The 288,358-nt window shown below is 43.2% G+C and overlaps 2 protein-coding genes across 2 annotated transcripts; both read right to left on the bottom strand.

Moving 5' to 3' along the window:
• Positions 1–114,277: 114,277 nt before the first annotated feature.
• CLEC19A (C-type lectin domain containing 19A) lies at positions 114,278–133,022 on the bottom strand. Its single transcript, XM_030212365.1, has 5 exons — positions 132,852–133,022; positions 123,743–123,908; positions 122,790–122,883; positions 120,393–120,525; positions 114,278–114,696 (listed from the first exon to the last, which is right to left on the bottom strand). The coding sequence occupies exons 1-5, from the start codon at positions 132,937–132,939 to the stop codon at positions 114,617–114,619; spliced, it is 561 nt and encodes a 186-aa protein (XP_030068225.1). The 5' UTR covers positions 132,940–133,022; the 3' UTR covers positions 114,278–114,616.
• Positions 133,023–134,935: 1,913 nt separating this feature from the next.
• SYT17 (synaptotagmin 17) lies at positions 134,936–259,066 on the bottom strand. The gene is made up of 8 exons (XM_030212181.1): positions 258,869–259,066; positions 254,466–254,483; positions 250,943–251,091; positions 236,321–236,469; positions 234,070–234,689; positions 194,105–194,225; positions 191,191–191,346; positions 134,936–136,024 (listed from the first exon to the last, which is right to left on the bottom strand). Exons 1-8 carry the CDS (start codon positions 258,881–258,883, stop codon positions 135,828–135,830), a joined length of 1,425 nt encoding a protein of 474 aa, XP_030068041.1. The 5' UTR covers positions 258,884–259,066; the 3' UTR covers positions 134,936–135,827.
• Positions 259,067–288,358: the final 29,292 nt, after the last annotated feature.

Raw genomic sequence — 288,358 nt, 5'->3', positions numbered from 1 at the left:
TCCGCTTCTGCCCGACTGACCCCTCTCTCCTTGAAATTAAAGAATTTCCCCACTCCCACAATGAGATGGGCACCAAATAGCCTCCCCCCCCCCATCCCTGGACAGGACTAATGGGCTCCCACTCTCCTTCCTTCCTTAACACTGTTTCCATGGTGTCTAATGGAACCCCTCCCCCTGTTTAATCAGAATTTAAAAAAAAAGCAAAACTAATTCCCTGGGGCCCAGTCTGCCATATAAGAGAATTTATCCATTATGTGGCAAACTGCTCTACTCTTTTTCCTGTTATTGTATGTTTAACCTGTTAATAAAGACTTCATGCAAATAAAAAATTAAACGTAGTTTTCCACCCTGGGGAAACTACTGGGCTCTGGCTACTTGCTTCCCCTGTCACCTCTTTCAGGTACTGTAGCCTCAGATGCTACTCCCTTGAAGACTTCTTGATTCAGGACTTCTACCTCAGGGCATTTAACCACTTCCCTGCCTGAACTCCGCCCTTCTGACTCAGGTGGTGTAACTCTACCTACCTTAAGGTGGCTCACTCTCAGTCTCAGTGAGGGAGTGATCCTATGGGAACCCGACCATATACAACCCACTCCCTCACATTCCCACTGTTCCTATTCCTTCCCTCTCCAGCAATATCCCTCTATATCCCTTTTGCTATGATCCCTGCCCAGTATCTCTTCTCTATGTCCATGTCTCTTTCTGTATTCAGCTATCCCCATCTTGTTTCCTTCTTCCCCTTCCCCATCACCCCAGGGCCAATATCTCTCCCTCTCTCTCCCCTGCCTCCCCCCATGCCTGGCATTTCTCCTCCTACTTCTCCAATCCGGTCTCTCCCTTCTTTCCTCCACCCCACGATCTTGCATACCTTTCTTCCATTGCCAGCAGCAATTAAAACAGAGTGCTTATGGCTGGTGTCAGAGCTTTCTTTATGCAGGGTTCCGCCTACTCTGATGCAACTTCCTGTTTCTGCGTATGCGGGACCCTGCAGAGAGTAGTCTGGACTACTGCAATGCCATCTATGCAGGACTTACTAAGATCAGTATAAAACGGCTACAGATGATACAGAATACTGCAGCTCGTATTATTTGCAGGGCCTCAAAATATGATAGGATTACACCTCTCCTATATCATCTTCATTGGCTTCCAGTTGAAGCCAGAATCAAATTTAAAATTCTTACTCTGACACATAAAGCCACTCATTCATTGACTCCATCATATTTAGCTAATCTTACCATACCATATTCTCCTACACGAACACTTCGATCACTAACAGGTAATAGATTAGTAATTCCACCACTACAAAAGGCTAGATGGGAATCTACTAGAAACTCAGCTTTCTTTTTTCTAGCTCCCTCTCTTTGGAACTGTCTTCCTAAAATTATTAGATTGGAAGAGTCCTATGTTCAGTTTCACAAACTTTTGAAAACATATCTGTTTCAGGATACGTTCGATAATAATCTGGGATGAAAGGGGAAAAACAGACAGAATGAATATGTAGTAACAAATAATATGCCTGTTTATACAGTTTGTTATGAATGATTGTCCATTGTTATATTTCTTAGAATGGATGTTTTAGTTTGCTGTGCTTTTCTATCAAATTAATGGATTTCTTATATGTTTTGTTTTTTTAAAATATAATATGTTATTTTTAAGATGTAAACCATTCTGTTTTGTCAATGCAATTAGAAACGGTATAGTAAATAAATAAACGATAAACGATGATCTGGCTGGAAGCACGCTGTCCTAATCACTGGCAATGGAAGAGAGATACGGAAGACTCTGGAGAGGGAGAAGGAAAGGTGAGGGAGAGATGCAGGCCACATGGGGGTTGGGAGATAGAGAGATCAGATTTGGGGATAAATTTACCATTGGGTAGATGGACCCCCCTGTATGCAGGGGCCCAGAGAAGCTGCCCCTTTTGCCCAGTGGTAAAAGTGGGCCCTGGGTGGTGCTTGGCATTTTGCTGACTGCTGCCAGTGTTATGCCAAGCTTTGTCCAGGCTTCGACATTGAATTTCCGGGTTTGAGGAGTCAGCTAAAGCATAGCTGGTTAAGGCCGATATTTAGCACTTAACCAGCTATGGCGAACCACACCATGGCTTAAGGGAATATTCAAATGCCAAATGCTAATTGAGCGTTACTTTTGGGAATCCGAATTAATCACAACTATTTGATATTCCAAAAAACTTAAAAAGCTCGGTTATTTGAAAAATATTTTTATTCCAAATTAATTGTTTTCTATTGTTTTGATATATGCAATTCCTGGATTTTGTTTGTCTACTTTCTTATCTTTTTATTGTAATCCACGGTATATGGTTCAGGTACATGCGGGCTAGAATCAATATATAGCATAGCTTAGCGTAGTTAATTTGTTTCCCTTTTAGCATTTCCAGTTTCAATTGTTGTGCTATAAATATGTGTTTTAGAAATAAAAAGAACTTTCATATTCCACATATGAAGAAGGGACCTCTGTAGATGGAGACAGAGCTAGAGAGCTTTTTACAGACTTTCTGATCTGCCAAACAAGAGATGGCAGCACAGGACCTTTTAAGAGTTGCACATGCTGTACCTTCGAGAAAACCCGTGTTTCAGCTCACATACTGTATTGCAGTGGGAAGAGAGGAACACTAGCAGCTCTAATAGGTTGATTCAACTAAAGGAGGAATTTGATATACCTCTTAGGTGTTAGGGACTTGTTTAAAGTGTTTTCACTCAGACTGCTGTTCTGAGACTTCATTAAGAATTAGGTTAGTTAAGGAGCTGTAAGTGAGCAGCTGTCTCCACAGGGGATGAGTTGGTGTGGTCTATGAGACATCTGTAAAATACTGTAACTGCAGAATGCCAGGTTTACATATAGTAAGGGAAGGGGGTGGGACTTGATATATCTCTTTCTGTGGTTGCAATCAAAGCAGTTTACTTATTTTGTACTTGGGGCAACAGAGGGTTAAGTGACTAGCCCAGAGTGACAAGGAGTTGCAGTGGGAATTGAACTCAGTTCCCCAGAATCAGAGTCCGCTGCACTAACCACTAGGCTACTCCTCCACTAGCAACGTTCCATGCAGAAGCCTGCCCTTGCAGATCAGCAACGCGGCCGCGCAGGCTTCTGTTTCTGTGAGTCTGACGTCCTGCACGTATGTGCAGGACTTCAGACTCACAGAAACAGAAGCCTGCGCGGCTGCGTTGCTGATCTGCAAGGGCAGGCTTCTACATGGAATGTTGCTAGTAGAATAGCAACATTCCATGTAGAATCTCAAACAGTAGCAACAGAATCTCCAATAGTAGCAACATTCCATGTAGAATCTCCAATAGGGAAAGGGAAATGGGGCTTGATATACCGTCTGTCTGAGGTTTTTTGCAACTACATTCAAAGCGGTTTACATATATTCAGGTACTTATTTTGTACCGGGGCAATGGAGAGTTAACCGACTTGCCGCAAGTCACAAAGAGCTGCATTGGGAATTGAACCTGGTTCCCCAGGTTCTCAGGTTACTTCTCCACTTTATGTTTAAATACATTCTACTGAAACATCTCCCCAGGCAAACATACAAATGTGGCCCCTAACATGGATTCCCGTTCACTCCTTTTCTTTCTGCAGTCATATTTACTCTTACATCCCACCTGGGGACCTCCCTCATTTGCAAGACTGTCATTCCTCCAAGTTCGCTTCAAATAGCTTGGGGGAACTGCAGGGGCTCACTGGCCCTATCTCCCACACAGAACCAAGGAGTGACTATTATGCAGCATGTGATTACTTAGGGGGGGCATAATTGAAAGGGGCGCCCAAGCTTTCCTGAGGACGTTCTTGCAGGACGTCCCGGTGAAGGGGCAGGAAAACCAATATTATCGAAACAAGATGGGCGTCCATCTTTCGTTTCGATAATATGGTCGGGGACGCCCAAATCGTGAAATTTAGGTTGACCTTAGAGATGGTCGTCCTTAGAGATGAACTTCAGAAATTGCTCCGAGGTGCATAGCTCCCTTACCTTGGGTGCTGAGCCCCCCAACCCCACTCCCCACAACTGTACACCACTACCATAGCCCATACGGATGAAGGGGGGCACCTAGATGTGGGTACAGTGGGCTTGTGGTGGGTTTTGGAGGGCTCACATTTACCATCACAAGTATATCAGGTGGGGGGGGGGGGATGGGTCTGGGTCTGCCTGCCTGAAGTGCAATGCAGTACCCACTAAAACTGCTCCAGGGACCTGCATACTGCTGTCATAGAGCTGGGCATGACATTTGAGGCTGGCAAAAAATATTTTAAAAGTTTTATTTGAGGGTGGGAGGGGGTTAGTGACCACTGGGGGTGTAAGGGGAGATCATCCCCGATTCCATCCGGTGGTCATCTGGTCAGTTCGGACACCTTTTTGAGGCTTGGTCATAAGAAAAAATGGACCACGTAAAGTCACCCAAGTGCTCGTCAGGGACGCCCTTCTTTTTTCCATTATCGGTCGAAGATGCCCATGTGTTAGGCACGCTCCAGTCCCGCCTTCGCTATGCTTCCGACACACCCCTGTGAACTTTGGTCATCCCCGTGACAGAAAGCAGTTGAGGATGCCCAAAACCGGCTTTTGATTATGCCGATTTGGGCAACCCTGGGAGAGGGACACCCATCTCCTGATTTGTGTCGAAAGATGGGCGCCCTTCTCTTTCGAAAATAAGCCTGTTATTGATTTAGTCCTTTTTTTCATTCACAAACTACTACCATAAGGGCATGTTTACTAAAGAGCAATGGGATTTGGACTTAACATGGATTTTAGAGTGTTTTAGCAGCAAATCTAATGTTTTTATTTTTTTAGGGTATTTTCCATGCAGATCATGTGCAAATGTAGTCATTTGCTCATGGTAACTGCTAGGATTTAATTTCTGATCTCACGTGCAATTTTCTTTAAATTAGTCCTGTTATTTTCTATCTCCTCTTACTCTCTTACCTCTTCATGTTCCATCTTTGCTTATACCCTACACAGTCTATTAAAATGTTTTATTACGTATTGTGTTGACATTGTAAGTAGTGCCCCTGAAACAGATACGAAATGAGGGTCCCTCTGTTGAGGATAATGCAAGGTGCTACAGTTGAAATACTTGAAGTGAGCCCCAGTTGGACATCTGATGATTGGGAAGATCGTTGTTACCACCCGGGTGGCTAAGTTAAGTGAATAGAGTTTTCTCTGTGCAAATACTGCATTTTTTTTGGAAGGTTTGGATCTTTCTCTACACGATATTGACTCTGACCCAATATATCATAGTGTTTGGAAGATACAATTTTTCCACTGTTTTTTGGCTGCACAGATTTTTTTCTCCATTAGGGAGCTGTTTTCCTTGCAGTTAGGTTCGGAATAATTTAGGAAAAATAAAAGCTGTTTGAGGTTGACCATCGATGTAGGTACCCCAGGCTGTTGAGGTTTCATTTTGTTAAAAATTATTTAGATCTTCTATATATCGAGTTAGAGTCACTTTTAGAGCAAATCTATGTTTTTGATTAGTTTCTGTGAACATTTTGCTCTTCAGCTTTTTTTTTGGATTTTTTTTAGTTTTCAAGTAGTATACTATGCCGTACTTTGTATTGTTATTTGAATATTTTTACTGCTGTAATTGTCTACAGCTTATGTTTTATTTATTTATTTATAACATTTGTACCCCACATTTTCCCACCCATTGGCAGGCTCAATGTGGCTAACATCAGTCCGTAAAGGCAATCGCCAATCCGGTAAACAAACAAACGAAGTATAGTAAGGTGAATAGGAAGGATAGTAATTACAAGGGACGAGGAAACAGAGGGGGAGGGTAATAGAGTCCATCGGGTCCATAAATTAGTTGTGTTCCAAGAATTATGGATTTGAGATGGGTCCATTAGGGTAAGCCTTTCCAAATAAGCTGGTTTTAAGAGATTTTCTGAAGTTCAGATGATCATGAATGATTTTCACAGATTTAGGTAATGCATTCCATAGTTGAGTGCTAATAAAGGAAAAGGTGGAAGCGTATGTGGATTTATATTTGAGACCATTACAGGTAGGATAATGTAGGTTTAAATATGAACGGGGTGATCTGCAAGAATTCCTAGATGGCAGATTGATAAGGGTATCCATGTAACCTGGGGCTTCACCATAAAGAATTTTATGGATCAGGGTGCAAATTTTAAAAGTAATTCGTTCCTTTACTGGAAGCCAGTGTAGTTTCTCACGAAGGGGTCTAGAACTGTCAAATTTTGATTTTCCATAGATTAATTTGGCTGCTGTATTCTGGGCGGTTTGGAGTTTCTTTAGAAGTTGTTCTTTGCATCCTTCGTATATTCCATTACAGTAGTTTAGGTGGCTTAATACCAGTGATTGAACTAGGTTACGAAATATTTCTCTGGGGAAATAAGGTTTTATCTGTTTTAGTTTCCATAGAGAGAAGAATATTTTCTTGGTGGTGGAATTTGTTTGATTCACGAGTGATAAGTTACGATCAACAATTACACCAAGTATTTTTGGACTCTCAGAGACCGGAAGGGTAAGATCAGGAGTGATTACTGTACATCCCCTTGAGTGAATTCCTTCAAAAAGGCGGTAAATAAATCCTAATAAATAAATGCAGAAGAACTTGGGGGGAATTCGAAAAATGGCACTCAGAAATGGGCACAGTATAAAATAGGTGTTAAACACTATTCTGTAAAGGGTGCATGTCTTTTCTAGATTAGCGCATAGGGCTAGATTCTATATATGGGGCTAAATAAATTGGCAACAAAAAAGCACTATTCTATAAACCACATGTAAAGGTAGATGCAGTTTATAGAATAGCTCAGTGGTTCCCAAACCCGGTCCTGGAGGCACCCCAGCCAGTCAGGTTTTCAGGATTTCCACAATGAATATTCATGAGAGAGATTTGCATGCAGTGGAGGCAGTACATGGAAATCTCTCTCATGAATATTCATTGTGGATATCCTGAAAACCTGGCTGGCTGGGGTGCCAGCAGGACCAGGTTTGGGAACCACTGGAATAGTGCTTTAGGCGCCATTTGCACCAGCTGAAATGTGGTGCAGATGTACGCGCCTACATTAGGCGCATATCCCTGTTATGCTATAACAATGTACCTTAATTTTAGGAATGCCCCCGTCCACCCATGACCCTCTCATTTCCATGCCTCCTTTTTCAGATCACGTGAAAAGTGTAGGCATGAATCCCATGCCTAAATTTACACATGTAAAATTCAAGTACATTTAATTATTGCCAATAATTGCTTGTTAAAAAGCCAACTATTGGCACTAATTAGCTCCTTATTTAATTAAATTGGGCACATGCCCAAATTTACGTGTACAGTTTTTGGCGACTTTTACAGAATTAGGGGGATAGTGCTGATTCCAGCGCCTAACTTTAGGCATTAGACTTACGTCTGCTGAAACCTGGTTTAAATGCTGGTGCTTGAATTAGATGTACTGAGGCAGTATTCTATAACTAAACATGCATCTTGTTGTAGTGCCCCTGATACGCCCATAGCCATGCCTCCTTATGTGTTGTGCGCTAGTAGAGTTAGACGTCATGCTTTATAGTATAGTACATAGCCAGATGCACACGCAAATGTTAATGAGTCCCAATTAACTTCAATAATCGGTTGTAAGCACCCAATTACTGAGTGTTAAATGCTCATTACTCAATTAGTTTGTGCTCACATCTTGGGCATGCAAAAAAATGTGGGTGCACAAATCTTGGTGCTACATATAGAATCTGGGGGTTAGTGACTCCTATGTAGGAAGAGCTATTTGATCCAGTATTTACTTATTTGTTATCCAGTTAGGGTCAGATTCAGTAAATGGCACTCAAATTTAGGTACCGGGAAAAAATCCATGCTTAGCCCTGTTCCATAAAGACTGCTCTGGGCTTATGTGAGGATTTATGCCAGCTGAAACCTAGTGGAAATCCTGGTATGCAAGTTGGGCGTGTAACCCTGGTATTCTATAACACTGTGACTAAATATTTGGAACTCTCCTGACCCGCCCATGCCCCTCCCATGACCGCACCCCATTTTGGATTCTGCATGAGTCAGTTTGGGTGCACAGTGTTATAGAATAGCATCTAGGCAGATGAGCGGGTAAATCCAAATGAATGCCAATTAATTCTAATTAACTCCAATAATTGGTTGTTAGTGCCCAATTGACTAATTAGTTCATGTGTGCATCTGGGCTCTGCACCTACATTTGGGTGCACAAATTTGAGCGATCTATATAAAATCCGGGGGTTAGCATGCATTACTTAGAATGTGCTAGCAGGATAATGTTTCCACTCTCATTTCACACCTCCCAGAAAAATTCCCTACTGCACTTTCTAACAGATCTGTTACTGCAGAATGCCTTAATGCCGTCATGTGGTACTTTTGTTAGCACACAATAAGAGCTTAACGCCCTGTAATACACATGCCTCATAGTCAGCAGCAGTTCCAGTAGCTTTGGAAAGATGAGCTGGAGAGTGGAGGTCTTGTCCAGGAGGTCTGGACTGAAGGGGCCTGGAGAAGCATTGTAGCCATGTGGAAAGGGCGAGAGGCATGGGGCTTGTCTACTGCTGGAAATGCAGATTACTGGCAATTATATTGCCAGTTTGAAAAGGTCTGCCAGCTACTGGCATCCCTTAATTAAACAGCTGGTTGGCAACTATCCCTTGGGCCTAAGGCTTTCAAAACTGTCAAAGGTTTATCATTCTCAGGCAGAAGACATGGCAGGTCTGTGGGCTCACTTTACCTATACATTAACCACGTCTGCTCTGCATCTCCAAGAATCCAGCAATATTCAGGAGACATCAAGAGGTGCAGTGAAACCAAGAAAAAAGAAAAATAAAGGTCACTTAGAAAATGGCACTCCACTATGATTGATGTGACTGCTGCAGTTCAATATGAAAATGTATGTGGAAAGCAAATGGTCTTTGGTCATTATCACAATTGTTTTTAAATGGCAAATTATTATCTGCTTATTCTGTGTCATCTCAGTTTAATGTACCACTAATTCACTCTCATATTTGGGAATATTGCAGTGTTACATGCTCACACTATTGGCTCCCTCTCCACTTTCTGGTTATAATGGTCCAGAGTGCCATTGAGGAACCATATGAGAGTTAACTGAAGGCCTTAGAATAAAGTAAAGCTTTTAACTTCCTCTTAAAAAAAAAAGGGTAAAAAGTCCTGGGTAACTGAGGAACTGAGTTCGATTCCCACTTCAGGCACAGGCAGCTCCTTGTGACTCTGGGCAAGTCACTTAACCCTCCATTGCCCCATGTAAGCCGCATTGAGCCTGCCATGAGTGGGAAAGCGCGGGGTACAAATGTAACAAAAATAAAATAGATACTATTGGAGATTCTACATGGAATGTTGCTACTATTGGAGATTCTAGGTGGAATGTTGCTACTATTGGAGATTCTACATGGAATGTTGCTATTCCACTAGCAACATTCCATGTAGAAGGCTGCGCAGGCTTCTTTTTCTGTGAGTCTGACGTCCTGCACGTATGTGCAGGACGTCAGACTCACAGAAGCAGAAGCCTGCGCGGCCACATTGGTGATCTGCAAGGGCCAACTTCTACATGGAATGTTGCTAGTGGAATAGCAACATTCCATGTAGAATCTCAAATAGTAGCAACAGTGGAGGAGTGGCCTAGTGGTTAGGGGGGTGGACTTTGGTCCTGGGGAACTGAAGAACTGAGTTTGATTCCCACTTCAGGCACAGGCAGCTCCTTGTGACTCTGGGCAAGTCACTTAATCCTCCATTGTCCCATGTAAGCCGCATTGAGCCTGCCATGAGTGGGAAAGCGCAGGGTACAAATGTAACAAAAAAAAAAAACGTGAGCGAGGGCAGGCCATGGATCCAGGTAAGACAAGCCACACACACACTCAACAAATTACGGGGGAAGCAAATAATATTTATTGAAGGTGTCTGTAAGGGCTCCAAGCTAGTTCTGTAAAAATAACAGTGTCCTCAGGTGTCCTGCTCCTGCAGGCCCAGAGTATACATGAATGTCTCTCAGTTCAGCAGCAACTCTTACTGGTCTCTGGCCTGGTCCCTGGATCCAGAGTTACCAGCACAGTCTATAGCAGGTACATACGGCTGGCCTGGTCAAAACACAAACTCTTCAAGGTTACAAGTTGAGCTTGGCCTCTGTGAACACAGTAGTTGCAGTTTCTCAGCTTTGGGGTAGAGGCATCAGTAGTCCACTTCATTGACCATTAGGCTACTCCTGAGACCTGCTTGATTCTCTAATAGGAATGGCCATCATATCTGAAGCTGTCATAGAGCCTGGTATGTACTGTCACTGTCACATCTTAGGGGGCTGGAAGGGGGGTCAGTGACCACTGGGGGAGTAAGGGGGGTTGTGCCTTAAACCCACCAGTGGTCATTTGGTCATTTAGGGCACCTTTTCTCACCTAGTCTTGATTGAAACAGGTCTAGCCAAAAACATCATAATTTTGGCCCTAAACGTTTTCATTTTGTTCCATTGTTGCAGAAATATGTCTATCTTTTGGTGCCACCCATGTGTTGCCCAGGCTCCACCCCCCCCCCCCCCCCCACATACCCACACCCTTTGAAATTTGAACACACTGTGGAGCATTACATCTAAGATTGGGGTGTTGAAAATTGAAACTTGACATTTTTGACAGAAAAATGTCCTGCCACCTTATGATGTTTTTTTGGGCGTTCTTTTGTTTTGAAAATGAGCCCCATAGCCTTTCAAATACTGGCTCATGATTTATTTTTGCAAAAGAGAGGGCTTCCAGAACATAAAAGATAATTACTAATTAGCTGTAAACAACTCCTTACCATCACAGCAGCTGTCAAAATACTATACATTTAAGCTACGCTGCTGTTTGTTCCTGTCAGGAATGCACATTAGTTCTAAGAGTTCGGAGCCAATAATTCTACACATCATTCCTGGATTAATATCAGCTCTTTTATTCGCTCTGAAGAGGCTTGTTTTGCTTCCAGATCTGCAGCAATTCTATTAATCACAGGTTTTCAGAGAGCAAATTCCTGCTTTGTAATCATACCCGCTGTTCATGTCACTCTGTTTCAGTGTGCGCCACGCATACAAAGAGAGTTACCAGTTGGGCATATTCAAGAGAAAGTGTGCCATAAAGTTTCTGAACTGCCTTTGGGTTTGCAAACATACTTAATCCTTAATTAAAAGACATTTGCATGTTGATTTATTGAGTAGATTGATTTATCGACTAGATTATCGTAATGTGCTTCTGGCTGGTTGTTTGCAGTTCATTCTGAAGGAACGGCAAACGTTACAAAATGTGTCAGTTCTTCTGGTCTATGCAGCAAAGAAATTTGACAGAGTTACTCCACTGTTAATTAAAGCACATTGGCTCCCGATTCTTGCCAGTGTATATCACAGAGGCCATGGAAAGGTGCAAAACCTCCATATTTCTAGTTTTTTTATTTTAGTATAGCTATATTGCATTTTCTGAGCTGGGAGCAGCCATGAAATTGCAAGATAGCTAGAAGTTTGTGGTTTGACATTTGGCCTATGCTAACTTGTGATAAGTTGCTGGTCAACAACTAAGGACACCTGCAGTATCCAGATAAACAATCAAAAGGAGAAGTAAGTGGGTATGGGTAAAATTGTAGGCTCAGCAAGAGGGTGGGGGCAGTAACATGGTAGCTTTAACCATTATCTAATGAAAACTTATGCTTTATATGACTGTCAAAGAATTTGAGGGAATAAATGATAGAAGTTGATGGAACGTGATAGAAAATGGATTCATCATAACAGGAAACAGAGTATTCTGGAAAGATGCATATTCATTAGGTAGGAAGGATAATTATAATTAAGATAATGAAGAAAAGAAGAAAAAGTATTTAAGAGGAAACAGAAGTGAGGATGGTGAGCCTCAATGTGCCTAAACTAGCAGGAGGACATATTGACAGCTCCCTGGGAAAACTCTGTTTTTATTCGCTACATATTATACTCTATTGGGATTATATTTGTTGATATTTCAATAATTACTGATTGGCTTCTTTGACAATTTGAATAAACATTTATTATGCCTAACACTTATTTAGTAGCACCCTCCAGGAGACCTCCAGAAGGTTACTCCTGTCTCAGAGGCAAAGGCAGAAGTAGACACCAGGATTTATTTTAAAGCTTTCACCATGATATTAAGATACTTCATAGTCTTGCATGAGGGTATATGTTATCATTGATACCCTTTCCATCTTCTGCATCTATTATAAAATTGAGAAATTGATTCGTTTTGCATCTGCCCTCTTTTAAAGCAGTTAGATATAAAAGAATGTTTCAATCCTTATTCCCTTTTATAGGTGCCTAATTTTGGAATGATTTTCCTATATTTGTCAGATTTTCTAACAATCTTATGTGTTTTAGAAAGGTCCTTGAGGATCACGTGATGCTAGGCTAGGAGGAGGAAGCCACAGAGCGGAGTTCCGAGGCTCTCGGGTAACATCTAATCCCAAACAGTGTCAAAAGTTTGCAAAACCCATGAAAAAGGGGAGGGTGGGAGGAGGGCCTGTATACAACTGCAAGATGATTGATACAAAACAACATGAGTATTGTTCTTATATGCGGACTCTTTTTATCTGGCTTGTCCGGGCTAAAAGATAGTTTAAAGGTCCAATTGAGGGGAGGGGAGAAAATTGTAAAACCTTTGATGATACGATGCACTGCCCTGCTTATGTTGGACGGGTTTTTGCTGTTCATTCTGTTAAATATTGGAATTTTTAACGGTGTTTTGATCATCAATAAAAATTTGTTAAAATAGAAAGGTCCTTGAAACATGGTTGTTTGAGTGACTGACATTTTAATTATTTAGTTGTGTTGTCATTGATTGTAATTTTCCACTTGTGCTGGTTTCTTATTAATTATAAACTGCCTAGAACCTGCAAGGTCATTACTTTTAGTTTAGTTTAGTTAGTTTAGAATAAAGGATCTACTCTAATAAAGGTACCATTTGAAGCAATACAAAACAGTCTCTGGAATATGAGCTTAATTTCAGGAAGTGGAGTAAATGCATGCATTTTACTGTTCTCTAGAGATGTGCATTTTATTTATTTTTGTTACATTTGTACCCTGTGCTTTCCCACTCATGGCAGGCTCAATGTGGCTTACATATTGTATACAGGTACTTATTTGTACCTGAGGCAATGGAGGGTTAAGTGACTTGCCCAGTCACAAGGAGCTGCCTGTGCCTGAAGTGGGAATTGAACTCAGTTCCTCAGGACCAAAGTCCACCACCCTAACCACTAGGCCACTCCTCCCCTATTTGAAGGGACATTTCCCATGTCATTTCATACTGTTTTCTGAACAAGTTCCCGCTGATCTTCAACTGGCAGCGGTCAGTGTTTTTATAAACACCATCGCTGGCTAAATCAGCCCCAGATATTCAGTGCCAGGCCATATGCAGGCACTGGTACTGAAGGCCTAATTTTTGTTTTTCTAGCTGCTGGAGCTTATGCAGGTCCCAGCCGATATTCAGCCAGGCCCTGCAAAAGACAAGTATCTGGGCCCCGGCTGAATATCGGCCAGACCAGCATAACCTCTTCCCATTACTCCACAGAATGACCGGATCCCCTCCCATCTACCCACCCAAAATAGACCGCCTCCTGCCGATCTCCCCTCCCCCGGCATAGCTCGGACCCCCCTCTCAGTCCTGATAGGCATCCCTGGTGGTCCAATGAGGGCAGGAGTGAAGCCCACTTGCTTCTGCTCCTAGCGGCTACTACAGCAATATGACTGCTCAGGGGGACCTATCAGGACCAGGAGGTGGGTTCAAGCTGTGCCGGGGGGAGGGGATGTCAGGGGAGGGGGGATTGGAAGGACGGGGTCTTTTTGGGTGGGTGGGTGGGTGAGAGGAGGATCAGAGGGAGGGGAATTAGAATGACAGGGTCTATATCAGGTGGGTGGAAGGAAGATGGGGGGGGGGGGGTCATTCTGTGGGGTAATGGGAAGGCTTGCAGAACAAAAAATGTTCAGCCGGGGTCTGCTTAGCAAACTGGTGAAATTGGGACAGCTTCGATTCTCACAGTTAGCTAGGTGGGTGTGTCGTCACTCACATAACTGCAGGCTCCTCCTCGACTCCAACCCCTGTACTGCCCATGACCTACTCACATTAAAAGTACCCAGTCAGAGCTGATATTCAGCGGCACTGCCCAGTTAAGTGCTGCTGGATATCGGTGGTTGGGTGGCCTCAAACAATTTAAGCAGGCAGGAGCCTCTCCCGTCCACTTTAAATTGCTTAGAACATCGGGCCCTTTGTTTTTTCATTAATAATACACACTATCACTCAAGAGCAAGCAATAGTGTATCTATTGATAAATAGTGTGTGCTACTGAGCGATAGTGTACATTATCAACAAAATAGCCCCATGAATGAAAATTTAAAAATCAAACAAAATCAAAGTGTAAAAACAAAAAAATCAGAAACAACATGGAAACTGAACAAAATGAGCATTTTTTAATGCCTCTACACATCTCAGCAAGGTTTTATAAGTATATATCAGTGGAAGAGTGCTATTTGAGAAGTGAGATGCTTTGGAGGCACAGGTACTGAAACAAGACTAACAGCATGCTTTTTGCCCTTTTGTTTGACTATCCACCTTTTACACATCATAAACAAATAAACCCCATCCCCCCCAAGTGTAGCCATACATGTTACCGTAGCCAGAATAATTTCTGCAAACAGGTAAGATTAACCACAGTTAATCTTGATGGTGCCCCAGTTTTGAAGAATGAATTGGGGGGGGGGAGGGGTCATTTACTAACGGTTAATATGCACTTAGGAGGGAAGCTATCAATGGGGGCTATTGTTAAGATGTGTTATTTTACTGTTAACCGGGCTGTACTTAGTTACTAGGTCTCATCATGAGTTAGTGGTAAAATAACACGTCTTAACGTGAAGGGTTTCAGTCTCTGGTAACCAGATCTGCTATTGTGATGTCATAATGCTTCATTCCACCAATGCCTAAGAGCCAACCTCATTAGTGATGTCACAATGGCTTGATTGCCTATACCTAGCTCACTTTTATTACATATAGCAGTGATTTTGATTTCTAGGGACATTTCTTTTTTCTTTAATTAAGGGAGAAATTTATCAGCATGGGCTACCATTAACCCAGGTTATTGGTAACTAGGTCTCATTGCATAAAATGGGACCTGTGCTGAAATAGCATGAAACCAGAGCTGATATTGTGATGTCATAATGCCTCATTCCACCAATGCCTAAGAACCAACATCATTAGTGATGTCACAATGGCTTGACTGCCCTATACCTAGCTCACTTTTATTACATATAACGGTGATTTTGATTTCTAGAGACATTTCTTTTTTCTTTAATTTTTATTTATTTATTGCATTTGTATCCCACGTTTTCCCACCTCTTTGCAGGCTCAATGTGGCTTACAACACATCATGGATACTGGAAATGAGAAGAGGATATACATTTGGTTTTACAGAAGGATTTTGGGTTACATGGTCATGAAGTACAAGATAGTGGTATTACAGAAGACATTATTAGACCTTAGAAATACAAGATAGTGGTATTAAAGAAAACATTGTCAGACATTAGAAATGCAAGATAGTGGCGTAGCAGAGACATTGTAAGACATTAGACGCGTTACGACGTTTCTGGGTGTATTTGGAGATTTTACATGTTTTGATCTTTGTGGTATATCTTTTCAAAGAGATGAGTCTTTAGTAGTTTACGGAAGTTGGCCAGTTCATAATTAAGTTCATAATTAAGATGTGAAGTTATGAATGTGGGCTACTGTTAAGAAAGGTTATTTTATTGTTAACTTAGGTTATTAGTAACTAGGTCTCATTGCATAAAACAGGACCTGTGCTAAAATAGCACAACTTGTGGTTAAATAACCTGTCTTAACAGTAAGCCCGCATTGATAATTTCCCTGCTAAAGTTGCTCGTCTGCATTATTTGCTATAGGGCCCTGCAGCAAATAACAGGTTTTAATAGACTTAGTACACATTAACAGTTAGTAAATGACCCCCTTAGAAAACCTAAAAATACAGAACCTAGGAGATGGTAAATAGATTGGTAACTTAAATGCTCTTGGAAGGCGGATTTTCCTCATTTAAGCAGCACTTTAATGTAACAATCTTAGAAGTTATCCAGTTTGAAATACGGTACTCCTCTGTGGACGTAATGAGCATAAAGTGCTATTTTAACTGTCCTAGTGGAATTTCCTTTGTAGTCATGGAGCTGTTTTGGGCTGTTGCACTCTATCTTCTGATTTAAACGGAAAGGATACAGCGGTGTAGATGCTTCTCATAGGCTGAGACCAGAGGGTACAGGGCTGCCAGTGAGGGATTTGTCAAGCGTTGGCTTCTGCTATCCTATTGTAACCCTTATTTCTATTCTATTTTTGACTTTTATACCACCTTTCTCCCAAAAAGGTGAAGCCAGAGTGGTTCACATGTCTTTATGTGTAAAAAGACTTTAGCAATGATTCTGGAAATTTGGAAGGAAGGTCTATATAGAGACACAGCTGCTACCCCTCAATCGGGACCTTTTTGCAAGGATTTCGACTAAGGTTTCACAGTATGATTCCATGCTGGCAAAACTGTTCGGACAGAACTGAGCTGCTACAGTCAATAAATGCCGTTTATGGACATATATGATGGATACATTCTTTAACACTAATCTCAATCACAAATTCTCACACGAATTCTCACAAATTCACAATCAGTTGGAGTTATTTGTAGCACATCCTTTCTATTGTTTGTTTTTTTTTTGCAGTTTTGACTCTGTTGACTTGTTTATGGATCTTATTTCCATATACATATGAGCTATTCCAGTTGAGCATTTTATTGCTACTCTATAGCTGAGTGAGTGCCATTGATGCTGAGTACCAAAACCACACTAACCAAGTACAATCATGGAGAACCTGAAGAAACTTATTGCTGAAAGTCTGCATTCACTGACCTTTTTCCTATATCTGGGAAAGAATAGCACTATAAACATGCAGTTAATCTAATCTACGAAATCTTTTAAAACAATAGTGGATTGCGGAACATGTCAAAGGTTAGAGAGGGGTCAAAAACAAAGGCACATTCTGGATTATTCTGATCTTTGATTTTAATTGTTTGATGTTGACTATTACCTGCCGTGAATCACAGAGACAGATGAAATTTTGTTCCTGTCCATTATCCAGGTAACTGTTCGTCCTAGTGGGGATTTGCTAATTAGGGTCATGAACATTTTCTCCATTTCTAGTGAAGGCCACGATTGCCAGGGTTTAATGGCTTCTGCAAGAAAGGTTGCATAACTGGGAATTGAATACTTTAGAAGAAAAGACATGCAGTGCCTCTTTTTGCTAAAATCTATTTTTCCTAGACATATATAATATTTCCTGACTCTTTCACTTTTCTTTCTTTCATTCTTTTTTTTGCCTTTCTTCAATACGTAAACCCTGGGAGCCTAGAACTAATTGAAATGTGAAAAAAGAAGCCTAAGGTGCTAAAAAGTAATGACAATACCCAACAGTTTGAAAATGCAACTTTTTCAGCTTTTTTTCACAATAAAATCTTAAAATGTAAAAATTGTAAATGTAGCTAAACTAAATATTTAAAAAAAATATATGAAATGTCCCTAGGAGACACCTTGACTTCAAAGATTCTTTTCATGATTAGGGTTCTGAACTCTTTTATGTTATTAAAATCACTCAGTCTGGTTACCTATATTTTACTCTATTTATATACACAATGCATAGTTTAAAAGCAGTAGGATATAAAGAACAGCTCTAGAAAAAAATATTAGACTGACTTACAGAAAGGGTTTCATTATTTTCAGGTGTAGCTGCTTCCTGGTCAGATCAATGGTTCAAATCCAAGAAGACAGGAGGAGCCTCCAAAGTCAAAGCAAAACAGCAAAAGTAGAGGCTGACAAATGCGCAAACCAATAGGGAGATAATATCAAAAACCAGTTTATTCAGAATATTCATATCAAGGACCCGACACGGTCCGTGTTTCGGCACCAAAGCGCCTACCTCAGGGGTCACAATCAACTTTCTCTGAGAAGAAGCTGATAGGCTTGAATAATTCCTTTAGGTATGCAAGTTAATCCACAGAGAGAACAAAAGAACAGCCAACCGATCAGCAAACACCATGTGGCACCGAAACACGGACCGTGTCGGGTCCTTGATATGACTATTCTGAATAAACTGGTTTTTGATATCATCTCCCTATTGGTTTGCGCATTTGTCAGCCTCTACTTTTGCTGTTTTGCAGATCAATGGTTCAGGCAGTGTCTTGTTCCCAGTACAGATGCTGCAAACTTAGAATAGAGAATGAAGCCTGTCAGGGCCACTTGAACCCACCGGGGTGAAACCAGTAGTTCTTTTTTTCTGAATTCTGAGGTTGTGCATTTGTTTGAAAAACATGGGAGATTTTAATCATTTTTATTTATTTATTTGTTGCATTTGTACCCCACATTTTCCCACCTATTTGCAGGCTCAATGTGGCTTACATAGCACCATGAGGCGTAAGCCGCCTCCGGTGATGAAACAAATACAGAGTGATGTGGTAGAGAATGAGATGTACGTGTTACAGACACATAATAGAATCGAGAGAAGAAGAGTTATATAATGTTTGTTGCAGGTTATGGTTTCGTTGTGTTGCTGAATCCAGGCACTTAAGTTGGATCAGCAAGGTATGCCTTCTCGAACAGGTCGGTCTTTAGTGATTTCCCGAAGTTGAGGTGGTCGTGTGCTGTCTTTATGGCTTTTGGTAGTGCGCTCCATAGTTGCGTGCTTATATAGGAGAAGCTGGATCCATGGATTGATTTATACTTGAGTCCCTTGCAGCTGGGGTCGTGAAGATTTTTAACCTCTAATGACAAGAAACCCTCTCCCCCCCCCATTTTGCTGTTTTCCTGTGTTATCAATAGTGTGCACTATTTATCAGTAGCAGTATTAAAGAATAATGTGACCTAGAGCAATAGGGCAGTGGCGTACCAAGGGGGGGGCGGTGGGGGCGATCCGCCCCGGGTGCATGGCACTGGGGGATGCTGCGGTGCATGCCTGCTCCGAGTTCGCTAACTTTGCTCGTTCGCTGCAGCTCCCTCTGCCCCTGTTCCGGGGCAGAGGGAGCTGCAGCGAACGAGTGAAGTTAACGAACTCGGAGCAGGCACGCGCCGCAGCACCCCCCCCCAGCGGCGTGGACCCCGGGGGGGAGGTGTCATTTAGCGGGGGGGGGGGGCACACTGCACCCGGGGTGGGGCGCATCGGCGATCCGCCCCGGGTGCCATCCAGGCCAGGAACGCCACTGCAATAGGGCATGCTGCTGAGTAATATTATGCATTATTTGTACAATAGGGGAACTCTTGATGACTTTGCCCCTAAAATAAGAAAACAAACAAACAAAATCCTATAAACCACCTGAAAAACTAAACAAAACAAAAACGTATCTGTACATCTCTGCTGATTACCATCATTCAGTGCAGCCATTTTGTCACCCTCTCTTTTCAATGCTTGCTCCTATAGTCTACACATCTAATTGACTGCCTTAAACCATCAGGATATATTACGTCTGAGAATCAGTGGCCTTTTATTGATTTCTTTTGTGTATACAAGATACTGTAATTTGCTGGTGCCTGCCTGCAGCGATGCCTGGTGTTTTCTGTGTTGTAGCTAATACCTGATTGTTGGGTAGACTCATTCGTTACTGTGGAAACGTCATCTAATAAAGCGCGTTCACTGGATGCTGAGCAAACTGGTCTTAATGATTCTCTTAGAGCTCATAAATAAGGCTAAGGATAACATTCATTTGGAGACTTGTGATGCAAGACTTGTGTGATACTGATAACTGTACCCAGTTTTTTTAAAATAATAATAATTGCATGTCTGTCATTTAGAATATGGTATATAGTTCTTTCTATAACAAGAAACCTTCTATAACAAAGCACCTACTATAGCCATTGGTCAGGGTGCCTATTTTAAGCCTATTCTATAAAGAAAAGTAGGCATCACTCTCCTGAAAAGACCCCTGGAAGAACCCCCCTCCTGAAGACTCCCCACAAAGAGCATCCACACTCCTCCTGATGTTCCTTCAGAGCACCTATCCCCTCCTGAAGATGCCCTAAGAATATTCATCCTGTTCCTGATGCCCTTCCAAAGCATCCACCTTCTCCTGAAGACCCTCCCCAACAACAGCATTCCCCTCTCAAAGAGCCCTCCTCAGAAGAAGCCCCATAGAAGAACCTCGCTCCTAAAGTCTCCCCCCCAAGAGCATCCTCCATCCAAAAGAGCCCCCATCCAGAAAAAAAGCCCTCACCAAGATCCCCCAAGCACATCTACCCCCTCACGAGCATTCCTATCCACCGTTTTCTTTCTTTGATTATTGTTTTATGATTATTGTATACCGCTTTCAACTGCTCGTTAACAAAGGCGGTATAGCATATCCCCTTCTGGGTCTGCTCTAGAAATGCCATAGTGGTATAGAGTAGGGCAAGCAGGAGGCTACAACCTTTATAAGGTTTTTGATTTGATACTTAGGTTGTGCTTCAGAGTTTTTTTCCAGAGATTTGCCCTGGTATCATAGTCTTTTTTGATTGTTTTTTCTTGTTTTCCCTCTTTCTTATTTTTTTCCCAGTTTCATTTTGTTCCCCATAGGATATTCATTTAATAGTCCAAACATTTGGTCTGTGAGATCTGTATCTATGTTATTTAAATTTTTTTGAATATAATAAATTGTATTGTATTACATCATTTACATTCCACTTTAACCAAAGTTGCAAAGCTGATTACAAACGATTAACTTCACAGCAGAAGGAAACTACATCATTAGCAATAAAGCACATGCAAAATATAGTAGCAACAAGTTAGAAATATTTCAGAAAATCAATGAATCAGGAACAAGTAGGTTTTTAAAGCTTTACTAAATAATGAATACAAAGTAATCCAATGAGTAGCCTAGTGGTTAGTGCAGCGAATGCTGATTCTGGGGAACTGGGTTTGATTCCCACTGCAGCTCCGTTTGACTCTGGGCAAGTCACTTAACCCTCCATTGCCCCTGGTAGACAATAAGTACCTGAATATATATGTAAACTGCTTTGAATGCAGTTGCAAAAACCTCAGAAAGGTGGTATATCAAGTCCCATTTCCCTTTCCCTATTTGAGATTCTACATGGAACGTTGCTACTCTTTAAGATTCTGTTGTTACTATTTGAGGTTCTACATGGAATGTTAATGTTGGTATTCCACTAGCAACGTTCCTTGTAGAAGCCTGCCCTTGCAGATCAGCAACGCGGCCGCGCAGGCTTCTGTTTCTGTGAGTGACGTCAGACTCACAGAAACAGAAGCCTGCGTGGCCGCATTGCTGATCTGCAAGGGCAGGCTTCTACATGGAATGTTGCTAGTGGAGGAGTAGCCTAGTGGTTAATGCAGTGGACATTGATCCTGGGGAACTGAGTTCAATTCCCACTTCAGCTCCTTGTGACTCTGGGCAAGTCACTTAACCCTCCATTGTCCCTGGTACAAAATAAGTACCTGAATATATGTAAACTGTTTTGAATATAGTTGCAAAAACCTCAGAAAGGCTGTATATCAAGTCCCATTTCCCTTTCCATACTTTGACACACTTTTATATAGAAAAGAGCACTCCCAAATTGATTTTAACTTCATTGTGGGGTAATCTAAACTTGGCATATTTATCCTGCTGGTTTCTATGTTGCTTTTTCATTGCTGCTAAAAGGTACAACTGAACACACTCACAGCAGGAGTGCCACTTTTGAGACGAGGGTAGTCTATACCAAGAGCAAGGTGGGAAATCAGGGTTAGACAATAGGAGCATCACAATATGGAATCAAGGCCTGAAGAGCAACTGGAACTCAGCAGAGTCAGGTAACACAAAGGAACATGCTAAAGCTGTAAAGGACCAAACTCTAGCTAAGAAGGCAGGAAAGGTCTGTGGATATATATCAGAATAGGAAATGAACTCAAATAAAATGGATCCCATGAGGAACTGGGAAATGTAGAGGAGGTAGAAGTGATGAAACTGGCCAGGAGAAAACAGGGCTTAATTTCTGGGGAAACAGCCTAGAATGTAGTTTACCATGTCTTCCCAGACACCAGAGCTTCAGAAGTATTCCACTCCAGCTCTTCCCTTCCAGACATAGGAGCCAACTTTTCAAAATTATTGGGGGTGCTAAACCCAGTGGAAATAACCCTTCCCTGGACACATAGAAGGAATTTTCTCAATATTGGGGGTGCTCAAGCACCCATAGCACCCACAGAGTTGGCTCCTATGCTTCCAGATAACCTGCAGAGAGTGGTGGTGGTGGTGGTGGTGGGTGAGCCTGAAGTAAAGAGCTGCAAGGGAATGGGGATTGCAGGAATGGTATGGAAGAAGTTGCCGTGGGATTCCCACGAGTGTAGTCAAAATCTCTGGTGACTCCAGAATGAGGCTTGGAATGTACTGAGCGAGGCAAATGGAACACCAGAATGAGGCTTGGAACATATAGAGAGAGGCAGTTGGAGCACCAGAATGAGGCTTGGAATGCCCAGAGAGGCAGCTGGAACACCAGACTGAGGTTTGGAACACTCATTGGCTGAATAGTGAGTACAATCTCAATTCTGCCTTGTCATAGATTCTGTGACTGGTTGCAGGAGGCCTGGCTACTGTGGGGTGGGTCCCTCAATGATCACCCCACCCCTGAAGGGTGGCCTCGCATTTGAGTACCGGCACCTTTTTCACTAGAAAAAACGCACCGAATGTGCCATAGAACAGCATTTTAGAAAGGATCTCCAACTCAGAATATAGATGTCCAGGTTGATATGGCACTGGCGGTGCTTGTACATTAGAACAGGATCTGCCAAAATAGAGCCTGTTCTAAAATACTTAGAGAAATGGACATCCGTGCGCTGGTTACATCCAACATGAATATCCATTTTAAAAACTGAAAACATCTAAATATGAATGGGACAAAACATGGACATGGACACCAATGTGACAGCACATGAATGTCCATGGTATGAAATGGGACAACAGGCTTTGTCTGTTGGTCAGCCTCTACTTCTGTTGGTTTATCATGGTATGAAATGACCATATAGATGTCCATGTGCTGGGACATGAACATTTATGTCAACCATTTGAGCACCATGAATGTCCATAGCTATGAAAGGTGTCACAGAGCCCGATATACCATGCTAGGTTCACTTTTGGGGGTGGGGGGTGGGCAGCAACCACTAGGATATTAAGGGAGTGACATCCCTTAATCCCTACAGTGGAGCGCCGCTCAATCATTTTCTGACAACTAAACATCTGGGGAAGCAGGTCTACATGCCAACATCCATCTTTTTAGACATAGCAGTCTGTTCCTCTTCCAAAATGGGGATTGGATGTCCATATTTTAGCCCCTTCCTAGTCCACCCAAAACATGTCCAGACCACATTCTCTTGCCATATGGACCTACTGTGGCTTTAGACATCTGTATTCTGGCTTTCTAGAATTAAGATTTAAACATCCAAGCCATATGGACATTTAAATGCTGGTTTAGGGATGCCTAAAACATGATTAGAACTTCTAAAAGAAGGTCCATAGTGTCTGTAGCTGAAACTGCTCCATAATAAATTGCTTTTCAGTGTGCTCACCTTCAGTATTGTTTTATATTTTATATTCAATAACATCAAACCTAGGGTCTCATTTGCTAATGTGTGATTTGACACACTTTACATAACACAAGCCCCAATATGGCCTATTTATTAGCTCTGACCCTTATTTTAGAAGCTCTAGTTGTGTTCTGGATATCTGAAAACCAGCATTTAGACATTCATATTACAAAGATGTCCAAACCCTGATTTTATAAAGCCATGATATGGATGTCGAAAACTGTAGTATGTCCTTATGGCAAGGGGGCGTGTTTGGGCATGTTTTGGGTGTGACTAGGGAAAAGTTGGTCATCCAACTCAGAAGAGAAGTCTATGTCCAAAAAGATGGACGTTGGTATTTAGATCTGATACCCAGCACATCCAGGTTACAGAAATTTGCTCTGATTGAGGAGCAGAGAGATTAGGGGAAGTCACCCCCTTAATCCCCCCAGTAGTTGCTGTCCCTTCCTCTCTTCTGAATGGCAAGGGATACTGGGCTCTTTGACAGCTTTGGAAACTATGGACATTCATAGTACTAAATGTTTTTTGAAAACTAACTTCTTAATAGACCTCCACATAAAGTGGAGGAGTAGCCTAACGGTTAGAGCAGCAGGCTGAGAACAAGGAGACCCTTTTTAAAAATTGTGAGCCCTGCAGGGACAGAAAAATACCTACTGCACCTAAATGTACAACACTTAAATAGCCTTCAGGCTTGCAGATTTCTTATATACCATCTGGAAATCTGAAGGCTATTGAAGCAGTGTACTTCAGGTACAGTAGGTATTTTTCTGTCCCTGGAGGCAGGGGCGTAGCCAGACAGCAGATTTTGGGTGGGCCTAGTCAAGAAGTGGGTGGGCACCAAGTGTTCTCCTCCCCCCCCCCCACCCCCCACCAATGTGATGAGGCCAATATCAGCAGCTTAGGAAACCTAGACTGCTGAAGTGGAAAGCAGTGTTTTCAGCACCATCAGGGGGAGGTCTTCAGCTGGCAAACTTGGGATCCCCACTAGCTAGCACTAAATATGTGTTGATGTTGGGTGGGCCTGAGCCCTAAGTGGATGGGCCCCGGCCCACCCAGGCCCACCTGTGGCTACGCCACTGCCTGGAGGGCTCACAAAAAAAATTCAAGGAGAGCTGCAGTGGTATTTGAACCAGTGTCCCCTGCGTCTTAGCTCAATGCTCTAATCCACAATGATGTCCATGTCCCTTGTTTGCTCCATTTATATTAGGTTATTTCAGTTTTTGTAGAATGGACATTCATGTTGGATGTCACCAGCATAGGGAGGTCCATTTCTGATGTATTTTACAATAGATTTTACGTCAGCAGATCCTGTTCTAAAGCAGAAGCACCACCAGAGAGGTGCTGACCTGGACGTCCTTATTCTGAATTGGATGTTCTTTCTACAATACCTTTCCACACTTTTAACTCAATGCATGTTAACTGGTTAATTCACCGTAGAAAGGAGGCTCTGATTTTCCTGTTTTTTAAAAACTTGAACATTAAAGTTCTTGACTTCCAAACTCCTTAATTAAGAGTTGTTAGTTTCATCTCTTCTCAAGAAAGAGCAATCAATCTTCAAATCCTTTCGGCCTCTTCACCAGTCAAGTCTTAGAAGCAGAAATCAATTAGAGGCAGCTGAGGCCATTCTCAGGTACCTAAAAAGAAAAAAAAAATCCATGAGAAACAAACATGCAGAGAGAAAAATTGGTCCTTTTGTTCTTATTATTTTCCTCTTTCTTCTTAAGCATAGAACTTACAGCAAAACTGGATTTGTGTTTGCTTTTCATATGCAGAAAAAAAGAGGAGCAAGGGACGACCAAATAACCTCCAGCAGATAGATGAGTAAGATATAGTTCATATTGAGTAAGCACCATATAAAGGACCCGACACGTGACCGTGTCACAGCAGAAGAAACCGCCTGCCTCAGGGGTCACATACAGTATGTAGAAAAGAAACAAAAACAAATAAGTATAGACATATATAAAATATATATATATACATCAATAATCTAATGATGTAAAAACAGGCATAAAAAACCTATACAGATCAAGGACGACTTCATGGAACAGCTGGTTCAGGAGCCGACAAGAGAAGGAAAAATACTAGACTTAATCATTAGTGGAGCTCATGATCTGGTGCAGGGGGTAACGGTGCGAGGGCCGCTTGATAACAGTGATCATAATATGATCGATTTTGATATTGGCTGCAAAGTAAGTGAACTCAGGAAATCAAATACAGTAGCATTTAACTTTAGAAAAGGAGATTACGATAAAATGAGAAGAACGGTGAAAAAAAGACTGAAGGGAGCAGCTGAAAGGATAAAAAACTTGAATCAGGTGTGGATGCTGTTCAAAAACACCATCCTAGAAGTACAGGACAAATATATTCCACGTATTAGAAAAAGAGGAAAAAAGACCAAACGTCAGCCGGAGTGGCTAAATGGTAAGGTAAAGGAAGCTATTAGAGCCAAAAAACAATCCTTCAGAAAATAGAGAAGGGAACAGACTGAAGACAATAAGATAAAACATAAGGAATGTCAAACCGAATGCAAAAAGGAGATAAGGAGGGCTAAGAAGGACTTTGAAAAAAAGTTAGCATTAGAAGCAAAAACACATAGCAAAAATTTTTTTAGGTATATTAAAAGCAGGAAGCCGGCTAAAGAATCGGTAGGGCCGCTGGACGACTATGGTGTTAAAGGGGCGATCAGGGAAGACAAAGCTGTAGCGGAGAAATTGAATGAATTCTTTGCTTCGGTCTTCACCAAGGAGGATTTGGGAGGGATACCGGTGCCGGAAAAGGTGTTTGAAGTGGACGAGTCAGAAAGACTAAATGATTTCACTGTAAACTTGGAGGATGTAATGGGGCAGTTCTGCAAACTGAAAAGTAGTAAATCACCAGGACCGGATGGTATTCATCCCAGAGTATTAATAGAGCTGAAAAATGAACTTGTGGAGCTACTGTTAGTAATACGCAATTTATCCCTAAAAACAGGTTTGGTACCGGAAGATTGGAGGGTGGCCAATGTAACGCCGATTTTTAAAAAGGGTTCCAGAGGCAATCTGGGAAATTATAGACCGTCGGTGCCGGGAAAAATGGTGGAGGCTATTATTAAGAATAAAATTACAGAGCACATACAAAAGCATGGGCTACTGAGACAAAGTCAGCACGGTTTTAGTGAAGGGAAGTCTTGCCTCACAAATCGACTGCATTTTTTCGAGGGGGTGAACAAACATGTGGACAAAGGGGAGCCGGTGGATATTGTATATCTAGATTTTCAGAAGGCGTTTGACAAAGTGCCGCATGAAAGACTCCAAAGGAAACTGGAGAGTCATGGGATTGGAGGCAGTGCATTATTATGGATTAAGAGCTGGTTAAAGGATAGGAAGCAGAGAGTAGGGTTAAATGGCCATTATTCTCGATGGAGAAGGGTGGTTAGTGGGGTCCCTCAGAGGTCTGTGTTGGGACCGCTGCTTTTTAACATATTTATAAATGACCTCGAGATTAAATTCGCAGATGACACAAAATTATCCAGGGTCATCTCGTCACGGGAGGAGTGTGAAAAATTACAAGAAGACCTCATGAGACTGGGGGATTTGGCGTCCAAATGGCAGATGAAGTTCAACGTTGACAAGTGCAAAGTGATGCATGTGGGAAGGAGGAACCCGAATTACAGCTATGTTATGCAAGGTTCCGTGTTAGCAGTTACAGACCAAGAAAGGGATCTGGGAGTCATCGTGGATAGGACGTTGAAATTTTCAGCTCAATGTGCTGCGGCGGCTAAGAAGGCGAACAGAATGTTGAGTATTATTAGAAAAGGGATGGAAACCAAGCATGAGGATGTTATAATGCCGTTATATCGCTCCGTGGTGCGACCGCACCTGGAGTATTGTGTTCAGTTCTGGTCGCCTCATCTCAAAAAAGATATAAAGGAATTGGAGAAGGTGCAGAGAAGGGCGACAAAAATGATAAAAGGGATGGGACGACTACCCTATGAGGAGAGGTTAAGATGGCTAGGACTCTTTAGCCTGGAGAGAAGGCGGCTGAGAGGTGATATGATAGAGGTTTACAAAATAATGAGCAGGATAGAGCGGACAGATGTGAAGCGTTTGTTTACGCTTTCTAACAACAATAATAGAACCAGGGGACACAAGATGAAATTAGAATGTGGTAGGTTTAAAACAAATCGGAGAAAGTTTTTCTTTACTCAGCGCGTAGTTAGACTCTGGAACTCATTGCCAGAGAAGGTAGTGACGGCAGCTGGCCTTGCTGAGTTTAAAGGGGGTCTGGACAGATTTCTGAAGGAAATGTCCATTGATCATTATTAAATTTTGGGTTTTTTGCCAGGTTCTTGGGGCCTGGATTGGTCGCTGTCAAAGACAGAGAGCTGGGCTTGATGGACCTTTGGTCTTTTCCCAGCGTGGCAGTGCTTATGCTTATGCTTATAAACATCAAATGAAAAATGCATCATTAAACTGAGAATAAGACAAATAGAGGGGCATAATCGAACAGAAACGCCTATCTCCATGGGCGTTTATCTCCGAGAACGGGTCCGTGAAGGGGCGGAGTGAACCGTATTTTCAAAAAAAAATAGACGCCCATGTTTTATTCGCCAAGGTGTGAGCTGGGCGTTTTTGCTTTTCAGCGATAATGGAAAATGAAATCGCCCAGCTCAAAAACGAATAAATCCAAGGCATTTGTTCGTGGGAGGGGCCAGGATTCATAGTGCACTGGTCCCCCTCACATGCCAGGACACCAACCGGGCACCCTAGGGGGCACTTTTACAAAAACAAAAAAAAAGGTAAAAGAGCTCCCAGGTGCATAGCACCCTTCCCTTGGGTGTTGAGCCCCCCAAATCCCCCTCAAAACCCACTGCCCACAAGTCTACACCATTACTATAGCCCTAAGAGGTGAAGGGGGGCACCTACATGTGGGTACAGTGGGTTTGGGGGCTTGGACGACTAATAAGATTAAGCAGCACAATTGTAACAGGTAGGGGGGGGATGGGCCTGGGTCCACCTGCCTGACGTCCACTGCACCCCCTAACAACTGCTCCAGGGACCTGCATACTGCTGCTTGGGAGGAGGGTATGACATTTGAGGGTGAAAATAAAAAGTTGTGAAACATCATTTTGTTGTGGTGGGAGGGGGTTAGTGACCACTGGGGGAGTCAGGGGAGGTCATCCCCGACTCCCTCTGGGGGTCATCTGGTCATTTAGGGCACTTTTTGGGGCCTTATTCGTAAAAAAACAGGGTCCAGGAAAAGTGCCCTAAATTCTAGCTACAAACGCATCCATTATTGGCGAAAGGCGCCCATCTCTGTTCGGGTGATAACCACGCCCCAGTTCCGCCTTCACCACGCCTCCGACACGCCCCCGTCAACTTTGTCCGCATCCGCGACGGAGTGCAGTTGAAAGCGTCCAAAGTTCGGCTTTCGATTATACCGCTTTATTTGTTTTTGTGAGAAAAACGCCCATCTCCCGATTTAGGTCGGAACTTGGTCGTTTTTCTCGTTCGATTATAAGCAGGATAGTAATACAAATATAAACATATAAAAACACATATGTGGCATCTGTGGCTAAGTGTAACTGAAAATAAACCCTGATGGCATTTACTATTCATTATAGTTAAAAAAAAAAAGCAGCGACTAATGTATATAAGCCAAATGAAGCATATCAGGGTAATATCTAAAAAGTGATCTCCTTTATTTGGTGTTGGGTCCTTTATATGTGCTTGCTCAATAAAGAACTACATCTTACTCATCTGTCTGCTGGAGGTTATTTGGTCATCCCTTACTCCTCTTCTTTCTGCGTTTTGGATTAACCGTACAGATCTGTTTCCCCAATTCCCTTGCTGTGATTTCATATGCATCATGTCTTACACCCTTCCGAACCATTGACAAGGGTTGCTTGGTTTGAGTCATGATGATTAGCTGTATTATAATGCAGCAATCTTTTTTCTGATCATGACATCAGCATAATAATGCATCTTGCCACTAAAATTACTGGAGAGCATCAGCCTTCAGATCTGGAAAAAAGTGATCTTTATGCGCAAAGTTAAGTCTCTAGCTACATGCATTTAAATGCTTTGTATGTCGGCGTATGGCGGATGCATATGATTGAACTACTGAGGTTGGAGCGCTGTAGGGTCGTAGACTTCTCCTCCAAAGAGGGCAAATGCCTGGAAAAAACTTGGGCGAATTTCTGGGACACATTGCACATTGCAGCCAGCAGCACGGAGCAGAATTGTTGTTAGATTTCTCGGCGTTGTCCTTCGTTAAACCAATCGGAAAAGGTTAGTGCATGTCATTTGAAAAGGGTTTCTACACTGATTGCTCATCTGCATTCCATTTTCGTTAGCTGCTACGGTCCTCGAAAAATGGGCTTTAGTACATGAAACGGTTGGCGATTTCTTCGCAAAATGGTCGGTAAAGGGTTGTTAAAGTTTTGTGCATCTGGGCCTAAGTGCACACTTGAATAATGCTTGATGGACATGTTTACTTTGACACTCTAAAGGGGGGGTGGGCGGGTGAGGGTAGGTAAAGAAAAGGGAGGGGGAGATTGAGGGTAGTAGAGTAGGATGTTATACTGACGTACACATATACATGTGTTTGTACTGCTTAATTTTGGTTGAAATGTGAATAAAGAGGAGTTAAACATAAATGCTGTGTATTCCAATGTTTGGGTTCATTAGTTAATGCAGAACAACTGTGAAGATTGCTGATGTTAATGATTAAATCTGACAAATTGATACAAGCTTTGAAGAAAGCGTCTGATTTGACACAGTTTCTAAGTGTGAAATTTAAATGGCGCTACTGTGCTAAGAGCATCTTTATCAAATAAGGGCCAGCAACTATGTGTGAATTATGCTTTATCTGAAGGAAAAGGGTGAGCAGCTTCCTGTCAGATGGTGAAAGCATGGGGTTGGGTCGGTGTAGCCTAGTGGTGATACATTCAGGAGTCAACAGGGAAAACTTGGCTTGATGGTGCTTACATAGAATTAACTGGTTAAATCTGATCAGAAAAATGCCTATTATAAAATTAACTAGATAAAGTTTTTTTTTTTTAATTTGTCGCATTTGTACCCTGCGCTTTCCCACTCATGGCAGGCTCAATACGGTTTACATATACAGGTACTTATTTGTACCTGGGGCAATGGAGGGTTAAGTGACTTGCCCAGAGTCACAAGGAGCTGCCTGTGCCTGAAGTGGGAATTGAACTCAGTTCCTCAGGACCAAAGTCCACCACCCCTAGGCCACTCCTCCATTGCTACTATTGGTGATTCTACATGGAATGTTGCTATTCCACTAGAAGTCGTCCCTTGCAGATCACCAATGTGGCCGCGCAGGCTTCTGCTTCTGTGAGTCTGACGTCCTGCACATACATGCAGGACATCAGACTCACAGAAACAGAAGCCCGCGCAGCCTTCTACATGGAATGTTGCTAGTGGAATAGCAACATTCCATGTAGAATCTCCAATAGTAGCAACATTCCATGTAGAATCTCCAATAGTATCTATTTTATTTTTGTTACATTTGTACCCTGTGCTTTCCCACTCATGGCAGGCTCAATGCGGCTTACATGGGGCAATGGAGGGTTAAGTGACTTGCCCAGAGTCACAAGGAGCTGCCCGTGCCTGAAGTAGGAATTGAACTCAGTTCCCCAGGACCAGAGTCCACTACCCTAACCACTAGGCCACTAAATTTAATTGGCTATATCTAAAGCCTCTTACTTCCTTCTACTAAGGTGCGCTACGCTTTAACATGGACTTAGGGGGAGGATTCTATATATGGCGCCTAAAGAATTTGTGCGGAAAACATTGCTGACTATGCATATACTATAAGCGGTACCTAGATTTAGGCACAGTATATAGAATATGCTTAGTTGATATCCCAGGGATAAAAACTACATGCCTCCATTTACACCGATGAAAATGTGGCGTAAATCCCAGCGCGAAGATTTACGCGCACTGGGCCATATTCTATAACTACACACGTAAGTCTCAGAATGCCCACGAAACACCTAGTTCCCCGCCCATAACCATGCCCCTTTGTGCTTGAGCGAGTAGTAAGTTAGCAAGTTGTGCACGTAAATTCTAATTATTGCCAATTAGCGCTCATTATTGCTTGTTAATTGCTGTTATTAGGGCTAATTAGCTTGTTAAGTCTATTAAGTTATGCACATAGTTATAGAATATGCCTAGATTTCGGTGCGGATCTCTATTTATTTATTTATTTATTTTTGTACATTTATACCCCACGGTTTTCCCACAGTTTTGCAGGCACAAAAGTGGCTTACAATACACTGATAGGCTATTGCCAGATCAGAGGAGATACAGTTACAATTAAATTAGATAGAATCAAAGAAACAGAGAAAATAGATAATAAGGAAAGGTGAAAAGAGTCTAAAAATGGTCCGTAAATATGTTGGTAGGAAGGACTTCAGGTGATATGTTGAAGCCTAGGAGTAGGATGAACCTCTTTTGGCTGCGTGTGCTAAACTCCGACAGTTGAGAAGGTTTTGACTCATTGTGATTGAATAGTGGCAACCGTCCACTCCAACCCCAAGACAAGAAGTGCTACAATCAGTGCTGAGTGGCTAGAACAGCTTCCAGCAAGGCAATCCAAAAGAGGGGCAGATGCGATACCCAATCCAGACCAGGAAAAAGAAGCATGCCACGAGCAGAACCGTGTGAGGCAGGATGAGATGAGAGCGGCCGGACAGGCCAAGTCGAAATAGCAGGCTGCAGAAGGAGTTGAAAGCTGCTCTTCAACCGTCCACACCAGCTCCCTCTAGGCACGCTATATAGAATCCAGGGGTTAGTACATGGAAAAACAGGTCACTGCAGGATGCACCAAGGCATCCTGCCCAAGCTAAAAATGATTTCTTATGTTTTTGAGGGGGTGTCAGGGGTGCAGAGTGGTAGAGTGAGTGTTCCTTTGCTAACCAGTTAGTGCAGCTACATTACCATGTGCTAATTGATTAGCACATAGATAACACAAGAGCCCAAACCACCTACAAAATAGGTGACAATAAGTGGTCTTATGGTAATTATTTTAAACTAGTAAAAAAGGCCCATTTCTGACACAAATGAAACGGGTGCTAGCAAGGTTTTCCTCGGCTCCCCTGCACCCACCCATGTCCAGCGACCCTCCTCTCCCCCTGCGCCCACTGCAGCCACCCATGTCCAGCGAACCTCCTCTCTCCCCTGCCCCCCTCCTGCCACCCATATCCAGTGACCCTCCTCTCTCCCCTGCCCCCCTTGCAGCCACCCATGTCCAGCGACCCCCTGCCCCCCTGCAGCCACCCATGTCCAGCGACCCTCCTCTCTCCCCTGCCCCCCTCTAGCCACCCATGTCCAGCGACCCTCATCTCTCCCCTGCCCCCCTGCAGCCACCCATGTCCAGCGACCCTCATCTCTCCCCTACCCCCCCTGCAGCCCCCCATGTCCAGCGACCCTCCTCTCTCCCCTGCCCCCCTGCAGCCACCCATGTCCAGCGACCCTCCTCTCTCCCCTGCCCCCCTCTAGCCACCCATGTCCAGCGACCCTCATCTCTCCCCTGCCCCCCTGCAGCCACCCATGTCCAGTGACCCTCCTCTCTCCCCTGCCCCCCCTTCAGCCACCCATGTCCAGCAACCCTCCTCTGGATATGGATCAGCTGTGAGGCATGTTTTTTTTCCCCCTGGGTTCTGAAGTTGACATCATAATGGCTACGGTGATGTTAGCCTGATCTACGGAGCCTAGCAGACCAACTCAGAATGAGCCACGTTCCCAGGTAGCAAGTCAGAACGTTGGAGGTGAGAATTATTATATAGGATGACCACGTGCTAATGGTAACATTAGTGCATGACCATTAATGGAAAATAGACAATCGGGGGGGGGGGGGGGGGGGGGTTACACCCATGGTAGCGCATGGGAAAGACTCGCATACGGGTGTACCAAGACCTATTTTTATCATATCTTAGTCAAAGGATTCTTAAGTTTTTTAAAAATAGCCTAGTTAAAATTAACCAGATAAGTTATTGGGATAACTTACATCAGATTGGTCCCACTGAATATCAGCCCTCTATATTTTCTACAGGCCTAAGCAGCTGAGAATATACACTTATTTCTAATTTAGTTTATGCCTCGTGTTAATTAACACATAAGTTAGGAAATTAATTGCAGAGTACAAGAGAAGATATTCTGACAGGTGTCATGAGAGCCTTTCCTCCAGAAGTAATTGTTTCATAGCCGACAGAGAAAATCTAACTAGGAGAGCATGTCATAAGTCATTATAAAATGAGATTCAGTACTACATTCATGTATATGCTGGATTAATTAGAAAAACAATGCCATCTCTACTCATCATAAGGATGCAGAGCTGTAGTCGTAAAGGTCAAAAGAAAATCACAGAGTATCCATAAAAATAATTCATAAATTCAGGTTTGCATCCATAAACAGACCACAAGAACACGTATGAAAACTGGTTACTGCCAAATATACGTGCACGAAACACGGACTAAGATTATTTTAAATTTTTTTAGAGGGTGTGTCGGGGAGTGGAGAGTGAGCGTTCCTGTTCTAAGCAGCTGGGGCCCTTTTACGAAGGTGTGCTGAAAAATGGTCAGCGCTGGTGTAGACATGTGTTTTGGATGTGCGCAAGTCCATTTTTCAGTGTGCCTAGAAAAATGGCCGTCTTTGTGGCTGAAAATGGACGTGTGGCAAAATTAAAACCAGCGTTCATCCATTTTTGGCCTGAGACCTTACTGCCACTTATTGTCATAGCGGTACGGTCTCATGTGCTAACTGGATAGTAAGCATCAGCATGCATAAACAGGCATTTGCCACCGGGTAAGTGCCACGTAGTAGAAAATAGAAAATATTTTCTACTGTGTGTTTTGCACGTGTGTCAAAAATGAAATTACTGCCTGGGTAGTAGTTCCAATTTGGAAAATGTACGAAGCAGAGCATTAAAAGACAAAATGTAGTTTATTAATAAAAAACAAATTAAAATATATATATACACACAAATAGCATGGGCTATTTGTGTGTATATATATTTTTTAATTTGTTTTTTATTGATAAACTACATTTTGTCTTTTAACGCTCTGCTTCGTACATTTTCCATCTTGGAGTTTGCAGACCATCTGCCTTTGTGCTTTCTTGGTAGTTCCAATTTGACATGTGTTGGATGTGTGTAGGCACCTACATGCCTTGCCTTAGTAAAATGGCCTCTTAGTGCATCTACATTGGGGCATGATAACTGATTAGTGTACGGATAGCGTGTGAGTCCTTACCACCTACAAAATGGGTGGTGATAAGTGCTTACGTGGTAATTTTTTAAATGGCTGCAGGCTAATGGCAACATTGGTGCCTGACCATTACACACAAAAAAATAAAAAATTGGCCATTTTCTCCCAAATTCTATAAACAGCATGTAAATTCTTTTGCTCCCCCTAATCCAATTGAATGTTCCACACACTCACATAGTTGGGGAGAGAAGAATTGGAGGCTATGCGCAATGATGAGAAAATTGTGCTTTATGTACTTACCAAGCTAGAAAGATAGACAGTCTATAATGCTTTTCTCATGGGAGATACAAAGGCTGCACACAGATGCAATCTCTAAGCACTTCTCCAAATAAGTGAAACTGACTCTCAGGTTTTATACTTTTTTCTATCATCATATAGCTCAAACAGTTTGCTAGCATTAGTATTTATTTCTTTGCTGCATTTGTATCCCACATTTTCCCACCTATTTGCAGGCTCAATTGTGGCTTAAATGTTGCTCATACGTTGCTAAACAGTTTCGACCACTGATCAAGATTATTAGAAAGGTCTAAAGCAACATCATACCAATTAGCATTTTCCACTTGCTACATCAGAGTCCATTTCGCCAGCAACCATTTTTCTATGTTACCAGACATGTAAACTGCAAAAAGCCCCTAACCACATTCTTCACTGCTTCTTGTTCCTCTTTCTGCAAGCCTGTCAGCAAGAGCTCATGAGCCTCTGGGTCACACAGAGGATATGATTTTTAGCTTTGGCTGTCAGCTACAGGCCTCTTGACCTGTTTTTGGAAGGGCCTAGATAGGTCCATTATGTACAAGCACTTTAAACTGCACAACCAAATTTGGGTGCACGCCCAATTTGCATGCACAATTTAATTGACTAATGAGACAATTAGTGCTGATAATTGGGCCCTAACAATCATTAAATTCTACATGTGTAAATTTACCCACCCAGAGCCACACGTAACTTTTATGTGTGGATCAAAAGAGGGAGCATGACCAAGGGAGGGTGGAAAAGGGCTTTCCTGCAGTTGAGGCGCATTGTTATAGAATAAGGGGAATCCACACCTAATTTAGACGCGGGGATTTACACTAAGGTTTTGTTGGTGTAAATGATCTCACCTAAATGTAGTAATGGCTCCCGGCACCTAGTGCTATTCTATAAACGGTGCCTAACTTTGATCGCCATTTATAGAATAATGCTTAGCACTTTTTTAGGCACCAATTAGAGAATGATAATGGGGGTCGGGGACCAGTAGTAACCGCGGGGATGGGGACAACAATATTGTAAGTTTTATGTTAAACTGTACCCACTCTACATCACCTTGGGTGAATCTCTTCATAAAGGAGGTTAATAAATCCAATAAATAAATAAAATAGGGCAGCCAGGGCCCCACCACTCCGAAAACTATGCCCCTGCAAGTGTCCCACCAGCCTACCAGAGGCTCCTTCTCTTGTTCTTGGGCCTCTGCCGCTTCCACCCTCAGTTCTGATTCATCCAGTTGCCCTCTCTCTGCTGTGTGGTGCTCCTAAATTTGAGTCCGTGCGGTTCACATACTCCTGTACTATTCTTTCAATCCACAACTGCCTCACCACCATACAAACTGCTCCACCCACAAAATCTAACCTGCTCAAAAAGGCATACCACAAGGATCCATCCTAAATACTAGAAAACGAAACTAGTAAAAAAGGCCCATTTCTGACACAAATGAAACGGGTGCTAGCAAGGTTTTCCTCGGCTCCCCTGCAGCCACCCATGTCCAGCGACCTTCCTCTCCCCCTGCGCCCACTGCAGCCACCCATATCCAGCGAACCTCCTCTCTCCCCTGCCCCCCTCCTGCCACCCATGTCCAGTGACCCTCCTCTCTCCCTTGCCCCCCTTGCAGCCACCCATGTCCAGCGACCCCCTGTCCCCCAGCAGCCACCCATGTCCAGCGACCCTCCTCTCTCCCCTGCCCCCCTCTAGCCACCCATGTCCAGCGACCCTTATCAAAACTTGACAAAACCGAACTCTCTACACATGATTGTTTCAGCCACTCTGACACTAATGAACGTTAACGCACTACCACGCTATCTCTCATGCTGAAATTTTCTTTCTATATTTGATTGTTTAACTTACCCTATAAGTTACTGTCTAACTTACTCTATAATTTACTCTATCATGTATGAACTTTGTTTTTCTCACTCCGGAAATGGCGAGCGCCACTGCGGCATAATGTAAGCCACATTGAGCCTGCAAATAGGTGGGAAAATGTGGGATACAAATGCAACAAATAAATAAATAAAATAAAGTGTGACAAACCCATTCCACTCCATTTGATACTTTGCCTATCTCCAGTCCATGAGTGTTGGTATTCGGGCTAAACCCTAGTCTTTAGCTGAAATAAATGCACTTATCGTAAATAACTGAAATGGAAAGATTTTCTAAATCAGTATTATTCACATTCATCAGTATTAGCCATTCTTAATAGAAGCTTAATACAGAAGCAGAGGCACTGCAGGCCAGTTGAGCACATCTGGTTCCTGCTGTTAGGTAGACAGAGTCATAAGTACATAAGTACATAAGTAGTGCCATACTGGGAAAGACCAAAGGTCCATCTAGCCCAGCATCCTGTCACCGACAGTGGCCAATCCAGGTCAAGGGCACCTGGCACGCTCCCCAAACGTAAAAACATTCCAGACAAGTTGTACCTAAAAATGAGGAATTTTTCCAGTCCATTTAATAGCGGTCTATGGACTTGTCCTTTAGGAATCTATCTAACCCCTTTTTAAACTCCGTCAAGCTAACCGCCCGTACCACGTTCTCCGGCAATGAATTCCAGAGTCTAATTACACGTTGGGTGAGCTGAATTTGTTATACAAGATTTCAGTTGGTGGCGTGCTGGGTGCTGACTGTGATTAATCCATGAGCTATGTAATTCCCATTCTAGTGAGCAGGAAGGCAAATCAGCAAAGTAGAAAGCCTCTCAGCATGGCTTGGCGCCCCACGATTTGATGGCACACTTCATTTATAACAGAAGGATATTTCCATAGCAAAAATATACGCCAATGACTTTCAACTCTGACCAGAGGGACACTCGATTAAGTCTGCTTTGAAGGAGAGAATATTCATGACATATGTTCACAGAGCTGATTTACAGGGTGTGGTAACAGCAGTTAGCATAGCAGGGTTTAAAAAAGGTTTGGATAAGTTCCTGGAGGAAAAGCCCATAGTCTGTTAATGAGATGGACATGGGGGAAGCCACTGCTTGCCCCGGGATTGGTAGCATGGAATGTTGTTACTAATTGGGTTTCTGCCAGGTACTTGTGACCTGGATTGGCCACTGTTAGAAGCAGAATACTGGTTTAGATGGACCATTGGTCTGACCATTATGACTATTCTTATGTTCTTATGTATAAGCAGTGCTCACCTACCAATATTCTGCATAAGCCAGGCGCACAGCTCCTCTCTGCCCACACACTTGTCCACACACTTGTGAAACCCTGCAAACATGTTCAGAATTCGTGGGCAGGCACTTCAGGGCTGTTGATCTTGTACATCATAAAATCAACAGCCAGGAAGGGACAACCCGCAAGTTTTGAAAAGAGGAGGATTCCTGGTGTCCTTTAAGGAATCCATGCTGCCAGCCACCAGATGCCAACTGCTGAAGACAAGAGGAAGCCCAAGTAGCTGACAAAGTCCATTCCATCTTCTGAAAAAGAGAGAAGGGGAGGAGACCTGTTCACCAATATAACTGAGGGAGGGTTTGTCAGGAAGGTAGGTAGGTAAGATAGAGGGGTAGAGGGTGGAGATAGAGAGAGGGAAGTATTGGGCAGGGGCAAAGAGAGAAAGAGGCATATTGTTAATTAGGAGGAGAGAAAGTAAAGGATGCTGCCTAAAGAATGGAGGAGGGAGAGGGGGGAGGGAGGACAGAAAGCCAGATGGGGACAGAGACTTTGGATATACCCTGATGTTTCCCGTACAACACAGGAGCAATGCAAGCTTTATCTTTCCATGAGACAAGAAGCTTTGGGGCCCTTTTACTAAGGCAAGTAGGTGCCTCCGCGTGTCCAATGTGCATCAAATTGGAACTACTGCCTGGATACCGCACACCCTGGGTGGTAATTCCTTTTTTTGACGCATGTCCAAAACACACGGTAGAAATTTTTTTCTCGTTTCTACTACGTGGCGTTTACCCAGCGGTAATTGGCAGTTTACGCGTGCTGACGCGTACCGCCCAGTTAGCGAGTGAGACCTTACCGCCAAGTCAATGGGTGGTGGTAAGGTCTCAGGAAGAAAATGGACATGCACTGGTTTTAATTTTGCCACACGTCCATTTTCAGCCACAAAAAAAATAGGCCTTTTTCCCAGGTGCACTGAAAAATGGGTCTGTGCACGTCCAAAACACATGCCTACACCAGCACAGGCCATTTTGTGGCATGGTTTAGTAAAAGGGCCCGTTTGTCTCTTGGGGTTACATTTTTCCTTAGATATCCCTGTAAATGTTTGATATATTTTGCTTGGGTTAAATATCTTTTCTATGCTCCAGCGCAGTCAAGATCTTTTCTTGATTCAAAAAAAGCTTCCATTCCACTGGCAGATCCAATACCTTTGTTAGAGGCTGGAAATGAATAGGAAAGGTTGTAACATTAAGCTTTGCCTTGTCTATTTCGTCTTTATGATTACTCCACAGTTTTTGTTCTCTGCCCTCTTTTAGATTTGAGGTCTAATGTGATTGGGGGGGGGGGGGGGAATATTGAGTATTTTTGTTATCCTTGAATGATATTCATTTTCCTTTTTATGGTTCTCTCTCCTTCCCTATCAAAATTTGTATATGCAAATTGATGCTTGCATATATATTTGAAACATTTCAATAAATATAAGTTAACAAAAAATCATAACAGTGCTTCACAGAGCATACTTCTCCACTGTTAGGGCATACAGAGCGGGTTATATTTTGTCCCCCTGGACATTTTAACAGGATAGATTAGGGTTCCTTGGAACAGTATAAATTGTTGAGGTTGAAAATGTAGAGGGTGGTTGGGGGGAGGGTATTTCAGTTGCTCATTGTTATTATTGTTTTCTATTTATGATTTATAAACATCAATTATACAGAATATTGTTCCTTTTTATATTTGCATAAAAAGATTTAAATATAAAATCATAAGTGTTCGAAGCTTCTGCAGATGAGGACAGAGCCTGCCGGGACAGGGAGAGGTCGGGGACAGAGCCCACAGGGATGGGGCGGGGATGGGGACAGAGCCTGTGGGGACAGGGTGGGGATGGGGACAAACTTTGTCCTCATGCCATTCTCTATTCTCAGTTCTACAGGACCCCACTCCCCAACACTCCCTATACTGTATCTTCAGATCATCTTCACAAGGCACCAATGGAGTAAAGACCAGCCCTGGCCCTAACACTACAGGATAGATATTTGGATACCAGGGTCCTTGGAATGAATGTACAAGAACTGGCCTATTTACCTTTTGTTTCAGATCTCATCATTCATTTTCCAAGCACAAAAACTTAGATTGTGAGCTGGTGGTAAATCAAAAGCATGATTGTTAATTTTGGCATTTATAATCTGCTTAACCATCAAGTTCAAGGTGGAGAACAATCACATATTATAAGCAGATACTTTTTCTGTCCTCTAGAGGGCTCACAATCTTGGTTTTTGTCTGTGAGGCTATGGAAGGTTAAGCTGTTTGCCTAAGGTCACAAGGAGCTACAGTGGGAATTGAACCCAGGATACTGGGTTGCTCCTCCATTCCTTTAACTACTCATCCTTGCAGACTCTTCAGGCTGAATATTGTGCAGGGATATGAGACACTTGTGAAAAAAAAAAACCAGTGTGTTTTAAGCCTGTAAAATGTATTGGATATTTTCCTGCCTAAATTAATTCTGAAGGGTATTTCTCTAGTTTGGCCAGCAGTTGGTGCATGTTTATGCTTAAAGCTGTTATAGAGGACTGACTTCTCTTTCTTTTAGTTGGCACACAGATAATAGGAAGTGCCTGTACTAGCTGTTGTTTCAGTTCTAGCCTGGGAGAAGAGAGAGAGAGAGAAATATCTTTGCTGAAGCTCTGTGAACAGATATATATCCTGATCTCCCCAGGTACTTTCTAAGAAGTATGCAAGTGTTTAGTTAGTTATAATTGATCCATATTTCAGTTTCCTGTTTTTGTTTGCCAATTGCACTATTTTGTTCCACTGTTCAATATTTTTAAAAAGAATAAACATAATTGTTTGTTTGCCCTGTTTGTCTGGACTGATAAAGAATCCTGGTGGTTACTGTCTTGGGCCTGTGAGTGCTTTCTGGGAACTGTGGGACCACTGGGTGTGTGGCTCCAGTAACCTAGAAATCACTGGGGATAATTGGAGAGCGGGAGACTCGCCCAGAGGCCGTTGTGACCCAGTCAGTGGAAGGAGGGTGCTAGTGTAGAGCACAAGTGGCAGGTGCAGGCAGACCTGAGCTGTGCTGGGGATAGACCCTCTAAGTGACCACGGGGTATCCCCAGGTGGGTAGCTAGGCGTTTCATGACAACAATCATATTGGATGAGTGGCACAGCTCCAGCACGATGCCGACATCTGCCTGCTCTACAAATTGCTTCTCCTTCACCTCCTCTACATCTTCTCATTTCTTAGCAGATAGTTTAATAGTTTAAAACAATTTGATATACCACCTTTTTTTGCAAAAAGGTCAGAGTGGTCTACAACAATAAAAAATCAAAGATTGAAAAGAACGTCATTTCAAAAGTAAAGCAAGTCACCCCAAAAGCAACCATTCTTCAATCAAGCACTCCAAAGAGCTTTTCCTAAGATTTTTCTCTCCTAGAATTCTGTTGTCTCCCTTCCTGGGTCTAGATGCTTCCCTACCCCTGTCCTCAGCACTGACAACCAGCCCTATTTCCCAGGCTGAATTTTATATAGGTTTTCAACAAGAGGGCTCAGCTAGAAGGAAAAAAAAAAATTGTGTATACTCAATTTAGGGGCCCTTTTACTAAGGCGTGGTAGGCCTAACCATACACACTACAAGGGCACAACCGTGGAACCTGCTGAGACATCCTTAGGTAGTGCCCTTTTTATTTTCCAGTGCGGGAGGTGTGCCCATGGGAAAAGAGTAGGTGTGCCTGCGCTAGTTGAGTACTTTGAGCACATTACTGTGAGCTACCTGATTAGTGAGGGAGTAGCGTAGGAGCCCTTACCACCTTCTAAATAGGTAGTGGTAAAGGCTCCCACGGTAATGTCCACGCGGTAATGGGGAAATTAGTTCACGGCCATTACAAAAAAATATAGCATGGCAGCCATTTTACCACTGCGCTAAAAGTGGCCACAGTGTGCGGAAAACCCACATGCCGACACCAGCGCCGGCCACTTTTTCACACAGCATGGTAAAAGCTTAATGAGGAAGCACTAATTTGTGTAGAGTCTACAAACTAATCATCATGCAGATATGGCATGGATATTCGATAGGCTACCTATACATTAATTGTACATGTGCTATCAAGACTAAATTTTATAGTATGTCAGTAAAATATGATTCTGAAAGCTAATTTCACTAAATTATCTTTCTTCCTCTGAATTCTTTGATATTTTCTTTGGACAGAGCAGATAATAATTAAGACAAGCTAATTTGCACATGACCTTGAAAGATCAAATAATAATCATGCTTAAGATGGCTAATATTTAATGAAGTTCCACATTTTTCTAGTTTATTAGTTCAGAGAGCAATATGGCTACCAGATGGCTTCTAGTCATCAAAGACAAATCAATCAAGCTGTGACAGTATATTTTCCTTTGCATTCTGGAATTTGTAGTCATGATTAGTTGAAAGAAGCAGAATCACAGGACCCTGCTTAAACATGGAGAAATTAAAAGGACAGAATTAACAACTGGAATCATTTAATTTAAATTAACAAACGATTTCTATACTGTGTTTGCCAGTTACCTGATAAAATGTGGTTTACAAGTCTAAACAAAGCATTAAAATTAGGGCTGCATTTTGATTAAAAATTTAATAATGATTAATTGCACGATTAAAGGTATGTCATTTTTTTCCCCATTGCAGCTCCTTGTGATTCTGGGCAAGTCACTTAGGGGTCCTTTTATCAAACTGCGATAAAAGGGGGCCCAAGTTGGTGTTGCCATACCAAGGCCCCCTTTTACCCCAGTGGGTAAAAGGTTTTTTTTTCCCCCAAAATGGGAGTAAACGGCCGTGTGCTAAGTCAGTACATTGGCGTGTGGCCATTTACTCCCAGAGCCCTTACCACCTCTTATTTAGGTTTAATCCTCAAGCCTAAGTTCTTTAGGAAGACAGTTCCAAAGAGATGGTGCTTGAAAGAAGAATGCCAATGTCCGTGTTGATTCCCATCTAGCTTTAGATGGAGAAGGAATTACAAGTCTATTATCTGTCAATGACCGAAGTGTCCGAGTTGGATAATAAGGTTAGACAGATATGATGGACTGAGTGAAAAAAAAGCTTTGTGTGCTAGTGTCAAAACTTTAAATTTTAACCTTGCTTCCATTGGTAACCAGTGCAATTGATATAGTAATGGAGTAATCCGATCATATTTTGATGCTCTACAGATGATACGAGCTGCTGTATTTTGTATCATCTATAGGCGTTTTAAATTAAGTGTTGAAAGACCTGTATACACTATATTACAATAATCTAAACGTGATAGAATATAGGCATAGGTTAAAGTACGCAGGGTTGATTTAGCTAAGGAATTTCTGATCGAGTGTAATTTACGTAATTGATAAAAAGATTTCTTTGTCACATCTGAAATTTGCTCATTAAAAGATAAAGACGAATCAATAATAATACCTAGGTATCTAAATGACACCTGGATAACCTCCAAGTCCGCCCAGACTTGACCCCTGGATCGCCCTGGCACTAAGTGCAGAGTGCCACAGCGGCCCTATTTAGTTAAGTGCTTCTGAATATCAGTGACTTAGAGAGGTAGAGCAATTAAATTAAATATAATAGCACATTTATAACCCGCTTAACCATTGACATAGCTCAAGATGGGAAACAAATAAAGATGAAATACATAGAAAAAATAATGACTGATGAATAACTTTGCCTTGCAAATTAGAAATTACAATCCAAAATATCCGTAACCCAGAGTGAGATAAAATTATATGCATTTAATATTATAGATTATAAAATTTCTTAACTAACCAAGTCTTCAAGTCAGGACGACACCTCTTATATTGTTACTGCGAGCGCCATAGGTGCCTCGTATAAGAGGCTTGTCGACTTCCGCTTGTTGTGGAGCCCACCCTCCCGCCCCGCGCATTTTCATCTTTTATTTCCGTGGCAGCGACGTCAATGAAGAAAAAGACTACAGGCTCGCCGCCAGCTTCTCCCTTCTCTCTGCTCTCGCGGAAACAGGAAATGCATCACGGGACACTGTGTGCAGAGAGAAGGGAGAAGCTGGCGGCGAGCCTGTAGTCTTTTTCTTCATTGACGTCGCTGCCACGGAGCGTATGGAGGTAAGCTCCGCCCCCTTTAGCCTCCCCAAACAGTTGGGCTACCGACCGTCTATGGCGAGCGCAAATATAAGGATGTCATTCCACAGCATAGGGCCACTACTCACTATACATTTTTTTCCTCCAAGAAACTAAATGAAATTCCTTGGCCGACGGAAGGATAACTTTCCATTGGTTCTTGGAATGTAAACTATCAGCTAATGAGCCAATTAAAATGGGGCTAATCCATGGAGATATTTAAAAACAAACAAAAGCACTTTAAACATTATCCTCACTCAAATAGGCAGCCAATGTAGTGTAATCAAAAATGGTGTTGAGCTATCCCATGTGGAATCCCCTAAGAGCATCTTATCTGCTGCATTTTGTAAAAATCTGAAGTCTGGCCAACTGAATCTCTGGCAGTCCCAGCAATGTGCAATTACAGTAATCCAATGTAGATATAATAACAGCTTGAACTATCATATGTAGTTGTTGTAGTTCCCAGTAAGACCTGATAAATCTAATGTTAGATGTATGACTAGTGTAATTGTCATTACGGAATTCACACTGTAGATGCCTAATTTTGGGCAACCTTTTGAGAATTACACACTTTACTGGCTTTTCAAAAGGATTCTGTGTCAGAGCATTGCACTGGCTTCCGATCAGAGAACGCATCACCTTCAAAACCTGCACCCTGGTCCACAAGATCATCTATGGTGAAGTCCCAGGTTACATGACTGACCTGATTGATTTCCCAACTAGAAATAGAACCAGTTCATCACGGACTTAACCTGAATCTCCACTACCCAAATTGCAAAGGAATTAAATACAAGACAACCTATGTGCCCAACTTTTCCTACATAAGTACACGACTGTGGAATGCACTGCCACAAGCTGTGAAAACAGTCTACAATGTACTTATGTAACCATCTACAATTCAGAAAATCACTAAAGACCTACCTGTTCGGAAAGGTGTACCCTAAAGACCCAACATAAATGCCTCAACCCTGCAACATATCAACACCAAAGATCGTATTGGACATTATCTTACCCCTCCTATCCTCTACCCCCCCCTAAGTTGCCTGAATCTTATCTACTCTATTCCATCCTAACATCTAATTGTATTTGTTCCCTACCGGACTTGGCGATTGCCTTTACGGTACTATGTAAGCCACATTGAGCCTGCAAATAGGTGGGGAAATGTGGGATACAAATGTAACGAATAAATAAATAAATAAATAAATAAATAAATAATGTATCGCTGTTTTCTAAAGGTCTTCTTCACTAAGGGGCCCTTTTTCCAACTTGCATTAAAAAGTGACCTTAGCACACCCTTACGGGGGTCTTCCCATGCGCTACGGCCTATTTTCTATTTTCCTCATTAATAACCATCCATTAATTTTCCCATTAGTATGTGAGCTCCTACTGGGCTCGCGCGCTAAGCACGTGCTATTCAGTTAGGGGCCCTTTTACTAAGCTGTGATAAAAAGGGGCCCTGCACTAGCGGTGGCAGTAGTTTTGGCCTCGCGCTGAGGCCCTTTTTACCACAGTGGCTATAAAGGCCGAAAAATAAATGGCCATGCGGTAAGATCCATGTGGCTATGTGGGGGGAGCACTTACCGCCACCCATTGAAGTGGCGGTAAGGGTTCCTACGCTAACCCATTGCTGCCCGATTAACTGTTGCATGCTGGGGGTAGAACTACCTCCAGCACCTGCGTTGGGCCAGTGGTAGTTCCGAAGTCAGTGGCATACCGAAGGTGGGGCGGTGGGGGCAGTCTGCCCCGGGTGCACGCTGCAGGGGACATGCAGAGCGCAGCCGCGTGGCTGTGAGTTCCGCTGGTTCCCTGCTCCCTCTGACGTTACTTCTTGTTCCAGGGCAGAGGGAGCAGGGAACCGGCACAGCCGACAGCTGTGTGGCTGCTCCCCAAAACCCACTGTACCCACATCTAGGTGCCCCCCTTCACCCGTAAGGGCTATGGTAGTAGTGTACAGCTGTGGGTCGTGGGTTTTAGGGGGGGTTTGGGGGGCTCAGCAGACAAGGTAAGGGAGCTATGTTCCTGGGAGCATTTATGAAGTCCACTGCAGTGCACCCTAGGGTACTCGGTTAGTGTCCTGGCATGTCAAGGGGACCAGTGCACTACAAATGCTGGCTCCTCCCACGACCAAAGGGCTTGCATTTGGTCATTTCTGAGAAGGGCATCCTCGGTTTCCATTATCGCCGAAAATCAGAAATGACCAAGTCTAGGAATGACCATCTCTAAGGACGACCAAAATTTCAAGATTTGGGTGTCCCCAACCGTATTATCGAAACGAAAGATGGATGTCCATCTTGTTTCGATAATACGGATTTCCCCGCCCCTCTATCGGGATGTTTTGCGAGGATGTCCTCAACAAAACTTGGGCATCCCTTTCGATTATGCCCCTCTATATCTTTTTTAAGATACGGTGACCAGAAATGCACACAATATTCAAGGTGCGGTTGCACCATGGAGTGATACAAAAGCAATATAATGTCCTCATTTTTGTTTTCCATTCTTTTCCTAATAATACCTAATATTCTATTTGCTTTCTTAGCCATCGCCGCACACTGAGCAGAGGGTTTCAACATATCGTCAATGATGACACCTAGAACCCTTTCCTGGTCAGTGACTCCTAATGTGGAACCTTGCATCACGTAGCTGTAGTTTGGGTTCCTCTTTCCCACATGCATCACTTTGCACTTGCTCACATTAAACTTCATCTGCCATTTGGATGCACCAAACTTTGAGCGCCATTTACTGAGTCCAGCCTTAAATGGATTGGATTTTTTCTTAATTCTTTTGGATATAATTTTCCATTAAGTTTAGCGTAATACCTTTTATTTCATGTATTTTTTTATTGATTGTATGAACTAATATGAATGTGGGTGGAAAAGCAGACAGACAGATAGGCCTTCCACGGCAGACACTATTGCTGGAGCAAAATCTGTCTAAAAATATGTTTAATAATTACTAAGCATTTCCCTGTCTAGCCATGAATGGGTGATATTGTCTTTTGTACACAGTACAAATACTGATAATTCAGATAATGTACTGAAACAAGCCTGGCGGAACTGTGCTGATTCAGAAGCAACTGCTATGTCAAAACAAACCTGCAAGTTAGAAAAAGAAATGACAGTAATTACTAGACGAAGCTGGGTATAATGATAAAAACAAGTTAGAGTTTTTACCCAAGTCATTAATAATTTGATTCTTGACTTCATCCCCATTGCTTTCATTGATGCTACACCAGCTTCAGAAAAGGCTGTTCTAATAAAGGAATTACAGAAGATGTACACGAATGCCAGTTGTTTGTTTTTCCTATTTTCTAATTGTTTTTTCCATGGGTCTCAATAATAAGGTGATCTCAGCCCCACTGGAGTACCTGTGACCTTTCTCTACAGAGATTTGCCATTGCTTTCTGCAGCCTACAACACCTGGTCTCCATGGGTGCCCTAATCTAGGTTGTATCCAAGCTTGAGTCTGTTTATTTTATTTATTTATTTTGTTGCATTTGTATCCCACATTTCCCCACCTATTTGCAGGCTCAATGTGGCTTACATAGTGCCGGAGGTGCGTTTGCAGATTCCGGTGTTTACAAATACAGAGTGATGTTGAGTATCTGAGATCTAACAAGTTCAAACTCTTCCAGACCAGTATTGCTAGAGACCACGGGGGTCAGAGATTGAAGGTCCTGGATTTCAAAGGAACTAATTTTGCCGAGATGGGGGAATTTCTCAAGGAAGTTAGCGGGATGGGAACAGCTGAAGGATGTAGAACAGCAATGGACAAGACTGAAAGGAGCTGTATTAAAGGCAACTAACCTTTATGTTAGAAAATTACATAAAAGTAAGAGGAAAAGAAGGCCTCTCTGGTACTCGAATGTAGTAGCTGAAAAGATAAGGGTAAGGAGGCTAGCCTTTGCACGTTATAAGACGACTCAGAAAGATGAAGACAGGAGAGAATACCTAAATAAGCGAAGAGAAGCTGGAAAAGCTATTAGGAAAGCGAAGCGGCAAATGGAGGAAAAGATAGCTAATACGGTAAAATTGGGTGATAAGACCTTTTTCAGATATGTAAGTGACAAGAGGAAGTGCCATAATAGCATTGTGAGGCTCAAAGCTGAGGGAGAGAAATATGTGGAAGATGATAAGGATAAAGCTGAACTGCTGAACAATTATTTTAGCTCTATGTTCACGAATGAAAGACCGGGGGTAGGGCTGCAGAAAACAAAGGCTAAAGGGGATGGATGTACGGTAGACCAAGACCCGTTTACGGAGGACTGTGTTCATGAGGAGCTTGCCAAACTAAAAGTAGACAGAGCTATGGGGGCCTGATGGGATACACCCGAGGGTGCTTAAGGAACTCAGAGAAGTTCTGTCGGCTCCGCTGATGGACCTCTTCAATGCTTCCTTAGAAACTGGAGTGGTCCTGGTGGACTGGAGAAGTGTTGGAGAAGGGTGGATGTGGTTCCTTTGCACAAGAGTGGAAATAATTATAGACCTGTCAGTCTGACCTCGGTGGTGAGTAAGCTAATGGAAATGCTTCTAAAGAGGAGGATTGTGAGATTTCTTGAACTAAATGGAATGTGGGACCCGAGGCAGCATGGCTTCACTAGTGGCAGGTCGTGTCAGACAAATCTGACTGTCGTCTTCGACTGGGTGACCAAACAGTTGGATGTGGGAGGGGCGCTTGATGTGGTATACTTGGATTTCAGCAAAGCCTTTGACATGGTTCCACACAGGGGACTGATAAATAAATTAAGTGCCCTCGGTATGGGACCTAGAGTAACGGATTGGGTTAAAAATTGGTTGAATGGTAGAGACAGAGGGTAGTGGTAAATGGAGCCTGCTCTGAAGAAAAGGATGTCGTCAGTGGAGTACTGCAGGGATCGGTCCTAGGGCCGGCTCTTTTTAAAATCTTTGTGAGCGATATTGCGGAAGGGCTGTCTGGTAAGGTTTGTCTCTTTGCGGATGATACTAAACTCTGCAACAGGGTGGACACCCTGGAGGGTGTGAATGACATGAGGAAGGACCTAGCAAAACTGGAGGAATGGACCGATATTTGGCAACTAAGGTTTAATCCCAAAAAATGCAGGGTCATGCACTTGGGTCGCAAGAATCCGAGGGAACGGTACAGTATAGGGGGTGAAGTGCTTCAGTGTGCGAAGGAAGAGCGGGACTTGGGGGTGATTGTGTCTGAGGACCTGAAAGCTTCCAAGCAGGTAGAAAAAGCGACGGTCAAAGCCAGAAGGATGCTTGGGTGCATAAAGAGAGGCATGACCAGCAGGAAAAAGGAGGTGATAGTGCCGTTGTATAAGTCTCTGGTGAGGCCTCATTTGGAGTACTGCTTGCAGTTCTGGCACCTACGGAAAGATATAAACAGGATGGAGTTGGTCCAGAGGGCGGCTACGAAATTAGTAAGTGGTCTTGAATACAAAAATTATAGGAACAAGCTTATGGAATAGAGGAGGGAGAGAGGAGACATGATAGAGACGTTTAAATATCTCAAGGGCATTTATTACTGGAAGAGAGCCTTTTTCAAATGAAGGAATGCTCTGGAATGAGGGGGCATATGACAAAGTTAAGAGGGAATAGGCTTAGGAGTAATCTAAGGAAGTACTATTTCACAGAAAGGGTGGTGGAGGTGTGGAATGGCCTCCCGGTGGAGGTTGTGGAGTTGAGGACTGTTCCAGAATTTTAAAAGGCATGGGATAAGCATGTGGGATCGCTTAGGAGCAGGAAGAATTAGGGGTTACAGAGGATGGGCAGACTGAATGGGTCATATGGCCGTTATCTGCCGTCATGTTTCTATGTTTCTATGTTTTACAAAGTGTTGATAAGTCCAACGTGGGCTTACCAAACGCTAAATCAGGACTACCGCCGGCCCAACGCGGCTACTGGCGGTAGTTTGGCCCATTTCCGGGGGAAATAGAAAACCCCTGGAAATGGCTTACGCGGCTGAAACCTGGCAGTAATTGGGTATCACTGGTTATCGTCAGGCTACCCTTATCGCCACCTCAGTGGGTGATGGTAAGGGCTCCCCGCCACAGAGCCATGTGGTAAGAGTTCTTTTACCACATGGCCATGTTTGTCTGGGAGCTTTTTACCCGCTGCGGTAAAAAAGGCCCTGGCGTGCAGGAAAAACGGCCCCCGCTGCTAGCCCAGGGCTCTTTTTCCCATAGCTTGGTAAAAGCACTCTCATGTTAATAATCTGCTGTAAGACATAGGATGAGTCAGAAAACGTTGATAAGCATGACAGTTCTTTACCAGTTGTCTTTCGCAGGACTACAAAATGCCTGAGATATATTATCACAATTAGAAATAAAGCTATTGGAAAGCTTTTAGATGATGTGGAAGAGGGTGCTTATGGTTGGAATTAGTCCTACATAGACCACTGACTCATTTTTTTAAGCAAGAAAGACAGAGACACTTGAAGTGTGGTGACTGGTAAGACAATCAAAATGGAATCTAATTACATATATATACAGAAGGTCTGGTTTTCAGTTATTTTGCCATTCGTTTCTGATCTCTGCAGAAGACTACAGTTGATAGCTGTAATGAGCTCTGATTCACAGCACCTCAGGCCTTCATTGTCTACGGCTCATCCTCAGAACAGTGTATTTGCCTAGATCTGAGATCTATTGATCTTTTCACAAGAACCTTTCCTTTATTGCTTTATTTTATTTCTCACATTCTTATGTGGTGGTTGGTTTCATTCAGTTGAACTAGTGTTACATTTAGTACACTTTCACATGCCCAAGTCAACTGCTTATGCCAGGGCTTCCCAAATTGTGGGTTGCGACCCCAAATGCAGTCATGAAACTCATGTTTGAGGTCACAACCTGGATGGGCCATCCATTGATAGGTCATCAGTCTGCATCTCCAGTGGGTCACGTGCTTTCTGTGACCTCGCAATTGCGGTCATGGCCACAGAAAGTTAGATAAACGCTGAGTTATGCTAATTTCTTTGAAAAAGGGTTGACGACTACAAAGTGCTGACTGCTGTGAAAGAGCAAAAGAAAATATGTGTACCGAAACAGTTGAGAACTGACTGCAGCTCTTGTGCATGCATGCAGACGTTGCAAGGCCACTTTCTTGTTATTCACCTTCTCTACCAAGACATATCATCATACAAGGCGGTGGCAGGGAGGCGGACCAAAATGTGCTCCTTCAACTTGGGCTCAGGCCCCCTCCCACCTCAAGGTCTGGCTATGCCCATAGTATATTCTATAACGTGGTGCCCTTAAATTCTAATGTGCATAGCCGAAAAGGGGGTGTGGCCATGGGTGTGGAATGCATGGGTTGTGGGTGTTCAAAAAAATATGTGCACTGTATTGAAATACACCTGATCTGTGTCTAAGTTAGGTGCAGTTATTTAGGCCTGGCTTTCAGTGGCCTAAATGGATGTGCCTACATTTTAGGTGCAAGAACAGCACATATGCATATTCTCTAAAATGCACATAACTTTGTTTATTTGTTACATTTGTACCCCACATTTTCCCACCTATTTGCAGGCTCAATGTGGCTTACATAGTACCGTAAAGGCGTTCGCCAGTTGGTTGATAACAAATAACAAGGTTATATTGTGGTTGAATGAGGTAATTGTGTATCAGACATCATGTGGGTCGAAGGGTATTGTCCAGTACGATCATTGGATATGTTGTGTTGCTGGGTGTAGGGATTTACGTTGGATCGGTGGGGTAAGCATAGTTTATAGAATAATGCTAAGCGCGTGGTTTTTCGGTGCTGATATTTCAGGCACCATATATAGGAATTTGGTACATTATTTTTACAGGAGGTTTTTGTCATGTGGTTTTCTTCTATCTATCTATCTATCTATCTATCTATCTATCTATCTATCTATCTATCTATCTATCTATCTATCTATCTATCTATCTATCTATCTATCTATCTATCTATCTATCCACCCAGTGGACCTGAATGTAACTCACCTTCAGATACTACTGAAAAGGTATGAGACAAATCCAAATATATATATATACTAGCCGTTAAGCCCGTAACAACGGGCAAGTTTTTTTATTTTCCCATGGCCTTGGCCTCCCCCCACCAACCCCCACCAACCCTGCTCTCTCCCCTGCCCTCCCCCCCATCTCCATTGCTGCGTCTGTTTCCCTCAGTTCCGCCCCCCTCCTTCCCTTCCTGCTCCCTCCTCCTCCGATTTCCACATCCATTCCTCCTCCCTATTGGGCTGTACTGCTGGTGGAGGCGGGGCTTGGACTTCTACAACTCGCAGCGTTCGGTCTCTACTGCGCATTTGCTGGTGCCGGTCACTTGCAATTTATATGTTTGATATATATATATATATATATATATATATATATATATATAACATGGTATCTTTTAAGTTATTTTTGATGTATGGATCTTATTATGTTTTATATTCTTTCTCATGTTTATAGAGAATACAACCCCTGAAGCAGGTGGGTTACTGCCGAAGCACGCTTCCGTGTCGGGTCTTCTTATATCAGGTGCTTCCATAATAAACTCTTTTTGCAAGCAACATTCCATCTGCTGGAGGTCTGTGGTCCACCTCTACTTTCCTTGGACATAGCTTTTTACGTAGGGGTTCTTTTTCTTTTTCGCTTTGTGGCTGAACGTATTTACACATGGACCCAACGCAGACCAATACTACCTCAAGAACTAGACAAAATCAGAACACAGAAAGGAAGCACAATGCTTTCCTTTTTGCCAGCTGAATGACGTAAAAATGCGTTAGTAGTGTAGCTGTTAGCAAAAATGTTGTTAATCGTGGATAATGACTTCTGTAAATAACATGAACATACACATAAATACATGAATAAATAAAACAGCTGTAAATCAATGCTATGGCTGCCTTTAGATAGGATACCTCACTTTAATAATAACAGCTATTTTGTGCAGTCTAAGGTCTGGCCTCAGATGAATTGTGGGAAATCAAAGGGTTAGTAACGGATGATGACAATAATCCAGCTCTTTAGTTTTGCTGCAAGGCAAGCAAGTTCTGGCATGGACTACTGTCTGCTCTTAGATGATTGACATTCAGATGATTACATTTGAAACTCACTTCCTTTCTTTTGCATTCGTCTGAGCTAATGTTAGGATCTATAGCCTGTGTGCATAGGTTGTCTTTTTTTGAGGTATATTTGAAACCAGTTGTAGGTTATCTGGTTTCAAATAGCTCACATTTTATTTCCTTTTGCATGAGATTAGTAAGCAAAACAGAAAGTGTGTATAAAATTTTCTAATTTACAGTAAACAGATGTAGAAAGATTTGCTATTTGATAGTCTTACCCTCTGGAGAGTGGATTAACACCATTGGGTCTTAGGCAAACACATATTTATGGAGCCAATGGATCCCCTTGTACTTTTATAATTCCCCTCCCCCCTAAGTCACATTCACTTTTTCTCTGCCCTACCTCTCCCTCTCCCTCTGGGATTTTCATTCATGGCCTTCTCCCAAACTTCATCTCTCCAGAAGTAGCATAAGGAAGTCTGTAGGTCCTAGGTCCCAGAATTAAGCAAACTCCTTCACTGTGTCCAAGAAGGCAGGGTGAACCTACCATTGAGCAAGCCCTGCAAAAAGTCACAGGTTGCTTGCTGAAGACCAGCCCTATTTGCAAATAAACATGATGCAGAAGTGGTTGTGTTGGAAGGAGGTGTGCACGATGCACACTAGTCTTACCTCTAGCTGTGTTGCTGCATGGAACGCAGAGCCCGTACGCTGTACGTGTTAATGAGCGCCGTGTCAAACTCAGAATGGCCGCGAGGCAGGAACTTGTGCCACTCCTGCGCCGCTCAAACTCCATCGTAACCAGCAGGGTGGCGGGAAGTGGGTGAGTGTGGAACTTGCACCACAACTCACCTCCTAACGGTTCCCTTAGAAACATAATCACCTTTACATGATAACCTTGCTAGTGCCCGTTTCATTTGTGTGAGAAACGGGCCTTTTTTACTAGTATATTATAATATTAACAGCGCTAAGAAAGCTTTGAACCTTGTTTCTAATTCCTCATCTGTGCAACATTGTTCTTGTTCAAATGATGGTTGGGAACAGTTCAGCTGCCAGAGCAATGTGGGGGCAATTGTTGCTCTTTTTTCCTATATCCTAATTTCTTTTTTGCTGGAGTTAGACGGACCATGACATTCCAACCATTGGACAATGTACTCAGTTTCCCAGAAGATCGACTGCATCAGCTTCTACATGACACACATAATTTGTCAACAGAGGATGATCTAGTAGAAAAATAGTATGAACTCATTGCCTTGAAAAAGAGTATTGTCCGCAATGACCTACATTTTGCAACAATGTTACTATATTGTCGGTCAAAGAGGTTCCAAGAGGTTTGAGGATTTTAAGAGCACCAACCATATATTTAGATGATCAAGACTTTTTCGATCAATGGTGCACTATTTTGAACAAGTGTTCTTTAGACCTCATAATCTTAGTTGCAGAGGCTGTCAAAAAGAAGAGTGGGCGGATTGCACAATTCTATAAACAATGGGACAAATATGCAACATGGAGACTAGCTGATGGTGTGGACTTGGATGCGCCCAGATTATTGACAGCTCCTTGATCTGGCTATAGAGTAAAGATGTATTATGTAAAGATTCCGGTTAATAGCAATAGTTGTGGGTGGGGGGGGGGGCAGGGGGGATAGGTCATTTGGAGAATGGTTAAACTGTTGCTATCAGCATGTGTTTGAAGTTTGTAAAAACCTTAATAAAAATATAAAAAAAAAAAGAAGAGTGAAACTATGAAGAAAACATTGATTTGTTATAGAACATTGATAAAGATTTTAATTCTGTCTTACGTTATGTGAATAATCATATTGAAAGTTTTCATAATGAGATTACGGTTGGTAAAAGAGATAAACTGCACAGGGATGAATCTGGATCTACAGACTTAGTGGCCCTTTTACGAAAGCACGCCAAGCCAACTGTGGGCAACTTGACTCTACTGCCAGGCTCTTGGCGCATGCCATCTTGGTGCTGGAAAATATTTTTGCATTTTCAAGCACTTGGGGCATGCCCAGTGGTAATAATCGGACAGCACCACATGCTGCCTTGTTACCGTCAGGCTACTGCAGGAGCCCTGAGGCAGTACAGGCTCTTCTAGGAATCGACCGCACAGCAAGTGTTTAACTTAACACACGGCCATTTCCTTTTTTTTTTTAAAGCCTTTTTCCGGCAGCGGTAAGAGGGAGCCTCGGCATGCGGTAAACCTGCTTGCTGACACTACCGCAGGGTCTCTTTTACCATAGCTTGGCAGAAGGGTTCCTTAGATTTATGTTACACATACTTATTTTTATGGTATACTGCACAAATCTGGACCTATTAACTTGCTATTTTATTGTTGCCAATGATTTTATATTGCATTACATTTTTAAGATACAATCAAATTGGTCTTCCCCTACTTTCTTCTGTGGGGCAATTTTTATTCCATGAATTGAAGGAAATTATTTATGCATTCTGTTATTGTGTGAAATAGCAAAATAATACCACATTGTTCTAGGTTTGAGATGGAGTGAGAGAATTTTCTCCTCTCCTATTTTGCTGCTGTACTTCTTTATAAGTAATTTGTTTACATTTTTTATCACTTTTTCCTCTTTTCTTTTATGTGATATTATTGGAGTGTTTATTTCTTCCGGGTGTTGTGGTGAATCATTTCAGGCATCGTGAGGCTTACTGTTATTTGAGCACTCGGTTTTTTTTCCCTTCCATTTTTTTTCCTTTTGGTTTAATTGATACTCTAATAAACAGTTGCAATTATATTAAATTTTTCCTTTTTTTTTTTTTAGTTAAGCATGTAAATAGAAATTTACCCAGGTCAATAGTGACTTACCCAGGTAAATTGACTCTCTGAAAAATTGTCCTTCCAATCAGGTTAAAATTACATGTTGGTTTCCATAGGAAAACTCAGTGAAATATTCTACATTGTTGCATGTTGTTCCCAAATGAAAATTAGCAGAAAAATATGACATTTTGTGTTTTGTTGTTTGATGATAAGTAGTGCGCACTCTTTGAAAATAGTGTGCACTGTTTGGAAAGAGTACAACTATCACTATCCCAGTGCTACAACTTCTAACACATTTTTTTTTTCAAAATCATACAGACAGCTCCTAAGTTTTCTTCAGAAACCTCAGTGGTGACTCTTTTCACACGTGGGATCACTACCCAGTGATTCACTGCATTCTTCATCGGTTTCACAAAGATATTGCTTTTTTAATTCTACTCATTATTTTTGAAAATATTTTTCGAAAAATGTTTTTTGTTACTTATCTTTAAAAAACCTAAGTAACAAAAAAATGTGGTGAATCACTGGGTATTGATCCCACGTGTGAAACTAGTCACCACTGAAGTTTGTGAAGAAAACTTAGGAGTTGTCTGTACGATTTTGAAAAAAATGTGTTAGATGTTGTAGTGCTGGAATAGTGATTGTTGTATTCTATTAACCCCCGCTGATTTTATGATTTATAAAGACTGGAAAGAGGACACACTAGGAAAAAGGGTGCAGTCTTTCCCAATAGTGCATGCACGAACTATTGCACATGTGTGAATTATTGTGCAAGTGCAAACTTGTGCTCGCATGTGTGCCCTATTGGGAAAACAGTGTGCCCTCTTTCTGAAATAGTGTACCTTCTTTCCATATAGGAATATAAGAATAGTCATACTGGGTCAGACCAATGGTCCATTTAGCCCAGTATCCTGTTTCCAACAGTGAGTATCCAGGTCACAAGAACCTGGCAAAATTCCAAATAGTAACAATATGCCTTGCTACCAATCCCAGGGCAAGCAGTGGCTTCCCCATGGCTATCTCATGTCTTCTCCAAAGAGTGAACAATAGTAGGAAGATCGCCATACAGGACTCCAGGATACAAGGTCACCAAACATATAAAGAGGAATCCAATAAAATTTATATGGAAATATGATGTTTGATTTTAACAAAATATTTCTAAAAAACAAGGAAAAGACCTCAAAATGCCCGACCGCTTACTTTCAGTTTTCGGCGGCTTTAACTGGGGGCGTGGTGTTCATCACTGGTCATAAAAATCTTGCTTGGAAAGAATTATTTTAACTTTTAATTTATTTTCAAATTTATTTCCAAAAAGATTTTAGCAATGTTGCTCTTTTTTGCAAAAAAGGTTTTTTTAAATATATTGACAATATCAATGCTAACTTCAAAATTTATTTAGTTCATAAAAACCTTCACTGATTCTCATGAGGTGCTATAAAGCAGCTTTACAAAAATAAAGTAAAGTCGAGCACTTATGGCTTCCCCATGGCTATCTCATGTCTCCAAAGAGTGCATACATTGTTATCGACAACTGACAAACCTTCAGATTCTGTAGATGGTACTCAGATTTGGGTGCAGTGTTGAGATGTGTGTGCAAATTAATTGGTTAACAAGCTCTTAAGTTTTTTTGAAATGCGTTGAACCCGAAAGGGGATATGGCGGTATACAAACCTTCCATTGAAATTGACATTAGCCATCAATAATTGGGTGCCAGGAGCCAATTATTGATGTCAATTGGCACTCATTAAAATATGCATTCACATCTGGCTGCGTGCTATTCTATAAGGCAGCTCAACTCCCATAGCATATATCTAAGAAAGGGGCATAGCCATGGGAGGGACATGGGCCAGTGGTGTAGCCATAACCAATATTTTGGATGGGCCTAGAGTTAACTTAGATGGGCCCTTCCATGCCATGCCCTGCTCTCACCCCCGGGAGATATAAAAAAAATTATTGTTTTTTTTTTCACCTAGCCCACATCAACATCTCTCCTCCGCAGCATCCCGGCATCTGCCTGCTCATTGCTGAACCCCGTCCCTCCTTGGTGTACCTTACAGGCATCCCCTGTGCCTGCAGTGATTCATTATTGCTGCCTGAGCTGGCCCCTCAGGCTTCCATTGGTTGAGTCTCACCAGACAGGAAACAGGAAATGACATCAGAAAGGGCGGTATGTTGTATGGTTTTAGTATAACTTTAAGACCATTCTGTATTTATGATTTTATTAGGTTCTGTATTTATGATTTTATTAATTTGTGCTTTTAAGATGCAGCATTATTTATATATTTATTGAATGTTTCATGTGCATGACCATCTTTAACAGCAATTTTTAATTGGATAATTTATTTATTAAGTGTTTTTCTATGGGAATAGGTTTTTATATGCATTTTTGAACTGTTCCAATACATTTGTATGGCTCCTTAGCCCTCCCCCATTCCAATGACATGATCAGCGTCATTGGAACACATACAAAATGGCTGCCTGAAAGGCATAATTTTTTTAGTTTCTTTTATCATTTTTGAGCATTATTTGTTTATTTTACAGTAACTCTTTCCACCTGATAAGGTAGCCCACCTGCAGCCCGGCATTTTAACGTTCTGCAGGGCGGACCCGTTGGCAATCAGTGACAATATTCACCACTCTAATTAGAAACGGAATGCTATGGTGCTTAAGAACCTGAAAGAAAAGAAAGCTCTTTTATAACTGGCATCCAAATTACAGAGGCAGAGCTAAAATTGGATAATGACATCTTGCAACAATGTAAAATATAGTCCTGTATGATTACTGTATTTCCTACAGTGCTAAGTGCTTCATTGTCTTCAGACTCAGCAGGATCCTCTTCGCATTTAACAAAGTACAAACATAGGCCCAAAATGCCAGGTACCCATGTAGATATACACTGCTCTGTGGAGCCTGAATCCCCAGGATGGCTCAAGATCATAGCATTCTAATATTTGCACTGAAGTTCCCCCTTCTTAGCATCTGTTTTTTCTCATAGCAGGAGAAACAGCCTTTTTCCAACCACAAGAAGGGTGGCGATGCTAGTCTGGGATATCAGGAGATCGAATAAGCTGATGTTCTTCTATAATGAGGAGTGCCCATGTGGCTGCTCTGCTTTTCGCACCTGCTCTTCTGACAGTTTCATGGCTGGGAGGAGGCTGAGAGCAGAAACAGATGGAAAAGCATCTGATATAATCTTGTTACTGCAGTGCAGAGAAGCTAGTATACCCTATCTGCATCGTCTGCTCTTTTCACTCTTATCTGTCTATATTATTTGCAGGTCATTTGGCACATCTTTAATTGCCCTGGGCTAGCAACATTGATTTACTGCCATGGGAGCAGGTTTTCCTGGTGAGCTATAGTGAAGCGAAAGCGAAAGACATTGAAAATGCTGCTTTGTCACTAGCTGCTATTTTGAAATATGGATCCCGCAAGGCAGTAACAAGGCATATGGAGGAAGGGAGTGGTGTAAGGCCCAGCAGGCTACTAAGTTTTTCATTTTGGTATTAGGGAAAGGAAGGATTCGGGGGGGGGGGGGGGGGGGGGGGGGGAGGCGTAGGCCAGGGTTAGTGCCTGCTTAAAATAAAAACAAAATGAAATGAGAGACAAAATATGGTTTTTTTTTTTCAAATTTCCCAGTAAAATGAAGCAATGCAGAAAATTTTGTTGAAATGTCCTGTTTCATTTCCAATAAAAGTAACAGTGGTGTAGCTATAGGTGGGCCTGGGTGAGCCAGGGTCCACCCACTTAGGGCAACTTCAGGCCCACCCAACAATAGCACACATCTAGCGGTAGCTGGTAGGGATCCCAAGCTCTGCCAGCTGAAGACTTCCCCCTGATGGTAACGAAAACACTACTCTCCACAATACCGGCACCTGCACATGCTCAGTTTTCAGTGCATGTCTGCTGAAGACTGCCAAGGTGCAAAGAAGCGTTTTCCCGCCAGCTTGAGAATTTTGTTTTGGTGGGGGGGGGGGGGGGGGGAGAAAACTTGGTGCTGTAGGGGTATTTCCCTGTGAATAATTATTGCCCTAATTACTTATTTTCATCCTACAGTGCCCACCCACTTCTTGCTTAGGCCCACCCAAAATCTGTTGTCTGGCTACGCCCCTGAAAGGTACACCCTAGTTTCATTCGGGGGCAATGAAGAACAATCTGCCCACACTAGAGAAAACTAGACAGGTAGTTTGGTGTTGGCCCTGTGCATGTCTCTAACCAGGAGGAGGGAGGGTAGGTGGTTTGAATGGCATTTCCCAAACTCCGTGGGAGGAGTGGCCTAATGGTTAGGATGGTGGACTTTGGTCCTGGGAAACTGAGGAACTGAGTTCAATTCCCGGCACAGGCAGCTCCTTGTGACTCTGGGCAAGTCACTTAACTCTCCATTGCCCCATGTAAGCCGCATTGAGCCTGCCATGAGTGGGAAAGTGCAGGGTACAAATGTAACAAAAATAAAATAGATACTATTGGAGATTTTACATGGAATGTTGCTATTCCACTAGCAACATTCCATGTAGAAGGCTGCGCAGGCTTCTGTTTCTGTGAGTCTGACGTCCTGCACGTACGTGCAGGAAATCAGACTCGCAGAAGCCTGCGCGGCCACATTGGTGATCTGCAAGGGCCGACTTCTACATGGAATGTTGCTAGTGGAATAGCAACATTCCATGTAGAATCTCAAATAGTAGCAACAGTGGAGGAGTGGCCTAGTGGTTAGTGTTGGAATGTATTGTATTTTACATGCATTGCCTGTCACCTATTATTTCTCTGTGATTACTCTGTGACCTCTGATGTGAATTACTTAGAGAGGTCACACAGCTATGCAACTTCCTGTGGGGGTTAGATGCAGCACATGCAGCACATGGAGCACATGGAGCTCATGATCTCTCCTAACCTGAGAGGATCTATGGTGGTGTGAGCATCCATTACCATCTAAGCACATGGAAGGAGCTGATAATACAAATGTATAGTAATATGTATATATAAGCCTGTCTGATTATAATCTAACTACAAACTGTGAGTAAACAGATGTTTTGTTACTTCAACTTTAAAGTGACTCAGCAGTGAATTATTCAGGGGTGAATGAGAGAGAGATGAAGAAAGAAATTAACATTTCTAAAGCTGAAGCTGTGTGTACTAAAATCTGCTGATTATTTACTACAAATAATCCAACAAAAGGGTTATGGGCCCAGGGCTCAGGAATTGAAAAAGAAGAGAAATATTACCAGGCAGAAAAAAAGGCCACATTTTTCTCTTAAGTTTTAAAGGAAAGATTCAGTCTGTCTCTCTCTCCCCCCCACACAGCAGACAGAAGGCTAAGAAAATGGCTGAGGGAAGAAATTCACCATTTTTCTATTCTCTCAAGGTGCCTAAATTAACTGAGTTTAATTATCGGCAGTGGGAATTAAGATTCATATGTCTCCTTCGAGCAAAAAGATTAAATATATGCTTAGATCAAGACAGAACAGCTGAAAATATGGCTGAATGGGACAATGCAAACTATTATGTGAAGTGCATGCTTTTGGAAGCTCTCTCAGAGAAACAAGCCATATTAGTGGAGGGAAAAGATACACCAAAGGACATTTTATATAAACTAAGAACTATGTATGCAACTACATATGCAAAGCAGCAACCAATTTGGTTAGCAGAGTTGAATGAAACCAAATTAAGGGATAAAAGTAAATGTAATGATCACATTATGCATCTTATGTCTTCATTTCAAAAGCTAGAACTTTCTGGAATTCCCATGTGTGATGCATTGAAAAGAGCATTTCTTTTTACCTCACTATCAAAGAAGTTTGATGTTTTTAGGTCTGTAAATGAGGCCATTGAAGGGCAATCTTTTGAACAGACAACATCAAAACTAAGGCAGGAATGCATAATAAATGATTCTGAGGAGATGTGTTCTCAAAGTCAGTCAGAGAGAAATGAAACAAATTTCTTGGCAAAGAACAGAGGAAGGCGGAGCTATGGGAAAACTCCACCCAAGGGCAAGCTGATTTGCTACTCATGTGGAAAGGAGGGACATGTATCTAAATGGTGTAAGGAAACACAAAACACTCCCTCTAGCTCACCTAAGCCAATGGAACTAAAGAATTTTCAAACCAGGAAATGTATGAAGGACAAAGATAAACACAAGGGCTTTCTAATGGCAGAAAAATCTTTGACTATGGTAAATAATAATTCAAATGAAAGTACTTGGATTTTGGATTCAGGGAGCACATGCCATTTAACCAATTGTAAGGATTTCTTTCAGGAAATGTGTCCAGAGGAAGGTATTCTTAAAACTGCAAACGCAGGGACTGCTAAGATCCAAGCAAAAGGTATTGGATTCTTAAAATGCAAAGTGTCTAATGAAGTTAAAGAAATTCCTGTAAGTGATGTCTTGTATATTCCCCAAGCAGTTTGCAATATGCTTAGTGTATCTACATTAGATAAGAAGGGATTTGTGATTCATTTTGAAAATAGTAAGTGCACAATCTCTAAAAATGATGAAGTGTATGCTGAAGCTTTTATGCATAATGATGTTTATAAACTGAGCATTTCAGGTGAAGCCTCACATATGGCGCAAGTAAGGAAGAATGATGGTAAATGTAGTCTGGAAATCTGGCACCGCCGCCTGGGACATCGTGATTCTAAGGTGATCCAGGATCTTTACAGTAAGCAACTGGCCACCGGCATTCAGATAAGTGCAGATGCTGGTAAAATGGAGAAATGCATAGACTGTGTTACTCAAAAAGGTGTAAGACCCTCATTTCCTGCATACACAGGAAATAGGAGTAATAAAGTGCTGGACTTAATACACAGTGACTTATGTGGACCGTTTAATATCCCATCATTGGGAAATAACAGATTTGTGCTAATATTCTTGGATGATTTCTCTAGATACTGTGTGGCCTATTTGCTGAAAGAAAAAAGTCAAGTCACAGACATACTGAAGAAATACGTAGCCATGGTGAGCAATAAATTTGAAAGAAAACCAAAGGTTCTTCAGACCGACAATGGTGGTGAGTTCACTTCACAAAGCATGCGCACATTTCTAGAACAAGAAGGCATTCAGCATATCACAACAGTAGCTTATACACCAGAGCAAAATTCTGTTGCAGAGAGAAAATTTAGGTCACTTGTGGAAATGACCAGATGTATGCTGTCAGATAGCAATCTCCCTAAAAGACTATGGGGGGAAGCCATTCTCACAGCAGTGTACCTACAAAACAGAATGCCAACTAAAGGCGCTGAGCGCACACCACATGAGACATGGCATGGTAGGAAGCCAAACCTGTCACACATAAGAACATTTGGAAGTACAGCATATGCTCATATACCAAAGCAAAGAAGGCATAAGCTGGATTCCACAACAGAAAGGGGCATTTTAGTTGGCTATGCTCCAGGACACAAAGGATATAGAATTTTGAATCTGAAAACTGGCATTGTTGGCATAAGACATGTTACATATTTTGATGAAAACAAAAGGGTTGATAAAGGCTGGATTATCCCAGATGAGCCTTATCATCCAGAATATGAAACTAGAACCATAATAGACATGCCAGTGTATATAAATGCCATACCAAGGCAGATGTCTGAAAGCAACTCACCTGTATCTAACGAGGAACAGGCAGAGGAAGCAGACACAGAAAGGATCATTGAAGAAGACAGTACAGTTGGAGAAGGGGAATCAATTGGAGAAGGACTCTCAGATTTAGAGGATGCAGAAAGGTCAGACCAACCTGTTGTCAGACGCTCATCCAGGGAAAACAAAGGTGTTCCACCCCCAAGACTGTCTTACCTAACAAAGTCAGCAGAAGCTCAAGAGCCCTTAACATGGGATGAGATTGAGAAAATGCCAGCAGAAGAAGCTGCTGAATGGCATAAAGCTGCACAAGAAGAAATTGATGCATTGGATAAAAATAATACTTGGATTCTTACAAAATTACCTCCTGGCAAGAAAGCTATAGGATGCAAATGGGTATTCAAGTTAAAAAGGAATGCACAAGGAAAAGTGGAAAGGTATAAAGCCAGATTAGTGGCAAAGGGATATCTTCAAAAATATGGAGAAGATTTTGATGAAGTGTTTGCACCTGTAGTGAAACACACGACAATCAGAACACTTCTGAGCATTGCAGTCTCAAAAGGCATGCAAGTCAAACACATTGATGTGAAAACAGCGTTTCTTCACGGAGATATAACTGAAGACTTGTACATGGAACAACCAACAGGTTTCATAAATACAAAACAAAGACAGCTAGTGTGTAAATTAAACAAAGGTCTTTATGGATTAAAGCAAAGTGCAAAATGTTGGAATGATAAATTGCATGAAATATTGACAAATTTAGGATTTAAGCAAGGTGAAGCAGATAAATGCTTGTACACTAGGTGCACAAATGGACAATATGCATACATTTTAGCTTTTGTTGATGATCTGCTCATTGCAAGCAAAAGTGAGCAAGAGTACAAGGACATTGTAAAGTGTTTAAACCACAATGTTGAGATAAAAGAACTTGGTAATGTGTCATACTATCTTGGTATAGAAATTGAGAAACAAAATGATGGCTCTTATCTTCTAAGCCAGAAGCAGAAAATAAATGAGCTTATTGAAAGTTTAGGTATGCAAGATGCCCAAGTTGTAAGCACTCCCATGATCACTGATTTTCTGAAGGATGAAACAGTAAGAGAACCTTTACCAGATAACATCCAATATAGATCAGCCATAGGTAAGCTTTTATATCTAGCTACCACATACAGGGCTGATATAGCAAATGCAGTAGGAATTTTGAGCAGAAGGGTCAGCTCACCTACCAAATCAGATTGGACTGCAGTTAAAAGGATGGTAAGGTATTTAAAGGGTACCATTGATTGTAAATTAAAGATTTCAGCCAATAGTAATCCAAAACTAATATGTTACTGTGATTCAGATTGGGCAGGGGATCATTCTGATTATAAATCCACAAGTGGATATGTGTTTATGTATGGAAATGTACAAATTTCATGGGCCAGTCATAAACAAAGTATTGTGAGTTTGTCTTCTACAGAAGCTGAATATGTGGCTGTATCGGAAGCGTGCAGAGAACTGATGTGGATTGAAAAACTTTTGCTGGATTTTGGAATAGCTGAACAGAGACCAATCCAGATAATGGAAGATAATCAGAGCTGCATCCGACTGTCACAGAATGACAAGGTTCAGTCACGCACCAAGCACATCGCAACGAAATACCACAACGTGCGAGAGTTGGTGAAAGAAGGGGTCATCAGTCTACACTATTGTCACACCAGTGAGATGACAGCTGACATCATGACCAAACCGTTACCCAGAGAACATTTTGTGAATCTGCGTATAAAGCTTGGACTTTGTATGAATAAATAATTGCATGACAGTTATGCATGAGAAGGGGTTTGTTGGAATGTATTGTATTTTACATGCATTGCCTGTCACCTATTATTTCTCTGTGATTACTCTGTGACCTCTGATGTGAATTACTTAGAGAGGTCACACAGCTATGCAACTTCCTGTGGGGGTTAGATGCAGCACATGCAGCACATGGAGCACATGGAGCTCATGATCTCTCCTAACCTGAGAGGATCTATGGTGGTGTGAGCATCCATTACCATCTAAGCACATGGAAGGAGCTGATAATACAAATGTATAGTAATATGTATATATAAGCCTGTCTGATTATAATCTAACTACAAACTGTGAGTAAACAGATGTTTTGTTACTTCAACTTTAAAGTGACTCAGCAGTGAATTATTCAGGGGTGAATGAGAGAGAGATGAAGAAAGAAATTAACATTTCTAAAGCTGAAGCTGTGTGTACTAAAATCTGCTGATTATTTACTACAAATAATCCAACAGTTAGGGTGGTGGACTTTGGTCCTGAGGAACTGAGTTCGATTCCCACTTCAGGCACAGGCAGCTCCTTGTGACTCTGGGCAAGTCACTTAACCTGCCATTGCCCCATGTAAGCCGCATTGAGCCTGCCATGAGTGGAAAAGTGTGGGTACAAATGTAACAAAAAAAAAAATAGCTGCAGCTGTTCAAACTACCTGGCCCATAGAAATACACCGGGGGAGGGAGGAGACGTTATTTCCTCATAACCCCCAGTCCTAAATGGCTCATTTTGAAACTCAATGTGTCTTTTTCTTGGTTCTTTCCCCACGCCAAATTAGGTCCTATTCTGTTCTGTGTTTGGAGAGCTAAGGTTTTCCTGGATAGACATCAATTTGAACCTGGTACCAGCAAAGGGGCAGGAGCGACAGGGGAAGTATTTTTCAAGGAGTTGTTCACCACAAGCTGTGATATTACATTTGCATAACAATGAGCTGATTTGCATGCATTATTATGTAACGCACTTTATGTTTGATTTTTAACTATCCTATTGTAAATGGCGTTCCTTTTCGCTCTTTCTTATTGTTTTTATATTTTCTTTTGTAAAGCGCATTGATCCCCTGGACAGTTAATTGCAGTATATCAAGTTCGCTTAATAAACATAAACATAATGTGGCAGATATTCAGATTGCGGGAGTCAGCCCGGCAAACTCCTGCTGCCAGCACTAAACCCCGATAATCAATGCCGGGCCATTTCTGGTGGCCTGTGGCATTGAATATCTGGTTTATTTTTGGCTAGTTTGTACATAACCGGCTAAGTCAATATTCAGACTTAGCTGGCTATATTCAAACCAGCCAAAGATATCCCATGTATTCATGTGGCCAAATATAGCGTCTAAAGAGGGGGCTGAAAATCGGCAGCTAGCTGGTTATATCTGTTGGAATGTAATTGTATTTTACATGCATTGCCTGTCACCTATTATTTCTCTGTGATTACTCTGTGACCTCTGATGTGAATTACTTAGAGAGGTCACACTGCTATGCAACTTCCTGTGGGGGTTAGATGCAGCAGATGCAGCACATGCAGCACATGGAGCACATGGAGCTCATGATCTCTCCTAACCTGAGAGGATCTATGGTGGTGTGAGCATCCATTACCATCTAAGCACATGGAAGGAGCTGATAATACAAATGTATAGTAATATGTATATATAAGCCTGTCTGATTATAATCTAACTACAAACTGTGAGTAAACAGATGTTTTGTTACTTCAACTTTAAAGTGACTCAGCAGTGAATTATTCAGGGGTGAATGAGAGAGAGATGAAGAAAGAAATTAACATTTCTAAAGCTGAAGCTGTGTGTACTAAAATCTGCTAATTATTTACTACAAATAATCCAACAAAAGGGTTATGGGCCCAGGGGCCAGGAATTGAAAAAGAAGAGAAATATTACCAGGCAGAAAAAAAGGCCACATTTTTCTCTTAAGTTTTAAAGGAAAGATTCAGTCTGTCTCTCTCTCCCCCCACACAGCAGACAGAAGGCTAAGAAAATGGCTGAGGGAAGAAATTCACTATTGTTCTATTCTCTCAAGGTGCCTAGATTAACTGAGTTTAATTATCAGCAGTGGGAACTAAGATTCATATGTCTCCTTCGAGCAAAAGGATTAAATATATGCTTAGACCAAGACAGAACAGCTGAAAATATGGCTGAATGGGACAATGCAAACTATTATGTGAAGTGCATGCTTTTGGAAGCTCTCTCAGAGAAACAAGCCATATTAGTGGAGGGAAAAGATACACCAAAGGACATTTTATATAAACTGAGAACTATGTATGCAACTACATATGCAAAGCAGCAACCAATTTGGTTGGCAGAGTTGAATGAAACCAAATTAAGGGATAAAAGTAAGTGTAATGATCACATTATGCATCTTATGTCTACATTTCAAAAGTTAGAACTTTCTGGAATTCCCATATGTGATGCATTGAAAAGAGCATTTCTTTTTACCTCACTATCAAAGAAGTTTGATGTTTTTAGGTCTGTAAATGAGGCCATTGAAGGGCAATCTTTTGAACAGGCAACATCAAAACTAAGGCAGGAATGCATAATAAATGATTCTGAGGAGATGTGTTCTCAAAGCAAGTCAGAGAGAAATGAAACAAATTTCTTGGCAAAGAACAGAGGAAGGCGGAGCTATGGGAAAACTCCACCCAAGGGCAAGCTGATTTGCTACTCATGTGGAAAGGAGGGACATGTATCTAAATGGTGTAAGGAAACACAAAACACTCCCTCTAGCTCACCTAAGCCAATGGAACTAAAGAATTTTCAAACCAGGAAATGTATGAAGGACAAAGATAAACACAAGGGCTTTCTAATGGCAGAAAAATCTTTGACTATGGTAAATAATAATTCAAATGAAAGTACTTGGATTTTGGATTCAGGGAGCACATGCCATTTAACCAATTGTAAGGATTTCTTTCAGGAAATGTGTCCAGAGGAAGGTATTCTTAAAACTGCAAACGCAGGGACTGCTAAGATCCAAGCAAAAGGTATTGGATTCTTAAAATGCAAAGTGTCTAATGAAGTTAAAGAAATTCCTGTAAGTGATGTCTTGTATATTCCCCAAGCAGTTTGCAATATGCTTAGTGTATCTACATTAGATAAGAAGGGATTTGCGATTCATTTTGAAAACAGTAAGTGCACAATCTCTAAAAATGATGAAGTGTATGCTGAAGCTTTTATGCATAATGATGTTTATAAGCTGAACATTTCAGGTGAAACCTCACATATGGCGCAAGTAAGGAAGAATGATGGTAAATGTAGTCTGGAAATCTGGCACCGCCGCCTGGGACATCGTGATTCTAAGGTGATCCAGGATCTTTACAGTAAGCAACTGGCCACTGGCATTCAGATAAGTGCAGATGCTGGTAAAATGGAGAAATGCATAGACTGTGTTACTCAAAAAGGTGTGAGACCCTCATTTCCTGCATACACAGGAAATAGGAGTAATAAAGTGCTGGACTTAATACACAGTGACTTATGTGGACCGTTTAATATCCCATCATTGGGAAATAACAGATTTGTGCTAATATTCTTGGATGATTTCTCTAGATATTGTGTGGCCTATTTGCTGAAAGAAAAAAGTCAAGTCACAGACATGCTGAAGAAATACGTAGCCATGGTGAGCAATAAATTTGAAAGAAAACCAAAGGTTCTTCAGACCGACAATGGTGGTGAGTTCACTTCACAAAGCATGCGCACATTTCTAGAACAAGAAGGCATTCAGCATATCACAACAGTAGCTTATACACCAGAGCAAAATTCTGTTGCAGAGAGAAAATTTAGGTCACTTGTGGAAATGACCAGATGTATGCTGTCAGATAGCAATCTCCCTAAAAGACTATGGGGGGAAGCCATTCTCACAGCAGTGTACCTACAAAACAGAATGCCAACTAAAGGCGCTGAGCGCACACCACATGAGACATGGCATGGTAGGAAGCCAAACCTGTCACACATAAGAACATTTGGAAGTACAGCATATGCTCATGTACCAAAGCAAAGAAGGCATAAGCTGGATTCCACAACAGAAAGGGGCATTTTAGTTGGCTATGCTCCAGGGCACAAAGGATATAGAATTTTGAATCTGAAAACTGGCATTGTTGGCATAAGACATGTTACATATTTTGATGAAAACAAAAGGGTTGATAAAGGCTGGATTATCCCAGATGAGCCTTATCATCCAGAATATGAAACTAGAACCATAATAGACATGCCAGTGTATATAAATGCCATACCAAGGCAGATGTCTGAAAGCAACTCACCTGTATCTAACGAGGAACAGGCAGAGGAAGCAGACACAGAAAGGATCATTGAAGAAGACAGTACAGTTGGAGAAGGGGAATCAATTGGAGAAGAACTCTCAGATTTAGAGGATGCGGAAAGGTCAGACCAACCTGTTGTCAGACGCTCATCCAGGGAAAACAAAGGTGTTCCACCCCCAAGACTGTCTTACTTAACAAAGTCAGCAGAAGCTCAAGAGCCCTTAACATGGGATGAGATTGAGAAAATGCCAGCAGAAGAAGCTGCTGAATGGCATAAAGCTGCACAAGAAGAAATTGATGCATTGGATAAAAATAATACTTGGATTCTTACAAAATTACCTCCTGGCAAGAAAGCTATAGGATGCAAATGGGTATTCAAGTTAAAAAGGAATGCACAAGGAAAAGTGGAAAGGTATAAAGCCAGATTAGTCGCAAAGGGATATCTTCAAAAATATGGAGAAGATTTTGATGAAGTGTTTGCACCTGTAGTGAAACACACGACAATCAGAACACTTCTGAGCATTGCAGTCTCAAAAGGCATGCAAGTCAAACACATTGATGTGAAAACAGCATTTCTTCATGGAGAAATAACTGAAGACTTGTACATGGAACAACCAACAGGTTTCATAAATACAAAACAAAGACAGCTAGTGTGTAAATTAAACAAAGGTCTTTATGGATTAAAGCAAAGTGCAAAATGTTGGAATGAAAAATTGCATGAAATATTGACAAATTTGGGATTTAAGCAAGGTGAAGCAGATAAATGCTTGTACACTAGGTGCACAAATGAACAATATGCATACATTTTAGCTTTTGTTGATGATCTGCTCATTGCAAGCAAAAGTGAGCAAGAGTACAAGGACATTGTAAAGTGTTTAAACCACAATGTTGAGATAAAAGAACTGGGTAATGTGTCATACTATCTTGGTATAGAAATTGAGAAACAAAATGATGGTTCTTATCTTCTAAGCCAGAAGCAGAAAATAAATGAGCTTATTGAAAGTTTAGGTATGCAAGATGCCCAAGTTGTAAGCACTCCCATGATCACTGATTTTCTGAAGGATGAAACAGTAAGAGAACCTTTACCAGATAACATCCAATATAGATCAGCCATAGGTAAGCTTTTATATCTAACTACCACATACAGGGCTGATATAGCAAATGCAGTAGGAATTTTGAGCAGAAGGGTCAGCTCACCTACCAAATCAGATTGGACTGCAGTTAAAAGGATGGTAAGGTATTTAAAGGGTACCATTGATTGTAAATTAAAGATTTCAGCCAATAGTAATCCAAAACTAATATGTTACTGTGATTCAGATTGGGCAGGGGATCATTCTGACTATAAATCCACAAGTGGATATGTGTTTATGTATGGAAATGTACAAATTTCATGGGCCAGTCATAAACAAAGTATTGTGAGTTTGTCTTCTACAGAAGCTGAATACGTGGCCGTATCGGAAGCGTGCAGAGAACTGATGTGGATTGAAAAACTTTTGCTGGATTTCGGAATAGCTGAAAAGAGACCAATCCAGATAATGGAAGATAATCAGAGCTGCATCCGACTGTCACAGAATGACAAGGTTCAGTCACGCACCAAGCACATCGCAACGAAATACCACAACGTGCGAGAGTTGGTGAAAGAAGGGGTCATCAGTCTACACTATTGTCACACCAGTGAGATGACAGCTGACATCATGACCAAACCGTTACCCAGAGAACATTTTGTGAATCTGCGTATAAAGCTTGGACTTTGTATGAATAAATAATTGCATGACAGTTATGCATGAGAAGGGGTTTGTTGGAATGTAATTGTATTTTACATGCATTGCCTGTCACCTATTATTTCTCTGTGATTACTCTGTGACCTCTGATGTGAATTACTTAGAGAGGTCACACTGCTATGCAACTTCCTGTGGGGGTTAGATGCAGCAGATGCAGCACATGCAGCACATGGAGCACATGGAGCTCATGATCTCTCCTAACCTGAGAGGATCTATGGTGGTGTGAGCATCCATTACCATCTAAGCACATGGAAGGAGCTGATAATACAAATGTATAGTAATATGTATATATAAGCCTGTCTGATTATAATCTAACTACAAACTGTGAGTAAACAGATGTTTTGTTACTTCAACTTTAAAGTGACTCAGCAGTGAATTATTCAGGGGTGAATGAGAGAGAGATGAAGAAAGAAATTAACATTTCTAAAGCTGAAGCTGTGTGTACTAAAATCTGCTAATTATTTACTACAAATAATCCAACAATATCGCCCGATAGAACTGGCTATCCACTAGCCACTAACCGTGAAATTCAGCAGGAGATAACTGGCTATCCCCCGCTAAACATCACCGGATAGCCGGTTACGAGGCAACTTAACCAGTCAGGTGCCGATCCTGCGGAGGTAAAAGGTGGCCTCAGTACATGTAGAAAAGGTGGAGGTGCACTAATCCCCACGGAGAAACAGTCAAATGTAGAGCAAAGAAGGAGTGGGGAGGATAGACTCTTTCCAATCAGTGAGAGAGACGTATAAAATGTAAAGCAGTTTATTAGGTGAAATTAAAGAATGACTCTACACAGCTGTGTTTCGGCGCCGAGGCGCCTTCCTCAGGAATGTTGTGATATGAGGTAATACGAGACCGTGTTTACTGCCTGTAAGAGCCTGTTTTATCCAGATTGCGGACAGTTATCCCATTTCACCGTATGCAGCTTTGTTGATATATGCTCGTTTGGTACTCGATATTACCTCATATCACAAGACTCCTGAGGAAGGCGCCTCGGCGCAGAAACACAGCTGTGTAGAGTCATTCTTTGATTTCGCCTAATAAACCCCCTACTGGCAGGACTGTTGCTGGAGGACTTCTGCTAAGCTGAGCAGAAGGTCCTCCAGCAACAGTCCTGCCAGTAGGGGGTTTCACTATCAATTTTCAATCGTGAGGAACATGCAAGCTCTCTGCAGGACTCAACAAGGCTGTGCCACACAGCGCTCAAAGAGAACCAGAAGTCAACATCTGCAGCACAAAGTCCCCGAGGAAGCCACAAGGTGAAACGGTGGTGCCGTTGGACTAAGCTAAGTGTTGCTCCTTACTATCTGGCGCTTCTACTTAAACCTATATGCGTGAGCACAGTCATCCTATATAATAAAACGCACCTCCAACATTCTGAAGCTGACTGCATGGCTGAGGCATTCCTGCTCTCTGTATCCATCTTCTGAATTGACATCACGTACTTCCGGGTTTGTCACAAGCAGAAGTGACCAACCACACGAGGTTTCTCGGCTTCAGAATGTTGGAGGTGCATTCTATTAAATAGGATTGGTCAGTTCCTTGAAGCACAGCCAAAGATCAGTGTCCTGCACAGTAACACTCAGACACCAGAGAGAGATGGGGGGGCCTGACACCAGAGAGAGGGAGGGAGGTATCTCTGCCACACACACTCTCTCTCTCACACTCTCTCTCTCTCAGTCAATGTCTTTCTTTCTCTCACTCTCACACAGTCTCTCACACACTCTATGTCTCACACTGTATCACATTCACTCTCTATGTGTCACACAGTCACTCACACACTCTCTTGGTCTCATACACTCAGTCTCACAGAGAGTCTGTGTCTCACACACACTCTCTCACACTCTGTGTCTCACATACGCACTTGCACAGACTCTCATTCTCACACACACACTCTCTCTCTCTCACAGACACACTCTCACCCAGACTCACTCTCGCTCTCACACACAGTCACTCTCACATACACTCTCTGAAACATACACACTCCGAGGAAAACCTTGCTAGCGCCCGTTTCATTTGTGTCAGAAATGGGCCTTTTTTACTAGTCATTCATAAATCTGATGCCTTATTTTTAATGTTGAGCACGATTTAAAAAATATAAAATAAAACGAGGAGAAGTTAAAAAAAACCTCATGATAGAAACTATCAACGGCCAAATATTTTGGCACGTTGTAACCTAGGACTGCGGTCCGATAGGTTCTGAGGGGTTTTCTCCTTGTTTAAAAAATTAAATGTTTGGATAAGATTTTCTTACTGGTGGTGTTTTTGTTTTGTATTGCTTTACCTTCACAATCTCTTAATTCCCTATTCTCCAGTTTGCTTACGACATTCATTGCAGCTAGCTCTTCTATGTCTCCCTCTTCTTTCAAGTCTTTGGCTTAATATTTCTCTTGACTCAGCCTTTGGTTATATCAGCCCCAAACTTTGGAACTCTCTTTCTCTTAATATCAGACTAGAACCCTCTTACCTGTGGTTTGAAAAGCAGGTCAAGATCTGGTTATTCCAATAAACATATACCACTATTTTTCCTAGCCTTTGACCCCTCCCAGCTCCTGTTCAAAATCCTGGTTGCTCCCTCAAACCTCCGCCACCATTTTGCTTCCTGCTGTAGCCCAGCACCTCGCTTGATCTGTCTTCTTGCTCTTCATACCTCTGATCTTCTCCATCTCTCCTTTCACTATTTCTTTTCTATTTTTAAAAAATGCTTATTATTCTATTTATTTATTGAATTTTAATTATACAAGCATATCAATCTTGTAACAGGAAAGACTGATCAAGAAAGGAAAAAAAAACTTCATAAAGCAAAACATTTTACATAATAATTTCTTGTCTCAGTCAAAAGTCCACAAACTGGGAGTTCAAAGTGTACAATAAGTGAAGCTTAACAGGAAAAAAAACTCTAACAAATGGTGGGTCGGACCCATTTAAGACGCTTTAATTCTATTTCAAACGCTTTCACTAATTGGAACTACTGTTCCATCAGTCTTTCTTGCTGTAATAAACAACTCCAATTGGGATGGGTCAAAAAAGATAAATTTTTCTTGTTGGTAGGTTACTAAACATTTGCATGGAAATTTTAGGAAAAAAATGGCTCCCATGTTAATCACTTCTTGTTTCTTCTGCAGAAATTTCCTTCGGCGTAGCTGTGTTTCTCTTGACACATCTGGGAAAATATTAATCTTTAATCCCTTAAATACTTTATCACGATGTTTATAAAATAGTCTCAAAAGCCAGTTCTTATCGGGTAATAAAGTTACTGTCGCCACCAAGGTGGCTGGCAGTGCTTGGTCAGTATCGGAGGTCTCTAATAATGTAGACACATCTAAGGGTTGATTCTCTTGTTGTTGTTGTTTCTGCCTTATGGTCACAGAGGGAATATAGAATATTTGGGTAAAAGGAGGTATATTATCTTCTTCAATTTGAAGAATTTCCTTAAGGTAATTTTTTAAAATCTCTCTGGGGGCCACATTAGGCAAATACGGAAAATTCACAAACCGCAGGTTATTATTTCTGGTAAAATTTTCCATGTTTTCAGCTTTTTTCCTTAAACTAATTAAATCCTTCAACATTACGTTTTGAGTCTCTTGTATCTGCTGTATTTCCTTGGCTTGTTTTTCCACCTGTGTGTTTAAGCATTTAACTTTATCCTCAACATTTTCGACATCTTGTTAAGTTTATGTATCTGTGGAAGCAGAGCTTTGCCGAGATCTGCTATCAAATTCCATAAACAGTCAAGTGTAACTTCGGGAGGTTTATACTGAAATCGAGCAATTGAAAAGCTTCCTACCTCCTGTTGCAGGGAACGTCCAGCCCAATTGTGGTTAATTTCTCCCTCCGTTGGTATCCCAGTCAGCACGGTCCTCTCTCCTTCATGTTCTTCTCTTGCCCTCGGTCTACCTTCGTCCATTTCCCTTTCCGGGTTAGGATTCACCGACGCCGCTTGTGGAAGAGCAAACCCGCATTGTGTTGGAGGGGGAGGAGGTGTTCGAGCGTCGGGGCTCAAAGATATTTCAAGCTCAAGGGATTCCCGCACGCCTTCACCACCGGCGGATGATCCCAGCGAGCTGCTCACCGGCGTACTTGCGTCTTGTTGAGCGCGCTGCAAAAAAACATCAAGTGGGCCGCTTCGGGTAGGGGTTATCGGGTGCTGGTGGGCCACGGCAGCTGCCTTCCCTCTCCTCTTCGGCATCTCTGTATAAGTTTGCTAGGATAAACCCGCAAAAAAGGAAAATCTGTAGGAGCTCTAAAAATGCGTCCGACCTACACGGCGGCCATTTTGAACTCCAAATGCTTATTATTCATGGTCTGATATAAACCACTTAATTGCATTGATTCCCTTTGCAATTATTGGTATATTGTGTTTTCAAAATAAAGAAATGTCATTATGGGAGTCAGGTGTTCCAAGTAGTACTTACAGTGCTTCACTGTATCAGTTCTTCATCTTGGCAACCAGCACCCTGCTGCTCCTCCTTCCTTAGTAATAAGACAGGATGTGACAGAACAGTGGATTTTTTAAAGCTAAAACTGTCTTAATTCTTGAAGTGTATTTCTCTAGCTTGGCCAGCAGGTGGTGAATGTTTATGCTTAAAGCTATTACAGAGAAAAGACCTGCAATGATGTGGCCAGCTTTTTTTTTTTTTTAACTTGTTGTTCTGGGCTCTGATTGGCCTGCAGTTTGAAGTTACCCAGAAGTTACTGGTTTTGTTTCAGTCTTAGCCAGGAAGAAAAGAGAGTAGGATCTGTTTGCTGAGGCTCGGTAAACAGTTATGTGTCATCTTCCCAGGTACTAATTAGTTAATATAGAGATGTGTAGTTAGTGTTATAATTGATCCATATTTCAGTTACTTTTGTTATTATTTTGCTGATTGCACTTTTTCTGTTTTACTGTTCAAGTTCTGACAATAAACCTGATTAGTTTGTTGACTCTGCCTGTCTGGACTGATAAAAAATCCTGGGTGTGTTGGATTTGTGAGTGCTTTCTGGGAACTGTGGAACCACTTGGAGTGTGGCCTCCAGTAACCTAGAAATCACTGGGGATAATTTGAGAGCGGAAAACTCGCCCAGAGGCGGTTGAGCAGCAGGTGCTGGCAGACCTGATCTGTGCTAGATAGACCCTCTAAGTGGCTGCGGGGTAACTCCAGGCGGGTGGCTAGGCATTTTGTGACAGAGGAGAAAATATTTTTTTTACTTAGTTCATAGTTAAGCTCTGGAACTCATTGCCAGAGGGTGAGGCAAAGGCAGTTAGGACCCCTTTTACAAAGCTGCAGTAAAAGGGGCCCTGGGGTAGCATCAGCATGTAGATTTGCTATGCACTGAGGCCCCCTTTTACCACAGTGGGTAAAATGTTTAAAAAAAAAGAAAATGGCTGTGCTGTAAGTGAACCACTTGCCACATGGCCATTTCCTGGGGGATCCCTTATCACTACCTACTAAGTGCCGTCATGTTGGTAACCAAGCAGTGTGCGGGGCTGTCTGATTACCACCGTGTAAGTCTCTGGCGCTAAAAAATAAAAAATAATTTTAAGTGCCAGAAATAGCACGCACTGGGGGGCAGGCACTATTACCGAGCTCCTTCGGTAGCCAGAAGCGGAGTCAGGTTGACGGCGTGGGGGGGAGCGAGAGCAAACTTCCGCTGGTGCCAGAGCACATTTTCAATGCAACACATTGAAAAAAAAAATAGGAGCCAGCACTGGCAGAACTCCATTTGGGGGAGCGGCCGCTCCCCTGGCACCCCCCTGGCTACGCCACTGTCGGTAGCCCCGTGGTAGTGCCGAAATGACATGCAGTAAAGCAGTGGTACAGGTACCACTGCTTTGAAAAAGGGCCCTTAGTGTCGTTGGGTTTAAAAAAAGATTTGGAAAAATTTCTGGAAAAGAGTCCATAAACTGTTGTTATGGTAGACCTGGGGAGGGTAAGGAGCATCAAATCTTGTTGCATTTCGAGATCCTGCCAGGTACTGTGACCTGGATTGGCTACTGGGCTAGATGGATGTTTAGTCTGACCCATTATGGTAACTCTTGTGCTCTTAAATTCACTATTGCTGTGTTCCACCTGGCCTGCAGTATGACTGTTAATGAAGTGATATTTCCATATACAAATCTGTACCTCATTGGCTGCCTGGAGTAGAAATTTCTCTTGGGAAGGTGCAAACAGGGGGATGAGTGCAGAAATGTCAGTACACTGCAAAATAGAAACAGCTGTATTCACAGCTGTTTCTCCTAGAATCTTAAAATGAGAAATATGCATGGCAGTATGTCATTCTGTACAGATTCCACATAGTGAAAATAAGTTTACGATCTGGAAGGACAGGGGTCAGAACAAGGGAAGTACCAATGTATGGGACATATTTTTGTCAATGGAACAGATTGCATCTTTGGTTTTATTTAAATGTATTTCATTTGTCAGATCCCTGGCATTATGTACATTATCCAGATTAAGCTATATGGATAGGGTGTCAGGAGGCTAAAGTATGTTTGACTCGATTGATGTTGGCTGTGTTTTGTCTTTGATGTTTTTCTTATTTTGTGTGTTTTCTTGTGAACTGCTTAGGTTTAAGTGGGTTATAAAATTTTCAAATAAATCTTCTAATACTCTTTTTTGCTTTAAAGGTAGGGTATCGTTTTTGAAATTTGTATTGGAAATTCATCTTTAAAAGACAGCCTTGTAAACCTTTATTAATTTAAATTTCTCTCTTGCCTGACTTCATGCCATAAGAGGCCATTTCAGAACCATATTTTTTGTTACATTTGTACCCCGCGCTTTCCCACTCATGGCAGGCTCAATGCAGCTTACATATTATATACAGGTACTTATTTGTACCTGGGGCAATGGAGGGTTAAGTGACTTGCCCAGAGTCACAAGGAGCTGCCTGTGCCTGAAGTGGGAATTGAACTTAGTTCCCCAGGACCAAAGTCCACCACCCTAACCACTAGGCCACTCCTCCTACTATTTGAGATTCTACATGTAGAAGTCGGCCCTTGCAGATCACCAATGTGGCTGCGCAGGCTTCTGCTTCTGTGAGTCTGACAGGACGTCAGACTCACAGAAACAGAAGCTTGTGCAGCCTTCTACATGGAATGTTGCTAGCAACATTCCATGTAGAATCTTCAATAGTAGCAACATTCCATGTAGAATCTCCAATAGTATCTATTTTATTTTTGTTACATTTGTACCCTGCGCTTTCCCACTCATGGCAGGCTCAATGCAGCTTACATGGGGCAATGGAGGGTTAAGTGACTTGCCCAGAGTCACAAGGAGCTGCCTGTGCCTGAATTGGGAATCAAACTCAGTTCGCCAGTTCCCCAGGACCAGAGTCCACCACCCCAACCACTATTATAACTCAATTAAAACCTGGCAATCTTAAAAATGTACTCTGAGCAAGTGTTTAAAGGCAGAGTACAAGTACCTTCCATTAAAACAGAAGGAAACTTCTAGGTACGCCAACAGATGTACATTAATGGGAATCAGGAGATTTTAGGAGTGAATTATATGAGAGTATTTTCTGCCCTGTACTGTTCTCATTCCCTTTTGCAGTAGGGTGATTACATAAGTTCTGCTTATGAAAAACATTCAGAGTCTTTAAAGCCCAGGAATGAGCTTGCACGACCTCACTTGTTGGATTTATTTCCCACTGACCCAGTGGAGACTTGAATAGGTAAAACAATTCTGCTTGGAAACTTCAGCTGCACAAAGCAGCCTGCATTAGATCAAATCTCAATAGCCCCCCCCCCCCCCCCCCCCCACCTATTACGGCTTTGGGAACATTCCATCTAGTTTCTTTGGTTCTTGTTTAGCTCTCTATGGTTTATTGTTATGGGATGTTCCCATTTTCCAGTGCTGCTTTGAAACAAGTAACTATCCTTTGAATATAGCAAAAACAAAGTTTTTCATCTTTTACTCAGGCACTGTATATATGAGTATATTCAAAATAATCATGCCGGTATCAAAATAAATACAGAAAAAAAGACCTCAGAAGGCATTCCCACTAGGGATCCTTGTTCCATGAGGCTACATAGTATCACAGGTCAAGAAGAAATCTGTGTTTTATTATAAATATTCTTTGAAAAAATACTGCGATGTCCCAAAAGAAAACACTTACCTTTGGTGAGCAAGTATGTTTTAAGGATATTTGTTTTATGCGGTGTTATTTATATTGGATTAGATTCAGTAAAAAAAATCCAAGTGGAGTGTTGTTCTATAAACGGTGCTCAGAGTTGCACGTCATTTGTAAAAAAGCACTGAGAGATGATTTCTTTGCCAAACTTTGGGCGCAAGGATGTACAACAACTGAAAGCTGGTATAAATCCAGGCGCATAATTTAGGCTTGGGTCCCCATATTCAGTAATACTGCGAACATCTTTAACGAACACACCTGACCTGCCTATGCCCCTCCCATGGCCACATCCCCTTTTGAGTTGCACACAGTGGGGCCCTTTTACAGAGCGGCTTACCGCTCGCTCTTTCGGGATTACCGCTGGCCCAAGGTGGCCCCCACCGGTATTCCTGCCCCTAGCACACGCCATTTCCTGGGGAACAAGAGAACCCCCAGAAACGGCTTGCTTGGCGGTAATCAGGCATCGCGTTACCACCGGGTTAGCGTGGGACCCCTTATTGCAACCTCGATGGGTGGCGGTAAGGGCTTCCTGTTGCATGGCCATGCGGTAAGAGGTCCCTTACCGCATGGCCATGTGTGCTGGGGGCTTTTTTTAACCCACTGCAGTAAAAAGGGTCCTGCCACGCGGGAAAAACGGTCCCAGCGCAGGTCCTTTTTCCCGCAGCTTGGTAAAAGGGCCCTATAATATTTGGGTGTGGATCTTTATAGAATAGTGCTTAGCAAGATGTGCATGCAAATCCAAATTGTTGCCAATTAACATCAATAATTGATTGTTACACCCAAGCTAATTGACTTGTTAGCTAATTTTGGGCCTATTTATCAGGGGCATAGCCAGACTTCGGCAGGAGGGGGGTCCAGAGCCCGAGGTGAGGGGGCACATTTTAGCCCCCCCCCCGGCAGTGCCGACGACCCCCCTGCCATTGCCGACCCCGCCACCACCAACAACTTTGCCTCCCCCTGATGATGACCCTCTCAACCCCCCCCCTCCCGCCACCAACCCGCCATCGCCTACCTTTGCTGGCGGGCGACCCCAACCCCCACCAGCCAAGGGCCTCTTCTTCTCGCAAAAGGCTTCCTTCTGTTTCTGACGTCCTGCACATTGTACGTGCAGGACATCAGACTCACAGAATGAAGCCTTGCAGATCAGCTGCTTGTACGTGCAGGACGTCAGAAACAGAAGGAAGCCTTTTGTGGGAAGAAGAGGACCTCGGCTGGCGGGGGTTGGGGTCCCCCACCAACAAAGGTAGGCAACGGCAACGGTGGGTTGGCGGCAGGAGGGGGGGGTCGAGAGAGCCATCAGCAGGGGGTCCAGGGCCAAATCTATGGGGGCCTAGGCCCCCCAGGCCCCACGTAGCTACGCCACTGCTGTTTATTAAGGTGTGCTAACGTTTTTAGTATGTGCTAAAAATTAGCGCTCACTAACACTAGAAACAACCATAGGGATATAATGTTAGCACGTGCTAATTTTTAGCATGCATTAAAAACAGTAGTGTGCCTACAGTGTGGCTTAGTAAACAGGGCCCTTAGTTACTCGCACATCTCAGAATAGTATGCAATTCTGCCTTTGGAACTTTACAACAGAAAAATAAATATAATTAATTAATGTGCTGGGTTGTTGTTTTTTTAAAAGAAAACTAACTTATTGGAAGCATTAAAAATATGGCACTGAATATTCTTTTAAAAATGTATCTCCTTGTGCATATCTTGTAAACTGTTTTCATGGTGGAGCTCACCAGGACATGTTTGAGAAGCCCTGTCTTTGGAGCAAAGCTTCTCCAGGAAGTACAGACTGCTGAAAACCTGCTGATCACTGGCTTCAATGACCTGCTCTGCTCATGCAAGTCAATTTGAGCTGGTATCTGTCTACAGTGCCTTTCATTACTCTCAGCGTAATGCTCTTGCATTTTTTTCTTCCATATTCTGATCACATCATCAGCTCTCATTGTGCATCAAGGAATTTTCCAAGCACTTTGCTCTTAAATACAAAGAGATTTACCTGTTCTGTCTGTATCATTCAGAGTACATATATTTATATTGCAGATTAACAATTGAGCTTTCCTGGCATGAGGTTCAGAACCTACTAGCTTCTGAAAGGAACAAGATGTCTCACATTCTTTGAACAATTGGTTCCTGGCACCATGCATGTTTTTTGAGATACATTGGCACACTTCATATTTTTCCTGAATTCCCTTTTATGTTTCTTAGACTATATGGGTGATTTAGATTTAGAATGAAATGTCTAGACTGTCAATTTAAAATGAGGTAGCTGCCCACTTTCATTTGGAGTGGTCACTTTTTTGGAGAGAAAGCTCTTGTCTCTGGAAGAACCTGAAACTATTAAGTGAAGGTTCTAGTTAGCTTTCTTAACAGTTGGATCCAACCGTGCAGTACAACTCCCAGCAATGTAATGTCAGGTGACATCACCAATGCATCCATATTTATTGCACCTTTGTGCAGTAAATATGGATGGGGCCAGACTCAGGAGTACTGTCAGAAAGTATGTTTTCACGGAAAGGGTGGTAGATACGTGGAACGCCCTCCTGCGGGAGGTGGTGGAGATGAAAACGGTAATAGAATTCAAACATGCATGAGATGAATACAAAGGAATCCTGTTTAGAAGGAATGGATCCACGGAATCTTAGCGGAGATTGGGTGGCGACGCCGGTAATTGGCGATTAAAACCAGTGCTGGGCGGACTTCTACGGTCAGCGCCTTGATCGTGGCTGAATAGATATGGATGGGCTGGAGTGTAAATTTTAAGGGGCTTCGACGTTAGCTTCAGAACTTTTAGTACAAGACAAGTGCTGGGCAGACTTCTACAGTCTGTGCCCTGAGAATGGCAAGGACAAATCAAACTCGGGTATACATATAAAGTATCACATACCGTGTAAAATGAGTTTATCTTGTTGGGCAGACTGGATGGACCATTCAGGTCTATATTATACATTATTATGGCAAATTGACGATGCTGTTCCCTTACTGCCAGGGAACTGAATATTGTTCAGAATTGGCTACACTACCAAGATAAGACCTGTGATTCATTTCAGGTTTAAACCTTGAGAAAAAAAAACCCTTCAGCCGTATGCTGGGTAATCAAAATGACAATGTGAAGTGATCTTATTTTCTGGGGTCTGGCTTTCTCAAATATAATTACATTTAATGTAATGAAGCCAGGCATCCTAGTGCTTATGGTTGTTGGCATGTCAGTTCTCTGGAAAACTTTAAAGAGTAAACCCTCAAGCTGACTGTAATTGCCAGTGTCTACAATGGTGTATGCTTTCTGGTCAATATTTAGCAGACAGCAGTGAGTGTTTTTAAAATTCAACGCTGTTGGCCAAATTAGACCCATTATATTCAATGTATCTACAAACAGTACCTAGGTATTCCTATATTATGTTCCTGTGTGTTCTTCTATAGGAGGAAAAAGCCTCAACAGACTCCCGACATAGCTCTAAGGCTATTTAATTCATAGGAGTTCTATCTGTCATCACTGGCTTAAAAAACCTCCTTTCCTTTATTGTTTTTATCAATCCGGAGTCACTTTGCTTGGACTCCTTGTTGCTCATTCCAATGTTCAGTCTCTATTTGCCACGGCCGACTCTGGTCCAGGATTCAGAAACCTGGACCAGAGTCGGCCGTGGCAAATAGAGACTGAGCGTTGGAATGAGCAACAAGGAGTCCAAGCAAAGATAAGTGACTCTGGATTGATATCTCTATATATAAAAGGCACCACCAACGTTCTATGAAGCCTCCAGCCGGAAGTGTGAAGGGGGAGAGATATCTGGTTTCCCCATGAATGTCTGCCCCGCCCTTGCTCTCTCTGTAACACAAACAGTGAAGGAAAAAACACAGCAAAGCATGAAATCAAATCACTCTCTCTGTAACAGTGAAGGACAGAGGGGGGAGGGGACAGCAAAGCAGGAAATCAAATCGCTCTCTCTGTAACAGTGAAGGACTCAGAGGGGGGAGGGGAGAGAGGGCAGAGGGCAGGGACACACACACTCCCACATGCACACAGAAGAAAACCTTGCTAGCCCCCCCGTTTCATTTGCATCAGAAACTGGGCTTTTTTACTAGTAAACAATAAAGGAAAGGAGGTTTTTTAAGTCAGTGATGACAGATAGAACTCCTATGAATTAAATAGCCTTAGAGCTAAGTCGGGAGTCTGTTGAGGCTTTTTCCTCCTGTAGAAGAACACACAGGAACATAATATAGGAATACCTAGGCACTGTTTGTAGATACGTTAAATAACTGATCCTAGGTTCGCTAGATTTGAGGAGATAGGTGTTTCTACCATTCTATTCAATGCCAGCCCATGTTCTTTTACCAAGCCACACTAGAAAGTGGCCGGCGATGGAATTAGTGCCTGGGTTTGCCGTGCACTCTGGTCACTTTCTAGTATGGTGCAAAAATTCCAGAGTTGTAGATTGTGTCAGTGATGGCCGTGCGCTAATTTCACAATCGGCGTGCAGCCATTCCCGCCTGAGCCCTTACCGCCAGCTATTTAGTTGGTGGGGCACGGCAATGCCTGTGTGCTGCCCGATTACCACTGGACGTGCCTACTCCCCGCCCCCAGCGCTAGAAAACAATTTCTATTTTCTAGCGTGGGGATTGGCACAGTTATTACATTAGAGACAGGGTTTCATTGCGAAATGATGATTCAGTTGAACATCTTCATGGTGATTTCATGAGCATTCAGATTCAATGTTTAATAAATCACGGAAATGAAGACATATACCATACGCTCTCTGCTCTCAACAGCAGCCCAGTGCTGTAATTGCATGCAAAATTTTACCATGAACAGGTGCAAATAATGCTTGCTTCCCACAAGCAAAATTGATACAGATTTTCTTTTCTGCACTGCAATAAAGGAGCAGTGGGATATTTCTCTGCCTTCCAACAGTGAAATGTAATCAACTGAAAAAGACATAACTAGGTCAAATGTATGAAGTAGTATATATACACTTGACTGCAAGCAATATTGTATTATCCAAGTCATGGTACAGTAGCCAGGGAAATTTTTATCCTTGTCTATTGTCTGTGTAAGCTGTTTCTAGATAAGTAATGACCCTTATTATGTTCTGTTTAAGGTTTCTATCTTAGGATCTTTTCACTTCTTAGCTGTTTGGGATCAGCAGTAATTTCAAGTTAATGGATGCTTTTTCCTTGTTGCAGGTATTTTTTTTTTTTTTTTTGGGACAATGTGGTCTTTATTTATGTTTGAATCTTTTTATTAATATTAATAGGAATCAAGAAAACACATACACTGTATAATATCAGATATTCCCTGCTAATACATATGCAGCTACCTTTCTTCCTATAGTCACAGGCAGCTCTAACATTAATAATGAACAATTTGTATGGTAATCAACAAGACTCCTCACTTCCCCAAATGCAAGACCTTATTCAACTAATAGAACAACTTTTTATCTTCCAAACTTTTAATCCCCTCCCCTTATTCCCCCGCTCCCCTACCCTTCCCTTCCATCCCAATCCCTCTTGCCTTTAAATGTCAATTCCCCTCCCCCCATTCCTCTTCCTCGCTCCCTCCCTACCCTCCCACTCAAATCCTAAGCTTAGTTACCCGGAGTGCAAGCTACTTATCCTTCTTCCCCTCTTGTTATAACAACCCTGGATGGGATTACAAATTATTAACAATAAAGCTCCTACCTCTCGGACTCATTATTTTTAAATAAGAGTCCCAAATAGAGAAAAACTGTTTCCTTCATCTTAACGTGCCTTTCGCATCTCGAGCTTCCCAGGCCATCAGTTGATGTATCTGGTTCCTCCAATACCAAAAAGCAGGAGTCTCCGACCCCACCCAATACTGAAGAATTGTTTTCCTGGCCACCAGGCACAATTTCCTACAAAGTAAACATCCAGGCCCTCTTAAGCTACGAAATGCTCCAGGCACATCCAAAAGTAATTGTTCCATGGACCCTTGAATCTTTACATCCAACAAATACCCCAGAAAACGTAATACCTGTCCCCAGAATCGTTGAACTTTCAGACAAGCCCAAAATGCATGAAAATATGATTATCTAGGATGACCACATTTGACAGGCATTTATTTTATTTGTTGCATTTGTATCCCACATTTTCCCACCTTTTTGCAGGCTCAATGTGGCTTACATATTACCGTTAACGGTGTTAGCCAATTCCGGTCTGAACAAATACATGGTATGAATGAATACAAGGTGATATTGTAGTAGATAAGGTACATGTATGGTAGGTACAATTGGGGGGAACTTAGAGAGGGAGGGGGGGAGGAAGAGTCAGTTAATGTCCGTCCTTTACGTTCTTTGGTTGCATTGTGTCGCAGGTGTCCATGTATTTTTATGTTGGGTCGGTGGGGTATGCTCTATTGAATAGGATAAACACCAAATTACAGTTTGACTTTATTCTTGACCAGTAATGACCTGATGGCTAATGCTCTGCCATCCTCACTATGTCAGTCACTTCCTTTGTTGATTAATATATGTGATTATAACTTGCCTTGGAAAGAAAGGTGAGAGCTAGCAGGGCAATTCTATATATGGGAGTATGCTTTAATTGGCATGTTACAAGTGCAACTGCACTATGCACTATTGTATAAGGTAATTCATAAGTGCCGTCATGTGTAACTGCAAGGGGAGGTGCATACAGGTGGAGCATGGGAGAGGCATGGGAGTGTCTCCAACTTGCGTGTGTAACTTATAGAATACTATCAGTGATGCGCATAGCCAATTTTGACTGCTAAATGGCATAAATGGTCACTATGCCAATGCCAACTCATGCTCAAGTTCTAGTTTATTATATTTGATATACCACCGAATACAAGTTCCTAAGCGGTTCACATAATAAAAGTAATAATCAAATGTTGAATGCATACCACACAAGAACTAATCAAATCCAATAAGTAATATTAGATAGTACAAAAACATCAAGCCTACTATCTTTACTACATCCCACTGTGCTCCAGGCCAGGCACCCATGGTAAGCCACCATGGTCAGCAGTCAGGCCTGGGTGTCCGATCCGAAAGCTTTCATAAAAAAAAAATGTGTTTTCAAACCAGCCTTGAACTTCTAGAATGACATCTCTGAATGTAAAAAGCCAGGCAAGTCATTTCAAAGCACAGGGGCTTGACTGTAAAAATTGCCCGACACATAGAATCTAAATGAATAACTCGATAAGAGGGAAGCACTAAAATATTTTGTTGCTGTGCTGATTCCAGATAGATTTGGAATGGTGACCAGGCTACCAACACTGCCTTCTAAGGAGAAATAAGGTTAGGCACAGTGGAACCACCTATCTAGGAGAAGCACCAGGACAGCAAGTCGTTTAGATCCCATCAAGGAAGGGATCTCACTACTTACAGACTCAAAGAGCCCAGCTCCCTGAGAAAGCCACCAATGTTGTAGCAGCCCTTCGCTGGAACCAGAATCCAGAAAGAGAGAGAGAGAGAGAGAGAGAGAGAGAGAGAAAGAAAGAGAGAAGCTGCTAAGGGCATTTTTTCCTGAACCTCTACCAGGTCAGAAAGTTCACGGAAGACCACCTGAAGACTGTTTTTAGTCCTACTGCAGTCTACTACTGATTGTATATAGTTAGTGCTGGAGTTGTCCCATTGATTTACACCCCATCCAAGTTCAACCAAACCTTTGGTTGGAATTGCATCTTCTGGCTTAGACAGACATTGGATGAGAGGAGTGTGCTGAATACATATATTTTCGGCCTTCAGGATTGCTGGTCCCAGCCCTGACCTCAGAAAATAGTCCAAACATTATTCCCGCCCAAATGCTCATTGGGCAAACAAATTATAAGTGGCAAATTTTGCTAGCTACATGTGTAAGTGGTGGAATTTAAAAACTTCTTGTGCAATGGGCACCAATTAAGGAGCAGAGGTCCAAAATTCCTTTTTTTTTTTTTTTTTTAATTTGCCACTTGAGGTGCTTTTGAGTCATTCCTCCAAATTTCATGTCCAAACAAGCAGAGAGTTCACAGTTAAGAGTGCCGCAGAAGAGGTGTAAATGTCAACAGAGGACTTTTTGGAAGTAGGTATGTATTTCTATTGATGCAGAGTGCACCCTATCTGCACATATGACTAGATTCTATAATTATCAATCGATAACCACCGGCTATGTCAGCAAACACTTCACAAGCTCTCCTAGCGTAATAACTTCCTAATAAACAAAAGAAACTTGCATCTAAGGTACTTATTCAAAAGAAAATTGTTGTGTTTCTGGACCTCAGAAGGGATTTAAGCTAACTCAACTCGATAATAAGCTAACTCAACTCGACTGGTCGTGATCCCACTTGAACTCTCTTTGCAATCCTCCAACAATGAGTCAGGCAAACTGAACTGAATCCCATAAAGGGACCACCTAACCTACTACTTCCACGAGAGAGCTCTAGAACCTATCGTTATACCTATCGATTTGTGAACCCCACCTGACATTGTTAACCCCACTTCTTATCTTGTAACCACCCCACTGTACCTTCTTATTGTTCCATGTAAGCCACATTGAACCTACCAATTGGTGGGATAATGCAGGATACAAATGTAATAAATAAATAAATTTCATTTGAGCCCGCTTTTTCCTGGCCACCCTGAACAAAAAAATCCTGATCTCGTCACTGGTCCAAATGTAATTTTTTGCTATTTTTGTTATTTTTTAGATTATGCATTTAAAGACTAATGAAGAAGTTTGGTGAGACACATACAGGAAATAGAACACGTCTGTAGGTAATCTAAAAAAAATAACATTATAGCGCATAGCACCAGGATCCATGCCCAACTTTTAGGTGCGAGGATTTACACCAACCGAATTCTATAATAGTGCACGCATCTTTAGTGAACACCCCTGACCCGCCATGCCCTTCCCATTGCGTGCTAAAAATGTACGCATGCATCTTTATAGAATAGCGCTTAGCAAAATGTTTGTGTAAATCCAAATTGTTGCTACTTAATACTAATAATTAATTGTTAGTGCCCAATTATTGGTGCTATCAGGCTCATTACTCAATTAAATTACACACACAAATGCAATTTTAAGCGACGTTTATAGAATTCCCCTGCACATGTGTGCGTAACTGTGAGCACCTAGTTTAAAGAATCGCCATTTATATGGATAAAATTGGGTTATTAATTTGTTTAAAGACAAGAATCAATTCACGCAGGGATCATATAAGACGCCACAAAGCAAATCAAGGTAACCTCGTGGGGGAACACTTCTTGGGCCAGAGCACTGCAGCAATGATCTTATGATCAGGATGCTTAAAGGGAACTTTAACACAATCCAGGGATATAAGACTTTTGAAGTTAAAATGGTCAGACACTTTGAAACTAAAAGAAGGATCTTAACTAAGATCTGAGTTTCCTATTGCACTATATCATGAAATTGTACTACATATTTATCTCTCTCCCTCCTCGCATCCCCCACCTTTTCACCCCAAACTTTCACTGGAATCCTTTTATGTTTCCTGAAAGTCCAATAAAAAGGTATTGCTTTTATATTCTTTTGTTTTTATTCAATCTTAGAAAGTCATTTAACACATTTAAAAAAAAAAGATTATTCAGTGCCCATAAAGCCAGAAAATGATGTAGCGAAGGGGGTAGCCTAATGGTTAGGAAAGTGGCCTGTAAACTAGGGAAACCAGGTTCTATTCTCACTGCAGCTCCTTGTGACTCTGGGCAAGTCACTTAATCCTCCATTGCCCCAGACACAAAATAAAAGTATCTGTATATAATATCTAAACCACTTTGATTGCAACTGCAGAAAGACGGTATATCAAGTCCCATCCCTTTTCCTTTCCCTAGTTTGATTTCCATAAGCCAACCGAATGGCAACAAGCGTAAACTGTACAACTCATTAACCTGCTTTTGCGTGCTGAGCAACAATGGGTGTTTAGCAGATGAGACACAGCTCTGCTTTCCAAAGATTGAAAGCCATCCTTTTCCTTCAAAGAGGGACACAGCATGAAATAACATACATTTCTTATCTTGTGTTTGGCATATCCCAGACTAGCTCTTGCTCATTTCTGTACACTCTCATTTGCTGTAGCTATTTATGGCACGTCCTATCTCTGCCCAGGGTTGAGATAATGAAAATTGGTGCTGCATTCGCCATTGTAGAGACCTCTTTAGCTGACTGGATTTATGGGCTGATTTTATTTGACATTTGAAGGGTTTTTAGTATAATGGATAAAAATTAGCTTGTGTATCTGAAACTTTCATTCCTAAGTGTGTGTGTGTGTGTGGGGGGGGGGAAGGATATTTTCATATGTGCAGTGTTATATTGCATTTTATCGTACAACGTGTTGAGTTTACCCATGTGAAGCCCAATTTTAGAAAGGTCATGAATTCAGACGTCCAGGTTGGGTCATGGAAAATTCCCATGTATTTTACAAAGGCTCCACCAAATCCAGAATTGCTTGTAAAATACATGAATGGACATGCAGAACTGAATGTCCATGACTCCCCATGTCTTGTGGGTGCCGTGATTTAAGAAAACTGTATGTGGGGGGGGGGGGAAGGGGTGGAGCTACTACACTCCACATGTGTGGAAGCAGCTTGGTAAAATTGCTGCTCCTGATCTGCATGTACACCCCAATTTCTCACCCTCCCCCCCCCCCCAGCAACCATACCCACTCCAGATCATTCCCCCAATATAACATCCTGATCTTGCCCCCAACTACTACCAGACAGTGCTGAGGCAGAACTAGGGTGTGTCACTCAGCTATATGGATAACAGTGATATTCAGCCACTATCCATATAGTTGAGCAATTTCATTTACGTGAGCAAAAAAAGCTATCCTAGATTAAATCTATATGGATGGTGGCTGTGAAAAAAGGGGATAAAGGGATAAATTTGATTTGGGGTAATTGCATTAACCAGCACTGTATAAGATTTAAGGACATGTTCTCAGAACATAAGGACCAGGTTTTTATCAATAATGTTTATTTACAATACAGGTAATGCAATACTATTAGAAGGCAGTTTTTAGGGCTTCTACACAAGGGAAATGTGCCACAAGATAAATATTGTTAGAAAGTCTGAATTGTTAATTAGGGTGGATTAATAGTAACTCACTTTGATTGAGGCTCAGACGAATTCTTTCTGATGCTGGTTGGAGTAGTGATGGAGGTCCTTGCTGGAAAAGAAGTCTTTTTGGCAGATTTGTTGAGAATGGAACCTGGTTTGTCCCAGAGAGATTCAGTGAAGGTCCAGAAAGGTGCAGATCATCTAGCAGGCTGGGTGCAGGGAGAAGAGAAGAGAGAGGGGGGTGGACTGTGTTCCAGGTTTTATAATTTCTTGTTGGGCCAATAGGCTGAAGTCAGGTGGGGTGTTTTGATCCAATGAAAACTCAGGGATAGCTGAAAACTAGTTCTATCTAGTTTTGAGATGGAGCATGGTGGCTGGTCACATGTTTAAATGACATCATAAGGATTCCTAGCTGGCCATCTGCTGTGGTATACACCCATACTTGACAGAATTGAAAGAGTCATTGTCTGGGAGTAGATGAGCTTTCTTTTGTCAGATTAGGTGGGGTTATTATCTGTGAGTTTCAGGTAAATGGGCTTTCCAATCTTTTTGATTGCTGTCAACATGCAGACTCCCGTTCTTTGGAGAAGTAGTGATTGATTTTTAGTATCTACTCTGACCCAGGGAACCTGCCTGTCCCTAGTGATTGAAAGCACAATATTTATTTAGATTTATTTACCGCTTTTTTTAAGGAATTCACTCAAGGTGTGTACAGTACGAATAGATCAAACATGAGCAATATGCAATTACAGCAGTAAAAATATTCAAGTAACAATACAAAATATGGTATGGTATACTACTTAATAAAAGTAAGAATAAACAAGTGTGATTTATAACCAGCTGCAGTTGTTTGAAGCAGAATATTTTGAACACCACATGGTAATACAACATTAGAATTACAATGGTATACTACTTACAATGACAACACAATACGTAATAGAACATTATAATTGGTAGTGAAGGGTAAGGCAAAGTTGTAACATATAGATGAGTAAGAAAGTAAGAAGAATTTGAAAGTAAGGTGACTGATTTGAAGAAAGGTGCAAATGAGGCCAGAGAGATGGTTAAATATTATCTCAGTTAGGCTAGAAGTGGATAAACATGTCCCGCTGCAGTATGTGCAGCCCGAGTCAATCCTTGTGTGTGTGAGTGAGACTAACAAGTTAGTTACTTCTTCCATTAAAGGCTTGGTTGAAGAGTCAACCTCTCACTTGCTTCCTGAAGTACAGATAGTCTTGTGTTAAGTGGAGCCTTTCAGGCAATGCATTCCACAGTGTGGGGGCTACTCCGGAGAAGGCTCGCTTGCAGGTATCACATCGTGTAATGTCTTTTGGAGAGGGTGTAGTTAGTGAAAGTCCTTGGGAGGACCTTAGTGTCCTTGGCGGTGTGTGGAGGATCATCCTATTCTTCAGATACTCGGGGCCATTTCCTTTCAGGACCTTGAAGATCAGACATAGAGTTTTAAATTTAGCCCTGTATTGCACTGGTAGCCAATGAAGTTTTTGCAAAAATGGTGTGATGTGATCACGTCGCTTGCCACCTACTATGAGTCTTGCTGCTGCATTCTGAATCAACTGGAGCTGATGCAGGCCCTTTGTAGTCAGACCATTGAATAGTGCATTGCAGTAATCCAGTCTTGATGTTACCATATTGAAGCACTAGCTCCCAATGGCAGCAATGCAGTTGGAGGATTCCTGCCCAGCTTAGAGGGAACAGTGGAAGAGGTGATAATGCTCTTCTACAAGTTATTGGTGAGGCACCAATTGCTGTACTGCATTCAGTTTTGGAGGCAGTATTTTTATTTATTTATTTGTTGCATTTGTATCCCACATTTTCACACCTTTTTGCAGGCTCAATGTGGCTTACACAGTTCCGTTTACGGCGTTAGCCGGTTCCAGTCTGAACAAATACAATGTATAATGAATACACAAGGAGATGTTGTGGTAGAATGAGGTACATGTTCGAAAGGTATAATTGGGGGGAAATTAGAAAGGGGGAGGAAAAGTCAGGTAATGTCCATTACGGTCTTTGGTTACGTTGTGTCACAGGTATCCAAGTATTTTTATGTTGGGTCGGTGGGGTATTTTATTAAGCGTATAAAACGACCTGAAGGAGTTCAGAGAAAGGTGACCAAAATGGTATGGTCTTGCTCCACAAGATGTATGACAAGAGACTTGAAGACCTGAATATGTACACCCTAGAGGAGAGGAGAAACGGGGTGTTATGATACAAATGTTTAAATCTAATAAATCTTTTCAAAGATGGGGAAGCTGCAAAGCTAGAGGATATGAAATAAAACTGCAAGGATGCCTGGAATGCCCTCTCGGTGGAGGTGGTGAGGATAAAACCAGTGACAGAATTTTAAAAAGGCATGGGATAAATACAGAGGATCCCTATCTATCAAGAACATGGGATCAAAGTAAAACAAAAGACATAGAGGGGTTTAACGTGCACGGAACACTAGGTACAGTTCTAAACAAATGCACAGAGGGGTAACCTACCTGTTTTGTGCAGAGCAGAAGTTATGACTCTAGCCACCTTGGTGGGTAGACTAGATGGACCAAACTAGTCTTTATATGCCATCTGTTACTATGTTACTATATAATTCACAGCAGAGGAAGACAAGCATTAGGCCTATGGCAAAAGACATCAAATCGCATCCATATGCTGTTACCAGATTATGACAGTGACAAAGGCTTTCCCAAAATATGAGCTATCATCTTTTCTGATCCAACAAGAACAGAATGTGGTACAGCAGATAACATTAACTGAATTTGGTTGATTTCTGAGTCATGTGACATATCTTGCACTATGGGAAACACCCACCAAAGTGGGAAAACAAAAACACTACGATTGTGAAGGGCAGTCAAAAGGAGTAGTGTATGCAACAGGATGCTCCCCCACACAATGAAAAATGATGATGAAGTCTAGATGTTCTCAATAGAAGATGGTCTTTATTCTATAGGGGGTAAAAGATTCAACATGGCACCATGTTTCAGTGAAGTGCCTGCTTCAGGAGTCTTAATAGATGTAGCTAATTGATATAAAACAAGAAAAGAGCGGGTTTGTATGAGTAGGAACCCTGTTCAAAAACAGTGATAAGGAAAAGTGGAAAGGACCTCAGCTAAGTGACATACAGCAATAATGCTGAACAAGATGTGCTCTACATGAGCGTCACTACAAATCAATCACTGGTCACTTTCTCACCATCCTCCTATGTGCTCGAATTTTGTAACAAACAAACTACCCGTTTAGTACTTTGAAGACTGCGTACAAGAGGGCACGATATTTCAACAGAGATATGCTTTTCGTCCCACGAGCAAAAGATGAAGACATAAACAAGATGGTGGGTGTGATGAGACACACTGTGAAAGGAGAGCAGATGGCACAAATTCTACATCAACATTGGGATGTGCTATGCTCCCATCCTGTTTTTCAGGACATGAACTTATTGGTTGCTTTTTCTCGGGGTAAAAATATTAAAGAATTGGTTAGTCCTTCTGAATTACCCCGGTTGGAAGAGACTAGACAAGAACAAGTCCCACTTGGTCACTTCTGTTGCGGTCGATGTATGACATGTGATATAACTGCTGTGGAAGATAGATTTGTTAATCCTATAGACCAAAAATGTTATGTCTCTCACTGGCATACGGATTGCCGTTCTACACATGTCATATATGTGCTGCAATGTGCTTGTGGGAAGATATATGTGGGTACATAAGTACATAAGTACATAAGTAGTGCCATACTGGGAAAGACCAAAGGTCCATCTAGCCCAGCATCCTGTCTCCGACAGTGGCCAATCCAGGTCAAGGGCACCTGGCACGCTCCCCTAACGTAAAAACATTCCAGACAAGTTATACCTAAAAATGCGGAATTTTTCCAAGTCCATTTAATAGCGGTCTATGGACTTGTCCTTTAGGAATCTATCTAACCCCTTTTTAAACTCCGTCAAGCTAACCGCCCGTGCCACGTTCTCCGGCAACGAATTCCAGAGTCTAATTACACGTTGGGTGAAGAAAAATTTTCTCCGATTCGTTTTAAATTTACCACACTGTAGCTTCAACTCATGCCCTCTAGTCCTAGTATTTTTGGATAGCGTGAACAGTCGCTTCACATCCACCCGATCCATTCCACTCATTATTTTATACACTTCTATCATATCTCCCCTCAGCCGTCTCTTCTCCAAGCTGAAAAGCCCTAGCCTTCTCAGCCTCTCTTCATAGGAAAGTCGTCCCATCCCCACTATCATTTTCGTCGCCCTTCGCTGTACCTTTTCCAATTCTACTATATCTTTTTTGAGATACGGAGACCAGTACTGAACACAATACTCCAGGTGCGGTCGCACCATGGAGCGATACAACGGCATTATAACATCCGCACACCTGGACTCCATACCCTTCCTAATAACACCCAACATTCTATTCGCTTTCCTAGCCGCAGCAGCACACTGAGCAGAAGGTTTCAGCGTATCATCGACGACGACACCCAGATCCCTTTCTTGATCCGTAACTCCTAACGCGGAACCTTGCAAGACGTAGCTATAATTCGGGTTCCTCTTACCCACATGCATCACTTTGCACTTGTCAACATTGAACTTCATCTGCCACTTGCACGCCCATTCTCCCAGTCTCGCAAGGTCCTCCTGTAATCGTTCACATTCCTCCTGCGACTTGACGACCCTGAATAATTTTGTGTCATCGGCGAATTTAATTACCTCACTAGTTATTCCCATCTCTAGGTCATTTATAAATACATTAAAAAGCAACGGACCCAGCACAGACCCCTGCGGGACCCCACTAACTACCCTCCTCCACTGAGAATACTGGCCACGCAATCCTACTCTCTGCTTCCTATCTTTCAACCAGTTCTTAATCCATAATAATACCCTACCTCCGATTCCATGACTCTGCAATTTCTTCAGGAGTCTTTCGTGCGGCACTTTGTCAAACGCCTTCTGAAAATCCAGATATACAATATCAACCGGCTCCCCATTGTTCACATGTTTGCTTACCCCCTCAAAAAAATGCATTAGATTGGTGAGGCAAGACTTCCCTTCACTAAATCCGTGCTGACTTTGTCTCATCAGTCCATGTTTTTGTATATGCTCTGCAATTTTATTCTTAATAATAGCCTCCACCATCTTGCCCGGCACCGACGTCAGACTCACCGGTCTATAATTTCCCGGATCTCCTCTGGAACCCTTCTTAAAAATCGGAGTAACATTGGCTACCCTCCAGTCTTCCGGTACTACACTCGATTTTAGGGACAGATTGCATATTTCTAACAGTAGCTCCGCAAGTTCATTTTTTAGTTCTATTAATACTCTGGGATGAATACCATCAGGTCCCGGTGATTTACTACTCTTCAGCTTGCTGAACTGACCCAATACATCCTCCAAGGTTACAGAGAATTTGTTTAGTTTCTCCGACTCCCCCGCTTCAAATATTCTTTCCGGCACCGGTGTCCCCCCCAAATCCTCCTCGGTGAAGACCGAAGCAAAGAATTCATTTAATTTCTCCGCTACGGCTTTGTCCTCCTTGATCGCCCCTTTAACACCATTTTCGTCCAGCGGCCCAACCGACTCTTTGGCCGGTTTCCTGCTTTTAATGTATCTAAAAAAATTTTTACTATGTATTTTTGCTTCCAACGCTAATTTCTTCTCAAAGTCCTTTTTTGCCCTCCTTATCTCCGCTTTGCATTTGGCTTGGCATTCCTTATGATCTATCCTGTTACTAGATCATTGAACATTCGAGTTAATGAACATAGATCCAGTATTGCCCTCAGAAAAACAGGAGCTCCTCTTGTGGCTCATTGCCTTAGTGCATCACATGTTTTCAATGATTTCACTGTGAGAGTTCTCGATCGGGTACTTCCAACTGGGCGGGGTGGAGATTTGAATAGACGTCTCCTACAGTTGGAATAGAAATGGATTTTTCGTCTCCATTCTCTTGAACCGCAGGGTTTAAACACCAAGTTGGAATGGACAGTGTTTTTTTAATATGACAAGTGGTTTTGAAGATTATGAGGGCAGGTCATGTAACTGGTGGAATGTGTGATTTTTGTGAGTTCTCAGAGTGGATGTTTGATGTTGAACTGCATCTGCACATGTGTGTTGAAGATAGGTACACTTGTTGTTTGTTTGGTGGTTTTGAGATATGTGTGTGTGTGGTGGTTTCTTTAAGGTTAATTAAGTAGGTAACACTAAGTGGGGCAGTAAGGTATTTAAGTGGATAAAGCCCTTCTGGTGTGTACTACTTTTTGCCTCCTCACACAAAGTCAGTGTTTTGGATGGTAGTCTGTAAGTATTTGAAATGTATGTTTAAGACAGGTACAATTGTTGTTTGGTTGATGGTTTTGAGATATGTGTGTAGGTGGTTTGTAAGGTCAATTTAGCAGGTAGCACTGGGTGGGGTAGTAAGGTATTTAAGTGGATGAAGCCCTTCTGGTGTGTGCTATTTTTTGCTTCCACACACAGAGTTAGTAGTCTGGAAGATAGTCTGTAAGTATTTGGAATTTTGGTTTGGGTTGAGTGGGCTCTCGTTAACTCAGGAAGATTTGGGTGGGATACCGGTGTCGGAAATGGTATTTCAAGCGGACGAGTCGGAGAAACTTACTGACTTCACGGTAAACCTGGAAGACGTAATGGGGCAATTCGGCAAACTGAAGAGTAGCAAATCTCCTGGACTGGATGGTATTCACCCTAGCGTACTGATAGAACTGAAAAATGAGCTTGCAGAGCTACTGCTAGTGATATGCAACTTATCCTTAAAATCGAGCGTGGTACCGGAAGATTGGAGGGTGGCCAATGTAACGCCCATTTTTTAAAAAGGCTCCAGGGGAGATCCGGAAAATTATAGACCTTGAGTCTGACGTCGGTGCCGGGGAAAATGGTAGAGGCTATTATTAAAAACAAAATTACAGAGCACATCTGAGGACATGGATTACTGAGACCGAGTCAGCACAGCTTTTGTGTGGGGAAATCTTGCCTGACCAATTTACTTCAATTCTTTGAAGGAGTAAACAAACATGTGGACAAAGGGGAGCCGGTTGATATTGTGTATCTGGATTTTCAAAAGGCGTTTGACAAGGTACCTCATGAAAGGCTACAGAGGAAATTGGAGGGTCATGGGATAGGAGGAAATGTCCTATTGTGGATTAAAAACTGGTTAAAGGATAGGAAACAGAGAGTGGGGTTAAATGGGCAGTATTCACAATGGAGAAGGGTAGTTAGTGGGGTGCCTCAGGGGTCTGTGCTAGGACCGCTGCTTTTAAATATATTTATAAATGATTTAGAGATGGGAGTAACTAGCGAGGTAATTAAATTTGCTGATGACACAAAGTTATTCAAAGTCGTTAACTCGCGACAGGATTGTGAAAAATTACAAGAGGACCTTACGAGACTGGGAGACTGGGCGGCTAAATGGCAGATGACGTTTAATGTGAGCAAGTGCAAGGTGATGCATGTGGGAAAAAAGAACCCGAATTATAGCTACGTCATGCAAGGTTCCACATTAGGAGTTACGGACCAAGAAAGGGATCTGGGTGTCGTCGTCGATAACACACTGAAACCTTCTGCTCAGTGTGCTGCTGCGGCTAGGAAAGCGAATAGAATGTTGGGTATTATTAGGAAAGGTATGGAAAACAGGTGTGAGGATGTTATAATGCCGTTGTATTGCTCCATGGTGCGACCGCACCTTGAGTATTGTGTTCAATTCTGGTTGCCGCATCTCAAGAAAGATATAGTAGAATTGGAAAAGGTGCAGCAAAGGGCAACTAAAATGATAGCGGGGATGGGACGACTTCCCTATGAAGAAAGACTAAGGAGGCTAGGGCTATTCAGCTTGGAGAAGAGACGGCTGAGGGGAGACATGATAGAGGTATATAAAATAATGAGTGGAGTGGAACAGGTGGATGTGAAGCGTCTGTTCACGCTTTCCAAAAATACTAGGACTAGGGGGCATGCGATTAAACTACAGTGTAGTAAATTTAAAACAAATCAGAGAAAATGTTTCTTCACCCAACGTGTAATTAAACTCTGGAATTCATTGCCGGAAAATGTGGTGAAGGCGGTTAGCTTAGCAGAGTTTAAAAAGGGGTTGGACGGTTTCCTAAAGGACAAGTCCATAAACCGCTACTAAACGGACTTGGAAAAATCCAAAATTCCAGGAATAACATGTATAGAATGTTTGTACATTTGGGAAGCTTGTCAGGTGCCCTTGGCCTGGATTGGCCGCTGTCGTGGACAAGATGCTGGGCTCGATGGACCCTTAGTCTTTTCCCAATATGGCATTACTTATGTACTTATGTAATTAATTGTGCTTTATATTTTAGGCAAGATTGTCCAGTTGTCAAAGTACGGTCATGCTGAGGGTCCCCCCGTTTGCCCCTGAAGAAGCCCTGTGGTGGTGAAACGGGTCCGTTGGGCAGGGAAGCCCGATGGCGACCGCTTTGTAGCTAAGTGATGTTTAACATTATGGCCAATGTAGCTTTTGATATTTAATATTTGATATTTAACATTTGATTTGTTTGTTACAAAATTCGAGCACATAGGAGGATGGTTAGAAAGTGACCAGTGATTGATTTGTAGTGACGCTCATGTAGAGCACAACTTGTTCAGCATTATTGCTGTATGTCACTTAGCTGAGGTCCTTTCCACTTTTCCTTATCACTGTTTTTGAACAGGGTTCCTACTCATACAAACCCGCTCTTTTCTTGTTTGATATTGTGGATTTTTTGAGCGGTAGTTCCCCTACTGAGCATTGTTACCTGGCTAATTGATATAAGCCACAAATGCTTGTGCTGAAAACGCAGGAGTCTTTAGAAAGATGATAGGTGCACTTTTAGAAGAAAAAGACAACGGTCCAGCATACTCGCACAGAGCAATGACAGCTGAAGCGCTATCCTTCCTAAACAATATTGTATGAGCCAATGTAAACCCTTGTCAGAACGAACAAAGTCAACAAAAGGTATTTTGCTGCCTTGTGCAATACTCAAAATGCCATACAGCAGTACATATACACATCTGCTTCATCACTCTCTCCATTAGAAGCAATTCGTAGATAGCAGATGTTGACTGCCCTTTCAGCGTCAGATTACAATTTTTTGTTACCTATATAGTTCTGATTGGATGTAATTCCTGCAACATATCATCAGGTCTCGTAACTGCATGTTGAAGGCTTACATAACAGCAGGTGCTCCTCATCTGCAAAGCAGATTTTCTTTTTCAAAACGTAGTTGAGAAGTTATTGGGAAATAAGCAAGCAATGATGCACTGAAGTTTCTGATGAGTGTGTTAACATTTAAAACAGCTGTTGATTCGTATGACATTCAGTAAAAGCTGAAATAAGACCTGTTTCTCAAAGTAAATAATAGAAATTCTGCTTCTAATGGCCTCTAGATGGTGAAAGATCTTATAATAAAGAATTGCTCACTAGAGAACCAATTGACCTGATTATCGCCTAACTTTAAAAATATTCAAGACTAACTTTTGGTACTCAGCTCAGCCGCCTGCAAGGATTATTTCTTGCCAGAATTATAAGTAAATCTTAATGTAGTCTATTAGCCTACACCCAGATGTCTCTTATTAACACCTAGCATAAGACAAGCTGGAGAACAGATTTTCCAGTTTTTCAATACATTAAGGCTTGTGATTTCTTGCATGTTTGCTAAAAAAGTCACTCTGTAGTTGATCCAAGGTTCCTGTGATGAGGCTGCTAATGGAGAAGTTCGGGTTTCACTGGCTGAGGTGACCATCCTGTGCAAAAGACCTGGATAAGGTCATTCATTTTCCATACCGACTGGTAGAGGGAATGCCATAAAAGTAGCACTCAATACACCCTGGAGGAGAGGGCATCCCAGCTGTTACTCAACAGCAACACCCAGTGGCTAGACTTGAGGGCCACAATTGTAGGGAGGGAACCCTGATGTGTGACCCCAGCTCAGGATTGTCATTGCAACAACTGGGCCAAATGAGTCATGAAGGGGATATAAAATAGGATCAATGAACCCAAATAATTGCTAATGAAGGCTAATGACATCATAGCCCAACAGAGTCTGGTTCCAATTGAGCCGGAAACCAAGAAGAAAGAGGAGGAAACTGCCAGGCCTCAGAAAGAAAACTAGAGGGGGTAATATCTGCTCTTTTGAATCCTCACTCTACTAAAAGCAGTGCTACCCAGGGACAGTATGAAGTGGAATATAAGAAATAAAATGCCTTAGAAAAGACGTGTTTTATTAATAAACATGTATAAACTGGTGAACAATAAAACTATGAACATGTAACACCAGATACCCAGGAAGTCTGCACATGATGAAGCCAAACAGGAGCAAAGATGGAGCAAGCTTCAATAGATAAAACCAAACATTATTTATTTATTTATTTATCAGGACTTATTTACCGCCTTTTTGAAAGAATTTATTTATTTATTTGTTGCATTTGTACCCCACCTTATCCCACCTCTTTGCAGGCTCAAAGTGGCTTAATTCACTCAAGGCGGTGTACGTGAGGGGAAACTAAGCCAACCATTTGAACATTTCACATTTTTTAATGAAAATATCAGGTGAAAAACACTTAAAGTGGCGATTTACTCACACAGGGGGAATAAGGAATGATAACGGCCTAGTTCACTAAGGGTTTTTGCCATTAAAGTGGCCCTTTACTAAGCTATGTGTGCTATTAACGTGACCATTAACAGTTTATCAAGTTTCTTTGCTATCAGTAAATGAAAGTACCATAACAGTTAATGCATGTTATAGAAACATAGAAACATGACGGCAGATAAAGGCCATATGACCCATCCAGTCTGCCCATCCTCTGTAACCCCCAATTCTTCCTTTTCCTAAGTGATCCCACATTCTTATCCCATGCCTTTTTAAACTCTGGAACAGTCCTTGACTCCACCACCTCCATTGGGAGGCCATTCCACGGCTCCACCACCCTTTCTGTGAAATAATACTTCCTCAGGTTGCTCCTAAGCCTATTCCCTCTCAACTTTGTCGTATGCCCCCTTATTCCAGAGCTCTCCTTCATTTGAAAAAGGCTCTCTTCCTGTATATAAATGCGCTTGAGATATTTAAAAGTTTTCTCTCTCCCTCCTCTCTTCCAGCATATGCATGTTGAGGTTCATAAGTCTGTCCCTATAATTTTTGCATTCCAGACCACTTACTAATTTCGTAGCCGCCCTCTGGACTGACTCCATCCTGTTTATATCTTTCCGTAGGTGCAGTCTCCAGAACTGCATGCAGTACTCCAAATGAGGCCTCACCAGAGACTAATACAATGGCACTACCACCTCCTTTTTCCTGCTGATCATGCCTCTCTTTATGCACTCAAGCATCCTTCTGGCTTTGGCTGTCGCTTTTTCTACCTGTTTGAAAGCTTTAAGGTCGTCAGACACAATCACCCCCAAGTCCCGCTCTTCCTTCACACACTGGAGCAATCTGAGACCTCACCAGAATCCAAAATGGTGCCAATGACCCCTAGTGGTAGTCTTGTGGTATTACTAATTCTATGTAAGGAGATGCCCCCTAGTGGTGATACCATGAGATAACTGCTAGGGACTTTACCGCTAGGTCAATGGCTGGGGGTAAGGTCTCAGACCCAAAATGGACGCGCAGCAATTTTCATTTTGCCGCACATCCATTTTCAGCAAAAATTTTAAAAAGACAATTTTCATTTTGCTGCATGTCCATGTCTGGCAAAAATTTTAAAAAGGCTCCGCCACCCCTACACTTGTGGCATCATATACCGTCTCCTTAATGCTTAGAGCAGCTTGCAGAATGTAAAAGTACAGTACAGGGAGAAAGTTCCTATTCTAATACAGCGTGAAAGCCTCCTCAAATTGGAAACACATTACTATTCAAATCAAATCATCTTAAATTTGCATCATACATTTAGGGCCTCATTTACTCAGCTTTTTTCCAAACATCAGTGCTCCCTTTAAGGTATGCAGGAGTCTGTTGTGTGTACTCCTACCATTTCGGGTGGTGTTTTAAATAGAGCTTTTCGTAGGTGTCTGTTATAAAATTACCCTCATTATTTCAGGCACATTAACTTTTTCCACCAGGAGGGATTTCCAGCTTTTCCCTTCCAATTTTGCTGCCTTTCATCTTGCTAAGATTTGCGTCTCAGCTTTTTTAGTGAGACCCAAACTTTCCTTTTCCCACCTCTCCAGCCTCCTTCTGCTCCTGGATCTGCGGCCATGGCTGGACCTCAGTGAGGGGCCCTTTTACTGTAAAATTTGCAGTTACTGCTGCTTTACGCAGGACTTTACTGCAAAGTAGCTGCAAATTTAACACAGCACCAAATGGGAGCCTAACTAACTTCCTTCTATTTAGGTCCTATGTTAATGTTCCCATTAACACACAATACCTGCTGGCAGCTAAAGTAAAAGTACTTAGTGCCTCCTGTTTTGGAGGTGGTAAGTGGTCCCATGTTGACTGTGCATTAGCCAGTTAGCGCATGGGAAATTAAGCACACTACCTGGATAACACTTCCACACCCAGGCCCTACCCCTATCACAAAAAGTACTTAAAATGCAGTTTACTGTGCAGTGACTGCTAAAATACTGCAAAACCCCTTACCACAGTTGTGTGCTAGTTACTGTGCACTAAATCACAACATAGTAATCCCCAGATTCTTTAAAGGGCACCCAAATATCCACACTCAAATTTGGGCATGATCCAGAAGTGCACGCATGACCTAATTGATTAACAAACCAATTAACAATAATAATTGGATGCCAACAATCAATTATTGATTTTAATTGGCACCAATTAGGGGTTGCGTACTTCTGGCTGCACGCTGTTCTATAAGCCTGGGCACCAAATCCCATAGCACAATCCATAAGGGGTGTGGCCATGGGATGGGCATAGGGGTCAGGGGCATTTTCAAAAGATCCACATAGTGTTATAGAATTCCAACTTGTGTGTCAGGATTTAGACCAGGTTTCAGCTGGCGTAAGTCCATGTGCACAAAGTTGGGCATGGGAATCTTCACTAGGCACTATTTTGTAGAGGGCAGGGCCACTGAGAGGGGGGCAAAATTCCCCAGGGCCTGGCCTCCAAAGGAGGCCTGCCCGGCGCTAGCATTACTCTCCTGTTCCTGTGCATGGCAGCGCTGCAGAGCAGAGTACTTCCTTCCTGCTGCATCCAAACAGCCTCTTTGGATGCAGCAGGAAGGAAGGAAGGAAGGACTCTGCTCTGTGGCGCTGCCTTGCACAGGAACAGGAGAGCAATGCTAGCGCCAGGCCCTGGGGAAGTTTGCTGTGCACAGTGATAGGAGCAGGAGAAGTCAGTAAGTGGGGCGGTGGCAGGGTGGGCCTGCCCAGAGATGGGGCATGCCCAGAAGGGGGCGGGCCCGGCTTTGTCTTTCAGTGGCCCTGAGAAAGGGTGATGTGCGCGCTTTATAGAATAGCGCTAAGGGCTGGTTTTCCTGGTCCCTATTTTTCAGCACCATTTACTGAATTCGGCTTAATACATTTTAGTAAAAGGGCCTCATTATCTTTGCATGGTTCAGGAGTAGTAGAGCCTGAAAATTGGAAGGAATTACTGGATCAGGCCTTCTCAACCCAGTCCTCGGGGTATACCAAGTCCCATCGGGTTTTCTGGATATCCACAATTAATATGCATGAGATAGCTTTGCATGCACTTCCTCCTTGGTATGCAAATCTACCTCATGCATATTCATTGTGGATAGCCTGAAAACCCGATGGGATTCTTGGTATGCCCCGAGGACTGGGCTGAGGAGCTCTGTACTAGATAATATCCTGGGGGCCCTTCCAGTTATATCATTTTATGCATGCAGTGAGCTTTGATCACTGGACTTTGTAGTCGTGATTATTCTAGTTACCCTAATGGTCCTCATAAATAAAGAGGAATAAAGTTCATTTGAAATTGGATCCAGATCCTTTTTGGATGACTTGTAATAATTTTTCTTTTTATTTTGTATGTAATTTCTTGATAAGAATCCGTGTGGATTTTAGTTTGGGTGGTTTTTCTTTTTTGCAATTGTTCCTTCGTTTGTGGAGGTGTTTGCTAGCACTACTATCTTTGCTTGCTACTGTATTTAAAATGTTGATAAATTAAAAAAAAAAAAAAGAGATTTAATTGTCGATGACTAATCTGTAATCTGATGAAAGTGGGGGCATGGCGGCTGCTCAGTAGTAAACATTTATTTGCTGGTTGCGAGGCATTGCTTAATTTTCCATTATAAGACAAAATAATATTAGATTATTTTTTTTTAAACTAAATTGTAAATTAATTCCATTTGATGAAAATGGAAATATTCACTACCAGGATGCAAAACATCTTCTGCCTCTGCCAAGTTGCATAACCTAATTAATTAAATGTAAGCATTTTTAAGTGGAAAGATGAAAGCATTCCCCATTTCTAAAAGAAAACAATCATATTTTAATTATTCAAATTGTTTTTTGCCTACACAGAATCCCAACAAGGTTTACAACGCAAGAAATAGAGAATGGTTCTGGCACCTACACTGCATGAACAATTCCAATGAACATAGGGGAGAAAAGAAAAGTGTTGTTATTATGTGTTGACCAATTTTAATTTTGTAAGCCAAAGTCTAGGGAGATAACTGACTTTCTTCAAAACAGGCAGAGGGTCTGTAGTAGAGAGCATTTCCTCTGCATCTCAGGAGTTCTCCTGAATACCAGCTAATGCTGTAACCATTGATCACACCTCTACACTTCATCCTAATGACATACTACACAGATAGGGCAACCATAGGGTTAACCTTGGGATGCGTGGGGGTCTAATCCTTCTAAAAATTGAAGAGCAGGGGCAAGATGCTCCAAGATACTGAGGAGTAGGGAGAGGGAACTGTACCCCCTGGCCCTGCTGCTTCTGTCCTGGCATGTAAGCACTTCCAATGTGAGGCATCAGCGCAGGGCTACCACAGGGTTTCCAGAAATGCAGAGCCAGGGGGCAGTCGTTTTTATTTCTCCCCCTCTTTCCCCCAAGAATGGCTCTGCATATGAAAAGGGAAAGGCTAAACCAATCCTGGTTCTTCTGCACTGATCTGTGAAGGAGGAGTGGGTGGTGGACTTTGGTCCTGAGGAACTGAATTCGATTCCTACTTCAGGCACAGGCAGCTCCTTGTGACTCTGGGCAAGTCACTTAACCCTCCATTGCCCCATGTAAGCTGCATTGAGCCTGCCATGAGTGGGAAAGCATGGGGTACAAATGTAACAAACAAACAAATTGAAGTTCAGAGATGAACTGGGGGTAAACCATGACTAGATAAGGCTGTACCCTGAGACGAGGGGTGGGGGTGTCAGTAAAGACACAGTGCAGATCCAACAATGTCAGAGAAACACACCAAATGGACACATTTTGGTGGTCACTGTGCCTTTAATTAATTATGCTCTTTATAGCAGCAAAATCATAGGTAGATTTGTTCTCGAGTAATGTGAATAAGTGAATGAATAGATGGTCATGAATGTGTGTTGAGTGAGTAGGAGTGATATGATTGAGTGGTTCTAGGTTTTTTAAGATTGGATATATATGACATGAAAAGCATGACATTTGCATAGTTGTGTTGGATACGTGTACATTTTGAATTTACAACTATATTGGAATTGTTTCAACCCATAGTTTGAATATTGTATGGTATACTACTTGCAATGTCAACAAAATATGTAATAGAACATTTTAATTGTTAGTGAAGGGTAAGGCAAAGTTGTAACATATAGATGGGTAAGAAAGTAAGAAGAGTTAGAAAGTAAGGTGACTGATTTGAAGAAAGTTGCGCATGAGGTCAGAGAGATGGTTAAATATTATCTCAGCTAGGGTAGGACGCACACGCTAACCTGGCGGTAATTGGGCAGCACGCACCAATATGGCTGTGCTGCCAGTTACCACTTGGAACACCCCCCACAGTAGAAAATGGCAAATGCCAAAATCAAAACTACCGATGGGCACCTGGGAGTAGCCACACTGGGTCAGACCAAAGGTCCATGTAGCCCAGCACCCTGTCTCCGACAGTGGCCAATCCAGGTCACAATCACCCGACAAGATCCACGGAGCAAAGCATTTTGTACTGCTTGTCCCAGGAATAGTGGATTTTTCCCTACGTTCCTTTAATAACGTTCTATGGCCTTTTCCTTCAGGAAGCCATCCAAACCTTCCTTAAACTCTGCTAAGCTAACCACCTTAACCACATTCTCTGGCATCGAATTCCAGAGTCGAATTACACGCTGAGTAAAGAAAAATGTTCTCTATAAGACATACCCAGTGGTAGTGCTGTTTTGGCGTGCGCTACCTGCATGGTAGCCTATCACGCCTTCATAAAAGGACACCTTCGTGTGCAGTAAGGAACTTTTCTGTGTGATAAATGCAGGGAACATGCTGGTCATGCCTCCAGCAATTACCACACAACCTTACGGCACATTAATTTTGGCTGTTACAGTGCAGATAATTACTGCACTGTAGTAAACAGGCCCACTAGCTTCATAATGATGGGGGGGGGGGGGGGGGGGGGGGGGGGAGGGGAGGAGAAGAGGGATCATGAAAGCATTCCAAAACATTCAAACACTTATTTGTCCTAAAGAAAGCCATTGGATTGAAAAAGGAAACTCTTAACAATTTTCTTTGCTTTAACTGCCAAATAAATTATCTAATTTTTATATATTTTGCTAGTACTGTGTAGTTAATCCACAAGAGGCCCAATTACGCAATGTCATTTGCACACAAATGCCAATGATTTGCTCAATGGACTGTTGGCTGTGCAATTATTTTCCGGGTGGAAGCATGTACTGTGACGCATGTGAATGATTCTTATACTATATACGTCCTGCTTCTAGGAAAATCACTGGACCCTGGCTCCAAAACAGTCATAACCACCTACTAAGAGTTACACTAGCAACAGCTCTGCACTGGAAACTGCTCACAGAGGACACTGAAACCAATTAGAGAAAAGCTAAGTGAAAGCTCATTCAAGCCAATTTCGCTTTCTGTATTTCAAGAGATGCTTAAAATGTGAGACTCTGTAGGACGCATTGCCTTCCAATGAGGTCAATACATGTAACATCTCCAAGACTAACTGGACACTTGCCTTGTTTCTATGGCTACTGACAGAGAGTTTTGGCTGGAAGACATTTTGATTCCCAGATTGGTAGTTAAGCTTTTCCCCTGACATGGAATGAAGACTTCATTTTTTAAAGGGTTTTCATTTTTTCATGCAGTGTTTTGATTCAGGCAGCTGGGAACAATATAAGAATAAGCCAGACAACTTTCACTGAGCTCTAGGTTGGTCCTATAAAACATATTATTGCAACCTGCAAAAAAAAAAAGAAAAAAAAGTCCAATTTCTGAAGATCCATTGACAGGTAAGAAATAACTTTTGCAAAATGGCATTTCAGCCGATTTTGAAGACAAGTTTGAAACCGTGTGAACTTTGCACTGGAAGGGTTGCAATCCACGGCCACGGTCCAATCTAGGTTATTTAGATTCTCTTTTTGAGATCATGATTCTGGGTATTTTCAATCCAAAATAATTGATCCAGAATCAAGATAAAAAGAAATATGAGACCAACAAATACCAGTATAAGATCTCGCACAGAAGTCTGTCAGGGAGGTGGGCAGGATGGGCAGCCATCCGGTGTACCACCCACTACTTCCACAGCCTTAGCGACTGCTACCATTATAACAGAGGCTGAGTTCTGCTCCTGAGTTGTATCTTCTTTGCATCCCAAAGGGGATTGCAGACAACTGCATTATCAGTGAGGGGATGCTCCACTGCCAGAATCATTTAGTGATTTCTCGTATTGATTTCTGCAGTTCCTTGTACTTGTCAATAGAAATCAAACAAAATAAAACATGGAAAAGAAAATAAGATGATACCTTTTTTATTGGACATAACTTAATACATTTCCTGATTAGCTTTCGAAGGTTGCCCTTCTTCGTCAGATCGGAAATAAGCAAATGTGGTAGCAGATAGTATATGTGAGTGAGACATCCAAGCATTACATTGACAGTCTGACAGGGTGGGAGGGTAGGGGTGGGTAGGAGGTATGCATGGGGACATCAAAGCATTTCATTAATAGTCTAACAGGATGGGTGTGGGTAGGTGAGAGGAGGTTGGTAAACAGAGAAATACAATTTTATGGTTTATAATGGACTAGAAAACCCAGATTCTTGTTAAGTCCTGTCTGTTGGGTGTTGGGTGTCATTATTGCCATTAATGAGCAATAATTGGATATTAACAACCAATTGTTGATGGTAATTAGCACCAATTGGAACTTGAGAGTGCATATCCCTGCATACTATTCGATAATGCCAGGCACCCAAATCCCCATAGTGTGCAACTCAAAAGAGGGCATGGCCATGGGAAGAGCATGGGAATGTCAGGGGCGTTCCAAAAAGTTGCACATGTTGTTACTGAATAATGGGGTCACCATACCCAATATGGGAAGCAGCATTTACACGATTTCAGGAGGCATAAGTTAGGGTGCAGGAATTAGTGTTAAACATGATTCTATTTATTTATTCATTTGTAGCATTTGTATCCCACATTTTCCCACCTATTTGCAGACTCAATGTGGCTTACATTGTTCCGTAGTGGTGATTACCAGTTCCAGAAAAGAGAAATATATGTTTAAGGTAGAGGAGACAGAGTGGATTAGGTATTCAGGTAAGGAAAGTTCATTTTATAATAAGAAATGAAAGATATTGGATTAAACTTCATTTGTGATAGATTAGCTTGAACAGTCAGGAATATTAAACTTCAAATCACGATAAAATTAGTATGGGCAATTAGGAAATAAAGAAGTTACGTTTTGTGTAGATCCAAGTGTACATTTTGTTAACTGGCATTTAGGATGGGTTTTTGTGGTATGCTTTCTTGAATAGATTGGTTTTCAATAATTTACGGAAATGAATTATGTCATGGGTTGTTTTTATGGATTTTGGTAATTCATTCCATACTTGTGTGCTTCTATGGGAGAAACTGGATGCATATTTTAATTTATATTTATGTTAATTTATATTTTAAAGGGCATGTGCCCTTTATAGAACTGCACTTAGCATCAATGTTTTCCAACACCCTTTTTGGAGCACCCTTTTAGAATTCGGTCCATTATCTCTCAAACCATTCAACTTATGTAGCAACCAGATTTTCAATCTAGGTATATCTATATGAAAGATAGAAGCAGTAATAGTGTATTTCCATAAAATGTATGGATCTAGCCCAGAATTGAAAATGGTAAAATAGGATTTATACAAATTGTTCTGCAATTCTTTCCTTACTCGCTCTGCTATCAAGATCCATCGGTATGATAATGTGGTTGATTATAAAAAAAGTTTTGGTTCTTCTCCGTAAACAGACAACGAGGCAGCCCTGAAAGATGACACCTAGGGCCCTGTTTACTAAGCTGCGTTATAGGCGCTTTAGTGGTTTTAACGCATGTTAACCGTGTACATGCCTACAATATCCTTATAGGCGCATACACAATTAGAACATGCGCTAATTGTAGGAATGTTAAAAATGCTAATACACCTTAGTAAACAGGGCCCCTAGTGCGTTTTTGAACATTCCTAAATAAAGAATCACAGATTTTTCAGTTAAACAGAGTTTGGATATTTTAAATTTCTAGATTGCCTTATAAATAAAGGATAAAAGTAATAGACTTCCAGATATTAAAAGCTTTATTTTGACATACTTTTAAACATTTTACAAGAAAATTACATTCCTCATAAGTAAAAGACATAAGAATAGCCATACTGGGTCAGACCAATTGTCCATCTAGCCCAGTATCCTGCTTCCAACAGTGGCTAATCCAGGTCACAAGTACCTGCAGAATCTCAAATAGTAGCAAGCAGTGGCGTAGGAAGGGGGGGGCGGTGGGGCGGTCTGCCCCGGGTGCATGCCGCTGGGGGGGGGGGTGTCGGCTCCACTGTTTCCCTGCTCCCTCTGCCCCAGAACAGGTTACTTCCTGTTCCAGAGCAGAGACAGCAGGGAACCAGCGGAGCTGACGCAGCTCCCAGTGACATGCACGGGGTGGTTTGGCCCCCCCCCCGCCCATTTCTTGCCGCTTTCCCTCGTAAGTACGCGCTCCGGGGGGGGTGCACTCTGGAGGGGGGAGGGTGCGCCATGCTGCACCCGCCCTGGGTGTCAGCTGCCCTCGCTATGGCACTGGTAGCAAGATTCCAGAATTAACAGTGTGACAAGAGTACATGACTATTTAGGAAGATAACCATCTTTCCCTTTTAGAGAAGAAAAAAAGCACACTGCAGATCACACTAGTTCTCAAAATATGCGTGAAATCTAATCCAAGATAACGAAAATGGTACATTTCAATGAAATATAATAGTCTGAGCTAATAGTTATCTAAATGAAAGGCCTAATCAGATGGTCAGTTAACTCCTTATACAAGTTTGGTCTGAGCAGCAGTACAGAATCTATGGAGCAGACTGAGATATGGCTACAGCCCAGACTCAGATAGCAAAGTGAAGAAAATTAAAATCCTATATAAGCATCCATTACTCAATTAGAGGGTACGTACAATTGCGTGGAGGCACAGACAGTGTGGGGGTAATTCTATAAGGAGCTGCCTCCTTTCGGGTTGCAAGAAAGTGCCAAAAAGCGGTATTCTGGTAATTTACGTGTGTCAGTGGTCTGTTACAGAATGCTAACTAGTGGAAATCTAGGCGCCATGATTTGATGGCGTGTAATTTGCCAGTGGGCATGCAGATGGTGGAGTTCGGGTAAAGTACACAAGTATATGCATAGGAGCCAACTTTTCAAAATTATTGGGGGTGCTAAGCCCAATGAAAATAACCCCTCCTTGGACACATACAAGCAATTTTCTCAATATTGGGGGAGCTCAAGCACCCACAGCACCCACAGAGTCGGCTCCAATCAGTATATGTATAAATTATAGACGTGTGGGCATTTTCACCAGCTATATGGCTGGTATAAGTGAGCACACCATAAATATAAGCAACTTTTTGGTCCCTTCTGCTAGGGTTCTATAATGAATAGTAGGCACCTAAGGGGTCCTTTTACTAAGGTACACTAATGGACTTAATGCACCCTAATGAATTAGTGTGGATTAAGTGCCATGCAGCTCATAGGTATACAATGGGCTGCACAGCGGTTAGTGGACCTTAGTAGAAGGACCCCTAAAATAGGTACCATTACCAGTGCCTGTATAATTTACCCTGTTATAGAATTACCCTCCTCATGCACCTGTTTCCCTCTGTGGATACAGGTGAATTTTCAAAACTAAAGTATGCATAGATGGAATTTATACCTGCTTTTTGGCTTATATAAATTTCCTGGGTTAATTTGAGCACGTAGGACTAGATTCTACAAATGGTGCTGAAAAATGTAAGCACTGAGCGCTATTGTATAAAGGATCCACACCCTTTAGATAGCAGCGGAAAGTATATAAATGGAAACTAACTTAAGGCACCACAGTTCTGTAACAATGCGTGTAAATTCTGGAAACACCCTTGGAAGGCCCCTGGCCCCTTTGAATTTACATGCTGTAAGATTTACATGCGGATCATTATAGAATATATATGTCCGTAAATCCCAATTAAGGCCAATTAACATTGCTAGCAGGCAATTATTGGCACTGATTGCCTCATTAATCAATTAAGTTGCGCACAGAAATGAGCAGTGCGCACTGATTTGCAAGCACAATTTTAGTCGCCATGTATAGAATTCCCCAGATATTGCATATTTCAGAAAGTGTGCCTGTAAATATTAACCATCACCACAGCACCACCCCGAGAATGATGACTTAGCTCAGTCCAGGTAAAATTATGCACATGCGTTTAGTACATATAAAGGTGCACCTAAATTTCGGCACAATTTGCACATAGACTTGCTGCACTTTCACACATAAATGCTAATTAGAGATGTCATTTACATGCATAAGTGCTCGGCACTTTTCTATAAAATATGTGCCAGAATCACTTACCCTGGATTCTATTTAGGCGCCGAAATTTGATCACGCATGCAAACTGATTAACTAACAAGAAGCCGTTAACTAGCAATAAATTGATGTCACCAATCAATTATTGGAGTTAATTGGTATTAATTATATTGTGCGTACATCATCCTGTGTGCTATTCGATAACCCTACACACCTAAATCCCCTAGCATGCAACTCAAAAGGGGAAGTGGTAGGGGCATTCCAAAAATTTGCACGTGGAGGTATAGAATACCACTCTACCAGAAATGTTTAGCTTGAGGCTGTAAGAGGATACACTTTACCTCATATGAGTCAAAATTTAAACAAACATGAAGCCTCAACTACTCAGGGGAGAGTCGTAGACTTTTTAACCAACCCCAATTGAGTTTCTTTATCACAGGCTTCTATCTTTGCTGGGAAAAAAAAAACAGTGGAAAACCACTCCCCAACTGGGGAGAAAAAACTACTGTTGAAAAAACCAAACAGTAGTCAGTTAGGGGGTCTTTTACTAAGCCGCGGCAAAATGTGGCCTGCGGCAGCGCGAGCACATCTTTTGGGTGCGCGCTGGGCCAGTCTTTACCGTGTCCTGGAAAAAGGGCCATTTTTTTAAGGGGCTGGAAAATGGACGTGCAGCGAAATAAAAAGCAGCACGCATCCATTTTTGGACTGAGACCTTACCGCCACCCATTCACTTAGCGGTAAAGTCTCACGCGCTACCCGGGCGGTAGGCATGCAGTGCACACCCACTGCCGTTTACCACTGGGTAAGTGCCATGCGGTAGAAAATAGCAAATATTTTCTATCATGTGTTTTTGGTGTGTGCCAAATTCAGAATTACTGCCCGGGGCATGCGGTAGCCGGGCGGTAATATCAATTTGGTGCGTGATGGATGTGCATCGACCCTTATGCGGCTTTGTAAAAGGGCCCCTTACTGCGCGGTAATATAGCTGTCCAAACTGATTAGTTTCAGAAACATCCACTATCCATCCTTAGACACACCCTCTCCATGCAAAGAATATTTTTATCATATGAGTAGCATGTGCAGATTGGGAACTTACCATAGGATGTCTGAGCGCATACAGCGGTAAGTCCTGTTAAGCTAAGTTAAGCACGCGCTAGTGCTTTCTGCAGCTTAGTAAAAGGAGCCCTAAGTTTTGCATTTTCAGGTGGGTTTTGATGCCATAAGCACAACTGCTCCCCACTATCATCTCTCTTCCAAACCCCATGTCCAAAGAAATAATTAACTGACACTTACGTGTTCCTCACAGCAGGTATAAATGCCACCTAGATAACATGAAATAGACACGTTTTAACTTTGCTTAATAGTTTTCAGGTGGTACCCGGTCAAAATGGCCCCAACAAAAAGTGGAGGAGTGGCCTAGTGGTTAGGGTGGTGGACTCTAGTCCTGAGGAACTGAGTTTGATTCCCACTTCAGGCACAGGCAGCTCCTTGTGACTCTGGGCAAGTCACATAACCCTCCATTGCCCCAGGTACAAATAAGTACCTGTATATGTAAGCCGCATTGAGTTTGCCATGAGTGGGAAAGCGCAGGGTACAAATGTAACTAAAAAAAAAAAATAGCTCCCGATATAATAGCCCCTGACATAACAGCCTGCCCACAATATAGCCCTCTAATAAAAGGGCCCGATCAGGCTGGCCAGAATATGGCACTGCATTATTTTCTAGGGGGCTATTTTGTTAAGGGTTATTTTGTGGGAGGGGCCATTTTGTCAAGGGCTATTTTGTTAACAGGCTGTTTTGTCATGGCTTTTTTTGTCGGGGGCTATTTTGTCAGGGCTATTATGCCGGGATGCCTTTTCAGGCCTGTCCCAGAGCGTTACCAGTTTGAAAAACGTGCAGGCTGCAGACATACACATGTAACAAACAGCTCGTCTAAAATCACTACTTAGAAGCGTTGTAAACTTGGTAATTCCACATGTAAATACTGGTAAGCCTTCTAAAATGATCTCCTTAGTGAATAATTCCAGTAGGTACTAATTTTTCAATGTTCTGGTTACTCATTTGCTGGTGAAGGAATCTTGCACACAAATGAGAATGACTGGTTGCATCGGTTGTCATTCCAGGATCGCAAAGCTGAAAGAAGGAAAACAATATTTTTTATGGGGAACTATAAGTTTGCATCACTACTGAAAAGGAGTATGAGTCCGCTTGGCTGCAAAAACAATCATTATATTATATTTATAACTCCTAAAGGGAATATCCTGCCCTTCTATGAACCAATGCAAATGTATTGCAGGTTCTGTATCTGAAATACACATGATTGAAATAAAAATGAGAGGGGGACCCCCTAAAGGGCCGTGAATCCAAAATTTTGAAAATGAATCACACTGTGCTTCTTCATCAGAGGAAGACATTTTTTTTGAATTACTGACCCAGAAAGGATGACATCAAATTGTCTCAGATTACAAAGGCAGTGTCTTTGTGCTCTGGAATTTAGAACTAGCATCTTACAGAGCTGATGTCCCTCAAGGGGAAAAACCTAGTGGTTAGTGGTTAGGGTGGTGGACTTTGGTCCTGGGGAACTGAGGAACTGAGTTCGATTTCCACTTCAGGCACAGGCAGCTCCTTGTGACTCTGGGCAAGTCACTTAACCCTCCATTGCCCCATGTAAGCCGCATTGAGCCTGCCATGAGTGGGAAAGCGCAAGGTACAAATGTAACAAAAAATAAATAAATAAATAATTTACCCAATAGCCATCAGTAGGGATGTACACAGAAAACAATTGGGGGGGTTATTTGACTTTTTTTCCCCCAATTTTACCTTTTGGCTTAATATTTATTGAATTAACCAGATCTACAATAAATAAATCCAAGAAAACGTGAAAGGGTAAACCATTGCTTTTACAAAAAAAAGAATGTTTAAGTTAAATGTCTTCTGGTTAGGATATTACTGTCCTGGGTTTGGAGGTTATGGTTTCTCTCTGTTTTCTTTTCAATTATTGTTCCTTTTTTCAAGGGGATATAGCACTTTCTTGTTAAGTGGCCATGGTAGTAAGGGGTATCGGTTCTATTCTTATAATGGTTTTTCCTAATTTTCAGATGCTTATTCAGTCTATTTCTCACATTCGTTTTAATAACGTTTTTACACACATTAGGATTTTTTTACACATGCAAATCAGTTTTATAAAATTTTATTCGTGTGAAAAGAAAAATCCATAAAGTCCTCTTTGTGCTCTAAAACTCCAAATAGCACGTTATGACAAATGATCCACATCATTCAGCATTTTATTTGTTTGTATGGATTTAGTTCACATCTTTTTCAGTAGTATTTATTTATTTGCATCATTTATAAGGTGCTCATTTTCAAAGCACATAGACTTAGGGCCATGTTTACTAAGGTGCGCTAGCATTTTCAGTGATGCTAAAAATTAGCATGTGCTAATGCTAAAGACACCCATAGGAATATATGGGTATCTCTAGTATTAGCGTGTGCTAAAAATGCTAGTGTGCCTACTGCGCAGCTTAGTAAACAGGGCCATTACAAAATTACGTGGAGGGGCATAATCGAATGCAAACGCCCATGTGTAAGAACGTCCATCTCCGAGAACGGGTCCGTGAAGGGGTGGGCCGAATCGTATTTTCGAAAAAGATGGACGTTTATCTTTAGTTTCGCAAATATGGTTTGTGCCAGGCAAATGCATTGGGTGTGGGCGTTTTTGAGATGTGGGCATTTGTTTGAGCTGGGCGTTTTTGTTTTTCAGCGATAATCGAAACCGAAGCGTCCCAGCTCAAAAACAACCAAATCCAAGGCTTTGGGTCGTGGGAGGGGCCAGGATTTGTAGTGCACTGGTCCCCCTCACATGCCAGGACACCAACCGGGCACCCTAGGGGGCACTTTTAAAAAATAGGAAAAAACATTAAATTACCTCCCAGGTGCATAGCTCCTTTACCTTGGGTGCTGAGACCCCCAAATCTGCCCCAAAACCCACTCCCCACAACTCTACACCATTACCATAGCACTTAATGGTGAAGGGGGGCACCTACATGTGGGTACAGTGGGTTTGGGGGGGGGGGGTTAGAGGGCTCCCATTTACCACCACAAGTGGTACAGGTAGGGGGGATGGGCCTGGGTCCGCCTGGCTGAAGTGCATTACATTACCCACTAAAAGTGCTCCAGAGACAGGACTTGTTGCTGCTGTATAACCTTGGCACAACAGTTCACACCGTAAGACTAATCTCGCTGAAAACGTCCTTTATTTCAATAACCGCGTTTACTCACAGTTAACTGCAGATCAGAGGTTGTGCCCCACTGGCAACGAGTCTCCCTGGTACTAAGATTAGCAGTAGCTCAGAGCTGGCAGAATGGTGTACAGTGCCCTCTTTCAGCAACATTCAAGGTAAGAACTAAGTTCTGTAACGTGGCTAACAAACGAATGGATCTAAAATGGACTTACAAAAATGGCCACTACCTTGTGGACTACCGGAAACAAAACAAGGCACACACTGACCCAGTAAGCAGAGGGAAAAGCACCATGGGAGAAGAGCCTACCAAGTACCAACATCGTGAGACTGTAACACAAGCTAGTGAAATCACGGAGCCCAATACCCTACACCCACCACAATGCAATGCAGATGTGACCCTGCAGTGCACCCAAGAGCCACATCTGACCCAGGGAAAGGCTGTGAGAGGATCAAACACATTCTGCTGTTATGGAGGTGGGTACGGAATTTGAGGGTGGCATAGAGGCTGGGAAATAAGGTTTTTGCAAGTGGGTTTTTTTTGTGGGAGGGGGTTAGTGATCACTGGGGGAGTCTGGGGAGGTGATTCCCGATTCCCTCCGGTGGTCATCTGGTCATTCAGGGCACTTTTTTGGGACCTGTTCATGAGAAAAAAGGGTCCAAAAAAGTGTCCTAAATTCTCGCTAACAATATCTTTCTTTTTTCCATTATCGGCCGAGCGCGCCCATCTCTGCTCGGCCGATAACCACGTCCCAGTCCCGCCTTCACCATGCCTCTGACACGCCCTTGTCAACTTTATTCGTTCCCGCGACGGAGTGCAGTTGAAGACGACCAAAGTCGGCTTTCGATTATACCGATTTGGCCGCCCACGGGAAACGGATGCCCATCTCCCGAACATGGGCGTTTTTCTCCTTTCGAAAATAAGCAGGATAGTAATCTATGCAACTTTGTTGTCTATGTGTTTTGAAAATGAGACTCTTAATATACTGATCTTCAAAAGAAACATCAGAGCTGTATACAATCAAAAATAAAACACTGTAAAATGTGGAGGGACATTTTCAATATAACGTCTAAATTTGTTTTTGAACGTTTTGCTGAAATGATCCAAAAATCAAATGGCGAACATAGCAATTTTCAAATAAGAAAAAGGTCTCTCTTTTTGTTTTGAAAATGGCCATTTGCTAGATGCTTTTGTGCTTAATGTGTCTATCTTTTTGGACCATTAAAAATATGTGCAAGGGAAAAATGCACAAAAACAAGTGATTGGAATGTATGGGGGGGGGGGGGGGCAGCATTCTTAGCAGTCTGGCCACACAGATATCTCAACAGAGCAGTGGGGCACCCTAGAGGGCACTGCAGTGGACTTCACATAAAAGCTCCCAGGCATACATCTCACTGTTACTCCCTTATATTGTACAGTGAGCCCTCCAAAACCCACCAAAAACCTACTGTACCCAACTATACACCACTACTATAGCCCGTATGGCTGCAGGTGTCACCTATATGTGGGTACAATAGGGTTTTGGATGGATCACACTTTCCACCACAAGTGTAACAGTTAGAGTGGAATATGGGTCTGGGTCCCCTTTTCTACAATGCACTACCCCAACCACTAGGCTACTCCATGGACCTGCTTGCTACTCTAATAGGGCTGGCCAGAACATCTGAAGCTGTCAGAGAGGCTGGTAAGTACTGTTTCATTCACATCTTTGAGGTGTGAGAGGGGGTTAGTGACCACTAGGGAAGCAATGGGACCATGCATTAATCCTGCCAGAGGTCATTTGATCATTTAGGGCGCCTTTTTGTGACTTACTGAAGATTGAAACAGGTCTAGACCAAAATGTTTAACTTTTACCCCCGGACGTTTTTGCTTTGTTCCGTTATGGCAGAAAAACATCCTTGCTTTGGGAATGCCCAACTGTAAAGATCTGGGACACAAAAGGGTAAGCATAAATCATGAAATATAATAGACCACTGCTTAACCATATCTTGGTAGCTATTTCAAATTCCTAGAAGAAAGTCTCCAAGTGAGATACAAATCACCTAAAATCAAATTACATTGAAAGCTTAGTGACTATTTTACATTTCTGAAAGGAAGTCTACAAACAGACTTCCAGTGGAAGAAAATTCCATAACTAAAGTGTGATAAAACCAAAAGCTGTTTGCCTTGATTCATCCAGCTATAATTGCTTATGTGATGGTACTTGCAATAAATCGACTTGAGCTGATCTTAAGGATCACAAATGTATAAGCAAACTATGAAGGTATGCTAGGATTCCACTATAAAAAAAAAACATGATGTGTGATCATCCAGATGTTAAATTTAATTTTATAAATAACAGGCAGCCAATTTTGCTATTATAAAAAAGGCTGTACATGATCATTTCCTTTGGTATCATAGAGTAATCGTATCACTGTGTTTTGGATCAATTGAATTTGCTTGATCTGACATTGTGGGCAGCCTAGCCTACAAGTAGAGAGTTACAATAATCAATCCTAGTCATCACCCAAGAATGCATCAAAATATTTGCTGCCTTCATATCCAAAAATCTTTTAAGGGAATGAATCTTCCTTAGATCTTTGAAATATAATAACAGAAAATTAATTGCTGATCCAAAATTACCCAGAGAAGTAATTATAGGCATAAGATCAGTCGGATGATCATCATGGGAACAAAAGAGGGAGATATTGTTGTCCTAGCAATCCAGAAAGGGTTAGATTCTATATAAAAAATACCCACTTAAATGGTATTCTATAAGTTTCAGAATGGTTTATAGAATAAAGCAGAGTCACATATAAATTTCAGCACGGCCATTTGCACCAACAAAAATGTGGTGAAAATGCCCGCTCCTAAATTTACGCTTGGAGCACCATTATTCTGTACTTACACATGTATCTCGAAACCATGCTCCCATTCCACCATGAACCTCCCATTTCCATGCCCCCTTTTTTTGAACCGCGTGCAAATTTTAGGCGCGGATCCTGCACCTAGCTATATACGTGTTAGTCCCAATTAAATCTAATTAGTGCCAATAATTGCTTGTTAAAAAGCCAATTATTGCAGCAATTGGCTCATTATTTTATTAAATTGCATGAACAAATCAGGAACATGCCTACATTTCCACATGCAATTTATGGCGATCTTTATAGAACCAGGGGGAAAGTCTCCTATGTACTAGGATTCAGATGTAATTTATGCTCTATTAACCACTGACTTATTTTAGTTAACTTATCCCCCTGTTTACAAAGCCACGCTAGCGGCTGCTGGTGTGGTAATACCATCCCAACCCATTCACTTTGAATGCGCTCTATCGTCATTGCCACGCGGCAGCTGCTAGCGCAGCTTAGTAAACAGGGGGGGGGGGGGGTTTATCCAAAGCTGTTTGTGCAGCAACAACCCAGGAATTATCAACTGGATATCATCTGCATAAAAAATGGGCATGAAGACCCAGGGTCTGAATTAGCATGCTAATGGAGAGAGAAAAAATATTAAATAAGGCAGGTGCCAAAACTGACCCCAAGAGACACATCCTCATTGCAAGATTTCTGCCACAAGCCAAGGCTTTCTTCAGATTACCGTAGTTTACTTACCACTGTTATATCTGTACCATATCTCCACACAGTCCTCCTCATCTGGAATGGAGTGGATGCCATCATCAGGTTGGTTGCCATCCCAGTAGTTATAGTCAAATGGTGTGCCATCTGTCCATTCAAACTGGCCTTCCTGTCCAACAACATCAAAGCAGGGAGTAAATGACGCAAAGTGAAGATAATTGATCAATGACAACGTCCTCCCAACCCCCCTCTGCCTGCAGATTGTTGGAGATGGTTCTGTCAATTCTCAAAACCATTTTTAAAAATAGCCTACCCGCCCAAATTCAGTGGATTTGCTCCCGGAGATGGGGTTAGGGTAGGGTTTGCTGCAATATGCGTAGTTTTAGATTTTTAAAGCTATGCACAGAGTTTTGCTATCCACAAACCTTTGCAGACAGGTTTTCCTTTCACAATTTTTAAACTGAAAGCACTGACACACTTTCACTTTCAGAATCAGTGCCAAGCCAACGGGTAAAAAGGACCCACAGACTTTCAAACAATGCAGGCAATTGGAAAATTGCTCTCTCTCTCTCTTTTTTTTGTTACATTTGTACCTGGTACTTTCCCACTCATGGCAGGCTCAATGCGGCTTACATGGGGCAACGGAGGGTTAAGTGACTTGCCCAGAGTCACAAGGAGCTGCCCGTGCCTGAAGTGGGAATTGAACTCAGTTCCTCAGGACCAAGGTCCACCACCCTAACCACTAGGCCACTCCTCCACTAGCAGCATTCAATGTAGAAGCTTGCCATTGCAGATCGGCAACGCGTCCGTGCAGGCTTCTGTTTCTGTGAGTCTGACGTCCTGCAGACGTCAGACTCACAGAAACAGAAGCCTGCGCGGCTGATCTGCAAGGGCAGGCTTCTACATGGAATGTTGCTAGTGGAATAGCAATAATAACATTCCATGTAGAATCTCAAATAGTATCTATTTTATTTTTGTTACATTTGTACCCTGCGCTTTCCCACTCATGGCAGGCTCAATGCAGCTTACATGGGGCAATGGAGGGTTAAGTGACTTGCCCAGAGTCACAAGGAGCTGCCTGTGCCTGAAGTGGGAATCGAACTCATTTCTTCAGTTCCCCAGGACCAAAGTCCACCCCCCTAACCACTAGGCCACTCCTCCACTGTTGCTACTATTTGAGATTCTACATGGAATGTTGCTATTCCACTAGCAACATTCCATGTAGAAGTCGGCCCTTGCAGATCACCAATGTGGCCGCGCAGGCTTCTGCGAGTCTGACGTCCTGCACATATGTGCAGGACATCAGACTCACAGAAACAGAAGCCTGCGCAGCCTTCTACATGGAATGTTGCTAGAGGAATAGCAACATTCCATGTAGAATCTCCAATAGTAGCAGCATTCCATGTAGAATCTCCAATAGTATCTATTTTATTTTTGTTACATTTGTACCCCGCACTTTCCCACTCATGGCAGGCTCAATGCAGCTTACATGGGGCAGTGACTTGCCCAGAGTCACAAGGAGCTGCCTGTGCCTGAAGTGGGAATCGAACTCAGTTCCTCAGGACCAAAGTCCACCACCCTAACCACTAGGCCACTCCTCCGCTCTCTTCGTCTGTAGCCCCTTAAAGTATTTTTAAAACCTCTTAGATGTTGAAAATTGCAGCTTCTTCAAATTGTGTTCCTGCAGAGAGCATTGGTGGCAACCCTTAACCACCCAGATGGCCAGACTGGATGGGCTGTTTTGGTCTTTACCTGCCACCATTTACAATTTCACTATACTGCTTTGTCCAGTGTGTAAAGATGAAAAGCTAGCTGGTGTTAGAGCCTGGACTGTTTGGTGGGCTTGGCTTGCTGTCATCACTTGACATTCTGGGCTGTCTTTAATTATACAGAGTCTCCCCGGTTATGAAAACAACCCAGGGTGTCAGACTACTTGATCAGTGGCATTCAACAGACCCATGTGACCCCATCAAACACTAAGGTGTTCCTTAATCCTTTTCCCTCCCAATCCGATTAAAATGTCACTTCTGTAATGACTGTGACATTAAAAGTTGCCAGATAAACCCAACACTGTACCTACCACAGTAATTATTTTAAAGATATTTATATAAAACAGATTGATGATGGTATCATTTGTTGTTCCTCTAGAACACATATGGTAGCAGCAGATTGAAAACACTTTGATACCTCCTGTATAAGAATAAAAAAAATTCAACTTTAAGTGGTGTGAAACATTGGTGTCTCCAAGCAACTTCGGTGTAGGGTTTTGTAAATATTAATAACTCAGCAGAAGAACAGTTCAGATTAAATGAGTTGTGATGTGATGTCCTTTATCCTAATCTTTGCAGGCCCTTAAAAGAATGCCCATCAATCAACTTTTATGCTTAAGATGCGATAACGTAGAGTGAATTGCTGTGGCCGGTGCCTCCTCACCTGTCTCCTGTCATGCAGTCCAGTCCAGATATCCGTGGGTATTCCTGGAATTCTGCTGTTAACGAGATCATATACAAAGATGTTCTCTTCCCAACTGGCAGGATGAAAAAAATTACCACGGCACGTTAGAATACATGTGCATAAAACGTTGAGTGCTTTGTACTACAGGGGCAATGTGCAACTGGCCACCTCCATTTAGGCTTTAGGCACCACAAGGACACATGGTGAGGACCTATTCTACAATGACATCTGGGCATCTAGATTCCATTATAAAATACTAGCGTAACCTGGTATTGGCACGCCATATGGGATTATCTGACATCTCACAAAACGCTGGCCTTTGGTCTTTCCCAGTATGGCAATACTTATGTACTTATGACACTCCTGTACTTACATTCATGCTCCAGCCATACTCCTATAGTGATAGGGGTAAGAACAATGATGCTCAGTTCCTCTAGTTGCCACTGAAAAATCTTTGCAGGGAATGAAAATCAATAGGCAACACATGGCCCTGCCTCCTGGTTTTCCTGCCTCTTTGGCCTCCTGCTTAAAACTCTGGTATCTACCAGTTATACTGTATGCACTGTGCATATAGTGCAAGCTCTTAACTCTCCCTTATCTCGAGGCACAGTAACCTTGCTTTTTACTACGAAACCTATGTATGTGTTTGCCTTCAGGTGGTTATAATTCATGGAATTTCAGCTTTATTGCACAAAAAGCCTTGGAAATTGTACTCCTCCTAATGAAGCCTGACCTTTCTACCTGCAGTTAAGGAGCAAATCCCGAGGCGAAAGGGTTACAGAAAGTGTATTACTAAAAAGGAATTCCTGAAGTAGTTATAGTGAAATTGTCCTGGCTTTATCCCAGCAGATGATTCTCTCTCTAGAGCAGTAAATTGTCTGAGCAGCTGCATTTTTCAGCATAACTTAGAAAGATCTTACTGTAAAACGTACCTGTGAATGGAAGCTAATTTAGCAGATTTTGTACCGATGGAAAATTCGGCACAGTACAAATCAGCCTCTGCCCACGTTTTGTTCAAAGGAAAGAATCTGTAGCAATAGCCTCTGTACTCTGTCCAGAAGAGCGGGCAGCCGTACGAAAGAACAGGCTCTGGCAACGCTGAAGGAGGAGGAAAAAAGACCAGGAACAGTTTCATGGCTTTCGCATGCACTTTTTACCATACAGATTCATAGGGATCACTCCATCCAGTTTGTATGTTTTCCAGACATTAATTGAAGGGTGGATACAAACCGGCCAGTATTTGAAGGAAGACCCCTCCCCCTAATTCTAGAAAGTCAAGTGCCCAAATTTGCGAATAGAGTACACATCTAGGTATTAGAATAAGATCAGTTGTGCGCATAACTTAATTTGATAATGAGCCTATAATTGGTGCTAATGAGCAATAATAAGATATAGATGGCCATGGTTGACACTAATTAGAGTTATGCACGTCACTGTCCTTTCTGTAGAAATCAAACAAAATAAAACATGGAAAAGAAAATAAGATGATACCTTTTTTATTGGACATAACTTAATACATTTCTTGATTAGCTTTCGAAGGTTGCCCTTCTTCCTCAGATCGGAAATAAGCAAAATCTTTGCTTATTTCCGATCTGAGGAAGAAGGGCAACCTTCGAAAGCTAATCAAGAAATGTATTAAGTTATGTCCAATAAAAAAGGCATCATCTTATTTTCTTTTCCATGTTTTATTTTGTTTGATTTCTATTGATAACCTTAAGAGTGGACTAACACGGTTACCACACTCCTCTACTCAAGTGTATTCTGTAAAGTGATGCATGTAAATTCTAAAATGCAGATTGGAAAAGGGGTGTGGCCATGGGCATGGAATGGGTGGGTCGTGGGCATTTCTAAAAACTATGCGCACTGTTACAGAATACACCCGCTCTGTGCCTAACTTAGATGTAGCCATTTATACCAAGTTTTACTTAATGTTAATATCTGCGACTAAATTTAGTCGCATGGATGGGCACTAGGCATATTCTATAAACTGCACCTACCTTTACGCATAGAAACATAGAAGCATGACAGCAGTTAAAGGCCAAATGACCCATCCAGTCTGCCCATCCTCTGTAACCCCTAATTCTTCCTGTTCCTAAGCGATCCCACATGCTTATCCCATGCCTTTTAAAATTCTGGAACAGTCCTCGACTCCACCACCTCCACCGGGAGGCCATTCCACGCCTCCACCACCCTTTCTGTGAAATAATACTTCCTTAGGTTACTCCTAAGCCTATTCCATCTTTTGTCATATGCCCCCTCATTCCAGAACTCTCCTTCATTTGGAAAAGGCTCTCTTCCTGTACATAAATGCCCTTGAGATATTTAAACGTTTCTATCATGTTTCCTCTATCCCTCCTCTCTTCCAGTGTATACATGTACAGGTTCATAAGCCTGTCCCTATAATTTTTGCATTCAAGACCTCTTACTAATTTCGTAGCCGCCCTCTGGACTGACTCCATCCTGTTTATATCTTTCCCAGTGGCGTTCCTAGGGCGGCTGACACCCAGGGTGGATCGCCGATGCGTCCCCCCCCCAGGTGCAGCACCCCCCCCCCCGGCGAAACGACACCCCACCCCCCACCCCAGGTGCATTTGTACCTGCTGGGGGGGGGGGGGGTGCCGCTCGCCTGTTGGCTTCGCTCGTTCCATGCTCCCTCTGCCCCGGAAAAGGAAGTAACCTGTTCCGGGGCAGAGGGAGCACAGAACGAGCGGTGCCGACAGGTGTGTGGCACCCCCCCCCCCCAGCGGCGTGCACCCGGGGCGGACTGCACCCACCTCCCCCCCTAGGAACGCCACTGATCTTTCCGTAGGTGCAGTCTCCAGAACTGCACGCAGTACTCCAAATGGGGCTTCACCACCAGAGACTTATACAACGGCACTATCACCTCCTTTTTCCTGCTGGTCATGCCTCTCTTTATGCACCCAAGCATCCTTCTGGCTTCGGCCGACGCTTTTTCTACCCATTTGAAAGCTTTAAGGTCGTCAGACACAATCACCCCCAAGTCCCGCTCTTCCTTCGCACACTGAAGCACTTCACCCATAGTTTATAGAATACGCCTAGGCATATTTTTTTCAATGCCAATTTTTAAGGCAGCAAATATAGAATCTAGCCCTGTGTGCTCAAATTCCAGAGTGCACAACTTCAAAAGAGGCATGGACCTGGGAGGGGCATGGGCGGTTCAGGGGCATGTCAGGCAGTTACACACACATGGGTTATAGAATCCTAGCATTTACACACCTGATTACAGTTAAGTGCAAGCATTTACACCAGCCATTGATTCAGTGGCTTAGCTATGTGGTGCCACAGGGGCCTGCCCCCCCCCCCCCCCAATTGATCCAGGGCTCATGGTTTGGCTGGCAGGGGTCCCCAACCCCGCAAGCTGAAGCATTTCTCCAGTGCTGCTCTCCTTCCATTGCTTGCCCTGCTTCCCTCTCATCATGTGCATGTTCGGTTTTAGTGAAATTGAGCACGTGCGACACTTTGCACAGTAAATAACTCCAATGATTGATTTAAATATTACACAATAAAGGACAATGAAACTACAACTTAGCATGCTAGTTAGCTATAGATATTTTAAATTCTGTATTCCTTTCTGTCATGTATGGTGAACAGTCCTCAATGCTCTTGTGTCCTGTGACTTCAGATAAGCTGCTTGTTTGCTGCTGGTTGACCTCTTAACCCTTTTAGAGGGTCAGTGCCAATATGATAGGATGCTCAAATCACCTAACAGCATTCACTGGATGTTTCATGTCTAGATAACTTTAGATAGCTAAAGCCAGCACTTCAAACAGTTTCTTTTCAGTAAAGGAGAACCACTGAGAGGCAGTTGTTTCCTTCCAGACTGGTGTTTATAGCACCCACATCCCTTTAAAACTAAAGAAGCATAAAAACAGAAGAGGAAACTAAGATACATACTTCAAAAAAGAATATCAATCTATGTCAACATATGTTAAAAACAACCAACCGATGACATCAGCCCCCTCCAAAGCCAAACGCAAACATCTGGATCCTCCAACCTTTTAAGGCAGTGTTTTTGAAGCCAGTCCTTAGGGCACACCCAGCCAGTCGGGTTTTCAGGATATCCACAATGACTATGCATGAGATAGATTTGCATGCTTTGCTATTTTGGTATGCAAATGTCATTGTGGGTATCCTAAAGACCCAACTGGCTGGGGGTGTCCCAAAGACTGGATTGAGAACCACAGTTTTACAGGGATGGGTTATTATACAACAGTTTGCTCTACCTCAAACTTATTCATTCCACACCACCCTCCCTCCTCCCCCTCCCTCTTGCTAGTTTGATATTAAAGGGTTAAAAACTACCAGCCTGATGATATTCAAAAGGATTTAGCTGGCTACTGACTGGTTAAATCGCTTGGTTGGGGCTAGCTGCTAATATTCAGCGGCACAACTGGCTAATTGCCGCGGGATATCACCGTTAGCGCTGAACAGAAAGCCAGCTATCTTGAGGGCGTTCCAGGGGGCAGAGTCAGCACTTAGTAGCTTAAGTATTTTCTCTGAGGGTCCTGGCTGCATTTAGACATTAGTCCTAATGGTTCTGATTCTCCTAAGCAAGTTTTTGAGAGAACTGAATATATGCAACAGGATGGGATCTATATATTTGAAAATCAAATAAAAAAATCTCTCTCTCTCTCTCTCTCTGACTATATATTCTTTTGGTATTTGGGACAGCCTGATAACATACTGGCAAATGGAGGACCTGGGATCGATTCCTGGGCTGGGACTCTGCTTCTTTAACTGGTAATGGACTAGGGATGCTATGAAAACAGATTTCACAGCCCTTGGAGGAGGGGGAGGGAAGTTCCTGTCATCTTGCAATGCAAACACTTAGGGGGGGGGGGGATATTCAGCTGGCGAGAGGCAGCCTGCATAAGCGCCGTGATCGGTGCTGACCCTGGATATTCAATGCCAAGCTGTTTCTGGTGACTGGTATTGAATATTGGGATTTATTTGGCCACTGGAACTTAGCTGGTTAAGCCAGTATTCAGCGCTAACTGGTTAAAGATCCCAGCGGTTAAAGATAGGCCTGCTATTTACGCAGTCCTATTCAACTGCTAAACCATCACCCAATATTGGCGTTCCTGGCCAGTTAAATAGCTCTGAATATTGTAGGTTTCATAACCAGGCTATGGCCTGTGACTGGAGGTCCTGGTTCCTTCTGGTTAAAGACTGCCACCGCAATAAATAGGCTGAGATAGCGGGGGGGGGGGGGGGGTATAAAGGGTAGAACATCTCTATGTTGTTGTGAAAGAAGGCTCAAGGTATCTGATCCAAGTCCCAGTTCCAACTAGAATCTCATAGGAAGACTGGTTCAATGGTTCAGGTAGTGAGTTGTATTTTGGAGTTTAGATTTAATTACTTCTCTTTTCAAAATCCAAGCTCAAGGCAAGTTATAGTTTCAGGTACACAAGTCTGAGCCACTGAGAGACTGAGCTGGGCCCAGGGCAGGGCCACAAACCCCCCCCCCCCCCAGGATCACTGCCACTGCCACCCTCCCAGAGTCATCGCCGCTGCCACCCTCCCAGAATTGCCGCTGCTGCTGCCCGCCTACCCGCTGGAACTGCAAATACCTTGGCTGGCAGGGATCCTGAGGTCTTGCCAGCAGAAGAGATCGTTTCAAAACCGAGCATGCGCAGCCTCAAGGGAAAAGCAGCCACTTGGCAGGCAATGTGGCAGAGTGAAGAGTAGCGCTGGAGGAAGATCTCTTCTGCTGGTGGGGCCTGGTGGGGACCCTCATCAGCCAAACCAGTGGTCCTGCTGTGTCTTCTCCTCCAGGTCCTCCCCAGCCTCCAAGGGGGGCCTGGCACCAGAGTTTTCTATCTCCTGCTCTTGTTGGGATGGAATCACCTGGGTCCCGTCAGAAGCAGGAGAGAGAGACCCCAATGCCCGGCCCCCCTTGGAGGCCCGGGCCCAGGGAATTTTACCCCGCCCCCTCCTCGGCAGCCCTGACACAAGTTAATTCCCTGTCCATGGAGGACTTCCAATCTAAGTTGTACCTGAGGCGGAATGTGAAATAATTAGTCCTGAGGTCACAAGAAGAAATGGAATTTGAACCTGGGCTTCCCTGGCTCTAATCACTAAACCACTCCTCTTGCTTCTTCCATACTGCCCTCTGTGTGGAAAGTCCTTAGTTTGCCCCCCAAGTTGGGTCTTCTGCTTCCTGAATCGGCTACAGTTGGAGTTGGGTATATTGTGGACGCAGCACTCACAGTCCCTAGGGGACAGCATTGTAGTTATCATCTAAGGGATGACACCTAGGGGGAAAATCAATAAATGGCACCCAAAGTTAGGTGCCAAGATGATCTGCGCTAAGCCGTAAAGAGCGCTCTGTGTGGAACGACCTTTACAGATTACTAGCTTAGCACACATCTTGGGCTAGATTCTATATATGGCACCTTAACAATCAGCACCAAAAAAATTGCTGCCTATGCGTATTCTATAAACATGCCTAACTTCAGGCATGGTTTATAGAGTACGCCTAGAGCCCTTATGCACACCTAAATCTAGTCGCAGGAATTTACACTAAGTAAAAGCTGGTGTAAATACCAGCACCTAAGTTAGGCATGGTGCAGGGGTATTCCATAACCACGTGCATAATTTTTTGTAATGCCCATGATCCACCCATTCCATGCCCCCTTTTGGCTGCACGTCTTAGAATTTATGCACACCACTTTATAGAATATGCCTAGCAAGTTGTGCATGCAAATTCTAATTAAAGCCAATTAGTGTCAATAATTGCCTGTTAAGTGGCAATTATCAGTGCTGATTGGCTTGTTAACTAATTAAATTGCACGCACAAATACAGAATATACCTGGATTTGCGCACGCAATTTCAGTCGCACTGTGTAGAATATACATCTGATCTGTCTTCCGAATATATATTATGTACAACTACTAATTTCGCACGCAAGCCAAACCACCACAAGGGTGGAGGTACACAAATTCCTACAAAAAGTAGAATCTGAGGAAAGGGGGAGTAGGAGGAGTAGGCTCTTGAGCAACACCAGTAGGCGACGTAGATAGGAACAATCTCTTCTGTGAAGTGCAATTGAATACGCTGAGCTTTTTTCCTGCATCGGCAGTGGATTACAATTGTAGCAGAAGCCTTGCTTTCATTCTCTTTGAGCTTAATATTCGTATATCTCTATATTACAAGACTCCTGAAGAAGGCGTCTGTAGCGCCGAAACACGGCTGTGTTGAGTCGAGTGTATATTTAAATAAAGAGATTGTTCCTATCTACGTCACCTACTGGTGTTGCTCAAGAGCCTACTCCTCCTACTCCCCCTTTCCTCACAACTACTAATTTCCCTTTCCCACCTGGCTAGTACTTGTGAATTTCAGATCAGTCTGAACCAATGGTCAGTTAATTACATGAATACTGTGTACCACAAGACTAGAGGCTTGTGAACTCCATCCCTTTAAAAAATATTTGTCTGGGAGGAGCTCTAAGCAAGATGGCAGATTGAGGAGATCCACAAGACGCCGATCCTATGTTTCCTTATTTTGATGGTGAAGCAAAGATCCAAGTCTTGGGTCTATTCTCAAGACCTGAGTATTGCCTCAACTGCTTCAGGTCCGATGAATTCTTTCATGGTTCGTGGGGCTGGAGGAGAGGATTGCCCCAGCGCAGCTGCTACTACTGGCGTTTTTGGATGGTGATGTCATTTGGGTGAGTGAGCAGGAGTCAATGTGGCGCCAGGCAGAAGTGGAGAAGTCTCCTGCTGGAGCTTCGCAGGAAGAACCTTCATCTTCCTTGGAAATCATGCCCAAAGAAGCTGAGTCTTTGGTCTCTGGAATGCTGATGGAGACTGCAGTGGTCTCAGGAACTGGAATGACTGTGAGTGCTTGCAGGGATGGTGGGGTGGAGGAGACCCCCTTGCAGCGACCCCAGGTATTTAATTTAGGGACTATATGGGAAGCTATTTTTGCTCTTCCAATTAATTTGAGTACCCATATGCTGAAATTATCTTCTACACTAGAATCTCGGTGTTCTGAGTCATTAATGATGAGGACTAGTTTCTGAGTAAGAGAAAAAAATCAGAAGCTTTTGATGGGAAAATGTGGACCTTGGAAACATATGGAGAGGTTTTGGTGAAAGTGTTAAGAAGGTGGAGACATTGGAAAATATGGTCAGGTGTTCGAATTTACAACTGATCAATTTCCCAAAGGTTTTTTCTATCTCGGCTTATGATATATTTAAGAGGTACCTCCTTGAATCCTTAAAGGTGCCAAAGACTTCCAACCCCCCATGTTCCACTATCTTCCAAGTGCTAAAAAGAAAAGATCTTTGTCACCACAACAGTTTGGTGTGTCTATGGAAAGTTTGGATCTAACTAATTTTCTTGAGAGGTCAGATGTGGAGGTGGTGACTCCTACAACGATATTGGTCCAGTTAACCTTGGATTCAGATAGAGAATGACTCAATAGATTAGTTTTCAAAAATAGAGATATGATGTTTATGAAGTGTAAGATTCGAATGTTTCCTGAGGTCTCCCGAGTTACTCAAAGGAACTCTTTCTGTTGTTGAGACTTCAGGTGTTGCAGATGGGGGCCTCTTTTCTTCTTCTATACCCTCTGCAAGGAGTTCGATATATCTTTTTTGATCCTGCACAGCTTCCAGCATTTGTCTCTCATGGGCCTGGAATGGATTCCAGGGCTCCTCAGCGACTGAGTACGAGCACCCTTTGATTTAATCTCTGGCCCATCCTCATCTGTATCTTTAGTTTCCTTACAGATACATTTCTTATTTGGTTTAATCCCATTTGTCTTTAGCTTCTCCTCTGCAATAGTGGACTGATAACATGGTCATGTATTTTCCCTTTTGTTCAGTTAAGAATTAATGTTCTTTTTTTCTTGATATGATGTGATTGCCTATATTACTGTTCATGTAATATATTCTACTTGAACGTATATAAATTAAAAAAAGTTAAAAAAGTACTTGTCTACTGTTAAGAATTACCAAAGTCTGCAATAAAAATTAATATGGCATAAAGACTAAGCACCAGATTCACTGCCAACTGGAATTGTAGGTGGCCCTGACCATGACTCCAGGGGCTACTTCCTATTTCACATCATTCTTGTGTTTAGTCTACTGACCATGAAGACACAAAACACCCAAGAAGATGATCTGTGAGCAAATGCAATGTACTTAATACAACAATGCTGCTCATTATTTTCTGGAGGACTCCGTTCTGTAAAGGAAAGTAATGTTACACAGAGACCAGTTCTGTCCAAAATTATTTATATGTATATGGATTTAGTTGACCCCCTTTTTCAGTAGCAGCTCATGGTGAGGTGCAGTAGGTATTTCTCTGCCCTCATAGGTCTTACAATCTAATTTTGGCATCCAAGACAATGGAAGGTTAAATAAGTTGTCCAAGACCATAAGGAGCAGTAGTGAGATTTGATCTGGGCATTGCTGGTTGTCAGCCTGGTGCTCGGACCACTAGGATGCTCCTCCACTTAACATTTTGTACTGAAAGTGAAGATTATACAGCTCCTAGTGGCTATTCAAGATTAATGTGCTACACAGAGGATAGCATTCTCAGAAAAAATTAGTACCTGGAAAGTATGGGTGAAGAACTATTTACATGCCTTGAGGTCTCATGTTGACAAGATGCATAAAATGTCAAGAAAAGTTGGAACAATAAAGTTTTTCCCCCTGCTATTTGATTTATTAAACAGAAGAAGGCTAAAAACATTTTCAAACTGATAAAATAAAATTAGGAAGCTTGATAACAATGTTTTTTTTTAATGTAATACATTGATTCTAACTTCTTATTGCCAAGAGGATTGACCTCATTAACCACTTTTATTCTGTACTGTGAATGCTATAGAAAATGAGGGAGATATCAGACTCTGTAGTGCTACAGAGAAATCTAGTGCCACTAGGTGAAATGAGGTTGCCACAGTAATGCTGGAGCACTCTACATTCTAGAGCAGAACCAGTCACAAACCTCTTTATGAAAAGTCACCCTGACTTTACACCCCAAACGCAAAGTTTTAATGCCTGCACTCACCTTGACTAATTTTAATGTCTGTCTGTGGAAAAGCATGTGTAGAGAGCAGAAGGAGTAAAAGGGCTGCAGCCAGCACCCAGCCGATCATCTTGGGATGATGTGAGACGCCTGTGGAGTTTAGTGCTGTCCCTCTCCTGTGCAAACACTGGATCTTTACTGCAGCAGACCAGAGCCTGCCTGGCATGCCTTGTTGCACTCTCCTCCCCTTTGAGATGACATGCAGAGAAGGCTGGCCAAAAGCGTAACAAGAGTAACACCATGAAACAATCCAGCTGGTCTTGGGATCTTCAGCAAGAAGGGGGTAGGTCACTGGCTTAACTTATCTCATGCTTTACACCACCTTTAGATCAAAGGCCTTAGAATTACATCCCATTTTTAGCCCTGCAAATGGTTCAGTCCCAGGAACCAAAGGTTTTACTATTAGTATTATTATAACATGAAAAGATCACAGATTTGTTTATTTATTTTTCCACTTGGGGACTTACAAAAATTGTTCTCCAGGGCTTAGAGGCAGATGCACTAAAGCTTAATGAGCCTTTAATGACCCTCCAACCAGGAAATTTTGATCCCTTGCATGCATCAAAGGGCTTTTACCGAGGAAGCTAGCAGCTAACGAAAACGGAATGCAGATGAGCAATTAGTGTACAAACCCCATTGAAACGAGATGCACTAACCTTTTCCGATTGCCTTTACGCAGGAAAAAGGCAGGAAATCTAACGAAAGGTCTGTACCTCTCGTTATGGCTGTCTGCTACAAGTTTTTCAAGTGAAATCTATTAAAAAAAATAACTAGGGGGCGAAAACGCGCATCAGGGGCGTCCTTTATTAATGCCCCAGGTCGCCGCTGCTCCCCTCTCCCTCAGCACCAAAAAGAAAAAAAATCGGGAGGGGGCAAGGGCGCTCATCATGAGCATCCTGTATGGACGCTTTGCCCCCCCCATCCCCCCGCACGAAAAAACTCCAATTTTAGCAGCCCCAGCCCCGGGCCGGCCTTCCTCCCTTCCTGTGTATTCTCCCACACTTGCTCCGCCTCCCGCCATGCTCCGGTCCCGTTCCCCGCCCCCGCCGCCCCCCCTTAGGTCGTTGCCGCCGCTCCCCCCCTCCAACGTAGAGGAGGGCGGGCCCAGGAAGAAAGAAGGGACGTCTGAGGAGGCCTGCAGAATCGCCGATCAGCTGTTATTGCCCGTGCAGCAGAGGTGAGAGGCACTGCACGGGCCGGTAAGGCAAAGGGGGGGTCGTTGGAGGGGGGGAGCGGTGGCGACGACCTAAGGGGGGCAGCGGGGGCGGGGCACGGGACCGGAGCATGGCGGGAGGCGGAGCAAGTGTGGGAGAATACACAGGAAGGGAGGAGGGCCGGCCCGGGGCTGGGGCTGCTAAAATTGGAGTTGTTTCATGTGGGGGGGGGGGGGGGGGAAGCTGAGAGCAGGGGGGGGGGAGCAAGGCGTCTATATAGGATGCTCATGACGAGCGCCCTTGCCCCCTCCCGAAACACACGTGTTTGTGGGGGTTTTTTTTGTTTTGACATCTGTGACATCTTTGTGGCATGCGCAGAGCAGCCAGCATAACGCTCGGCTGCTCTGCGCATGCTTTTGGCGCTGATTTACGACGGGTTTAACGATTCTGTGATAAATCCTACTTTGCAATACCGATCCGAACATTTCTGGAGCGTTTTTATACTGCATTCCTCGTTTTTTAAAAATCGTTAAGCACTTTTTACGTTTTTTATTTTTTAACGTTTGATTGATGCATCTCCCTCTTAGTACTTCAGTCTGCATTGAGGAACAGACAGGCAGCAACTTCTCATAGAGGATACCAGAGTTTTCCATTGAGGGCCTTCCCATTCCTTGGCCATCTGCCCCCCCCCCCCCCCCACCCGCCCCAATCTGTGTCAAAACACAGTCAAACTGAACCTAGAGAAGTTTAATTGTGCTGACAGGTATCACATTCAAAATGCATGGTACAAATAAATGTATCTTTATTTTCAATAAATATCCACTTTTAATTGTACCAGACAAAATACTGAGCAAAAAAATAATTATATATATATATATACTACAACAGTTTTCTCACTTGAAATGGGTATTATTTTTGGAGGGGGGAAGGGGTGGTTCCCCAACTTAAGTAGCTTTTTTCTATTATTTTTAATGTTTCTTTTGCACCACAGAAAAGATAGTTTAACAGTTTGACATGGCTTCATTGATATACACTCTATTAAAAACGTGGGGTTTTTTTTTCATATCATTCTCTCTATATATACTTGTACATACAGATACTGCAATATTGAGTAGAAGGATTTGTTTTATTTTTACTGATATTTAATAGATATGCGCGTGTTTGTGCATATATACATATATTTATATGTATACACAACTGTAATCCTAGTTATCTATAAACACCTAGACCTACATGCATGAACTTGCACAGGTTAAGAGGAGCTTAAATTATATTAAACTGGTTTGCGGACAGAACTTCATTTAGAAATTAGTTTTTCCACATGTTATTTAAAAAAAAAATTTTCCACTAATTGATCACATTTACCAACTAGAAACACAAGAGCACTGAAACCTTCAACCAAAATTGTGTAGATATACTGTATACTGTAGACCAAAGACCAGTTTGCTCAGGGTCAGTCGATCAGCATAAACTGTACTGGGGTATACTGCACCATTGGGTTCTGTCCACCGGATCTCCAGCTCATGGATATAAATACTTCTGCCTGCATATAGCAGCCAATGGAGCGTCGAGCAGATGTTCAGTGGATTGTGTTATTAGTGGCTCTGAAACATTTGGTAGTAAGTTTCGGTTTTGTCACATGGATATCTAATATGGAGTTCGCATTATGCATCTTAACTTAGGCACGTGATGTACAGTGGCCATCTTGTCACCAGTTCAGCCACCATTACCAGTTGCTTTCAATCACAAGTTGATGCAATGCACGGGTTTCCCCACACTTAGCTTCTCTTTTTGAACACTGTCCTCAAGTCACTTCAAGAGAAGCTGGGGAAACCCGATCACACTCAGCTCGGGACCGGAGACTGTGCCACTGTTCCACAGCTGTGCGGTGGGAATTACGCATTCGACGCCAGTGGTTGGACTCCGGGGAGCCCGAGGAGTACTGACCGATGACAATTCTCCCAATAAAATCATTGCTGCTTTTCATGTTGTGGCCGTACACTGCAAAGAGAAGGAAAGGAGGTTGAAAGGTACAGTGCTGAACTCAGAAGCACCACGGTCATACATGCAGTAAGATTGAGCTTCATACACCTCTACGGAGGGCTACCAACTTGTTTCCTTTTTTCCAATCTAGTGTGCATAGGAGCCAACTTTTCAAAATAATTGGGGTTGTTAAGCCCAATGGAAATAACCCCTTCCTTGACACATACAAGCAATTTTCTCAATATTGGGGGTGCTCAAGCACTCCTATGGTTGTGTGTATGGATTTGTAGTTCTGATTCTTCATTGATATCCCATGAAACGCCACTTCAGTTACATGATGGGGTAAAATCAGGATGGGATTAGCCTGTCCTGAAAACAGGCAGTCAATTGGTAGTCCTATCTCTGCATCTGGGGAGCATCCAAATTCAATCTTTCGCGTGGGTTTTTAGGATATTACTGAATGAATCTGCAGACACACTATCTACTATATGCATATATATCTCATGGATACCCTTCCTCTACATAGCCAACTGCAAAATATAAAGAGGGAGAAAATATTTAGACTCAAATTATACATAGGGTGACTGACTATATACTCATTCCGAATCTGGACTAGCTTGCTACACACACTGTAACTTAAGACCAGTTCCTTATATCTTGTTTAACTGTACAAAGAACTTGCCTTGAGTTTAGCCACCCATCTATTTATCCCAACTGACTCTCCACTACTCATCTTGATACCATCTATATATCTGCAATTGGCCCCTTGGCTACATGGTAAACTGTATTGTAGAAAAGCATCAGCATCATATTAGAATCAGAATTGACTTTTATCATAAGTCGGAAATGGTGTGGCACAATATAAGAACACATTTTCAATGGAAAAACAAGAAGGCACTTTGAGGGTACCTATGTGATATTGTTATGCAGTGAAAAAAAGAAAAAAAGGAAAGAAGAACAGAAGTATCAGGGTTATGAGATAATTGGACATATACCACTGGTAGATGATGAGAAATATGTATTTAATTAAAGATAGTCAGGATGATGTTGTATATGAAGATTAGTTATCATTTCTTAGGTGTACTACGATGTGCGATAAGCAAGTACGATTTGAATTGTAGGAGTGATTGTATGTATGAATGAGGAAGTTTTAATTAATTGTATTTGTAATCTAAATATAAGGGTTTAATAAAGTAGACTGACACAGTAAAACTTTAAGAGTGATTCCATTGGTAAGTTAATGAACACGAACGAGATAGATTTACACAGGGCTTAATTTCTGGGGGAAGGGCTTGAAACACAGCTCCCCCACTTCTTTTTCAGGGGTGTTCTGCTCCAGCCCCTTCCTTCTTGGCAGCCTACCAGGAAGAGGGGGCAAAGGTGTGAACCTGGAGCAAAGAAGAGAACAAAAGTCATTCTGCTCCCTAATCCCATCCCTCTTCTGTTGCTTCTGTCCCCTAGCCAAATTGCCAGCCAGCCTGTTTCTATCCCCAGCTGCACAGTTTCACCTCCTTTTTTGTCTACAAATTAAGCCCTGGATTTACACGGATATGAGAACCTAACCCATTTGTGGCCCTTGAGGATCAAGAGTAAATAGAATTGCTTTATACTGGCTATCTAGATAAGGTTAACTGGGCAAAATTGTATGCTCAACTTTCCTTCTCAGTCTCAGGCTGTTTTCTGAAAAGATTTTGGACACAACTAGCTCAAATTCAATTTCACTTTATTTTTGATATGCTGCAAATCATAAAAATGCATCTAAGCGGTTTACAATTAAAATCAGGGAAGAGGCGTTTCACAAACATAACTAGATAGAACAGACTGCAAACACGAGCACAAAAGGGATGGAAAATGTTCTTTACAATGTATGCTTAAACATCAAAGGGATATGGGGGGTATGGCATAGGGTAATATGCAGCAGGGGTGTAGCCAGACCTCGGCGGGAGGGGGCACAGTTTAGCCCACCTGTCCCAGCTGCTGACCCCCCTGCTGCCACCGGCCTCCCCCCCCCCCACACATTTTTGACCCCCCTCCTGCCACAGACCCTCCCCCATCGCCGCCAGGTACCCTAGCTGGCAGGGGTCCCCAACCCCCACCAGCCGGTCTTCTTCAGCGCCAGTCTCCTGCGCCTTCGCTGATCTGTTTCTGTCAATCCTGACTCCTGACGTCCTGCATGCACGTCCTGCACGGGACTACATACAGGACGTGCATGCAGGACGTCAGGACTGACAGAAACAGATCAGTGAAGGCGCCGGAGATCGGCACTGAAGAAGACTTCGGCTGGCGGGGGTTGGGGACCCCCACCAGCAAAGGTACCTGGCGACGGCAGGGGAGTGTCGGCCGCGGTGGGAGGGGGAATTTAAAGTGGCGGGGGAGGGTTGGCAGCGGGGGAGGGGGGATTGAAAGTGGCGGGGGAGGGTTGGTGGTGGTGGGGGGGGGGGGGTCGAAAGTAGAGGGGGCCAGGGCTTTAATCTGTGGGGGCCATGATCTCTCTGGAATTCTAACCCTTCAGTCAGTTTTTCAATACATAGGAATTCTGCCCAGGATCTCTGACCTTTCGGCTGAGAGGGGAGGTTTCCCTCTCTTGGATCTGCAGACCACAGGCTCTAAAGGGCTAGAATCAGAGAGAACTAAACTCAGTGGCGTACCGAGGGTGGGGCGGTCCACCCCGGGTGCACACCGCTGCAGGGGTGCAGAAAGCAGCCGCGCCGCTGTCGGCTCCACTGGTTCCCTGCTCCCTCTGCCCCTGAACCAGGGGCATAGCCACGGGCGGGCCTGGACAGGCCCAGGCCCAGCCACTTTCCCTCCAGGCCCGCCCATCCAACATCCTGCTGCTGTCGCTGCCTTTTCTCCCGCGGCTCCCCCAGGTCCGGGAAGCAGCGTTCAGCAGCATTGCCTGCCTGCCTGCCTTTTAAAATAATTTGTCTCCCCAGGCTCCGCTGCATTTACTTTTTCGCCCGTCGCAAAGCACTGCCGTTTGCACAGGCAGCTCTGCTCCCCTTTGCCGCGTCCATCTGGCCCTTCGTATCCACTACAGGAAGTGGATCAGAGAGGGCCGTATGGACGCGGCAAAGGGGAGCAGAGCTGCCTGTGCGAACGGCAGCGCTTTGCGATGGGCGAAGAAGTAAATGCAGCGGAGCCTGGGTAGACGAATTATTTTAAAAGGCAGGCAAGCACGCAGGCAACACTGCTGAACGCTGCTTCCCGCCACGCTGGTGACTGGTGCAGGGATGAGACTTCTCAAGCCTTGGGGGCCTCCAGAAGATTCTTCAGCTGGCAGGGCCCGGAGATCCCCGCCAGCCCAGGTATTTATCTTTATGGGAGGGGAATGGACAGAGACGAAATATGTGGGTCATGCCCACCCAGTCCACCCCTAGGCCCACCCAAAAATTGAGGTCTGGCTACGCTACTGCCCGGAACAGTTTACATCCTGTTCCGGGGCAGAGGGAGCAGGGAACCAGCAGAACCGACAGCTGCGCGGCTGGTCCCAGCAGGTAAGAATGCACCGGGGGGGGGGGGGGGGAGGTTGATGCCACTGACTAGACTCACAACAGATTTAAGAGCTGTGGACCTGGCAAAGAAGGGAACCCTGGAGGTTCCTCTTGAAGACAGTGGACCAGCCTATCAGGATGAAGAGGGGGCCCTTCGATGCAGGCTCAGGGCAGGCAGGCCCTTGGGAGCACACTCAGGGCAGGACGGAAGGCCTTTGGGGACACAACTGGCGCCCAAGGCCCAGCAGCAGAAAAGCTCCTGAGAGCAGAATTGGTATTCAGAGCCTGGCAGATGCAGAGGCTCCTGGGAGTGCAATCGGCACTTGGAGACTGGCTAAGCCAAACTGACTCAGGCCCTGGTTGGACGCCCAGCAGCCACCAGCTTAGTTCTCCAGTAGGAGGGTCATTTTTGGGAGACATGGGGGGGGGGGGGGGGGGGGGGGGGGGGGGGAGATGGACAAGGGAAAAGACTCAGTGAAAGAACAAGGGGAAATAGGTAACATTGCCACTCTAATAAACAGACCTAGTGAAGGAAAAAGGCGATATGTTTAAAAGCTGCCACATTAGTAAAGACTCTGGTTCCAAGAGCACTGTTTAATGGTTACCTAGTAGGCTGCTTATTGAAAACCATTCACTCAGAAGGCTTAAAAAGTTGATTATCAAAATACTTCTCATTAGCAAACGTCTTAATTCTTTCATATACGTTGTAAATAGTTCAGAAAACATTTCAGCCAGCCTCGTTCACGGTGATTTTTTTTTTTTCAGTTTCCTGGGAGGAAAGGAGGGAAATCCCACTCGCACACTTTTCTCCCCCAGGTGGAAGCACCAGGCAGGAATCATTCCAGGGCCCAACAGAGGGAGAGACTCCAGTCAGATCAGCTCAAGACCCAGGAAGGCTCACAAGGGGTCATTACAGTTAAAACAGTAAATAGGCAGACCTTTATAGATGCCGGTTCACTTTTATGTATCCTCCTGCTTGTGACATCACAATAGGGAGCTGAAATTATGATGTCACAATATTACACAGGCTTACACTTAAAAAAATCACCAGTAAGAATTCTAATGGTGCTAAATCCATAAAAGGAAATAAGTTAACTACACCATGCTCCAGAATTATATTTAAATATTAAAATTGCAGAGTGTTCCTCAGTTGTTTATAGCATTGTTTATCTGAGCAATAAAAAGCATGTTTTTACAGAGCATTTGTAATTGTGCAAATTGTACTGAATGGTATAAATCTTGCATCTGAAGTGGGCTTTGAGCAGGGACTGTCTCACTTTGTTAAATTGTACAGCGCTGTGTAACCCTAGTAGCGCTCTAGAAATGTTAAGTAGTAGTAGTATAAAGACACAGTTACATAGCAAAGCCCTTACACTCAACCAGATTAAAGAACCAATATTATTTTCTGTCATTTTCATTTGCTTATGTGCAAGAGTTTAAAGGGACTTGCTGGAAGGGTTTTCCTGAGGCTCTGTAATAAAACCTCACAGCAGTAATCACTGCTCCCTAGACCACCTGTAGACTTTATTGCTCTTGGCACAGCAGGCCTCAGCTCCTAAGTTTCCCCACGTGACACAGCTTTCAATTACCTTGTTTGAAACTGAACTTACAAGCCACAGACAAACTGCTTTACTGGCTATCAGTACTGTATTGTAGATTTATAGGGTCATTATTCTATGTCCACTTTCATATTATAATAGGCAGATTTAGCCAGTTCAGTGTTAAGAAAAGGCACAACCAAAAAAACCCAGAAGAATAAGAACCCTTGTAGCCACATAGACAAGTCAGAAAGTAAGATAATACCTTTTTTATTGGACTAACTTAATACATCTGTTGATTAGCTTTCAAAGGTAATCCTTCTTTTTCAGATCGGAAATAAGCAAATGTTGACAAATTTCAGAATATATAAGTGAAACACAAAAGCATTCCAATGACAGTCTCACAGGAAGAGGGAGGGGTAGGTCAGGTGAGACACAGGGAGAGCTGGGTGGATGAGAATCAGGGAGAGATGGATGGTAGTTAAGAGGGTGACAAATAATTTGCACCTCCAATGTTTCATGTCTGGCTGCCTGGGTTCATAACATCTCCTGACGTCAGCCAGTCTCCAATGTTCCATCCCCCCTCACTGTCCCACCCTCGCGTCAAGACGTAACGACATCAGAGGGCGGAACAGTGAGAGGGAAGCGAATGCTGGAGGCGAGCTGACGTCAGAAGGGATGTTACAAATGGAACGGAAGCCAGCGCCAGCCAGCCAGAGAACGTTCAGGTACAAATCGAGGGGAGGAGAGAATCGCAGGACATCGAGGGGAGGGCAGGGCAGAGGAGAATTGATGGACATGGATAGGATGGGAGGACAGTAGAGGAGAGAATCACGGGACACGGATGGGAGAGCAGAGAAGAGGAGAATCGCTGGACATGGAGGGGAGGGCAGGGGAGAGAGAAAAAAAAAAAGCTTACATGACAGCCTTCCTAGGGCCCGTTTCATTGTTGAGGAAACGGGCATGGTTCCACTAGTGGTTTATAATGAGCTAGGAAACCCAGGTCTTTGTTGACTCCTGTCTGGTGGGTGTAAAAATATTTCATCATTTTGACTTCAAAGGTCTTACGTTCCTGGATTGTTTAAAATTTCCTTTTAGTATTCTTACCATAAGATCATTGATGTAATATTCTGGTTTTATAAAGTGCTGTCCCACAGGGATGGCATCCTGATTGACACCGGAATCTATATAAATAATTCCCACCTCCAAAGCTCTGAAGCTCACTGAGTGCCACTGAAGCCCTGAAGCCTGCCCCTGAAGCACCCCCTGTAGTGTTCATAGGGTCTCAGCACCACTCATAGCCCCACCCTCAGCCCCGCCGACCCCCACATAATTCGCAACTCACTCCATTCCACTGAAGCCCTGAAGCCCTAAAGCCCTGTAGTGTTCGTAACCTCACTCAGCACCACTCATACAGCCGCCCACAGCCCCGCCCCTCGCACAATACGTCACTCGCTACGGATCCTACCACAGCCACTCACAGCACCCCTCTCACTCCCGCTCCAGCCAACCCGCATCTTCTCATACTTCCATCTTCTGATTGATTACGCTGCCTGCGACTGTGACGAGCCCTCAGCCCGCCTCACCCCACCGTCACGCGACGAGCCTGCCAAACGCCGCCTCCTTCACAAACGCCCTCCCACACATAACTACCCACTCTCCCGACGTCGCCAGCACCGCAATCTCCCTACCAGTCCCACGGACCAACCTCACTAACAGTTACAGGGTCCACTCCACCCTCGCTCCCTCCATCCAAACCTCCAAGTTACAGGATCCCCCCTCCCTCACTTCCTCACAGCTCCAGGGTCGTCGCACAATAAAGAAAAACAACACCCTTCAGGTACGCCAATAACAAACAGGAAAGTCTGCATGCTGCTACCTTCCCCCCCCCCTTTCTCATAAAGGCTGAGGGAAAGGAAGGTCCACATGCCGCTACCCTCCCCACCCCCCAAAAAAAAAATGGCACCGCAGATTGCTCCTACAACTCACACACTCCCAACCAAATGTATAACCAAGCCACCCCCCTCTCCTTCTGGTACGGGGCTAAGGAAAGGGAAGTTAATGGGAAGAAAGGCAAATAACCCCCCTCCAAACACTCCCACACACAGACATCGCTACACTCTCCCCCCCCCCCCCACCTCCAACAACATACACAAACTCTGCCGCCCTCACCCCCCCCCCCCCCCCCCCCCCCACACCCACATCATACACAAACTCTCCAAGGGACAATCAGCATCTTTCCATCTGACACAGACACAGATATACATTCCTTCAACCCCCCCCCCCCCCTCATACACATACTATGCCATGGAGTAACAGCATCACTCTCTCTCACTCACACCCACACACTCCCCTTCCACTCCACCCTTAATCCACAAAGTCTAAAAAGGAAAATCAACATGTCTCTCTTTCACTCACACAGACAAACACTCCCCCCAACCACCCACAAAACATCATACACAAACTGTGGCATGGTGCATCTAGATCTCTGTCTCTCACTCACACCCACACACTCCCCCCCCCCCCATCCCAAATAAATACGCAAGATCTACCATGGAGAATCAGCACCTGTCACTCACACCCACACACACACACACGACCAAACTCCTCACCCCCACACCAACATACACACACTTTTTAACTCTCTGTTTCATTGGTTTCAGAAACAAAACACTCTGATTCTCTCTCTCTCTCTCTCACACATACTACACCCCCACCTCCCCCCCACACACACTTTGGATGTGTCTCTCACTCACACACAGACTTTCATACTCTCTGTTTCATCATACACTACAGAAAATTATTTATTACCATCAAAGCATATTTCTCCAAACAATTCCCCTAAAAACATTAATGGGAGAAGGTGAGTACCTTGCTAGCGCCCGTTTCATTTCAACGAGAAAACGGGCTTTTTTTTTTAACTAGTGTTTAATATTGTATCTATGTAAATTGAGCCTCGTCTTTAGCATCTGGCTTGCTTCTCCAATATAGCACCCTTCTTCACACTTTTTGCACTGAATGAGATTTATCACATTTGAGGACGACCATGTAAATGATCCCTTTATGCTGAACGTTTTTCCTAGCTCATTATAAACCATGACATTGTAGGATCCTGAGAGATGAGTTGGCACAGTTTGAAGCTAGGCATATCGCTATTCTCTTCTTTTTCAGCTTGTATTGGCAGTTTGCTTTTACAAATTTCTGTTTCAGATTAGGTGGCTGTCGGGAAGGCCAGCACTGGTGGGGATGAGAATATCTCTTTCAGTAATTCATCCTCCCGAAGTAGTGGCTGTAGATCTTTTATGATTCTTCTCAATTTTTCTAGCTCTTGATTGTATGTCACTATAAGAGAGATTCTCTCTGTGGCTTCCTTCTCTTTGTACTGTAGTAGGGTTTTCTCAAGGTATTTTAATGGAAGAAGCAATCAATCAGGATTTTGAGGTGTTTATCTCTGCCTCTTGGTATCATGTGGTTTGCCTGTGTATAATGTATTTTTTTTGTATGTGAAGGGTGGAAGCTGGAGTTGTGGAGATAGCTGCATCTGTCTGCTGGTTTCCTGTATATCAATGTTTATATATAGCTATTGCTGGTGGAAACTGTGGTGTCTAGAAAGTTGATTTTTTTTTTTCTCGGGAATAGTCAATTTTCAATTTGAATGTAGGATGGTATGTACTGAAGTAACTGTAAAATTGTTTGAGTCTCTTCTCCCTCAGTCTAAATCATGAAAATATCATCAATATACCGGGAGTATTTTAAGGGTTTAGTTTGATATGTATTCAAAAACGTCTCTTCCAGTTCTGCCATGAAGAGATTAGCTTATCGTCGTTGCCGCCCCCCCCCCCCCCCCACCTCCGTCCACCACCGGGCCAGGCCCCCTGAATTCAAATCACAGCGCCTCACCTCGCTCCATGTGAGTGCAGCAGCGACAGTCTACAGATCGCCTCCCTTCGGACCTTCCCTCCCTGTGTCCCGCCCTCGCGGAAGTTACGTCAGACGAGGGTGGGACACAGGGAGGGAAGGCCCAAAGGGAGGCGATTTGCAGACTGCCGCTGCTGCGCTTTCACACGGAGCGAGGTGGTGAGGCGCTGTGATTTGAATGGAGGGGGGCTGGCCCGGTGGCGGACGGTCGACAGAGCCGCAGGCGGATGGGACTGCGGCACCGGGCCCCCCCTGGAGGCAGGGGGAATTTTGTCCCCCCTGCCCCCCCCTCTCGGCGGCCCTGGCAGTGCCCATGACTTGCAGATAGATATCATTGTTAAAACAGAAATAGTTGTGAATTAGAATGAATTTGATTAATTTTGTAATGGTTTCCAGTGAGTGCTGGTGGTCCAGGGCGGATGTTTTTAGAAATTTATCATATGCAGCTCTGCCATCTGCATGGGGAATGTTGCTGTATAGTACTTCTACATCCATTGTGACCAGACAAGCATCCAGTGGTAGCTGCTTGATGTTTTTTTAGTTTGTTTAGAAAGTCTGTGGTGTCTTGTATGAAGATGTTTGTCTTGTGCACAAATGGTTTAAGAATCCCCTCTATAAGTCCAGATATTTCCTCTGTAAATGTGCCAGTACCAGATATGATTGGTCTGCCAGAGTTTCCAGGTTTATGGATTTTAGGTAGCATGTAGAATGTGCCCACAGAAGGATGGTTTGGAATGATGGTTTTTTTTTTTAGATGTGGCTGTACTTGCTTTGGAAATATTTTGATAATGTTTTTCAGCTGTGAGAAATTGCAGGAGGACTGGAAGACCTGGGCATTCAAATGGCAGATGACATTTAATATAGATAAGTGCAATGTGATGCACATTGGGAAGAATAACCCAAACTACAGCTCAGGGGCATAGCCAGTCTTTGGCGGGAGGGGGGTCCAGAGCCCGAGGTGAGGGGGCACATTTTAGCCCTCCCCGGTGCCGCCGCCCTTCCCGTCCCCCCCAGCACCGCCACCCCTCCCCCATCCCTTTCGACCCCCCCTTCCGCCGCCGTCAACCCTCCCCTGCCACCACCAGGTACCTTTGCTGGCCGGGGTCTCCATCCCCTGCCAGCCGAAGTCCCCTTCAGCGCCGGTCTCCGAGTCCAGCGCGTTCGCTGATCTGGATTCTGTTTCTGTGAGTCCTGACATCCTGCACGTTCCTACGTGCAGGATGTCAGGACTCACAGAAACAGAATCCAGCAACGCGCCGGAGACCGGCGCTGAAGAGGACTTCAGCTGGTGGGGGTTGAGGACCCCCGCCAGCAAAAGTACTTGGCAGCGGCGGCAGGGGAGGGTTGGCGGCAGCAGAGGGGGGGTCGAATGTGGCAGGGGAGGGTCGACAGCGGGGCGGTGAAAGCGGGGGGGGGGGCCAGGGCTAAATCTGCGGGAGCCCATGCCCTTGTGGCCCCACGTAGCTACACCCCTATACAGCTATATAATTAGGAGTCACCACCTAGGGAAAAGATCTAGGTAAAATCTTCTGCTCAGTGTGTGATGGTGACCAAAACAGCAAACATAAGACTCCTTTTACAAAGCAGCGCTACCCGATTAGCGTGCACTGAATGCAAAGAAGCCAGTGGGAATTGAATAGGTTTCTTCACATTTTGCATGCTGAAAATCGGTAGTGCCACTTTGTAAAAGGAGCCCAGAATATTAGAAACTATTAGGAAAAGAATAAAGAGTAAAATAAAGATGAATCTAATGTATTTATTTCGCTCTATGATGTGAACAAACCTTGAGAATTGTGTGCAATTCTGTTTGCCGCATCTCAAAAAATATATAATAGCAGAATTAAAAAAGGTACAGCGAAGGATGACCAAAATGATCAAGGGGATGGAGGTCCTCACACATGAGGAAAGGCTAAAGAGGAGTAGACAAATAGCCTAATGGCTAGTCCAGTGGGCTGAAAACCTGGGGGACACTTTATCGTGACATGTGCCATCAAAACAAAATGGAGCAAAATACAATTGGAAATGTTTCATTTCTGGCAGTGGAATTTTCAATTTTGAGCCAAGGAATCTTTCCAGATTTTTTGTGTTCAGATGAAACGGGTCTTTCACTACAGTACAGATCATTTTATCCATCCAGGACTGCTTGCCATATAACCTTGTCGATTTGGCAAGACTGTATGTCTTAAAAAGAACAAATAAACCATTCCCCAGAATAAGCTTCATAGCATTATGAAATGACAAATGGCTATGAATGTTTAGAAAAAAAAAACAGGCAAAGCCCCTTCACAGGAGTCTGCAGGGACAGTCTATAAACAAACAGGCACTCTGCTGCCCTCAGCAGGTGGATGGATAAAATGCCAAATTATAGAATAATTTAAATATATGATAATTACTTGGAAGTTGAAGCACACTAGGCATTTTTTTGAATTGATGTTTTCAGATTACTTGTTTTGACCCAATTTGATTATTATAATTCTATCGATGCAGGGTGTAAAGAATGTATTTTAAGGAAACTGCAAACTGCCCAAAACACAGCAGCTAGACTTGTCATGCATGTACCACGCTTTGAGCGAGCTATTCCTTTGCTGATACATTTACATTAGCTTCCCATTAGGGCCAGGACTGTATTCAAACTCTGTGCTCTCATATTTCAGATTTTGTATGGTATTGCCCCTGATTATATGTTGCCCCTTGTTACTTTGCCTTCTCGCAATTCAATCTTTGGTGCGAGAGACTACCTGTGTCTTCATTTTCCTACCTGAAAGAAAGTAGTTCATAAATCTATGTATCCAGCTAGTTTTTCACACCAAGCTACTAAATGGTGGGATTCCTTGCCAAAAAATATAAGATCCCAATATGATTATTTGTTTTTCGTAAGTTTTTGAAATCTTTTCTTTTCAAACAATTTCCGTCATTTGACCCTGGTGCCTAATCTCCTCCTTTTATTCTCCCCATTATGCTTTATTATTGAATTTTTTTATATATTTGCAATTCCTTCCTTATTGATATGTGTGTGTTTATCTATTTTGTTTCATATTTTGTAATGACCTCTTTTTAGATTGTTAGCCATATTGAACTTGAAATTAATTGTATGGGAAATGTGGTTGGGAGGCGGGGCTGGTGGTTGGGAGGCGAGGATAGAGCTGGGCAGACTTATACGGTCTGTGCCAGAGCCAGTGGTTAGGAGGCGGGGCTGGTGGTTGGGAGGCGGAGATAGTGCTGGGCAGACTTATATGGTCTGTGCCCTGAAGAGCACAGGTACAAATCAAAGTAGGGTATACACAAAAAGTAGCACATATGAGTTATCTTGTTGGGCAGACTGGATGGACCGTGCAGGTCTTTTCCTGCCGTCATCTACTATGTTAAATAAATAACATAACATAACATAATTTGCTTATAGATTGAGAACAGGTAACCATTGTTGTAATGTCTGTCAATTTTAAATAACTGTTTGTTTTTCAGAAACCCAAATCGTGGCAACACTCCATACTACAAATCTCAGGACAAGCAGTTGCTTCCCCTTGTCTGTCTGAATAGCAGATTATAGACCTTTCCTCCCGGAAACTTGTCCAAACCTTTTTTAAACCCAGCTACGCTAACCGCTTTTACCACATCTCTGGCAAAGAGTTCCAGAGCTTAACTATTCATTGAATGAAAAAATATTTCCTCCTATTTGTTTTAAAAGTATTTTCATATAACTTCCTTGAGTGTCCCCTAGTCTTTGTACTTTTGGAACAAGTGAAAAATTGATGCACTTCTACTCATTCTACACCACTCATGATTTTGTAGACCTCAATCATATCTCCTCTCAACCAACTCTTTTCCAAGCTGAAGAGCCCTAACCTCTTTAGCCTTTGTTCATACGAGAGGAGTTCCATCCCCTTCATCATTTTGGTCGCTCTTCTTTGAACCTTTTCTAATTTCACCATATCTCTTTTGAGATATGATGTCCACAACTGAACGCAATACTCAAGGTACGGTCACACTATGAAGCGATACAGAGGCATTATAGTTTTTTTCGGTGCTATTCACCATCACTTTCTTAATAATTCCTAGCATCCTTGGGGGGGGGGGGGGGGCAAGCAGAAAAGATTAGGAGCAACAGTGAGTTGTGTACCTAGGAGCATTTATACGACGTCCATAACAGTGCTTCCTAGGGTGCCCCATTGCTCTCCTGGGATTTCTGTGTGACCAGTCTACTAAGAATGCTGGTTTCTCCTACATCCCAATGGCTTGATTTTGTGCATTTTTAAGTTGGACTTTTTTTTTTTTTTTTTGAAAATAGATCACAAAGATAAACACACAGAGCACTAAACATCTAGCAAATAGCCATTTTCAAAAACAAAAGATAGACATTTTTCTGTTTTGCAAATGGCTATGTTCCCTACTTGAATTTTGGACGTTTAGAGCAAAACATCCAAAGTTGGATTTAGACATCACATCGAAAATGCCCCTCAATGTGTGGTAAAAAGTGAGCTCTTACCACATCTTGATTTACCACAGGAGTCACCAACCTGCATTATTCCACCAGCCCAGGAGCTTTGGATCTCAAAGCCATAACCTGATGCTCACAGGCTACATCTTAAAGAGACCACGGTGCTACTCCCTCACCCCTGATGATCACACCACCCCACCCCCAACCCTCCGATCTGGATCCCCAAGCCCTGATGATCACCCCAACCCCACCATCTCAAGCTCCTGATGAAAATCCCAACCTTTCAAACACAAGCTCCCACTGATCTCAAGTCTCTCCAATCAAAGCCCTCCCGGTCTCTGTTGTCTTTTACTAGGTTACTATCATGGTCAATTTGGAAATGTTGGTACTGGGCACATATTTTTAGGGCCTCTTTTATCAAGCCGTGCAGCGGTTCCCGCGCAGCAATGCCGATGGAGCCCATTCAAAGTGAATGGGCTTTGTCGGCATTGCTGCACTGGGAATCGTTAGCACGGCTTGATAAAAGAGGCCCTTAGTTTGATAAAGGTGGGTGTTTGCTGATGAGCCTGAAGTCCAACCCATTGGTAGGATAAAAGACATGGCCAACATATCAAGTCAATTCTTGTATACCGCTAATATCCCCTTTCCAGGGTTCAGTGCAGTTTACATTCTAGGTGAGATAAAAGCCGATAATGTTAGTGTGAGGTATGAGAAACATTAAAGACTACTGGATTAATGCATGAGACTAAAACCATTAAGGAAAGGATAATGGATGATAATAGGAGGTAGAAGTCAATGGATTGTTATGAAGCAGCCTTTGGGAAGACAAAGGGTTTTAGCTTCTTCCTGAAGCTAAGGTAGCTGTTTTCTGTTCTGATAGCAATAGGAAGAGAGTTCCATATTTTAACTCCAAATACAGGGAATAGAGAGCTAAAAATCTTTTGAAACGGTGATGCTAGCATCAGTTGTTCTTTCAGTCTGTTAGACTGGACCAAACATAGCGAAGTGGTCTTAGTCAGCAGTTCAGAGGTGAAACCCTGTAAGATTTGAAAAACTAAACAAGCTGCTTTGAACCTGAGTCTTTCTGCTATGAGAAGCCAGTGCAGTTTGTTAAGATGAGTTGAAACACTAGTATATCTATTCAGTCTGTATATTAGACTAGCAGCTGTGTGTTCTGTATGATTTGCAGTTTTTTCTGATATATTTTTTTTTAGTTACATTTGTACCCCATGCTTTCCCACTCATGGCAGGCTCAATGTGGTGGGCAATGGAGGGTTAAGTGACTTGCCCAGAGTCACAAGGAGCTGCCTGTGCCTGAAGTGGGAATCGAACTCAGTTCCTCCAGGACCAAAGTCCACCACCCTAACCACTAGGCCACTCCTCCACTCAAATAGGGAAATGGAAATGGGATTTGATATACCGCCTTTCTGCGGTTTTTGCAACTACATTCAAAGCGGTTAATATATATTCAGGTACTTATTTTGTACCTGGGGCAATGGAGGGTTAAGTGACTTGCCCAGAGTCACAAGGAGCTGCCTGTGCCGGGAATCAAACTCAGTTCCTCAGGACCAAAGTCCACCACCCTGGCCACTAGGACACTTAAAACCAAGAAGTAGAACATTACAGTAATCCAAGTGAGGTAGAACTAACATTTGGACTAGTAGTGTAAAGGCTTTTTGGTTGAAGAATGATCTGACTAGACGTAGCTGTTTCATTTTGAATAGTGTTTTCTTCCATAGCTAGTTAATATGGGAAGAGAAGGTGAAATAACTTGAAATGTCTAGCTTAGATGATTTTGAATTTTAGGCATATTCAGTGATGTTCCCTTTTGAATTTGCATGAATAATTTCACACATTTAAGTTAGATATTTCAATTATTTGTGCAGCTACCCTGCCTAATGTCTAACTTGTATGTTTACTGGCTGAGTATCATGCTCAGATGTATAAGGTATACGGTTAGGTTCTGCTGCCCCAAAACACTCCAAATCCTGTTCCCTATTCAGATGGTGGAACAAAAGAATAAGGAGCTTTCAAGATAGATGGCATCAACTCAAGTGTATTGGACAAACCCGACACGGTCCGTGTTTCAGCAGAAACTGCCTGCGTCAGGGGTCTAAATGTTAAAAACACCGTTGATTCATCATGTCCAATTGGTCGCTCTTAGTATTGGCTATCTTGATATAATATGTTTATGATTTTGTCAGCATTATGTCATGCACCATTTCAATATATCTATTTTAAGAAATTCAAACATCAGTATTTTTATGTTCTTTGACCCCCCCCCCTTTTTTTTTTTTCTCAGATTGAGCAGTGTTTCATTGCTTTTTTATGCAATTTTTGGACATTTCTGCAGTAGCTCAAGCAAGGTATGTGCTCCAATGCAGATCCCATTAAAAAAATCTTTTTATACTACGGATTAATATTGGGTTTTATTTTATTTTGTGTTTATCTTTTACTTATTTATTTAGTGATTTTATATTATTGTAAGAATCAAAATCATCCCATCTTTTACAAAGCCACACTAGCAATTTCCGCGTGGCAAATGAGAGGACGCCCAAAGGAACTGAATAGGCTTCCTCTCATTTGCCATGCTGAGAATTGCTGATGCGGCTTGGTAAAAGAGGCCTTTAGTATATTTTCTTTGTTTTTAAAGGTATAGACACTTTTATGTATATTTATGTTTTTAATATTTAGACCCCTGATGCAGGCAGTTTCTGCTGAAACACAAACCATGTTGGATCTGTTCAATAAACTTGAGTTGATGCCCCCTGCCTTGAAGGCTCCTTTATTTTTGTTCCCTGCTGTGGCGTGAGTGTACTTTTGTTTCCCTCTCCTGCGTTTACCCTTTTCAGATGGATAATGTTGACTATATATCCAATTAGTATATAGTCAACATTGCACACATAAGTTATATCACTTACACAAGTGACTGACAGTTTCATGCATAGGTGCCTGCTGCACTCTCAGTGGTATTCTATAACAGAATCACACAACTGCCTTTGCATGTAAATGCAATGGGACATTCACAGGGGGAGGAACATGGGCGGGGTTTGGGTGTGCCCAACACTTAATTGCACAACTTACAGAATACTATAAGTTACGCACTAAAGTGCCCCATTTACTCCTGCTATTGGCATGGCTTTAAGTGGGCACACCTAAATGTTGGAATGTAGATGCCGACATAAATGAGTATCGTATAAAAACTCTAATGTGTGTATATTGGGCACTTAAATTAGTCTCTGTTATACATATACTAGTAAAAAAGCCCCGTTTCTGATGCAAATGAAACCGGGGGGGAGGGGGGGGGCTAGCAAGGTTTTCTTCAGAGTGTGCATGTGGGAGTGTGTGTCCCTGCCCTCTGCCCTCTCTCTCTCTCCCTCCCCCTCCCCCCTTGGAGTCCAGTCCTTCAGTGTTAAGTTTCCTGCTGTTCTGTGTTTGTGTTACAGAGAGAGTGAGGGCATCTCTCTCCCCTCCCCCTCTGAGTCCTTCACTGTTACAGAGAGAGGGATTTCGTGCTGTGCTGTTTTCCTTCACTCATGGGGAAACCGGATATCTCTGGCGCTTCACACTTCCGGCTGGAGGCTTCATAGAACGTTGGTCTTGCCTTTTATATATATGCATTGTCGATGTTCCCCTACCCTTCAATCTGTCCCACTTTATTTTTGTATGAATGGTTTTACTGTCCTATGAAAAACTGTAGTCTTTTTCCTCCTCTTTTTTTTTTGACTGTGTGCTTTTAATTAGCTTGTACACTGCTCTGCTCTGCTCTGCTCTGCTCGCCAGTTAGAGCGGTATAATAAATTTAATAAAACTATAAACGTAAATCGTAGTTAAAGAATTGCCCCATAACGATTTATATGGTCAAAATTATTCATTCAAGTGGCATCAATTAAAAAAAAAAAAGCACTTATGCGATTGACCCTGCCACTGACTTCATATGTGCTTTAGAATATTGACTTTCATACATTAGATTTCTGAGAGTACCTCAGTGGTCTGACTAGTTCACATTATAATATCAGCACTTGGAAATTTCTATTCAAATTCTCTTCTTAGAGTGACTCAGCAGACTGAAAAACTACAGCAGTGAAATGTGACGTTTACATACACGATTCTTCCAAAGTACAGGTTAGAGAGCAGAAAACAGGTCTGTTTCTGGGTAAGTAAACTGCGCTAATCCACCTGGTTCCCAGACTGTATGTACTACTAAAAGGGTCTTATGTGGCAGCAGTAGTACCATGAGACTTCTGTTAGGGGTTGCCGACGTCATTTTGAACCCAATGCCAACAAGGGACAGGAGTGACCGGGGATCACTCTGAGAATAGCATTACATTACGTTATATACGCTCTTAAATTCCGCACTCATCCATTTAGGTTTCATGCGCATTACATCTGAAGGGAACCAACAATTTCTGGAAAATAACAATCATGATAAAACAAACACAATAAAAATATAATATTACAAAGGACGGTTAAGGTTCATACAGTCGATCAACCAGTTAAGAATCGCTCGAACAGATAAGTTTTCAGTGCTTTCCTAAAATGAAAATAACTTTGTAATGATGTGATTTCTAGCAGACGTTCATTCCAAATAAGAGGGACTTGATACATAAAAGAAGAAGTGTAGCTACTCTTACATTTTAGGCCTTTTGGGGTAGGAAAGAGGAGCTGTATAGCATCACGAATGTAGTATTTAGAAGTATGTAAGGGGTCCTTTTTGCTAAGGTGCGCCGAAAAATGGGCTGCGCTAGTGTAGGCACGTGTTTTGGGTGTGCAAAGATCATTTTTCAGTGCACCTGTAAAAAAGCCCTTTTTAAAATTTTTGCCGAAAATGGACGTGCGGCAAAATAAAAATTGGCGCACGTCCATTTTGGGTCTGAGACCTTACCACCAGCCATTGACATAGCGGTAAGGTCTCTCGCGTTAACCATGTGGTAATCGCCTTCGTGCGTCAAGTCAGAGTTACCGCTCGATTTTCGCCCCTTGCCAGAAAATAAAATATATTTTCTGGCGCACGTAGCAGAGACGTGTCAAAAATGAAATTACCACACGGGCCACACAGTAGCCAGGCGGTAACTCATAATCGACTTGCGTTGGGCATGCATAGGCGCCTACACAGCTCAGTAAAAGGGCCCCTTAATGAATTAGATACATGTAAGCAAGAGATTAATAGAGTGCCCCAGGCATGTCATATAGCCAGTTCTGTCGAATGTTTTTTTTTAAGTTATATTACAGAAGTTGTAGAAGGAAAAGTTTGCCTTTTTTGTGGCTGACATAAGAATCTCTCTATATAAAAGGCAACCCCAACGTTCTGAAGCCTCCACAGAAGTTGAGGCGCCCGAGATATCCGGTGTGCCCTGGAGTGTCTGCACCGCCCTCGCGTCAAAACGTCATGACGTCGAGGGCGGAGCTATGACACTCGAGGGCCAAAACGAAAACTGTGGCGAACAAGGCAAGTAGCTCGGAGGGAGGGGGCCCCTTGCTAGCGCCCGTTTCATTGCGTTCTGAAAAGGGCATTTTTTTCCTAGTCTACAATAAAATGGACACCCTCTGAAGGAATAGACAGAATGAGAAGTGATCTCAAAAAGCTTGACAGTTAAGATTCAATGCAAAAAAGTACAGTCATGTACACTGATGCAAAAATTTGAGGGCGTGGTACCCACTGACAAGGAGAAGATGACAGTTGGCTGATAGTGGACCACAATGGCCATAGTCCATGAACTCGCCTTTCCTAATGAGGACTTATCAGGTTGTCTTGTGGGAGACCAGACTCTAGAATTGGTGGACCCTCATGGCACACTGACTGAAATCTGTCACAGCTGTATCAGGAGAGTGGGAGGAACAGTAGTGGTAAGAGGAACTGGAAGACCCAACAGCGAGAGTAGAAATATTAAAGGTGAAGATGGAAATGGCTTGCATCCAAAGCTCTAACCCTGTACTTGTGTAGTGTTTGATGGGACATTCCAGTTGTCCACAGGGTTAACCCTGAGTGAGTATTAGGGGAAGACCAAAGGTATTTCATGACAGTTTTGTTCTACCTCCCTATGGGATTATCCCTACCAAAGTCTGAGCCACCCCCAATTTCCTTCAAAGTGAAGAAAGAGCTCCAAAGTCCCACCCAGAAAGCAAGGTGTTCGACGGAGCTGTGATAACTTCGAGAAAGCCCCAAATTCATGTTAAAATGAATTTCAAACTGACATTCTGAAAAAAATGAATTTCAGTTTCATTGTTTTCTTGCAATATAAAACAAAGAGAATTAATGTGATTGACCCAATGGGGAATCTATAAAGCTTGGATGCATCAAGCCTAGAGATACAGATCATCTTTCATCACAATCTGCTTTAGACTGTAGCAGTAAAATTTAGGCCATTCCTGCCCCTCTCTAATTAACTGGCTGCATGGTGACACTGCTGGTCTGTAAAGTGTGAAATGTTGTAAGTTCTAAACAGATGGATTTGTCAGAGAAGTGAGAAACTATCAATATCTTGCATAATTAGATGACATTCTAATGATAGGAACATGTTTTTTTTTGCAATGTGTGATAAAGCAGCAGCTCAATGCCTGCGAGCTCCCTGAAAGCCACTACTCTGGAAGGCTTAACCCTTGAGAACTCTTGGCTTCATGCTCACTAGAACGACTGTAGTATCTGAAAAGTCCCAAGAGGTTCGAGGGGGGTAGTTATTAATGTGCTTAGCACTAAGCGACCTTCATAGAATTGACGCTTACAACGAATCTTCCCATTTATAGAAATTCTCCCCTACACGTGCAACACCACAGTCCAGTGTTTCTCCTATACACTGGGCCGGGTGCTCGTAAACACTCAGATCTGTGCCTTCTGAGTAACTCGCAGCCCACTTTAGATGTGACTTCTCGTTGCTCACATCCCACCCTGTCATATGTTCTTACATCGTACGCAGAGCCCAGCAAATTCAGCAGGGTAGAAAAATATGTTTCAGCCTGGAAATAGCAGCATCTCATCCTAAAACTTTGAACAGATGGAATGGCAATTATTAACTCGCCCACACCTACTCCACTTATAGACTTAAATATTAAATTGCTTCCTGACCAAGAACAAATTCTCATTAATCAGAAAAGTATTAACTCGAGAATGTAACTTAAATTAAATAATGATGGACATTGCAGGACATAGCATGAAAAAGAAATACCCTGGATCCTATATATAGAGCTCAAAATTGTGAGCGCAAACTTGGGTGCACGCACAATTTAATTGAGTAATGAGTCAATTAGTGCCAGTAATTAGGCGCTAACAATCAATTATCAGTGCTAATTGGCAACAATTTGAATTTATGGCATCTTGCTGTGCATAAATCTCTTAGGGGTACTTTTACTAAGCTGCGGTAAAAGGGGGCCTGCGCTAATGTCAGCACTTGTTTTTGACGTGCGCTGAGGCCCCCTTTTACTACAGAGGGTAAAAGGCTGTCTTTTTTTTTCCGAAAAGAAATGGCTGTGCGGTAAGTGAACCACTTACTGCGCAGCCATTTCGGGGGGGAGGGGAACTTACCACCACCCATTGAGGTGGCGGTAAGGGGTCCCTTGCTAACCTGGTGGTAACCGGGCAGCATGTGGCACTGCCCGATTACTATCAGCGCTACAAAACTAGAAAATATTTTTGTAACGCTGGAATTGGCATGCGCTGAGGGTGGGAGCTACCGCCGGGCTCCTGCGGTAGTTCCAGATGACTGCATGGCAAGCTTGTTGCTGTGCACCAACCCTTTAGTAACAGGGCCTCTGGTCATGGCCATGGGAGGAACATGGGCAGGTCAGGGGTGTTCCCTAAAAATGCATGCAGTATTATAGAATTCGGGGGGGGGGGGGGATCTGTGCCTAATTTAGGAATGAGGATTTACATCAGGTTTCAGTTGGTGTAAATCCTGGTGCCTAAAAATTGGGGGTGGATCCCAGCGCTATGCATTATTCTATAAATGGAGCACCAGTTATAGAACAGCACTCAGGGCGCATTTTTTTGGTGCCTAAATTTGGGTGCCATTTATAGACTCTGGCCCTAAGAATGGCATTTTAGAAAGGACATAGAAATTGGAATTGAAATGTCCAGGTTGGGATCTCTCAAGTTCCATAAGTACATAAGTATTGCCATACTGGGACAGACCAAAGGTCCATCAAGCCCAGCATCCTGTTTTCAACAGTGGCCAATCCAGGTCACAAATACCTGGCAACATCCCAGAAAAGTACAAAACATCTCTTCAACAAAGCCTACAAAAGTAATCCTCAATGAAACTAATCATTCCTTAAACCACTCATGTGCATCAAAAAACACCTCTCACACTACCTTACTTAACACCTTTCCATCCTTATCCCCATTCACCTTTAGCCTATTATTGATTATATTTAAGATCTTGTAATGACTACTTCATAATAACACTCTGTAAGCCACATTGAGCCTGCAAAAAGATGGGATAATGTGGGGTACAAATGCAATAAATAATAATACTGCTTATCTCAGAAATAGTGGATTTTTCCCAAGTCCAATTTAATAATGGTCTATAGACTTTTCCTTTAGGAAGCCGTCCAAACCTTTTTTAAACTCTGTTAAGCTAACCGCCTTTACCACATTCTCTGGCAACGAATTCCAGAGTTTAATTAAATGTTGAGTGAAGAAACATTTTCTCCGATTCGTTTTAAATTTACTACTTTGTAGCTTCATCGCATGCCCCCTAGTCCTAGTATTTTTGGAAAGCATAAACAGAAGCTTCACATCTACCCGTTCAACTCCACTCATTATTTTATAGACCTCTATCATATCTCCCCTTGATCTTCCAACATAGAGCCTGTTCTAATGTTCAACTACATCAAAGAATGGATGTTTATACACTGCTCACATGCAGCTGAAGCATCCATTTTAGATTCATAAACACCAAAAATATTGACAGACACAACACAGCAACATAAACTTGTATGTTCAGGTATTTCAGAACACATATGCTTATGGGCTGGCACATACATCCCTACGTTAACCATTTTAGAAACATGCACATCTATGTTTTCCAACACTGCCCCAAAGCCCAATATCCTTGGCTGGTATTGCTTTTGGGAGGGACAAGAAACACTGGAGGATTAAGGGAGAGACAAGCACTTTCTAAAACCTAGATGTCTTGAGGAGTAGCTGTAAATCCTGACATTGATCTTTTCATTCCCCTTCTTAGGAATGCACATTTATTTTTTCACCCCACTCTACTCCACCCCCAAATATGCCTAGAACACATCCTCTTGCAACAGGCACTTTTTTGAGTTTTAGAAGTGGATATCCTGGCTTTGTAATGTGCATTTGCAATGTACGTATCTAAAGGCCAGCTTACGCACATCTAAAGCATGCCTAGATCGTCTAAAATAAGTGCCTATGCCACTAAGAACTGTAGACAGACGTGTGAACTACTGGCGATACTTTGATGGATACAGTTGGGAGGCTCTACGGGGCAGGGAGGGAAACGAGTAGAACCAGATGAGAAAAAGTAAAAAAGTCCCATAGGACAAAGCAGTGGCGTTCCTAGGGGGGGGGGCGGTGGGTGCGGTCTGCCCCGGGTACACGCCACTGGGGGGGTGCCGCATGCCTGTCCGCTCCGCTTGTTCCGTGCTCCCTCTGCCCCAGAACAGGTTCCTGTTCTGGGGCAGAGGGAGCATGGAACGAATGAAGCCGACAGGCGCGCGACACCCCCCCAGCAGGTAAAAATGCACCTGGGGGGGTGTCGTTTCGCCTGGGGAGGTGTCGTTTCGCCGGGGGGGGGGGGGGCATCGGTGATCCGCCCCGGGTGTCAACCGCCCTAGGAACGCCACTGGGACAAAGTACACAAACAGCCTGTATTTATGTTTCAAATTAGTGTTCCATGAATATGAAACACAGGCATAACCCATGTTCATATTCTTTCAGTATGGTAAACGACAAGGTTGGAGGTCCTTAGTACATTGATATAATGTATATGCCAGTGGCTCTCAACCCAGGTCTTGAACCCCATCTGATGAGATTGTTTTTCAAGCCTTCCACAACGAATATGCACGAGATATAAATGGAAGCATCACATGTAAACCTATCTTTATGTATATCCATTTTGAATACCCTAAAGACCAAGCTGGTTAGGAGTTTTCCAAAGACTGGATCGAAACCAGTGGTAGAGACAATCTGCCTGATATTTAAAACCATTTAACCGGCTGTCCAACAGTATTCAGCGGAAGATCCCTGGTTCTGTGCTGCTGAATATTGCCAGTTAGCGCACTGCTGGCTAAGTGTGGTAGCCAAATTCGGCCACCGAAACAGCAGGCCTATATTTGACTGGTTTCATCTTTAACCGGCCTGTGCTGAATATTGGCTTGGCTGGTTAAGTTGAAACTGGCCAAAAAACACCCAGATATTCAATGCCAGTCACTGAAATAACCCGCATTGAATATCCGGGCTCAGCACCCACCACAGGAGTCAGCCTGGCTAACTCCCAAGATCTGAATATCAGGCCAATAGGTTACATAAGAACAGCCACATTGGGTCAGACCAATGGTCCACCTAGCCCACTATTCTGTTTCCAACAGTGGCCAAGCCAGCTCACAAGTACCTGGCAGAAACCCAGTTAGTAGCACCATTCCATGCTACCAATCCCAGGGCAAGCAGTGGCTTCCCCCATGTCCATCTCAATAACAGATTATGGACTTGTCCTCCATAAACTAGTCCAAACCTTAAGAACACTACAAATAATAATAATTATTATTTGTTGCATTTGTATCCCACATTTTCCCACCTGTTTGCAGGCTCAATGTGGCTTACATAGTACCATCAAGGCGTTTGCCCAGTCGGTTGATAGCAAATACAAGGTTGTATAGTGATCGAATGAGGTATTTGTGGAGGGTCAGAAGGGATGAAGATTGTGTGTTGTCCAGTACGATCAATAGGCATGCTGTGTTTCTGGGTGAGCAGGTTTACGTAGGGTCACTGGGGTATCCAGATACAAGTCGAAACTTGGCCCGCGTCGAGTCGTATTTCCATGAAGATGTTTATTAAAGATCTTTAGTGCACCATTTATTCCTTGTCATCTCCACTGTGATGTTTCTATTATTCTGACAGTGCCAGGGTGGTCTGTGGGTGGAGTTTGAGCAGAGCTGTATGTTATCTGTGTTGTTTCTGCATTGCAAAGTGTGGAGTTTGGCGCTTCTGTTTTTTCTTGGGCTGTTTCAATAGTGCCGAGGTGGTCTGAGATCATATTCAGCAACACCATCTGGTTGGTGCCACTGAATCTCTCTCTTACCAGCAGTTATATAACAGTGATCTGGTTACTGGACCTTACAAGGGTTGAAAGGTAAAGGCAGAACATCACTGAATACTACGGAAGAATAAATTGAGGCCCAGAGAGGATGTTTTTCAGGTGGCGGAAAAGGGATAATTCTGCATTTTTTTTTAAACTAAAGGTTTACTCCTCCTGCTTTGGACAGGATGCTAATGTAATTTTTCCCCCAGTGGGAGTTGGGTAGTAGGGTGTCGAGCACTGTCCCAATACTGTACAGGTTTGCAATCTCAGTTGTGAGGTACAGTAAATTTATTTATTTATTTATTTATTGCATTTGTATCCCACATTTTTCCACCTATTTGCAGGCTCAATGTGGCTTACAGAGATCTATTATGGCATTGCCATTCCAGGATATCAGATACAATTGGTGATGCAAAGAGATTAAGGATGGGAAAGAAGTTCTAAGAAAATAGATTTAGAAAGATGACTTTCAGACTGGGGTGGATTGGTGAGGTAGTATAGTTAAGCTATGGGTTCTCTTTGTAGGCCTTGTTGAAGAGATACGTCTTCAGGGATTCACGAAAGTTAGATATTTCATCGATTGCTCAGAACCTCAGAGAAAGTAGAGAATGACACGGGGACAAAGTTTGGCCCCGTCCCCGCCCCGTGGGTTCTGTCTCCATCCCCACCCTGTCCCCGTAGGTTCTGTCTCTGTCCCCGCCCCTTCCCCATAGGTTCTGTCTCCGTCCCCACCCTGTCCCCGCAGGTTCTGTCCCTGTCCTCACCCCGTCCCCGCGAGCTCTGTCCTCATCTACAGAAGCCTTGAACACTTATGATTTTATATTTAAATCTTTTTATTAAAGTATAAAAAGGAACAATATGCTGTGCAACTGTTGTGTATAAATTACAAATAGAAAACAATAACAACAATGAGCAGCTATAATAACCCTCCTTCCCATCACCACCCTTCCAACTAGAAAATGACACGGGGACAAAGTATGTCCCCATCCCTATGGGTTCTATCCCCATCCCCACCCCGTCCCTATGGGATCTGTCCCCGCCCCGTCCCCGTGAGCTCTGTCCCCATATCCGCAGTTACTGCAGTTCCCCGTCCCCGTGTCATTCTCTAAGAGAAAGGCAGTGACAGAGCACAAATCAGAACTCACGAGAAACAGACGTCCCCTTGACTCATGTTAAAAAAAAAAATTTCAAAACAAGGTTAGGCACCATTAAGCACCAAGGATGCACTTCTAGCTTGTTTTTAGATGAAATATTTTACTGTAAGCGGTTTTGGAGAGCGATATATCTCTACTGATGTCTGACCTGGCATGGGGAAAGGTAATTATGCTATCAATTTCATATCTGACAGTTTTATTGGTGCAGTAGCGGCCATGCCGAATATAAATTATGGAGATAAAGGAAACCAAAGGTGGAGGGAAATTTAAAAGCTTTTTTGCTCTCTTTACCCATGAGGTTCTCTGACTATAACCCATTATTTCCAAGTATTACTTTCTAGACAGATGGAATCATGTTGCATGGCGTTTTAAACTGCTAGCCGTGGAGTGTGCATATAATGAAGCAGTCCTTGAACTGGCCATTAATCCTTGTATCCTTTACATGACAGTTACGGATAAACTTAAGTGATCCTACTGATAAATACCACTGTAACACTGGCTAGCATTATGTTTATTATTCCGTGCTTGGCACAAAACAAACATGCAAATAAATAACACTAAAAGCTGTACACTGGTATATTGCGTGACACGGTTTTCCAGAAGCCAGCCCTGCGAATATATTTTCAGGAAAATTAGGCTTAACTATTGACTTGCAGGTAAACAGAATTGGTAGATAAGATACAGTGGTGGAAATAAGTATTTGATCCCTTGCTGATTTTGTAAGTTTGCCCACTGACAAAGACATGAGCAGCCCATAATTGAAGGGTAGGTTATTGGTAACAGTGAGAGATAGCACATCACAAATTAAATCCGGAAAATCACATTGTGGAAAGTATATGAATTTATTTGCATTCTGCAGAGGGAAATAAGTATTTGATCCCCCACCAACCAGTAAGAGATCTGGCCCCTACAGACCAGGTAGATGCTCCAAATCAACTCGTTACCTGCATGACAGACAGCTGTCGGCAATGGTCACCTGTATGAAAGACACCTGTCCACAGACTCAGTGAATCAGTCAGACTCTAACCTCTACAAAATGGCCAAGAGCAAGGAGCTGTCTAAGGATGTCAGGGACAAGATCATACACCTGCACAAGGCTGGAATGGGCTACAAAACCATCAGTAAGACGCTGGGCGAGAAGGAGACAACTGTTGGTGCCATAGTAAGAAAATGGAAGAAGTACAAAATGACTGTCAATCGACAAAGATCTGGGGCTCCACGCAAAATCTCACCTCGTGGGGTATCCTTGATCATGAGGAAGGTTAGAAATCAGCCTACAACTACAAGGGGGGAACTTGTCAATGATCTCAAGGCAGCTGGGACCACTGTCACCACGAAAACCATTGGTAACACATTACGACATAACGGATTGCAATCCTGCAGTGCCCGCAAGGTCCCCCTGCTCCGGAAGGCACATGTGACGGCCCGTCTGAAGTTTGCCAGTGAACACCTGGATGATGCCGAGAGTGATTGGGAGAAGGTGCTGTGGTCAGATGAGACAAAAATTGAGCTCTTTGGCATGAACTCAACTCGCCGTGTTTGGAGGAAGAGAAATGCTGCCTATGACCCAAAGAACACCGTCCTCACTGTCAAGCATGGAGGTGGAAATGTTATGTTTTGGGGGTGTTTCTCTGCTAAGGGCACAGGACTACTTCACCGCATCAATGGGAGAATGGATGGGGCCATGTACTGTACAATTCTGAGTGACAACCTCCTTCCCTCCGCCAGGGCCTTAAAAATGGGTCGTGGCTGGGTCTTCCAGCACGACAATGACCCAAAACATACAGCCAAGGCAACAAAGGAGTGGCTCAGGAAGAAGCACATTAGGGTCATGGAGTGGCCTAGCCAGTCACCAGACCTTAATCCCATTGAAAACTTATGGAGGGAGCTGAAGCTGCGAGTTGCCAAGCGACAGCCCAGAACTCTTAATGATTTAGAGATGATCTGCAAAGAGGAGTGGACCAAAATTCCTCCTGACATGTGTGCAAACCTCATCATCAACTACAGAAGACGTCTGACCGCTGTGCTTGCCAACAAGGGTTTTGCCACCAAGTATTAGGTCTTGTTTGCCAGAGGGATTAAATACTTATTTCCCTCTGCAGAATGCAAATAAATTCATATACTTTCCACAATGTGATTTTCCGGATTTAATTTGTGATGTGCTATCTCTCACTGTTACCAATAACCTACCCTTCAATTATGGGCTGCTCATGTCTTTGTCAGTGGGCAAACTTACAAAATCAGCAAGGGATCAAATACTTATTTCCACCACTGTAAATGTTGCATGTTATTTTGCAGACACCAGACAAAGGGACCCCTTTTTACCAAGATGCGGCAAAAGGGGGGGGGGGCGGCGCTGGCATCAGTGTGTATTTTACATGCGCGCCGAGGGCCCCCTTTTACCGCAGCTGGTAAAAGGGAAGTCTCGCCTTCCTGCAGGAAATGGCCGTGCAAGTAAAGCACTTGCCGCGTGGTTACTTGCCTCATGGCCATTTCAGGGGGAGCCCTGACCACCACCCGTGTTAACCTGGCAGGAACTGGGCAGTGCACGGCACTGCCCAATTACCACCGGGTACACTCTGGCGCTACAAAAATAAATACATTTTTGTAGTGCCGGAAATGATGGTGCGCTAGGGGTGGGAAGTACCGCCAGGCTCCTGTGGTACGTCCTGTGCAGCAAGCAGTAAGCCCAAGTTAGGCTTACCACCTCTTAGTAAAAGGAGCTCAGCCACTAGATATGACCCAATGCAAACAAGAATTGACCTATTCAAGTTTGAAAGGAAGCTTAAGATAACATATTTTTTTTTGCTGATCAGACCCAATGTAATTCTGGGGTTATCCTTTGAATACATTTCCTGTCATTGTCCCAGTCTTGAAGGCGCTGGTGTGCTTTTTTTGTTTCTCCAATATAGCCTTTATCCATAGGCGGTCGGTGGCCCAACTGTTTGGGGAGGCTAAAGGGGGCGGGGTTAGGGTGGGGCCAGGGGTGGAGCTTAAATCCATAAATGTCTGATAATACACAGAAAAAAAAATAAAAATAAAAGTCACAATTAATACCTTTTATTAAATTTAGATATTAGCTATGTATCATATGTCAAAGACTAAAGTGGTTGCTCAAAGCACATACTAACCACAATCGCTCAACCGCAAAACACTATGCACAACTTTGTGCAAAAACACACTCAGAACCTTACTGTACCATAAATATTACACTGGGCAGAACCTAATACACCAATATACCACCCATACGGAAAATGCAGACCGTCAACAATATGAAACAAGGGATCATAATATCACAATTCTCATGTAGAGCCACAAAACATCCTAATTCATGTTTAATGTGGGATAAAATGCCATACATAAGTAAATAAATATAAACTTTTAATGTTGAGCACCTGATTCTCAAAGTGGACATATTCCAAACACTATAATGAAAATAAAATGATCTTTTCTACCTTTGTTGTCTGGTGACTTTGTTTTTCTGATCATGCTGGCCCAGTATCCGATTCTGCTGCTATCTGTCCTCTTAACTCCGTTTCCAGGGCTTCCTTTCCATTTATTTCTTTTACTTTCCGCCTTTCTTCTTCATTTCTGGTCCTCAGCTTCTGCCTATTTTCTTCATCCATGTGCAGTTTTTCTCCTCTCTTCCTTTTCCCTCATCTCATCTCCTTCCTCACTTTTCCCTCCCCTCCATCCATGTCCAGCATTTCTTCTCTCTCCCCTCCTCTCCCCCTGCCCTGCATGCACCCATGCCCAGCAACCCTCCTCTCCCCTGCCCTCCATCCACCCATGTCCAGTGACCCTCCTCTCCCCTGCCCTGCATGCACCCATGCCCGGTGACCCTCCTTCCTCTGCCCTCCCTCCATCCACCCATGTCCAGCAGTGACCCTCCTCTCCCCTGCATGCACCCATACCCAGCGTGACCCTTGGTTCTCTCCCCTCCATCCACCCATGCCCAGCGACTCCCTTCTCTCCCCTGCTACCCCCTCCCGAATTGTTCCGATAATTCTCCTCCCTCCCTCCGGATCCTGACTCTTCGAATTCTTCGGGGCAGGCAGTTTTGCCTGCCCGCTGCGAGCGCTGACTCTCCCCCGCTGGCGCTGCCGGTGTTCGCGCATCAAAATGGCCGCCGAGACTTACAGAAGTCTCGCGAGGCCTCTGGAAGTCTCGGTGGCCATTTTTAAAGTGCGAACGCCGGCAGCGCCAGCGGGGGGAGTCAGCGCTGGCAGCGGGGCGGGCAGGCAAGACTGCCTGCCTCGAAGAATTCGACGAATCAGGTTGGTGACCGGATCCGGAGGGAAGGGGGGAGGGAGGAGAGCCGGCTCGGTGCGAGCCTGTTCCAGCACACCACCGTCGCTTTGGCTGGGGAGGCTTAGCCTCCCCAAGCCTCCTATACCGGGCGCCTATGCCTCTATCTCCACATTTTATTTATTTGTAACATTTATATCCCACATTTTCCCACCCATTAGTAGGCTCAATGTGGCTTACATAATACCGTAAAGGCGATCGCCAGGTCCGGTAGATGTTAAACAAATACAGTATAAAATAAGGGTCAGGTAAGGTAAGGGTATACAAGTACAATAAGGGTCAAGGAAATAAGGAATATGCAATGTCCATTGTGATGTAAGGTTTTGATGCATTGCAGAGTTGAGCCAGTAGGGTAGACCTTGCAAAACAGATATTTTTGCATTGAATAATGTATGCTACTGTACATTTGAAGAAGAGTAGAATCCCCTTAGGCTGAATGCTTTTCCCCATGTGGGTAACTGTGGGGTCTTGTGATATCTGCAGCCAAAGGGGTACTTTTACAAAGCTGTGGTAAGTACTAATGCATGCATACCGCAGGGTAAAAGGCGCTACCCCAAGGCATGCTCAGGCATCTCATGGTAGTTTGGTGTTCAGCGCTTGCCACTCAAGCACTAAAAAATAGAAAACTTTTTTTTGCATTGGGAGCAGGTCTGAGGGTGAAAAGTAAGCATGCCCAGCACTAATCAATTAGCACAGTTAGATCACTGTACACTAACTAATTAGCACATGGTTAGCCCGGGAGCCCTTACTGCCTAGAGAATAATGTCAGTAAGGGCTCGCATGCTAATATCTATGCGCTAATGGGAAATTAGTGCATGTGACTCATAGGTAGGGTTACCATACGTCCGGATTTCCCCGGACATGTCCTCTTTTTGAGGACATGTCCGGGGCGTCCGGCGGATTTTGCCCGCGCCCACGTTTGTCCGGATTTCTGGACAAACGTGAGCGCAGGTGCGGGGAGGCGCGTGCGTGCGGTGGGCGGGCGATCGTCGGCGCCGTGGGTCACCTGGTCTCCCGTCCTCTCCCCTTCCTTACCATGTTCCCTGGTGGTCTAGTGACGTCTTCGGGGCAGGAAAGAGCCCCCTCTTTCCTGCCCGGAGCGCTGCCTCCCCTGTCTATCATCCTTCTCGGTCTGGCTGGGGATTCAAAATGGCCACCGAGAGTTGAACTCTCGCGAGGCCGCTTCAACTCTCGTTGGCCATTTTGAATCCCCAGCCAGACCGAGAAGGATGATAGACAGGGGAGGCAGCGCTCCGGGCAGGAAAGAGGGGGCTCTTTCCTGCCCCGAAGAGAAGACACTACTAGACCACCAGGGCTAGATCGTAAGTGAGGGGGGGGGGGGTATGTGATGGGGGGAGGGGATTATGCGACGGGGGGGGGAGTAGGGGCGGAACCCGACCTGAAGGGGCGTGGCATGGGGCGTGGCGGGGGGCGTGGCATGAGGCGGGGTGGGGGCGGGGTAGGGGCGTGACATGTGTCCTCTTTTTCAGAGGACACAAAATGGTAACCCTACTCATAGGGGAGCGAGCATTTTCCAGCAGGTCAGAGTTGGTTCACAATGCTCTGCTGTTTGTAACTTCTGTGTTTCCAGTCTTGGTTTTGTTTTTTGATCTGGAGTTTGTGTTTGCTAATGCTTGCTTTTATTTATCTTGCAGCATTACAGCCACTACCAGTGGGTTTCCTGATGAAGCTATTGCGAAACGGGTCCACCGGGACCGCACTGATTTGCGCTTTACAGCTGGGGTTAAGCCTACGTTCACACGAACACCACATCTTCCAGATAAGTCCACCGTTTAATTTTCAGTGATGTGTTTCTGGGACAATATCAGTTAAGATTTTTACTATTGAGCCAAGGTTGATTGAGTTAATAGTTGTTGTGCAAAACCAAAAAATATTTCAGGAGGTTTTTTTGATCGGTGATTATTTTTTAACTGTGAGCTGCAAAGAAACCGTGAAAAGTACGGTATGTTATCATTGCCACAGTATTACGAGATCTCTTTCCTCCGTTAACTGAGAGTGTTGTGTTTTCTTCACTTTTTACTTGTTGAGTTGTCTCATATCACCAGTGAAGCAGATCTTAGTGGATTTCTACTTTGAAATTAGTGCATGGCCATTAATAGAGAAAGCTCACAATGTGATGCTCAGGGGGAAAAAAAACTAGATAACGTGAAGGACAGCATTAGACACAAACCAAAAGGAAATGCAAAACTGAATCTGTGAATATGGGGCTACTGAGTTATTGGCAATGTAGATGTGAAGCACTGCATAGAGTATTTCATTGGCTCCCTATCCATTTCCGCATACAATTCAAACTCCTCTTATAGACTTGATGACACAAGAACCCCCCGAATCGACATATCCTAACCCTCTTTCAAGAAGTTTCCCCCAGGACAAACCCATCCCCCCATAGCCTGACCCTGCCCCACCCCCACTTGAGAGTCAACATTGGTATAGCAGTGGGTCTTGTGAGGCAGCAATTTTCCTATGATGCCGCCCCGGTCAGTGCCTGAATCCTAAATGGTGCCGATAGCTTCTAGCAATAGTCACAAGGTACTACCGCTAGAGGTGATGCTTCCATATAAGCCTCTTTGTATAGAAGGATGACCCTTGGTGGTAATACTTCAAGACTACCACTAGCATACATGAGTTTATCTTGTTGGGCAGACTGGATGGACCGTACAGGTCTTTCTCTGCTGTCATCTACTACATTATGTTAGGGCTCATTGGCACTATTTTGGATTCAGGCACTGACCTGGGCTGCAGCAGAGGGGAACCTCCACTGCCTGAGACCCACAGCCCTACCAATGTTAATCCCCATGTAAATCCTGGGAGTTCAGGGATGGGAGAGGTTTGGGCTAGGAGGGAGAGGTTGTCCTTGGTGGCGGGGCTTATTTAAAAGGGGGTTAGATTATGTTGATTGGGTAGGTATTTTGTCATCAGGTGCAAGGGGGGGTCAGTATGTTGTGGGGAGCATGTGCGAGGGGTTGTTATGGTTTGATCGGGGGTGTAGGGTAAGGATTAGGTGCTGTCGGAGGGGGAGGTAGCATGTGAGACTGGAGGGATTGTGGAAAGGATGTGGAAGAGGACAGAATGCTGCCATGCTGAGAATTTATTTATTTATCTACAACTGGCCCTGCACCTTGTTACATGCAGGAGCATGGTTGCTCACGTGCTTTCTGCAACTGAATGCAATGCAGTTCCGTGTGGTACAGTAAGCATCTGCTTTTTGCAATAAATGCAGGGCAGATGCTGAACTCACCCCTACATTTATCCAGGGCTTTTTATGAGGGGGTACTTGGGGGGTACTGAGTACCGGCACCTTTTCCATTGTCTGCTAAAACTGACCCATGGACCCCAAGTTTTAATGAAAGAGTTCAGGTTCTACACACCAATTCTGCCTTGTCATAGATTCTGTGACTGTTTGCAGGGGACTGGTTAGGATGGGTCCCTCAGTGATCACCCCACCCCTGAAGGGTGGCCTGGCATTTGAGTACCGGCACCTTTTTTGCTAGTAAAAACACACTGCATATATCTCAAAGGCTTTGCAGTTACTGCATGTTCATTTTTGCATTAAAAATGTGTGGTAACTGCAAACCTACCACACCTTGATAAAAGGACCCCTAAGTACCTTAACCAGGGCCAAAGTTATAGGATACAAAAACAAACCAAAAAGGAAAGGGGAGCTTGACTAGTGTTTTGACACAGACAAACCAGCAAAGATGCTTAGTTTTCAGTTCCAAAGATAGCCTGGTGATAAGCTTTCTAGGGCACGATCACGTCTCTTCATGGGTAGTTCTACAGACCTCTGCACTTCATATAGAATCAGCAGAATAAGAGGGCACCCATTCATCTTTCATTCATCTGATTCTTGACTATTTCATTAATTCATTTTCTTCTATTTTTTAAATGGTTTTGTTTGTAATATTATTATTCTAGTTTACATGAGTGGTTGCCAAAAGGAGCATCTGGTTGCAGCAGCCATTTTTGAAAAGCACAATGATCAGACATTGCTAACAGGTTTCTTTTTTTTTTTTTTTTTAATTTGATGATTTCCGGAGAGGGAGGAAACCACAGGAGGGCCAGCGCCAGACAAGCTGCTCTTGCTTTCAGTGACACACTGAGTCACACAATTTAACTGCAGACAGGCACCAAGATAGCAGCTGTCAGATCCACACAGATTGTCCATGTGACATCATGACACTGTCTTTTTAATGTTTTATACAATTGGAGCTACAACGCTGGCTGTCAAAATTATGAAATACAGCACAAGTTCAGAAATAGTGTTTTTGTTAAAGGTAAATAGAAAATGCATATAGGGAATTTAATCATTTAGCTAAACCAGCAGTGGAATTAACTCCAGTCTATGAGTGCAACAAGACAGTGCCCCCCCCCCCCCCAGATTCTATATATGGTGCCCAGTGCATCTTTTCTAGCAAAAAAGGTGCCGGTACTCAAATGCTAGACTACCCTTCAGGGGTGGGGTGATCAGTGAGGAACTCAGCCCACAATAGCCAGACCCCCTGCAACCAGTCACAGAATCTATGACAAAGCAGAATTGGTGTGTAGAACCTGAGCTCTTTCATTAAAACTTGGGGTCCTTGGGTCAATTTTAGCAGACAACGGAAAAGGTGCCGGTACTCAGTACCGCCAAGTACCCCCACAAAAAAAACCCTGATGGTGCGAAGATTTTGGTGCAGATCCAAGATACACATGCAACTAAATTTCTAAAGATCATGAATTAATCGGCCTTAACAACCAATGAATCAAGTTAATTTGCATTAATTTGGATTTGCACGTGTATCTGAGCATGCATTCGTCGGGATCAGCCATACCTTCAGTTAAGTGTGACCATTATTGATGAGTGTATGCTCAGTTGTTGAATGTTACATTTGAGTCCTATCTCAGCATATTAAAAAAAAAAAGGGGGGGGGGAGATACCCATACCTCTGACTTAGTATAAAAAAAGAAAAATCATTGCAAAAGTTGACACAAATGCAGTAGTCGGTAGGAGTTTTTTTTTTGGGTCAGTGATGATCTTAATCACAGATGGGATTTCGAGACATTTTAAGCTGCTATTTAGTAACGTATCCCAGTGACTATTGAGACCATTTCCCCCATCATAACAAAATACATCGTATATTTATTTATTTATTTGTTACATTTGTATCCCACATTTTCCCACCTATTTGTAGGCTCAATGTGGCTTACATAGTACCGTAAGGCGTTTGCCAAGACCGGTAGAGAAAGAAAAATATACAAGGTGATATTGTGGTTGAATAAAAGTGCATTTGAATCAGACATAATGGGGGTCGGAGGGAGGGAAGGTTAAATAATGTCCAGTATGATCATTGGGTTTGCTGTGATGCAGAGTGTAGACATCTATGTTGGGTCAGTAGGATATGCCCTATTGAACAGGTACGTTTTCAATGATTTCCTGAAGTTTAAATGGTCGTAGATCGTTTTCACTGCTTTTGGCAATGTGTTCCATAGTTTTGTGCTTATATAGGAGAAGCTGGATGCATAGGTTGCTTTGTATTTGAGTCCTTTGCAGTTTGGGTAGTGGAGGTTTAAGTATGTTCGAGATGATCTGGTTCTGTTTGGTAGATCTAGAGGTCTATCATGCATTCAGCCTCCAGTGGTCAAATTTTGTTAGAACATTTCATCTACGTGAACATACTATCTACTTTTGAGTTGAATGAGTTGGACGTTGGCATTTACACCAGGTTTCAGCTGGCAAAAATCCCGGCACTAGGTGTGAGAACCGGCTTATAAAGTGCTCATCCTAGAGTGTGCATGATAAAATAGTGCTTAGCTCCGATTTTTGAGCGCCACTTACAGAATTCTCTTCTGTGTGCTTTTGCAGGATACCCAAAAGAAATATCTATCAGAGCTGTTTGCATTTGAAGGGCGGATCTATAACTGGCTGCCTGCATTAACACACTGCTTGCACATGTAAAGTGTTCGCTTCAGTGGCATAGCCACAGGTGGGCCTGGGTGGGCCAGGGCCCACCCACTTTGGACTCAGGCCCACACAAAATCGTGACAACCTTGCTGTGGCTGGTGAGGATCCCCAAACCTTGCCAGCTGAAGATTTTCTCTCCTTGGGCAGCCAGCACTCTTCCAAATATCAGCCAGAAGCATTTGCCTTAAGCTGACGCTGAGACCAGCCCTTCTGCACATGCTCAGTTTTTGCACATGCAAAAGCACTGAACATGCACGGCCTGCTGGCAGCAGCCTCAGTTTGAGCCAAGTGCTACCAGCTGCTGTTTGGAAGAGTGCTGGCTGCTGGAGGAGGAGGAGGAGGAGGAACTCTTCAGTATTTAATATTTGGGGTTTGTGGGTAGAGAGGTAGAGAGGGGTGGAGAGAGGAGCAAACCAGAGGGGGACCGGGGGGGGGGGGGGGGAGCAAATTCCATGCCCACCTACCTTGGGGTCAGGCCCACCCAAAATTGGCCATCTGGCTACACTCCTGGTTCACTTGTGCACATTAGTGGCAGCAAATTTGCTACGCACTATTCTGTAAGGGCACATGTAAGTGGCACAGCAGGTAAATGCAAGGGGATGGAGCATGGGAGGGGCATGGGCGGTGCTGCCACTTACAGAATACTGTACGTTTTATGTTTGTGTTTATTAAAAAACTTGAATCGCCTTTTTTAACAACTCAAAGCAATTTCCAAAGCAAATGAAAAACACAAGAAAAAAGAAAAGAATGCCAAAAAAGACACTTAAAAAATAGTTTCCTAACTACTGCATCCTCCTCCAGCATACCAGCCCACAAATGCAAATATACACTAAATAGTTTTTAAAAGATGGGCTGTCAGAGCTGCCTTAAAACTCTTTAACGAAGGCTCAGCTCTTAAATATAATGGAAGACCATTCCACAAAAAAAGGAGCCACAAAATAAAAGGTGTTTCTTCTTGTAGTTTCATAATAGGCCTGTCTAGGACTAGGTAGAACAAGTCTTTGATTGTTAAGTGAATGCAGACAACGCGTCTATGCATTAGAACATCAGAGAGTCCCCTTGACCTTCCTTAGGATGTGACCAAGCCATCTATAGAAAGTTACTGCTTGTTAGAATGGCACAAATGAAAACTACCGTCTATGGTCTGTGTTGAAACTTCATGATGTTAGAACATTGTTTTCAACCCAGTCCTTGGGGACATAGCTAGCCAGTCAGGTTTTCAGGATATCCACAACGAATATGCATGAGAGAGATTTGCATACAGTGGAGGAAGTGCATGCAAATTTACCTCGTAAGAACATATGAGTAGCCATACTGGGTCAGACCAATGGCCAATCTAGCCCAGTATCCTGTTTTCCAAACAGTGGCCAAGCCAGGTCACAAGTACCTGGCAGAAACCCAAATCGTGGCAACACTCCATACAAATCCCAGGGCAAGTAGTTGCTTTGCATGTCTGCCTCAATAGCAGACTATGGACTTTTCCTCTAGGAATTTGTCCAAACCTTTTTTAAACCCAGATACGCTAACCGTAGTTACCACATCCTCCGAAAAAGAGTTCCAGAACTTAACTACTCATTGAGTGAAAAAATATTTCCTCCTATATGTTTTAAAAGTATTTCCGTGTGACTTTCTTGAGTGTCCCCTAATCTTTGTACTTTTGGAACGAGTAAAAATCGATTTACTTCTACTCATTCTATACAGAATTCTGTAGACCTCAATCATATCTCCCCTCATCCGTCTCTTTTCCAAGCTGACTGGCTGGTGTACCCCAAGGATAGGGTTGAGAACCACTATGTTAAAATACATGACTGAGTCCCAAGTAGAAACAAAGGAATAATTAGGGTGTCTGAAATGAAAGATGTAAATGTAATTCTATTTCATGCTGTTTTTCACCACTATAATACTGCCATCTTCACTTGTTCTCCTCCAAGAATATTATTTATTTATTTATTTTTGTTACATTTGTACCCTGCACTTTCCCACTCATGGCAGGCTCAATGTGGTGGGCAATGGAGGGTTAGGTGACTTGCCCAGAGTCACAAGGAGCTGCCTGTGCTGGGAATTGAACTCAGTTCCTCAGTCCACCACCCTAACCAGTAGGCCACTCCTAGTGGGCCCTCAACAGCTGGTGGTGGGGCGTCTTTCAAAAAGCCCCCTCAGCATTGTTCATTGGCACAAAAAGGTGATCTCAGGGGTGACAGCTCTCTTCCCTTCCTTCCTGGTCCAATGCACAGCACTTCCGTACTATGTCTAGCCTAGAGCAGCCCCGGCACTTGAAGCCAGATCCCCTGCACTGTTGCACTGCATGATGACCTCAGTCATGGGATCAGGCTCATTGTGGGGTCGTTTTACTAAGGTGCGCTGAAAAATGGCCCGCACTGATGTAGACGTGTGTATTGAAAACGCACTGGTCCATTTTTCAGCTCACCTACGAAAAAGACCTTTTTTTTTGTTGCAGAAAATGTACGTGCGGCAAAATGAAAATCAGCGCGTGTCCATTTTGGACCTGAGACCTTACCACCACCCATTGACTTAGCGGTAAGGTCTCACGCATTAACTGGGCGGTAATCGTCAGCACGCATACACCTTCCAATTACCGCCCGGTTAGCGCCATGTGGTAGAAAATAGAAATTATTTTCTGCTGCGCATATTGGATGCGCATAGAAATGAGAATTACCGCCGGGGCATGCGGTAGCCGGGCAGTACTTCTAATTTGACGCGTGTTGTATGCGCGTAGGCGCCTACGTGTCTTAGTAATAGGGACCCTATATGTTGTCTTGGGCATTGTATGGTGTGGTGTGGAAGACATGTTTCCAAGACTTTGATTTTTTTTTAGTCAGAATCTCAGTTTTTATAATAGTTGCTACTTGAAAATTTTATACTAGTTACCCTGCAGAAGACAAAGAATTTGGATGAATAAGACCCATTATAATCTGCTGCACAGGATGGCCCTTTAAACCCCAAAAGATCAAGAATACAGTGAATGTATTACTTTCTCTTTCTATGGCTATGATTTAGTGCTATATACCTGTCCACTGCAAATTTCAACATGACCAACTTCTAAATCAGGTGAATTAAATGTATTTATTCATTTATTTATTTATTATTACATTTATATCCCACATTTTCCCACCTGTTTGCAGGCTCAATGTGACTTACAAAGTACCATAAGGGCGTTTGCCGTTTCGGTTGATAATAAATACAAGATTATGTTGTGGTCAAAAGAGGTAGAAGTGAATCAGAGGTTAGGGGTCGAGGGGAAGGAGGATAGTAAATTGTCCAGTACGATCATCGATTATGTTGTGTTGCTGGGTATTGGGGTTTATGTTGGATCGGTGGGATATGCTTTTTTTTGAAGAGGTGGGTTTTTAATAATTTCCTGAAGTTTAGGTGGTCATGTATTGCTTTCACTGCATACGGGAGTCCACTCCATAGCTGGGCGCTTATGCAGGAGAAGCTAGTTGCATAAGTTGCTCCACACTCTAACCTTTTGCAGCTTGGGCAATGCAGGCCCAGGCATAATCGTGCTGATCCGAGTTTGTCTCTAGTTGGTAGATCCACGAGGCCTGCCATGTATCCCGGGACTACGCCGTAGACGATCCTGTGGACCAATGCGCAGACCCCGAAGATGATTCGCTCTTTGATTGGGAGCCAATGCAGCCTTCGAATCATGTCTCACCATATATCAGTCTGGCTGCCGTGTCCTGGGCAGTCTGAAGTTTTTTTGTGATTTGTTCCCTACATCCCGCACAGATTCCGCGCAGCAGTCTGCATGGCCCAGGACCATTTATTGCATCAGTTTACGAAAGGTATCCCTCGGGAAGAAAGGCTCCACCCGTCCGAGTCTCCACATTGCGTAGAACACCCCCTTTATTACATTCTTTACCTGGCTCTCGAGAGTGAGGCTGCGGTCGACTGTGACTCCGAGTACTCCCAGGCTGTCCGAGACAGGGAGTGCGCGTCCTGGGGTGTTTATTGTTGCAGGTTTGTAGTTGTTATGTTGGGATGAGAGGATAAGGCAGTGCGTTCCCTCAGTGTTCAATTTCAGCTGGAATGAGTCCGCCCATGAGTCCATGATGTTCAGGCCATTATTGGTTTCATTAGTTATTTCAGTGAAGGCATGTCGGAAGGGAATGTAGATTGTAACGTCATCTGCATAGATGAATGGGTTAAGGCCTCAGTTGGATAAGGACTTTGCAGTGGTGTGCTGGTAAATTTTTAACAACAGGCTCGCTCCCCGGTCCAACTCTGCGCCTCCCCCGGCCCCTCTGCGCCTCCCCCACCCAAATTGCAGAGCTGGCTATACCAGGGAGAGAGGCGGATGAAGCAATAATGCACAGTGATGATGAGCAAAGATCTGGCCTGTCTACTTTATTCAATCTTTTCCTGGGAAAATACCTACTGAACCGAATGTAACTCATCTTGAGATACCACTGAAAAAATATGAGCTAAGTAAAAATTTTTACACAATCCATTCAAAGTCACTGAACACAATTCAGTTTGAATATGCCTGACTCTTTTTTTTTTCTGTCTGTGAATCACCCTCTTCTGGATCACAGATGTGACTGATTTAAAGTCATCAATAGATTTCATAGAATCATAATACTGTGCTCTCAGAAGCTCATTAAATTTTTCCTCTGAAGCTTTTCAGTTCAATGCAAAAAAAAAAAAAAGATATATTGAAGTGGGGAAGCCTGTCTAATTAACGAGCGTATTCAAAAGAAATGTGACATTTCTGCATAGACTTCTAAAGGGAAGCTGAATAATTACCTTGTTAACTCCGAGTCCTGATTTCCTTTCCGAACACAATCCTAGCCCAACAGATTTTGCCTTGCTTTGGGGTTTTCAGGTGGATATTCCTCATTAACATCTCTTTCTGCCAAAGAAGTTAGCTGACTACAAGCCTATTGTATCCCAATGTGGTCTTACTCCCAGGTTGCCTTTCTTTTTGTCCAAAATTGTTTTTCTTCTTGTATTTTCATTTGGGGGGGGGGGTGTTGGAGGGATGGGGGTGGCGAAGATGGAAAGGTTAACTTTCACACCTGTAAAGGGAGTCCTATCGAGGATCCTCACTATTCTAATCTGAGACACTGCAATTTCACAAATGTGATCATCCCAGCACCAGGTCCGATGGAAGCAGGGCTGGGAGCCGCATCTTGGAGGAAGAAACTGACTGTAGAAGTAGGAGGAATACTACTAATATTTATCATTTCTATAGCGCTACAAGGCATACGCAGCGCTGTACACCTGGGGCAGCATCTTCTCCCCACCTGCTTTCTTCCACAGCTGAGACTCTATGGAATATGTGGTAAAGAACTTAGAACACATGGCAATTGTACACTGCAAGGAGTGTGGGAAACTAAGGGCCCTTTTACTATGCCACATTAAGCACCTTGCATAGGTTTTACCATGCATTAAATGCTAGCACTGGTTTGGGCTAATATTTGATGTATGTTAAGACAGGCTGCAGAGTAAAAATCCCATGCTGACTACTAAATGCAGGAATGGGTGGAAATCAAGTGGGACTATGGCAGAGTGAAGAGTGGCCTGTCCTGTTAGTGCATAGGTCATTATTGCACAGTAGGTGTCACGAATGCCAATAACATGGCCACTATTACTGCCACCTCTAGAGGCAGTGGAAAGTGCAGCAGCGCCGCCAGCAGTCCGGAAGGTCGAACTGCTGTGAGGCAAGCGCCAGGGCCGTGCTAACAGGGTAAGCGAGGTGAGCACCGCAGGGGGGCGCCGACCTCTGGAGGGCGCCTACCGTTTCCTGAGGTCAGCTCACTTGCAAAATGTTGTACCTGAAGCTGTAATTCTCCTCTCTCGCTACTTTTACCGCCACCTCTAGAGGCAGTGGAAAGTGCAGCAGCGCCGCCAGCAGTCCGGAAGGTCGAACTGCTGTGAGGCAAGTGCCAGGGCCGTGCTAACACGGTAAGTGAGGTGAGCACCGCAGGGGGGCACCGACCTCTGGAGGGCGCCTACTGTTTCCTGAGGTCAGCTCACTTGCAAAATGATTTACCTGAAGCTGTAATTCTACTCTCTCCCCTGCCCTCCCCTCTACGACCACAGTGCTCACTGAGGCAGGCAGGCTCTACTGGAGTTGTTTGAAAGAATACAACCAGTGCTATTTATGTCTTTGGTGTGGGACGAACTCCTCATTCAGGGTAAGCTTGAACAACATTCAAATTAAAGAGAACAGCCAGGTTTGGAGGGAGGTGTGCAAGTGAGACTGGGGAGAAATAAAAACTAAATAGTGTAATTATTAAAATCTGTAAGTGGTTCAAAGTTTTTGTTTTTTTTTCTCTGAGCTTGTACACCGAGAGAGGCATGACTGCAATGATGTTTGCATAATTATCAGGTAACCGGATAGCTACAGCTAAAAGTCATTTCATTGGCTGATGGTTCCAACAGTAGTTTCAGAGGAAGTTTAGCTGACGTAGTGTAGAGAAGCTGGTAAATGAAAATCTGATTGTTTTTTTTTCTGGTGTTTGTTTTTATATAAAAGATTCTCCTTGGATAGGGAAGAGTCTGTGATATGTGAAAATATATTTTGCTTTAATGAAATTGCTAAACTTTAGAGTCAGAGACTTATCAATGATCAGAAAAAGAAAGTCACCTGACAACAAAGGTAGAGAAAATTCATTTTATTTTCATTTTAGTGTTTGGAATATGTCCACTTTGAGAATTTACATCTGCTATCTTATTTTGCAATGTATAGCAATTTGTTTCTAAGAATATTGCTGACAATTCCTGTCAGTGTAGCAAGTGATGAGCGATCATTTTCACGGTTAAAAATCATAAAAAACTAGTAAAAATGCGTGTTTAAAAAGGGAAGGAAACGGGCGCTAGCAAGGCCATCCCCCACCCTCCCTCCCTCGCTGTTCCAGACTCTGCCGTCCCTCCATTTTCACCCCCCCTTTCCGCAACCCAGTCGACCCCCCTTCTCGGTGAAAACCGTCCCTGCCACCGTCCAGTACCTGTGCTGACGGGGGACCCCAACCCCCTCAGCCGAAGTCCTGTGCTGGCCTTCGAGGCGTTGCTTCTTCAATGATTTTGTGTCTAAGTTGCTCTGCGTGCATCTGACATCAGACGCACGCAGAGGAACTTGAACCGAAGATCATTGAAGAAGCAATGGCGCGAAGGCCAGCACAGGACTTCGGCTGAAGGGGGTTGGGGTCCCCCGTCAGCACAGGTACTGGGCGGCAGCGGGGGACGGTTTTCGCCGACAAGGGGGTCAACTGGGGCGCGGAAGGGGGGTGCAGTGGGCTGTAACACAGGGGGAGGAGTAGGGAAACATGCTCTGTGCGTTTCCCTACTCCTCCCCTTGCTTTGGTATCAGCTGTCACTGACGTCACTGATGTCAGTGCATGCCTGCCTAGCAGACCACCTCCGAGGGAGGCACAGTCCCAGGCACATCCTGTTGGAGGTGAGAATTATTATATAGGATTATTTGCGATCAAGTATTTCGCAAGAAAGGCTTGTAAGCCTTGCCATGATTGCTACTGAGAATGATATATGTGCCCAGTTAGATATCAAAGATTTTATTACTAATTTCGTGAACATGAAAGCATGAAAAGCTAAGTGGTTGTAAACCCTCTATTTGTTCAGCAATCCCACAGCAGCAGGAAGTGTGTCAGAGGGCGAGGTTCCGGCAAGCCTCACTGTCAGTGTTGCAAGCACAGGGCCCTGTACCGACAACTTTATCTTTTTCTTTTTAGAGCATGTGGCGGCAGCCACTAGACCACCAGGGCGGCTGTAGTGTGTGGCAGTGGGGGTAGGGTTACCATATTTGGTCCCCCCCAAAAGAGAATACATGCCCTGCCCTTTCATACCCACCCCACCCCTGGCACATATCGCCCCACCCCTTTCACCACCCCCACCCCCCATCACAAACCCCTAAGGGTGTCCTCCCCTCCCCTTACCATACGCTACTGCCCTGGTGGTCTAGTCCCCTCTTTCCTGCCTGGAGCGCTGCCCTGCATCCTGTTTCCCTTGCAATGCTGAGTGCTGACAGTCCCGGCACCGATTCAAAATGGCCGCCGAGAGTTGACGCGGCCTTGCGAGACTTCAATCTCAACGCCCAAAAATCAAGAAAAAAAGCTGAAAATCTGAAAATAAACCAAAGCTTTTTTCTGGTGCACAACCTTAGTACCTGACATCAGTTCATTTTGAGGGAAACATACCCCATTATCTGTTAAGTACTGCAGTACAAAAGCTTCCATAAAACCCCACAGGTAGTTTTCCATTTCTGCTTCTCTCATTTAATGGGGGTGGGGGTGGGGGGGACAATAAAAAGATGCATTTTGCATGAAGGTTCTTTGACTAAGTTAATTATGAAACATGAACACATACAGCACATTAGAGATGTCATGTGTTGTAAAGCGCAGCTTAATTATACTTCTGCTAACAAAATTTCAGAGCACGGAGAGCAAATATTAAATTGCGGTTCAGCTGCACTTTAGCTGGAAAATGTTTTCAAACAAGCTAACAGGATAAATTTAAGCTTTCCCACATTGATTCTGGCATCTGCCTCTGTTTTCTTGCAGAAAATAATAGCTTTCTAGATGCTGTAGTTTCACGGTTGGGTTTTTTCTGGCTGTGGTATATGTACTAACTCTAATGTTGCATGAATCCATTCACCTTATTTAACTCAAGAAAGGAATGAATACTCTGGCACAGCTGTAACTTAAAGTAGTGTCCTAGTGACCCCCATCAACAGTCCCTTGTATTCCTATCAGAATGGCTTATCAGGAGAATCTCTAGTCACACAAGGTTTACAATTTCCACATGTGCCAATCCCAGAGTACAGTTAAAACTGTAACAACCTAGATTTCTTTTACTTTAGTTGGAGGAGTAGCCTAATGGTTAGTGGAGTGGACTGAGAGCCTGGGAATCTGGGTTTAGAGGCTGACCAATTTCAGTTTTGGTTTCAGTTTCAGTTATGGTGCCATATCCTTTTTCTGCCTGGTTTTGACTGAAAGATTAATTTAATTTTTGGTCATGTTTTCGGTTTCAGCTGAAAATGTGTGTGTCACGAAACACCTACCCACCCACCTGGGATTACCCCGCGGCCACTTAGAGGATCTATCCCCAGCACAGTCAGGTCCGCCTGCACCTGCAACTTGTGCTCTATACTAGCACCCTCCTCCTACCAACTGGGTCAAAACCACTTCTGTGCGAGTCTCCCGCTCTCAAATTATCCCCAGTGACTTCTAGGTTACTGGGGCCAAACTCCCAGTGGTACCACAGTTCCCAGAAAGCACTCACAGACCCAACACACAAACCACCCAGATTCTTTATCAGTCAAGACAGAGAGGCAATAAACTAAATTATTTATTGTCTTAAAAATCAAACAGTGAAACAAAATAGTGCAATTAGCAAACAATAAAAGGTAATTGAAATATGGATCAATTATAACACTAAACATATCCTTACTTTCTAGAAAGTACCTGGGAAGATCAGGACATATAATTCACCAAGCCTCAGCAAAGAGATCTGTCTGTCTGTCTCTCTTTTCTCCCTGGCTAAGACTAGAGGCAAAATCCGTACACTCTAAAGGAAATTAGCTCCTGGACCAATCAGAGCCCAATCAACAAGATTTCAAATATATACTGCTTCTTGCTTCCTATTTGTGTCAAACTAAAGAAAACACTCAGGGGGTCTTTTACTAAAGATTAGCTCGAGTTATCTGCAGCAGGGCCCACAGGAATAAAATAGGAACTGCTGAAGGTAACTTGAGCTAACCTTTAGTAAAAGACCCCCTCAGTTCTCTGTAACAGCTTTACAGCAAAGAAACACCACCTGCTGGCCAAATAGGAGAAATATACTTCAGAACATAATCAAGGCATGAAAATATCCAATACATTTTACAGACCCAAAACACTGTTTCTTCACAGTGTGCTTTGTCCCATTTGTCTCTCTCTCTCTTCCCCTTCCACCTATAGGTTCCCCTGGGTCTATCACAATCCCTGGAGATCTAGGGGTATAGTTGGGGCAGGAGCTGATAATTCCTAGCATCCTGTTTGCTTTTTTGGCTGCCGCCGCACACTGAGAAGAAGATTTCAGCATATTATCTACAACGACACCCAGATCTTTTTCTTGAGTGCTGACCCCCAAAGTGGACCCTAACATTTGACGTCTCCTCTCTGGTCACACCTCACCCCAACTCAAACATTAGCTATGGGAATGGAGCAAGAGCTCCTACCTTGTTTCAGCTTCCATCCACCAACTTCCCCAAGGCATTACTCCTCCCCCCCCCCCCCCCGAATCAAATGTTTGCAAGTAAGAGCAAGGCAAGACCTGTCGCCACCTCTGTCCTTCATTCTCTAACTGCTTTTAGTTTAGTCTGGGGGGGGGGGGGGGGAAGGTGGTTTTTGCTGCTACTGTGCCAGTGTGCCCACCAAAGTAGGGTTACCATATATCCGGATTTACCCGGACATGTCCTCTTTTTTAGGACACTGGGGGACGTTCAGACAGGTTTTTCCAGCCTGCCCGTTTGTCTGGGTTTGCGGACAAATAGACAGGCTGGAAAAACCTGCCCGGATGTCCCTCACTGTCCTCAGAAAGAGGACAAGTAAATCTCCCGCAGTCCCGTGGCTTGCAGCTTGCTACTGGTGCCACTTCAAAATGGCTGCCAAGACTTCCTGAAGTCTTGCGAGGTCATCGCTTGAAGTGTCGGCAGCCATTTTGATGCAGCGTCTGCAGCAAGCAGCTGTGGCATTGCCGGGCAGGAAAGAGTGGGCTCCTTTCCTGACCCGAAGAGGCCACTAGACCATCAGGGAACAATAAGGTAAGGTAGGGGAGGGGATGTAGAATGTGGGTAGAGGGTAAGGAGGTGAGGGAGCTAAAAACAAAAGATGGGTGGAGGGAGGCTGGAAAAAGATTTGGGGGGGAGGGAAATATATAGAAAGGAATGGCTTTCTTTTGGAGGGGGTCAAGTTGAGGTGACTGTGTCGTGTGGGGTAGGGAGGGGGCATGGTGGGGTGGAGCGGGAGTGTGTGGGGTGGGGAGGGGGCATGGCGGGATGGGGTGGTGAGGGGGTGTGGTGGGTGGGGAGGGGCATGGCTAATGGTGTCCTCTTTTTTTTGTCAGGACAAATATGGTAACCCTACACCAAGGCTATTCAAGAAGTAGGCCCCTTAAAGGGGCGGTACCTTTCCCTTCTGCTGTCTTCTTCCTGTTACCAACTTCCCTACTCTTTCTTCCCAGAACCAGCTAATGCAGCTCCTGTAAGGGTCTCATCATCATGAATATTGTCTTTTGTTCCAAATAGGGTACCACACTTTGTTTAGAAGGTTATTTTGGATACTGTGATAACATTTTTTGTATGACCAAGTAAAGAACTTATAAATAACAGCTACTATCAGAAGTGCTGAGCAAGGCAGGCAGCTGCCTAGGGCAGTGACCCTTTCCTGGATGCACACCTAGCCAGTCAGATTTTCAGGATTATCACAATGAATATGCATATAGTAAAGACCCATTACATGTGGATCTGTATCGTGCATATTCATTGCAGTAATCCTAAAACCAATGTTCCTCTAGGAGAGGGTTGAGAAACATTGGCCTAGAGCACTAAGCTCAGCTCAGTGGGTGCCATGCTGCCACCACTGCTCAGGCCAAGGTGAGCTACATTGTCATGCTGTCATTTCAGCGAAGGTGTGGAACTCAACTCTTCTGTGGCCTCTTCTCATTGGTCAAGTCCTTACAGGAGATGCTCTCCCTCCCTCTCTCCCTCCCTCACCCCTGCTCCCATCATTGGAGGTGGACAGCCTCCCACCCCTCGGCACTGGTCTGTCCCCCTTGTGTCCTCCACTTCCCCTGACCAGATATATTAGCATCTGGAGGTCCCTTCATTTGCAAAATCAGAGACAGTTTAAGTGTGCTGAATGTGGCACAGAATACTTTTAGTATAATGCATTTCAATTTTCCAGGCAGTCACATTAAAATTTGTACCATCAAGGCCAATGAAATTACATTCTAGCAGCCTTGTCTGTTGCATGCTATAACAATAGGCTTTGAAGAATGAAATTCACTAACTCCCTTCCCTCTCCCTACCTCCGAAATGACACAGCGTAATGCTGGAATATCACTAGAAGTTTTGGAAAGGTCACTGTTCAAGTTCAAGTCTATTATACTTGATATACCACTCAGAGTATGGATGCTTTCAACACCTCAGGCTGCAGTGTTCAGAAGAACCTGGCTCTCCAAGCTACACTGTCAGCTGGAATTTCTAGTAGCAGGACAGAAGTTTAAGGAGTTGTGTAAATAGTTCTGTGGGGAATAAGGGAGCACAACTCCACATTGAAAGCTAAAGACAAAGGGATACAGTTAGAGTAAGTCTTTATCTTTATTTAAAACTAGTAAAAATGGCCCGTTTCTGGCGGCGATGAAATGGGCGCTAGCGGGCAGGGGACTCCCTTCCCCTTCCCTTACGCGTGTCTCCCTGGTGGTCTAGAGGTATCTATTCGGTGGGGGCAGGAAAGAAAGAGCCCCCTGTTTCCTGGCCGTAGCGGTGGTGGTAGCATCCTTGCTACATCGTGTGGGAGTTCGGCTCTCGGCGTTTCAAAATGGCCGCCGAGAGTTGAAGTCTCGTGATGCAGCTTGAACTCTCGGCGGCCATTTTGAAACGCCGAGAGCCGGACTCCCACACAATGTAGCAAGGATGCTACCACCACCGCTACGGGCAGGAAAGAGGGGGCTCTTTCTTTCCTGCCCCCACCGAACAGGTACCTCTAGACCACCAGGGAGACAGGCGTAAGGGAAGGGGAGGGGAGGTGACAGGGGGGGAGGGACGTTGCTGAGGGTGAGTGTGGTACCATGGGCGGGGCGGTAACTTCAAAGGGGTGGGGCTATGTGGGGAAAGGGGCCGGGTTGATGTGGACGTCCTGGGCGGCTGGGATTTTTTGGAAGGGGAGGAGTAGGGAAACACCGTGCGTTAATTAGCCTTGTTTTCGTGTTGCGCCCTCGACGTCATCACGTGTGACGCGAGGGCGGGGCATGAAGATGTTGTGTGGCTTCACCACCATGAAACCACGAACCGGTGTGTGAGTGACTTCAGTGACGTCAGTGTCCTCAGAACGTTGAGGCTGCGTTTTATTATAGTAGATATATATACTGCTAATACCGACATAAATGTGTATATATAGATACAGTAACATAGTAACATAGTAGATGACGACAGATAAAGATCTGTATGGTCCATCCATTCTACCCAACAAGATAAACTCATAGCATAAAGTGTGATGTGATATTACATATGTATACTTGATCTTCATTTGTCCTTACCATTTTCAGTGCATAGACTGTAGAAATGTGCCCAGCACTGTCCTTGTTCTCCAACTTCTGAAGTTGTGATTGAAGCCCCACTCCAGCCCATCCAAATCTGTCCACCCACCAGGGGCGTAGCCAAACAACAGATTTTGGGTGGGCCTAGGCAAGAAGTGAGTGGACACCGTGTTCTTCCCCCCACACACCACCACCAAGAAAATATCCCAGCTGGCGGGAAAATGCTTCTTTCTACCTTGGCAGTCTGCAGCAGGCATGCGCTGAAAACTGAGCATGCGCAGGTGCCGGTATCGTGGAGAATAGCATTTTTGTTACCGTCTTCAGCTGGCGGAGCTTGGGATCCCCACCAGCTACCGCTAAACGTGTGCTACTGTTGGGGTGGGCCTGAGCCCTAAGTGGGTGGGCCCTGGCCCACCCAGGCCCACCTGTGGCTATGCCACTGCCACCCACCATCAGGGCACAGATAGTAGAAATCTGCCCAGAACTGGCTTTGCTTCTCAATTACTGGTATTGCCATCTAATTACTGCTAAACGTCTTTGGTTCCATGCCTTCTATGCAGGATTTCTCTAGAGCTTGCAATGGCCATTTTGAGGCCACAATGGGAAGGAGTGAGCGGTCATCGCACCTGCCTATTGGACCTCCTATACACAATGATTTTAAAGGTAGGTCTGGGTGTACTTTTATAGAATCCCTCAATAAGCCTTATAAATGACTTAGGGGCTAATGCAAAGGACACGGTTTTTAATGGGGACTTTTGAGCATCGGTCCCTCAATACTTCACTGCAACATATCCACTCTCTTAGAACCTCTTCCCCATCCTTATTCCCTTGCACTACTACTTGTATCTGACACCCTGGAATGGCAATGCCATAACAGACCTATGTAAGCCACATTGAGCCTGCAAATAGGTGGGAAAATGTGGGATACAAATGCAATAAATAAATAAATAAACATTATTCCCAGCTAAGGACCCCACACACCATGCCACGGGCTTGTCAAGATGTACCTACCAGTTTTAGCACTACACATAAGCTCTACAAACAATACCTTTTGTTTTTTCCCCTTACATTTGACTTCAAATGAATATAAAGAAATCAGTGACACTGTGGATGTACAGCAATGACAAAATTCTACATTAATAAAGAGGAAAGGAGTTAATATTCATAGTGATTTAAGCAGGCAGGAGAGGCTTCTGCTTCCTTAAATTGTGAAGGGCTGGCTATCTGCTAATATTTAGTGACATTTAACTGGGCAGTGTCACTGCATATTGGCGCTAACTAGCCATTTTGGCAGAGCCGCTGAGAGGAGGGCAGGGGAGGCAAAATTCCCCTGGCCTGGGCCTCCAAGTGGGACCTGGTGCCAGGGTCTCTCTCTCTCTCTCTCTCCTGTTCCTGATGGGACCCGAATGATCATGTCCCGACAAGTGCAGGAGAGAGAAAACTCCGGCGCTGTGGCTGGATCCCACTTGGAGGCTGGGGAGGACCCGGAGAAGCACCTCCAGCGCTGCTCTTCTGCTCAGGTGAATGGCTACTTTTCCTCTCAGGCGCGCATGCTCTGAGAGAAAAAGCAGCCGCAGGGGCAGGCAATCAGCAGAAGAACAGCGCTGGAGGAAGACGTCTTCTGCTGGCAGGGCCTCAGGATCCCCGCCAGCCAACAAGGTATTTCAGTTGCGGCAGCAATGATGATTGGGGAGGGGCGGCCGCCACAATCATGGGGCAGGTGGTGGCCGCGCCCCGGGCCTGACTGCAGCGGCCCTGCCCTGGGCCTGACGGCAGCAGCCCTGCCCTGAGCCCAGTTCAGTCTCTCGGCGGCCTTGCATTTTGGAACTGGGCCGTACAGGGGTATTATGGGGGCAGAGTTAAGGAGGACATGGCCGTTATTCGGGTGCTGGCAATATTCAGTTCCTGTGCAGACAAAGAGTAAAAGCAGTCCTAACTATGTCCACAACTATGCGGATGCTGACACTGAATATCAGCTGCCATCTGCAAACTTATGAGTACAGTTTGAGGGGTTCTCTGGTCCCCATCTCTCTACTGACTCCTCCAACTCAAAATCCCCCTCTCTCCTGACCCCCCAAAGAGATTTCTAACCCCCAGCAATACCCATTCCACCCTGTAGTGCCCCTCCCCAGGCCTACCTTTAAAATCATTGTGGTGGGGCGTGTCAAGATGGCGCCGAGAGCGGACGTGTAGCGAGATCGCTCCAGCCAGTCCTGCTAGTTTTTGTTTTTCATTGAGAAAAATGCCTCATTCAAAAAGAAAAGGAACAGTCCGGGTAGTTCCCCCACCTACCGGGACGTCCACGCCAGCGAGAACTGGTTTGGAGCGCTTCTTCCCCGCTCTTTCTCATACAGTAAGCGGGGTGGATTCCTTGGCGGGAGAATCGGGTGGAGCGGGACTCTCGCCGGAATGCGAAACATCTCTTTCCCCCCCCGCCGGTCTCGAAGATTCCTCCAGGCCCAGCGATTGGAGTGAGTCGGCAGGAGAAACCGACGGACACCGGAAGGGTAGAAGTTGGCGGTCCTAGTGGGGTGACTGACTCAACAATAACAGCTAAATCTGCTGGGAAAGAAACGGAGGTCAATCTGGGGACAATATGGTTGAAATTGTTAGAAATGGAAAAAACCCTTCTAAATTCATCTGAAGAGGTAAAATCCCTAGGAAATAAGATTCAGGAATTGAAAGACTCTGTTGAAATTACTAAACAAGATTTCTCACAGAAAATTGAGTGTTTACAAAAGGAAGTGGAACAAACTAATGAATTTAAAGTTGCTGTGATAAAAGACAATGTGGATATTAGGAGAAAACTTGAAAATATTGAAAATCATAATAGAATATTGAACCTGCGCTTGCTTAATTTCCCCAAATTATATGGGATGTCTCCCCAAGATTTATTTGCTAGATTTCTTAAAGAAAATTTAAAATATCCTCAAGAAGCGATTCCACCATTAGAAAAAATTTACTTTATACCTAACACGATAAGAAAAATAGAAGAGGTAACAAAGGTTCAATCTGGACATGAACTGGATGTGGGAAATATAACAGCGATTTTGGAACAGTCAATAGAAAATGCCACTGAAAGAGCGACTTTGTTGGTAACTTTTCTTTTTCAACAGGATTTAAACGCAGTAATGAGACTTTACTTTAAAACAACAGACCACAATTTTGGTGGAGAAAAAATATGGCTATATCCAGATGTAACAAAAGTGACTCAACAAAAGCGAAAGCAGTTTCTTTCAATGAGGTTAAAAACAACGGAATTGGGAGGTTCCTTTTTGTTAGTGTATCCATGTAAATGTATTGTGAGGTTTAATAGTACTAAATATGTTTTTTATGTTCCAGATCAGCTTAAGTTGTTCCTAGATTCAAAACAACGATAGAGATAATAAATAGGATTGAGATTGCGGTGTCACTATTTTCCTTTAAATTTATTGAAATTGTTAAAGTAAAGGTATCTTCACTTATTCTAATCCGCCCAACTTTTGAGGTCTAAGGAAGCCATTGACGTATAATGTAAATGGAATATGTAAAATGTTTTTCTTTTTTGGCTGTTTTTCACTTAACAGTGTATTTCTGTTTAAGTTTAATTTAAACTAATAAAAATTATGAAATATAAAATCATTGTGGTATAGGAGGTCCAACAGGCAGCAGAGATGCCCACTCACTCCTTCCCATTGTGGCTCTGGCCTCAAAATGGCCACCTAAACCTCTAGGGACAGTCTCACAGTACTAGCACGAGTACCCTATGACTGCCTCTAGAGGTCACGGTGGCCATTTTGAGGCTGGAGCCATGAGGGGTAGGAGTGAATTAGCATTGCTCCTGCCTGTTGGACCCCCATGCCATCAATGATCTTAAAGGTAGGCCTGGGGAGGCCAACAGGGGTGGGAATCAGGAGGTAGAGAGGTGGAATTTGAATGGGGGGGGGGGGGGTCAGGAGGGAAGAAAGTGTGGGAGGAGGAAGTAACCTGCTTTCCCTTATGCAGTGATATTCAGCTGGGGCCTCTTATAAGTCTCTTATGCAAGCCCCAGCTGAATATTGACCGGGACCCACATAGGATACACTGGCCAGCACATGCCCTCATGGTCCTGGATATTCAATGCTGCCACCCAGACATGGCCCAGCATTGAATATCAGGACCTAATTTAGCCTCTGCCAGCTGAATATTGACTGGCCAATGGGAGCCACAACAATTTATCGAGTAAGAATTGAGCACAATTAAATAGAAGGCTATGGAAAACGAAAGGAAACTCATTCCCTTCCTTCTCTCTAGTCTTTCTCTGGTGTACCTTTAAGAGTGTGGGGCAAGGTGATTGTTCAAAGCAGGCAACAGCGAACAGCAGAGGTGGTCCAGAGGAGGAGAAGACAACCATGGACTTGAAAATGCAATTTATTATTTAATGACTCGACTTGGCCAAGTTTCGACAGACTGCCTTATCAGGGGTCAACAAGCTCTTGAATGCTGAAAAAAGCAAATGGCAAGTACATATACACTTCTTATAAATCCACTCACTGCACGGACTCCAACGGTATGTGCTTTGATACTGGTGGAGTCCGTGAAGTGAGTCAGGTCTTTAAATAATAAATTGCTTGTGGCAAATCCATGGTTGTCTTCTCCTTCTCTGGACCACCTCCTCTGTTTGCTGCTGCCCGTGTCGATATTGCAGAGTGTTTTCTCCTGTTTCTCTGGATTGTTCAAAGCAGACCAAATACTTTCATTCATTCTCCCTCTATGATTACCATCATCTGCTCACATAATCCAGATTCTTTAAATAACATTAGCAGGACTCCTGACCCACCACACTGGGTCCCCAAAAGACAGGAACCTTACTTAGTCTGTATTGCTGGTCAAAGTTAAGCATCCAGAGCTATAACCTCACTGAAAATGTGGTTGAGATGGCCATTGTTTCAAGAAAGCAAAGAAAAATAGAAGCATACTAGTTAAAAAGGCCCGTTTCTGACACAAATGAAACGGGCGCTAGCAAGGTTTTCCTCGGAGTGTGTATGTTTGAGAGAGTGTATGTGAGAGTAACTGTGTGTGAGAGAGAGTGAATGTGTGAGTGTGTGTCTGTGAGAGAGAGAGTGTGTGTGTGAGAATGAGATGGTGTGCGTGCGTATGTGAGACACAGTGTGAGAGAGAGAGTGTGTTTCACACAGATACAGTGTGTGTGTGTGCGAGAGAGAGAGAGAGAGAGAGTGTGTATGAGACACAGACTCTCTGTGAGACTGAGTGTATGAGACCAAGAGAGTGTGTGAGTGACTGTGTGACACATAGAGAGTGAATGTGATACAGTGTGAGACATAGAGTGTGTGAGAGACAGTGTGTGAGAGTGAGAGAGAGAAAGACATTGACTGTGAGAGAGAGAGAGAGAGAGAGTGTGTGAGAGAGAGAGTTTGTGTGTGACAGAGATACCCCCCTCTCTGGTGTCAGCCCCCCCCCCCCCCCCCCCCCCCCGTCTCTCTCTCTGGTGTCTGAGCGTTACTGTGCAGGACGCTGAGCTCTGGCTGTGCTTCAAGGAACTGACCAATCCTATTTAACAGAATGCACCTCCAGCATTCTGAAGCCAAGAAACCTCGTGTGGTTGGTCACTTCTGCTTGTGATGAACCCGGAAGAATGTGATGTCAATTCAGGAGATGGATACAGAGAGCAGGAATGCCTCAGCCATGCAGTCAGCTTCAGAATGTTGGAGGTGCGTTTTATTATATAGGATGTTCAGTTTTAATATGTATGCATTAGTTGTAAACCACCTAGAATGTTTGCTAGAGTGGTATATAACTGTGAAATAAATAAATCTGTGCCTAGCAAAAGAGCATTTGGAAATGGTGTTGCTACCTGTAAACACTAAGCTGGCATTTTCCAGTTCTTCTTGTTGAACTTTGAAGCTGAAGGATTCATTGAAGTATGGATCTATTGTACCCTTCATACAAGAGGTCTTTTTCGTCTTGGATAATTTTAATCCATGGACCAGCTGAATCTTCACAAAGGGATCTACAAGCAACCAAACAGAATGCAATTATTCAGATGGAATAATAGAAGGTCGAGTTTCCTCATGCCATTGACTTGGTGTCAAAATGCTGGATTACTATGGAAGACTTAGAGTGTCATGTACTAAAACAAATCAGAGAAAATATTCACTCAATGTGTAATTCAACTCTGGAATTTGTTGCCAGAGAATGTGGTAAAAACAGTTAGCATAGCAGGGTTTAAAAAAGGTTTGGATAGTTTCCTAAAAGAAAAGTCCATAAGCCATTAGTAAGATGGACTTGGGAAGATCCACTGTTTATTACTAGGATAAGCAGCATAAAATCTGTTTTACTGTTCTGGGATATTGCCAGGTACTTGTGACCTGGACTGGCCACTGATGGAAACAGGAATACTGGGCTTGATGGACCTTCGGTCTGTCCCAGTATGGCAACACTTATGGTCTTATGTTCTTAAAGTGTGTTCAATTTTGCAGCTACTAGGTGTTAATAGGCAAAAATAATTTATTTATATTTATTTATTAAAACTTGCTATACTGCTATAACTGCCTCAGGCAGAGCAAATCGGTATGCAAACTAAAATTGCATAGTAAGTCTACCCAGTCTACCCAGTCTGCCCAACAAGATAAACTCATTTTACATGGTATGTGCTACTTTAAATGTACACCCGAGTTTGATTTGTCCATGCCATTCTTAGGGCACAGACCGTAAAGTCTGCCCAGCACTGTTCCTGTACTAAAAGTTCTGAAGCCCCTTAAAATTTACACTCTAGCCAATCCATATCTATTCAGCCACGATCAGGGTGCAGACCATAGAAGTCCGCCCAGCATTGGTTTTACTCTCCAATTACCGGTGTCGCCACCCAATCTCCGCTAAGATTCCGTAGATCCATTCATTCTAAACAGGATTCCTTTGTGTTATTATGTTACATACTAAAATTAAAAGAAAAGAAAAGAAAAGAAAAGAACTCCATTTCAAGACAGGAAAGTGTATCACTTAAACCAAGGAAAAGAGGGCAAATGATGGAAGGGTAAAACAGCAAAGGGAAAGACAGCTAATGCAACCCAGTGGCGTAGCCACAGGTGGGCTTGGGTGGGCCAGGGCCCACCCATTTATGGCTCAGGCCCACCCAACAGTAGCACATGTTTAGTGGTAACTGGTGGGAATCCCAAGCTCCGCCAGCTGAAGATTTTCCCCTGATGCTAACGAAAACGCTACTCTCCATGACACCGGCACCTGCGCATGGTCAGTTTTCAGTGCATTCTTGCTGCCAAGGTGGAAAGAAGCGTTTTCCCACCAGCTGAGGGGGGGGGGGGGGGGGGGGGGGGGAGAACACTTGGTGCCCACCCAATTCTTGCCTAGGCCCACCCAAAATCTGTTGTCTGGCTACGCCCCTGATGCAACCCAGAACTGCATGCCAATCTGATTCACCAAAAGCCAATTTAAAGAGCCATGTTTTTAACGAGGACGAGAGTCTTGAAAGACGTCTCGGACCGAAGAGAAGAGGGAAGATTGTTCCAAGTATAGGAAGCAAGAAAATAGAAAGAGCTGGGTCTGGTGGAATCATAGAAAGCTTGCAGTATTTTCGAGGCCTCAGCATTAACTGCTGGGGGCAGGGGTTCCCAGCACCCTCCCATACAGTTAGCAGAAAGACAATACACTCACCTTATATTAAGTGCATTGCAGATAACTCAGATGTACGTATTGCCACCTAATGGCATTAACTGCTCCACATTATATGATGCTTTATAAGTTAACACACAGTGCATTAACTATAAGACATGGTCCAGGTCCCTTCTCCACCCTTTCCCTTACAGCAGTTAACTGTTAGCTTGGGTCCATATACTAACAGTGTATGCTAATTCCTGCTTTAACTACCTAAGGCACATTAGTAAAATGTGCTCTTAGTGTTTGAAATGATCTAAGGACTGTAGCTCTCTCCTTGCATAATGGAGATGAGGCTTTCAAAAATGCAAGACAGGATAGTGGGGTACCTAGGTCTTTTAACACTCCCCTCCTCCATGTGCGCACTGTCTGCTCTGCCAGTCCCCTGCCCTGGAATAGGAAGCTTAATTCAGAGGGAGCAGGGGATTGGCAGAGCCCAAAGCGTGCACATGGAGACTGCAGTCCCATGACTGTTTGATGCACACCCGGCGCAGACCACTCCCACTACATAGTAAACATAGTAGATGACGGCAGAAAAAGACCTGCACGGTCCATCCAGTCTGCCCAAGAAGATAAATTCATATGTGCTACTTTTTTTTTTGTACTGTCCTCTTCAGCGCACAGACCGTATAAGTCTGGCCAGCCCTATCCCCGCCTCCCAACCACCAACCCCGCCTCCCAGCCACCAGCACTGGCACAGACCCTATAAGTCTGGCCAGCCCTATCCCCGCCTCCCAACCACCAGCACTGGCACAGACCCTATAAGTCTGCCCAGCACTATCCCCGCCTCCCAACTACTACTCCACTGCAAGAGGATCTCTCCCTCCTTAGACCACAAGGAAACCCTTCAGTACTTTGAGGTGGGTCAGAGTTTGTTTTTTTGTGCCTTGTGCCAGGTCCTAGTCTGGTACGCAGTGGGTGCTGTGCAGCCTCTTCCATTTTCCTGTTATTTTTCCCAAAAGCACAGTTGCTGGAGTCCTCCACCAAACACAGAAGCAGAACAAACCTTGGATCACTAGCAGCAAAGGAAGCTAACTGCCTTGGCACATCTGTATACAATAATCACCTGTCAGCGCATCACATGACATGCGGCTGTTTACCTGAACCCTGGCTCATGTCAGTCTGAAGAAGCTGTTTGGCTCTGATGATGTCCACGTTCAGTCTCCCTGCACTGGGCAAATAATTAAGAGACAGCAGCAGCTCTCCCAGTTCCACTTCATTCTGAGGGGAAAAAACAGATTGAGAGAATGTAAACAGAAACATTTAAACACCTAAAACTAGTGACAACAAACACCTCTTATGATATTTTTAAAGTCAAGCTGCCTTAAATAATGATTCACGCTCAAAGCTCCGCTGACTCAGAACATAATATAAACCTTGGAATGTTTGCTGAAATGGGGATGGGATTTGATATATCGCCTTTCTGTGGTTACAATCACAGTGGTTTGCATATTATATACAGGAACTTATTTGGCACCTGGGGCAACTGAGGGTTAAGTGACTTGCCAGAGTCATAAGAACATAAGCATTTGCCATACTGGGACAGACCAAAGGTCTATCAAGCCCAGTATCCTGTTTCCAACAGTGGCCAACCCACAAGTAACTGGCAAGATTCCAAAACAGTAGAATACATTTTATGGTGCTTATCCTACAAATAAGCAGTGGAGTTTCCCCAAGACCATGCTAATAACGGCTTACGGACTTTTTTTTTTAGGAAGTTATCCAAACCTTTTTTTAAACCCTGCTAAGCTAACTGTTTTTACAGCTTTCTCTGTCAATGAATTCCAGAGTTTAATTACACATTGAACAAAGTAACATTTTCTCCGATTTGTTTTAGATTTACTACTTTGTAGCTTAGGAAGTTATCCAAACCTTTTTTTAAACCCTGCTAAGCTAACTGTTTTTACAGCTTTCTCTGGCAATGAATTCCAGAGTTTAATTACACATTGAATGAAGTAACATTTTCTCCGATTTGTTTTAGGTTTACTACTTTGTAGCTTCATTGCATGCCCCCTAGTCCTAGTATATTTGGAAAGAGTAAGAAACGTCTACTCGTTCCACTCTGCTCATTATTTTATAGACCTCTATCATATGTCCCCTCAGCCGCCTTTTCTCCAAGCTGAAGAGCCCTAGCTGCTTTAGCCTTTCCTCATAGGGAAGTTTTCCCATCCCCTTTTATCATTTTTGTCACCCTTCTCTGTACCTTTTCTAATTCCACTATATCTTTTTTGAGATGCGGTGACCAGAATTGCGCATAGCACTCGAGGTGCGGTCGCACCACGGAGCAATATAAAGGCATTATAACATCTTCATTTTTGTTTTCCATTCCATTCCTAATAATACCTAACATTCTATTTCCTTTCTTAGCCACCGCTACACACTGAGAAGAGGGTTTCAATGTATCATCGACGATGACACCTAGGTCCTTTTCCTGATCGGTGACTTCTAATGGAGAACCTTGCATCACGTAGCAATAGTTTGGGTTCCTCTTTCCCATATGCATCACTTTGCACTTGCTCGCATTAAACATCATCTGCCATTTAGACGCCCAGTCTCCCAGTCTCGTAAGGTCCTCTTGCAATTTTTCACAATCCTCTTGCGATTTAACAGCTTTGAATAGCTTTGTGTTGTCAGCAAATGTAATTACCTCACTAGTTATTTCCATATCTAGATCATTTATAAACATGTTAAAAAGCAACAGTCCTATGGCAGTACAGACCCCTGTGGGACCCCACTATTTACTCTTCTCCATTGAGAATACTGACCATTTAGCCCCACTCTGTGATCTCTATCTTTTAACCAGTTTTTAATCCATGATAGAACACTACCTCCTATTCCATGACTTTCCAATTTCCTCAAGAGTCTTTCATGAAGTACTTTATTTATTTATTTGGATTTATTTACTGCCTTTTTAAAGGAATTCACTCAAGGCAGTGTACGGTAAGAATAAATCAAACATAAGCCTTTTTTTTAATTTGTACCCCACACTTTCCCACTCATGGCAGGCTCAATGTGGCTTAGGTACTTATTTGTACCTGGGGCAATGGAGGGTTAAGTGACTTGCCCAGAGTCACAAGGAGCTGCCTGTGCCTGAAGTTGCTACTATTTGAGATTCTACATGGAATATTGCTATTCCACTAGCAACATTCCATGTAGAAGTCAGCCCTTGCAGATCACCAATGTGGCCATTCAGGCTTCTGCTTCTGTAAGTCTGACGTCCTGCACGTGCAGGACGTCAGACTCACAGAAACAGAAGCCTGCACAGCCTTCTACATGGAATGTTGCTAGTGGAAAAGCAAAATTCCATGTAGAATCTCCAATAGTAGCAACATTCCATGTAGAATCTCCAATAGTAGCAACATTCCATGTAGAATCTCCAATAGTATCTATTTTATTTTTGTTACATTTGTACCCTGCACTTTCCTACTCATGGCAGGCTCAATGCAGCTTACATGGGGCAATGGAGGGTTAAGTGACTTGCCCAGACTCACAAGGAGCTGCCTGTGCCTGAAGTGGGAATTGAACTCAGTTCCTCAGGACCAAAGTCCACCACTCTAACCACTAGGCCACTCCTCCACTCAATGCCTTTTGAAAATCCGGATACACAATATCAACTGGTTTACCTTTAACCACATGTTTGTTCACCCCTTCAAAGAAATGTAGTACTACTACTACTAACAAATCAAAGTAGGGTATTACAAATCAAAGAAGGGTATACACAAAAAGTAGCACATATGAGTTTGTCTTGTTTAGGGTTACCATACGTCCGGATTTCCCCGGACATGTCCTCTTTTTGAGGACATGTCCGGGGCGTCCGGCGGATTTTGCCCGCGCCCACGTTTGTCCGGATTTCTGGACAAACGTGAGCGCGGGTGAGGGGAGGCGCGCGCGTGCGTGCGGTGGGCGGGCGATCGGCGCCGTGGGTCACCTGGTCTCCCGTCCTCTCCCCTTCCTTACCATGTTCCCTGGTGGTCTAGTGACGTCTTCGGGGCAGGAAAGAGCCCCCTCTTTCCTGCCCGGAGCGCTGCCTCCCCTGTCTATCATCCTTCTCGGTCTGGCTGGGGATTCAAAATGGCCGCCGAGAGTTGAACTCTCGCGAGGCCGCTTCAACTCTCGGTGGCCATTTTGAATCCCCAGCCAGACCGAGGAGGATGCAGCAGGCAAGGGCAGGCAGCGCTCCGGGCAGGAAAGAGGGGGCTCTTTCCTGCCCTGAAGAGAAGACACTACTAGACCACCAGGGCTAGATCGTAAGTGAGGGGGGGGGGGGGGGTATGTGATGGTTGGAGGGGACTATGCGACGGGGGGGGGGGGGGAGTAGGGGCGGAACCCGACCTGAAGGGGCGTGGCGGGGGGCGTGGCGTGGGGCGTGGCATGAGGCGTGGTGGGGGCGGGGTAGGGGCGTGACATGTGTCCTCTTTTTCAGAGGACACAAAATGGTAACCCTAGTCTTGTTGGGCAGACTGGATGGACCATGCAGGTCTTTTTCTGCCGTCATTTACTATGTTACTATGTTACTACTACTACTACTACTACTACTTATCACTTCTATGGTGCTACAAGGCATACGCAGCGCTGTACACCATACATGAAAAGACAGATCCTGCTCAAAGAGCTCACAATCTAAATAGGACAGGCAAACAGACAGAACAACTAAGAGGTAAGGGAAAAAAAGAGGTGGGGATAAAAGGGTACAGGGGAAGTGAGTAGTGGTTAGGAGTCAAAAGCAGCGTTAAAGAGGTGGGCTTTTAGCCTGGATTTGAAAACGGCCAAAGACGGGGCCAGACGCACAGGCTCGGGAAGTCTATTCCAGGCGTGAGGTGCAGCAAGATAAAAGGAACGGAGTCTGGAATTAGCAGTAGAAGAGAAGGGGACAGACAAGAGAGATTTATCCACAGAACGGAGAACCCGAGGAGGGGCGTAGGGAGAGACAAGAGTGGAGAGGTACTGGGAGCGGTAGAGTGAATGCACTTATAGGTCAGTAAGAGAAGTAGTAGATTGGTGAGGTAAGATTTCCCTTCATTAACTCCATGTTTGCTTTGTCTTATGGATCCATGCTTATATATATATGCTCTGTAATTTTGTTCTTTATAATAATCTCTACCATTTTGCCCAACGCAAGGAGCTGTAGTGAGAATCAAACCCACTTCCACTGGTTCCCAGGTTACTCCTCCACGCCATACAGTACACACCAGAGGTGGGCAAACAAGGTCCTTGAGGGCCACAACCCAGACACTTTTCTAAAGATTTCCACAATGAATATGCATGAGATTGATTTGCATGTGCTGCTTCCATTGTATACAAACAGATCTTATGCATATTCATTGTGGAAATCTTGAAAACTTGACTGGGTTGTGACCCATGAGGCCTGTGGTAGCCCACCCCTGGTATAACCTTTCAGCTACTAGGACACAGGATATTCAGTGCTCAGAACAATGAACATTGTGGCAGAAGACTCGAGTTCAAGACCCAAACCTGTTTCTTTTCAGGCAGAATGGGATTACTTAGGGTTACCATATGTCCCGATTTACCCAGACATGTCCTCTTTTTGAGGACATGTCCGGGAGTCCGGACGGGTTTTGCCAGTCCACCTGTTTGTCCAGATTTCTGGACAAACGGGCGGGCGGCGGGCCTATCCTAGCCTCCCCTTCCCTTACTTACTATCTACTGCCCTGGTGGTCTAGTGACCTCTTCAGGGCAGGAAAGAGCCCCCTCTTTCCTGCCTGGAGTGCTGCCCTTGCCCTGCATCCTGTTGCTGTGACGGTCTCGGGATTCAAAATGGCCACCGAGAGTTGAAGCGGCCTCGCGAGACTTCAACTCTCGGTGGCCATTTTGAATCCTGAGACCGTCACAGCAACAGGATGCAGGGCAAGGACAGAGCTCCGGGCAGGAAAGAGGGGGCTCTTTCCTGCCCTGAAGAGGTCACTAGACCACCAGGGCAGTAGATAGTAAGTAAGGGGAGGGGAGTGGAGGTGACCCGGGGGAGGGGAGGTGACGGGGGGGGGGGGGGCAGGGGAGGGGAATATGTGACCTGGGGGGGAGGGGAATATGTGACAGGGGGCGGGGTGAGGATGCGAAAGGGGCGGGGTGTGGCGGGGCAGGGGCGGGACATGTGTCCTCTTTTTGAGAGGACAAAATATGATAACCCTAGGATTACTGAACTTGAAATTTATTGCTTCTAGCCTGTCCTTATCCAGGGCGGGGTACAGAAAAACATACACAATTAATAAAACATATGTTATAAACACAAAAATTACAAAAAAAATACAATAACAAGGAGTCCATACTTGTGCATTCCATCCAGCTATTAGACAGAATCATACTAGCTGAGATAACATTTTATCATCTCTCTGACCTCATGTGCAACTTTCTTTAAATTAGTCTCCTTATTCTTTAATTCCTCTTACTCTCTTACCTATCTATATGTTCCATCTTTGCTTATACCCTACACTGTCAATTAAAATGTTCTATTACGTATTGTGTTGACATTGTAAGTAGTATACTATGCCATACTTTGTATTGTTATTTGAAAATTTTTCTGCTGTAATTGTCTATTGCTTATGTTTGATTTATTCTTACTGTACACCACCTTTGAGTGAATTCTTTCAAAAAGAAGGTAAATAAATCCTCATAAATAAAGAAGTAAATAAAATAATATGACTGTTACAATAAAAGTTCCTTCAAGCCTTTCTTAAAGGCAAACAAGGAAGCTTCTCCTTTAAGTCGCAAGACTAATTTGTTCCACTCAAAAGGCCCAGAACAGGAAAAGTACCAGACCGTGTAACCTCCAGTCATATATGTTGAAGTGCAGGAACAACCAGTTCATGTTTGCGCTGTAATCTCAAGGATCGAGAGGGTAAATACCACTTTACAGCATGATAAAATAATTGATGAAGCAGCACTAACAATTTAATATATTTCCTACCTTGCATCGGCAGCCATTTCAGACACTTGCAGAGGGCAGAAATAGGCTTTGATCAAGAAAGACCTAATAAAAGTCATGCAGCAGAATTAATAACCACCTGAAGTGCCCAAAAACAGAAGCCCGGGAGGCCAAGGTAGATGATACTACAGTAATCTATAGTACTGTATTCCACGGCTTGCAAAACACGCTTAAAGTCAACCCAAGGCAAGAGAGGCTTCAATTTACTCAGCAATCAAGAGAGGCTTCAATTTACTCAGCAATCTCAGTTTGAAAAATACAGTCCTAATCAATACTTGTACCTATAGTCGAAAGGATGTGGCAGTAAATAGCACCCATAATGTGTGCTAAGTGCTATTCTATAAATTGTGCTCCAAGTTGGCGCCAATTTTTAGGCACGATGATTTACACAACTGTACAAAGACAAAGACACAGTGCTACTTTTAAAACAAATAGGAAGAAATATTTTTTTCACTCAAAGAATAGTTAAGCTCTGGAACTCATTGCTGGAGGATGTGATAACAGCGGTTAGCCTATCTGGGTTTAAAAAAAGGTTCCTGGAGGAAAAATCCATAGTCTGTTATTGAGAGAGACATAGGGAAACCACTGCTTGCCCTGGGATTGGTAGCATGGAATGTTGCTACTATTTGGGGTTCTGGAATCTCGTTACTGTATTGGATTCCGGAATCTTGTTACTCGTTGAGATTCTGGAATGTTGCCACTATTTGGGTTTCTGCCAGATGCTTGTGACCTGGATTGGCCACTGTTGGAAACAGGATACTGGGCTAGATGGACCATCGGTCTGACCCAATATGGCTATTCTTATCTTCTTAAATTAGGCATGGACCCCCTGAATTCTATAACAGTGCGTACATCTTGCTTCACCCGTGCCCCTCTCATGGCCATGCTCCCTTTTCAGTTGCACGCTAAAGGATTTGCGTGTGCATCTTTATAGAATAGCACTTAAGAAGATGCACACATAAATCTAAATTGTTGCCAGTGTCAATAATTGATTGTTAATGCACAATTATTGGCTCTAATAGGCTCATTACTTACATTGCACATGCAAATTGGACACACACCTACATCTGCGTGCACAATTTTAAGCACCATATATAGAAATCCCCTGCACATGGATATTCTTCATGAAAAATTCAAACTTTACACTGTTGAATCTCAACTTGAATGATATGTCTAATAACAATGGAAGGAAAAAGCCTCAGAGACCCAGCCTTCCAATGCCATAAAGGTAAATAGGCTCTATGTGCAGTCACCTCATTGGCAGAATAAAACCTCCCTTTAAATTTCACCAATGCCATACGAAGTGCACAAAAAGTAGAAGTGCCTTCAACTTATCTATGCTCAAAGTGCAGTTCTGGTTTCAGTTCAAAAGTGTGGTCAGTGGTTCGCCTTACTGCTGCATTGGGGTATTATTGGCCCAAACAATTTAATTACAGTACTATCCTCCATCTGAGGCTTTTTTCTTCCATTATTATTTAGCTACAAGCATTTACATCAACTCAGTGGTGTATTTATTCAAGGTGTGTGTGTTGCATATGCACCCCCTGTCAGATACCCCCCGCCCCCCTACCCGCACTTTAAAATCATCTCTGCTCCAGTCTTCACCTGAGCAGCAAACAAAACAAATAGGCCTGCAGCCTGCACCGGAACTTTCTCTCTGAACTGTAGCACCCCTTCTGATGCAACTTCCTGTTTTGTGAAGGGCGGGACGGTTCAGAGAGGAAGTCCCAGTGCAGGCCACCGGCAGCCTAAGTGTGCCGCTGCTTGGGTGGAGTGGAGGAGATTTTAAGATACCAGTGGGGCAGAGGGGCATGGGAGATGGAGGTGGGTGTGGCAGACACACACCCCTGTTAAACTTTTCTGGCAACACCACTGCATCAACTGTGTGAATGACATAAGTACTTTCACTTAACTGCATATGCATGTATATACTCTACTTCTAGGTTTCCCTTTCACAATTTCACTCTAACCCCTTTGCTCTATGTGGAGGGGCATAATCGAAAGGGACGTCCAAGTTTTGTAGAGGACGTCCTCGCAAAACGTCCCGATGGAGGGGTGGGGAAACCTGCATTATCGAAACAAGATGGACGTCCATCTTTCGTTTCGATAATACTGTCAGGGATGTCCAAATCTTGAAATTTAGGTCGTCCCTAGAGATGGTCGTTCTTAGACTTGGTCATTTCTGATTTTCGGCGATAATGGAAACCAAGGACGTCCATCTCAGAAACGACCAAATGCAAGCCCTTTGGTCATGGCAGGAGCCAGCATTTGTAGTGCACTGGTCTCTCTGACATACCAGGACACGAACCGGGCACCCTAGGGGGCACTGCAGTGGACTTCATAAATTGCTCCCAGGTACATAGCTCCCTTACCTTGTGTGCTGAGCCCCTCAACCCCCCCAAAAAAAACCCACTACCCCCAACTGTACACCACTACCATAGCCCTTACAGGTGAAGGGGGTACCTAGATGTGGGTACAGTGCTTTGTGGTGGGTTTTGGAAGGCTCGCTGTTTCCTCCGCCTGGGTCTGCCTGTCTGAAGTGCACTGCACCCACTAAAACTGCTCCAGGGACCTGTATACTGCTGTCATGGACCTGAGTATGACATCTGAGGCTGGCAATCAATATTTTTAAAGATGTTTTTTGAGGGTGGGAGGGGGTTAGTGACCACGAGGGCAGTAAGGGGAGGTCATCCCCCATTCTCTCTGGTGGTTATCTGGTCATTTCGGGCATCTTTTTGTGCCTTGGTCGTAAGAAAAACACGACCAGGTAAAGTCGTCTAAGTGCTCGTCAGAGACGCCTTTTTTTTCCATTATGGGTTGAGGACATCCATGTGTTAGGCACGCCCAAGTCCCGCCTTCGCTACGCCTCCAACACGCCCCCTTAAACTTTGGCCGTCTCTGCATCGGAAAGCAGTTGGGGACGTCCAAAATCGGCTTTCGATTATACCGATTTGGACGATCCTGTGAGAAGGACGTCCATCTTCCGATTTGTGTCAAAAGATGGCCGTCCTTCTCTTTCGAAAATGAGCCCAATAGTGTGCCAAAAGTTAGGTGCATAATTTCTGGTGCTCAAACTTGTTTATTTAGATTTTGCTCACACCTTTTTCAGTAGTAGCTCAAGGTGGGTTACATTTAGTACACAAGTATTTCCCTGTCCCTGGAGGGCTCACAATCTAATTTTGTACCTGAGGCAATGGAGGGTTAAGTGACTTGCCAAAGCTCACAAGGAGCAGCAGTGGGATTTGAACTGGACACCTCAGGATATCAAGCCTGGTGCTCTAACCACTAGGCTACTCCTCCACTCCATGGCAGTTAGGCAGAAAAACAATAGTGAAACAGCAGTTAGGCGTCAAAGTGCACTTAGTCATTATTCTATAACGTAGTACCTAAGAGGGTCTTTGACTAAGGCACACGAGCGTTTTTAGCGCACGCTAAAATTTCGGGTGCACTAAACATTAGAGACACCCACAGGAATATATAGACGTGTCTAACATTTAGCACATCTTAGTAAAAGAGGCCTTAAGTGTTCTAGAGCATAACTTCAAAGGGGGGGCGTTCACATGGGAGGTGCATGGGCAGGTCATGAATGTTCTATTTACACCTATGCTTTATTGAATACTGTCAAGTAGGTACCTAACTGCTGTACTGATGCACATCCATTTATACCTGCCATAGAGCAACTGTAAATGATGGCACCTGAATTTTGGTGTCTAATTGTTGACTTACACTAGCAATTCTATAACGCATTAGACACACAAATTTGCCGATATAGAATACTAGCTTTAGCACCTAGATTTTGAGCGCTCAACTTTTAGGGGTGAATTCTATAAACTGTGCCTACAAAATTCGACGTGGAAAAACCGCTTAAGCAGTATCATATAAGCCGCACCTAAAGTTAGGCCTGGTTTTCAACAGCGCTTAAGTATAGGGGTTGAAATGTGGTGCAAATGCCCCTGCATAAATTAACGCATAGAACGCCTTTATTATATATTGCGCACATAACTGGAATCCACACCCATTCTCTGCCCTGAAATGCCCATGACCCTCCCATTTCCACACCCCCTTTTTGGGGATGTGTATAAAATTTAGGCACAGACCATGTGTCTAAATTTATGCATGTACATGTTAATTGATTTCAGATAGTACCAATAATTGCTTGTTAAAATGCAATTATTGAAACTAATTGACACATTAATCAATTAAATTGTGTGTGCAATTTTAGGCGACTTTTATTAAATTAGAGGGTTAGGGTCCATCTTTGTGAAAATTTTCTCCTTCACAAAGAGTAACATTTTGCTTACTTTTCCCTGAATGAAATTGAATCCAAATTAACTGCTAATGAGCTGCCATGTACAGCCACTCATCAACCATAGATAGCATTTAGGTAAACAATGTGTGAAATTTGTTTCATGGTCCATATTTTGTGCAAAAACCAAAAGCTACACCTAATTGTTTGTATGCTGTTTTTCTAATCAGCTCATCTGCATGGGAGAAAAACGTTTTGCACAATTCCATATTAGCTCAGTCTACAACGTGACCCTTTAAGATAATTAAGCTCATCTAGCAGAAGGTAGGGGCAGAGAGAGCACATGAAAGGGACGCTCCTTTCAGAAAACTGAATTTTAAAAGAAAGTCAATAAAAACGATCCAAATTTTAAAATATTTTCTAATGCAATGGTTCAGAAACCTGTCCTGGGGGTGCACGAGCTAGTCGGGTTTCAGAATATAAGCAATGAATCTGCATGAGATTAATTTACATGCGACTCCTGCCAATCCTTAGTGCAGCTTCTTGACACTCTTTCCACAGTGTACATCCCCCCCCCCCCCCACCTTCTAAAGGACGGCTGCCACCACTGCCTACAGGACAGCTGTTCTCCTCTACCTGCATCATTTGGCTTTCAGTGAACTTTCAACCACCATAGTGCCAAAACTCCCTCACCATTCTCACTCAACTGTGGGCGTTTGGGCACCAAACATGTGACTCAAATTCACTGAAAGTTATGTTTGCAAGTAGGAAACAATGCAGCTGTTCTGGGGGCGATGACAGCAATAAGCCCCCTGAAAAGTTGAGGAAGGATGAACAAACTGTGTGTATGGTGTGTGTGTGCAGGGAGGGGGTAGGGTCAGGGAAAGCAGGGGGAGCTGGCTTGGAATATTTCGGATTAGGAACCATTGTAACTCAGCCAACACAGAAGCAATAGATTAATGAATCTCCATCCACCATAACATCCGTGTGCTGCATTCCGGACTAATTATAAATGACGCATGCCTTTCTTCGGTAGGCATAGTTAAAACACAAAACAAAACATACAGAACAAAATGATATCAAATTACATACATATAATAAAGTACTTGTTTTCCAGTCACCCATAATATTCTCAAAAAACTGCAATCATAATCAGCAGACTAAGGGGTCCTTTTACTAAGCTGTAGTAAAAAATGGACTGTAGTAGTGTGGGCTTGTGTTTTTGGCGCTCGCTGGGCCATTTTTTACTGCGGCTGGGAAAAAGGCATTTTTTTTATTGGGCAGTAAATAGCTGTGCACTAAAATTTAAAGTAGTGCACAGCTATGTACTGCCTGAGCCCTTACCACCACCAACTACTGACCTAATTGCCAATTACCACCGGGAACGCCCTCCACGGTAGAAAACAGAAAATTATTTTCCATCATGGGAAACAGCGTGCACCAACTTCAAAACTACCACAGGGCACCCGCACTATCCCTGCGGTAGTGCTGATCTGGCGTGCGCTACCCGCGTGTTAGCCCTACCGTTGCTTAGTAAAAGGGCCCCTAAAATGTTTGAGAAAATAAATAAGTCTTAACCTGCTTGTGCCCTTGCTTGGTTTGTGGCCTATCATGCTGCAAGAGTTTGCGGGCATCACTGATGTTGAGAGCTATGCCACTGTTAGGGAGACCCTGCCCATAGTTAACCTAGGTGGACAGGTCTCAGCTGAAGTGTCCGACTAAGACAAAACCCACATTTAGGGTCATGACCTGGCTGGCCTCTCCATAGGCACATCATTATTCTGTACTTGGAGAAGGGGGTCACACAATTTTGTTTGGCTGCTGTCATGGAGTCATGGCCTCAAAAACATTGACAAGCGCGGTAATAAAGAAAAGTGAGCAGGTTCTTTCTTATAGAATACTAGTGTAAGTGGATGAAAATGTGTGTACATTTAAGGCAGGAACCCTTCACCGGTCATAGATCTGGGGTAAATGCCCGTACTTAGATTGTAAAAGACTGCAGGTTGATTATACCAACACTAATACCAATGCAATGCTTGTAGACCACTATAGACCCAATATGGGTTCAATGCAGTGTACAATAAAATTTACAAACAAGAGCTCTCAGGATTTCAACATTCATGAAATACTCATAAAAAACAAAATTAAGCAAAAAAAAAAAAACCTCATAATAACAATAAAGAAATATATCAACCAAATTATGAACAATCAAAAAGAAATATTTTAAGTATTTTTCTGAATTTCCAGTAGCTCTGCAGAAGTCGTAATGGAGGAAATGAATTCCAAAGATTAATACCTACAGATGAAAACGTGGAGGGGCATAATCGAAAGGGGCACCCAAGTTTTCCTGAGGGCATCATCGCAGGACGTCCCCGCGAAGGGGCGGGGAAACCTGTATTATCGAAACAAGATGGGCGGCCATCTTTCGTTTTGATAATACTGTCGGGGATGCCTAAATCTCAACATTTAGGTCGACCTTAGAGATGGTCGTCCCTAGAGATGGTCATCCCCAGTTTTCGGCAATAATGGAAACCAAGGACGCCCACCTCAGAAACGACCAAATCCAAGCCATTTGGTTGTGGGAGGAGCCAGCATTCGTAGTGCACTGGTCCCCCACACATGCCAGGACACCAACCGGGCACCCTAGGGGGCACTGCAGTGGACTTCAGAAAAAGCTCCCAGGTGCATAGCTCCCTTACCTTGTGTGCTGAGCCCCCCAAAATCCCACTCCCCACAACTGTACACCACTACCATAGCCCTTAGGGATGAAGGAGGGCACCTAGATGTGGGTACAGTGGGTTTGTGGTGGGTTTTGGAGGGCTCACATTTACCACCACGTTTAACGGGTGGGAGGAGATGGGCCTGGGTCCGCCTGCCTGAAGTGCACTGCAGTACCCATTACAACTGCTCCAGGGACCTACATACTGCTGTCATGGAGCTGGGTATGATATTTGAGGCTGGCATTGAGGCTGGAAAAAATATTTTAAAAATTTTTTAAGGGTGGGAGGGGGTTAGTGACCACTGGGGGAGTAGGGGGAGGTCATCTGGTCATTTAGGGCACATTTTTCTGGCTTACTCGTAAAAGGACCAAGTAATTTCGGCCAAGTGTTCGTCAGGGACGCCCTTCTTTTTTCCATTATCAGCCGAGGACGCCCATGTGTTAAGCATGCCCCAGTCCCACCTTTGCTATGCTTCGGACATGCCCCCGTGAACTTTGGTAGTCCCGCGATGGAAAGTAGTTGAGGATGCCCAAAATCGGCTTTCAATTATGCCGATTTGGGCGACCCTGGGAGAAGGACGCCCATCTCCCAATTTGTGTCGAAAGATGGGCGCCCTTCTCTTTCGAAAATAAGCCTGATAGTCTCAGCCACCCTGACAAAACACAGATTGCTACAAGAAAGTGGACGAAGAATAAACAGGCAAAAGGACATCCTAAACAAAGGAATGATAATAGCATTATTTAGTAAAGCAGATGTCATGCCATACCCCATCTGATTAAAAACACAGGCTAATCGGAAGCCAGTATAATTGAACAATATAACTGGATACACTAGCAAACCTAGGGGCCCTTTTACAAAGGCGAGCTGAGAAATGGCCTGCGGTAGCGTGGACGCATGTTTTGGGCACGTGCAGAATCATTTTTCAGTGCACCTGTAAAAAAGGCCTTTTAAAACATTTTTGCGAAAATGGACGTGCGTCAAAATGAAAATTGCCGCGCGTCCATTTTGGGTCTGAGTCCTTACCACCAGCCATTGACCTAGCAGCAAAGACTTGCACGGTAACCGGGTGGTAATTACCTACACGTGTCAAATGCCACTTGGCGCACGCCCACTATGCGCGTCAGAAAATAAAAAATTACTTTCAGACGCGCGTATCGGACTCATGCCAAAAATGAAATTACCACATGAGCCACGTGGTAGCCAGACAGTAACTCTATTTTGGCGCACGTTGGGCGTGCATAGATGCTTACATGGCTTAGTAAAAGGGCCCCTTAGAAATTCCGAGATTTTATTGTGCACATAATTATGTGCCCCCCTCATTCTCAGCCTATTGAATACCCACATGCAAAATAAGTACCATTGTGTGTGTTCACATTCGCACCTAAATGACTAGAATACAGGCATTCACATGCATTCTTGCTGCCTAAAACCAAGCAGCTCCTTTTAGAATTATTCCCCACCCCAAAATGCAAATCATCAGTCAACAAATTCCAAATAAAAGTGGAAAAGACTGAATAGGCTCCATGGCAAGTAATATGTTTATTTGCCTGATTCAAAGATGGGCCCACAAAGGTGGTTGGCAAGAATAAATAGAATGATTTGAACTCTAAGGCCGCATTTACTAACTTAAGTACCGTCATCATCATTATGGTTTTTATTGGCCATCATTCACTGTGGGACCCTTTTACTAAGCCGCGTAAGCTTCCACACACACCCAATGCACACCAAAATGGAGTTACCACGCGGCTACCACGTGGCCCTTGCAGTAATTTCATTTTTGGCGTAGGATTTGGCGCACCTAGGTCATTACCGCTCGGTTACCGCATGAGACTTTACCACTAGGTCAACGGCTGGCATTAAGGCCTCAGACCCAAAATGGGCGTGCGGCAATTTTCATTTTTCCACATGTCCATTTTCGGCAAAAAGTTTAAAAAGGCATTTTTTTTTTGCAGGTGCGCTGAGAAATGATTCTGCACATGCCCAAAACACGCGCCTACACTACCGCAGGCTATTTTTCAGCGCACCTTAGTAAAAGGACCCCTGTGTTAATATCCCTAATTCCAGAGTATTTCAGTGAGTGATTAGACATTCTTTCATTGTCCTCTCTGACCTTCACCTTACAAATATGCAAACACTGTATACTCTGATCATTTTCAAAGCATAAGGACGTCCGTGTGCTTGAAATGTCAGCAAGGGGCATGTTCTGGGTGTGTTTTGGGTGGGCCTAGGGAGGGCCTGAAATCTGGACATCCAACAGTGATTACCCATGGAGAAGAAACAAAACGTCCATATCTAAAATAATAGCACTTTGAACATTCCAGTGATTTTATTTTTTTTTATAGCAATGGTTATTACAATGGGTTGATGTACTTCAGGGACAAGGCATCATTCCCTTGCGATAAGACAGTGAGAAAGAGATAAATGTGTTATAATTAAGTAATAAGACATGACTAGGCACGTTTTATTTGTCCATCTAAACATACACCAGCTGTGTTTTCAGGTATAAAGACAAAAAAAATAAAAATAAAGACCTATGAAACAAAATGTTCCTCTGAGTGTTGTCTGCAAAGAAAAAAAAACCTCGAGGTACCAGCAGGGGGAAAAAAGATGATCATTAAGAACAGCTCAGAATACAAGGAGACAGTGTTCTGAAAGGATGCAGTAAGGCTGGGTGAGAATTGGCTTATACACTTGCAGAAAAGCAGAGCAGAGCAAGTGTCAGGTGTCCTGAGAGAAGTTCATGGTTGGCGCAGGGGGCTGAGAACCAGCTGGGGAAGCCTGGTTAAAATTCCACTGCTGCTCCCTGTGATTGTGGGCAACTCTCTTAACGCTGCTTTGCCAAAGTGAATGGGCTGTGTTGGCATTAGCGCAGGGCTTAATAAACAGGGGAGTTAGATTGTAAGCTCTCTAGGGACAGGAGAATGTAAATCATCTTGAGCTACACCTGATGAAAAGACATCAGCTAAATCCAAAACCCCTTCCCCTCTTATGAAGCACCAGGGGAAACTCAGCTCACCAATCACTGCAAGGGTTATCACAAACCATCTTAGCACAGCACTGATGAGCCATCAGGCCCAGCCATGTATATAAGTAGGAGCATTCATTGCCCGTCTCGCTCTCTCTCTGGGCTAGATGCATCAACCAAACGTTAAAAAATCTAAATCGTAAAAGTGCTTAACGAATTTGAAACAACGAAGAATGCACAAAAAAAACAGCTCAGAAATGTTCGGTGCGGTATTGAAAAGTACAATGTATCAAGCGTACATTATCCCCCCCCCCCCCCCCCCGTCCTTAATTTGCTCCTTAAGCATGCGCAGAGCAGCCACAAACGTATTAAACCTACCTAGGTTGCTTACGTCAGACTGGGGCGTGCGAGGGGGGGATCCCGACCTGCAAGCCTTTTACCTGTCTGATCTAGCAGAAGAGTGCAGTTGAAGATAACTCTAAAATGAACAACCCACCCTTGTAAATCCCCTTTTGAAACAAAAGACCTCTTTGCAGTTTGTTTACAGTACTGGGAAAATTGGCTTTAGGGTGTTAATTTTCAAAGCTGTTGGAGCTATAGAAATGCTAAGTAGAAGTAGTAGTAGAAGGGGAGAGACAGGATTTTTAAGCTGCAGGGAGAAGCAGTATGTTTTGTTTTGTAATGATGCAGGGGAAAGCGGAGAGCCACGTGTTTGTGTTTGTATCTCACTTTTCTTTTTAAACATGCTGGCTTGGATTTTTATGGGGCAGGGGGCCTTAATGACAGGTCTGAGCACACGTAAAATTTCTGATGGTAAATGATTCGTTGCAATCATTGGTATGGTTAGTGCATTCCGAATTGTCCACATTTCAATGGTAGTTTCTCCTTTGTATTCCGTTTTCGTTAGCTGCTTGCTTCCTAGGAAAAAGGCCTTTAATGCATGCAAAGGTTAGGAATTTCCTTCCTTAAAGGGTTGTTAGAGGGTCGTTAAGGTTTAGTGCATCTAGCCCTCTGTCCCTTCTAACTTCTTGATGCAGTGTGCACCAGTGCTTCCTCCTCCTGTGTGGCACAACTTAAGTGACTGAATATAGTTTTCTGTAGCAGTGAAGGCATTTACGTTACCTTGAAGTTTTTATTGATTCCCAACTAACATCTGATGAGCAGGGTATTGTCTGTTGTTAGGAAAGGATTCTTGTGCTTCAACAATTGAGATCATTAAAGCACTATTTTGATGAGAATAATTTTCATACCTTGTTGCATGTGTTATTGATTTCTCAGTCAGGTTACGGAAACATTCTCTATGCAGGTAATTCGAAGCGATTACAATCAGTACAAAATATGGCGATTAGAATGTTGGGTAATTTGAGAACGTTTGATCATGTTTACACCATAGCTTAGACATTATCATTGGCTCCCAATTGGGCAGCGGATCAAGTTCAAACAATTGAAGTTGGTTCATGCTGCATTTTATCTAGGACAGTCTTCATATTTGATTTCATTTATAACTCCACATATTCCAAATAGAATTTTGTGCTCATTGCATTGGATACGAGAATTATATCTGTGGACTTGTAGGAGGGTGGTTTTTTTTTGGTTGGCACCACAATACTGGAATGAGCTGCCTATAATTGTTTGCAAAGAGATGGATGGTAAAAAGTTTGTTTTGGTAAAAACTTTGCTTTTCAAGCAAACTTTTCCCAGTGAGGCGTTATGAGGGATGCACTATCGAAGAGTCTGAAAATAATTTGATCATTTGATGAGAATGATTTGATAGATGTTTTGTAAATGTTAAATTGTAATTGTTAAATTGTTAATAATTTAATTAGGAAATATGTGTGGGGTTGAGTGTGGCTTTTTGTTTGGGATAGGCCTTCCTATCGATTTTTTTTGGCGTTCTCTAAATTGATTTTAATGATTTGTTTTATTAAGAAGTATATTACGTATAATAAACATAATCAAAGTCGGCATATGCAGTTGGAAGGCGGAGGAAGTGCTGCTGAGTGCTAGAAAAAGAAAAAGCAGAAGGTTACTAGCACATGCTGCTTCCTCCATCCCTGGGCTAAACCATGGAAGAGGGAGGTGTGGAAGATAGAAAAAAGGACCTGAGACTTGGGACTAAGTGAATGCTGGAGAGGGGCAGAAATTCACAGATTAGGTAAGTGATACGTGGGAGACAGGCCCCCAACTCCACAATGCTACCCTGCACATGGCCCCGCATATCCCTCAGCCAACCTCTGTAGACCATGATTTGAGGACAGCAGGCGAGAAGAGAAATATTGCCTTTGTAGCAATAAAAGGGTCATTATTGTTAAAATGTGAAAGTCACAGGAACATTATAACAAGTTCTTGTACATTACTGCTGCCTTGTATAAGTTTGGGATGATGAAACCATTTGCCCGCGATGGAAAGCAGTTGAACCCGGCCAAAATCGGCTTTCGATTATACCGATTTGGCCGGGTTCAGGAGATCGCCGGCCATCTCCCGATTTGTGTCGGAAGATGGCCGGCGATCACTTTCGAAAATGAGCTGGAGTAGTGTTGATTTACCCCCGCTTAGTATAAAGGGCCCCTGACTAATTACTTTGCACACACACCTGCCCTCAGCACCCAATCAGAATCTGGGGGATAATGTTTATATTCAGCAGATACCGTCATTTGCTCCCTAGAGGATTGCCTTTATAGTTTTGTTTCCTGTTTCAGGCTCCTCTGCTCTAACCGCTGGGTATCCAGGTAGTAATTCTTCAAACAAGTGGATAAAATGTCAGCATTGTGCTCATCTGAGGCTCCCAGCAACAGAAGAAGCAATGATCTAAGGGATGATTCACAAGGAACTGAGAGGAGCCAGGTATATATTTATGCATCTTCCAGACACAGCCTTGAATTCTCTAGTTTCACCTCGGAAGAGTGCTATATTATTGCTGCATGATGATTAAGAGGGTAACAGCTGATCTATTTCTTCACCTTCAAGGGTATTCCCTCTCTATTTTGTTGGGAGGGAGGAATAGAGAAAATACAGCAAGTCCAAGAAGATATAAAGAAACATGAATAACAAAAGAAAGAGTTAAGAAGAAGAAGGATTAATACAATTTAAAAAGTAGAAGGAGAGAAATCAATGGACTTAAATAATATTACAGCCATTTTGGAACAAACCTTAGAAGAGGCTACGGAAAGAGCGACGTTGCTTGTTTCTTTCGTCTTCCAGCAAGATCTGAACTCAGTAATGAGACTTTACTTTAGATCTACAAATCGCATATTTGGAGGACAAAAAAAATCTGGATTTATCCAGTTGTGACTAAGACTACTCAACAAAAAAGAAAATTGTTTCTTTCTAAGAGGTCTAAAATAATAGAATTAGGAGGATCCTTCCTTCTTGTGTATCCATGTAAATGTCTTGTAAGGTTAAACCAAACAAAATATGTGTTCTTTAATCCTGATCAGCTTAAATCTTTCCTAGACTCTAAACAACGATAGAGAATTTGTAGGAGCAAACGAGAATGTTGGCGGCATCAATTTCTTAATTTAGAAAATATTATAGTAATAATCTTCACAAATTCCTACCCCCCCCCCCCCCCCCCCCTTCCTTATTGTGGTCTAATGAAGCTAAATACTATGTTTTCTTTGAGGAAAGTAAATTCCTGTTTTGTTTATTTCTTTTTTTTTTGTTTCTAAAGCTGTATTTCACTTAGCAGTTCTTATGTCTGTTTAAGTTGCAAAATTCAATAAACAAATAATAAATACAAGAAGAAGAAGGACATGTAGGGGGCTTTTATATCCCTTCTCTCTCCCTTCCCTGCTACTCAGCCAGTCTTGTATGGAAAATCTTTTCTCCATTGTTCTGACCACTCCATAGGGATTGGCCTGCCTTATTTACTCAATCTTGAAAGAATACTTCTTTTCAGCAATGTGCAATGTGGAGGAAGGCATTTATTTCACAAGCGTCAGCTCTTCCAGCAGGGGATCACTAAAGCTGTATTAGAGATATTATAAAAGACCAATACAATCAACCACCAAGAGAGCCAGCATGAATGTAGGCTCCAGAGATTTACTCCTGCTAGACAGTAAACAATTTTCAGCTAAGGGCTTTTAATAAATGAAAAATATATGTTTTAAATCAATCTTCACAAAACCTCAAATATCTGTTTCTTCAATGAAGGTGAAACGGACTAAAATCACAGAAACAGAACCAGCTGTTAAAGGCAAAGCTCTATTTTTAGTCATGAAATGTCATAAGCCTTGTGAGCAACGTGACATACCACCTCCCCCATCCCACCCCCACCCCCAGTTTCCTGTAACTTTGAATGGAAATGCTTTGGTTTGCATCGGCAATTGGATGCCGTGGCAAATTTCTTAGTCCTTCACCGCGGCGGAGGTGGTGGAGACAAAGACTGTAATTGAATTCAAGAAAGCATGGGAGAAGTATGTAGAATCCCTTAGGGAGAAGACGAGATAGTAGGTGGTATGAATGAACAGATTGGATAAGCCATATGGTCTTTATCTGCCGTCGTTTTCTACATTTCTATGTCTCTTAGCATGCCTCAGCAGATTAGAAACCAGAATATCACGATGGGAAATACTTTCCATTCTGTTCACACAATGGTGTCCACAGCAATCCACAGCCCTTGCTACAGGTCAAAAGCCTGTCCACGAAAGAAGCAGGAAGAAGAAATTCTTGCCATGTTTAACTTATCTGCTGATTCCTTGTAGATAAAGAGCCTTTGAATTTCCAGACAGAGGCAATTAATAAAGTTCAGTCATTCAAAATAACAGTGATACCCCTGAAGTACGCAAAGTGACACCGAAACACAGTTGTGCTGGGCAAGATGAGTGTCTAGTGTGTGATTGGAACTGTTAGGAAAGAAGTTACAATGGCAAGCGAAGAGCATCTACCAGGTGATGGAAAGAAGCTATCTTACTAAACTCTACACCACCATGAGTCAGTGGCGTAGGCACAGGTGGGCCTGGGTGGGCCAGGGCCCACCCACTTAGGGTTCAGGCCCACCCAACAGTAGCACACATTTAGTGGTAGCTGATGGGGATCCCCAGCTCCACCACCTGAAGACCTCCCCCTGATGGTAATGAAAACACTACTCTCCTTGATACTGGCACCTGCGCATGCTCAGTCTTCAGCGCATGGCTGCTGCAGACTGCCAAGGTGGAAAGAAGCGTTTTCCCGCCAGCTGAGATATTTTTTTTTTGTGGTGGTGCGGGGGGGGGGGGGGGGGGGAGGGGGAGAACACTTGGTTCCCACCCACTTCTTGCCTAGGCCCACCCAAAATCTGTTGTCTGGCTACGCCCCTGCCATGAGTATTTTATTTTAAAAAGTGGAATTCTGTTTTTAAACTTTAAACAAATGATAAATTGTTATAGGTAGATTTACAGGATGAGTATGCTATCAACAAAGGCACGGAATACAATGTTACAGTGATAAGCACCATACATGACAAAATCTATGAATGCTCTCGGAAACAGAGGGATTCCGAATTGATTTTTTTTCAAAGAGTTTCATTTCATCCCCCGTTTTCACTATTATTCTTTAACGAGTAGTGCATTGGATCTATTATTGTGATGCTATTCTGAACTGGCAATATCATGCATTAGTCCTGCCAATTTTTATTCTTCAGGAAAAGCAAATGAATTCTTAAGGCATTTTGGGAAAACTGTCACTGGGACGTTTTGAGTTAATGATGGCGGAATGTTCATTAAAAAAACATTAAATAAAAAAAGAAAGAGAGTAAAATCATTTTGTCTGTTCAGCTTGGTTTCTTGCCCAAATGAGGCACAGTCTGCTATGATCCCCTCAGGCACATTTAAAACTCCAAATAGAAAAACATGACCAGAAATATATTTAACTCTACATTTCTGGTTTTGTTTCTTGTGGCATCACTAAAGGAGATGCTTCAGTACCTAGGACCTGATTTTTATGTTAGTTTTTCCCATGGACCCAGACAGGGAGAAAACTGATCTATAAATCAAAGCTTTTAGACTGCAACAGAGCAGATACCCCAGAGAGAGTGGAGAACATGAGAAGTAATCTAAAAAGATTAGAAGAATGGTCTGTTTGGTAGTTAAAATGTAATACAAAGAAGTGTAGAGTGAGGCACATAGGGTGTAGAAACCCAAAAGAGTTGTATTTGCTAGCGGGTGAGAAGCTGATAAGCACAGACAAGAAGAGGGACCTTGGGATGATAATGTCAGAGGATCTTAAGACAGGGTGGTGGCTGTAGCCAGAAGCATAGCCGCCGAGAGGGGGGGGCAGGGGGGACAAAATTCCCCGGGCCTGAGCCTCCAAGGGGGGGCATGGCACCGCAGCACCACCCACCCTCTGTCGTCGACCGTCTGCCCCCTGCATTGAAACCGCAGTCTCACCTCCATGAAAGCAGCGCTGCAGGCAGCAGAACGACTCCCTTTGGGCCTCCTTCCCTTCCTGTGTCCCGCCCTCATCTGACATAACGTCCGTGAGGGCGGGACACAAGGAGAGAAGGAGGGCCGAAGGGAGGCATTCTGCTGCCTCCAGCGCTGCTTTCACGGAGGTGAGACTGCGATTTCAATGCAGGGGGCCTGGCCCGGTGGCAGATGGAGGGAGGGAGCGGAAGCGGCAACTTGGGGGGGAGGGTGGCGGGGGGAGCGGTGGCTACCTCAGGGGGGTGGAGGGGGGGAGCGGCGGCAGTGACCTGGGGGGGGGCAAGGGTGGCAGGGGCAGGGCCCCGGGGACGGCACTGCCCCAGGCCCGGCCCAGTCTCTCGGCAGCCCTGCCAGAAGGATGCTAGACTGCAAAGAGACAGGCATATCCAGTAGGTGGTACAAGTCATTGGTGAGGCCTCATTTGGGACTAGATTCAGTAAATGACACCCAAATTTGGGTGCTGAAAAAAACGAGCGCTGAGTGCTATTCTATAAATGCTTCTCCAATTTGGGTGCCATTTATACAGTAGCACTTAACGACAAGATCTGCACCCAATTTTGAAATCTGGTGTAAATCCTCACGCCTAAATTAGGTGTGGATCTCCCATACTCTAAAATACTGCATACATCTGAAGTGAATGCCCCTGACCCACACATGCCCCTCCCATGATTATGCCCCCTTTTCAGATGTGCGCTTAAAAATTTAAGAGTTCATCTATATAGAATGCTAAGAAGATGGACGTATAAAATCACATTGTTGTCAATTAGCACCAATAATTAATTTTTAGTGCCAAATTATTGGCACTAACTGGCTCATTATTCAATTCAATTGCATGCACAAATTGGGCATATGCCCAAATTTGCATACACAATTTTAAGTGCCATTTATAGAATTTGGGGGTTGGACTATTGTGTTGTGTTGGAGGCCAAATAGCTCTAAGGACAACTAAAAACCTGAGGTGGTTCAGAGGAAGGCAACAAAAATTATATGGGGCTTGTGCCAAATGACATATGAAAAGAGACTTGAAGACCTCAATATATACACCCTAGAGGAAAGAGGGGATGGGGGATATGATACAGAAGTTTTAATACTTAAAAGATATTAATATGCAGTAGAACTAGAGGCCATGAGTTGAGGTTGCAGGGTGGGAGACTTACGAGCAATGTCAGGAAATACTTTTTCATAAAGAGGGTGGTAGATGCCTGGAATGCCCTCCCACGGGAGGTTGTGAAGACAAAAACAGTGACAGAATTCAAGAATGCATGGGATAAACACAGAGGAACACTATATTGAAATGTCCTCATAACTGCAGTGAGCTTTGATGGCAGCCAAGTAGACTTGCATGGTCTGGATCCATTAAATGGCAAAAACAGATCAGGATCACGGCTGGAATGGGCTTCAACGGCAACTCCAGTAGTTGGGAAAGTTGGACCAGTTCTGGGCATACTTCTATGGTTTGTGCCCCCAAATTAGCAGGGAGATACAGGAATTAAGTATACCACCATTTACTCATGAAGAACTGGAACCTGTGCAGAGTAACGAAAATGAGAACGGGGAAGACCAGTGTGGTTCCAAAACAGGTGGTTTATTGAAGAAAAACAATAAAATGACTTCATGCAGTCCTGTCTTTCGGCGCCATGTGCACCTGCTTCAGGAGTCAAATAAATTATTTCAACCACAGTTGACGAAATGCAAACATGAGGGCAAAAACCTCCAAAGATACAGCATCCGAAGTGCTGACAAATGAAGTTCTCTTGTTGGGCAGACTGGATGGACCGTGCAGGTCTTTATCTGCTGAAATGTACTATATAGGAGAAAGTTTTTCTTTACTCAGCGTGTAGTTGGACTCTGGAACTCGTTGCTGGAGAATGTAGTGACAGCAGCTGGCCTTACGGAGTTTAAGGAGGGTTTGGACAGATTCCTGAGGGAAAAGTCCATTGAACATTATTAAAAAATTAATTTTTTTTTTGGGGGGGGGGGTGGTTGCTGGGTTCTTGAAGCCTAGATTGGCCGCTGTCGGAGACAGGATGCTGGACTTGATGGACTCTTGGTCTTTTCCCAGTATGGCGGTGCTTATGTGCTTATGAAGTCTGAAAGGCATTGCAAGAGATAAACCACATTTCTAGACTGACAACCCGTGGCTGCTTTCAGCCAGAAACTACAATCGGTTTTTTTTTACCGAAATATTCTGTTGTTTCTATCATGATATAACAGACCACACAGTTCCCGAATTCTCTCCCCCCATGAAGAAGAACCCCCCAAAGAAGACTCCTTCGAAAGTAGAGCTGCCCTCTGAATAAGATCCCACCTCTACATAAGCCCCTCACTCTCAAAGGATTTCCCCCAACCCACCTCCTTGATTCCCCAGTGATCTAGTGGGGTCCCTTGGCAGAAACAACCTCCAGTCACTCCTGCCCTTCCAGTGCCATCCCTCAAGATGGCACCCCTAGTAGTAGTCTTGCATGACTACTGCCTAAGGCCATGTTTCTTATACATCATATTAACTGTTTTTGATCTCTATGTTAATGCATTAAGGGGAGTTTGTCATTTTAGTAAATGTGTTAAGCAATTAACATGGGAATCAACACATAATATCAATGCACGCTCATGCTAAAGTTTAATGTGGCAATTTGACACGTAGCATACATTTATTCCCATGTCAATTGACAAACATTGAATGGGGCAGGGATAGGGCAGGGACTGTGATTTACACTTAATGTACGGTACCTTACCACACGTTAACTGTCAACGCAGCTAATAATGCAAAACAATGAATGTCACTTCAGTAGGTTGCGTCAAAAGAATCCATATTATCTGCAATGCAGTTATCCCTGGATTCTAGATAGGTTGCCCAAATTTGGCTGCCTAGGGCAGATGCAAATGCAAAGTAATTAGTTAACAAGACAACGACAATCAATAATTGGAATTACACAAGCATCTGCCCTAGCTGCTCTGATATAACATCCGTGCTAAAGTTTTATAGCGTGCAACTCCAAAGGGGTGTGGCTATGGCAGGGCATTCCCAGAAATTACGTGCAATGTTATAGAATACTAAAAAACGCATGCCCAACTCCTGTAAAATAGGTGCCAACATTTACACCGGATTTTGGGAGATGTAAATGCTGATGACCATAGTTAGGTGTAAAATCCACACTAAGCTAGTGTTCTATAAAGAGCCCTCTGCACAGAGTGTCCTTTATAGAATACCAGTTTAGCGCAGATCTTTCTAGCGCCTAAGTTTGGGCACCATTTACTGAATTTCCCCTTCATACGCAGCAAGTACATTGTCTCTGTGGTAACTGTATGGGAAGATGCTGAGCCCCTTCTTCCCCCCTCCCTCCAGTGTTATAACATATTAATCTTGGCCATTTATGTGGAGTAACTGCAATATTTGAATGCATGTAGTAAAATAGGTTTCCAGCTAAGAAGAGTCACACTCCTGGTGGAACGATGTCTGATCCTGTTCAGAGGAACTGCAATGAGTACACTCCTACCATTAAATCAGCTCAAAATAAGGACAATAAGCTAAAAATGCTTGCTCATCCTTTGGTCATCACACTGCATCATTTCAACAGGCTCACAAGCATTGATGGAAGCCCACTTCATAGGAAACAGTGGCTGAAAAACGTGAAGAAAAATACATCTGACCTTTGTGGTGGCAGATGTATTGTTTATACTGAGAAGGAAGCAACAAAGAATGTTACAGAAGACAGTAGGGAGCTGAAGTCAAAACAAGGAATGAAAAAGAGCCTCATGCATATTGCACTGTCCCCCACATTATATATATGGTCGGGCGTGCAAATCTGGGTACCTAGGGCAGATGCGCATGCAAATGAATTAGTTAATGAGCCATCGACAATCAATAACCAATGTTATCTAGCAACAATTTGCATCTGCCCTAGGTGTTATTCTATAATATCTGAGCCCAAATTTCATAGTGTACAACTCCAAAGGGGTGTGGCTATGGGAGGAGCATGAGAGAATCAGGGGGCGTTCCCAGAAGTTAGACATAAATGTTATAAAATACCATATAATGCATGCCCAATTGCCGTAAATTGGGCACCAACAGCACAGAGCACCCTATACAGAATACCAGCTTAGCGCTGATTATCCTAGCATCTAACTTTTGGTGTCATTTATTGAATTCTGCCCTTTGCTCTACCATCACTCCCTAAGTGGCATTACTATACACGAAGGAGGAGCTCTCATCATATTTTTAGGCTACACTCTCCATTCCATCGCGCACCCACATCTACGCACTGCGTGTTTAGGGGAATTTAAAGGGATTTGCTTCACGTACACTACGACCATGAGGGATGCCCTGCTACTACGGGCAACTGGTATGCTCATTTCACTACATTACGACTGTGAATTTCACCACAGCTTAGTAACTACCCCTCTACGTTCAAAGGAAATCTCAAATGGGAGCATGTTACACAATGTTGAGGTGACCACTGGAAATGCCCTGTCTCTCTCGTAGGTCTTGCTAACAGCTGCAACAGTCAGAATTGTTAATAAACACCTTTAACTAGAGTGTAATTGTATAGTTGGAATGTACCATTCTATTTTATCTCTGAGTCATAAATGAAAGACATACATAAAAGCAGACAAAAATGAGGAGGAGGAGGAGCAGTTACTCATGCAGCTACATTTACATTGAACATAATTACATCTCCACAGGATAATGCAGGAGTGTCAAACTTATTCTGGTATTGGGCTTCATTGGAAAACAATGTACATTAAACAGGCTGACCCTGGAGGAGGAGGACAGTTTGATAGGGTGGGACAAATGCATACACCTAAGCATAAAATACACTGGCTTCCCATCAAAGCGAGAATCACCTTCAATTTACGAACCTTTATCTTTCAAATACTAAATGGCACAGCTCCAGACTATATGGTACCATTAATAAACTTACCTCAAAGAAACACTAACTATGAGGCAAGAAACTATCTCAGACTACACCTCCCACATTGCAAAAAGGTGATCTACAAAACTATCCACTCTGCAGACTTCCCTTACCTAGGAACCAAATGGTGGAACTCCTTACCATCCAAAATAAGAAATATACAGGAATACACTAGATTCCAGAAAATCCTCAAATCGTTCCTATTCAAACAAACCCTCACAAAAAACGACCATATCTCAATTAATTATTACCTGAATTGGTTATTACTGTATTTACCATTAATTTTCTCTCTGCTTCATGTATAATTTCTCTTTCATAATAGATTTTCTAAATGTTAAACATCCATAGCTATCCCAGTATGTTTATGATATTGTATTGTAAAATTGGATTCTTACAACAAATTAATTTCTTATGCTTTATTCTTTGTTATGTATCCTATACTGTTTATTGTAAGCCACAGTGAACTCAAACTTGTTTTGAATAATGTGAGATATAAATGTCACAAATAAATAAATGTAAATAACAAATTATGTACATGTTCTAATCTCCCCCTTCCCCTTCCCTGTCCTTCCCTCTTCCCTGGTCCACTCTTTTTATTTCCTCTATTCTGTTTGTTATTGTACTTCCTTGTTCTTTCTTATTGACTAGTATATAAACCACTCTGCTGATGTACGTTGAAGGGCGGTATAGTAAGAAACCATCCTGTTGAAAGTGCCTTTTGCATGAAACTTATAGTCAACCTTAAAAATAAAGAAATATTGTTAAAACATATTTGGGTGGGGTTACATGAATGAGTAGAAAAAAGAAAGTTTGTTGCAGTTAGTGTTCCTATTTTTGTTTAAGTGTAGAAAAGCTTTAGAAGTATCAAATTCGTTCCCATAGGAACTACAAGAGTTAAACAGCTGCAGCTACATTTCTACTGGAAAAAGAGAAAGACCTTTGCTCACAAACTAGACCTTTCAAACAATGCTTTAGTTACTGACCATCTGGAAGGTATTTAAACTTCCAGGCACAAAAGATACAAATAATTATTTTTCAATATAATCTTTATTTTAACATATCTTGAACGTTTGAAAGGCACTGTTAATTTTGATGTAGGTATCCTTTGCACAGGAGCTGTCCAGACCATGGTGCTGAATTGCCATTATACCCCTAGTTTCACTAGTCATTCTATTTTTCAAAAATTGGTATATATGTTCTTCCAAATATTTAGAAGGTCTTTCAGCTTTGGACACATGAAATGTTTTTAACTTCTGAGATGTACTTTTCGGTGCTGAAAATTAAAATCCTCCACTAGTGAACTGGTATAGAAGGGGCAGCTGCAATGAACGTTTCCACTTACAAACTGCCTTGTCAATATAGCTCAACCCTGCCATCAGGGACCCACTTCTGAGGGTGAGAGGCTCATTCATATGCTCTACCTTGGCAGTTGACCTCTCCTCTCTGCTTTCCAACAGAATGGCTTTTCTGTTGTAGGCACTCTTTATTGGGAATCAAACTGAGTCCACCACCCGTTTTCAAAATGTAAAATTTAACTAAATAAATGATTTCAAGCTATCAGAGTACTAATGAAGCTACTTATATCTTTACTTTTATAAACCAAAGGAACTAAGATATTTCCAAGCATTTCTTATATACTATGCACTTGGTATGAGTATTGTGACCCAGAAAAATAATCTTTTGTCCTTCGGATAATATCTGAACTCTTGATCAGTCACTACTCTGAGACAAGAGTGAACTATCTGCCTAATTGCTATAGTCATTGGGTCAATTCAGGGGGCAGTATCTGATCTTTACATCAACACAGGAAACTGAAGTGAAGAACACATATCAGTCTAATAGTAGCCAGCTTCCAGGACACTCCACAAGGCTTATAATATGAGGGGAAAGACACCTTACTATTACTACTATTGATTATCATTCCTATAATGCTACTAGACACTTTCAGAAAATGAAGGAAATGTGACGTCTGGTGCACTGACCATGCTTCCTGGGAAATCTTATTGCTGGGCAATAACTTGCTGTGTGTAGGAATATATTAATTGAACATTCATTGCCTGGGATACACCAGAGGCCACTGTATAAACATCTGAACTTTGACCCTGGAATGCTTGCAACTATCAATACTATAACACTGAGGAATTTGTATGGTGAGCAGTGTGTGAGATACATTTTCAAAGCCCTATAATATTACAGACTGCTTTCATTTTCATTATGGTTTTCCTTCAGTTATTTTTCAAATTGGTTTGATATTGCTCTTCTGAGAAAATAAAAAGGAGGTGCCATTGAATGCAAATAAGAGATCAACTGTATTACCATTTCTTGATTCCCAGCCAAAGCTTCCAAGAAAAATGATTCACATAAAGTCAGAAAATATGACATTCTTAAGTAATTTTCCTTTGAATAAAATGGTTAAAAAAAACGATGAGACAAGCATCACAAGAAACGTTTCACCTGGGATGATAATATAACTATCTCTGTAAGGTCTAGGTTCTTCTTCCCTAGGTGACTAATTCTGTTCAAAGACAGCAAGAGTACAAATTAAGTGATTGCTGTGGCCTCTTGTTATACCAAAAGAGCTCAAAGTTAGTGACTTGGGGGGGGGGGGGCAATGCAATAAGCTGTTTTAAAATCATCCATTAAAATGGATTAACATGTTAGTTTTAATTCCTAGTATAATGCCCAGTGCACTAAAGGATGTATAGACTTTAGTATATCAGGAGAACAAGACATTTTATATTAGTCATCAATATATGTATACATTACTGGTGGTGGCCATGCATCTGGGTTATCTGTTGTGGTAACATTAGCCTCATTGTCCTTGCTCCAATTATAGCCTCTCCCCGAGTCAAATTCTGAAAGGTCTCCATGGTCTAATGTCACCACTGTCTTTGTGAACAAGGAAGGCCCTTCATGGCCTACTTTCTCCTCCCCCTGCATTCCACTCAGTGCCAATGAAGGGCTCCATGGCCTCATCCCCCTACCCCCTCTCACTGTCAATGTATGGGTTGCTGCAGTCCAATCTCCCTCCTGCCATTTCTTGTATGGAAGGGTCTCCATAGATCTCAGTCCTCCATCTATTACCACTACACTGAGTGACCTCCACTTTCCCCATCAATCCTATCCAGCACTCCAAAATAGCAGATGAGGGTATTTCCCCTATTGTGCTCATTAAGATGGATAAAATAGCATCACCAGAACTGATGCATTCCTTTGCCCTCAGAAATGTGTCATATAGGGCAGGGGTAGGGAGGTCATTAAGCCATAGAGACCTTCCCTTAACACTGAAGGGGTAGAGGGGGCAGAATCAGGGCACACTAAGACCTTCACTGGCTCTAAAGTCATGTAGGGAGAGAGAGAGAAGAGCGGACTAGCTACAGTAAACCCTTTAATAACAGTGGGGAGGTTCAGGGAGAGTCATGCCATGAATGGCCCTCATGCTTGGATTTTCAGACTGGGAAGGGACAGCCACATCGGCTGACATGTTGGGTGGTGGGTTACTGCAAATCAAATGACTTAATGCAATTTGTTTTAATGTTAATGAGCTGATTGGTACACAATTGCATGTGATATAGATCAGTTACAATTTTTGTATATCAACAGGCTTATTTTCGAAAGAGAAGGGCGCCCATCTTTCGACACAAATCGGGAGATGGGCATCCTTGTCCCAGGGTCACCCAAATCGGTATAATCGAAAGCCGATTTTAGGCGTCCTCAACTGCTTTCCATCGCAGGGAAGACCAAAGTTCACGGGGGCATGTCAGAAGCATAGCGAAGGCGGGACTGGGGCGTGCCTAACACATGGGCGTCCTCGACCGATAATGGAAAAAAGAAGGGCGTCCCTGATGAGCACTTGGGCAACTTTACTTGGTCCATTTTTTGTTATGACCAAGCCTCAAAAAAGTGCCCAAACTGACCAGATGACCACCGGAGGGAATCGGGGATGACCTCCCCTTACTCCCCCAGTGGTCCCCCCCTCCCACCCTAAAAATTTTTAAAATATTTTTTGTCAGCCTCTATGCCAGCCTCAAATGTCATACGCAGTTCCATGACAACAGTATGCAGGTCCCTGGAGCAGTTTTAGTGGGTACTGCAGTGCACTTCAGGCAGGCAGACCCAGGCCCATTCTCCCCTACCTGTTACACTTGTGGTGGTAAATGTGAGCCCTTCAAAACCCACAAGAAACCCACTGTACCCACATGTAGGTGCCCCCCTTCACCCCTTAGGGCTATGGCAGTGGTGTACCGTTGTGTGGAGTGGGGTGGGGGGGTTGGGGGGCTCAGCACACAAGGTAAGGGAGCTATGTACCTGGGAGCAATTTCCTGAAGTCCACTGCAGTGCCCCCTGGGGTGCCCGGTTGGTGTCCTGGCATGTGAGGGGGACCAGTGCACTACGAATGCTGGCTCCTCCCACGTCCAAATGGCTTTGATTTGGTCATTTCTGAGATGGGCGTCCTCGGTGTCCATTATCGCTGAAAATCGTGGACGACCATCTCTAAGGTCAACCTAAATTTCGCGATTTGGGCATCCACAACCGTATTATCAAAACGAAAGATGGACGCCCATCTTGTTTCGATAATACGGGTTTCCCCGCCCCTTCGCCGGGATGTCCTGCGAGGACGTCCTCAGGAAAACTTGGGCGTCCCTTTCGATTATGCCCCTCTAAGTCATATAAAAGTGCATGTTAACATTAGTTCATTACTCTATATTAATGTTATTGTAAACTATACAAATATCAGACTATATTAGTGTGTTTAATAAATATTAATGCTTATATTCGCATTAATGCACTAATACATTGTTATCAAGATGGCATTGTACAGAATATTATACCTAATTTAGTCTAGGGGTTTAACTGTTTTTTAATAAAGAGAGTATTTAGGAAAGCATATCTAAGGGGCTCTTTTTTCCAAATGGCGGTAAAAGGGACCCTGCGGTGGCATCTCTGTATCCCAGAAGCTGGAACTACTGTCGGGCTCCTGAGTGAGCCCAGCAGTAGGGCCAATTTGGCGTACAGCGATGCGGCGGTCAGCCTACTACCATTCCGTAAAAGGCCCCTAGGTGTAACTAATTCTGAGCACAATGTTCTGTTATACTGAGTTTTTTCTCTTCAAAACGCACCAATGTTGTTTAATCCCTGCTAAGTGGAAAATAATAGCACAAAAAAAAGGGTTATTTCTACTAGAAAGCAGTAATCTAGCTTCCTGCAAACTGTTTTGAAATTCTGTATATTATCAACTAAAACACTGTTATTGTTCATTTTTTTCTGCCCACTCTTGCTGTCTTCGAGATAAAACATACTTGTAACAATAATCTCCATCTTTTGTTGTTAGGTAAACAACAACTGTTGTTTATTACACCACCTTCCAAAAATTCTTGGCCCTAACCAACTGAAACCTTGACCCATAAAATTATATTTATACACTGCTTATTATACAATCAAAATTCTGCAACAGCACTGTCCGTTTCCACACAGCTTTTTCTAAAGAGGGATCCTTGTCCCTGTGTCCATGTAACAAGCCAAGCCAGCAAAAGGGATGAGACAGTGAAATATTGACAGAGGGCATCCAAACGAAAGCGTGAAAAAAAAGCTCTCTCTTTGCCCTTATCTTCGGTTGCTCTAGCACCACCACCCTCCCTTCTTGGTATGTGTCATCTGAATCCCAGCATGTCCCCTATGGTTGAGCTGATGTAGAAGGCATTTTTGCAGCCCTTTGTGTGAGGTACATGTTTCTTTTGCCACTGTTGCTGCTTTTTCCCCTGGTGTGACGATTTAAGGGAGGGCTATTGCTTTGCTGGTTCCTGCACAGTGAAGGAAGAGATTTCCTTTCATGCTCAAGCCCCTGGTGAAAGGGGAGATTTAATCTGCCTGCTGCTGCAGGAGGAAAAAAATGGATGAAGGTGTCCTGAATCTAATCCCATCATGCACATGCTGCTAGCAGTGGGAAGAAGAGAAGAGGATGAAGAGAATTAAAGAGAGGATTCTGAATGATATGGGGGGGGGGGGGTGATAAAGGAGAAAAAATTTTCCCTGAGTGCCTGGAGGAAGGGGAGGTTGTATGGGAGCAGGGACACCCAAACATTAAGGAAGACTAGCCACTCACCTAGGGCAGCAGCCTATGCACTAGGGATATGCATAGGAGTATAAATATTTTTGTTTTGTTTTCAGTTTATTTGGACTTTTTCCAATTTTCAGGCCATTTTGGGTTCTTTTCACACATTCGTTTGAATAAAAAACTTTTAACACATGTTCAAACTCTGTAATGCACATTAATCAATTTAACATGTTAAATCATAGAGTAACATGTTAAGAGGGGCATTTTCGATATGATGTCTAAATCCGATTTTGGATATTTTGCAAAAAAAAAAAAAAAAAATGCCCCAAAATCAAGTAGTGAACATGGCCATTTTCAAACCATAACAACATCCAACATTTTCTTTTGAAAATGGCCATTTGCTAGATGTTTTTGTGCTCAGTGCATCTATCTTTTAGAACCATTTAAAAAAAAAAATACATCCAAGGGAAAAATGCACAAAAATGGCCATTGAGATGTATGGAAGGGGGGGAGCAGCATTCTTAGTAGACTTGACATACAGATGTCCAAGCAGAGCAGTGGGGCACCCTAGGTGACACCGCAGTGGACTTCACATAAAAGGTTCCAGGTACACATCTCACCATTACCCCCTTATATTGTATGGTGAGCCCTCCAAAACCCACCAAAGACCTACCATACCTAACTGTACACCACTACAATTGCCCTTGTGCCTGCAGGTGTCACCTATATGTAGGTACAATAGACGTTTGGTGGGTTTTGGAGGACTCACACTTTGCACTACAAGTGTACCAGTTAGAGTGGGACATGGGCCTGGGTCCCCTTCACTACAGTCTACTGCACCAACCACTAGGCTACTCCAATGACTTGCTTGCTGCTCTATTGAGCCTGACCGTAAAATCTGAAGCTGTCATAGAGGCTGCTATGTACTGTTTCTTTCACATGTTAGGGGGGTGGGAGGGGTCAGTGACCACTGGGAGAGTAAGGGGGCTTATGCCTTAAACCCTCCAGTGGTCATGTAGGGCACCTTTTAGTCCCCTAGTCATGATTGAAACAAGTCTAGCCAAAAATGTCTTCATTTTGATCCTAGACATTTTCATTTTGTTCCATTATTGCAGAAAAACATCTGTCTTTTGGTGTCACCCATGTCCCGCCCAAAACATGCCCCCCCAAACATGGCCCCTTGAAATTTGAATGAACTGTGGATCAATACATCTAAAATCAGGGTGTCGAAAATTACAGTTTGAGCAAATTGCCAAAAGAGACAAGGAGCCTTCAAGAATTGCGGTGTCTCAACCTTGATTTATTGATCATTCCCAACATGGTCCGTGTTTCAGCGAAAGACCCCTGTGTCAGGGTCTAGACAACCTTTTGGCTTCCCTCTCCTTTGTGTTTTGAAAACTGCAACATCCTTCTGCCACCTTATGACATTTTTGAATGTTTTTTTTTTGTTTTGAAAATTAGCCCCTTAATCTATTTAGTATACACTAATTGCTAGATTTACTTTGTGTTACCGTGCTAGCACGTGCTAATGTAGTTAATATGCATTATTAATAAAAAAAGATAAATAACACAAATTAATGCATTCTAGCATGTGATAACACAGTATTATCACCTGTTAGTAAATCTAGCCTTGTATTTGTTTAAATCACACTATAAACCAAATGCAAACTAACAAATGCATATCCTATTAGTCGATCACAAGGGTTTTTTCTTTAGAAACCTAATGGAAGAAGTATTCTTGAGAGAGGTTTGCCCTCGCCTGATTTAGGGGAGTTCCCACAAAAACTGCAAGTACGTTCAGCACTGTATAGGTATTGTGATGTCACAATCATAGCTAACAGAATCCATGAAAGCTCCAACAGGAAAGATGCGAAGACATGTTTACAGTTCAGTTTGGTTTCAAGCAGTGAGGCATTTCTCTGTGTAAACAGTGAGGAACAAATGAGTAGTTTAGGAATTGTGATAATTAGTCCTCACAGAGAGAGGAATTCCCTGTGAAACTGCTATGGATTGTTTGGGATATAATAGAGATAATTTTCTTTTCAAACCAATGATTGATGCTATTGTGCCTCAGCAGACATGATGGAACTTAAAACTGAATTTAGTCTGAAACTATAATGACACTTGCTATTAAGGATCAGGGTCTTGATATATAAACCGTAGTCAATTCCAAGACTCCAATCAACACTGGCTTCAGTATGTCTTTCTAGCTTATTCCTCTTAGAGCTCCATTCCAAGCTTTTACTTTTGTTGTTTCATTCCCCTTGAAGGGTCTCATCCCTGTCGTCTTTAAGCAGGAATAAACTGCCTCAAATTCCTGGGAAAATTTGTACACCGAAGAGATACAGCAACAGCTCAGGATAACGAACACCTCACTGTAATGTGCTGCTGTATAAGCCACTATAAAATGTCACATTAAGCTGAGTTAACAGGGCTGTCTGTCATGGATTTCCAGGGTGAGCAATGACTTTTGTCTGTGTTAACTTGAGCTATTCTACAGCAACAATGGCACAAAATATCAGGCCAAGTTTTCAATTAACCTTTGTCACTGCTATTCTTCTGTGGCATTTCCTTCAGTATCTCACCTATCCATTCTACTCATGGGCAATAAATTTGAAGGAGTCTACTGGAAGGGTGAGGGGGAAGGAGGTCCAGAAATTTTTCATTTTGTGTCATCTCCAGTGATAACAAAGGGGGTGGGGACCCCTGAACAAAATGAACATTCCCCTAACTGACATGAGAAATGACAGAAAATGAAAATGTTCTGGGTGCCCAATTTTAGCGCACGCTAAAAACGTGAGTCGCCTTAGTAAAAGGGGGTCTCAATGTTCAACAGGAATAGCCATTTTGCAAAGAAATACAATTAAAAAAAGAGAAGCTTCACTTGGGGTGTTACTTGTTTTAACTAACACACATGCAACTGTCACAAATACACATGTAAGTACTACTCATACAAGAAGAACTCATTAAGGAGGCAAGTTCTAAACCTCAAACTTTTGGCTTTTTGAGTGGTTGTTAAGGCTGAAATGATAAGCACGACTGCCCCCCCCCCCCCCATTCATTCCTCAAACCCCCCAGGTCCACAATTATGAGTGATTCAGAGGAGGTGACATGGACATTTTTTTCTAAATATATATTTTTATCCCCCTTCTAAAATGAGAAGTGCACACATATTTTAAAAGTTTGCCCATACCACACCCAGAGCATGCCCCCCCCCCCAACGAAATCTGTTTATGCTGTGGATATACACACGTAACTAACTAGCGGCTTATCTAAAATCACCACTTAAAAGCTATTTACACGTGCAAACGTCACCTAACCTTTCTAAAATGGCCTCCAAAGTAAGACAACCTAGACAATGCAACATATCAAAAGGAGAAAATAACTTTAAAATCAGGAATTCCTCTCTGCAATCAATGACATGGTGCACGTTAAAACATACTCATTCTCGCCCAAGTGCATATATACATAACAAAATAATACAAAATTCACCAGTGACCTGAAAAGGGAGCAAAAAGTGAGGTAATCCAATTTAGATACTATAAAATTATTCAAAGTAGTTAATGCACAAGCAGGAATTGCAGAAGGACCTTTCCTGTCCGGGGAACTGGGCATCCATATGACAGATGACATTTATTTATTTGTTTTATTCTAAAAATGTATCACCTGCTCCATCCGTAGTACTGGGAACAAATTCTCATACATAAATTAGTAACATAACACACAAATCGATGCAATTAAGTATGATACATCAATGAACATAATTCTCACCCCAACTTTAAAAAACCATTCAACATTTCATGTTGATCAGATGGTTACCATTTAATATGGCAACCATTAACAACCTCATTTTATCTGGAGAAAATGAGTTGTTTTTATTACAAGAGCACAATTAATGTTTCAAACAAAAGGGTTCTTTGCCTTTCTGTAAGTCAGATATTATGTTGAATCTATGCCCTAATCCAACTGATTTGATCATAATGAATTTCACATGCTGCTCCATATCTCTGCAATGGTAGATCTCGTTATTTCTCTAACCTTTAAGTTCCTAAACAATCAACAGCCTGTTCAACCATTAATGTTATCATGGGGTGGCATCTGCATAGAGCAGGAGTTCTCGACAAAGTCCTGGGGACACACTGCCTCCATTGTATGCATAAGTACATAAGTAATGCCATACTGGGAAAAGACCAAAGGTCCATCGAGCCCAGCATCCTGTCCCCGACAGCGGCCAATCCAGGTCAAGGGCACCTGGCAAGCTACCCAAACGTACAAACATTTTATACAAGTTATTCCCGAAATTGTGGATTTTTCCCAAGTCCATTTAGTAGCGGTCTATGGACTTGGCAAATCTCTCACATGCATATTCATTGTGTGTATCTGAAAACCTGACTAGCTAAGTATGTCCCAAAATTTACAAAAGATTCACTATTGCAGGAAATGTATTGCAAAATGTTTGATAGATTGTATATTTACCAACATGAGCCTTTAAAACAACAATCTTCTCTACAGGTGAAGTGGTCCTGCCAGAGGACCTTTTCACTTTCTAAATTTGTGCCATTGTATATTATTGATCAGTCTACATTAAGAGGCCCTTTTACTTATCTGCATAGGCGCCTACGTGTGCCCAGTGTGAGTCAATTTGGAGTTACCACCCGGTTACTGTGAGGCCCAGGCAGTAGTTTCGTTTTTTATGTGCGTCTGCTATGCACGCTGGAAAATCATTTTTATTTTCCTGCGCGTAGCAGAAACCAGGTGGTAATTGTCATTCTATGTGCATAGACGATTACGGCACGGTTACCGCTTGAGACCTTACTGCGGAGTCAATGGCTGGCGGTAAGGCTCAGACCCAAAATGGACACGTGCCAATTTTTATTTTGCCACACGTTCATTTTTGTCAAAAATTTTGAAAAGGCCTTTTTTACAGACGTGCTGAAAATGTATCTGTGCACTCAAAGCACACACCTACACTAGCACAGCCCAATTTCAATGCACCTTAGTAAAAGGACCCCTAAGAATGGTTTCTTTAGATAAATTTTATTCTGTTTGTCCATCAAAGAATTCTTAATTCTAAAAATAAAAAAACATCGTGGTCAAGTAGAGGAAACCTTTCCTCTAGAGAGTGAGCTATGGAGATTCCTGTTACATAATATGGTAGTAATGAAACGGATCTCGGCCAAAGAACGTTACTCTAAAAATTGGGCAATTTTCCAACATGCTTGGAAATCTTTCTTGATGCATTTGTCTGCTTGAGTTAGGAACATATTTCAGAGGTCAACTGTTCATACTATTATATGAGGAATCCCTTAATACAAAACAAATTTCACAATTAACCAAACAATGACAATCCTTGATTAATAATAACAGAGAGAGACATCCAGTATCAAGTCAATTTTGGGGAACGGCTCAAGGTTTGCTGGGAATGTTCATTCAGCTTTCAAGCCAGTAGAATTTGGAATAGTATCCCAACTGAAATACGAACTATTACTTCTTATAGCCTTTTTCGTAAGGCGCTTAAGACATCTTTTTTAATCAACCATCTTGATAAATAATAATAATGTAATGTTTAAGATGTTGTTGTATTTTAATTGTAAAATGTTATGTAAATTCCTTCCAATTGGGAAGTTTCTTATTCTGTTCTCTGCTTTGCACCTTAGGGTTTAAAAGCAAATTATACATCTCCATATACAATAGAATAGAACAGAATTGAATAGAGATTTAGGTGTTTGGAGGATGGGGGTTGGATGTATTAATTGCATATATACATAGTAAATGATGGCAGATAAAGACCTGTACAGTCCATCCAGTCTGCCCAACAAGATAAACTAATTTGACATGGTATGTGATACTTTATATGTATACCCAAGTTTGATTTGTCCTTTACTCATTTTGCAATGTGTTACTATTAGTTTTAGGGGGCGGAGGAGGGAGTTTATGTTTGGACATTCCTTTGAAATTTGTGGACTCACGTGCCCTTTATTCATGTATCTTGACATACAATACAATGGAAAGCTTTAAAGTTCAAAAGAGATTTGGGCAAGTTTCTAAAAGGACATGTCCATTAGCAATGATTAGACAGCTAGGAGTGGAGGAGTGGCTTAGTGGTTAGTGGAACATAGAATGTTGCTACTATTTGAGATTCTGGAATGGTGCTACTAGTGGAGATTCTGTTGCTACTATTTGAGATTCTACATGGAATGTTGCTACTAGTGGAGGAGTGGCCTAGTAGTTAGAGCACCAGTCTTGCAATCCAGAGGTGGCCAGTTCAAATCCCACTGCTGCTCCTTATGATCTTGGGCAAGTCACTTAACCCTCCATTGCCTCAGGTACAAACTTAGATTGTGAACCCTCCTGGGACAGAGAAATATCCAGAGTACCTGAATGTAACTCACCTTGAGCTACTACTGAAAAAGGTGTGAGCAAAATCTAAATAAATAAATAGATGTAGGATTTGCCACTTCTGGGAATGAGCAATAGGGATTTGGTCTTTCCATTAGGATCTGCTGGATACTTTCAAGTAAGCCAGACTGGCCCACTGTCAGAGGCAGGATGCTGGGCTTAATTAATCATGGGTCAAATCCAGTGTAGCCCTATTTGTCTGACATTTTTCCAATTTTTTCAAAATCTTTTGTGATTGTAATCTGTAATTTGCAATTACTTTCATGGAAAGATGTATTATACTATACATCAATGTTATAGCATTTCAGTATGAATGATTTTGAAATCGGCATGATCAAAGTAAATTAACAAATATCACCAAAAGAAGCTACAAATTCCCAAAGGTGCCAAAAACATTATAATATAAAAGGCATCAAGTTAGTTTCTTACCTGAGAGCTGGGAACTATCGCCTTCCACCAGTGTCCACCCTTCACCAGATCTACTTCATTTAGAGGCATTGAAACTTTTCCGATGACACAGTGACGAGAGAATTTATCAAAATCCACCACTGTTAAAAGAAGAGTTCTTCTTTGGGCTTCTAAAAATGGGATTTCAAAAGTATATCGCTCCTCAAATACTGGGTTCTGGGTTTTGCGTTTTACTCCAGTTTGCTTTGAGTTCTTCTGGTCTGGAAGCAGACAGATCTTCACATATGGATTGGAATGAGCCATGTCTTGTCTTGTCCCATCATAAGAAATTGGTGGAGGAAGGTCTCTGGCCTCAATTACTCTCACTATTAGGTAGTTGTGCAACAGGTCATACTGGGCACTAAAATGCATCATTCCCAGCTGATACTTGGATAAGATTTCCTCATCAGTCAAAGAATCAACGTCATCACTATTAGAGTCAAGCGAATAAAGTCTTGGCTCAAATTTTCTAAAATAGTCATCGGGCGTGTATGTTTTTCTGAGCACTGTTGGCTGGACAGTTTCCTTTTTGGCTCCCATTACTCCAAACTCAATGGGCTTGATATCAATTAATGGTGAACTAGGCCTTCTCGACTCTAAATCTAAAAGCCAATGACAAGGAAGAACAATATTAACCTTGCAAGAGAACATCAGAACATTGTGGAAGTTTTCATCTAAAACAGTCACTGATTTACTTGTGAACTTGTCACAGGACTTCTGAATCGGAATGAACCACTCTAAAAACCCCTCCTGTTTCGCTCTTGTTTCCAGTAGCCTAACAATCCATTTTTGTGCAAATTTGGATCAGACACTTGGTTTAGAGGAAAGAGGAGCAGACAACTGACTTCTAATGCATTTTGAAGACAGTTCTATAACAAAGCACCTACATTTAGGGACCTAGAGAGTGCCTATCTGGAGCCTATTTTATAAAAGGAAAGTAGTCACCTACTAGTCTAGTAGTAGGAGCCCTTTTACTAAGCCGCGTAGGTGCCTATGCGTGCCCAACGCGCGCCAATTCGGAGTTACTGTCCGGCTGCCACATGGCCCATGTTGTAGTTTCATTTTCTACGCACACCCAAAAATATATCTTATTTTCTGGCACGCGGAGAAAATCGGGCGGTAACTCCGACTTGACGCGCGTAGGTGATTACCGCACGGTTAACGTGAGAGACCTTACCGCTAAGTCAATGGCTGGCGGTAAGGTCTCAGACCCAAAATCGACGCACAGCAATTTTTTTATTTTGCTGCACGTCCATTTTCGGCAAAAATTTTAAAGAGGCATTTTTTGCAGGCGTGCTGAAAAATGGATCTGCGCACACCCGAAACCTGTGCGTACACTAGCGCAGACCATTTTTCAGCGCACCTTAGTAAAAGGACCCCTATATGCATGTGGTAGGTGCAAGCACTTACCAACAGCCATAGAGTTGGTGTAAATGTTTGCATCTGAATGCCGGAGATAGTGCGTAACTTGTGAGTCCTGCCCAGACTCTGTCCATGATCTCCTGTCAAATACGCATTTTGTAAGATATATATGTACTTATAGACTAGTGCATAGCCAAAGTTTTGGTATTTATGCATATGTGTGCACACATGCATAAATACCAGTATTCTAGTCATTTACATGCATATTTGCCACTTATGTCATTCTGCCCTATACACCTATACGAACACTTCGATCATTAAATGATAACAGGTTAATAATTCCATCACCAAAAAAAGGCTAGATGGGAATGTACTAGACATTCAGCCTTTTTCTATGTAGCTCCTGCTCTCTGGAACAGCCTTTCAAAAATTATCAGATTAGAAGAGTCGTATGTTAAGTTTCGTAAACTTCTAAAAACATACCTATTCCAAAATACGTTTGAAAGTAATCTGGAATGAAAAAGGGGAAACAGGGGCAGAATGTATATGCAGAAAAAAACATATGTTTGTTTATATAAATCTGTTATGAATGGATTGTTTTATTGTTGTTTTTATTCTTAGAATGGATGCCTTTGGTTTGCCGTGCTTTCCTATCAAAGAAATGGAGTTCCTGTAGGTTATTTTAAAGTTTTGTGTATTTTTAAAGAACGTAAACCGTTCTGGTTTGTGTATGCAATTCAGTAACGGTATAGAAAATGAATAAACGATAAACGATAAACTTACATGCTAGATCCTTCTTTATAGAATTGGCCCCGTTTACATTTGACAGTTGCATAAAATTGTGCACAAATCGCGTGAATAGCAGTCTTACTTGAGATGCGTCGTGTGAGGCTGTAGGTAGACCTTGAAGTATCTGAGGATGATCGTCGCCTGTCGGGTGATGAGTCTTGAGGTGTTGGAGGTGGTTCACTTGCTGCATTATCTGAGTCACCTTCCTTTTCTTCATTTTTATTGCTTATCCTGTTGAAAAATCAAATCTCAGCGCCTTAAAATTACCCTTTAATGCTAACCAGTTATAGTTAGCAGTTACTAAAACAGAAAGGAAACTCTTATGATCAGTTTTATCTTGCTTTTTGCTCCTTTTTCACATGGGACAGAGCTCTTCACTGTTATGGTCATACATTGGCTTCTGTTGGAATTACAGATTAAATTTAATATTCCCTCCTCCCACGGATATATAAAACCACTCAACTGGCCAGGAACGGCTCCTGGCCGATTAAATGGTACTTAGCTGGCTATCCAGCAATATTCAGAAGGAAATAGCCAGCTATCTCCCACTGAATATTGCTGGTTAGTGCTGCTTAGCGAATAACCAGTTATATCATGCGATATAACCTGTTATCCACTAATATTCAGCGAATTGCCAGCTAAGTTTGGCAGCCAAATCAGGCCACCGAAATAGCAGGCCTATTTTTGGCCAGTTTCAATTTAACCAGCCAGCACTGAATATTGACTTGACTAGTTGAGTTGAAACCAGCCAATCATCGGAAACAGATTGGCAATGAATATCCAGGCTCAACACCGACCACGGGAGGCAGGCCAGCTACCTCCCATGGTCTGAATATTGCTCCTTTCTGCTAGCATTTCACACATACTATTAATGTTTATTGAACACATCTTATAGTCCACATTATCTCAGGTATTATAAGCAGATTAGAAAATGACATACACAATAAAATAAACATAACAAAAACAAACATCACAAACTAATGATTAAAAAAGCAACAAATAAAAACAGCATTTAAAATACATCAATAAGTCAACAACCAAAAATTGCCAACCTACCTACACAGAGGTAAAAGGCTCCCCTCACTCATTCAATCACCAAGTCCCAGTCATCTTCTGATCTGTCCCCCTTCTCCCCCCCACCCCCATTCATCTTCAGTTCTGTCTCCCTCTTCCACCTAGTTCCATTCATCTTCTGTCTGCATTCCTCCTTTTTTCAGATCTGTTCCCCTTCCCCCCAAGTGCCATCCATCTTCTGCTGTTTCTAGGATCCCCTGTCCAGTTGACATTTTTATTTATTTATTTGAGACATTTATATCCCACATTATCCCAAACAAATTTGGGTTCAATGCAGATAACAGGAAACAATTACTACAGTACAATGCAAATAATGTAAGCATACACAAGAAATGGATAATAAAAAAAATGCCTCTGTACAGTAACAAAAACAAATTACCTAACATGCTCTGGAACTAACAAGCTCTAGTGTAGGTAAGAGATCAATCAAATAGAAATGCCTTCAGCAGCTTACGAAATAATCCATGTCCACCATCATTCCCTCTGTGTCCCTATCTTTCCTGTAAAGCATCTCGCCTCTATGTCCCTGTCCGCCTCCCAATGTTCAGCATCTGCCCTGTGTCCCCATATCCCTCCCCCTGTGTCCAGCATCACTCCTCTTGTCCCTGCCCCTCTCATGTATAGTATATTTTCTCTTCCCTTTTTTTTTGCATCGTACCCCACCCCACCACACCTCAGGACCAGCATCTCTCCCTCTCTCCCTTGCCCCTTTCTCCATGGTACTGCACATACCCCTTCTCTCTCTCTCTCTCTCCCCCCCTCATGGGTCCTGCATCAATTCCCCTCATCTGAGCTCTCTTTTCCTTCCACTCCCTCTCCAGTTCAACACCCTCCCCCTCCATGATCTGCCATCTCTGTCCCTCTCCCCCTTCCCTGCTTTCTGGCATTTCTCATCCCCTTCCCTTACTCACAGTCTGACATCTCTCTTACTCTTCCTTCCCCCCTCCCAGGTCTTGTATTTTTCCTTCCTCTTCCTTGGTGGTCCTCTGGTGTTTCTATGGCTGCCAGCAATGTCAACTAGTAAAACAAACTGCCTCCAGCTAGCCCTGGAAGTGTTCCCTCTACGGTGTCCCACCTTCTCTGACATGACTTCCTGTGACTGGGTAGGTGGGACACAGTAGAGGGAGCAATTTCGGTGGCAGCCAGAGGCATTTTGCTTTACTTGCTCATGTGCCAGCAGCCACAGAAACACAGGAGGACCACCGAAGAGGAGGTAGGAAGGATGAGAGAGATACCAGACTGCACAGGACAGGGGAAAGAGAGAACAATGTGCAACCCATAGTGATGCCTGTGGTGCATAGTCACCATTTTATGAAATCTGGTGGAGTGACTGCTTCCCTTGTGCCCCCCTAGCTATGCATCTGGTGGGAGGAGCATGGACACCCATCAATGCACACATCTTATGGAAGTATAATGCTATCAGATGTGCACATTGATTGACAGATCTAGATGCACCCTCCTATGTCTGCCATTGCCTTGGCATATCACTTTCAGTATACTCAACTTCACATGAATTATATCTTTCTACCATTTAACACTCGAAGGCGTTTTTTTAAATTTTAGGATCATCAGATATGCGTACCTATCTCTCTAATGGCTCATAATAATCTACAGCCATTATAGAGAGAGGTACGCGTATCTGATGATCCTAAAATAAAAAACAAATGCCTTCAAGTGTTAAATGGTAGAAAGATATAATTCATGTGAAGTTGAGTATACTGAAAGTGATTGATTATACACTCCCTTCACCACTTTAACTGATTGTATGCCGAACTATAACTGAGTTTGTCTTGGCATAAACAGGCGTGTCTTCTTTTTGGCACACCAATGCAGATTTGCACTACTATTCTGTTGCAGTATCAGGGTGTACAAAAGGAGGTGCCAACTTACGGAACTGCTGCCTAAGCCTTTCTATCATAACAGTAATAAGTTCCCATAGGTGCAACGCACTCTAATATGATTTTTCTAGCAAGATAGCTGCAAAAAAAACAACCCAGAATTTAAAATTCATTAAGTTTCGAAGAGCAAAACACAGCTATTTGGCAGAAGTGACGTAAACCTTAATTTCTGCAGTCTGTATTTATTTTCATTTATTTCAATCATGTACCATTTGGCCAAGTAATTCATGCTGTTTTCAACATTTCAAGAGCATTAAGGAAACAAGTCCTAAAATACATCTTTTATAACGTGCCCAAAAGTGATGCAGTTGGATTACGTAAATATTCTTGAAAGGCCTCTTAAACCTCTATAAAGGTCGACATGTTCTGTTTCCAAAGAATCCTTTCCACCTACGTGTTGAAAGCACAAGCTCAGCCAGGTCCTGCCTGCTGCTTCTAACAACTAAGGGAGAGAAGGATTTGTGAGACCTGGTCCAGTCAGTTCGCATAAAAATTCAAAGGAAACATGACTGAAAAGGTATACTCAGTCTGTGTACAAATATAAAGGAAACGGGAATGAACTATGTGCTCAGTTAATATACAAGTTCATAGGAAACAAGGCTGAAAAGATGTATTCAGTGTGCAAATATAAACAAAACAAAAATGAGAAGGTGTGCTCAGTTAGGGGCCCTTTTACTAAGCCGCAAAAGCGTCTACGTGTGCCCAACACGCGCTGTACCATGATATGAGTTTAATTGTCAGAGTTATTGATTTTGCTGGATCAGAATATATATATATAATATACAGCTGCAAAGACTTTACTTTCCCCTTCCCCCTGGAAACTACTGATAACAAAAACTAGCTGGGTGGTTACCTAAGTCCATCAACACATCTCCAGAGAATAAAACTCTGAAGATGGACAGCAATCACAGAGACTACAGTTAACAAAAGACAGTGAAACTCCACCTATTCTCAGACAATGGCTCAGACTGAAAAGCCCATCTAGCTATCTAATCTGACAAAAGAAGCCCCTCAGACAGACTCTTGTAATCCTGTCAGATGCCTTATAGATGTGTATATCACAGCAGATGTCCGGACAGAAAGTCTTATGATGTCATTAAACATGTGACCAGTTACTATGCCCCATCTCAAAAACCAGATGAAGCCAGTTCTCAGACACCCCACCTGATTTCAGCCTAGGGTCCAGCAAGAAAATAGAACAAGCCTGGAAAATGCCCAGCTCTGGCTCTCTTGGGATCTGGTTCTCTTCGCTCTGCCTCTCTGCTGGACTTCACGCACACCCTGATAAGAATTTTCCAGGCAACAACAATTCTACAACAAAAGACTTCTGTTTCAGCAAGGATCTTCATCTCTCCACCCAGCAGCTTCTATCAAAGTGAGTTACCATTATCCAGCTTAATTTATAATTCAGAACTTTTAATCTTGAAGGCATATTTCCCATGTGAAAGATTCTTAAAAACTGCCTCTCTCTTGTAACATTATTACATTACCTGTATTGTAAATAAACATTTTTAAAGTTAAATATATGGTCTTTATGTTCTGAGCACATGTCTTTAAACCTTGCAGTGCAGGTTAATGAAATTGGTAGAGAATAGAATATATATTATCTAACTGCCAAAATGGAGTTACCACCCGGCTACCGTGTGGCTTTTGCAGTCTTTTCATTTTTGGCTTGCAGCCGATACATGCGGCTGAATTTTATTTTCGGACGCGCGCATCAGACGTGCACCAAGTGGCATTTGATGTGTGTAGGTCATTACTACCCGGTTACTGCGTGAGACTTTACCACAAGGTCAATGGCTGGCGGTAAGGTTGCAGACCCAAAGTGGGCACGTGGGACGTGGCAATTTGCTGCACCGCCATATTTCGGCAAAAATTTTAAAAAGGCCTTTTTTACAGGCGCGCTGAAAAATGAATCAGTGCATGCTCAAAACCCACCTACACTACTGCAAGCCATTTTTCAGCGCATCTTAGTAAAAGGACCCCTTAATGAATAAATATAAAGAAAACAAGACTGAAAAGGGTGTTCAGTGTACAAATTTAAAGGAGACAAGACTGAAAAGGTGTTCTCAGTCAGCGTACATCCCACCCCCATGACTCCAACGTCCAGACAATTCCTGCACTATTCAGCTCTCAGCAGGTCACAGTCAAGTGGCCTCATTTCATGAGCAGCCAGAGCCATCATCCATAACTTCCAGACCTTCATTAGAATCTTGTCTCCACCAATATCTCCCTTACAAATTAGAGAGTTTCTATACCCTCTAGATATCAAAATAAAGAAGACAAGGGGTGGGGCAAGATGGCAGCCACGAAGTAGATGCTGCAAGCCTTGATATTGTTTCCTACATGACCTTCTTTGAGCTGGGCTGCAGGTGCTGTGGCAGTGGGTACAATTAATGGCCTCAGCTCCACAAGGTACATCTCTAGGTCAACCACTGGGAGACAGCCAGATTGGTAGAGAAGCAACATCTCCCCAGGCTTCTGACATCTCATTGATCCCAGATGAGCACAGGGCCCCACTGCAACCCGAAACTTTTGTCCTGGTTAGAGCACAGGGTGAAGAAGGTCAAACGCTCATTGGCATTGATGCTGTGGAGATATCCTCAAAGGCATCTCCTGTAATCCCAATTCTAGAGGGAAAGGTAACTTGAAAAATTGTTATAGAAAATACTACAGATATTTATCCAGGAACCAATATTATGGGCTCAGACTCTTTTGGGCAATATATGTTACAATCCCTTGAAAAAAATCTCAGTAATTACTCTTGAATCATTATGGACTGCTATTGACAATTTAGGAAGAGTTCTCCTCTCCAAATTTTAAAATGTGGAAGATCACATCTCTGTTTTTTTTCTGGAACTGTTTCAGAAAAAAGTATAGCGATAGACCAAGAGAAACAAGAAGCCACTTGGGAAATGAAAATGGATAGGATAGACTCCTTTTGAAGCAGCAGATGTGAAGGGCAATTTGGTTATTCAGAAAATAATTGGAAACATTAGAAAATATATCCAAGAAGAATAATTTAGATTTCATTAATTTTCCAAGACAAACTGGTATAACTGCTGAAAAAAATGTTAAAGAAATATATGATAGATACTTTGGCTTTATCTTTGGATTTTCTTCCTGAATTTACTAAAGCTTTTTATATTCCTAGTATGTCTCAGAGTGGAGACTAACATCAATCTGTAGGAACAGAGCCATCTGAGGATAGTTTAAATGTATTTGATGTTGCTAATAAACTTGATGCTTTAATCAAGTTGCTTCTTCACCATCTTTTACATTAATAGCAACATTTGTATCAGAAGTTGCTAGACATAATTGCTTTGAGGCTGTATTTTACGTGTAGGACTCAATCCTTCTTGGGACATCAAGTATGGGTAATCCCAGATGCAGCGAGGTTTACTCAGAAGAACCGGCAGCAATTTTTATTGCTATGACCTAGAGTCGTCCAGCTGGCGGCTGGTTTCCTTTTAAGATTTCCCCGTAAATGTCATGTTTGGTATAACAATATTAATATGGTTTTATTTTTTTTACCATCTCATTTCTTAGTAATAAAAATGTTGTCTTGTCTTCTGAGGATAAACCATCAGTAACATCACCTGTGTAGCATGCCCTTAAAATCCTACTTTAAAGGATAGATAGATAGATAGATAGATAGATAGATAGATAGATAGATAGATAGATAGATAGATAGATAGATAGATTTTTCTGCTCCTGGAGGACTCACCATATAACATAAGGGGGTAACAGTGACATGTGTACCTGAGACCTTTTATGTAAAGTCCACTGCAGCACCTCTCTATCCATTGAGAAAACAAAGAAAATCAACAAAGTAGTTGAGGTCACTGTTTCAGATATTTCCAAGAGGACTGTTAAGCTCAGAAATTCCATCTGAACCTCTGCTTCTTCCTGCATCTGCAACCCACGCCTCCCCATTGGTAGATAACAAATGTGAGTCAATGGGAGAAGTTTACCTTAAGGTACCATCAGTATTTTCATCATATATCTTTTAAACCTCTTAGGAAAATGAAGAATTTGAACATTATCCAAAGTCCCCACCATCATTCACAGGGGAAAAAAGATTTTTAATAGCATTAGCTTGAAGTCTGTGCTGTTTTAGTTAATTGTTCAAGCTTCTCAGCCCATGATTTAACAGAATAATTCCAATATATTGTAAACCCCCCTAGTGGTGGAGCAGATAATTACAATATGTAAAGAAATAGATATATAGGAATGTCTCAGTTTCAAATAGGGTTCCCAAATAAACTCCACGCAACCAAAGAATTTGACAAGAAAAATATTAAATATTTTATTAAATGGTAAAGTAAATAGAAACACTTGGTTATGTTCCTTAAAGTTGGTACCAATTGTTAAAGTTTGATAGTATTAAATAAAACAAGTGCAAGGTGTTAAATACCTTGTGATGTTACAAAGGCAATAAGATGTTCAAAACTACAATTACAGTTACCAAGACCCTGACCCCACTTCTGCAATAACATAAAACATCCCAAACATGTACACAACCCCAATTATGGTACTTAGATCTGATATATATATATATATATATTTCAATTTGTGTGCACACAATAATGTTACTGGTGTATCAAATCTTCGCTAGCATCGCTGCTCTCTTGCGTTGGGTACCTTGGTCTTCTCCACATCCACGTCTCCTCAGTTGGCGAGGTCAGCTCACCGGCTCAGGAACTCCAGGATACCTACTTCTCTGACTCAAAGAACTCAAAAAATGAAAATCCTGACTCCCTGTGCTCGTTGTGTGTGCTAACCTCAATCAGTATTTTCTTTGGCAAGGGACCTTGTGGGCTAACTAAATTCAAATAAAAAGATAAGCAAGGGAAATTCCTATCTAGCCCTCCCAATACATGACCCCTTTTCTTTTATTTTGTTATACACCCTCTACTCAAACTGATGGATTGCTAAACTAAACCTCCTAAAGGCAGGCCCTTAACTGCAGGCACTCACAGGGCTCGAGACTTCGGCTGGGCAGCTCCTTCCCCAGGGCAGGCTCACTTAGGTGTGGACACTCGAACCAGCAGGCTGCTGTGCTGGATCCTCCTGAGGCAGACACTCATGCTGGCAGACTCTAAAAACAGTTCCTTTGGAGTCTGGACACTCTGTGCAGGGGTGTGTGTGTGTCTCTCTCTCTTTGTGGGGCTTCTTCCCTTTCTGGATAGGACAGGCAACCACACGGCTGGCTTTCTCGTCTCTGGACAGGCAAGCACACACACGGAGGGATGCGCTGGGTGGATTTCTCTGGGATTCAGGGCCCTTGCCACACTGCTCTCTATTCAGCTCTGCACTGCTCCCAACACGTCTCAGCTCCCCAGTGTGGTCCCTCTTCCTCCTCTGCTTCGCTCTCTGCCTGAAGAATGGCCTCTGTGGCTACTGCTACAGCTCCTCTTTTGCCCCTGGCTCGCTCTAGACCCCCTTCTCCTCCTCCTCTGTTCCTGTCTGCTTTGGTGCCCGGCCCCTTACAGGACTCAACAGTTCTCTCTCTTCATCTGGGGCTCGTCAGTGGGTCCTTCTCTTCCAGCCTGCAGCTCACTCCTGCTTGGGTTTGATCTTCTTCTCCTCCAGCCTGCAGCTGCCTCTTCTTGCCTGAGCTTGCCCTTCTCTGTCCCTGCTTGCAGCACACTCCTGCCTGGATCTGATCTTCTCCTCTCAGAGCATGCTTTCAACCTTCTCTCTTTGCCCAGGCTTGCCTTTCTCCTTCCCAGGTTGCCTCTGGCTTGCTATTCTTTTTCTGCTGTTCCACCCATCCTGTCCCCTGGATTGGCTTGAAATTTGCACCAATCTATGGGTCAGGCTGCCTCCTGCCACCTCATTGGTCCAAATTCATACCTTTTACCAGATCCTGGCTGCTATTGGCCACCTTCCACACTGCTCCTCAGGCTTGCCTCACATGCCCCTCAGGCTCCCGGCTGGGGCCTCAGACAGCCAATCAGGAACCCTGTAACAGACTTCACTGCACATCTCCCCACAGTTACAAACTCATAAAATTTAAACACACCTCTGACATCTATGGGCACCTGAGTTCTTAGTTTTATAACAGTGCTGGAGCATTTTAACCACTTTAAACATTTTAACTAAAATGTGTCAGTGCTGTTTCTGGGCTGCCCTGAGCCCTCTGTACCTCCCTGTCCTCTGCAAGATGCCCCCCTCTCTGGGAAAGGAGGGGCAAGGTAAAGGCTTCTTTTTTCTATATTTACAATATTACTCTCCAGTTTCAGCTCCAGCTGGGCAACATTACTTGACAAGGTATGAGGCGAAATAGTGAATTTTCCAGCATATGAACTATAAGAATGTTTCATGAAGTGTATTTCTCTAGTATGGCCAGCAAGCGGTGCATGTTTTGTATTTAAAGCTGTTACAGAGAAATGACTGTTCCTTCTTTAGTTTGACACAGAAAGTAAGTAACCCAGTTACTTTTTAAAAATGTTGTTCTGGGCTCTGATTAGCCCAGGAGCTCAAATTCAGTCAGGATGTACCATTTGTTTCCCCCAGTCTCAGTTTGGAAGTAGAGAGAAAGACCTCTTTACTGAGACCTTGTTAGCAGTTATATTCTGTAACCTGTGAGCAGCTATAGTTCTTCTATTTCCCAAGCACTATTCAGGTAGTGATAAAATGTTTAGATAGTTTTATAATTTATCCTTATTCAGTTACTTGTTATTTGCCTGTTATTTTCCAGGAAATGTGGGACCACTGGGAGTGTGGCCGCCAGTAACCTAGAAATCACTGGGGATAATTTGAGAGTGGGAGATTTGCCCAGAGGCAGTTGGGACCCAGCTGGTGGGAGGAGAGTGCTAGTGTACCGCACAAATGGCAGGAGCAGGCAGACCTCAGCTGTGCTAGGGATAGATGCTCTAAGTGGCCGCAGGGGTAGCCCCGGGGGGGGGGGGGGGGGGGGGAGGTACTAGACATTTTGTGACAAGGTGTATCAATATTTTTGAACTCTAAATGAACGTATAGGGATAATCTGTATGGAGCAATAATTGCAAACTTAACCACCTTTCTGAGCAGACTAGATTAGCCACTTCTCTCTTTATCTACCACCATCTACTAGACTCCTAAATTGGGTGCGGATCCTATAGTTTTTCTATGCATGAATGTATTTCTTTATTTTATTTTTCTTTGTTTATTTACTGTTGTGACTACTATGATTTTAAGTACAATCCCCCAGATTCTATATATGATGCCCAAAATTGTACATACAAATGTGGGTGCATGTCCAATTTGTGTGCATAATTTAATTGAGTAACAAACCAATTCGCACTGATAATTGGGTGCTGATGATCAATTCTCAGTGCTAATTGGCAATAATTAGATTTTAGGCACTATTCTATAAAGATGAGCACGTAAATTCTTGTGCATGGATCTGAAGGGGTGTGGCCATGGGAGGGGCATGGGCAGGTCATGGGCATTCCAAGAATATGCCTGATCTGTGCCTAATTTAAGCATAGGGATCTACTCCAGATTTCAGCTGGTATAAATCCTCATACCTAAAAGTTGGATGCGGATCTTAGCGCCAAGACGCCATTTTATAAACCGCCCAACTTGGGGCACCATTTATAGAATAGCACTAAGTGCTCTTTTTTTTTTTTTTTTTTTTTTTGTGTCATGTACAGAATTTGGTTCAGGACGTGTTATCCTATATAATAAAACTCACCCTCAACGTTCTGAGGACACTTACGTCACTGTCAGGTCCTCCGGGCACTTCCTTCCGGTTCGAAGCCTTCGTGGTGGTGAAGCCATCGAAAACACTGTGTTGGGGCCCCGCCCTTGCATCAAACGTGATGACATCGAGGACGGAGCAATGGCATCAGTGGCTTCACAACCAAGGACGCAGCAGATTGAAGGTGGCGTGCCGAGGTCCGCAACAATGGCTGCCTTTTCATCATTTGATCCAATTTTTAAAGAGTTATGGGGAGATTCTATATACGGCGCCTAAAAAATCCATGCAGAAAACAGTGCCGACTACACGTATTCTATAAGCAACACCTAGATTTAGGCGCAGTATATAGAATATGCTTAGTTGATATACCAGCAACACGCATCCATTTACGCCAATGAAAACGTGGCATACATCCTGGTGCATAGTTTTAGGCGCACTGGGCCATATTCTATAACTATGCGCATAAATTTTGGAATGCCCACAAAACACCCATTTCCCCGCCCATAACTATGCCCCTTTTCGCCTGTGCGCATTAGAAGTTAGGCACACTGCGTTACAGACTACGCTTAGTGACTTGTGCATGTAAGTTGTAATTATTGCCAATTAGTGCTCAGTTTTGCTTGTTAAGAGCTGTTATCAACGCTGATTGGCTTGTTAAGCCAATTAAGTTACACACACTGTTCAAGATTACGCTTGGATTTTGGCACAAATCTCTAGGCACGCAATATAGAATCTGAGAGTATAAGTATAATATGCTACTTTTCAAAATGTCAGTCTCAGAGCCTCTGCCAACGTGGCCAGGTTTCGATAACTTCATCAGGGTAGAGGTCGGAATCACATTGCTGCAATACCTGGATATGCAGATAGTGGACAGTGCTGAACATTCAAGTGTAAATTTACATGCTGTGGCAAATGAAGGAGCCATTTTACTAAGCTGCAATAGGTACAAACTCATGCTTACAGCAGGGTAAAAAGCACTGCCACAGGGCACAGGGCACGCTCAGGCATCCTGCAGTAGTTTTGTGCTCAGCGTGAGCTACCCATGCACTAAAGGCCACACGCTAATGGGGAAATTAGTGCAAGACCATTAATAGAAAAAATGGAAAATGAAGCCATTTTACCGCCGTGCTAAAAGTGACCTCAGCATGCAGGAACGCCCTGCGCTAATGATAGCACTAGATACTTTTTAGCACAGCTTAGTAAAAGGACCCTGAAATATCAACTGTGGAATTTGAATATTGACCCACAAATAACTGCAGTAGTGACCAGCTCCTGTATCTGTCCATTTCCATTTGTATTTTTAAATTTTAAGCTCTATTGAGCAGGGACTGTCTCTCTGTGTCAGGTGTTCAGCGCTGCATGCGTCTGGTAGCGCTATACAAATGCTAATAATAATAATAATAATACTGATGCCAGCTTTGCAAAGAACCTGTTGTCTGTTACAATGTGACAGAGTGACTCAAAGTAAAAACACATCTATTTGCAAACCCCATCTGCTCGCTTGCTTACAAGCCATCTAGTGTTGCAATCAACCTGCCACCTCGCTTCAGCTGATACGTGAAAAGTGACTTCTTATGCAGCTTCCAGATTAGTTATTGGTGTCTTTATTGTACTGCGTGTGCTGAGAATTGCAAGAAACGTCAAAGTGCCCTTAAATCATGAGACATTGATAGACCACTTTATTATACATTGTTTCAAAACAGCAAATAAGATTAAGTCAAACTCACTACAAATATGAGACATTTTTTAGTAATACTGTACTAACACATTCATGTATTCATAAGAATCAAAAATACGCTGACTTCTACCATCCTGCAATACCTGCAAAAGGCAGGATGAAAGGATATCGAGACACTTTTTCCACTGTTCCCTTTCTGCCCCCAAATAATTATGCATGCATGAATGTTTGAATAGAGACTGATATGGCTGTGAATCTGTTAGTCTATTACTCCCGCATACCAAGGCCGGGGCAGTGGGTTGGTCCACCCCTGGTGCAGGCAGCAAGGAGGTGCGCTAAGCAGTTATGCAGCTGTAGGCTCTGCTGGTCCCCTGCCCCCTCTAACATCAACTTCCTGTTCCTTGCTCAGAGGAGGGGGTGTGCCACCCAGGGATGGTGCTCTGCCCCAGTTGGCAACCAAGGTAGGTACACCATAAATATTACAGTGAAACCTCGATTTTCGTTGACTTCAGTTATCGTCAGTTTCGGTTTTCGTTGATTTTTTCCAGTGAAAATTTTGTCTCGGATTTCATCGGTTGCCTCGGTTTTCGTTGGTGTGCCCACGTGACATCGCTGCTAATTTTGCGAAAACAAAGGGCGACCCACGCGTTCTCCTGCTCATTGTGGCGTTGTTTCTCATTGTGTGAGCATCACCCCACGCATCTAACGCAACGCACGCAAGATAAAATCACATGTGCTCAAATCTCATTTTCCCTGTTAAGTGTTTCCCTTGCTAATAAGTTAACCCTTTCCCTTTAGCTCCATCATGGGACTATATTTATTCTCTATAAAATGTGTTTTTGGTATGTATTTTGGAGTGTCTAGAACGAATTAATTGGATTTACATTGATTCATATGGAAATAATTGCCTCGGTTTTCGTCTGTTTCGGTTTTCGTTGATTGTTTTCGGACGGATTATCAAAGAAAACCGAGGTATCACTGTATTTAATCTCTTCTTTCCTTGTGTGGTTGCAATCTTCTGCCCTATCATGGATTGTAGCTTTTTATTCTTTATTTTTAACACTGTAAACTGCTTTTAACCTGTGCACCAAATAAAGTGGTATATCAAGTTTTTAATAAACAAACACACACGTACTTAATATTTTATGCCATTCCTTCTGGATCACAAGATATGAGTTCTTATAACATGGACAGCTGGGATGAGAAGACAGTTCCAGGGATATTGCAGAGCCAGTGGGCAGAAACAGAAACAGAAGCACAGTAACTCTAAGGCCCAGATGCACAAAACCTAACGAGCCCACAACTTGCGTTTTAAACTGGTTCCAGCCAGTTTAAAACGCAAGTAGTTCACCCCGGGCATGCACTAAGGGCATTTTCCCTGCCACGGTAGCAGGCAACGAAAACGGAATGCAAATGATTGAAAAGCTATTATAATGAGCTGCACTACCGTTGCAGCCCATTATAATGAGATGCACTACCGTTTTTCCGATTCCCTTACCGTAGGAACCCTAACGAGATGTCTGACCTCTTGTTAGGGCTCCTGTGAGGGAATCGGAAAGGAAAAGGGCCCCCAAAAAAGGTAAAAAAGAAAAAAAAAAAGCAGGGAGCGCATGTGAGGGGGCATCCTTTAAGGACATACTCTCCCTGCGCTTCTGAGAGACGTCTTTTTTTCGCATTTTTTTTTTAGCTCTGCCGGCGCTGGTGTTTTTCCCCCCCTTCTATTTTGTCTTCGCCGCCCCTCCACAGCAAAACTTTTATGTTTTCCTGGTTGCCAGAGAATCGGGACGTCCCTTTAGATTAGGCTCCTCTTCCTGGTCTCTTCAGCCAATCAGAGCGCGTTTCGCTGACAACAGCCAGCTAAGCCCGCTTTGATTGGCTGAAGAGACCAGGAAGAGGAGCCTAATCTAAAGGGACGTCCCGATTCTCCGACTCAGGTACCGAAGGACTAGAGAATGCAAGTGAGCTACAACGAGTAGCTCATTTGCATTCCCTATCGTTGATGCATTCCCGTTCCCTACCGATTCGCTATGGAATCGGTAGGGAACGGGAATTACCAATGTCTTTAATGCATCTGGGCCTAAGTCCTACTGGGATGGAGCTGAAAATTAAGGCGTCCTTTTACTAAGGTGCGCTACCTGATCTAGCACACACTAACAGCTCCTGGGAGAGGTCTCAAAGAGCAAGCCTCCTTCATGAGGTCCTAGATTTTGATACTTTTATTGTAACCCACTTTGGTTTCTTGCTGATATAACGAGATATTAATAGAGAATAGAATAGAATAAAACATTTTTTTTATTTTATGGCTCTGGCCTGCGCTCTTGCACTGAACTGAGAGTTTAAGTAAGGTATAAAATGGAGACTTACAGCCATGGAGGTGTCTGTGCAGGAAAAGGTCCCAGGATCTCCACTTCATCTTCACTTGACTGACAACAGCTACACTCATAACACTTCTGACAACAGTTTCTACAGGTCCATCTACAAAGCAGGAGATCTGAGATCCTGGACAGAAAACCCTATACCAAGGCAGACATATTTTAGTGATAGATTCGTCACTATTGTCAACTTTATTCCCTAATTCATTTTAAATACACATTTGACACTGAACTGTACTGAAAGGAGAAATGGCAATTTTTTCCTCTAAATATATCTGATTACCTTAAGGGACACCTCAACTTAGGTGACGTGGAAAAAAGTGCCCTGTATGCTACACCCCATGAGGTATTTTTATAAAACATTTTCTGTATGTAAAACATGTTTCATATGCAAAATATAGTTCTTATAAAATCATGTGGCTAATCACTTGCTTATAGGCAAACATTGCTGTCATAGCTAAGCTCTGTACATCTCCTTTGCTGATTTACCGTACACGCTAGAGCATCTAGTATTAACGCCATTGCTCTATGCTATTTCACCAACATCAGTCATTTTAAAGACTTGATCCTGGTTTACAGTTTTACCTTTCATATGCTCGTACTGTTGATTATTTTATAACAGCCAGATACAGACACCTGAGGCAGTCACTTTTGCCGAAACACGGTGCCGTGTCCAGTCAAGTCATAATACAGAATAAAGTGTATTATTATTCTTCATCTCATCGCCTTGGTTCTTTGGAAGAGTCTTGTTGATCGCCCTACTTCCCCCTCATTGCTTTATAGATAAACATGCTGCCAAGATGGCATGTACTGATACGCAGGCTGAGCACAGGCTTTCCCAGAAGCCTAGTTTGCGCAAAGCAGGGGCAAAATTGGGATGTACTCAAATATTTTATTAAAATCTGTGAGTGCATGCATGTACTCACAAACATATTCACACCTTCTTTGGAGCAGGAGGAAATTTGTCATGAGCATTGTGCACGACTGGGGGCCATTACAGAAAAGTATTTTATAGACATATAAGCCCCTATGTTACCTTTATAAAATAAGCAAATGGGCAAAAATATACAAACATTTCAAAGGGAATTCAAAACTATCAAACACAAACATGCCCAAGGCAACTCCCCTTAAAGTAATTATATGGACCTCAGCGGTGTCAGCGGCTCTTTCACTAAGACGCAGCAGGCCTAACGCTGCCTTCCACGTGGTAAAAGGGCAGTACCGCAGGACGTACTGAGGCATCCCGCAATAGTTTGGCCATCAGCACACACTACTCCAACAGTAAAAAATATTGTTTATTTTTTGTCATGGGAGGCTTCTCTGGGGGGGGGGGGGGGGGGGGTGAAAATGCACACCTGTGCTAATCGAGTAGCGCGCGCACATTACTGGGCACTACCCAATTGGTGCAAGAGTAACATGGGAACCATTACCGCCTCCTAAATGGGTCCTGGCAGCAGTGGCGTAGCAAGGGCGGGGTGGTGGGGGTCCGCCCCAGGTGCATGCTGCTGGAGGGGTGCAGAGAGCAGCTGCATGCCTGTCGGCTCCGCCGGTTCCCTGCTCCCTCTGCCCCGGAACAGGTTACTTCCTGTTCCGGGGCAGAGGGAGTCAGTGGAGCTGACAGCCGTGCAGCTGCTCCCAGCAGCTATAAATGCACCCGGGGGAGGTTGATGCGCCGAGGGGGTATTGCACTGGGGGGGGTGTCATGCTGCCCCCTGGGGGGATGGATGCCGCTGCACCCGGGGTGGGGGTGCACAGCGGCGATCCGCCCCCGGTGGCCGCCAACCTAGGAACGCCACTGCCTGGCAGTAATGGCCACATGCTAATGGGGAAATTAGTGCATGACCATTTTAAAAAATACCAACTATGGCCATTTTTCAGCCACGCTAGAAAATGGACAGAGCGTGCGGCAAACCCACATGTTAAACGCAGTGCTGGCCACTTTCTAGCATGTCTTGGTAAAAGGACCCCTTAGAGTCATATCTTCATTACCCTAAGATTTATACCCCCCACCTCATCACTGGTCCTGTATTTCCAATAAACTTTACCATAACATGCATCATAAATGTCTGTTCTTGAACTTACTTTGAAACCTTAAATATTTCAAAATTTAACAGAGATCAGTACTTATCTTTTTAAATAGCTAAAAAAGTGATTTCCCAGTCAGTCGGGGAATTACATTCAACATGTTTCACATTGAAGCTATGTCAAGGAGGAACTTCCCCATAACTTGCCGACTACGCCATCTTAATTGGAAAAAGAATACTGGTTACCTGCCAGTGGCGTAGTCGGCATGTTATGGGGAAGCTTAACATAGCATCTTTCTTAACTTTTTATATAGGTACCCTGTTATAAAACTACTCTCTACATGGCTAGATGTACCCAGAGTATCGCAAAAGCATATTAATGAAAATATATTGCATCTATAATTTGAGGTTTATAGGTCACTCTGATCTCTCGACACCTTCCCTTGCATACTGCAGGCCCATATTACATTTGATAGGAAACGCAACACGCATTCAATGGCTTCATGATAAGGTACCTGGGGGCAAGGGAAGGGTTTACAGGCATGACTCTACCTTTTGTTACCTAGACCCCAAACTGTTAAACGATCTGCCAATGCACATCAGAAATCAAACATCTCTTCCTAGATTAAAGCAAGCCTTCAAATCCCGTCTCTTCTCTGTTTCCTTCTCTGGTACTGCTTAAAACTTCCCTAATCTGCAAAGGTTACTTATACCCTCCCCCTCCTTCTCATATTTGTTTTATATAATATAACCCGCTTTATGCCTATGTCCAGGCCCTAGTGTTATATGAAGCAAGTGAAATAAATAAATCAGATACCCAGATCCCAGATCCACTTATGCAGAAAACACAATTCTGAGTCAGCTAAATTAAAGAGCTCCTTTAAACGTTTCCTCATTATAGTAGTAAAATGTTTACATTCTAAGAATTTTAACAATGTAACATTGACCCCGCCCCCCAATCTCTAACAAAAGAGTAAATATTCTTCTAGTTGACGATGTCATAATGTGTTACCAGCATCTGAAAACCGGTGCAGAAAAACAAATGGTGACATCACTGTGACATCATCAGACTGGCGAAACTTTGTATCCTGCGACACTACAGCTTAAATTGAGGTTCTGAGGAAATACACCTGTTCTCCATCACTTTGCAGTTCACCAGTCTTATGTAAATTACATAATAGATCGAGCACAGTGATAACAGCCTCTTTGGTCATAACAAGAAATTTGAAAGCATGCATCTATCACAGTAAAAAAGGTGCCTACCCGTTTCCTTCAGAACCAGATCAAGCACCTTGTAAACAAAGCCAGGGAAGAAAAAATAAACAAGAACCGCAAAGACACATTTATTGACTTGTACATTTTGTCCACACAAACGCTACCAAAGGTCACCTGACTCTTCCATGAAGAACAAACCAAAAACATTAAGATAAAACAGGGCATCGGGTCCTGACAGTGAGCAGCAACAGCAGAAAAGAAAGGAAATGAACTCACCTCATTTATTGGTTCCAACTGTCCTTTTAGATACCCAGAATGAAGCAAAAGTGGATTTAAAAAAAAAAAAGGAAAAAGAAAAACTAACTTAGTGGTATTCAGATGACTCAAAACCATCAACTATGAATCTATCAAGAATTTCCATGCAGAATTATTAATGGAGCCATTTTTCAGGAACACAGATGCGCATGTCTGCATATGAATGATGATCACAAAACACCCTGCCACTATCCCTTTGAACCCTTTCACATGTACTTCAAGTTTGGTATGGATATTTATTTATTTGTAGCATTTGTATCCCACATTTTCCCACCAATTTGCAGGCTCAATATGGCTTACATTTGCCGTAGTGACGCGGTTGCCATTTCCGGTCCATAGAATTGCAAATGATGTCGACATCAGGTGCGTACATACATGGTAGAAGAATACATCAACATTGTGTTATTGCATAGGTATTGACGTTAGGGTAGGCGCTAAACAGAACAGCTATATGACAGGGGAAGGTCATGATGAAAGCACACAGGAATAGACAAGCATGGCTACTGAAAACAGATCTGTTGAAGAAGGCATACCACAAACATCCATCTTAAATACCAAATAATAAGACTTTACACGACCTAGACATAACTGAAATCTTACCACTTGACTGATGAACCTCTTTGCCATTAATGAATAAGCACTACCACTTCAACCTTTATGTCGAATATGGTCTCTCCATAGTCAATGACCTAAAGTATGCTACAATCCAATTCATGACTCAGGAACCTTCATGAATTACCATCATTTATTCTTCCTTACCATGTATATGCACACGAAATATATCTACACCATGATCTGTTCCACGTATGTTATGTTCCATGTATGTTACCACGTATGTATGCAAATTAACGCATTACCATTTGTAATTCTGTTACCCGGAAATGGCAACCGCCATTACGGCAAATGTAAGCCACATTGAGCCTGCAAATTGGTGGGAAAATGTGGGATACAAATGCTACAAATAAATAAATAAAAGTCATCTACTCTTCCAGAACGATGCTAAACACACACACATGTACACCATGAAAGCAGCCTAACGATTCCTGCAATCCCCTGAACCTGCATAGTTTTTGTTGTTAGAAAATGCCAAAAAAAAAAAAAAAAAAAAAAAACCAACAAAAAAAACAGAAGCCATTTCTCAACAAAGTTCATAGGATCGATAAAACTGGGAGTTTCATGTCCCGGTGGGACAGCACTTCACAGAACCAGGACACTGTATCAGTGATTTCACAGTGAGAATACTGAAAGGTAACTTTAAAACCATACAAGAACGTAAGACCTTTGAAGTCAGAATGATTGAATATTTTAACACCCAACAGAAAGGACTTAACAAGGACCTGGGGTTCCTAGCCCATTATAAACCATAAAACTGTATGTCTCTGTTGATCACCCTCCCCTCACCTACCCACACCCATCCTGTTAGAATATCAATGATATGCTTTGATGTCCCCATCCATACCTCCGACCCACCCCCATCCTCCCACCCTGTCAGACTGTCATAGTAATGCTTGAATGTGTTCACTTATATACACTGTCAGCTAGTACATTTGCTTATTTCCGATCTGACGAAGAAGGGCAACCTTCGAAAGCTAATCAAGAAATGTATTAAGTTATGTCCAATAAAAAAGGTATCATCTTATTTTCTTTTCCATGTCTTACAATAAATCACCAGTTTTCCCCTCCCAGTTCAGAAAGGGAAACGCTTTTAAACTAACAACTCCTATATCTGATCTCAAAATCTTTAGCCCCTGTTTTTGCAGCGCATGAGGGAAAGGTACCAGTGCATTAGTTTCAACAATGTTGAGTTCAACCAGAATTTGACTCCTATAACAACCACAGGACTTCAGTCTCGTTTACAATAAAGATGATTCGCTCTCTTGGGAGGACACTGTATGTGTTTATTGATTGTTCCTTTGCAACAGAGATAATAATGTGATTCTAATAAGATTTTCCGAGAAATCCAAATCACAAACAGTAGCAGCAGATTGGTAATATTTGAATCTGGAGAGAAGGGGAACATATGAATACATAACAGATGGCAGATTAGCGCTGTGTGTTCTATCACTGAAGAATACCAATGTGCTGGGGTCTATATTTAAATTTAAATTAAAAAAAAAAAAAGCACATCATGACCAATGTTTGGAAATCATGCATGTGCTTTTTATTGGCCTTCTAATGGACTTATGGACCTCTGGTTTCCAGTGAAGAAGCAGAGAGAGAGAGAGAGAGCTGTTAATCTTTTTCATTGTGCAGCCCTGAGCATCAGCAACAGAATATAGGCTCTGCAATTAGCTGGAGTCATCACCATAACAACGTCAGAGGCTGGAAAGCTGACTCACCCATAACTACCCCCCCCCCCCCCCCCCCCCCCCCCCCCCCCCCCCGTCAGAGCATAAAACTCAGAAACAACATGTATTTTCACCCGAGCCCCGGCCACCCCTCTGCTGGAGCTCAGAAATAATCTTTTTTTTTCTTGTTTACCCTTCCCAACCTTCACTCTAAAAGCCATCTAGAAAGCACCTGCAAAGCAAAATATACAGACAAGGAAAATAAAAGCAGCAATATAGAACCTGCAACACAAACGTATAAGTCTGCAGCATGCAAAAAGATTGCTGGGAACAAGCCTACTATGTGCAAACTAAAAAGAAAAATTGTGGATGCTGCAAAGAGAGCATTCAGCACCTCTGGGAGGAGAATGTCAGCTAATTCCTAACAGTGACATCATCCAAATGCTGGACTCAGGGTACGTATATATTGTTTTCCAGAAGGCGCTGTGATCTGTGTAATCCCTGATCAAGAACTTTTAGCTGGGTTAGATGATTCATGGGAATGGGTGCTAAAAATTGAGGATAAATCTAGGATAATTGTGAATGAAAGCTCCTGGAGCAACAGCCCAGTAAATGCCAATTCAAACAAAGTGAAGGAACAACTGGTTCAAAGAAAGTGGGGGAGGGAGGGGTAGGGGTAGGGGTGAAGGGAGGAGAGAGAACTACAGGCATTTTTTTCTTCCAACACTGTGATTTCTTAGTAGGTGGTATGGTCTGTACAGATGGCACTATTCAGAGTGACCACATGGTGTCAGTATCATCTATTATAATAATAGGAGTCTGTCACCTATTGGCTTCTTATGGTACTGCACTTTAAAAGTAAGTTTTGTTCACCACCACCCCCCAACCAGTTTTCACCTACATCCTTAATTTTGGGGTGAAATATTATTCTGGGTTCTAGTTTTTAGATACATTTGCCTATCCTGAAAATCTGGTACTGTAGATTGATTCGAGAGAGAATGTATATATAAGAAAAACATGATTTTACACACTTTTTACAAAATCTCTATACTTTCTGGGACAACACCTGATTTCTAGATTTTAGATACATTTAGCTATCCTTAAAATTTGGTTGAATAGCTTCCTGCATAGACAGACAAGGCAAACATAAAAGCGATTTTTAAAGCCTCTCCCACTTTTCAAAAAAAAAAAAAAGAAAACAAGGTTTGATATGGGAAGCAAAGGGAAGGAATTTCAAACTTAGCTGAGGCCTTTTTCAATTATAATTCAAGGTGAGATACATTCAGTTACAACTGTCCCCAGAGAACTTACATTACAGTGCTTGAGGCAAGCAATAGAGAGTTAAGTGACTCACGAAAAGATCACAGAATCTCCACCATCGTGAACAACAATGTGGAATCTGCTTTATGTGTGCAAGGAAAGAACTCACCAGATAACAAGTAAAGAATCTGGAACCTACCTGTGTATAACTATAAAACGAAACACGCCTTCTATACCCAACAAACAAAGCGCAAAACGCTGTTTACAATAGATAACAAAACACTTGAGCTGTGGCACTCCCTCAGCCCCCAACTGAGCTCGGTCTAGCGCCTCCTTCCGGTGCCAATAGTTACTGCACTCTGTCCTGGACAGAGAGATGTGAGGGAAATTTGCCCCAGCAGACTAGTTCTACAGATAGGTACCAATAATAATTAGAACAGATTAAATCTACCAAGTGTTCTTGCCTGCAACCCCCCAGCGACAGCCAGAGGACACCATGGGCAGGACCATAAAGCCACAAAATGACACGAAATCGGCAGCCTGCCAGTCCCCACCACAACTGTTGCTTTCCAGGTGGAGCTGTGGCTGAGCATCCTGAGACTCAAGTCAGGCACCAAACCCTGGTCCGTGGGGTGAGCAAGTTCCCGAGGAGAGAAAAAGCTCTCTCAGCTCTCCTATAGTTTACCTTCCCGGACCTTTTGGCTAAGCCCCCGGGCATACCTGAGTTCCAGCCTTGCTTTTTTATAGAATTGATAGGTAGTAGTGGCATGAGGGTCGGGTTGAGCCCCGATCGGCCACCATTTCCCGGTACCGTACCTGGATATACGCCATGGTCCTTTCGCACTTCTTCCCGACTCAGCCCTGGGAGGAGAAGGAAGGAGACGTGACTGGTTTAGCTGATGAGCGGCGGCGCTGACCGGCCCTTCTCCTGCCGGGAGCTTTTCATGGCCGCATGTGGTGGCCGCTTTGATGTAATCGTCCTTGGCTTGTTGTGCGCCTCTGGGTGCTGCTGCGGCTGTGTGTGTCGGTGTTACTTGTGGATGACAGTCAGTGACTGTGTGGCTGTTGTCTCTCTCGCCTGTGTGTGAGTGACAGTGTTTACGTGATTTAGCATGTGCGTGTGACCGTCCGTGTAATTTCCGTGTGTGGGTTGTTTGTGGGTACAGGATGCATATGTGGCAGTGTGTGTCTTGTGGGTTGCATACATGAAGTTAGGAGCGATTGGTTTTACATAGCTCTTGTGTGTGTAGATATGTAGTGGGGTGTTGCATGTTTGTGTCCGTGTGTGTAATTCTCAGCGTGCGTGCATGTCTGGTCCGTATGACTGCCTGAATGTAGGTTTATGGCTGGGTCTTTCTGACTCTGTGGGATGTTGATTTCATTGGTCTGTGGGATGTGGTTGTCATAACGAGGTTATTCTGCTTTACTTGTGGTTCCATCTTTTATAGCAGTAGTTACTGAAGCTATAGGGTGCAGTGTAGCAGCTGCTGATTTTATCACTTCGGTTTGTTCAAGAGTTCCTTTTGCTCGATTCCCGGCGTTTTTCAAACTTAAAGAAGCGAATTGTGTAGGGAAAGGGGAAATACCCCCTTCCCTTCACAAAGAAACCAGGTGAACGATCGGGGACAAGCTGACTTGGCCCCAATCTAGCTTAAAGAAGTATCCTTCATTTGAAAGAAAACTTTAATTTTCTTCTCCCCCCCCCCCCCAAAAAAAAGAGCCCCCCCCCATGTATCCCTCATAAGGATTTTGGTGAAATCACCGAAAGAAATGACAGGGCATTACTTTATTTGTATTAATTGTCCCGTGTTACGACAAGAACAAACTTAGTTTCCGTATTTTTGCATAACTTTCTCAGCGTCTCTTTTAAAAAGCTTCAATTTTTCTCACCAGTTGCTCTCCGCATTAAGCAAACGAACGGTTCACCTTTCAGGAAGTAAGTTTCAAAGGTATCCATCATTGCACCGGTATTTTGAGGTGCTAATGACAAAAATAAAACAAATAAGAAGAGAGTCCAGCTGAGGAAAAGAAAAATAATAACAATAATTAAAAAAAAAAAAAAACAGCAGGTGCAACAAGTCTTACGTGGAAGCGCGAAACAGCGACATCAAGTGAGCAAAGCATGTAAATGCTCCATATCCCGGATTGCACATTCTGATTCCCAAGGTTTTTGCCACAGGCAAGGGGGAACTACACGAATACTTCTAATTACTGCATTGGATCACTTCAGGAACTGCCTTTTTAGCTACTTGCAAGTGTGACCACCTGACTGCAGGTCATAAGGAGTAACCGAGTCAGTCTGTCTTCCTCCAGCGCACAACCCCCCCCCCCCCTCCCCCAGTAGTTAGCAAATAGGGCTGACATTAAGTGGGGCAGGTCGGCATGAAAGTGAAGCATAATAATATCCCAAAGTTGGAACTTCAGTGGTCACCCCCCTTTTTTTTTGCTTTGCTTTGTACCATTAGAGAATTAGCACATAGTACCCGTATTTTTCATGCCTAGTTTTTGGCACATTTTCTTGAATCTACCCCATATGCACACTCTAAGAAAAGGGGGCACTGAGAGGCTGAGCTAGCTCAGGGCATAACTGCCGCTGCCACCCCCTCGGATTGCCGAGTAGCCAGACTACAAAAATGGAGCCCAAAGTGGGGGGCACATTTTGCCCCACCTCCCTGCCTCCACCACAACTCCACATACCTTGGCTGGTGGGGGGCCCCATGCCCCGCTAACAGAAGAAGCCTTCCTCCAATGCTGTTCTCTGCCCCTTGACGAAAAACAGCTGCAGGGCAGGCAATGTGGCAGAGAACAGTGCTGGAGGAAGGCTTCTTCTGTTAGTGGGGCATGGGCCCCCCCCCCCCCCCGCCAGCCAAACCAGAGGCCACGAAGCAGGGGCGTAGCCAGACACCCAGTTTTGGGTGGGCCTGGGCTCAAGATAGGTGGGCAGAAGAACTGTGCCTTGTCCCACAAGTGATTTGGTTTCTCCCTCTCTCGCCTGCATGCCATATGGTCTCTCAAACATCCCCCTCCCCCCGCATATCTTTTAAATAGCAGATTTTCACCGGCAGCAACTAATACACACTGTTCATGTTGGCCCCACAGCCTTCCCTCTGATGCAACTTCCTGTTTCCACCTAGGCAGGAATACATCAGAGGGAAGGCTGTGGGGCTGGTGCGAGCGGTATGTATCAATCGCTGCTCACTGCAGGCAAAAATCTGCTATTTACAAGGTATGCAAGAGAGACAGTTGTTGGGAGTTTTCAGCTGGTGGGGCTTGGCCCTGCCAGCCACATCATAGGTATGCTGCTACTGGGTGGGTCTGGGCCCACCCAGGCCCACCCTTGGCTATGCCACTGGCTGCCACAAAGCCCCGTGTCTGCTCCTCCCCATCTTCTAAGGGGGGGCCCAGCACCGATGATTTCTCTCGCCTGCTCCTGTCGGGAAGAGATCACCTGGCCCGTTTCCTCTAAGAGCCTTGTAGGTTAGACACAGTGTTTTATATAAATCCCCAAGCTTAAGACACCAGCTCTCCTTGACCTCTCAGTCATAGAACTATGACTGCTCTATACAGGTTGCCATGTAGGGGCATTTTCAATATGATGTCTAAGTAGGATTTTAGACTTTTTTGCACTAAATGTCCCAAATCCAAATAGGAAATATAGCCATTTTTGAAACCGCAAAATGTCTATCCTTTTTTTTCGAAAATAGCCACATGCTAGATGGTTTTGCGATCTGCGTGTTTATCTTTTTGGTCCATTTTTGGAAAAAAAGAAAAGTCCAAGTGCAAAATGCACAAAATCAAGCCATTGGGATGTAGGTAGAGCCAGCAATCTCTGTAGACCGGCCACACAGACATCCCAGCAGAGCAGTGGGATACCCTAGGGGGCAATGCTGTGGACTTGATATAAAAGCTCCCAGGTACACACCTCACCGTTACCCCCTTATCGTGTCTGCTGAGCCATCCAAAACCACCCAAAACCCGCCACCCCAACTGTACACCGCTACAATAGCCTTAGGGGTGAAGGGGTCACCTATATGTGGGTCCAGTATATTTTTGCTGAGTTTTGCAGGGCTCACAGTTTCCACTACAAGTGTGACAGGTAGACTGACATATGAGCCTGGGTCCCCTTCCCTACAGTGCGCTGCACCGACCACTACACTACTCCAGGGACCTGCTTGCTGCTCCAGTAGAACTGCCTAGAACATCTGAAGCTGTCATAGAGGCTGATAAGTACTATTTTTATTCACATCTTTGGTGTGGGAGGGGGTCATTGACCACTGGGGGGGTCATTGATTCCCTCCAGTGGTCATCTGGTCATTTAGGCCACCTTTTGTGTTTATTCCTTCTAAAAGCAGGTCTAGATCAAAATGCTGAAGTTTTAGCCCTAGACGTTTTTGTTTTGCGCCATTATGGCTATAAAACGTCCAAAGTGTTAAGAATGCCCTAATCCCACCCCTGCACAAATCAAGGACAATTACATCAACATGCCCCGTTATGATTTCGACGCACTGCAGACGAATTGCGTAGATAAACTTCTGCAGAATAGGTTTCAAAAATATCGATTTGGATGATTTGAGAATAAATTTGTCCAAACGCTGCTTTATGACACTTTTTGGATGCTTCGAGCCCCTTAGTCATTTTGGAAAGCCACAGCTGTTAGGGTTCTAGCCCAGACTGATGTGTGCTGGTTTCCCCAGCTGTTTGTATTTTCCCCTCTTTGGTCTTCTAAAGTATCATATGCATTTCATTTCATTTATTAAAATTTATATGCCATAACTCACAAATATGTACTGTACAGCTTACAAAATGCACACGTAATCACACAAAAATACAAATAAACTGTATACAAACCCAAACAACCACAGAAGCCCTATAGCTAAAATCCTTCAAACTAAAGAGCAAACTTTCTAGTAACCTCCTCCACCCCACCCCCTTTTCTTTCTTCTTCTGCCAATTTACTCTGCTCTGCATCGGTCCCAAATATGTTGAAATTCTGTCACAGTTTAAGATCAAAGTTCTACAAGAAGATAGAAGTTTCAGATCCAATTAGCTTTTTTGAGGGTCATGCAAATGCATAAATCAGTGACCAAGCAAGCAGCCTTCTGATGCTCCAGCTTTTGTGTACAACTCATCTGCAGCTCTGGGCATAGCTTCTGTAACTGTGTACTCTTTTCCTAAGAGAATCTGCAGATAGGGTTAATGTTTGTGTGATGTATATGATGGGATCTTGCCATTTTTATGTCATCAGGGAATTAGGAAGTGCCAGTTATCTTATGGAAAAGGGAGAACTGGATGCCCTGAGGACATGCATTCATTTATATTTTATGCTGCTTGCTCAGTTTTTCTGATGGCATGTTTTTATTTCTTGCTGGTTGTCTTGTTCACAGAGCTAAATGACTTAGTTCACCTTCCTATGACACATCTTTTCAATTTATTGATTGTGGCATTGGTAATGAAAGGAACCATTAATAAATAAAGAAGGCGAGGGCTGTTTTTCTAGCAAATGAGAATCCTGTTAGGAAAAAATGGAGTTGGAAGATGCAACAAGTCTGGTATGAAAAGTACCAAATACAAACAGTGACACCAAGTGGGCAAAATGTGCACATGCTGGAGGCTTAAATTTCAAAATTGTACCACACTGGTCTAGAACAGAGGAAAGTGACTCCCTTTCTGGAAGGAGACTTCTGGCCATGATACCAACCTCCCACCACCCCCACAATAAGAAAAACCATGCTGAGTCAAAGTAAAATCCATCGAGCCCAGCATCATCGTTCCAGCAGTGTCCAGTCTGCAACATCTATTTCTCACAGATCATTTTCAGGGATTTGATTTATTGGTTATTTCACTTCTTTGCAATGCAAAATAGTCAGTACAAATATTTATACCTCAAACAGCTAATTTTAAAACAAAATAGTGTAACTTTTTAAGACCAGGAGTAACTGGATCTTGACTCTTCGAACCCATAAGAAGCACTGCTATGTTTAAATCACATCCAATGTCCAAGCCTCACATGATCCTTCTGTAAATTCTTGCAATCTTCTGCCATTTTAATGATTTGAATGACCTTTTCATCTGAAAATTTGACCACTTTACTCATCATTCTTCTCTCCAGATCATTTATGAATATGTTAGACAGCACAGGTCCCAGTACAGACCCTTGGGGCAACTCCACTACTGACCTTCTTTCATGTGGCTAACTGAGCACTTTTTTTCTATTTATTATCTTTAAAGTGTACTAGCATAGCAACCATACTACTTACAACCCCCCCGCCCCCTCCAATTCCCTCCCTCTTCTACACACATTCCTACAGTCTCTGTGATCCCCACTCCAGGCCAATGTTGCCAAGTCTGCGGGTTTCCCGCACAATTGGGTGGCTTTCCGCGACCGGTTGCGGGCAATTTTTGCTGGCTGCGGGAAATTTGGTGGCTTTTAAAAAGCCGCGGTGCGGGTTTGGGCACTTTTCTGGGGCTTCTATTGGTCTAATTTGGTCCAATAGAAGCCCGGCCTAGGCGGGGTTAGTGACGTTGGAGGCTACATCGGGGGTGGGGTTAATGACATCAGTGGGTACGTTGGGGGCAGGGTTAAAGACATTGGGGGCGGGGTTGATGACATCGGGGGTGGGGTTTAACTTTGTGCGGGTTTTGGGCGGGGAAAATGTTTTCAATCTGGCAACCTTGCTCCAGGCACACTTCCACATTCCCTCCAGTGCTCTCATTGACTCCACCACACACCTCCAATATCCTCACTCCCACTTACATTGGACCCTTCTCCTCACTCCCCCTCTCTGGGCAGCATATATGGTACCTTGGGTTACTTCCTATTCCTGTGTTGTCCCAGGACAGGAGTATCACACATTGAGCTGGCATTAAATATACAGGGGTCCAAGACAGAGATTTGGGAGCAAGCCCCAAGGCCCACTGGCAAGTTGTATGTGGGGGGGAGGGGGGCAAAATTTCCCCAAGACCAGTCTCCAAGGGGGGAACTGGGTAACTTGGCATCTCTGCTTCTGTCACAGGCTTTACTCATAGCCTATTGCAGGCCTTCTTAACCCAGTCCTCGGGGCACACCAAGTCCTATCGGGTTTTCTGGATATCCACAATGAGTATGCATGAATACATTTTCATACCAAGGAGGAAATGCATGCCAATCTATCTCATGCATATTCATAAAGGATATCCTGAAAACCCGATGGTGTGCCCCGAGAACTGGGTTGAGAAGCCCTAGCCTATTGTATGCTACTAATGGAGGGTCATTGTTCTGGACATAGGACCCAGTTCTGTGGGTGTTGAGCGCCCCACCCCCATTATTGAGCCAGCTCCCTCATTTGTGTCCAAAGAGGGGTAATGTATATCGTGTTTGGCATTTTGAAATGTTGGCATCTATGGTCCTGGACCTAACAGAAAACACTAGGATGGGGATGATGTTTTTGTCTTTCTCATCTGCTTTAGTATAAATCTGGTTGGTTCCTCCTCTTGAAAAACCATATGTTAAGTTTTCTTGAAGCTCAGTTTATTCTACAGAGAGGTTGAAATAGGAAGGGCCACAGATCATTTTTCTTTGCATTGACAGCAGGGGTTTGCAACTCAGTCCTCGGGACACACTTAGTCAGTTAGGTTTTCAGGATATCCACTGTGAATATGCATGAGATCATAGGAGCCAACTTTTCAAAATTATTGGGGGTGCTAAGCCCAATGGAAATAACCCCTCCCTGGACACATACAAGGAATTTTCTCAATATTGGGGGTGCTCAAGAGAGTCGGCTCCAATGCATGAGATAGATCTGTGTTCAATTCTGGTCACTGCATCTCAAGAAAAATATAGTAGAATTGGAAAAGGTGCAGCGAAGGGCGACTAAAATGATAGCGGGGATGGGACGACTTCCCTATGAAGAAAGACTAAGGAGGCTAGGGCTATACAGTTTGGAGAAGAGACGGCTGAGGGGAGACATGATAGAGGTATAAAATAATGAGTGGAGTGGAACAGGTGGATGTGAAGCGTCTGTTCACGCTTTCCAAAAATACTAGGACTGGGGGGCATGCGATGAAACTACAGTGTAGTAAATTTAAAACAAATCGGAGAAACGTTTTCTTCACCCAATGCATAATTAAACTCTGGAATTTGTTGCCGGAGAATGTGGTAAAGGCGGTTAGCTTAGCAGAGTTTAAAAAGGGGTTAGACGGTTTCCTAACGGACAAGTCCATAAACCACTACTAAATAGACTTGGGAAAAATCCACAATTCCAGGAATAGCATGTATAGAATGTTTGTACGTTTGGGAAGCTTGCCAGGTGTCCTCGTCCTGGATTGGCCGCTGTCGTGGACAGGATGCTGGACTCGATGGACCCTTGGTCTTTTCCCAGTGTGGCATTACTTATGTACTTATGCATGCACTGCCTCCATTGTGTGCAAATCTACTTCATGCATCTTCATGGTGTGTATCCTGAAAACCTGACTAGCTGGATGTGTCCTGAGTTGAGAACCCCTGATTTACACTCATGTTTTGTTTTTTTAATTGCATCTGTTTTGAAAGTCAGTTATTTTTTTCAGATTTGTAAGGTGTTGCTGCAATAGCAGGAAGGTGGATTCTAATAGTACTTTGCACACAAGGTTCCTGCAAAGATGTCACTCCAGCCCCATATACACAGCTGTGTTCCCACAGTGACAGCCAATAAACATGTTATTAGTATAGCTGGAATTCATCCAAATAGCATGCTAAAGAAATAAAAAAAAAAATAATATTAATATTTAAAAAGAGGAAGAACTGAGGTTTAGTCCAGACCCACTTCCAATTCAGCCTCCTACAGATTCTGATTAAAGGGTTCATTTAGAGTAACATTCTTTAAAAAATAAAACAGTCCAGTCCACTGTTAATTTGAGATCACTACGTGAGATGCAGAAAGAGACACTCCTTACACCACCACATAATTTTCAGCTAACTGGGTCAGAAACAGGCCAAACAAACTTTCCAATCTCACCGCCTTGAGATCAGATACAGAAAAGACACACAGTAAATCTAAAACCCACAATTGATTTTCACTGCCCGACTACTAGCTCAGCTGCCTATGGAAAGCTGCATCTTGCATCCCTATTATACTATACAGAGGGTGGCCACTTGAGGTTTTATCAAGCTGGTCTATTTTTAAACCATGAGAACAGGAAATGGCCTCCTGGAAAGGCATTTTCAGTTTGCTCTTGAAAATGTTTTTTTATTTCCCTGCTCCCTTGAAGCAATTATCACTATAGCTGTTGTATTAAAGAATTCTGCTATTATCGTTCAGAATAGAAATGTTATCCTCTTTTTCCTTTGCCAGTTTATGCATCATCTGAGCTTCCTTTGTACGGATATACTTTGAGTCAGAACTGCCCACCATGTGCTAAATCTGTTGTGGAAGTGCAATTTCCATGCACAGCTCATGCTCTTTCAGCTGTTGCTGCCCCAGCTCACTGTAACCTGCTTTGATGAAAATCTGAAATTTCAGACTCAGTAGAGTCCAGTTCCAACCTGAGAAAGTTCTTTGAAAAAGGCTTTCTGCTCTTTTTGGAAAAATTTCAGCTCCACGTTAAGCTTCTGCCTGTGCCTCTCCCGCCTCTTCCATTATGAATATTTATTACTCAGATTATTAGTCACTGAGATAGGTCATGTCACAAGTCCTTGACTGGAAGTGTGTATGGGTGTGAGGCCACTCACTATTTTACACAAGGAAACACTGACATAGTTACATATTTTTATTCCTCTCGGAAAGATGCATTACGTTTCTGGAGTTTCAAACATCTCGTTTTCCTACAAATTTCCAAGGGTCCCAGATAGCTCATGGCTAGGACGCCTTGTTATCCCCCTAGCTAGATGGAGAAGTCTGCAAGTTTAGTGCATGCCAACCTGGGAGGGAGTAATGAAAAAATCTTCAACCCTCCCTAACCGACTGAATTTCATACAGTTGTCATTGAGTTGCTCCAGCTAAGTAGAAAAATCCTTCACAGGGGAGCAGCTGTGTCACCCTGGACAAGCTTCACGGCTTGCATCATCCTAGCCACATGTTTGAGACCCGTTAGAATGTTGCAAGGGGAGGGGAACAGCTGTGCGCCTGACACAGAAGAGAACATGATTCCGGCTCCTGTAACATCCACACAGAAATGTAAAAGAATGTTTTTAAAGCAGCTTCTGACTGGAAATGGCAATTAAGATCTACAAATGATTTTAGACTTATCATTCCTACACCTGCTAAAGCTAGGTTGGAATCCACTTGGGAGAGTGTATTTTTTTTTTATTTAATTTGGCCTTTATATAATGGAACAGACTGCCTGTATCTCTCCAGACCAGGAGTGGGCAACCACAGTCCTAAGAGACCACCACAACCCAGTCAGGGTTTCAAGATTGCCACAATGAATATGCATGAGATTCGTTTGCATGTACTCAGTGGCGTACCAAGGGGGGGCGGTGGGTGCAGTCTGCCCTGGAGGCACACTGCTGGGGGGGGGGGGGTGCCTCGCGCCTGTCGGCTCTGCTCGTTCCGTGCTCCCTCTGCCCCGGAACAGGTTACTTCCTGTTCCGGGGCAGAGGGAGCATGGAACGAGCGTAGCCGACAGGCGTGCGGCATCCCCCCAGCAGGTAAAAATGCACCCAGAGGGGTGTCCTTTCGCCAGGGGGGAGGGGGTGTCCTTTCGCCTGGGGTGTGGGGGTCGCACTGCACCCGGGAGTGGCGCATCGGCAATCCGCCCCGGGTGTCAGCCACCCTAGGAACGTCACTGCTTGTACTGCTACCATTGTATACAAGTAGATCTCATGCATATTCATTGTGGAAATCTTGAAAATCCAACTGGGTTGTGGCCGAAAAGGACTGTGGTGACCCCTCTCCTGCACTAAGCAGACAAGATGTCTGCAAGAATGTGTGGATATTGCTGATGTATGATGAATTAATGCTTTTCTACTTTTTATTATATGTCCACTTTTTTATTATTATGCTTTTTGTCAATATGTCACACCACTCCGTGAAAAATTGCACTGGCTTCCTATCAAAGAACGTATGTATCTCTTTCAAAATCTGCACCTTAGTCTGTAAGATCATCTATGGAGTAGTCCCAGATTACATGATTGACCTAATCAATCTCCCAATCAGAAATAGTACCAGTTCATCACGGTCTTACCTGAATCTCCACTACCCAAATTGCAAAGGACTAAAATACAAGACAACCCATGCGTCCAACTTCTCTTATCTAGGCGCACGCCTGTGGAACGCATTGCCAAAAGTGGTGAAAACAACTTATGATTACCTAAAATTTAGAAAGTCATTAAAGACTCGCCTATTCGGAAGGGCATATCCAAATGACCCAACTTAAATGACTTAACCCTGCAACACTTCACTATTAAAGATCGTATTGGACCTTGATGAACTCTTTTACCTCAACCCAACTTGATTGAATCTTATCTTCCCTATCCCAATACAACATTTTGTACCTATCCCGTACCGGATTTGGTGAATGCCTTCACAATATTATGTAAGCCACATTGAGCCTGCAAATATGTGGGGAAATGTGGGATACAAATGTAACAAATAAATAAATAAATATGTAAACTGTTGTGACCCATTTGGATATGACAGTGTATCAAATACCTCTAATTGATAATAAGATGATCACAGTCCAGAGCTGATTTTTACGTTACCAGCTTATCCATTTGTATATTTCCAAATGCCTCAGGCCTCATCCCGTATCTTTTTATATTGGCACCATAGCAGTCTCAGTCCCCATATGATTTGCCAATCATTACAGCAAGGCTCATCACCAGTAAGGACTTTCATTCGGGGTCTGTGGTTCTCCGAAGGCTCATTTCTAAACTAGTAGATCAGTCCTGGTATCTATTCAAAGCATTCTTTGAGACTGAATTCCCCCACCTTCCCAGCATTATGGTGACTGTCGATCCCACGCAGATCCATCTAAAATAGTGGTTCTCAACCACTGCATGGACACATCTAGCCAATTAGGTTTTCAGAATACCCACAATGAATATGGATGAAATACATTTGCATGTGAATCTATGTCATGCATGTTCATTGTGGATATCCTGAAAACCTGACTGGCTAGATGTGTCCCGAGAACTGGGTTGAGAAAGCCCTGGTCTCAACATAGGTTACGTTAGGAGGCCATCCTCTGCTAAAAAAAAACCAAAACAAACCAGACCATAACACAGTAAAACACTGTATGAAGTTTTCTGCTGAAATAGAGATGTTTTGTAGATACCTTGAATATACCCACCCACAGCTTTTGTTTGATGAATTGTGGTAAAGCACTGGGTGGGGAATAACTTTTGTTTTTAAGATGAAACAGGAAGAAGCCACATTTTGAGTAGGGCTTTAGTCAGCACTTAAGACACACTTCTCTAACACCATCTTCAAGACACCTGAGTTTGCTTGGAGCAGAAGAAAACCTAGAGTCTGAAAGGCAGGCTGGCAAAGCTTCCAAAAAGTGAATTCAAATTGGCTTTTATCACAGCATAGTGGGGCTTGCAAGGAGCAATTCAAATCCATAACCTGACTGCCAGCAGCTGCTTGAAAGTGCAGCATGTCTAGTAAGGCTTGTGAACACAACCCTAGCCTGGGACTTGAACCCAGCTCCAATGTATGACAAGCTTTGAGCACGACAACTGAACCAACTATCTGGCTCCCAAATCTTCTTGAATTATAAGCACAGGTCCTGCATATTACACCAAAGCCAACTGCAGGCGCTCTTACCCCCCAGAGCCAAATTCTCCTCCTAGGACAGCTTTCCTTTCTAACAAAGGAAACATCAACTCCTGGCTTCTATTTTCCTTTATATCAGGTGACAGGGCCACCCCTGTAGGATTCTCTTGCATGTGTTTCTCTTCAGCACCAGTTTCCCTTTCTCAACTGATCATCAGAACTATTTTCATTCCTTGCTGCTGATAAGGGCTGGGGCTCAGTAGGGCCAGTCTCATTTGCTAATGTCCCTCGATAGCAGTTTGTAGGACTTGTTCAGGCTTGCAGACATATCATACCAGGGGCATAGCCAGACAACAGATTTTGGGTGGGTCTAGGTAAGAAGTGGGTGGGCACCAAGTGTTCTCCCCTCCCCCCCCATCCCACCACCAACAAAAAATATCTCAGCTGGCGGGAAAATGCTTCTTTCCACCTTGGCAGTCTGCAGTAGGCGTGCGCTGAAAACTGAGCATGCGCAGGTGCCGGTATCGTGGAGAGTAGCATTTTCTTTACCATCAGAGGGAAGTCTTCAGCTGGCAGAGCTTGGGATCTCCACCAGCTACCGCTAAATTTGTGTTACTTTTGGGTGGGCCTGAGCCCTGGGTGGGTGGGCCCTGGCCCACCCAGGCCCACCTGTGGCTACGCCACTGTCATAGGCATGAATCTATGTGTAGTATGTTTAAGGGCACTTTCTGAGATTACAGCAGAGCTAAATCCCCTTTTACTTCCACAGGACCAGAAATAGTTCCTAGAGAAACATAAGGGTGAGGTGTGACGGTGATAACACTCTCACCAGTCTGACACGTGTGATAAAGGCTAGCACATTATAGGCATATACCTAGCTGCATTGTGCCTTGGATAAAGTGATCACACTGCTGCTTTAATAAGTTGTTATACAGTATTGAAGTCATCATTCTAAGGCTCATCTAATTCTAATCTGTGATTACTAGGTTTCAAGCACTGATCAAGGCAAGATTAGAAAGGGGGCAGATAAGATTTCTTTAGCCTCCTCGTCTATTTCCCTTCTGCCCCTGGTGACTCCCAATGAGTCACACATTGCAACTGTTACTAGGCTGTTGCTGACAGTAGGTTTGGTGTAGAAACCCTCCTCTGATTTTAAATCCATATATATTAGCAGGTGACACCCTACCAGTGCAGAGATTGCCCCCTGTTCCCCTCCCCCTCTGCACATACACACATGATCTGAACACTTCACCTCCGTGATATCCTTGGACCACTCTGGGCTGAGGCAGAAAAGCTGAAGCCAAAACCCGGTGGGGTGGAGCTGGCTTGTGATTAGAGCAATGGTCTAAAAACTAGGAAAGGCAAGGTTCAAATGCTGCTTGACCCCCAGTTGCTTAGTGGATTGTGAGGCAATTCACTCCCCCTGCAATTTCTCAGGGACAAACCTTAGATTTAAATCCTTGGAGCTGAATGTAACACAGCTTAAACTTGAATCTAAGATCTAAATCCAACATGCAGCACCAGACATTGCTCTCTAAACCCGTGCAATCAGCATGCTAGCTTTCCTCTGCTGCAAAGCAGAACTAGCTAAAAGCTGATTGTCTACATTTGCTGCCTATATTCATTGAGAATGGAGTCAGAGACAGGGAATGAAATGCAAACTTGCACATGCACTGCCAAATCAGACCAGTGAGAGAATTCTTGCACACCCCTTTACAGTCAGTGTCGCCACCTTTCCTTTCCATGAGCAAGGCTGGACCCCTAAACAAGCCTTCACCTTCTTGCTCCTCCTCCCTTTGCCCCCCTCAACATTACCCTTCCCAGAAAAATCTGAGTAAATGGGCTACTTGAAAGCTGCCCACCCTCGCTACTGCTAGAAATAAATAATGTTTCAGTTTGTGCGGCTGTTAGGATCTATTGTTTTGCCTTGACTGCAGCTGCTTTTTGCTATAGGATGGCCCGCCCGCCAGCCTGCCCGTTTGTCCAGAAATCCGGACAAATGGGCAGATTGCTAGCCTCCCCTCCCCTTAGTTACTACTGCCCTGGTGGTCTAGTGACCTCTTCCGCCTCAGCACTGATTCAAAATGGCCGCCGAGAGTTGAAGTGACCTTGCAAGATTTCAACTCTCAGCGGCCATTTTGAATCGGCACTGAGATCACCAACAGGAAGGATGCATGCAGCGCAGGGCAGTGCTCCAGGCAGGAAAGAGGGGCTCTTTCCTGCCCCAAAGAGGTGACTAGACCACCAGGGCAGTAGTAAGGTAAGGGGAGGGGGTGACGGGGTGTGTGACAGGGGGGAAGGGAAAATGTGACAGGGGCGGAGCGAGGGCTTGAAAGGGGGTGTGGCAGGGTGTGAAAGGGGGTGGGGTGTGAATGGGGGTGGGGCAGGGTGTGGTGGGGCGGGGCATGTGTCCTCCTTTTGGGGGGACAAAATATGGTAATCCTAGATATCAGGGATCGAGGCTTGACACTGCAACCACTTCTGGTGCTGCTGGGTTGGTTCAGCACAGCATTGTGCCACCCTCAGTGGATTACAGAAACCAGCAGTAGTCGACTGTGATGCCATTTGGGATGCCATCAAGATGCTGGACCTGTCCCTATAGCAAATTATGAAGATATCTTCGGAGAAGTCTGGGGTTATCCAGGCTATGGTGGAAATACATGGTGTTTAGATCTACTCTGTTAGTAACCTTTTACCCTGGAACTGGACAAAAATTTGGTGTTATATAATTACCTCAGATATATGTATAAACAATTTCTGAGTTCTAAAATTCATATATTTTCTTGATTTTTATTTGGTGACCCCCCCCCCCCCCCAAGGTGCCATAGGACTTTTGGGGGGATTTTGCCCAAGGGTCTTGGCATTGGAGGCATCATATTTGTTAAAATTTCCTGTTATATGCCATGTAAATATTTAATGGCGGTGATTTATTTCTTAAACCTAAGCAATTGTTGGAAATTTGGTGGCTTGGGAGGGTGGTCTGACTGCAATGGTAGTTTCCTTTGGTTAGTACATGATAAGGCTTTTACTCTATAGGATTCATCTGTCCTGTTATGGTTTTATTTCTTTTCTTTTTCTATATTTATATTTCCTGCTTGACTCCAGCAATATTGTGGACTAATGTCATCTGGACTACTGTAACACTTTGTACGCAGGCTGTAAAGAACAGACCATTAAAAAACTCCAAACAGCCCAGAACACCGCAGCCAGACTCATCTTTGGAAAAACTAAATACGAGAGGGCGAAACCTCTAAGAGAGAAACTACATTGGCTACCACTCAAGGAACGAATCGAGTTAAAGATCTGCACAACCGTCCACAAAATCATCCACGCAGACGCCCCACTCTATATGTTAAACCTAGTGGACCTACCACCTAGAAACGCCAAAAGATCGGCCCGCAAATTCCTCAATCTGAACTTCCCCAGCTGCAAAGGAATTAAATACAAACAGTCATACGCTACTACTTCTGCGTATAAAAGCACACAGATCTGGAACGTATTACCCATGGCCCTGAAAAATATGGACAATCTAACCAGCTTTCGCAAATCTTTGAAGACACACCTCTTCAACAAAGCCTACGAAAGACATCCTTAATAAATCATTCCTCAATTCACTCAGGTGCACCAAAAACGCCTCTCACAACACCTTTCTAACATTTTGCATCTAATTCATCTACTGTCAGCTTATGTATTTAAAATCATGTAATGACCTTGCATCTAATTCATCTACTTTCAGATTATGTATTTAAGATCATGTAATGACTGCATCATAACAACACTCTGTAAGCCACATTGAGCCTGCAACAAGGTGGGATAATGTGGGGTACAAATGCAATAAATAAATAAATAATGGATAATGTTTATTTCCTCTGTTAAGTGAGTTTTCTGTAACTCTGTTGTTTTTTTTTCTGATTTCCTTTTGATGTGTATGCTTGAATGTTATGTTGAAATTCTAAAATAAAAATTTTCTATCAGGATAACGTATCCGTGCCTTCTCCCAGAAAAATTCCCTACCATGCACGCTAACAGGTATATTACCACAAAATACCTGAACGCCATCATGCGCTACCCCTGTTAGCGAGCATTAACGGCTTAATGCCCTTTAGTAAACATGCCCCTAAAATTGTAGAAGTTTGACACTGCAGTGTGGAAAGGACCCTTTCCTAAACACTTATGTTTTTAATGTACCTGTATAAGTGGAAGGATGACCTCACAGTCAACATAGCAGGCCAAGAACCAGGGAAGCAAGGGTTCAAATTCTAATGATGCTCCTTGTGATCCTAGGCAAATTCATTCACCCTCAGGTTCAAACTTGAATTGTGAGCCCTCTAGGGACTGGGAAATACTACTGTACCCAGCATCTCGACCCCAGCTACTAATGAAAAAGGATGATCTGAATCCAAAATAAGTCTGCATTACAAAACGTACAGAAAGATTGTTGAGAATTCCTTCTGCAGTACCAGACAGCTCCTGGTAACTCCTCAGCCAGTCATGATTTAACGACATCCATACTGAATATATATGAGAGAAATATGCATGAGAAAAATCTGCAAATCTTAAAAATCTGGTTTAGATATAGGTAAAAAGTGGGATGTTTGACCACGGAAATACAAATCCTGGAGACAATATCATAGAAACTTCTTTATTGAAGAAAAGACTCGACACAACTGTTGTGTTTCGGCCTACAGGCCTGCATCAGGAGTCTATAAAAACATATACATAAATCAAATAAATCTTTCAAACAAATACATATACAGAATCAAATAATCAAATAAAACATTCAAATAAGTAATAAATATACAATAAGAGGTCAACATATAATAAAATACAACAAAAAATAATGATCTTAAAAATCTGCCAGGTTGTGGGATCATAAAGACAGGTTTCATAAGCCCTTCTTTAGATCCTGCTTTGACCTATGAGAGGGCTTCCCAATCCAGCCCTGGTAACCCCACTGTTAGTCAGGTTTTAAAAATATGCACATAACTAGGCATAATATCAATTTGCATAGACTGGGTCTCTGATATATGCAAATTTATTTCCTCCATATTCATTGCAGATACACTGTAAACTTCACTAACTGATGCTCCCTTTTGACAGTTGTGCTAATTCCCAAATAAACCTCTAGCATTGTGTAGGGAAATAGCTTTGTTAGCCAGATGTAGGCTATGGTTAGAATCTCAGCATGTGACAGTGAATTTTCAGGTAAATAAACATTTCAAAGATGATATAATTTAGCTTTTTTTTAAATTTACCTGAAGACATGCATTCTTACCTGTATAGCATTGGTTTTTCAGCTTCTAGAGATGGTCCACAGGACAACTGTGAGTGAGGACTTCTCCCTCAGTTTATCCATTCAAAGACAGTGAAAGATCAGAGGTGTACAGTTGTGGGGAGTGGGATTCGGGGGGGGGGGGGGGGGTTGTGGGACTCAGCACCTGGGAGCAATTTGTGAAGTACACAGCAGTGCCCCCTAGCGTGCCAGGTTGGTGTCCTGGCATGTCAAGGGGGCCAGTGCACTACGAATGCTGGCTCCTCCCATGACCAAATGCCTTGGATTTGGTCGTTTTTGAGATGGGCGTCCTCGGTTTCCATTATCGGAGAAAACCGAGGTCGCCCATCTCTAAGTTCGACCTAAATGTTGAGATTTGGGCATCCCCGACTGTACTATCGAAATGAAAAGATGGACGCCCATCTTGTTTCGATAATATGGGATACCCCACCCATTCGCGGAGACCGTCCTTAGAGATGGCTGTCCCGTTCGATTATGCCCCTCCACGTGCGCCCAATGTGCACCAATTCAGAGTTACTGCCCAGCTACCACGTGGTCCGCGTGGTAATTTCATTTTTTACGTGCGTCTACTACACGTGCCAGAAAATATATTTTATTTTCTGGCATGCGGCAAAAATCAGGCGGTAACTCTGACTTGATGTGCGTAGGCGATTACCGCATGGTTAACATAAGACACCTTACCGCTATTACCGCTAAGTCAATAGCTGGTGGTAAGGTTTCAGACCCAAAATGGACGCATGCCCATTTTTATTTTGCCGCACGTCCATTTTCGGCAAAAATTTTAAAAAGGCCTTTTTTACAGGTGCACTGAAAAATGGATCTGCGTGCATCCATAATACACGCCTACACTACCGCAGCCCATTTTTCAGCGCACCTTAGTAAAAGGACGCCTATATTCTCTCTCTGGTCCCTGCTACCCCCAAGCAACAAGCTGTGCATGGTTTTGGGGGCTGTAATGAGCGTGATGGTTTCAATGGTAGGCCCTACATGGGGTAGGATTGCCAGCACACCTGTCCATCCCAAGGGAAAGGAGGGTTAGGTGGCTTACCCACGACCCTGAGGAGCTGCTGTGGAATTTGAATTTGGTAAGTTATTCCTCTACCCCATAGTCATTCCAAATGCGCTACTGTCAAATGCAGAAAAAGCCAGCAAATTAACTGAAGGATCTAACTATACTACCAACTTCTGATTAAATCAGTCACTGTCAAATCTAACCCCAAGATCTGCAACTTCATCTACCGCTTCCAATCAACACCCACACACAGTGGGCAGCATAAAATATCCATTATGTTACATTTATTTCTTTGTATGTAACCTAATTGTTTACCTACGCTTGCGTGACGCTGGCCATGATGTAATATTGTAAGCCACATTGAGCCTGCAAATAGGTGGGAAAATGTGGGGTACAAATGCAATAAATAAATAATTAATAAGCGGAACATTTTCCCTACATTCAATCGTTTGTGCAATCAAAGCCAACGAGCTTCCTTCCCTAGGCAATGGTTTAGTTTCCCCACTGACCTTTTTCTGATCACTCTTTATAAATACCAACAATTGTACATCGTCTGCACAGATAGGAAGCCCACTGTCAAACTCTCCCATTTCCCACGCTAAAGGGGCCAAATTCAAGTGAAACAAAAGAAGTGATACCACTGAGCCCTGAGAGACTCCTTGGGAAAGAGGCCAAGACTCAGAAAAAAAATTCTTCTTCCAAGATTAAAACGCTGGAACTGAGAACAACCTAAACCACTTTAGTACTGTACCCTCGGAAAAACATCACATAGATGAAAACGGTAGCAGAATTCAAGCATGCGTGGGATAAACATAAAGGAATCCTGTTCAGAAGGAATAGATCCTAAGGAGCTTAGCTGAGATTGGGAGGCGGGGCTGGTGTTTGGGAGGCGGGGTTAGTGCTGGGCAAGACTTCTACGGTCTGTGCCCTGAAAATGGCAGATACAAATCAAGGTAAGGTATACACAAGAAGTAGCACATATGAGTTTATCTTGTTGGGCAGACTGGATGGACCGTGCAGGTCTTTTTCTGCCATCATCTACTATGTTACTATGATATATTCTTAGTGTTGGCAGGACAGTGAACCAAAAATTACATGCGGGGGGGGGGGGGGGGAAGGAATAGATGAACATACACACACAACAAATTGCTGAAATCTTCATTTTCCTTTGGAAAGCACTTTAAAAATAATTATTGCTTCAACAACATAGCATACCTATAGATTTTTCCGATAAGCTATTTCAGTCCTGTTTTATTCCAATATGTTTCTGTGAAATCAAATTCCAGCTAGAGTAAACAAAGCATCCATCCAATCCAATCAAATCTTTATTAGAAGCGCAAAGGAGGCAGGATCACCACAGGGCCTGTGAGCACATCACCAGTATATGCCCTGCAATAATTAATTTCCTTGCCGGTGCCAGCTAAAAATATCTGCAAGCTAAGACCAGCATCAGCCAAAACAGAGAAAGAGAGGACCCTAAAATCTGATCTTAAATCCAGGCCTGCTTAATCCCATTTTCTCCTTCAGTGCTCTCTATCCTTTCTCCTTACCCCCAAACATACCTGGGTGACTGGAGGAATAGTTGCTAGCCGGAGGCCTGGAGAGACATCAGCAAGGAGCCAAAGAGCACCCACAGCATTACTCACTGGCTAATAGGGGTCGCCACATAAGTACATAAGTAATGCCACACTGGGAAAAGACCAAGGGTCCATCGAGCCCAGCATCCTGTACACGACAGCGGCCAATCCAGGCCAAGGGCACCTGGCAAGCTTCCCAAACGTACAAACATTCTATACATGTTATTCCTGGAATTGTGGATTTTTCCCAAGTCCATTTAGTAGCGGTTTATGGACTTGTCCTTTAGGAAACCATCTAACCTCTTTTAAACTCTGCCAAGCTAACCGCCTTCACCACGTTCTCCGGCAACGAATTCCAGAGTTTAATTACACGTTGGGTTAAGAAAATATTTCTCCGATTTGTTTTAAATTAGTGGCAACCTTCTTTCCTCTCTCCCCAAGACTGAGCACAGCACTTCTATAGTATGCCTAGGTCCAACCAGCCCCCAACAGATCCCACCACTATAAGAGATGAGTCACTTAAGTGGGGGTTTTTTTTCTTTTAACATTTATATCTATGCATAAAGACTTACCGGTCAACATTCAGGCCACAGTGGGCAGTGTTTTATAAAAGCTCACTGTCACAGGCAGAATTATTCAATGTCAGCCATGTCTGGGCATTGGCATGTAATATCTAAGGCTAATTACACAAGTGCCAGCTGCCAAAGCTTATGCAAGTCCCAGTTGACATGCAGTATAAGTACTGCAAGACTGCCACTAGGGGTCATGACCATTTTGTGAAAGGCATTGCTTCTGCCTGTAGGACCCCAGTAGACCATCAGGAAGTTACAATTTGGCCTGGGGGGGGGGGGGGAGCTATGGGGATGGAGTGGAATCATGATCAGGGTGGAAGGAGGGGGCACCAGTATGCCTGATGCCACTATCGGAAGACAACCAGGCACTGGCAGCTAAAATTAGAACAGCCTTGTTGGTGTCCGAACTTTAGGTGCTTACTTAGGGGCCCTTTTGCTAAGCCGCACAGGTGCGTCAATTTTGAACTACCACCTGGCTACCACAAGTCCTGGGTGGTAATTTCCTATTTTTATGTGCGTCCACTAGGCGCACTGGAAAATTTCCAGTGCATGGTGCTAACTGGGTGGTAATCCAAATTGTACGCATGTAGACCATTACTGGCCGGTTAACACGTGAGACTTTACCGCTAGGCCAATGGGTGGCGGTAAGGTTTCAGGCCCAAAATGGACGCGCGCCAATTTTTATTTTGCCGCACGTCCATTTTTGGCCAAAAAAGGCCTTTTTTTTTTTGCAGGCGCACTAAAAAAAATGGACCAGTGAGCGTCCAATACACGCATCTACACCAGCACAGGCCATTTTTCAGCACACCTTAGTAAAAGGACCCCTTAACCAGTTATTGGTCTAAATTTCACTACTAACCGTTTAAGTACCAGCTCCACCTAAGCACCACCCTTGGACTATCTTTGTACTAACCTGCCACGCAGGGGTGGTTAGAGCCGATATTAACCAGAGAATATTGGCGGTTAGGCGGCCACAGGCAATTTAACTGGGCAAGAGGCTCGCTTGCCTGGTTAAATCGCTTTGAAAATTCACCAGTTAATTCACATTTAAAGAAGATGAAGTAACAGAACAATATAAATTCTCCGAACTATTCCACTTAGTGTGAATTTGATAAGCATTTTCCAGCGTTTCATGTGTAGATTAGTAGGCAAGTCTTTCCTGCAGGAGAGTTTTCAGGAGAATGAGGGGGTGACCCATTTAAGCCTCACTCCATTGTTCTGCTTACATAAATAGTCCCATTAGCAATAGCAGGATTACATAGGGCAATGGTCTTCACTCCCGGTCTTCAAGACACTATGGCTCAGATTTTCAGAGATTTGCATATAATGGAATTAAATTTCATACATCTTTTTTTTTTTAAATATTTGTACCCCGCGCTTTCCCACTCATGGCAGGCTCAATGCGGCTTACATGGGGCAATGGAGAGTTAAGTGACTTGCCCAGAGTCACAAGGAGCTGCCTGTGCCTGAAGTGGGAATTGAACTCAGTTCCTCAGGACCAAAGTCCACCACCCTAACCACTAGGCCACTCCTCCACTGTTGCTACTATTTGAGATTCTACATGGAATGTTGCTATTCCACTAGCAACATTCCATGTAGAAGTCGGCCCTTGCAGATCACCAATGTGGCCGCGCAGGCTTCTACATGGAATGTTGCTAGTGGAATAGCAACATTCCATGTAGAATCTCCAATAGTATCTATTTTATTTTTGTTACATTTGTACCCTGCGCTTTCCCACTCATGGCAGGCTCAATGCGGCTTACATGGGGCAATGGAGAGTTAAGTGACTTGCCCAGAGTCACAAGGAGCTGCCTGTGCCTGAAGTGGGAATTGAACTCAGTTCCTCAGGACCAAAGTCCACCCCCCTAACCACTAGGCCACTCCTCCACTGTTGCTACTATTTGAAGTTGGCCCTTGCAGATCACCAATGTGGCCGCGCAGGCTTCTGCTTCTGTGACTCACAGAAACAGAAGCATGCGCAGCCTTCTACATGGAATGTTGCTAGTGGAATAGCAACATTCCATGTAGAATCTCCAATAGTAGCAACATTCCATGTAGAATCTCCAATAGTAACAACATTCCATCTAGAATCTCCAATACTATCTATTTTTTTTTTTTGTTACATTTGTAACCTGCGCTTTCCCACTCATGGCAGGCTCAATGCGGCTTACGTGGGGCAATGGAGGGTTAAGTGACTTGCCCAGAGTCACAAGGAGCTGCCTGTGCCTGAAGTGGGAATCGAACTCAGTTCCTCAGGACCAAAGTCCACCACCCTAACCACTAGGCCACTCCTCCACTCATTAAGGCTGTTCTGAAAACATAAACCACTGGTGGCCCTCAAGGATTGGGAGTGGATACCACTGACATTTTGTGTGAATATTTCAGGATGCACCATTGCCTTCTTTGGTTCAGAAATTTGCACAAAGTTATTACAACGTTCAACATGAGAATTTATGTGGAGTGAAAGCATCAACAAACATTAGAAATAGTTTTTTTTTCCTGCTAGACAAGAAAGAGGCAGTGGATTACCCCAGGCACTGCCCAATTGCAAGGCAGCATTCAAAAAAATTACTCAATGACATCAAACTATACTCTGACCTAAGATTTCAACTGAACGGGACCAGGTAGAAGAGGGATGTCACTAAGCACTCAACAATCTGTGCCACAAATCTGAATGAAACTGGATGAATCGTTCAGAACTTGTTGGAGGGGAGTGATGAACTGACACATAAAGCAGTCATTTTCCGATAGGAAACTAGGCTTAAAAAACAGAAAATCTGAAGCCTGTCTGCTTTATTTCAGAGGTGATGCATAGCGATGGCGCACAGCTCCATGATAAATGAAGACATGCTGGACTCTATGCATTTCTTCACCCATGTACAGACAATAGGTAAACTCACTCTGCACAGAGGTCCCTTAATTTTATAATCTTGTGTGCCCATTTTCACACTTGGTGTGCAAAATAGAATTAACAGGTTCTTGAATACTTATTGAAGAGATAGTTCGGTTTTCTTTGCATATTCCCTGAAATTCTATATATCGCACCTTTATTTCTCTGTGGGAGTCGAAGCATATTCTAAGCTCCGAAGGAATGGATCCTAAGGAGCTTAGCCGAGATTGGGTGGCAGAGCCGGTGGCGGGAGGCGGGAGATAGTGCTGGGCAGACTTATATGGTCTGTGCCAGAGCTGGTGGTGGGAGGTGGGACTGATAGGTGGGAGGCGGGACTGGTGGTTGGGAGGCAGGGATAGTGCTGGGCAGACTTATACGGCTGTGCCAGAACCAGTGGTGGGAAGCGGGGCTGGTGGTTGGGAGGCAGGGATAGTGCTGGGCAGACTTATACGGCTGTGCCAGAACCAGTGGTGGGAAGCGGGGCTGGTGGTATGGAGGCGGGGATAGTGCTGGGCAGACTTACATGGTCTGTGCCCTGAAAAGGACAGGTACAAATCAAGGTAAGGTATACACAAAAAGTAGCACATATGAGTTTATCTTGTTGGGCAGACTGGATGGATCATGCAGGTCTTTTTATGCCGTCATCTACTACGTTACTATGCTGGACTCTATGCATTTCTTCACCCTTGTACAGACAATAGGTAAACTCACTCTGCACAGAGGTCCCCTAATTTTATAATCTTGTGTGCCCATTTTCACACTTGATGTGCAAAATTGAATGCACAGGTTCTTGAATACTTATTGAAGAGCTATTTCTGTTTTCTTTGCATATTCCCTGAAATTCTATATATCGCACCTTTATTTCTCTGTGGAAGTCGAAGCATATTCTATAACTAATGTTAATGGGTGCATTTCTTAAAGAAAAAATTGGCTACGTAACAGGAAACATGAGATGAACTAGTGCTACCCAAAGACACGCTCTTTCCTACTCAATGAAGTATTTCATGGACAAAATATCAAAATACAACAAGCTCAAAACAACATCCTTTCACCGAAAAATGTTTACATTTCCAAATGTTAAAGAGAAAGAACCTCAAAATCTATACTGCAAAAAAAAAAACCATTTTAGTACCAGGGATTGTACTCATATCATTGGTCCTAAAAATAAATTCCTTATAAAGTACAAACTTCCACCAGGAAAAAAAAAATATACAGAGTAATCAAATCACAATTCCATTGATCTACCAGGAGTAAGAGAAACTGTAAATTATCTGTGCCAAATCTTCAATGTTTTTAAGCCACTCAAGCGAACAGTCTTCTCCCCAGCCCAATGGAGGCTTTCATTTAACAGTAAGCAAAATGCCACATTAGGGGCACTATAGAACGGTAATTTTCAGCAGATGTGGGTCCTGAAAATAGCCCAATAACATCTATATAACCACAACAGATGATATTCCTGAGGTGAATAATTTATGAAATATATTTTAAAGCACCAATCAAATTAGATTTTCCAAACCCTATTGAAAGCAGCCAAAGACTCATTCACAAACCAAGGTAGTGCTTACTTTATCACACAGTTTTGTCTGGTTATCTGGGGTTGTTTTTTTTTGGGGAGGGGGGGTTACATATGTGGAGTCCCAATTCAGTCTTCTGAAACTTTCAACAGAAGGCAACAGAGATCTCGGGGCCATGCACAAGAGCATTCAACCATGACTCATTTCCTCTGTTGCCCACATGCTCAGATTTATGGAAGTGACATTTCTATGAGATCATCAAGAAAACAAGAATTAAAGAACAACAAAAAAACTCTGTCCTTCAAAAGATACACTTTTAAAAGTTCACATTGCCTTAGAACAGCCCTGTATCGAAAATGAGAATATTGCAAAAGTTTACTTCAATCCGAGAGCCTTGTTTCTATCAACTATTTATAATGTGTCTTATATAGTTTGATACACAATGTTCACAGACTTTTGCATAAAAAGTTATTGAAGTAACTTAACTTTCATGTACCTTAAACCCCCCCCCCCCCCCCACTGATTTATGCAAAACAAAACTCTGCTATAATTCTTTCCACTTCAGAGAGGGATTTCAAACTCATTTCCTTTATGGCATTATCAGAATGAAACAAAAATGCAGGGATTAAAGCATTCAGTTGAGCTGCAGCTGCTATTGCCACACATTCAGGTTCTACCTACCAAATTCAAAGGAATACCACAGAAACCATCAGCTTTGCTTTTCCCATGTGCATGAAATTCAGATGTTCCCCTTCATTTCTGTGCTTAATTGCGGCATCCAGATGTCCAATAATTAACATTCTTTGGGGTTTTTTTCATATAACACAGCATGTGGATGGAGAGAGGGAAACTGTCTAGGATACTTTTTTTTTTTTTTTAAATTTAAAAAGGGTGGCACAATTTTGGCCTTAGGGTCAACGAGGCAGCCAAGACTGTCACTAGGTGGTCTGGTGATAAAGATGTTTTAGCTTCAAGTCACAAATGTTGGACTGTCTCCTATCCTCAGAGGCTGGCATTCCTTAGTGAACGCTGTTTAGTGGTTTTGGGATGAGTTACTGATCCCTAGAAGAGGACCATCCACATCTCTGAAACCACTGTTGCATGCGATACTAATGACAGTCACCCACCAAGTGCTCACTGCTCCATCATACAGCAAAGGGAAACAGCAAACAGAATATGGAAACAAAGTAACAAAGCAGGAAGAGCCAGCAAATGTCATGATGCAAGGAAAAGGTTAAACAATGCCTATGTAGAGCTCACTATGTCCAGTTCTGGAAGTCCTATTTCCAAAAGGAGAGGGACAGAGTCCACCGATGAACTACTCAAGAGTCTAGGGCAGGTTCAATATTAGGTCCTATGCATCTGATTCTCAACCCAGTTCTCAAGGCACACCCAGCCAGTCAGGTTTTCAGCATATCTGTAATGAATGTGCATGGAGGTAGATTTACATACCAAGGAGGCAATGCATGCAAATCACTTTCATGCATGCAAATTCATCGTGGATATCCTGAAAACCTAAGTGGATGAGTTCACCCCGAAGACTGGGTTTAGAACCACTGCCCTATGCAAACCTTATGCTCCTCTCAATTAACTTTTAGGTGCTTAGACTTCCCCACCCCACCCCAAGGATTCTGATCATTAAGAACTCAGCAATCCTGATCACCTCAACCCCAGCCCTCCCAGAACAATCCTGTAAAAATGAGATTGAAGGGGGGCAGACTCAGGAAAGATGTCAGGAAGTATTTTTTCACGGAGAGGGTGGTGGACGCTTGGAATGCCCTCCCGCGGGAGGTGGTGGAGATAAAAACGGTAACGGAGTTCAAACATGCGTGGGATATGCAAAGAGGAATCCTGTGCAGAAGGAATGGATCCTCAGAAGCTTAGCTGAAATTGGGTGGTGGAGCAGTTGGGGGGAAGAGGGGGTGGTGGTTGGGAGGCGAGGATAGGGGAGGGCAGACTTGTATGGTCTGTACCAGAGCCGGTGATGGGAGGCGGGACTGGTGGTTGGGAGGCGGGAAATACTGCTGGGCAGACTTATATGGTCTGTGCCCTGAAAAGGACAGGTACAAATTCAAGGTAAGGTATACACATATGAGTTTGTCTTGGGCAGACTGGATGGACCATGCAGGTCTTTTTCTGCCGTCATCTACTATGTTACTTGGACAAAATAACCACAAAGATTATCTATATATTTTTTTTATTTGTACCCTGCGCTTTCCCACTCAATGCGGCTTACATGGGGCAATGGAGGGTTAAGTGACTTGCCCAGAGTCACAAGGAGCTGCCTGTGCCTGCAGTGGGAATTGAACCCAGTTCCCCGGGACCAAAGTCCACCACCCTAACCACTAGGCCACTGGGCAAGTATTGAAATTTGTAATCACACCTCTGGGCTGGATGGTTTTGTACTAGTACATTTCCACTGTGCAGACTGTATGGAAAAAATGTTTAAACCTGAATATAATGAATATAATGAAAAGTTGCATACACACGCGTCCTTCCCATAGCACTTTGTTCTCCCTCCCCTCATACAGGTACCTACCTACCTTTCTCCTGTCCTGCTGCATCCTTCCCCTGCAAAAAGACCACAAGAAGTGGAAAGAACACAAAAGACTCACGGAGGAGTAGACAGAGCCAAAAACAAGGAGTGGGACCTGGATCAGGCTCTTCAAAACAGAGCAAGGACTCTCAATGTGGAATTAAAGAAGTTTAATTTAAGTTGGCTCAACACGGTACCATGTTTCAGCACACACGTGAAGCGGCATTTACACGCTATACATACTTTTACTCTCAACGGTCTTTTTAAAGACCAGCTTATGTTTGTTTTGCAAGACATATTGCCAGGGATAGATGTGGTTGTCAAATATACGCATCAAGACTCCTGAGGCAGGCACGTGTTTGTCGAAACATTGTACATAGTAGATGACGGCAGAAAAAGACCTGCAGGGTCCATCCAGTCTGCCCAACAAGACAACTCATGTGTGCTACGTTTGTGTATACCCTACTTTGATTTGTACCTGTGCTCTTCAGGGCACAGACTGCATAAGTCTGCCCAGCACTAGCCCCGCCTCCCAACCACCAGCCCCGCCTCCCAACCACCGGCTCTGCCACAGACCCTATAAGTCTGCCCAGCACTATCCCCGCCTCCCACCACCGGCTCTGGCACAGACCCTATGTCTGCCCAGCGCTATCCCCACCTCCCAACCTCCAGCCCCGCCTCCCACTACCGGCTCTGTTATCCAATCTCGGTTAAGCTCCTGAGGATCCTTTCCTTCTGAACAGGATTCGCATCTTAAATAAATGTCTAATTCCACATTGGGAGTCTGTGGTCTGTTTTGAACAGCCTGATCTAGTTTCCACTCCTTGTTTTAGGTATCCTTCCCCTGTACATACATCCAAGTGTCTCCCCTTCTGCTGCTAAACCTACTCCCTCTGACCCACAGACACCCATTTCTCTCCTCTCCTGCTACTAACCCCTCCCCCCCCCCAAGCACACAGGTCTGGCATCTCTTCCCCCCTCCCCATTTATCTGTCTTTTCATATGGTTTCTGGCAGCGATTCCCACATGCTACCTGCAACTGATGCCAATTGCCTTCCCTCTACTGCGCTATGCCAGTGTGAAATAAGATAGGCAGGGGAGACAGCAATGCTGGATAACGGAGGGGAGCAGAAAAAAATGTAATCCTAGTTAAAAAAAAATTTAAAATGAATTGAATAGTGCACTAAATGCCCATCTCTAATCCACCTATCTATACACACTTGTATAGTGAGGACAATTTCAAAAAGAGTTTTTCCTAGGTGAACCGGCTGTTTGGAAAATTTTCACCATCTTTGATGGTTCTGCAAGTTTGAGTAGCAGTCGGGACCTGTTTTGCTTTTACTGCAGCTGCTCTTTGCCATTGCCAAAAGCTGCTGCTCTCAGGTGACCTTGTCTGCCTAATGTTGATTTCTGAAAAGAGATTGAAGATCTTAAAAACACAGTATACCTTAGAGGAGGGAGGAGGAGGTGACAAGACAGAGGCAAAGTAAATACAAAGTAAAAACTTCCCGAGCCCTTACGCCAAGCCCCCTCCCTACCCATCTTCAAATCCTTACTCAAAGCCCACCTCTTCAATGTTGCTTTCAGCACCTAACCTTTATACCTTTCAGGAAATCTAGACTGCCCCAATCTGACCACCCCTACTTGACTGTTTGTACATTTGTCCTTTAGATTGTAAGCTCTTTGAGCAGGGACTGTCCTTCTATGTTAAAAATTGTACAGCGCTACGTAACCCTAGTAGCGCTTTAGAAATGTCAAATAGTAGTAGTAGTACCTCAAAAAGGTCTAAAAATCATGCACAAGCAGCAAGGAAGTTCTAAAGCAAGAGGTCATGTTATGATGTTCAGTTACATTCAAGAAAAGAGTGGAGGAGACAGAAACATCTAACAGAACTGAAGAAAGCCTGGGACAGGCACGGAGGCTCCTTGGTTGCAAGGACACAATGGAAAAAGCCAGAGATGAAATAGGTTCTGTTCTGCTGCACGAGGAATGGAAAAATGAGCCATGCCAATTTTTTTGTCTTACGCTATATTCCTTGTAATTAAAATACTGCACACAAACAATGAATTCAGTACCCAGGTCTATGTTTTATTGGTACAGTGAAACCATATACATAACATGTTACAGCTTTTGTAACACTGTACTTGAAAATAAGTGCAAATTTGAACATTAAATAGAAACTGTAATTCTGTAACCATCATCATAAAAGCCAGAGTTAGAAGTTTACACACCTTTTTTTTC

The sequence above is a fragment of the Microcaecilia unicolor genome, chromosome 8 (assembly GCF_901765095.1).
Source record: "Microcaecilia unicolor chromosome 8, aMicUni1.1, whole genome shotgun sequence".
NCBI lineage: Eukaryota > Metazoa > Chordata > Amphibia > Gymnophiona > Siphonopidae > Microcaecilia > Microcaecilia unicolor.
This window is presented reverse-complemented; position numbering and strand designations above follow the sequence as displayed.

Bases quoted from the DNA above. Each gene is read 5' to 3' on its own strand.
- CLEC19A (XM_030212365.1), bottom strand. From the start codon at position 132,939: ATGATCGGCTGGGTGCTGGCTGCAGCCCTTTTACTCCTTCTGCTCTCT. The intron at 122,884-123,742 runs GTACGTTTTACA...TCATCCTGCCAG, and splicing joins AAATTAGCTTCCATTCACAG to TTGGGAAGAGAACATCTTTG. The intron at 114,697-120,392 runs GTAAGTAAACTA...TCCTTCTTTCAG, and splicing joins ATGGTACAGATATAACAGTG to CTTTGCGATCCTGGAATGAC.
- SYT17 (XM_030212181.1), bottom strand. The intron at 236,470-250,942 runs GTAAGTCTCCAT...ATTTTTCAACAG, and splicing joins GCACAGACACCTCCATGGCT to GATAAGCAATAAAAATGAAG. The intron at 194,226-234,069 runs GTAAGAAACTAA...TTTTCCCCTCAG, and splicing joins CGATAGTTCCCAGCTCTCAG to AATGAAGTGGAACTGGGAGA.